Source organism: Balaenoptera physalus (genome assembly GCF_965194825.1).
Source record: "Balaenoptera physalus genome assembly, chromosome: 1".
Classification (NCBI taxonomy): Eukaryota; Metazoa; Chordata; class Mammalia; order Artiodactyla; family Balaenopteridae; genus Balaenoptera; species Balaenoptera physalus.
The window spans coordinates 100,910,191-101,198,548 of NC_138882.1; the positions used below are offsets into that span (position 1 = coordinate 100,910,191).

At 39.3% G+C, this 288,358-nt stretch overlaps 7 protein-coding genes and 2 pseudogenes across 31 annotated transcripts in view; 4 read left to right on the plus strand and 5 right to left on the minus strand.

The window, feature by feature from the left end:
- The first annotated feature begins 577 nt into the window (after positions 1-577).
- AKNAD1 (AKNA domain containing 1) lies at positions 578-39,093 on the plus strand. Its single transcript, XM_082453093.1, has 17 exons — positions 578-3,278; positions 5,326-5,365; positions 5,892-6,040; positions 6,137-6,199; positions 11,938-12,071; positions 20,413-20,577; positions 22,654-22,838; positions 23,337-23,455; positions 25,878-26,000; positions 26,105-26,190; positions 29,490-29,597; positions 29,691-29,788; positions 33,079-33,201; positions 33,297-33,404; positions 35,482-35,563; positions 36,628-36,727; positions 37,472-39,093. Exons 1-17 carry the CDS (start codon positions 2,304-2,306, stop codon positions 37,601-37,603), a joined length of 2,790 nt encoding a protein of 929 aa, XP_082309219.1. The 5' UTR covers positions 578-2,303; the 3' UTR covers positions 37,604-39,093.
- On the plus strand, positions 9,760-10,915 carry LOC309661232 (calmodulin-1). The gene has a single exon (XM_082462743.1). It carries the CDS (start codon positions 9,826-9,828, stop codon positions 10,273-10,275), a length of 450 nt encoding a protein of 149 aa, XP_082318869.1. The 5' UTR covers positions 9,760-9,825; the 3' UTR covers positions 10,276-10,915.
- A 2,291-nt stretch (positions 39,094-41,384) lies between the features above and the next one.
- On the minus strand, positions 41,385-94,512 carry STXBP3 (syntaxin binding protein 3). Of its 3 annotated transcripts, XM_082462653.1 has the most exons (20): positions 94,344-94,512; positions 84,144-84,193; positions 83,438-83,519; positions 80,314-80,390; positions 77,628-77,706; positions 76,287-76,387; positions 71,437-71,591; positions 68,037-68,127; positions 65,093-65,217; positions 62,353-62,448; positions 62,160-62,217; positions 57,929-57,955; positions 56,856-56,921; positions 55,670-55,750; positions 54,641-54,779; positions 54,244-54,350; positions 53,604-53,696; positions 50,973-51,058; positions 43,047-43,195; positions 41,407-42,121 (listed from the first exon to the last, which is right to left on the minus strand). In XM_082462653.1, the coding sequence occupies exons 1-20, from the start codon at positions 94,390-94,392 to the stop codon at positions 42,027-42,029; spliced, it is 1,806 nt and encodes a 601-aa protein (XP_082318779.1). In that variant the 5' UTR covers positions 94,393-94,512; the 3' UTR covers positions 41,407-42,026. The 3 variants fall into 3 exon arrangements, with proteins under 3 accessions (XP_082318780.1, XP_082318779.1, XP_082318781.1); XM_082462654.1 differs by lacking the exon at positions 57,929-57,955 and having other exon boundaries at positions 41,385-42,121; XM_082462655.1 differs by lacking the exons at positions 41,407-42,121; positions 50,973-51,058 and having other exon boundaries at positions 43,049-43,195.
- On the plus strand, positions 43,207-44,828 carry LOC309661235 (large ribosomal subunit protein eL37 pseudogene; annotated as a pseudogene). The gene has a single exon. The product of its transcript is annotated as a large ribosomal subunit protein eL37 pseudogene (transcript).
- An 823-nt stretch (positions 94,513-95,335) lies between the features above and the next one.
- On the minus strand, positions 95,336-125,506 carry FNDC7 (fibronectin type III domain containing 7). 8 transcript variants are annotated; one of them, XR_014263892.1, is made up of 15 exons: positions 123,818-125,506; positions 122,314-122,579; positions 121,784-121,802; positions 117,393-117,647; positions 115,997-116,257; positions 113,593-113,850; positions 112,710-112,964; positions 110,810-111,067; positions 109,981-110,235; positions 108,429-108,683; positions 108,311-108,337; positions 106,576-106,836; positions 103,167-105,703; positions 99,464-99,531; positions 95,336-99,369 (listed from the first exon to the last, which is right to left on the minus strand). XR_014263892.1 is itself a non-coding variant. In XM_082462591.1 (15 exons), exons 1-14 carry the CDS (start codon positions 123,864-123,866, stop codon positions 99,500-99,502), a joined length of 2,481 nt encoding a protein of 826 aa, XP_082318717.1. In that variant the 5' UTR covers positions 123,867-125,506; the 3' UTR covers positions 95,336-99,369; positions 99,464-99,499. The 8 variants fall into 8 exon arrangements, 4 of the variants coding, with proteins under 4 accessions (XP_082318717.1, XP_082318718.1, XP_082318719.1 ...); XM_082462591.1 differs by having other exon boundaries at positions 103,167-103,196; XR_014263894.1 differs by lacking the exon at positions 95,336-99,369 and having other exon boundaries at positions 103,167-103,196; positions 105,514-105,703.
- A 6,660-nt stretch (positions 125,507-132,166) lies between these two features.
- On the minus strand, positions 132,167-140,430 carry PRPF38B (pre-mRNA processing factor 38B). Of its 6 annotated transcripts, XM_082462682.1 has the most exons (8): positions 139,375-140,430; positions 138,911-139,061; positions 138,599-138,654; positions 136,462-136,530; positions 136,032-136,183; positions 135,891-135,951; positions 133,625-133,848; positions 132,167-133,377 (listed from the first exon to the last, which is right to left on the minus strand). In XM_082462682.1, exons 1-8 carry the CDS (start codon positions 139,648-139,650, stop codon positions 132,525-132,527), a joined length of 1,842 nt encoding a protein of 613 aa, XP_082318808.1. In that variant the 5' UTR covers positions 139,651-140,430; the 3' UTR covers positions 132,167-132,524. The 6 variants fall into 6 exon arrangements, with proteins under 6 accessions (XP_082318808.1, XP_082318803.1, XP_082318804.1 ...); XM_082462677.1 differs by lacking the exons at positions 138,599-138,654; positions 138,911-139,061 and having other exon boundaries at positions 139,375-140,233; XM_082462678.1 differs by lacking the exons at positions 138,911-139,061; positions 139,375-140,430 and having other exon boundaries at positions 136,452-136,530; positions 138,599-138,638.
- A 26,028-nt stretch (positions 140,431-166,458) lies between these two features.
- HENMT1 (HEN methyltransferase 1) lies at positions 166,459-181,473 on the plus strand. 3 transcript variants are annotated; one of them, XM_082452579.1, is made up of 8 exons: positions 166,459-170,574; positions 171,153-171,243; positions 172,743-172,871; positions 175,640-175,752; positions 177,469-177,603; positions 179,615-179,794; positions 180,355-180,529; positions 181,055-181,473. In XM_082452579.1, the coding sequence occupies exons 2-8, from the start codon at positions 171,223-171,225 to the stop codon at positions 181,463-181,465; spliced, it is 1,164 nt and encodes a 387-aa protein (XP_082308705.1). In that variant the 5' UTR covers positions 166,459-170,574; positions 171,153-171,222; the 3' UTR covers positions 181,466-181,473. The 3 variants fall into 3 exon arrangements, with proteins under 3 accessions (XP_082308705.1, XP_082308706.1, XP_082308707.1); XM_082452580.1 differs by having other exon boundaries at positions 166,459-170,198; XM_082452581.1 differs by lacking the exon at positions 177,469-177,603.
- Positions 181,474-182,483: 1,010 nt separating this feature from the next.
- EEIG2 (EEIG family member 2) overlaps positions 182,484-288,358 on the minus strand; it is a 113,485-nt gene continuing 7,610 nt past the window's right edge. The window contains exons 2-12 of one of the 7 annotated variants that reach the window (XM_082452656.1): positions 252,431-252,551; positions 240,292-240,321; positions 234,906-235,022; positions 231,696-231,742; positions 205,276-205,379; positions 201,860-201,955; positions 201,228-201,417; positions 200,994-201,121; positions 200,118-200,187; positions 196,675-196,766; positions 189,990-194,115 (exon numbers count right to left, since the gene is read on the minus strand). In XM_082452656.1, the coding sequence (XP_082308782.1) occupies positions 196,688-196,766; positions 200,118-200,187; positions 200,994-201,121; positions 201,228-201,417; positions 201,860-201,955; positions 205,276-205,379; positions 231,696-231,742; positions 234,906-235,022; positions 240,292-240,321; positions 252,431-252,551 (982 nt within the window). In that variant the 3' untranslated portion in view covers positions 189,990-194,115; positions 196,675-196,687. The other 6 variants (XM_082452655.1, XM_082452658.1, XM_082452659.1 and 3 more) reach the window with 6 other exon arrangements.
- On the minus strand, positions 242,988-252,424 carry LOC309656212 (pleiotropic regulator 1 pseudogene; annotated as a pseudogene). Its single transcript has one exon. The product of its transcript is annotated as a pleiotropic regulator 1 pseudogene (transcript).

Genomic DNA, 288,358 nt, shown 5'->3' on the forward strand with positions numbered 1-288,358 from the left:
GTTTCCATGTCTTGGCTATTGCAAACAATGATGCAATAAACATGGGAGTGCAGGTATCTTATTGATATCCTGTTTTCATTTCATTTGGGTATATATCCAGAAGTGGAATTGCTGGATCATATGGTAAATCTATTTTTTATTTTCTGAAGAACTTTCATATTGTTTTCCATAGTGGCTGCACCAACAGTATACAAGGGTTCCCTTTTCTCCACATCCTCACCAACATTTGTTATCTCTTTTCTTCTTGATGATGGCCATTCTAACAGGTGTGAGGTGATAGCTCATTATAGTTTCAATCTGCATTTCCCTGATGATTAGCAATGTTGAGTATCTTTTCATGTACCTGTTGGCCATTTGGATGACTTAAACAATGTTTTATCTAAAATCATTTGGTGATAGTTTTCACCATCAAACAATAAATTCATTTCCAGGTAGATTTTTAAAGTCATTTTAAGGCTCCTATAGAGATCATGTCTCATATATGCCATGTATTCCTTTATCCTGTAAATATCCCACAGATAAAGAGTACCTAGCCTTCTATACCTGGGCGTTCTTCAGCACTCCAACACTGAGACTGGTTTTTTCATTTTTAAGCTACCATAATTGTTTGCTCACTCTGTGCCGAGCACTATGCCAAGAGCTTTAGATAGCTTATCTCATGTTCATCTAGCAATCCTGTGAGCTAGGTATTATTATTCCTATTTTTCAGAAGAGGAAACTAAGACTGCGAAAAGTTAAGGAACTTGCCTGATGGCACAGAGCTAAAGAGTGGAAAAGCCGGAATTCAAATTCAGGTCTCCCAATGCCTGCTTCCCCTCTGTGCTTTTGACTTTCCTGGGAAGCATTTCCCTTGTTCTTCAAGTTCAGTTGAGTAGCCGGCAATTTTGTTCATGACCTTCACTTTACAGTAAATATTAGACTGGTAAAGTAATCCTGCAGTGATGATGATGACGATAATTCTTCTTTTTCTTCTCTCTTTCTCCCTCTCACTTTAAACAAAATATTTTTATTTGAGTTCTCTAACATTGGCATATATCTATAAATTCAAATTTTTGTACAATGTTTTATAGATATCTTTACCACATTTAGTGTTTACTCTTTTTTTGCTTGGAGAATTAATCTTATTTTCTTTGTCAAACATATTGCTTTAGCTTTTTAGGTTATATAATAAAGCAGAAGTCCACAGACTCATAAAAATTTAGATGGGGAAGAGGCCCTCAGAGATCTGTTCATCCAACCCCATCATTATATGGGCAAGGGAGGCCAGCCAGTGGTTGTGGGTCCCTTGGTTGAGTCAGAGCCTCAGTTACTCCCTTAAAACTGGAGGTAATTATACTACTTCTAAAAAGTTGTCCCAAAAGTTTACAAATCAAGAAGTGATATCTAAATGGATGCTTTAAATTTTATTTAAAAGAATAAAAGACTCATACCAAATGGCAGCTGGTTTTGCTCTGAACATTTTCAGGAGTATCCCTGAGACACGCTGCTACCACCAGACTGTGGCAGCTTGACAGGACTGCTCAGAGCAAGGCAGCCTCTTGAACTGGGTTCTGCCTGGGTTCTAATCAGAAGAGGGAGGCTTGATGGCAGATTGGCCTCTGGGTGTCCAAAAGACTTTTTGGTTCCTTGCTCATATTTCTGTCAGTCCTTCTCTGCCTTTCTCCAATATACAAGGGAAAATCAGGAGAAGGGGACCAGAATGTCTGGGAGGACAGATGAAAAAGCACCAGAACAGAGTAGGCTGGTGGTTTGTTTTAGTTGAGTCTGCTTTCAGTGCCACACATAGCGGCCCATCAGTGATGTGTAGACAAGTGACAGCCGTGGTACTTCAAAAAAATCAATCCTTTACTTGCATTCCAAGCTCCTATTTGGGGAGAACAAATTTCAAATAGTACTTCCTAAGAGAAGTTGGTAAATATTTGGTCATTAACTAGAGACCAATGTCTCCCTCAAATTTTAATGAATAAAAAATTTAGCCCCCCTCCTTTCTAATTCCTTGCTTATATACTACTGATTATGTTAAGGTAGGCTTTAGGATGAATTACTCTTGACTGAGCTTTCTGCCTTCATGTTTATAACTGCATTTCTCTAAACAAAAAGCATCCATTTTGTTCCGGCATAGACACTAGGATAAGCATGGTTTCATACGTTAAATAAATTATATTTAATAATGAGGCTCTTTTTGTTTTGCACGGACTAAGACACACAATGAAGACAATCAATGAAAACCAGAAGGTCTGTTGCTACAATTAAGAACATCAAGACCAGGCAGCAACCGATAAAGGAGGTCAAGCTGCACATACATGGATGAAGCCGATTTCTTGGAAGATGCAACTTCTAGGAAACAAGAGGATTTGCCTTATGATGGGGACTTCTCCCAAATTCAGATGTACAACAATTACAATTTTACCTCAAAATATGACATCCTTGATGTCTCAAATCAAATGAATTTAACAGAAGATGACCTTCAAGAAAAGGCCACACATAGAGAGACTTGCAGAAAGGCAGATATGGCCATGACTTTGGATAAAACAACTGAAAATGCTATCAGCAAAAAATATGATAAAGAGAATCAATGCACCATAAATCTTCATATTCCATCTAACCAAAGAGACCCTTTAAAGTCAAACATTTCTTATATTTTACTCCATCATCTTTGCAAAGAGGAATTCTCAAAAGGTCAAGGCATTAATTGTGAAACTCTCCCAGAGATCTCTAATGCTGACAGTTTTGACGGAGCTATTATTAAAAATATTATTTTGCAGCATGTTAAGAAGTCTTGGCCGACAGAACAAACCTCAGAACTCACTGACCAACTCAACTCCAAAAGCGATGGTGAAAACAGCAATAAGCCCAGTTGTTTTCCAACCACGACAGAAGAAAACACCTCTGATTTAGAGGATCCAGTCGCTGCTGGAGAAAGCAGCCATCAGGAAAATTCAAATTTTCTAACTAGAATCAAGAGTCCAGGTGATAAAGAAAAAAGTTGCCAAGGGCAGACACCCCAGAAACAGCAGGCTGAACAAGCAAGTTCAGGCAACAGGTTCAAATACGGCCAAGGTCAAGTTCATTACTGGTTCTCTGATTCCTCTAAGGTTGCTCTTAAAAATAACATAATTGACAAACCACTTACAACCGATAAACAAGCCAGCTTTTCTCCTAAATTGAGAGATAAGTCAGCTATTGTGCAAGATATTTCAGAAAGCATGTCTAGATCAAACGATGTTGGAAAACAAGAGCAGAAATGGAAAACTCCTGAACCTTCACAACAGATAGAGGTAAGTGAAAGCCATCTCCAGCAAACATATAAGCAGGGTCGCTGCTCATCTATATCAGTGTGGGTCTTTGGAGGGTGCACAGAACTGAGTTGTAGGTCTGAGGTTCTGGGTTCCAGTTCTGGCCCAATACCTTGACCTCTCAGAAGCTCAGTGGGTCTTCTCCTGAGAAGAATCAGGGGCCGAACTAACAGCAACACATAATAGAATAAAATCCAAGTTCTTCAACCTGGAATTTGCGTTTCCCCGTTTTTTATGTCATCCTACCCTTCTAAACTAAACTCCCCCTCCTACCCCAGGAGTCATCCTTAGGTACCTGGCTGGCCCTGCCCTCTCTGAGATCCTGCCTCACGTGGAACCTCCCACCTCTGCTTACCAAAGACCTGCTCATTTTCATGGCCTCCTTCAATTCCCCACTGGCCACAGGACTTTTCAGAAGCCCCCAGTCACAGTCTTTCCCATCCTTGTTTGTTTAGTACTCTGTCAGAGCATTTATCTCAGCCCGCTTTGGATCCTAACGATTTGGAAACGTCTGTTCCTTCCACTAGATCTGAAGACTCTGGAGGCAGCCACCTCGTCTTCATCTTTCCTTTGCCCAAGTTCCCCCAGAGGCCTAGCCTTCTGTTTGCACATATTATGTCCTTGGTTATGAATGCTCAATTGGACTGAATTAAGATCTTTAATAACACGCTTCAAGATTGTTATATTGGTAACTATTTAGTACAAAATGTTGCTAATGTTTAATTTATACTATTTCCCCTTTCCCCATCTTCCCATCCTTCCACCCACCTTCCCAACATGCTGAGGCTCAGGATCTCATTGATTGTTTGAGGTTCAATAGTTAGGTAAGTTCACAATAATGATCAAAGTAAACACTGTAGTTCTCTGGCACTTTGCCAGGACTGTATGATCTTTCCTTTAAGCATTCTATGAAGGGCCCCCCGACTGAACATTCTCTGCCTATTTCCATTTCCACCTCTTTATGCTTCAGCTGCCTTCTCTTTCAGCTGAACGTTCTGGGGAGTTTGAGCAGAACCCCCCCCCACCCCTGACACACACACACATACACACGTACCTGGAACCAGCAGCCCACCTGGCCTCGACTGGGATGCTTCTCTCAGTCATGGAGAAATCTGCACCCCTGTGACACTGGGAAGTCTCCACGTTCCTCATTCTGCATGCAGGGGAACGCCCCTCGGTGGGCACAGTTCTCAGTGCCCTGTGGTTAGTAGGGGCAGAATGAATATCAAGTTCATCTGTCTCTGGCAATGGGAGTCTGAAGTCAGGTGTCTGATTTTCTCTCGTCCTGTCAGTTCAGGTTGGAGAACTGGACTCTATAGGTTCCACAGCCATCATATAATTGAGATATTCATGATAACCACAGCCTAGTTTGACCACTACAGTAGCTCCCTGGCACTAGCATGTTTGTGAGCTGTGTGTGTTGGGAACAATGGGAAGACCCTCAAGGTGAATCACTCCGGAATTTGAACTCCTATCCAGTTAGCCTGTGGTGAGTAGAAAAGGGCTGTGTGAACAATCACTATCTTGACACATTTTGGAACTTAACGCTTACTGTTATTATTCTCTGGAGTGTGGCTACCATGTGTCTGGGTGTTAGTGAGAACACCAGCAATAGAGCCGGTGACGAGACCAACAACGGTCCTTTGTGGAACCTATGGTCTTGCTGTAGGAGACATATGTGAGTATTCCTCGTAATAGTATCAAACACGATAGTAGTAACAGCTAACATGAACGCTTACCATGTGCCAGATACTATGGTAACATTTAATTCTCATCACAACACTATGAGGTAGGTTCTATTACTATCCCCATTTTACTGTTGAGGAATTTGAGGTTTACAGTGATGAAGTAATTGCTCTGGGTCACCTGGCAGATAAGTGTCAGAGTGGAATTCAACCTTGGCATCAGGGCCCCAGCTCTTGCCACAACTGGGTGGCCTCCACGATGACCAGAACACATCGAGTCATCCTGAGTAATGGCGTCATGATCACTATCAACAGTCATGTTTTCTTCTCCTTTAAATGCGCAGATGGAGCCCACAGTACATATCCACCAAGAACATCTTGCAGGTACTAGCATTTTTAAAAATTTTTATTTATTTATTTATTTAATTTTTGGCTGCATTGGGCCTTCGTTGCTGTGCGTGGGCTTTCTCTAGTTGTGGTGAGTGGGGGCTACTCTTCGCTATGATGCTTGGGCTTCTCATTGTGATAGCTTTTCTTGTTGTGGAGCATGGGCTCTAGGCGCGCAGGCTTCAGTAGTTGCAGCGTGTGGGCTCAGTAGTTGCAGCTTGCAAGCTCTAGAGTGCAGGCTCAGTAGTTGTGGCACACGGGCTTAGTTGCTCCGAGGCATGTGGGATCCTCCAGGACCAGTGATCCAACCCATGTCCCCTGCACTGGCAGGCAGTTTCTTAACCACTGCGCCACCAGGGTAGTCCCGGTACCGGCATTTTTAAACCTCTTTGATTTAGATATACATTTTGAAAAAAAATTTTTTTAAAAATAGTGATTGCCACAGACTTCTGTTTTCTGTACTTAATAAAACTGCAGTGCAGCTGAGATGAATGGTAACCAAAACTTATTCTTTATTACATAGGAATAGAATCTGACACAAGTCCCTCTAAGATGCCATTGACCTCTCAGAAAGACCCTTCCTCAAGTTCTTCTTACACATTTCACATAATATCCCAAGGGAAACAGATGTGTCAGAAGTTAAAAGAACAGACTGATCAACTGAAGACTAAAGTAATACTTTTAAAGCTTATTTTGAAAAATAGAAATAACCAAATTCAAACGTAAGACACTATGCCCTTAATGAAATATTGCATTTTTTCACTGCAGGTACAAGAATTTTCCAAAAGCATAGCACAGGATTCTCCCTATCATTTGCAAGACAGGAGGCTGGTAATAAATTTTATCAAGTTTTAAAAATCTTTTTAGGGAATTTGACATGGGAAAATACAAATGACTTTATAGTATCATGTTTTCTCTACATTGGTGGGAATAGAAATGCTCTGGTAAGAAATGCTTTGCTGAAGATTACACTATCTTTGTGTTACAGGGACTAAAAGAGCTTAGAGCTTTCTATTTCTATATGTATTTAGCCCTTTCTCCTTCTCAGGGGATCTATTACTTATGGCTGTTTTTCCTCAGCAGTCATCCCATAATAAATATGAGACCATGGTAAGTTCAAGAGAATAATATGTCAGCTGTTGTAAAGGGCAAGCACATCCAGATTTGATGGGTCCTGAGGGATACAGGCTATAAAAATTGCCAGTATCTGGCAACTCAATATATAAAACTTTGAAAACTTAAAATTAATCTTGAAGACATGCTTTTCAGATCAAAATCTTTGACTTTCACATCCTTGCTTTTTGTTGCATTTAATCAAATCACTAATTTATGTTGTAACCATAGCCTTGTTCATCAGTGTCAGGGTCGTGGGAAGTGGGGGTGAAGCATGGCAGTGGGGCAAAAAGCTGAGACTACTAGAACCAGGGATGTGTGAAGTTGAAGATGTAGTTTAGGCCATTGGGTCAGCCGCAGGACAGGTGGCCAGAAGTCCTGACATAAAAGACACGAGCAAAGCTCAGGGCAGTCTGTGCTTCAGAAACCAAACAGTATAGACAAAAACTAGGAGGAGGCAAATGTTGAGACACAGTTCATTACTCTTTCACCATATTAAGTAAATAACTCATACATTCATTCGACAACATTTGTGGGGTACTTTCTATGACTCAGACTCTGTATCAGGCATTAGGAATTTGGAGATGAAGAAACATTTCTTTTTCAAGTGACTTATGGTCTCCTAGGAACAACAGACCAGTAAATCAACAAGTAACATGCAGCTTGGGAAAGGTTACATATGATGCTAATGGCAGCACTGAAGAGGCTCACCCTTGCCAGTGAGAGGGTACTTTAGAAAGCTTCCTGGAAGGGACTTCTGAGCTGGGCATTGTAGGAAGAATATGGCAGAGTAAGGGCAAAGGTGTATTCCAGGAAAAGGAATCAGCAGGTGCAGTGGCACAGGGACAAGAAAGTGCTGAGAGTGTGAGGAACTGTGTGGCAGTGTGATTGACCAGATGGAGCTCAGGGGGAAGGGAGGAGACTGGAGAGGTAGATAAGGACTACATCATGAAAAGCCTTTACACCACGCTAAGGAGCTTAGATTAATTTCATCCTGAGGTGGAGTGATGGGGCAACACTGGAGGATTTAAAGCTGAGAAACAGCAAGCACCATGGGGGCAAGACTGTAGGGACAGAGATCGGCTAGAAAGCCATGATCCAGGTAACAAGTTATATGAAGCCCTAAACCAAGGCTGGCAGTGAGGATGGAGAGGGCAGAAATCCAAGAGTTTAAGGAAGTGGCGGCAGATTGAACCAGGTAAATAAGAGAGGAGGCTTGGATGCACTCCAGATTTCTAGCTTGGGTAACCAAGGTCAGGAATAAAAGTGGAGGATCCAGTTCAGGATGGGCGTGCCAGGTCGGCAGGAGGCAAGATGTCAAGTTCAGTTTGGGACATTTTGAGGTACCCATAATGCATCCAATTGGAGAGGTCCAGTAGGCAATTAGAGCAATGGATCTGAACCTCAGAGGAGTTGTTTGGGTCAGAAATGTAAATTTGGGTTATAGTTTTATGTTGAAGCTGTGGGGTATAGGCGATTGCTCAGGCAAACACGCAGAGTAAGCAGTGAAGAAATCCAAGGATAGGATCATGGGAAGCAGAACCAGGGGCAGGTAAAAGAAGAGGGGTCCACAAAGGAGATCCATGAGGAGAGACTCAAATGGTCGAGGCAGACCTGGAAGGGCTGAGCTATAGAAGCCAAGAGAAAAGAGGCTTTTGAGAAAGAGGGAGTGGGCCACACCATCAAATCTTCAAGTAAGGAAGGTAAGCAAGAAGTGCATTGGATTTGGCAACTGAGAGGTCATGAGGGAGCTTGGCAGCCCTGATTTCAATGAAGTGGTGGATCTACGGAAGCCAGATTGCAGGAGTTAAGGAGTGAATGATAAAGGAGATCTCCTAAAACCCAGGCTTTCAGAAACTGGGAGAACATAAAGTTTTAAAAGGCCAAGCAAAGCAGAGGAAACTGGTTCAAGGCATTAGCCTTCTTGAGGCCTCGATTCAGGAAGTTTCTTCCTATGTTAGAGGGTATGTGGGGATTCGTGTCGGGACTGAGAGAAGAGGTGAGAGGTGACTCTTTCCAGTGTCAGCCTTGGTCTGAGAGTTCCGGGCCCATCTGGTTCAGTGAAGGAAGGCCAGACAGGACTGAAACTAACTTTCTCAGGGCGAGCAGCACACGGAGAAAGCATCTGGATTTTGGAGCAAACATCCTGGTTCTATGTGTTGATTGTACAAGCTTAGACATGTAGCCTGTCTTCCTATCTTAGTTAAGAGAGTTAAATGAGGTACATTTATGGCAAGAAAACTATGCCCTATCTTCTTCTGAACACAATTAAAATTCCAAGATCCCAAATTATAATTCATAATTGGCTTTCTTCACTTTTCTCTTTCCTTTGAATACCTAATTCCTTCTCATGGCTTTAACCACCTTTTTCATGCTACCAGTTCCTAAATTACTAGTCCTCACTTCTCATCTGGAGCTCCAAACGTTTGTGTTGATCTTCCTTTGGATCTCCCACTCTCACCAAAAATGCTACCTTGTCCAACATTGACATCTTCATTCAAACTTGTTAGCCTTTCCAAATTCCTCAGTTTCGTCAGGGGGTTCACATTCTTCCCACCTCCCACAGTAGAAACCTGAGTGTTGTCTATGATATTTATAGTATCAGTCAGGGTCCTGGCAAGAACAAGATGGCTTACTCCAGTGGCATTATTGAGGAGAGCTTAGTAAGGCATTATTTTACAAAAGCAGGGGCAAGGTTGAGGGAAACCAATAAGGGACAGAAGGCATCTCATGGAAGGAACAGTGGGGCAGAGGGACAGAGGAAGAGCAGATAATGCAGCATAAGGAGAGTAGCAGTAGCTGTAGGGGTCGCTGACAAGTTCTGCTGCTTTTGATAGAGACACAGCCAATCCATGATGATACACACAGGAGGAAATCAGGGAAATAAAGACCCTACCTCATCCTTGTTCAGTTCCTCTCTCCTGCTGTTGTCTTCCATTGGCTGAAATCAGCCAAAGCCAGAGGCATGGGAGCCTATTGATACAGTCCATTGAAGGCCAGCCTCCTGGCTGGGGCACAGAGAAAGATGGAGGGTGGGTCTGAGGTGGGGGGAAATGGAAAATATCTACCACACTTGCCATTTTTTATACCCCTATAGCCAGTATGCTTCTAAACTTGTTTGTTTATTTTAATAATAGTAAGAACTAATAACAATGAAGATGACAGCTACCATCTATTGAGGGTGTACTATGCTCCTGGCACTAAGCATTATCTCATTTAATTTTTACAATATGAGGTGAGGGCTATTATTATCTCAAATCAGAAAACTGAAACTTAAGTCCGAGTGGAGCGAGCGAGCTGAGTGGTTGTGTAGTTGAGTCCCGGAGACCGGTAGCACTTGCAGCATGGCTGACCAGCTGACTGAAGAGCAGATTGCAGAATTCAAAGAAGCTTTTTCACTATTTGACAAGGATGGTGATGGAACTATAACAACAAAGGAGTTGGGAACTGTAATGAGGTCTCTTGGGCAGAATCCCACAGAAGCAGAGTTACAGGACATGATTAATGAGGTGGATGCTGATGGTAACGGCACAATTGACTTCCCGGAATTTCTGACAATGATGGCAAGAAAAATGAAAGACACAGACAGTGAAGAAGAAATTAGAGAAGCATTCCGTGTGTTTGATAAGGATGGTAATGGCTATATTAGTGCAGCAGAGCTCCGCCATGTGATGACAAACCTTGGAGAGAAGTTAACAGATGAAGAGGTTGATGAAATGATCAGGGAAGCAGATATTGATGGTGATGGTCAAGTAAACTATGAAGAGTTTGTACAAATGATGACAGCAAAGTGAAGACATTGTACAGAATGTGTTAAATTTCTTGTACAAAATTGTTTATTTGCCTTTTCTTTGTTTGTAACTTATCTGTAAAAGGTTTCCCCCTATTGTCAAAAAAAATATGCATGTATAGTAATTAGGACTTCATTCCTCCATGTTTTCTTCCCTTATCTTACTGTCATTGTCCTGAAACCTTATTTTAGAAAAATTGATCAAATAACATGTTGCATGTGGCTTACTCTGGATATATCTAATAAGCCCTTCTGCACATCTAAACTTAGATGGAGTTGGTCAAATGAGGGAACATCTGGGTTATGCCTTTTTTTTTAAGTAGTTTTCTTTAGGAACTGTCAGCATGTTGTTGTTGAAGTGTGGAGTTGTAACTCTGCGTGGACTATGGACAGTCAACAATATGTACTTAAAAGTTGCACTATTGCAAAACGGGTGTTTTATCCAGGTACTCGTACACTATTTTTTTGTACTGCTGGTCCTGTACCAGAAACATTTTCTTTTATTGTTACTTGCTTTTTAAACTTTGTTTTAGCCACTTAAAGAAAATCTGCTTATGGCACAATTTGCCTCAAATCCATTCCAAGTTGTATATTTGTTTTCCAATAAAAAAAATTACAATTTAAAAAAAAAAAAAAAAAGAAAACTGAAACTTAGAATTCAAGGTGACTAAAATCATACAATTAGTAGGTGACAGTCTGAACTTGAACCCTGGTGTGTTCGATTCTGTAATCCCATGATGCAGTATTCTTGCCCTTGGCAATATCTCTCCAATTCATCCTTTCCTCTCCATTTTCACAGATACTGCCTGATCCAAGCCCTCTTGAGTCCTTTAAGCCTGACTTAAGTCTCACTTCTTCCATTGAACCATAGCAAAGTATTCCATCCCACAGTCTCTTTTCCCAACTGGAATAAAATCCCTGAGACCAGGGACTGTGCCTGATGCAGCTTTTGTGTCTCTCACACTTTTGGCCCAGGACCAAACATGGGCAGTGCTCAGGGAATGTTTAGTGACTGGGGCTGCTGGGCTGCAGGCTCTGTGCATTGAGATAAGACCTTGACCTGTACAGTTTAAACATTCATCTGCATGAGGCTACATCTGGAAGACCCATTTGAAGCTTTTGACTAAACTTCCTGATGTTCCTTCCCCATTTCATCCTCCAAGTGCCATAGATTCAATCCCAGGTCCTCTAACTTCAGTTCTTTTCTAAGATCTATGTGACTTCTGACATACTTTCTAGAGCCCCAATTTCCTCCTCTATAAAACTGGGATAATAAATCTACTTTGCCACATTTACAACATTGATGCATGCATTAAATAAGATAATGAATGGAAAAGTGCTCTATGAGCTAAAAATTATTCTGCAAATATGTAGGATTATGAATGTCCCATTAACAAAAATTTAAACACCTCCGAGTGGGTTCTAGGAGAGAAATCAGAAGTGACCATATTTTTCAGCTATGTGCTATGAGGTGTCGTAAATGCTGAGATGGCTCTTGGGTTGTCTATATTTTAGATGTCAGACTCTGAAACAAAACAATTGCCAGGAGAAGGATGATGGCTTTGTTTTGACACTACTGTGGGGTACATCCTCATTGTGTTTTGGGGAAAAACAACTACACACACAGGCTTACCTGTGGTTGATTCCAGTGACTTCACTGCTACAGGTCCTCGAGGAACTGCAGGGACATCTCGAACTGCTGGAACAGGAGTTTCTGGCCAATAAGGAGAAGCATCTGACTTTGAAACAGCAAGTCCACAAGCATGAATCCCCAGCTGTCGATGAATTTGATCCAGAAAGGTGAGGCTTAAACTGTGTAAGGTGGAAGGGTCAGAGGTAATCTCCTTCTGGTGGGATTCTGATGTGGCTGATGGCTTAGTGCTTGGAGAGCCATTGGTCTTGGGTCAGCAAAAACTGTGCCACCATTGAATAAGTGTCACCCCATGCAACAAGCAGTATGGGATTACTGCTATGTGTAAGGTCTTGTGCAGGGCACTGACCCAGATAGAGTGCCCCAAATGAATAATGGTCTCCTGGAGGAGAGACATTGTGCCACCACCCTGCATTTTGTTGGATGTCATTATAATTGGTTCTGAGACTCAGAAGAGTACAAGAAACCCTAGAAAGGCTCATGTGTTAACCCCAGAGGACCCTCTCCTCTCCAAGCTCCTCCTGTCCTGTCCTCTCCTTCATCCCACTCCTGCCTATATTTCCCCTGCCTGGTTCTTCTTTTCTGTCCCTCTTTTTCCTCATGCACAGACAATTCCAGAGAGACAGCAGGCAGGAATGAATCATTGTTACGTTGGTTAGCGTGGGGGAGAGGGACCCACAAATCCTGATAAAGGCGAAATGTTAAAGCTTGAAGTCAAATGATTCCTGAATTAATTCACATTAGAAACTTGGGTGCACAATCATATTGAATGAAGATTCCAGCTGGCCATTCTGATGGCACCATGCTCTTCTCTTTCCAATCTTAATAATTTTAAGATGTAGTCCAGGACTCAAGGCTAGGATTGTTTTCATATAATTTCCTGGGATGAATTTAAAGAACCCATTTAGTAGGCTTAATATTTTTAAGTTCAGCTCTTTCTATTCATAGCATTTTAACATGAATTCATTCTTGATGCCAAAATATTTTAATGGTTTATATTTTGGCACTAGTGTCCTGAGGTATTATTTCTTCAAAATGAATGAAATCTCTGTCTATTGTTATTTCAATACTGAGTAATTAGACAGCAAGGATGAGGTTTTAATATTGATTTTTTTCCCCCAAAGGCTTTTTTTTTTCTTGGAAAAAAGGATCTCCACATGCTTTCACTATTTGTTTAAAAACTAATAGAGTAAGGATATTTATTTTCCAAGAAATCCCACTTGTTTTGGCAGTCGTCTTAAAGACAGGCCTCTGTGCGCATTAAGACCAAAGTTATGCAATGCCTTATTTATAGCTTAGTTACACCCACACTGCGCCTGGCCCCAGTATAAATCAAAAGAGTTCCAACTGCAATTATATCCCATATACAGGAGAAGCTTTCAACACTGGGGCAAGGGAAGGACTCAGCCTCTCCCAAAACTCACCTCAGAACTGCCTCAGAGCAAGCAGAGTGTGCTCAGCTCCTCTTGTTCTCAAATGGGCAAAATGTGGCAAAGAGCAGAACCCAATCCAACCCTTGAGGTCTTGGTGTGTCGAGAACTTTCTAAATGATGGGTCCAAAGGCCATTGTTGATGGCTTTCTGTAAAGGAAAGAATTCTGCAAATTAATTGGCTAATTGCTTAAGTCAGCTATTGTGCTCTTATTAAAACCTTCTTATTATTGCCTTTGAAAGGTAATATTCAAAAACATTGTTTGGATTTCATGTATCTTGTTTGTCAGAATGTAGTCTGATGGTCATTTGATTCTTTCACACACTAGCACCAGAAGCCAAGGAGTCAAGAAATGGGGTTCTGCCTCCATCAATCCCTCCTCCCTGATACTATCGGCATACACTCTTGTCTTCTACTTTACAGAAAAGATCACAAATTCCCTCAAAAAATGTCTTTTCTCCACCTCCAGATCTGCATGTTTTCACCTCCTCTTTCTTCCTTCACTCACCTTCCAACCTCTCCAGCCTTGGTCCTTGAGCTTATCTCTTCCTGCTACCTTGAGGCCTTGCTCCATCATTTCACTTCCTTTAAATTTTCAATCTCTCCTTGTCATCTGATGAATTCCCTTCTGCCTGCCAGACTAGAACATATTTTCCTATATTTTATTTATCAGTCTGGTTTTCCATGTTTAGATCTTTGTCCCACCACTCGTTGAGTAGGGCAGCCTTTCCCCACTGGTGAAAAGCCACTTTTATCATATAAAAAACCCCCATGTGTACATGGGATTGGGTCTATCCTCCCCATTGTTCTGTTTCTATTTCTACATTAACCACATAGTTCTAAATTACTATAGGTTAGTGTATATTTTTAAATGTTTCTTCTTTTTAAACTTTCTTTAGCTATTCTTGCACACTCTTCTTACTAATAAACTTTATAATCAGCTCACCAAATTTCTTTGTTTTTCATTGATAGAGTCACTTTTATTGAGAAATATAGTTTTAGGAACCAAATTTCTTTAATAAAATTCCATTGGAATTTTGTTTAGGATTTTGTTAAATTTACAGATCAGTTCAGGAAAAATTAAAATCTTTGCAATGAGTATTCCCATCCCATTCCCATGAAAACATCCCCAGCATGTTTTCTTCATGTAGATTTTACATGTTTTGTCAAATTTGTTCTTAGCTATTTTATACTTTTTCTGTTTTTTTTTTAAGAGTCAAGATTATACACATACCTTTTAAAAAATATTTATTTGGGCTTCCCTGGTGGCGCAGTGGTTGAGAGTCCGCCTGCCAGTGCAGAGGATACGGGTTCGAGCCCTGGTCTGGGAAGATCCCGCGTGCCGCGGAGCAACTGGGCGCATGAGCCACAATTGCTGAGCCTGCGCGTCTGGAGCCTGTGCTCCGCAACAAGAGAGGCCACGATAGTGAGAGGCCCGCGCACCGTGATGAAGAGTGGTCCCCGCTTGCCACAACTGGAGAAAGCCCTCGCACAGAAATGAAGACCCAACACAGCCATAAATAAATAAATAAATAAAACTTTAAAAAAAATAAAATAAAAAATATTTATTTATTTGGCTGCATCGGGCCTTAGTTGCAGCACATGCGATCTTCCTTGTGGCATGCGGGATTTTTCACTGTGGTGCATGGGCTCTTTGTTGCAGCACACAGGCTTCTCTCTAGTTGTGGCATGGGCTCCAGAGCGTGGCAGGCTCAGTAGTTGTGGCATGTGGGCTCTCTAGTTGTGGTGCACGGGCTCCAGAGCGTGGCAGGCTCAGTAGTTGTGGAGCACGGGCTCAGTAGTTGTGGAGCGCAGGCTTAGTTGTCCCACAGCATGTGGGATCTTAGTTCCCAGACCAGGGATCGAACCTGCTTCCCCTGCATTGGAAGGCAGATTCTTGACCACTGGACCACCAGGGAAATCCCTCTGTGTGTTGTTAATAGATGTTTTCTCTAATCAATATACAGGAAATAAAGAAAATTGTATGTTTAAATTATACAGGGCTACCTGACACAATCTTCTTCTTACTATTTCGTTGATTTTCAGTTGATTGTCTTAGTTTTTAGGTATGACAATCAGAAAATAATAGTTCCCCTCAACTTCCCTTTTCCCCTTAAATATTTATACATTATATCTTTTCTTCCCACCAACTTTTCTATATCACATTTCTTTTTATTGCTTTATTTCATTTGCTAGGTTTTCCAAAAAAACATTGAATAATACTAGTGAAAACAATCATTCTTGTCATGTTCCTAATGGTATTGGGAATTCTTCCAAGTATAATGGCTGCTGTAGGTTCAAGTAGATAAGCTTTATCGAGAAAGTTTCCATCTTCCATTCCTAGCTTACTAGAATTAGATATTTTTAAATTTAGGAAAAAGTTTAATCAAATGGGGTTTAGAAATCTATTTAATCTCTTTTACGAATCTAGTGAAATATATTAATAAATATCCTAATGTTTATCTATAGAATCAGTTGGGAAAATTTCCCCTTTATTTTTATGTTCCAGAAGAGTTACTTAAGGTCTTTGGTAAACTCACCCATAATCCCAATTGGATTTGGTGCTTTTGGGGGGCAAAACCATAAAACCCCTAGAACATAACATAGGAGAATATCTAGATGACCTTTGTTATGGTGATGGTTTTTGAGATAAAAAATTAAAAGCACCATCCATGAAAGAAATAACTGATAAGCTAGACTTCATTAAAATTAAAAACTTCTGCTCTGCAAAAGACAATGTAAAGAGAATGAGAAGATGAGACACTTCTCATAAAGGACTGTTATCCAAAATATGCAAAGAACTCTTACAACTCAACAGTAAGAAAACAACCCAATTAAAAAATGTACTAAAGATCTTAACAGACACCTCACCAAAAGAAAATATACAGATGGCAAATAAGCATATGAAAAGATGCTCCACATCATATATCATCAGGGAAATGGTAAATTGAAACAACAATGAGATACCACTACACACTATTAGAATGCCCAAAATCTGGAATGCTAAAAACACCAAATGTTGGTGAGGATGCAGAGCAATAGGAACTCTATTGCTGGTGGGAATGCAAAATGCTACAGCCAGTTTGGAAGACAGTTTGGCAGCTTCTTTCAAAACTAAATATACTCTTACCATATGATCTAGCAATCATGCTCCTTGGTATTTACACAAAGGAGATGAAAACCTATGTCCAAAAACATGCACATGGATATTTCAAGCAGCTATATTCAGAACCATCAAAACTTGGAAGCAACCAATATGTCATTCAGTAGATGAACTGCACTAATAAACTGTGGTCTATCCAGACAATGGAATATTATTTGTGCTAAAAAGAAATGAGCTATCAAGTCATGAAAAGACATGGATGAAACTTAAATGCATATTACTAAGAAAGAAGCCAATCTGAAAAGGCTACATGTTGTATGATTCCAATTATGTGACATTCTGTAAAAGGCAAAACTGGCAAAAACAAAAAGATCAGTGGTTGCTAGGGGTTAGGGTGGGGGGAGGTAGAGTACAAAGGATTTTTAGGTAGAGTATAAGGATTTTTAGGACAGTGAATAGGTAGAGTACAAAGGATTTTTAGGACAGTGAAAATACTCTGTATGATATCATAAAGGTGGACACATGTCATTATACATTTGTTCAAACCTATAGAATGTACAATACTAAGAGTAAATCTCAATGTAAACTATAGACTTTGGGTGATTATGATGTGTCAATATAGGTTCATTAATTATAACAAATGTACCACTCTGGTGGGGATGTTGATAATGGGGGAGGTTATGTATGTGTGGAGGCAGGGGGTATATGGGAAATCTCTGTATCTTCCTCTCAATTTTGCTGAGAAGCTAAAACTTCTCTAAAAAAGGTATTAAAAAATTATACCACTCACATTCTCTGATCACTGGAAATTAATAATAAAAAGATAGCAAAAATCGAATCAGAAAATTTTAACACTCATCTAAATAATTCTTGTGTTAAATAGGAAATAAAGGGGGCTTCCCTGGTGGTGCAGTGGTTGAGAGTCCGCCTGCCAATGCAGGGGACACGGGTTCGAGTCTTCGTCTGGGAAGATCCCACGTGCCCCGGGGCAACTGGGCCCGTGAGCCACAACTACTGAGCCTGTGCGTCTGGAGCCTGTGCTCCGCAACAAGAGAGGCTGCGACAGTGAGAGGCCCGCGCACCGCGATGAAGAGTGGCCCCCGCTTGCCGCAACTAGAGAAAGCCCTCGCACAGAAATGAAGACCCAACACAGCCAAAAATAAATAAATAAATTAATTACTTAAAAAAAAAAAGGAAATAAAAATGGATGTTAGGAATAATCTACAAGTCAATAATAAATGAGAAAATACCATGGAAACCAATGTAATGTAGCTAAAGCAGTACTCTGAAGAAAATTTATAGTTTTAAAATGCATTTATTAGGGGGGAAAGTTCAAAACCAAAAAACTAAGTATTCAAACCAGGAAGGCAGAAAAAGAACAGCAAAATAAACCCCTCAAAAGGAAGAGATTCATAAAAGGAAGGAGAAATAAATGAAATTTAAAATAATTTGATCAATAAAACATTTTCTTTGAAAATATCTATAAAATAAACCACTGGAAAGTCTGACTGAAAAGCATAAATAACATAAAGAATGAGAAAGGAAAAATATCAGAATAAAAATTTTAGATCAAATAGGATTGGACAACTTCATATCAACACAGTTTAAAATCTAGATGAATCAGACAAATCTCTAGGAAAATATAAATTATTAAACTCTACTCAAAAAGAGGTAGGAAATCTGAAAAGACTAATAACCAGAGAAAAATAGAAAAGATTGTAAACAGTCAAACCCCCAAAAGATACCAAATCCAAGTGGGACTATGGGTGAGTTCAACAAAGACTTTAAATAACTCTTCTGGAACATAAAAAGAAAAGGGAAAATTTCCCAACTCATTCTATACATAAACATGATCCTTCTATTCCCGGTCTATGATCCATTCTGAGTTGATTTTTGTGAAGAGTGTTAGGTCTGTGTCTAGATTCATTTTTTTTTTTTTTGCACATGGATGTCCAGTTGTTCCAGCACCATTTGTTGAAAAGATTATCTTTGTTGCATTGTATCACCTTTACTCCTTTGTCAAATATCAGTTGACTAATTTTATGTAGGTCTATTTGTAGGCTGGCTATTCTGCTCCATTGATCTATTTGTCTAGTCTTTCATCAGTACCACACTGCCTTGATTACTGTAGCTTTCTAGTAAGTCTTGAAGTTGAGTCCTCTAACTTTGTTCTTATCTTTCAATATCATGTTGGCTATTCTGGGTCTTTGGTCTCTCCATATAAACTTTATTTTTTAAAATATTTATTTTATTTATTTTTTTGGCTGCATCAGGTCTTAGTTGCAGCATGTGGGATCTTTCATTGTGGCACAGGCTTCTCTCTAGTTGTGGCGTGTGGGTTTTCTCTCTCTAGTTGTGGCGTGTGGGCTCAGTAGTTGTGGCGGGCTTAGTTGCCCCACATCATGTGTGATCTTAGTTCCCTGACCAGGGATCGAACCCAAGTCCCCTGCATTGGAAGGCGGATTCTTTACCACTGGATCACCAGGGAAGTCCCCATATAAACTTTAGAGCCAGTTTGTCAATAGCCACAAAAGAAGTTGCTGGGATTTTTACTAGGATTGCACTGGATCTATAGATCAAGTTAGGAAAAACAGATATTTTGATAATATTGCGTCTTCCTATCCATGAACATGGACTATCTCTCCATTTATTTAGTCCTTTGATTTCACTCATCAGAGTTTTGTAATTTTCTTTATATAGATCTTGTGCATATTTTTTTAGATTTATACCTAAGTATTTAATTTTTTTGGATCTTAATGTAAATGGTACTATGTTTTTAACTTCAAATTCCACTTGTTCATTAAAAGAATATAGGAAAGTGATTGACTTTCATACATTAACCTTGTACCCTGCAACCTCACTATAATTGCTTATTAGTTCCAGAAGCTTTTTTGTTGATTCTAATTTTCTACACAGATGATCATGTCATCTGTGGACAAAGACAATTATATTTCTTCCTTTCCAATGTGTATACCTTCTCTTTCCTTTTCTTGTCTTATTGCTTTAGCTAGGACTTCAAGTACAATGTTGAATAGGAGTGGTGAGAAGGAATATTTTTGCCTTGTTCTTGATCTTAGTGGGAAAGAAGTGGTATAATTTTTAATGTTTTGGAATTTGTTGAGATTTTTCTTTGTTGAGTAATATGAGATAAATTTTTATAAACTTAATGAATTTGAGGAAAATTAATTCTTTGGGGGCAAAACATATATTTATATTTATATATGCATGTACATATATACACATATACCTATATGTACATATACCTATGGATCAAGCTTGTTAATTAAGTTATTCAGGTTTTTCATATCATTCTTTTTCAGTTGATATAAATCACTATTTTCCTAGAATCATAGCTCCTAGAACTGTAAGGGACCTCAAAATAATCAGATCCAGATAAGCAAAGTATTGTTATCTCATGTTATAGTTGAGACATTGGAGGCACAGATTCAGTGATTTGCCAAAGGATACACAGCTAATGAATAACAAAATGAGAATTAGAAACATAGAACATGATAAATATAATTAACACTACTGTATGTTATATATGAAAGTTGTTGAGAGTAAATCCTAAGAGTTCTCATCACAAGGAAAAAATTTTTTTCTTATTTCTTTAATATTGTATCTATATGAGATGATGGATGTTCACTAAATTGTTGTGATAATCATTTCGTGTTGTATGTAAGTCATGTCATTATGTTGTACACCTTAAACTTGTCCAGTGCTGTATGTCAATTATATCTCAATAAAACTGGAAGAAAAAAATGAGTATTAGAGCCCAGGCCTTTGGAGTGAAACTATAAACAGGATGCCTGTCGGGGCAGGTGTCCATTATCCTTCCTGTCTGAAGGTAGACCGCGTTAAAAATGTAGATCAATGCTATATTCAAGAACTGTTGTTACTAATTAGAATGTTGACTGCATACTCAATAAGATGCCTGTGTGTTTATATCTACCTAGAAAAGTAGAAGGTGAAATCTTCACGTTGGAGATGCTACTTGAAGATTTTAAAGAGAAAATTAATAAAGGCAAACATACTTCAGCTGTCTCTCTTCCCGTGAGTTCTCAAATCAACCCGGATGACTTGTCATCCACATCCTCCCCATCCTCAAATGAGGTAATATAGCAGCCCACAGCCTAATTTCATGCCAGGAAAAATGGTTTTTATGTATTTATAGAATCCTAATTAATGGAATCACTGAATTCTATCTTAACATTTCATGAAAATTTAACTTTCCAAAGGCCTATGAATCATATTATTTAAAGTGGAACCAGCTTTTAAGAATTAGAAGCTATTTCAAGTGTTGGTTTTTGAAATCTCTTATTGGTTTAGGATGTAACAATGCAGCTTAAACTGATGAACTGCTGAAGAGCTATTTCTTCTGGACGAATAGTAACATTTTTTGTAGCTCTTGCGTGCCTAGAAGAAATAATTTTTCTTCTTAATAGTTTTGTACTATCTCTGCTACATAAAGAATAACACACTCAGTGAACGAACCATTTCTCATGAGTCCACTTCTACATTTTCTTTCTCTCAAGTTAAATTCTTTTGGATTGTCTACATATGCAAAACCAGGAATTCAAATCAATTACCAGTGTCTTTCTATAGTACTTTTTGTAACCTCAACTATCAGAACATTTCAGAATACATGAAAATTCTGACAAATGGAATCATCTGGATAATTGCCTTAAGTTGACTGTATTTGAAGACACAGCCCGTGGCTGTTATTCAAAACTTGAATAGGTTTTTGTCAGTGTTTAGGGCAGGATATTGAAGATTATATAAATGTTAGCCCTTCCAAACAAGTATGTTTGCCTCCTCAAAACACTTACCTGCCTGGCAAAATCCCATTCATTCAAGGCCCATCTTCAGAGTCAGCCCGTTTATATAACCTTGATGCATAGCCGCCCACTCCAGGCAGAATTCTTCACCCCAGCCTCTGTGTCCCCATAGAATCGTGTCTCATTTGTCCTTGTGCCTTTGTACCCATCTTTGTAGCCCAAACAACTGACTGAATGCCTGGTATGGAGCGAATACTCAGTATAGTAAACTCTGAGCCACTGTGGTTTTAACAAATGATCCCCAAGGTTCGCAGCTGGTTCTCTCTCTAGTCCTGAACCGAAATTAGCTTCAACATGGTGTGAGGGAGCCTAGTGAGGCAGCCCAGGCTCCTGCTCAGCACTCCCCTCAGGTCTGGGTTTGCTCTTCTTAACTGGTCCCAAGTTTATAGCAACTGTTGTGAGATGATGAGGACTCTATATAACTTTGTGATAAATAGCCCTGAAAAGAGAGTCTACCTCTAGTATTATCCATTCATTCAATAAATATTTCTTGCTAAATGCTAGGCACTTTTCTAGGTATTGGGGATACAATATAAACAAGGTAGACAAACCACCTGCCCTCAAGATGCTTACATTTCCATGAGGGACACATACAACGAACAGATAAAAGTAACGTGGAATTACAGAATGTTAAAAGTGCTATGTAGGTGCAAGTAATAATGCATTCCTTAGGATTGTGAAGCCAGACTGCCTGGGTTCAAATATCAATATAAGCTCTGTCACTAATCAGCTTTGTGACCTTAAGAAACCTATATAAACTCTCTGTGCCTCATTTTCCTCCTGTATAAAGTGAGGATAATAATACCTGCCTAAGCTTCCAACTCCTCTTTAGCAAAAAGTCTATGCAAACTGTGAAAGTCTGAACCAACAGAACTATTATGTCTACTATAATTTTGTCATTATCATTTTAGACCCAGGGGTTTTTAATTCCATTATTTCTAATTCCTTTATAATGAAATATCTCAAAGTTGGTCCCCAGACCAGCAGCATTGGCTTCACCTGGCAGCTTCTTAGAAATTTCAATGATATTATTAGGACGTTTAAATGAGTTAATATACATACTTAAAACAGGGCCTGGCTCACAGTAAGCACATTACCTGGGTGTTAGGTACCGTGACAATTAGGTGATGGGATATGACCAAAAGTAACTCACAGTGGGAGGGTAGGGTCAGAGGTGAGATCTGAATTGAGCACTGGGGGATAAGAAGGAGGTAGCTAGGTGAGGAGTCCGGGGAAAGGGACTCCAGGCAGGATGTGATGATGCCTTAGGGGTGGTGTGGAAACGCAGCAGAACCAATTTTGAGTCACCTCCTGTGGGACTGCAGCCCTAATGGCAAGTCCCTCTATGCGGCTCCCCAGCTACCCAAGGAGCACCCTGGCCGTCCTGCGTGGCGCCGGGGCCATGTGGGTGAGAGGGGACAGGGCGCCCCGCCCCCCGGCACAGACACAGGAGGCCCCCTCTTCCGAGGAACTTGACAGGCTGGTCCCACAGCCCAGCAAAGAGGGCAGCGACGGGCCCCTCCCGAGGGTCCGAGAAGGGAGAAGTGGGCTTGGACCACCGCTTCCACTTCCCGGAGCCTGGCTTCCTTGGGGGCCCTCTCTCCATAGAGATGCCCAGGGGAGGGAGGGTGGGAACAGGGCAAGTGGTCACTTGGTCCCACTGTCCCAGGAGTGCTGAAATTAAATTCCCAGTGACTTCACCAGATTAAACAAAAGCCAAATAATCCCCCAAAGTGGGGCGCCCAGGAAGCTCAAGGACTGACTCTGAAATTCAAACTGCTTTTTTTTTTTTTTTTTTTTTTTAAAACTAGACTAACCAGATCAAATGACCATGAGGTTGTCTTCGGCTTCTGGAGTAATGTCCTGCAGCCCCGTCCTGGCTCCGTTCAGTTCATTGCCTTGGCTCTTTAACCAACCAGTATGGCTGAACGTGACTCTGAAATTGGCATAATTAAGATCAGTTGGCTCTTATACTAACCAGAGCCCTGGGCGTTAGTGCTGGTGAGAGCTGCCCGTATTGCTAACCCTCTCCACTCTTTCAGAACTCAGGAGAAACCTGCCTGAGGTACCTGTTCTCGATCAGGGCTTCTGCAACTGCAGCCTGCCATGGACTCACCTGCAGATCTTACTGAAATGCTGGCTTCGATTCGGTAGGTCTGGGGTGAGCCTGCAATTCTGCATTTCTAACAAGCTCCCAGGTGATGTCAATGCTGCTGGTCTGGGGACCACACTTTGAGATGATTTCATTATAAAGGAATCAGAAATACTGGGATTAAAAGCCCTGGGTCTAAAATAATAATGACAAAATTATAATAAGCAATAAGCAGTAATAATTCTGTTGGTTCGGAGCTTTGCTGTTTGCATAGACTTTTTGCAGAAGAAAAGTTGGAAGCTTAGAAAGGTGAAGAGATTTGCCCAGCACAAATGACAGGAGACACTGGATCCCAGGTCTCCCAGTTCAGGTGGAGGGCACCCCCCCTACATTCTGCTAATGTAAATCTGCCTTAACTGTGAAGTGCGGAGATATTCCCTGAAGGCCCAGAAGTAATAAAAGAAAACACAGGGGAAAAATGAAGCAAAAAAACCTCATTATTTTTAAAATTATAAAAGCGATACAGGCTTATTGCAAAAAAATCAGAAAATAGAGAAAAGTATACAGAGGAACATTTCATTGACAGAAAAACCATTGCTAGTATTTTAGTGTATATCTGGTCTTTTTTTTTCCCTGATACACATACGCATTTTTACAAAAATGGGATCATACGTGTATTGGGGTTTTTTAAAAGAATTTTTGATGTGGACCATTTTTAATGAATTTGTTACAATATTGCTTCTGTTTTACATTTTGGTTTTTTGGCCGAGAGGCATGTGGGATCTTAGCTCCCTGACCAGGGATTGAACCCGCACCCCCTGCATTAGAAGGCGAAGTCTTAACCACCAGACCGCCAGGGAAGTCCCCATACATGTATTGTTTTAGGATATGCTTTTTACATTCAACATTATATTGTGGGCCTCTCAACAGTTATTGAATAAACCTACAGCTTCATTTTTAAGGACTGCATTGTATTTCATTGTATGGGTGTACCCTGATTCATTAAACCAATCCCTTACTGATGGACATTTAGTTTTTTCCAGTTCTTTGATATTAGAAACACTGCTTCAGTAAAATAATTTTATATGCAAACCTTTGGCCATAGTTGATTAGTTCCTTTGCATAAAAACCTAGGATTGCAGTTAATGGTTCAAAAGATACACAGTGAAAATTTGGATAAACTGGCCTTTAGCAAAGTGGTGCCCACAACAGTGCCTGGGAATGAAGGTGCCTTCCAACCTGAGCCAAACCAGCGTATCTGTTTTCTTTTTCTCTCCAACCTTTGCTAAAGTGATAAATGAAAACTGATATCTCCCTGGGTTAATTTGTATTTCTTTGACTATTTGCGAAATTTCATATGTTTCTTGGCCATTTTCACCACCTCTTTGACAATATCAACATTTCAACTAATGTTTGCAAAACTGAAACCACAGTAAATCTTTTTAAGAAAGGCAGACAACTTGGAAAATAGTAAGAGCAAACACTGTTCAGAATTAAGATTTTTATCATACAAAGTTGCTCGGACAAGGGCACGAAGGAGGAGTAGCTCTGTGGTTAAGGACACAAGCGTATGGGGAAAGGCTCAAATGCCAGCTCTGCCACTCACTCTGTGTGACCTTGACGAGCTGCTTAAATTCTCTGAGCTGCAGATTATTCATCACTAAAATGGGGACGACATGCCAGGATGGTGGTAAGGGATAAAGGAGGTATATGAGAGGTACCTGGCACAAGGAGCAATCAACAAATGGTTGTTTTTATTAATAAGAAAACACTGAAACCCTCCAAAAAATTAATGGATAAAAGATTAGAACTAAAAGTCACAAGTAGGAAATACAACCAATAAATAAACATATGGGGAAATGTTTATCTCCTTTAATAACAGAGGAAATGTTAATAACACAAGGAGCCACCCCTACTTTTTAAATTAACAAGAACATTTTCAAGGGTGATGCAGAGGAAGGTGTAGACAAATGAGCCGCCAGCGTTGGTGGCGGCTATGTAATTCGTACAACTTTGGTGGAAAGCAATTAGGCCACACGTATCATCACACAAGCACTTTCGCAACCTTTGACCCAGACATTTCCTAAGGAAGTAATTCAAAATATAGAAAAAGCTGTCTGTACAATAATGCTTATTTCTCACTATTGTTTATAATGGTGAGAAAAGTACGTTTATTTTCTGTTTACATAAAGGGTAAAACCATAGTAAGGGTGGTGTCAGCCTTTTCAGTTCCACAGTGTGATTTTTTTTGTGTGGTAAACAGGGACATATAAACAATAATTTAGGCCTCTAGTTAGTCCCTAAGCCTTGTTTTAATTCATAGTTGAATACATTGCTTTGGAAAGGCTTTTAGACTCTGCTAACCAGTGGTCAGATTGAAGGATTTAAAAATCATCTTAAATTGGTTCATCCTCTTGGTGGAGCTTGGTGTAATTTGAAACTAAAGGAAAGAGAAAACAGGGTGGGGAGAGTATTCTCTCATCTCTACTAGATTTTTAAATGTCTGGAGAAGGAAGGAAGTCAAGCAGGGTGGAAGCTTTCTTTCTCTAAGCCCCAGGCCGTTACAGCACAGGCCCCACTGAGCCAGAAATCAGAGTGGAGGAGTCCTGAGATGGTGAGTTTGGCGGGGTCCACGCGGCTTGCAGGGCTGTGCCTGAGCAGCCGAGGGATGAGTCACTTCCTCGGTCACATCACATCTGTGTGTGCTTTGTGGTGCAGGAGGAGCCTAACAACGCTTCGGGGAGGCAGGACGGTGCGGAGACGACCGGTGCGCGCTGTGCCTTCTGCCACCGGGTCCTTGAATGGTGAGGGCTTCCGGCTGCTAAATTCCCAGGGTGGGTGGGAGCCGGTCCTGGGATAGTAACTCCAGTGAGGATGGGCATCAACTAACTGCACAGGCGCCAGCAGCCACGGGCCGAGTTACAGAATCACAGACCTCAGGGCTGGACACGCAGCCCGGTCTCCCTCCCAACGGACAAATCCCTCTAGCAGCGGCTCTCAACTGTGGAGAGCATCAACCTTACAGGGGGACTTGAAAATAATGCACATGCCTCAGCCCCACCTACTGTATCAGCCTCCCCGGGGTGAAGTCCTGGTGGGAATCTTTTTTAAATATTTATTTATTTATTCGTTTGTTTGTTTATGACTGCGTTGGGTCTCCGTTGCTGCGCGCACGCTTTCTCTAGTTGCGGCGAGCGGGGGCTGCTCTTTGTTGTGGTGCGCGGGCTTCTCATTGTGGTGGCTTTTCTTGTTGCCGAGCACGGGCTCTAGGCGTGTGGGCTTCAGTAGTTGTGGCGCACGGGCTTAGTTGCTCTGCAGCGTGTGGGATCTTCCCGGACCAGGGCTCGAACCCGTGTCTCCTGCATTGACAGGCGTATTCTTAACCACTGTGCCACCAGGGAAGCCCGGGAATCTTTCTTTTAAATCTCCCCAGATGATTCTGATAGGCCTCTTGGTTAAGAATCATGACCACAGCGTATGGAGGGTGGTTTGGCCTTTAGGCTCCCTTTGAACCTTGCCCACGTGGGAGATTATTATACACCATTGTGTACCAGCTCGCAGCCTCACTACTCTCTCCTCACAATGAATGAAAACTTACCCTATTGGGTCCCACCTCTGCCCCCCAATCCCATTGGAAATAAGCCTAATCCCATGCCCCAGGGTTTACTTCTCCACATCCCTCAGCAAGAAATCTTCCAGAGGTGACAAGCTGTAAATCGGGTAAAAAGCTGTAGATGTGAAATCCTAAGGAGAAATCCTTAATGGTTTTGAAACACTCTTTGGTCAGCTGTTAGCCCACGTGGATTCAGAATCATTTATTTGAAGCTTCTATCAGTCAGCAAGAGGTGCCTCCTCCAAGCTCGAGAGGCACTGTGGACTGGAGCCAAAGCTTGGCTCATTGACCTTAGGAAGGTGGAGAGGCAAGGAGGGAGGGGCTGTTTGGCCACCACTATTACATGAACATAATGGATTCTAATAGAGGCAGATGACAAGGTCTGAAAGACCGAAGTTTCCTGTTGGAAAGCATGCCAGCACGGGAATGAGCACTTGTCATAAGGATCCTATTGAGTTTCCGCCCTCTAAAAAAAGAAACAGCATGGTTTTGTGGTTAAATATCCGTGTGTCATCTGGTGTGGACCATTATTTTAAACCAAAGTGTCCGTCATCAGCTTTGACTCTCCTTTCAATACAAAGGTCACAAATGATGCCAAATCCCTGAGTCATCCCAGATCCACTATTTTTTTTTTATTGAATTAAAACCTAGGTTTTGACATTTTTTTTTAGGTTTTAGTAAGTATAATAAAAATAGTTTGACATTAAAAAAACATTTTGATTAAGCTTTCAAGGTACTAAATATTTCTCTTCCAAATTCGTAGTCTAGACCTCACAGAGCCACTAAAGTACCAAGACAGGGACTGGTGTTCTAGACTACATTTTCTCTTTTATAATGAACAAGATGGAAGTCAAAACACAACCAAGTGTAAAATCAGATCTAACAGTAAATCAGCTGCTGGGGTGTGATGTGGCAATATGCATGATTTATAAATTGAAATCTTGGTAAACTATATCATTCCTGAGGAATTAATTGAACAGAGGGCTATATATACTCTTTACTCTTTTAGAAGATTAGCTCTCTCTCAGATGGGATGTGTTCTTTATTTAGCCTACTGATGTACATACTGTTTGAAGGATATTTATATATATGCAGATAAATAACATATATAGTACGTGTAAAACACTTATCCCTTTATGTCTGATGCAGAATTTTGGATTTAAGAGTATACTTCAGCTTTTTGGTCTTGTTGAAAAACTGTCTTCTCAAGTAGAACTGCCCTTAGCTGTTTTTGGCAAGAAGATTTTAGTGCACAAAGAAGTTTAAAAGAGGCAGAAAAAGAAAGTCATGTGTTGGACTAAACTCACTTGAGTGCCATCCAAGTTTTCCACTTTGGAGAGCAGATGTTCAAATGCCCCAGAGGAGGAGGGTGGAGACAGAAAATGAGGTGTGAGAAAATATGTGACTCATGAGGAGAGCATATTTTTTCAAGAAGAGGGAAAGGGCCTGGCTTCACAGCCCCCAACCTCACAAACTCCAAGCACGGTGCCTCTCTCCACCAGCAGCAGGCCCAGGCACAGTGGGACATGCACACATTTGCAAGCAAGGCCTGAGGCTCAAACTCCATCCCCGGGAATCAGTCTCATTCCTGACTCACTGGCTACATCCAGGACATCTTGGGTACGGTGCCCTCCACGCTAAGAATGAGCAGCGTTCCCTAGGGGCTATTATAGTATTCCAGGGGCTGAGCTAGAGCTTTCTTAAGAATTGTTATCAACTGAAATTCCTTTGGAGGAGTTAGAATTTCTGTGAAGGAGGGAGACAGAAGCTACAGACAGGTCGGAGGAAGTGTCCCGGGTAAGTGACAATCATAGGGCATCTTTCTGATGCCCCCTGTTGGCCTTGCACAGCTAAAATTAACCCCACACGCTCTCATAGCCTTTAGCCCCATAGACACTGGACAAAATCCACCTTGCTGGACTTTTTTTTTTTTTTTTTTTTTTAATTTTTATTTATTATTTATTTATTATGTTTATTTTTGGCTGTGTTGGGTCTTCGTTTCTGTGTGAGGGCTTTCTCCAGTTGCAGTGAGCGGGGGGCCACTCTTCATCGCGGTGCGCGGGCCTCTCACTATTGCGGCCTCTCTTGTTGCGGAGCAGAGGCTCCAGACGCTCAGGCTCAGTAGTTGTGGCTCACGGGCCCAGTTGCTCCGCGGCATGTGGGATCTTCCCAGACCAGGGCTCGAACCCGTGTCCCCTGCATTGGCAGGCAGATTCTCAACCACTGCGCCACCAGGGAAGCCCCACCTTGCTGGACTTTTTGGATCGCTCAACTTGTGCTTATGGATCCAAAGCCACGTGATCTGGTACTGACGTGCAGTACAGCTTCTTCCCCTGAGAAGAACTGGTTTTGAGACAATGAATTGAACTCCAAATTTTATAATACCATACTTCAAGTTTCTATATTGTTTATGTGTATCATGACTAGATAGTATCCTCAGGGAAACAAAACAGATTTACTTTTAATGTTTGGTATGCATGTTCTTTTCAGGCCAAATTGTGCTGGGTGCACTTTCTCACAGGGTAGCTCTCAGACAGGCAGGCAGAGGGATAGCTGCGTTGAGGATGACATGCACCCTCCTTCATTCCAGGCTCTGACGTAAGAAATCTCACATTTCAGTTTTACCAGTCCTCTCACTATCGCCATTTGCAGTATACTAAAAGTTTATGGGATTTTATGCACCTTTTTTAGGAAGCAAAAAATGGAGAAAAAAGGCCACAGAGGAATCAACCATGGAAGGTTTCCTGTTGCCATTCAAGACAAGGCACGGCACCCAGACTCACTTCTCGGTAAGTTGAGGGGTCTGGGGCCAGTTGTCATGATCCCTCTCCTTGGGGTCCACTCAATGCCAGCAGACCATCTGCCACGTCAAATAGCTTTACTTAGACTAGGGTGCTGCCCGTTGGTTATTATTATTATTGTTGTTGTTGCAAAATGTAAAGAATTAATAATGAATTGATTCAAATGAGATGTGGTCAAGCAGGGTGAAAGTGCCCACACCTGCCTCTGCCTGGAGTCACAGGGCTCCGTGACTCAGTCATGAGGCGGCCTCAGTTCTGCATGGCAGGCCCCCAGCATGACCCGTAATCTGCACCTGGGGAGCTCACTCGCCACGGGAGAGTTGCTGCTGACTCGTCCATACACATTTCATAGGAGCGAAGAAAGTTAGAGTGGGGAGCAGACCCAGAGAGCACCAGTGCATGGGATCCAATGATTTTTAGTCATAGGGGCCCTTCTCCAAAGATAATTTAAGCAGAAAAACATCCCCTGGCAGGACTGCCCTGGGTGAGGAAGAGTTGGAGTTGAGGCCTGCTGGCTTAGGCAGCTCCTGAGAAGAAAATCAGCGCCCGAGCCTAATCTACCCAGTTTATACAGCAGGAACCTGGGGTCCAGAGAGCTAACCAGGCTTGCTTTTTTCCTTCAACTCAGTATTCTTCCTGTTATGTCACATTTAGTTCTATTTCTTCTCTGTAGATGACACATTTTCTAATAATAAGAGTAGGTTTAATTGATCGAACACTTACTGTATACCAGACACCAGAACAGAGTAGAGATTTTCAAAGTGTGGTCAGAGGGCCCCTGGGGGGCCGTGAGGTCCTCTCTTTTCTGTGCAAGAGCAATATTGCAACAGACTGAATGGAGATACAGCTATAAAGTCCAGCTGCCTTCTGTTAAGCTAGATGTTTAAGAAATTTGCCAAAACGTAAAACACTGCCATTTTTCTCACTGATTTTTTTTCAAAAATAGCTATTTTTCATAAAAAATGTTATTTTGTGAACATGAAGTGATTACTGTTTTTAAATGACAAAGTATTTTTTAAATGCTTCAGTTTAAAATTCTAAAAAAAAAAAAACCAGCTTTGAGACTGCCCATTCAGTCTTAGGAAAATCTGAATGATTCTACACAGCAAAAATGACTTGAGGGGCTTCCCTGGTGGCGCAGTGGTTGAGAATCTGCCTGCCAATGCAGGGGACACGGGTTTGAGCCCTGGTCTGGGAAGATCCCACATGCCGCGGAGCAACTAGGCCCGTGAGCCACAATTACTGAGCCTGCGCGTCTGGAGCCTGTGCTCCGCAATAAGAGAGGCCGCGATAGTGAGAGGCCCGTGCCCCGCGATGAAGAGTGGCCCCCACTTGCCGCAACTAGAGAAAGCCCTCGCACAGAAACGAAGACCCAACACAGCCATAAATAAATAAATTAATTAAATAAATAAACCCAAAGTTAAAAAAAAAATGACTTGAAATTTATAAATACCTCTCTACCAATCCACATTCAGTTGACTGAATGTTGTATGACAGCTCTTCTCTAGTGCAAGGGGAGGGTGGATTTTTACTACAGGTATAAAAAATTTCATATATTATGATATATGATAAAAACTATAATAAGCAAAAGCTCTTTAGGGGTCTCAATTTTAAGAGTGTAAGTAAGAGTGTTCTGAAATTAAAGAACTGAGAACGGTTGACATATAGTATACATCACTTGACTATCATAATACCCCTGTAAGGTAGGAATTATTATCTTTATTTTATAGATAAGTAAATGGAGGCTTGGAGAAATTAAGTGACTTGCCAGGGTCAAAGAGCCTGGTGTGTTATCTATTGCTGTGTAATGATGTATCCCAAACCTTAATGGCTCAAAACAACAAACATTTGCTATCTCATAGTTTCTGCAGGTCAGGAATTTGGGAGCCATTTAGCTGGGTGGTTCAGGTTCAAGGTCTCTCATGAAGCTGCAGTCAAGATGTTGGCCAATACTGCCATCATCTGAAGGCTTGACTAGGGCTAGAGAATCTGTTTCCAAGATTGTTCACACACATGGCCACTGGCAGGAGGTCTCAGTTCCTCACCATTGTGGGCCAAAAGGCTGCTTGAGTGTTATTAGGACAGGACAGCCAGCTTCCCCCAGGCAAGTGATCCAAGAGAAAGACTGAGATGGAAGTTTCAGTGTCTCTTACGACCTAATTTTGGAAGTTATACACCATCGTTACCACTTTATTCTATTTGTTAGAAGCAAGTCACTAAATTGTGAGTTGTCACAATCAAGGAGAGAGGAATTAGGCTCTATCCTTTGAAAATCATGTTAAAGAATTTGTGGACATACTGTCAACCAACATAGCCAATAAGTGGCAGAGCCAGGCTGCAAATCAGGCCTGTCTGAACCCATGTCCTTTCTCCTGTACAACACAACCTTCCCAGGGTGTAGCTCCTTCTTCCTCTATTTGTAATTTCCTTGACTTCTGGATTAGAAGGCATTCAATGACTATTGACTGAGATTTGGGAAAGAAAACATCCTTCCCAGAGCTCATTCCATTTGTGATTTACACTTTGGAAGATAATGTTACAAATGAGTGCAATCATGAGTGCAGCAAGGCAGGTAGCATTGGCAGAAGCTTTGTCCCCAAGCCTCATCTCTCCTGGAGCTAAGACGTTGCTTGGACACCCAAGTGTGATGTGCTCACGTGCTGGGCCCATGCTCCCACACTCTGGCCTAACCTGGAGAACTCCACTGCCCACAGCCTGCCGAATAAGACCCAGATCTGCACCGGACGCACATGCTCTCTACTGCTAGCCTCTCTGTGGTACTGATGAGGGCAAAGCTATGATTCAAGTTCCCATATGGACTTACGAACGTGATGTGAGGAAAACCATCTTTCCAATTGCCTGGATGACAAAACACAAGCTCTTGGCCACCGCAGGGTCTAAGAAGAGAATGTGGATGTATCAGGGCTAATCTGGAAAAATAACTACAAATGCAAGATCGTCTGATAATTCAATGGACGAAATTCTCACAGATCCATCCATTCAGAGGACCTTTACTAAACACCTACATGTGCTAGGCAAATCTTAAGACTTTCCTATCAGAACTGTTACCTATCAAAACATCTCTCAGTTGTCATAAGGGGAGTCCAAATGTCACCCCTAGGCTGGCAACCCCCCTTGGTAAATTTCCCCTTGGGGAAATTGAACACTCTGGGGCCTAATGCATACCTTGCACGATCAGGGCCCTACTCTCCAGAGCATATTTTAGGACTATAATAAAAAAAACTCACACTTCCTTTGTGTAACTTGGGCTTTTTCAGGTTCTGATACAGGACTCAGCTGCTATTCTGCTTCTGGGACTGGACTGCAGAGTAATAAATGTGAGAACTGCAGCACTAAGATTCATAACTCCCAGAGAGTCTGTGGTAAAGCATCATCTAAAGGTGAGAGTGACTGGGCCGCCTCAGAAAACAAGGCATAAATGGGGACAGCTGTTGCTCCCAGGCAATGACTTGTATTTTTAATCTTTTCTTTTTAGAATTTCATTACATATTCAACACCCCGGGACAGAATTTCTTTAATCACAGCAAAAGAAGTGCCTTTGCCCAGCTCCGCTATTTAAGTGAAAATAAAAATTCTTCACCTTGCAAGTACCTCTCCTGCAAGATCCCATCTTTGTACACAACCTAATCTCCCTGCATGGGAGACCCATATCATACTGGCCACTGCTTCCATATGGGGAGCCCCTGCCCTGTCTAGTCTGCTGCCAGGTCTCCAGCACTCATCTGACACTTCCACATCCAGCCTGACACCTGGATGGCAAGAGGCTGGGCTGGAACTGGGAGATAACGCAATCCTAGCAATAAAGGACTTTGAAAGTTACTAAGTGCTATACCAGTGTAAGTTGGTAACAAGTCATAAATATTTGCTGAACAAGTAACTGACTGAATAACTGTCACTATTATTGTTATTATTCAGAAGTGGCAAAAGCTTTAGATCTATCCCCACTAAAATTCAGCACATAAATAGACTATTTTACACTCCTTAAACATCATATTGCTAATTTCAATGCAAAATTTTGCTGTCTTTGGAAATAACTAAAATCCCACAAACATTTATTTATGAAGATGAATAAAACATGGCTCCTTCCTCCCAAGGAGTTTACAACCTATTGAGAGAAAGGAACTCCTACCCAAATAAGGAAAGTTCATGGAAAAATGTGATAAGAGCTAGGAGCACAGAGTGTGCTAAGGGAACACAAAGGAGGGAAGGGAACACCCTTGTCTTGCTTCTGAACGACAGCTGTATCTGGTTCTCTGACATCCTTTCCTCATGGGTGAGTTCATACCTTCAGAGCGCTTTCTCTCCATCACTGGGGACAGGGCACCAGAGAGAATGTTTCTGATCTTTTACAACTGCCAATGTCCAAGACTAAAGAATGGTGTTTATCTGGCTGCCCTCAGCTATGTCTCCCCTACTTACCCCCAGCTGCCAGATCCTCCAGTTGGATGTGTTCTGTTGAGACGACAGTCCCTAAGACTCTGCAGAGGCAACAGGCAGATTTCTTTCATATCGCCTTGGTTTTGGGGTCTACAGCCCACGAGACCTCTTATTCCAACATACGAATGAAGAAAGCAACTGAGTCACTTGAAATGTGATCTTGAACTCCATTAGTAAACATACAGTGGCCAAGAGGGTAGAAGTCCCAGGGAAGCATCTTTTGCTCAGTGTTAGACAAGAACCTCCAGAACGGACAGAAAATGGAGTGGGCTATTGCAGGAGGTCGTGAGTCCCACCTGTAGACTGAGAGACAATGTACTTTGTCAGGATGTTGTAATCTGTAGACTATGAGAACTGGACCAGATGACCCTATGACCCTTTCCAACTCTGAATTTCTATGTTTCAAATAAAATCCACAACTATATTTGGAGGTGACCAAGGGGTTAAGACTGAGCTCATTAGTGCCTCTGTTCGTCATGACTTAAGTCTGGGTGGGTACAGCATGACTAAATCTGGACTTTCTGACTTCTGCCCTGCCTTCCGTGTCTCTCCCTGTTCCTTTGTCAAATGGGACCCTCCTGAGGGGGAGTGAAGCCAAGCTACTAGAGACCAGTGGATATGACAGGAGAATGAAGGAGAAAGAGGGGAAGATAGAGAAGAGAGGAGGAGAGGCAAGAGAAGGGGGAGAAGAGAGCCTCAGCGACAGAGAAGGCAGATTTGTTGGCTACTGACTTTCTTCTCTTCCTTCCCCTGGCGTTCTTCTTGTCTTCCATGGTGACATTTATCTTCTTCTCTGTTTAGTCTCTATTTTCTGGAATTGTCTTAGTAACATAATTTAGTTTCTGACTCCTAGAATCCTTGCTCCTGTAGTGGAGAGGACTTCAGAAATCCATTCAGTTCAAACTCTTGGAAAATATTATCTCTCCATTTGCCAGATGAAGAAGTTGAGCCCGTAGACATGCCCAGGTCACACAGCTAGCACCAAGGGGACCTAGAGTCCTGGTCTCTTGTCTGCTAATAAAACTCCTTTTAAATGTTGAATATCTTGTCTTGAATTCAGAATACTCGATGGCTATTTTCCATGTTCCCTAGTTTCATTTACTTAGTAAAATTTTATGAAAGATTTCATTCATACAGAAAAGTTCAGGAAATGATACCCATATATCCACCATTTGGGGATCATTTTTGATGCTCTGAATCTGATCACAGCTAACATTTTTCAGCTCATTCAAAACCAAAATGGATCTGTTTCCAGAGTGCAAATTCAAAATCCTCTTATGATGAATGTGAACTCATACCAGGAAAGTATGATTAACAAAATGGCTACCCAATGTTTGGATGCATGCAATGTGCTTAGTGCATTAGATCACCTGCCCAAGATCACCTAGATCATAAGTAGTAGAGCCAGGATTCAAACCTAAGTCTGGCTAATATTTCAATCATTCAGTTATTCATTCAACAAATATTTGAGTGTAAATAGCAGGACACTGCGCAGGTGCTGAGGACACAGTGACAAAGTCAACTTCTGTTCCTGCCCTTACTTTTTTGGTAGAGGGTAAGGGGGCATACAGAGTGCTATGACCTAATTTGGGGGTTTAGGGAAGCTGAGTTCCAAAGGATAAGTATGAATGAACTAGCAAGGGGATGGAGGAGTAAGAGTGAAGAACATGCCAGTCTAAGAGAGCCTTCTGGTGTGGAAAAGCCCTTGGCAAGTTCAGGAACAATGTAGCTGGAGCCTAAAAGAGGGAGAGGCAGTGGGGGAAAGATGGGGCGGTGAGATGAGCAGGGCCAGGCTGTGCAGGGGCTTGTTGGCTGCAGGAAGGATTTCAGACTCTTAGGTATAATGGGAAGCCAATGAGATTTTTTAACCAGAGTGTTTTTTAAAGTTTTCCAGTGTTTTAAAAATCACTCTAACTACTAAGGGAGAGGGAATGGATTAGAGGAGTCAAGGATTGGAGCACAGAGGCCAAGTAAGAGGCTAGTACAGTAATCCAGGTGGAATGATGGCAGCTTGGCCAAGGGTGGTAGAAAAGGAAAGAGAGAAGTCTAGTATTCAAGCGCTACTTAGGAGGCAGAATCGACAGTGTAGCTGAGTGACCGGAGCTCAGGCTGTGTGCAGTTACACTCACTCAGTCTGAACCCCACTACCCACTACCATAGTGCAGTGCAGTGTGTATGAATGTAACCACTGGGGAGTTCTTGGGTTTGTGTCTTGGTTGTGTGTCCTTGGGCAGAGGGTGCACAAACTCCTCGCCTCCTACACACACACACACACACACACACACACACACACACAGAGCCACTACTGAACCACAGAGTTGAGGATGGCACTTTATACAAGTATCAATGTGCTTTTGCCTTTTTTACAGTTCAGACCTTGCTACACCCTCACCCCATTCCCACTCCTGCAGGATTTCTGAAAGCACATCCTCAAGCAACTTTACCGGTATCGAAGAAACGGAATCTGAGGTGAGGACTTAGAAAAAAAACACTCTAGAATCTTTGCAGCTTGTAAGTTTGGTCTTGATGACCACAAAACTGATGGCTTTTAAATTATTACAGTATGAGAGCATCAGAAAATGCTCTGCTAAAACAACTTGTGCTCAGCACTAACATAAAGACAGCCTGAGCAGCCACATGGTTTGTATTATTCCTAAATTGGTTCCAAGGGAAATTTCCTGGAGAAAATGTTTTGTGGGTGGTGCCTCAGCTACAGGATTCCCCGGCGCAGACCTGAAGGCATGCCGCTCACAAGTTTGTTCCAGGGACACTGGGGTTAGAGCCATCAGTAGATTCCTACTTTCAATCAGGTTACTTTCAAATACTGCCACAGCATGTGCTGCATCCCTGGGTGCCCTCTCAGTGGTTATGGCCCCTAAATCTCCTTCAATGCCCCTCCCGCCAAGAGCTTTTCTTCTTTGTCACGGATCTCTTTTTCCACAGCAGGGAAACAGCCCAGCAGGTTGCTGACTTCACCCTCTGATTCATGCTCATCAGTCACGTGTTGGTCTTTTTTCTGTCCCTTTCACTACAAAATATATTCCATCTCAGACTGGTTTCCTAGGAAACCAAGCCTCAAAAACAGAAATAGACTGGGTGGAAAACAGAATACTCCAAAAATTCCACTTTGCAATGTTCAATAATGAGGGAACCCAATTAACAGAAGCAGTAGTAAATTTATGTAACTAAAATGTGTGGACTTTTCCTCTGTAGATTTTAAACTCGTCTTTGGATCATGCCCTAAGGACAGCAACCATTTTGAAACAAACTACTGATCAAATGATTAGAACTATTGCAGAAGATCTTGCCAAAGTACAGAGATGGAGGAATAGACTGAAATACTAGTTTGACTCAAGGCAACCAAGGATTAAAAAAAAATGCAGAGAAAACTTGGTCTTCACCCCAAAAGTATTTTACTTATTACACAACTTATGAAGATGACTTTATAGAGAAAACACCAAAGCTGCAAGAAATGGGGGACACAATGTGCTAAAATGAAACAAAAAAATGGACCTCTGATTCTTAAAAATCAAAATCAACACATATTTGCTTAAAAATAAATCTATGTTATTCCTAACTCATAATAAAAGAAATCAAAATAATGAAATATACTTTTACCTATTAGTGTGACAAAAACTAAAGTTTGAAAGGAAGTAAAAATGTGCTTCAGAGATAGGAAATCGTTTCAGTTAGGAGCAACAACGAAAAAAGTCTTTTTCAGGGTCTTGATACCAGAATCTGTAACTGCTCATTCTACCGAGGGTGGAGTGGGGTAGGGAATCAGCTTATACTAGGAATTTATGTGTGATGACCTCTTATGTCTTCAAATCCAGTAAGAAATTTAGGAAACAAAGGGTCTCTCCAACTCTAAGTCTAAAATGTATGTGAAATTCGAGGCCTAAAATGTAGGCCTCAGAGGATCTCCTATCAGTGTGATAGGGCAGAGTGATCACTGAGGTGTGCAGTGATTGAATGGATGGACCAATGTTTGCTGTCATCACACTCTTAGTTCCATTTGTCACAGGGCATTGGATTACTATGAATCTCTGTTCCACACATGTACCAACCCTGGACAGATAGTTACCAAGGCATACAAAGATCTCAGATAAAATGCAGACACCAAAAAATTAACCCTCTCACTGGCAATGTACTGTTCTCATGCTCAGTCTCAAAGAGAGCTGTCTGTTAGACTGGTGGTTGCCAAGGGGCAGGGGGTTGGGGAAGGGATGGAGTGGGAGGTTGCGGTTAGCAGACGTAAGCTTTTACACATAGAATGGATAAACAACAAGGTTCTACTGTATAGCACAGAGAACTATATTCACTATCCTATGATAAACCATAATGGAAAAGAATACATTAAAAAAAAACATATATATGTATAACTGAATCACTTTGCTGTACAGCAGTAATTAACACAACATTGTAAATCAACTATACTTCAATTAAAAAAAAACAAAGAGAGCTGTTTATTACTGTCACCTTTCCTCTCCACATAGCCATGTCATCCAGGTTAAATTATATAACCTCTCTGTGCCTTTTGTTTTTCTCAGCTTTAAAATGGAGATGATAATAGTGCCTATCCTCACAGGATTAAATGAGAAGACTGAATGAGGTAATATGAACACTTAAAAACAGTGCCTCACATATAAAGCACAAAGTAAGCATTTGCACATTATTATTTTGTTATCATTACTTAGTAAAATAGCAAGTTCTAAAATTAATATAGCAAAAACAGAAACTTTCCTATATATAAAAAAATCCAGGTCTTCCCTGGTGGCACAGTGGTTAGGAATCTGCCTGCCAATGCAGGGAACACGGGTTCGAGCCCTGGTCCAGGAAGATCCTACATGCCACGGAGCAACTAAGCCCGCGAGCCAGAACTACTGAGCCTGCACGCCTAGAGCCCATGCTCCGCAACAAGAGAAGCCACCGCAATGACAAGCCGCAACGAAGAGTAGCCCCCGCTCGCCGCAACTAAAAAGAAAGTCCGCGCGCAGCAACGAAGACCCAACGCAGCCAAAAAATAAATTAATTAAAAAAAATCTGTTTGAAAAGCATAATAGAAGATCCAATTCACATGGAACCATGAAAAATATTATGGTGATATGCAGTATCTCTATAAAGAAAATAATGATTCTTAAGGTCATATTTTCCCTAAATTAACCTATAAATTTACTGTAAACCTAATGAAAATATCAAAATAACTTTTGGTATTAACAAAATGAGACTAAAGTTCATTTTTAAAAAATGTAATACCCAGGGAATTTCTGAAAAATAATGGTAATTTTGGTATGGGTGGAATAGAGATTATGTCCACATATTAACACACCATGAATCAAAATAGGGAATAAACTGGGAGTCTGGGACTGACATATACACACAACTATATATAAAATAGATAACTAATAAGGACCTACTGTATAGCACAGGGAACTCTACTCAATAGCCTGTAATGACTTATATGGGAAGAGAATGGTATATGTATAAATGATTCACTGCTGCACACCTGAAACTAATACAGCTTTGTACATCAACTATATTCCAATAAAAATTTAAAAAAATAAAATAGAGAAAAAGAGATACAAACTCTAAGTCAATAAAACAGAATCCAGAAATAGACCAAAATACAAACTTAGTTTATGAGAAAGGTAGTATTTCAGTTCAGTTGGGGAAAGGGATTACCCAATAAAATTTGGTATAGTATCTATTTAGAAAGAAATAAGGATGGATCTCTGTTAAATACTGTATCAGTCAGGGTTCACGGAAGGAACAGAAACTCCTCTAGATATTTCAAGAAGTGTTTTAACATAGAGGATTAAGTCCTTAAAAATCATGGAAAAAGCTGTAGGGGCAGAAACTAGGGGCCATATTTTTAGACTCAAGGTCATATCACCATCTGATCCAGAGAACAGGAAGCTAGTGCCACCAGTTGCCACCAGCACTGCCTCATACCCATGAAGCAGGTGACAGACACTAAAATGTGGAGTCTGGTTGCTACAGACAACTCCTGTCGGCAGGAACTTGCTTGTCCATTGGCACAGCTGCAGCAGATGGCCTCTGCCTCCTTTCTAACTTCAAAACTTGACCAAATGCAAGTCGTTGGCAGAATCTAACCTGTTCAGAACCCCTTACCTTTGAGTCTGCAAAACTTCCTTTTTAGCTTTCATCCCCTGTGGTATGGAATGGGGAGGCATGGGACATAATGCCAAGTGCTAAGAGACAATATCTAGCATACATTCTCATACTAAAACCAATTCCAGATGGATAAAAGAGTTACCTGTAAAAAATAAACCTATCAAAATGCTCTAGAAGATCGATGGGTGAATTTACAATCTCGGGTGCAGATATTTCTAAGTACAACATAAATTTGCAAGCCACACAGGAAAAGTGATGGATTGATCTACATAAAAATGTTATTTTTTTAGTATTTATTTATTTAATTAATTTATTTATTTGGCTCCATTGGGTCTTAGTTGTGGCACACGGGATCTTTAGTTGCTGCGTGCGGGGTCTTTTTAGTTGTGGTGTGGGGGATCTTTTAGTTGCCGCATGCCAACACTTAGTTGCAGCATGGCAGCATGTAGGATCTAGTTCCCTGACCAGGGATCGAACCCAGGCCCCCTGCATTGAGAGCGTGGAGTCTTAGCCCCTGGACCACCAGGGAAGTCCCTACATAAAAATTTTAAATGGTGATATCTATCAGTATTTTAAATGCACAAATACTTTAGACAGCTATGTCCTCGCTAGAAATTTATATTATAGAAATATTTGTGTAAGTTTGCACAGGTATGTACCCAAACAATGCAGCATTATTTGTAAGAGCAGAACTCTGAAGATGAGTGATATATAAATTACAGTCCACTGTATGATAGAACACTATGAGGCCAGGTAAAAGGAGAGATTTGAAATGAAGATGTTCCCTTTGCGTAACACATGTGCACACATATCCTTACATTATCCAACCGTATACAAAGATTACATTATTATTTTCTTAGGTCAAAGGGAGTTATCTTGGTGGGAAGATTATGATGCATTCTTTTTCTTCTTTGTAACTCTCTGACTTAGAACTTTAAAATTTCCCGATTTCCCCTTCCTCCCTGCCAAAAAACAGAGATAATTTTTGTAAGTATATATTTATTTTCTCTTAGAATGTTCATGATTATTTTTGTTTGCTAATTTAAACATACATTATTCAGAATTATACAAAACTCTGTTCTTCAGAAGTATCTAGCAACAGTATATGCTGTGAAATCATTCTATTCCTATTAATGACTAAATTACTTTACATATAAACGAAGTTATGAATTTCAGTTGAAAGAAAAACTGCACTTACAGGAAATCATTCTATCATACATACAAGTTCACAGTTTTTACTTTTACAACCTTTTCATTTAAAATCATTCTTTCCCAAAACACTGTACTTCAGCATTAGACAGATAAGTATCTAATAAGTAATTAGTATGTACATAGGTGGCTGTGAAAAATTACCCACAACTGTAATATATTCTGTTCCAAAGCTGAAAATATTTCCTTTTAGAAAGCATTTTAACATTTCTTCTCATCATCTACAAAGCTGCAACAATATTTAAATTAAAAATGGCAAATCCAATGATATGCAATCATAAACAGTCCCTTAAGAAATATACTTGAAAAGTCATTATTCCTTAAAATATTTACATTTTTAAAATTACATGTCAGCCACAATGTCTTGATCTACTTTAGTTGATCAAATTAATAAGAATCTCCAAATCCCTCCCCCCCTAAAATGCTATTCATCTTTAATAAAGGAGACTTTATCCTTGGGTTTATTCAGCATCTTTATATCATCCAACAGCTTTTTGGGTGTTACAATATGCGTGGAACCTGGTAGAGGAAAAGAGAAATTTTCAGAGGCCAGCAGTTAAATCAATTTTCCTTGGCTAATTATATTGTCCTGTCCTTCAAATATGCAAAGTGCAGTAGCTTGGGGCAACTTAACAAAATTTCTATAGGATGCCTTCCTGAAATCTGCCTAAACTACAGTATTTCAATCCTTCCTCTTCATTGAGCACACTCAGTAACCCTTCAAAAACACTGCCCACTCCTAGTGCTTTGTCCACTTTGTGCTACAAAGTGGCACAAAGTTTATTGATAAACTGAAGACCAAAACTGGAGGTTAGTCTGTCCTCCTGACAAAACAGCAACAGGCACTGTGAGTTCAGTCACAGAGCACTGTTAAGCAGTGCCGCAGATCAAGGCTTGGTGTATAAACGCGGCACCTCCACGAGTCAGGAAAGTTTCGGTATCAGTGGCTTTGACTGAAATTCTTAAAACTGAATTCCATACAGGCCTGGCCAATGTCAGGTCCACAGCCAGAAAAAATTTCAAAATATTTCTGTAGTAGAAATGTATGTTTCAAAAATTATTTAATCATGAGGGCAAGAAAAGGATAGGATGTAATATTTTAAAGGATATATTCTTTATGTAATATTTAGAATATTATAAAGAATATATAATATGTAATATATAATACATTATATAATATATACTATAAAGAATATTATAAAGAATATAATATTTCTGAAGCTCATTCTCTCAAAATCAGAATTTTAATAAAAAAAAAAATCAAAGAAGTCAACCAGGAAAAAACTCTGGTACATCAGATAAAACACACTATGATTTAAAAAATATTTTTTTGCACTCAACAATTTAGTTCTAAATGTAAATTACAAGATAAAGTTTTACATATATATTTTTGCATTTAGAGTTTGTTTTAAAAAAACAGAAAAGAGGAAAACACAAGTCTTACCAATAATAACTTCACAGGATTTATGTGCCTGAGATACTTCATAAGCACAACGCATTTCAGAATATGTAATTCCTCCGATTACAAAAATAATCAGCTTAGACCCATTTTTTCGATCCTCTAAATAATTAGCTCTGGGTTTCTGCCGAGCACTAAAAAATAAACACAAACATGTTAAAAATATTTCCAAAGCCATACTGCTTGTAGTCTTTTAAAAGAGCCCAACTCAAGCAAACTCAAATTTGGCACCAACTGCATTGATTTTAAGGAAATGACTTAGCTATGGTATGACTGGAGCACCAAGGGCCAGGCAGGAGAGCCCGACTTTAAGTTCAATTTTGATCTACAGAGTTTGAACAAATGACTCATAATCTAGCTCAGCACTTTTACCTATAAAATACAGCTAAGGCCCTATCTTATTTATTTCAGATAAAGACATAGTATACCTGAAAAGTCTATGACTTCCTGAAGTTAAAAAAAGGGGGGGGGTGGCATTGAAACAATAGGGTTTTAAAGACATAGAGGGGGTTGGGGAGGCACAGGTGCTGCTTTGGAGCTGACGTGGTACCGGAATGCCCCTTGCTGGAACTCTACTAGTAAAGTATGATTATAGGAGATATCGAACACATATCTGCACTCCTGTGTTCACTGCAGTATTATTCACAATAGTCAAGATACAAAAACAACCTAAATGTCCATCAATGAACAAATGGATAAAGAAAATGGTATATATGTACAGTGGAATATTATTCAGGCTTAAAAAAGAAGCAAATTCTTCCATTTGCAACAACATGAATGAACCTGAAGGATATTATGCTAAGTGAAATAGGCCAGACTCAGAAAGACTGCATGATCTCACTTATATGCGGAATCTAAAATAGTCAAACTGCTCTTTGATCTCGGCGGCAGAAGCGAGATGACGAAGGGAAGGTCATCATTTGGAAAGCGTCGGAATAAGACGCACATGTTGTGCTGCTGCCGTGACTCTACGGCCTACCACCTTCAGAAGTCGACCTGTGGCAAATGTGACTACCCTGCCAAGTGGAAGAGAAAGTATAACTGGAGTGCTAAAGCTAAAAGACGAAGTACCACCCGGACTGGTCAAATGAGGCACCTAAAAATTGTATACCGCAGATTCAGGCATGGGTTCCGTGAAGGAAAAACACCTAAGTCCAAGAGGGCAGCTGTTGCAGCAACCAGTTCATCTTAAGGACTTCAATGACTAGTTGCGCAATAAATGTTCTGGTTTTAAATAAAAAAATAAAATAAAATAAAATAAAAAAGCCAAATTGATAAAAGTGGAGGATACAATGTTGGTTGCCAGGGAATGGGTGGAGAGGAAAAAGAGGCAATGTTGTTCAAAGGGCACAAAGTTTCAACTATGCAAGATGAGTAAGTTCTAGAGATCTAGTGTACAGCATGGTGACTATAGTTAACAAAACTGTACTGTATATTTGAAATATGCTAAGAGGACAGATCTTAACTTAAGTCTTTATGCCACAAAAGAAAGAAAAGAAAAAAAAAGGAAAAAAAGAAAATGGTAATTATGGATATATTAACTAGTTTGTGGTGATTTCCCAATGTATATGTATCAAAACATCAAGTTGTATACCTTAAAAATATATATTATGAAGTCAATTGTAACTCAATAATGCTGTTAAAAAAAAAGAGAGCCACCTGAGTTTCAACTCTGATTCTGCTTCTTTTTAATTCTCTATGATTTTTAGCAAGTTACTTAACCTCTCTCTAAACCTAAAGGGTTGTTTTCAAGATTAAATGAAATAATGTACAGAATACACTAAGTATGGAATCTGGTACTAGGAAAGCACTAAACAAATAGAACTACAATTTCTACTACCTCCCCCCTTAGATTGCTCTAGATCTGTGCACTGGCCAAGATAGCAGCCACTAGCCACATGAGGCTATTTAAATTTAAATTAAGCAAAAATTCAGCTTCTCAGTCATGATATGTGGCTAGTGGTTATCATATAGGACAGTGCAGATATAGGACATTTCCATCACTGCAAGAAAGTTGTATTGGGTAGCACTGCCCTAGGTCATAGAAATCACTATTTTTGTTCCCATACCCCACTGGTAAAAATTCTGAGCTTTTATTTGAAAAGTAAATAAATATTTTAAAATAAACACATACATATATTAAAAATATATATTAGTTTATAAATTATATATGTGTATTAGTATATACTAATAAAGCTTAATTTGTCCTTTTTCTAGTGTAAAAATAATACCCAACAAATCATCTTATTACCCACTTTGGAAACCATATACTAGATGACCTCTAAGACCCTGCAATGTAGGATATCACGGTAAACTTTTTTTAAAAATAAATTCATTTATTTATTTTTGGCTGCACTGGGTCTTTGTTGCTGCGCGCGGGCTTTCTCCAGTTGCGGCGAGCGGGGGCTACTCTTCATTGCGGTGCATGGGCTTCTCATTGTGGTGGCTTCTCTTGTTGTGAAGCACAGGCTGTAGGCGCACGGGCTTCAGTAGTTGTGGCTCGCGGTCTCTAGAGCGCAGGCTCAGTAGTTGTGGTGCACGGGCTTAGCTGCTCCATGGGATGTGGGATCTTCCCAGACCAGGGCTTGAACCTGTGTCCCCTGCATTGGCAGGCGGATTCTTTTTTTAAAATAAATTTATTTATTTATTTATTTATTGGCTGCATTGGATCTTTGTTGCTGTGTGCGAGCTTTCTCTAGTTGCAGCGAGCGGGGGCTACTCTTTGTTGCGGTGCGCAGGCTTCTCATTGTGGTGGCTTCTCTTTGTTGTGGAGCACAGGCTCTAGGCATGCGGGCTGCAGTAGTTGTGGCACATGGGCTCAGTAGCTCCACGGCATGTGGGATCTTCCAGGACCAGGGCTCAAACCCGTGTCCCCTGAATTGGCAGGCAGATTCTTAACCACTGTGCCACCAAGGAAGTCCCGGCAGGCGGATTCTTAACCAGTGTGCCACCAGGGAAGTCCATGGTAAACTTTTAATAATGTTCTCAGTCTAGCCTTTTGGATGGTAATTTCCATCTGCCATCTTAAGGAATGACGAGGTAGTAAACAACAGAAATAGTAAAGAGACTTAGTAGCTGGTTTTGAAAGATGAAACAGGAACAAGATACACTCTTGGTTCCCATACAAAATAAATCAAGGATATACTAAAAGTACAACCTTGGTTTAAAAACTTTCCAAAGAGAGTGAAATAAAGTAAGAAAGCAAAAGAAAAGGAAGTAATATTCCTCAAAATGATTATGTGATTGTAACGATTTTTAAATTTCTGAATAGCAATTTTAGGACAATAGGATTACATTTAATTTGTTTCACATAAATGTGTAAGACACTGTGCTAGTGTTTTACACTCTGAAAGACACATAAATAATGATTAAATCCCTGTATCCTGAAAATCTCACTCTAGAAAGCACCTAGAAGCATTGGTTAAAATAAAAGCAAACATCTTTTTAAAAGCATAGCTGAAAATAAACAAGTAAGAGCAATCTTCAAGGGCCAGCAGCAGTAAAAAGGAGACTAAAAACTAGAGTGGTAAACTGAGTTGAGGCTTGCTCTACCTTATAGTGTTAGTCTAATCTTAGCAAACAAGGGGTCTGGGTGTTTCCCTGTTTAATGAACACAGAAGACAAAGTCTTGGATATTGTGCAAGGTAGAGATGGGGAGGTGACACCCCTGCATAAGGTCAGGACACCCTCAAAAGCAAGGGGAGATGACAAAGAAGCTTCTCGCCTGATAATTCAACACAGGCCTGTCTCGTGAGAGCTCTAATTTACACTACTTTCATAGGCTGGGGAACGCCAACTGAGAAATTAACACACAAAAGAAAAAAGTCTCTAACCTTGGCAGAAGCAAATGCAAAACCTCTCTGAAGGTACCCACTCTCAACCCTGGCTACTGAAATAAGCTCAGAATCCAAAATTATGAAGCACACGAGGAAATAAGCAAGCATAAGTGTCTGCAGAAATGAAAAGCAGTAAAATTAGACCCCAAAGAATGTCAGATGTTGAATTTTGTAAAAAATAGTCTAAAATTAAGTATGTTGAAAATGATAAATGATAATAAAGTAGAACAGAAAGCATGACAAAATAAGAACAAAGAAGTCCAAGCATATTTGAAAAAGAAACAAGGAGAACTTCTAAAATAAAGGAAAAGTAAAGTCAATGAACATAGAAGCTCAAAAAATATATACATATATATAGTTTACTCAGCAGATTAGGCACAAATTTAAGAAAGAACTAAAGAATTGAAAACTAGATGCAAAGAAAAATTTCCAAAATGAAACATAAAAAGTAAAAGAATATTAAAACTTGAGAGATTACAAGGCATGAAGATAAAATGAGATGTTTGAATAAAACCAAGACTGCAGAAGTGGCAATATTTGAAGAATTTATGAAAGATATGAAACCTCAGATTATAGGAAACACACTGAATCCCAAGGAAAGAAAGAAAAATAAACCCTCAGGTAGACACAGCATAGGGAATGTACAGAATACCAAAGACAAAAAGCACCAGAGAGAAAAGGCAAATTACCTATAAAAGTACGACAAAACTGTCAGAAAACACCCCATCCCCATACACACACCTTTCCAAGAGCTAAAATGGAAACCAAGAAACAGGAGAATAACATTTCAAAGTGTTGAGTGAAAATTACCATGAGCCTAGAAATTAAAAGCTATCATGTAAGAACAATGACAAAATGAAGACATTTTCAGACAGACAAAACCACAGAGACCCTACCACCAATAGACCCACACTGAAGAAACTACTAAAGGATATATTTCAGAAAAGAAAACAAATGAGCCCAAAAAATGGGATGCAAGGGACTCCCCTGGTGGTGCAGTGGTTAAGAATCCGCTTGCCAATGCAGGGGACACGGGTTCGATCCCTGGTCCGGGAAGATCCCACATGCCACGGAGCAACTAAGCCTGTGTGCCACAACTACTGAGCCTGCATTCTAGAGCCCACGAGCCACAACTACTGAGCCCACGTGCCACAACTAGTGAAGCCCATGCACCTAGAGCCCATGCTCCACAAAAAGAGAAGCCCCTGCAATGAGAAGCCTGTGCACCACAACAAAGAGTAGACCCCGCTCGCTGCAACTCCTGCGCGCAGCAACAAAGACCCAACGTAGCCAAAAATAAAATAAAATAAATTAATAATAAAAAAAAAGGGATGAAAGCAGAAGTGGTATGCAATATAACTGGTTAGTATGCACACACAACTAAAAAAATAATAATGCTCATCATTAATTTGGGAAATAAAAAAGATATAAGGTGAAAACAATAAAGAATTAAGAGACCATTTAAAGGGTGTGTAGTTTGAATTAAGTTGTTCTAAAGTTCTGTATTGTTCATGAGAAGGGCAAAGATACTAATCTCAGACTTTGTTGAGTCAAAGAAGTGTACTAAAATTCTAAGGATAATAGATACAAAAGTACAAAAAGGCTATATAACTTCCAAGCCAGGAGAAAAGGGAAAAATAAAACTAAAGAAAAAGTCCTCAGACCAAGAGAATCACCCTAGAGAAACACTCAAACACACGTAAATGTACAAGAATGCTCATTGCATGTTGTTTGTAATGGTGCCAGTTTTGACACAGCCTAAATTTCCATTGTGGGGAAAATACATGAATAAACTGTGATACTCACATAAGAATACACCAACCAGCAGTGAAAATTTATGCATGTTATCAATTTGGGATAAATTTCACAAACAATGTTGAGGGAAATTTAAAAAGGAAGTTGCAGGAGGACACATACAAGATGACACCATGTATATTAAGATTAAAAACACAGTCAAAGGCAACTTGTGGTCATGGTGGAATAAGATGGTCAGAAGATTGCCCTCCAAGAAAACAAGTATAAACCTGGATGAAATTGTGGGGGGGAAAACCAGTTCAGGTCACTTGGAAATCAACTATGGGCAAACAGCAAATTGAGAAGAATTTACTCTTAAAAAATATGCTAGCATATTGGTAAGAATGGTGATAGTAACTACATGACCTTCTAGCCTGAGGCTGCACCCAACCTGCACTGTTCTTCCAACTCAGTCAGCAAAAACTATAGCTTTACTGACCTGAGGCTGGCTGAGAGAACCACCAACTTTACTGCCTGAGGTGGAAGACTTGACTCAAGGTAGGGAGCAAAGGGAGTACAAAATCCTGCAGCTTTGCTAGTTAAAAACAGCAGACCTGGTTTAGAACAGGAAGACCTGCAGCTCTGGTAGCACAACATCTTGGTCCCAGTATGGGATAGGTGGCACATCAGCCAGAAATTTAATGGGGAAATCCTGAACGTACGAAAGCCAAAGAAGACAAAGACAAACTCTCCCCACTTCCTTAGCTGACTGCCAAATTATGCCTGTGCCAGGACAAGCCAGAGAAAGCCCAGGGGAAGAATAGGAAAAAAAAGAAAGGGGGGTGGTGGTGGGGGGAAGACTCAAGAACTGACTCTGACTTGTAATGTAGTTCTTAACCCACACTCGGATTGATCAGCAGATGATGGAAGGCATGAGGTGTCTAAACACAACCTCTGCCCAGATAACTGGCTGACCTCTAAACTATTCAGACATAGGGCAACCACTAGGAACCAAGCAAAAAAATTCAATTTAAAATTAAAAACCCCTGCAATGACATCAGTGGCTAAACTGCAGGGGGCAGTGATCCCACAGCTTAAGTCCATACAAGTTACTAAAACAAAAAACAATTTAGAGTTGCTACAGTACAGTATCTAAAAGATCCAACTTTCAACCAAAAATTAGTAGATATGTAAGAAAACAGTAAAGTGTGACCCACACATTGGAGAAAAGCCATCAATAGAAACTGACCCTGAGTGAATCCAGATGTTGCATTAGCAGACTTCGAAGAATCTATTATAAATATGATCAAATAATTTAAAAAAAATGCTAATACTATGTTAATCAATGGGGAATTTCAAAAGAGAAATGGAAACTAAAAAAGAAGCAAATGGAAATTCAAAATGTGAAAAGCACAATAACTGAAATGAAAAATTCACTAGATGGGCTCAATAGCAGATTTGAGATGTCAGAAGAAAGAATCAAAGAATTGATGATGGATCAATAGATATTAGCATATCTGAAGAACAGAAAGAAAAAAGGTGGAAGAAAGGTAAACAGAGCCTCAGTGACCCATGAGACAAAGCCAAACTTTCCAACACATGAGTAATGGAGTTTCAAAAGAAGAGGGAGAGAGAAACAGGCAGAAAAAAAATTTGAAGAAACAGCAACTGAAAACTTCCCAAAATTTGATGAAAAATATTAACTTGTAGATCCAAGAAAACTCAGCTACCCCAGGCAGAATAAACACAAAAAGAACTCTGCCTAGACACATCATAGTTAAACTGCTAAAAGCCAAAGACCAAGAGAAAAATCCTGCAAAACACAACTCTATAATTTAGAATACAGATATATGTAGAAAATGTATAAAGATACACAGGTGAATGGTAAACACCAAATTCAGGATAGTGAAGAAAGGGAGAATAATAAAAATCAGAGTGATATATAGGAAGCTTGAACTGTATTTATAATGATTCATTTGTTAAGCTGGGCACTGAGTATAGGGTATGCATTATAATATTGTCTACAGCTTTCTGAATGTCTCAAATATTTTATCACAAAAAAAATCATCACAAAGGATTATGTCCTCTGCTAATGTGAAGAAAAAAAAAGATGAGTGGAGAAATTCTTCTCTAGTTTCATGAAAGTTGTTTTTATAATAAGGCACATTTTCATATTGCTTATCTGGACTCATCTAAAACAGGTTACAGTTAAAGAAAAACTGCTTTTTAAGTGACTATATGCTTCAAGAAGAGTTACCAATACAGGAATACCTATAGTTACTAGTTATTAGTCTGTAATTTCATAGTGAAAATTTCACTGGCTTTCATTTATAGGTTTTACCTTACAGCTCCTGAGCCATTCCATACTGCTGGACACTGGGAACAATATGGCCACTCTTTTGAATCTAATCTATTATCGATGGCATCCTAGGAAAGAAAAGAATTAAAACCATCAAGAAAATATTGTAAATTCCAGGATTTTGTTTGTGTTACATAAAACTCAAACCTTGTGTTTACAATTAAGGAACATAAGGATATATATTTAATAAAATAAGGTTAGCCCTTTTTTGAAACTCACAAATCTTAATTGCTACAAAAACTAATGAAATCATTTACTTATTAAACTAATATTTATTGCAAGCCTGTTATTTCTTCATCTGGAGGGTTCCCACTTTGGTGTGAGAATTCCAGGCACCTTATAAGGATCTTTATCTCTAGAGTGCTAGCGGTTCCTTTTTTTTAAAAAATAATTTATTTTATTATTTATTTATTTAGATTGCGTTGGGTCTTTTGTTGCTGCGCACGGGCTTTCTCTAGTTGCAGTGAGTAAGGGCTACTCTTCGTTGCAGTGCACAGGCTTCTCATTGCGATGGCTTCTCTTGTTGCGGAGCACGGGCTCTAGGCACACGGGCTTCAGTAGTTGTGGCACACGGGCTTAGTTACTCCGCAGCATATGGGATCTTCCCGGACCAGGGCTCGAACCCGTGTCCCCTGCATTGGCAGGCGGATTCTTAACCACTGCGCCACCAGGGAAGCCCAGTGCTAAGGGTTTCTAAATACCATCTTAATCCTGACAGACCTCTTAGGCTACTGGAGTCCAGGCCTTGCCCTTCATAGCGGTGGCTCTAAAACAGAATGTGCATCCTGGCCTAGGTGTATTCAAGACAAGCCAATGGGATGAGAGGCTTTCCTTTTCATTTCATTTTTAAAATTTTCCTTCTTTTTAGGGTTAATGTTTTATTATATATTTATGTGTAATTGTATATACTGTACACAGAGTGTTCTATCAATACAGAATTTATATAGTTTATAAATAAATAATCATATACTCTAGGCTCCTGATCACATCTATTATGATTAAGTGTGCATGATCAAGAAAGTTTAGAGACCACTGCATTAGAGCATGGTTGTACAAATGGTATCAATAAGTAGGAATGGACACAAGGAATGGGTACAAGGTACCCAGTAGTCCTAGAATATTTCAATAAGACTGCAAGATGTGAAGAAACCAAGTTTCAGGAGAAACCCTGAAGGCCGTAGACTGCCACTGAGGTAAAAGTGGGTTTTCTGAATTTAATATGCAAATCCTTGTTAAAGGGTTTGAGAAGGTCAATTCTTATTTTTAAAATACTAGCAAAGAAAAACTACTTAGTTCTATATCCTTGTTATGGATCAGAAAAAAAAAAAACCTTATGCTGCAGAAAAAAAAGTCTAAACTCTTTAAACTTTTCATCTATATTAAGCATGTGTGAATGACACAGAATTAGTCAACCAAAACAGAAAAATCATAGGAATAAATTGTACACAATTAGTTTCCACAGGAAAATAGAAATTAAAGTTTAATAAGTTAAAGGCAAATTGGAATAAATAGAACTATCTGATTATGACTGAAGAATCAATGTCATGACTTTATTGAGCTCATAATGTGATTTTTATTAGTTCATTTTCTAATTTCCTATAATTGAATATTATTTTCTAAAAGTAAACAGTACTAAAGGCATCAGCCATTTGCTGACTATAAAAGCAAACTATAGTGAGGTTTACATTTTTTTTTTAACATCTTTATTGGAGTATAATTGCTTTACAATGGTGTGTTATTTTCTGTTTTATAATAAAGTGAATCAGCTATACATATACATATATCCCCATATCTCCTCCCTCTTGCGTCTCCCTCCCACCCTCCTTATCCCACCCCTCTAGGTGGTCACAAAGCACCGAGCTGATCTCCCTGTGCTATGAAGCTGCTTCCCACTAGCTATCTATTTTATATCTGGTAGTATATATAAGTCCATGCCACTCTCTCACTTCGTCCCAGCTTACCCTTCCCCCTCCCCGTGTCCTCAAGTCCATTCTCTACATCTGTGTCTTTATTCCTGTCCTGCCCCAGGTTCTTCAGAACCATTTTTTTTTTTTTTTTAAGATTCCATATATATGTGTTAGCATACGGTATTTTTCTCTTTCTGACTTATTCACTCTGTATGACAGTCACTAGGTCCATCCACCTCACTACAAATAACTCAATTTTGTTTCTTTTTATGGCTGAGTAATAGTCCATTGGAGGTTTACATTTTAATCACAAATACATTTCCAAGAATACTGGAGTCTAACACTTTCTAACAGTGGTCATAAACAAATGTTATTTTGTCGAACTTTCATTCAACTAAATTATTTATATTTCTGCTACATAGTTATTTCAAACAGAGTTTTTTTCATAAAGCATGTGTGTACTTTTTAAAAAAAAATTTATTTTGAGTCAGTCAGTGGTATGAATTTGCAGTCTTTAAGGAGAGAATCTTCAAGAGTTTCCTCTCCTCCCTTGACACCAGATACAGCCTTCTTTTGTGAACTCTCCCAGTACTGCAGATAATTCCTGACCCATAGATATGCTCAGACTCACAGATAAATATACAAAGAGTAAAAAAGATTCTACAGAAGGGCACTCAAGGTATAAATAAAATTTAATGAACTTTACCTCCAAAATATCTTTGATAAAAGGTGTCCATCGAGAGAGCTGAAACGTTTCTTCTGCAGACCGATCCTTTCTTAATGGTTTGCCTTGTTGAGACTAAATAGAGGAAAAAATTAAAAATCAGTAATTTTATTTAGTGATATTCTCTTAAGTTTTCTAACAAGATGTTTAATTTACAACAAACACTATGTTGCATTTGACTTAAAACTAAGAGTGGAAAAGCCTACTCAAAAAATCTGAATAGGTGTGGTCATGTAACTTCACAGTATTTCGTGCATTAATGATAAAATTTATGATAGTATCAGAAAATATGTTTACTCCAAAGTGCTTATATAAAACTCAATGGGAAAGAGTGAGATTCTATACAGAGTTCTTCAAATTCTGCTATAAATGAATCATAAAAAGAAAAGCATAAATAGCAAGTTACAACAGAAGCTGTAAGATATAAATTCACTAGAAAAATGTACTTGTCCAAATTACTCATATATGGAAAAAAAATGAAATTTTTAATATTTTACTTACCAAATCAACAGAGTAAAATTAAGAAGACTGTCCACATGGATTCCCTCATAAGAAAACATATTTAATGCAAATGACCACACATGCATATGTATAAGTATATACAGAATGTAAAATTTCTTACAGGAGGGACAATGGGAACACCAAGGTAACTCCAGTTACGAATCATGTCACTCTCATTTTCTATCTTTACATTCTGGATCAACCTGTCCAAGTTTTCTTCCGTAGTTCCTTAGATAAGTAAAATATGAGTGCACAGTCAAATAATTGCTACCATAATCATTTCCAGGTTTTAGGTACCCAAGAAAAAAGCTTTTTTAAAAAAAGCAAACATTTAAATTATATACCCTTCAGTATGCTCCCAATTTCACATTTTTCCTTTTATTTATCTTAACCAACTTTAGCCACTACTTTTGAATTTTCTAAGATTCTCTTATGATCAAATAGTAAACCACTTATTGTAAAATGATTTTAGAGCTGGGTATTTTAATATATTCAAGAAAATAAACAGTCTGTATTACCATTAATACTGAATATATAAAGTAGGATTGCTCTTATTTTATCATAATTATCATGATTTTTGTTGAGTAGAACTGGAAGGAGTACTCGCATAGCATCTTTGACTTTCTGTCCTTCTGCGTCAGTTCCAAGTGCCAGGTCCTTAACGAAAATGAAATACAGTCAGTAGTCTATGATCCAAATTCATTTTTCAGTTTAAAAAAATCTATTACTAAAACTTGCCAAATTTTAACGGAACACTGATGCCTTTTCACAGGAAAATGTGAGTATCACTTGTAAACTAATACTGTACAAAATGTAAAAAGTCAAAAAATAATTCAGAGAAGAAAATCATTAATCTAAACCTTTGCTAATATGGTAGACATGAGCTGCATGTGGCTACTGAGCACTTGAAATGTGTCTAGTCTGAATTAAGATGTGCTCTAAGTTAAAACACCAGATTTTGAGGACTTGTTTGTGAAAAAAAGAATGTAAAATATTTCAATAATTGTTTTATATTGATTACATGTTGAAATAATATTTTGGAGGTACTGGGTTAAATCAAATATATTAAAGTTAACCACACTCATTTCTTTTTACCTTTTTAATGTGACTACTAGAATATTTAAAATTATACATGACTTGCATTCTATTTCTATTAGACAGCACTGATCTAAATAGTTTTGGCATTATAGAGGAGGCTTTAATTAAACGTGCCTACACAGTACTCTGCAGGATGCTGCCTTAAATGCTGCACCCACTGAAAAAGGCCTGCCAACAGTGCTACCCTGAATTAATGCTCCAAACACTTAAATCATCCCATTCAACCAAAAATGCACAATCACGGATTAGGAGGGACTGCTTACTATGACACTGTGTAGCTACTTGTTAGCGTTGGTAAGGAATGATGTATTAAACCAAGTGGGTGAGTCTCCTTTTAAAAGAGGTTCTGTGATTTAGTGCACTGTATTGAACAAAAAGTTAGATTTTACCTGACAAAGTTAATTCTGGAAATCTATCCTGAACATAGGTATTTCTGACTCTGCACATACCTGTTCAGTTTTGCAGAGCTTTTCTATATTAGGCTTGAACTTATTCATGCAATCTTCTGCTAAGTTAAGATGAACAACTTGCTGAAAAACAGAAGAAATCAATCATTTAAAGCATTTTCATTTCTTTCTGTGTAACTGATAATATTAAACTTTTGAGATGGGCCTGAAGGAAAGTATGGGCTTAGGTGGGAAGGAGGTACCATGTAAATCAAGGGAAACATCTCGAGAAAGGAAAAAAGTGAAAATTACCATGATCTACAGGGGATAATCAACAGACCACAAAAAAACAGAATGGAAGGGTTGAATTTGTGTTGGGCTTATGAGTAGTGAAAAATAAGGTGAGAAAAAAAAAGTGAAATCCTTAAAGTCAAGCAGAAAAAGTGTGAATTTATGTTACTGATTCTTGATTAGGGAGCAATATGATAAAAAATATGTAAATATTATTCTGATAATTACTTGTAAGAAGGACTGGAACAGCAAAAAACCAAAACTTTACCTGCCCACACAGCTTTAATTGCTCTTAAATCTACTGATATATAACTATTAATTCAGACATCCCTGGTGGCGCAGTGGTTAAGAATCCACCTGCCAATGCAGGGGGACACGGGTTTGAGCCCTGGTCCAGGAGGATCCCACATGCCGTGGAGCAACTAAGCCCGTGCGCCACAACTACTGAAGCCAGCATGCCTAGAGCCCACGTTCCACAACAAGAGAAGCCACCACAGTGAGAAGTCCGCACACCACAATGAAGAGTAGCCCCTGCTCACCACAACTAGAGAAAGCCAGTGTGCAGCAATGAAGACCCAATGCAACCAAAAATAAATAAATAAATAAATAAAAATTAAAAAATAACTATTAATTCAACGAACCAAGTATAACAACAACCACTTGTCAATCCAATGTTGAATTTTCTTATTAAGTTGATAAATATTAAACTTTTTCTGTTTGGCTATTCAAGACAAAGATATAAAAAAATTTAAGCTGGATCTGAATAAATCAAGAGTATATATAGAGAGAACTCTATTGGGGAGCTTAGATACTTGGCGTATTTCTCAGACCTAAAGTAAGGTTTTAGTGGACAACTAACACCAAGTATTCCATGACACCCACTGCTAAACCTGACTACAGAACTGGATGGACTAATAAACTAAAAATGATAACACATCTTATATATGATACTGCTTACCTTAGTAATCTGTTTACGGAAATGGGGCATCTTTTTCATCAGTTGGGCAAGAGCACTAAGTGATGTCTAGGAAAAATAAAACATTTTTTAAAACAAACTTATGATTCAGTTATTTTTATATAACAACTTCAAAATCCTGTAGTCTTAAATATTTATTAATTTACTAAATATTTGGCAATTTTAAAAAGAAAACAAATTCAAGAGGTTTCCAGTTGCAGCCATGATAAAGTAACTGATATAAAAAATTATTCTCCCTCCATAAACAAAAACAAAATTGGACAAAATAAAAAAGACAACAGCTTTCAGGCAAAGGATTTTTCAAAAATAGCTCAAAGCTAGGTTACTTGAGCAAAGGAAAGCATAGGCGGTGATCCCTGCACTCATCTTGGCTCTTCCCTGAAACATTTTCCAAAACACAGTGAAAGGAAGTAGAGTTTAAGTAGAAAGCAAGTCTCTCTGGGCAGAGGAAAAAGAGATCAGAGTTTGGGGCTACTGAGGTAGGGTTTGGGATCCAGGGTTAATAGAGAAAAGAGCCAGTCAAAACATAACTCAAAGACATGTCAAAGGGTTGCCTTAGCATCCCTGGCCAAATACTAAGCTGCACATGTACAGGGCATAACTCTTAAAGGCCTAGCAGAGAACAACTGCAGAGATTTCAGAGGGGTCTTAATGCAAGACAATAGTGGCATTCTCTGATCCAGACAAAGTAGACAGTTCTAAGTGAACATCCCAGACATTTAGTCCTGGAAGGACTGTATCTTCAGACTAAATGCAAAAGTGAAATACACTCAACATAACAAAAGCCTGACATGAAGTCTCAACAGAATCAAGGTTATTCACTAGCAAATTAACTGCCTGACAGAACAGAACTCAATACTCTTTGTAGAGAGATCATCATCAAGAGCCTTTGCAACATAGCATCCACAATGTCTAACATACAGTAATATATTACTGGACATGTAAAACAGGAAAAAGTGATCGATACTCAAGTGATGAAACAGTCAATAAAAGTAGACCCAAGATAATCCAGACGCTGGAGTTAGCAGACAAGGACTTTAAAATATCATACTTACGTTAAAGAAAACAGGCGAAAAGATGAACTAAATGGATGAAAAGATGGAGTATTTCAATAGAGAATTATAGACTTTATTAAAAAAAAATTCAATGGATATCCTAGAATTAAATGCAACTTTGAAATTAAAAACACAACGAATGACTCATACGTCGTTGGTGAGACTGTAAAATGGTACAGCAAATTAGGAGAACAGTTTGCAAGTTTCCTAGAAAATTAAATATACATTTACTATATGACCCAGCAATCCTACTCTTATTTATCCAACTGAATGAAAACATCTGTTCACACAAAACCTGAATGTTCACAGTGGCTTTATTTGTAATTGTCAACAACTTGGAAAAAACCTAAATGTTCTGCAACTTGTGAACAGATAAAACGTAGTATATCCATACAGTGGAATACTACTCATCAATAAAAAGTGTTGAAGCTCCTGTTACATGTCACATGGATGAATGTCAAGTGCATTATATTAAATGAAAAAGCCATATTGTATTATTCTATTTAGCTGTCATTCTGGAAAAGGCAAAACTATAGGAACAGAAAATAGATAAGTGGTTCTGAGGGGATCAGAGTTGAGTGGAGAGGTTGCCTACAAAGTGGCACAAGGCAATTGGGGGGGAGGTGTTGATGGAATTGTTCTATATCTTGGTTGTGGTTATATGAGAGTATACATTTGTCAAAACTCATGGAATTTTATACTATAAAGGGGGAACTTTACTTTCTAATGCAGTTTAAAAAACAATATGTTGAATGGGTTTAACTGCAGACTGGATACAACAGACAAAAGCAGGGGACTCAAAGTCAGGTTAATACAAAATATTTAATTAAAGCACAGAGGAGGAAAAAAGTGGGAAAATAAGGAATGGAATAGAAGAGATGTAGAATATGGTCCAAAAATCTAAAACACAAGTGAATGGAATTCTAGAAGGAGAGGAAAGACAGACTAGGACAAAATCAAGAAGTAAGGAAATAAGGGCCAAGAATTTTACAAATATGAAGAAAGTTACAAACCCAGTGATTCAAGAAGCTCAATAAACCCAAGGAGGATAAATACCAACAATAACACATCATAGTAAGGCATATTATGGTCACATTGCTAAAACTAAAAGATAAAGACAAAAATCTTTAAAAAGACACTTTATCTTCAGGAAATTAACAGTAACATGATAGCTGACTTCTTTAACAGAAATGATGGTAGCCAAAAGGTGACATATTGAAATCTTTAAATTGCTGAAAGGAAAAGAAGAACTGCCAACCTTGAATTCTAAATACAGCAAGTGTCTCTGTAAAACCTGTAAAACACAGATATCCTTAGATAAAAACAAAACTTGAGAGAAATCATCCAGCCCAGATGGAAACACTGAAGAGCAATAAGGAATAAATAACAACAATTTCAAATTTACGTGGATAATATAAAAGTCTATTGAGAATTTAAAACAAAAATAACATCCTGACTTTATAACACATGTTAAAGTAAAATATATGACAACAATAGCACAAAAGAGGAAGGGAGGTAAATGGAGTTAAACTATTATAAGGTTCTTGAATTCTTTAGGACATGGCAAAAGTATACTTTAAGGTACACTGTGATAATATAAGGATACATTTTGTAATACCCAACATGATGACTACAAGAAGGATACCAAAAGGTAAAACAAAAGTTTATTTTGGAGACAAAATGGAATAGTTTAAAGAAAAAAAAAAGGACGATATATAAAGAAGGCAGAAAAGGAAAAGGATAAAATAAATAGAAAACAAATAAGATGGTAACAAATTCAACTATATCAATAATTACATGAAATACAGATGGACTTAAACATTCTAATTACAAGATAAGGATTGTCAGATTGAATAAACAAACAAACCTCAACTATCAATACAAACTCTTTTTAAGAAGCACACTTTAAACATAAAGGCACAAATTGGTGAAAATAAAGGATGAGAAAAGATATACCATGTAAACACTAGTTAAAATAAAGCAGGTATGGCTATATTAAAATCAGACAAAATAGAGTTTAAGTCAAGAAATATTGCAAATGAAAAACAAAATGACATTTTGTATTGATAAAAGATAAATTCAACAGAAAGATAACTATCTTAAATTTATAAAGACTATAATTAACATGGCTTCATCAGTTGATATAGCTTTGAAAGTTGACAAGATTCTAAAAAAAATAGACTAATTCACAGCCATAAGCGATACCATTCTCAGTAACTGATATAAAAAGCAGATAAAAAATGAGTAAAGAAATAGAATATTTGAATAACATGATGCACCAACTTGATTTAATTGACACACATAGAATTTGTATTCTTTTCAAGTACACATTGGGTACTTAACCACAATAGGTCGTATGATAGGTCACAAGTCAAGTCTGAACAAATTTCAAAGGACTGAAATCATACACGGCACATTCTCTGACCACTATATAATTAAATTACAATTCAATAACAGAAAGACAAGTAGAAAATTCCCAAACTCTTTGAAATTAAAAAACATATTCCTATATAACACATGAGTCAAAGAAGACATCACAATGAGAGTTAGAAAATATTTTGAGCTGGATCGAAATAAAAATAGGTTATTCCAAAACTTGGGGAATGCAGCTATAACAATGTTAAGAAGGAAATAAATAAATATATATAGTAAGAGAAAAAAGGTTGAAAATCAATGCTGTAAACATCCAACTCAAGAAGTTAGAAAAAGAAAAACAAGCCAAAGAAAGCTGAAGGTAGGAAATAAAAATGAGTAGAAATCAATTCAACATAAAACTAACATACAGTAGAGAAATCAGCAAAGCCAAAAGTTGGTTCTTTGAAATACTAATTATATATATAGGGCATATTAATAGCATATAGGCTAAAACACAAATTAACAATATTAGGATTAAATAAATAGAACACAGCTACAGGTTCTACAGACACTGAAAAGATAATAAGAGGATATCTGAAAATGAAGATGTAATAGACAAATCCCTTAAAAATGAACATCCCAAAACTGATATAAAAAAAATTAAAAATCTGAATAGTTCTGTAACTATTAAAGAATTTGTACGTAAAGACTTCCCCATAAAAATGGAAAACTCCATGCCCAGACTGCTTCAGTTGTGAAGTCTTCCAAGCAATGATGAGACAAGTAATAACAACCTTACACAAACACTTCCAGAGAATATGAGAGGGAAAACATTACAACTCATTTAAAGACCAATATAATTTTGCTGCCAAAACCTGACAAGATTATCTCACTCACACACACACACACACACACACACACACACACAAGAATTATTACAGGGAAATACTATTGTTCATAAACCTAGAAGTAAACATTCTAAGCAAAATATTAGCAAATAGAATCCAGTGATATAGGAAAAGGATAAAGTATCATGACTAAGTGGAGCTAATTCCAAGAATGCATGGTTGGTTTAATGTTAGAGAATCAATGAATGTAACTTATCACATTAACAGAATAAAAGAGGGAAAAAAATTTCAATAGGTGCTGATAAAGCATTTGATGAAATCCAACACCTACTGCTGATTTAAAAAACAAAACCAAAAAAAAACCTGTTGGCAAATATGGAATAGAAGGGAACTTCTTAATCTGACAAAGGATGTAACTAAAATAACCTAAAACTACCATAATACTCAATGATGAAATATCAAACACGTTTCCCCTTAGGTTGGGAATGAGACAAGGATATCCTGTCACCAGTTCTATTCTACATTATACAGCTAGGAGGTATTAACTACTAAGAAAACTAGTTTAAAAGGTATATGGATTCAAAAGGATCAGGCTAAATTTTCTATATTCACAGATACTATTGTGCAACTTTCTGAAATGATAGAAATGTCCTATATCTTGATTTAGGTGGTAGTTCCACAGGTATGTGTGTGTATGAATACATATATATGTATGTAAAAAGTTATTCACTATACACTTAAGATTTGTGCACTTTACTTAGGTAAATTATACTTCAATATAAAAAACCTAACAAGAATGCATTAATGCAATTGGCTAAATGGCCTTTTAAAAATAAATTTTAATGGAGCAAGACAGAGAAAATGTTGCTAACTGTTGAGGCTAGGTAATGGGTACATGAAAGTTTATTTTCTCTACTTTTGTGTATGTTAGAAATTTCCCAAAATGGAAAGTTAAATAGATAAAAAATTTTACACAAAATTTAAAATTCACCTTCATCATTATCTTGAAAGTTAAATAACACTCTTACCTTTCCTTCTGTTGCTTTCTTTGTTGATGAAATTTCTTTCATAAGCTTGGGAATTTCCCTGTCAAATTGTGAGAGAATTCTTTAAATTTCTAAGGTGTAATTCTTTACAAAAGTATTTTAAGATTACAAAATGTACTATCATGTATTTAGTATTTTAAAAATGTAGAATAAAAATTAAAATGAGTTCACATACTCTAATACAACTGCAATATGCCGATGTCGAATTCTGACCCAGAGGTCATCATCTTCTTCAAGGATTGCCTCCTTTTCTTTCCCATCTGTTTTATACCTACAAGTAGAGAGAAGTATGAACTTCTGGATTATTTTCCCACCCAAAAAGTGAAAGAAACATTTTTGTAAACAATAATTTTAAGATACAGCTCAAGAAACTGAAGAGTACATCCACTATTTTGGGGGATAATGAATACATACTCAAAACTAAGGCATATTGTTATCCATACAATAAAGATCAAAGGGCTATGTCTACCAAGACCTTTTTACTTTCAACATTAGGTTTAGCTGTCATTATTATAGAGTTTTATCTCAGCAAAGTGGTATCTTAGAAACAAAAATTCAACGTTCCACAATCAACTTTAAGAGTGAATACACTAACAATTTGTATTCTAGTTCCTCAAAACACTACTTTGACGTTCTAATAACCATCAACTCAACTATCAAACATCCATTAAGAAAAGAAATGTCACCCCCTAGTGTAGCCTATTAAGTACTGCAGGTGTTTCAGAGTTGGTACAAAATTCACAAACATATATCATCTGTTTCTATATTCTTCCCTAACCCTATAACCACATCTCCTTTAAAGAATGGGAAAGGAAATGAGAGAAAAACTAGTGTAGCCATTAAAAACCTTGATTGCTTTAATGAGTTCTACTGAACTGAGAGGCAATTCAAGAGGTTCATGAAATTACTCAAAATGGGCTTCCTGACTGCTTCCCCAAATGTAATTCCTTGCTTCTCTCTTTATGCAAATAGCCAGCCTCCTTCCATTTGTGGCGCTGGAAAATTCAATCATCCTTGGGACTGTCAACGTCCTGAGCCAAGATCAGAATGGACAGCATTGAGCTTTCCTAGCACTGGATAGCAGACAATAAATGGAGATTTCTGCTGTATAAATATAATCATTTCTACAATCCCCCAAATTTCAGGCCCCGTCTATAAAACCATCTACCTATTTGGTCTTAATTACAGATGTCCAAAGGCAGAACGACTGTGCAACCATCTACCTATTTGGTCTTAATTACAGATGTCCAAAGGCAGAACGACTGTGCTTAATTACAAGACTGCACTAAGGACAGAGGCCTTTTTGTCATTTAAAATGCCACTTTGTACTTCTTTAACCTTTGATTTATAAACAAAGATTAAGGTAGCAGGCCTGACAATACTAAAAGATGATGACAATCCTAAGAGTACATTTGAAGAGGTGACCAAGATGAAGAACACAGTCTGGATACTTAGAAGTTTCTGCTCTGCATTATTTCCATTAAAAATTGGGATGGAGCACAATCCACAGGGAGTTCACGCTTCCATCTAGTCTTATCCCTGGACTTTTTGATTCATCCAAAAAATCTCTGACTTCTTTGTTTTTGTTTTTAAATAAGTCTCTCCATTACTCTTAAAAAATTAAACCTTGCTTTGCTTGCCAGCAAACCTAGGGAGATAAATTAAAAAAAAAAGTGCTAGGTCAGAAATGTTGGAAACTTATGTCAATAGTCTGGAACCAAATTCTTAAGTGCCATCAGTTTAAGTCGTTTCTAAATCTCTTGAGCAACGTAGGTTTAGAGACCTAAAGGATAAGAGAGGTAAACAACATGCTTTCTGAAAATTCTGAATAAACTGCTTAAAACTACTTTTATATTAGAATAACTACTTTTATATTAGAAAAACTAATTTTATATTAGAATAACTACTTTTATATTAGAAAAACTACTTTTATATTAGAAAAATGTTGATCTACGTCATCTAACATTAATACAAATAACAAAGAAAAACTCAGAAGCCAGGATTTGACCAGAATGCAAATAAAAATACAATAGAAAATACAAAATTAGTTTTACAATATTTGGTTTAAGAAAAAATATTAAGTATTATAATTGGCACAAATTTTTGGATCTTTTTAATCTATTAAAATTACTAAATTAAACATAAAATTTCAGAAAACTAATTTTCTTTTTCATTACTATGCTCAAAGCAGTAAATCTTAGCTGAAAAATGCCAATTTGGATTTAGAAATTATGATATCAAATAACATGTTATGTATATATATGTGTGTGTATATATATATATATATATATATATACACACACTCATAAATGATACACAAAGGTACAATAAAATGGTTCCTTAACAGAAAAGTGATTTCATTTTTTATTTAGCTACTTGATATTACTTTTAAAGTTAATATGCTTATATCAGAGTTAAGTCAATAATAGGTGCCAAATTGGTAAACCTGTATCTATTCTCAGTAACCATCCTAATTAGGTTCCTAGTCTTCTAATCTTTTTAAATACACTATGTTGACAAGACGCACATATAGATAACTTTTGGATGTGTGATTCAGAATAATCACAGCCTAACCAATTTGAATATGGTTTCCACTTCAATAAATATAGTAGTGAGCCTGGTATTTACTGAAAAGTACAAATTCCAGCTGTTTAAAATCTATTTTTGTTGTAGACACAGTTAAGGAAGCAAATACACTGAAAAAGCTTCAAAGCAGTTAAATTACCCATTAACTAACAAGGTCAAGATATTTTTAATAGATTATGATTATAGGGGTAAGAGAAGGATAAAGTCTCTGAAGAAAAAAGGTTACAGGGGCTTTAGATTTCTGGTGCCTGCACGAATCATTAAATGCTAATATCCTATCCTGTTTGTATATGTCCTATATCTATATATTCCCTTCAAGTTATACTTGCTTGTATGTATCATTCTCAATCGGCAGTAGATCATATGCCATTGCCTGAAAGGTCAGTTCATGCAGGACAGTGGACACAGGATCAAAGCCACGATCAATTATTATGAGCTGGGAATGAGTTTTACCCTGGAATAACAAAATAAAATTATCTTAAGAAACTTCAATTTCTTTGTGTGAACACATTTTTAGTATCTTAGAAAACAAAAGCAGACTTTTCCTAAGTTCTGCCCCATTCCTAAGAATGTGAAGTTATATTAAAACAGAAAAATCTGAGTGGTATAACAGGGAAGAAAATAAGACTACAAAACCAAAAGCTTTCATAATTAGAGTAAGAGGCTATACTCAATAATACAATATTGTGAAAATTCCTTTAGAAAAAGTAACATTTGGCCTGCACTAAATCTATTTCCTTAGGAATTCAGCTCCATAAACACTAAAACTGATATAAATTATGAATAGTAGTTATTACTTGAGCTCTTTATGCTACACACTGCGCTAAGCAAGAAATATCCATATTATTTAATTCTTATAGCAACCCTGTGAGACAGGGATTATTAACTCCATTTGACAATGGGGGCATTAAGGCTTAAAATTAAGTAACTTGCCCAAATCACATAGCTAGCTAGTGTGTAGTAGAAGGGAGATTCGAACCCAGGTCAGCTTCACTCCATGGCCTGTACTCTTAACCATTACGCATTTTAAAAGATTACATTGATGCCAGCTAAGATGGTAAATTACAATGAAAGCTTTGCTATCATTAAATCACAAACAGCACTAATCATTAAACAGTGAATAATAGTGCTGGGAAAAATCATTGTTAATATCAGTATCTTCCATACTTCATTTTAAAAAGTAATAAATTCTTTGGATTATTATTTGGAGCAGTAAGAGACAACCACAACTAAGACAAACATTTCTTATTCATTTACTTACAGCAGACAAAGGTAAACTACATAGAATAGATCTTTAAAATTTTTTTTAGTTAATAACCATTCACTCATTTAAATAAACCTTGAGATAGTATGGTATAGTGATTAAGAGCACAGCCTCTGGAATCAGGTAGATCTGGGTTTGAATCCAGCCTTGACCACTTTCTTTCATTTTTTTTTTTTTTTTTTTAAATTTTGTGGCCACGCCACACAGCTTATGGGATTTTAGTTCCCTGACCAGGGATCAAACCTGGGCCCTCGGCAGTGAGAGAGTGGAGTCCTAACCACTGAACCGCCAGGGAATTCCCAGCCTTGACCACTTTCTTGTTGTACAACTTTGGACAAATTGCTTAACTTGTTAATATCTCAGTATTCTCATTAAAAAACAAACAAAAAATATATATATTTAATCAGAACCTCTGCCCTATAAGATTACTGTAAAGATTAAATGTAATAATACCATGAACACTTAGCACAGTGCCTGGCACTTAGTAAGCCCTCAATACATGTAAGTTATGAGTCTTCAGAAATATGAATAGGAAAAAGACTGTGCAATATAAGTGCTATATCAGGGCTTGGGGTTATGAAAGTATGTGAGAGGAAGAATCGCTTGACCTGAAGAGTGAGGAAAGACTTCAAAAAGCAGGTGACACTCTCTCAGGTCCTTGAATGAAGAAAAGGTATCAAGCATTTGAAAGATGTATAATTTCTGAGGCAGAAAGAATGGAAAGGACAAGTTTGATTTTTGTGGATTTTCCTTTTTCTCATTGAAATCATGAAGGACTAAAGGGATATTAACTAATATAATGATCGTTTATCTCTTTCCTCATTCAACAAACATTTATTGACTACCCACTATGCTATGTATACCGAGCCATTATCTTCATAACTACAACCAGGACAACAGATTTCACTAGTCCTCCAAACCAAAAACTAGTAACTTTTAAAGTTCTAAACCAACATTACATCTAATCTTACACCCTCCATTCTAGCCAAGTTGTCTGATTGTGAATTTTGCCTTTTTCTCTATGCCTCTGCCCAAAGAATCCTGTTATCCAAGAAAAAAACTCCCTCTTCTGTTATACTCATTCTTCAAGCTCAAGGGCCTCTTCCTCTAGGATGCCTTCCAAGACTCCAGTTACAATAAGATTAAGCCCCAGCCTATGTTCCCACTACATTTCATGTATTCTTCTCTCATTCCTCTTACTACATGCATTGTAATTGGTGGTTTCCTTGCCCATCTTCTCTTCTAAACTATCAACAGTTCCTTCTTTTCATTCTTCAGCTACTGTAATATGGCTTCCTAGCCCTCTGGCACCACCTCTGTCAGTCTACTCAAGCTCTTCACTCTCCAACCCAAGTTCAAATGCTAGAATTCCCCAGGTTCTAATCTTAGTCTTAGATTACTTTATATTACCTTGATAAGATAGTAATAGCTATCATTCATTAAACTCCTATTATATGCCAAACACAAGCTAATCTGCCTAATCTTCATACCAACCAAGCACGGTACATATCATCTGATCCATTTTATAGATGAAAATACAACTCAGAGTAAATAATATGTCCAAGAACACAAAGCTGGTGATAACAGGAAAAATTATGTTTATTAACTGTTTACTCAGTTGCAAGCACTATTCTAAAAACTTTTTATGTATTAACTCATTTAATCCTCTATTTTATAAAATAGGTATTCTCTTATTATCTCCATTTTATAGATAAGAAAACGTAGGCACAGAGAAGTTACATCATTTGCTAATTGACATATCTATGAATTAAATGGCATAGCCAGGATTTACACAAAGTGCTTACTTCAAAACCCTTATCTTCCCTTCTAAGCCACACTGTCTATTAAGACATCTACTACCACTTATATCAGTGATTCCCAAATCAAAATTGGGGATCTGTGTTAATGATTCTCAAATCAATACTGGAAAATGAATGAACAGTTTCCTTGGTTTATAAAGAAATAAGACAGACTTTATGCATAACCACTATTTGTCTTTTATATGTTACCTTTATTAGGCTCTTTTCATCAATCTTGTAGTAGTTTTCAAGTTTTTTTTCAACAAGCTGAGCAAGCTTACTGGCATTATCTAGAGGTTTACTAGAAACGGAAAAAATGTTCAAACAATTATCTTTCTTTCAAGACACACTTTACAATATCATCAAGTTGAATTCTAAAATTAAACCATAAATTTATTCATTTAAAAGATTTTATAAACATGGAGAAGTTCAGATAATACATCAAATATAATGCTATATCAATTTGTCTGGATTTTATCAATGTAAACCTTATCATTCATTTGTGCTTCAGATTTTTTTTCATATGAAGGAAATATTATAAATAAAACCGCAGTCCCTTTATTCCCCTCCCAATTCCTGGTCTTTTCCGCCACCCCTAGCTACCCCCACTCCAAGGCAACTACTATCATGAATTTGATGTGTATTCTTCCTGTCATTATTATTATACATATGTTTACTGTTTTATATGTGTTTTAACAGTATGTTTTTACTGTTATATATATGTGTGAGATCTATCTATGTTGACACACATATCAAATTTAATCATTTTAGTTCTATATAGTATTCCATCATATGATTTATACTGGATTCTATGCATTCATTCCCCTAAAGATGGACATTTAAGTCATTCTCAATTTTATACTATTGCAAACAACATTGAAACAAATATCTTTGTACATACATCTCCATGTACATGTTTCTCTAGATATATTATTTCTAAAAGTATAATTGCTAGATTATATGGTATGTACATTTTCAACTTTTCCAGATATTACCATATTACTCTCCAAATTACTTGACCAATTATCTCTCCCACTAGCAGTATGAGATCTCCCTACATGCTCTCTAACATGCAGTCAACTTTCCAATATAGTCTTTTGCAGAAAATCTTATATACCACTGTCTTCTAAAATGATAAAATCATACTCTAAATTGTAACTTCATGACCAGTGACATTAGTATAACTTCCGAGTCTACAAGAAATTGTTGGAAAAGGCTCTTCAATTAGCACACCAACCTCAAAAATGGAGGCTCTCCTTGTAAAGGGTTTCAAAGTGTTAAAGGACCTTTAGGTTTTATACCTCAAAAGTAAATAAAGCAGCAACTATAAAGAATAATTTATTACACATTTTGCTTTAAAATATTTTCAAAAGGAAATAATTTCATGTTAGAATTACACTTGAAAAGTCCATGAGGCATAAAAGAATACTTTGTGAAAGAACAGGTAGGATTCTAAAAGCCTGATTATTTAACTATTACAGTAACTCCAAACAGGTCCAAAGGTGAGCTATTAAATTATAAATTGGCCTCAGTTATCCCTCAGTATCCACAGGGGATTGGTTCCAGGACCTCACTCAGATTTCAAAATCTATGGATGCTTAAGCCCCTTTTATAAAATGGTGAAGTATTTGCATATAAACTATGCATATCCCCCATATACTTTAAATCACCTCTAGATTACTTATAACACTAATACAGTGCAAATACTATGTAAATAGTCATAAATACAATGTAAATGTTATGTAAATAGTTGTCTGCATGTAGCAAATTCAAGTTTTGCTTTCTGGAACTTCCTGGAATTTTGTTTTTTTAATATTTTCAATCCACGATTGGTTGAATCTGAGGATGCCGAACCTGTGGATATATATGGCTGACTATATTACATACTCATTTCCCTGAACAGAGCCAAACACCAAGAGCAGAAGCTTGAACAGAGACTGAACTCTAGCAGGAGATAAACAACGTAAGTTCAGAATGTAATTAGCATATCACCTATAAGAAAAAGAATGTTTCCAACACCTGAGGTAAGAGTGAAGAGCCTGTTTGGTCACATCTGATTTAAGGAGATTTACTGTATTCTTTCTAAGTAATTAACAGAAGATTTTTTAAATGGTCAAGAATAATGAAACTTAAATATAAAGTACTAGATGAATTTGAAATTAAACAATTCATCCAACTACCTTGACAAATGTCAATGTTTAAGTTAAAGAAACTTTTAAAACAGAAACAAGTGACATAACTTATTAGTTGTAGTACAGTATATTTACGTCTACTAGTTTATTAGTGTCATACACTATATTGAGTTCTTTACAGATATTAACTCATTTAATTCTAAAAACAACCTTATATGGTGAGTACTATGATTGTTCCCATTTCATAGATAAAGAAACTGAGAGCAGAAGGATCACACAGCCAGTAAGCAGCAGAGATTAAAATCCAAGCTGTCTGGCTATACAGAACAACATGAATGTCTAAGAACATAATACTGAACAAAGCCAGAAATAAAAAACATCATAACCCCATTTATACCAAGTTCAAAATCAGGCAAAACTAAAATATGTGTTAGAAGTCAAGATAGTAGTTACCTCTGGGGAGGAGACAGGGGGTGACGACTAGAGGGGATTATGAGGGGGGCCTCTGAGATACTGTTAGTATTCTATTTCTTGACCTTGGTGAAGTTAGATGGGTATGTTCACTTTGGAATGATTTATCAAGCCATATAAATATAATTTATGCACTTTACAGTAAACTTTATTTTTAATAAGAAGCAAATAAATAAAGGTACATAGTACTAAAGTCAAACTTTAACTTTTAAAAAACTCCAAAAATCGGGCTTCCCTGGTGGCGCAGTGGGTAAGAATCCACCTGCCAATGCAGGGGACACAGGTCTGAGCCCTGGTCCAGGAAGATCCCACATGCCGCAGAGCAACTAAGCCCGTGCGCCACAAATACTGAGCCTGCGCTCTAGAGCTCGCGAGCCACAACTACTGAGCCCACGTGCCACAACTACTGAAGCCTGCACGCCTACAGCCAGTGCTCTGCAACAAGAGAAGCCACCACAATGAGAAGCCTGCGCGCCACAACGAGGAGTAGCCCCCGCTCGCCCGCAACTAGAGAAAGCCCATGCGCAGCAATGAAGACCCAATGCAGCTAAAAATAAAATAAATAATAATAATTAAAAAAAAAAAACAGAAAACCTCCAAAAATCTATTTAAAATGGCTACTGGAATTAGATACCATAGATATTTAGATACTATAACCAGTATCCAGATACTATGACTATTTAAATTTGGTGGAAATTCAATAAAACATTAAATGTAAGATGGTATTCCCCATAGGACAACAAAGACATTCTTCTAAGCATTCCTTAAACTCATGAAAAATATACATGTAAACCATACCAAATTTAAGCTCTGAAATTCAGTAATAGAGGCTATTAGTTACTCTGAAATTTAAGCCTTAAACTTTAAATCTCCTATATGTACAGCATAATTTTATAAAGAAAATAAATTCTGCAAACCAACACACAAAAGCACAGAGACATTACTTACCTCTATACCAAAGAGCAAATAGACAGCATAACATATAAAGGCACCACTGAGTGTCTTACCTTTTATATCTTACTCCAGGATTTTCATCCAGGGTAGCACATACTGTGACTATCTGCTCAGCCATCGCTTCCATGATGATATCTTTTCCATTTGCATTACTAGGGTCTGGACTGTAACAGTAATAGAATGCATCTGGTACATCAAGAGTATATACCTAAGTTAGGCCAAAAAAAGTCACACTGTCAATTTAGAAACTTGACTAAAAATATATATCTAGAAAAACACAGCTATTCCTTGGGATTCTAAAAAAAAATACTTGCACCAACCATGCTGTTTCCTGAAACAACTGTGTCTTTACCTTAATCAAATCTCATTTTCTCTGTCATCTTGATTTCATCCTTTATTTCTTTTCTCACTCTCCTTTCCTGCTTAGTCTACCTCTCTCCTTCAATTCTTGTTTCATATATAGATTGTACTCTTTGATTTTCTCTACCTGTGCAGCAGATGAAGAAATCTGAGGTAGTCAAACAAAAATAAAAATCTAAAACCTGGCACAAAGAAATAAAACAAAGCCAAAATTGGTCTATATATTTGACATACATTAAAATCTTAACCCATTAGAGAATAACCTAGAAATTTTCCAAAGTTGATATATATCTTCAACTCTTTAGCTTATACTCTTAATGTCCTTAAAATAGAGACATACTTCCCCAAAAGACACAGCATTGTGCCAGACATAGTACTGGTCTTACGATATATACAGTGAAACCTCACAAACATTTTTCAACTAACAAAAGCATTTACTTACATGCAAAGAATTGGATTAGAGATTTACTATTATTGTGTTATTTGAAGAATACAAAAGAAAGAGCTCTCTAATTGGAGTTGAGATTTTCCCATTAAATTAATTTTAATTTTGTTTTTTAAACAATGATAGTAATCCCCCTTAGCCTAGGATAATGTACTGAGTGTAAAAGTAGACATGTAATAAACATTATAGGTTTACTAATGAATTACGAATAAACTTCCCTGCACTTCCTTTCACACAAAGTAATTCGTTTCTCTGAACATAACCCATCACTAACAGCAGCAGCCTGAACGTAGACTGAGATTTAGCTGAAGCTAATCCACTTATGTCTGTGTTGCTGTATTAACAAAGTCTTAGTTGCTGTATTAACTGTCAACAAGCACCCTACAGCTGGACTGTGGCTTTCTCATAGCATTCTATCCCATTGCAGTAGATAATATCTGTTCAAAAATATTTATTGCCCTCCCTACTGGGCCTCTCCCTATGGGAGTATACTTCCCACTCATTGATATCAGGCTTGCTATGGTCATTGGAATGTGAGTAGAAGTGACATGTGCCACTTCCCTACAGAAGTTTTAAAAGCCATTGTATGGCTCCACCATTTCTCTTTTCCCTCTGCTATGTCCCAGACAGGGGCTACTCCTTCAGCCTAAGCCCCAGAATGAAGAGGATGTAGAGCAAAGCCCCAGTCAAACCACAATGGACACTAACATGAAGGAGAAATAAACTTTGTTGTTGTAATGCACTGTGATTTGGGGAGTTGTTACCACAGCTTAAATTAATCTTAGCTATTATCTAATACTCTAATGAACCAAATACAATTTTGGAGCTGGTTTTCATTCTACACTCACATCTTCCCTTTCCTTCCTTCTCCTCCCCCCACTTTCCATCACCACCATGACATGTTCCTTTAGACTATTACTAAATGCTTTCTTCATCTCCATGACCCACAATCAGCTCCTTAAATATAGGAACTCTCGCCCCACAACCTCCACCTACTTTTCTTGCTAAATTATAGCCAGCTTAGCGCTGTTTCTACCTAGATACAATCTAGCACCCTCTCCACTAACTATACCAGACTTTTTGTACTCCCTGAGGTCCACTGTAAACAAACTCCCTTATATTCTTTAATGCTTTCCATCTAATTGCCCTAAGGTATATGTGACAGCATTAATTGCCTTAAACCCTTTGAAAGGGAAAGAGAGCTTTCTTTAATCCCTTTGACTCATGGATTCAGGAGGAGTCAACCACTTTCCTCTCTATGCAACTTTGAAATATGATGAATGTCCAACTTCTCTTCTTCGGAAGACTATCATATCTGACTTTACCAATTTCTCCTCAACGATCACCCGACTTCTACTTTTCCGTAAAGACTTTAGGACTTTTCTGTACCAGCCCATTTTCTGCCATCACTCTTGATGGAACCTGGTGCCTCCTACAACCTGGTCCCAACCTACCTACAGACACAGCCGTATCTATCATACCATCACCCATTATAATCCTTATTCCTGCTGCTCCCCTGCACTTTCCTGCTTCTGTATCTTTGCACTCACGCTATTCTCACTTCTTAGAATATTTCTTCCCTCTTCATTACTACCTTATGAAATTCTATCTATTTTTCAAGTGTTTTCTCATTTTCCTAGTAAGAATTAATCTCCTCTTGTGGCAGACTATGAGCTGCCTCCTAAAAAACCATTGTTCCCTTACTTTTCAGTAATCATACCAATTATTTGGGGTAGGCAGCCATATGCTTGGCTAAAACACTACATTTCCATTTTCCATGCACTTGGGTATTGCCATGTGACTAAATTTTAGCTAATAAGATATAAATGAAAATGTACTTTCTTCTTTCTCTCCTTCATCCTCCTTCCTCAAATGAGAATGTAATAACTCTATAGACATCTTGGATCACGAGGGCCATCCCTAAGAGACCAGGCCCCTGACAATTTTGTAGAGCCAGCATACTGGCCTTACATAGCCCACTTCCTGACTTTTTGTATATTAGCAAGAAATAAATTTCCAACTTGGTTACACACTGAAAGTTTAAGTTGTCCTGTTATATGGAGTTGAACCTAATCTTAACTGATATTGTTTTGAAGATGTGTAATACTTTGTATCCCTTTCACAGCTCTCAGATGAGGGTGGGGCACATATCTTGATCATCTTTTCATAGCATACTCTTTGCATCTAGAAGACAATGTCCACTGCACATGATCTTGATAAATGCTCACATAGGCCTTTGCTTACAGCTCAAAGCAGTTAGCAGTATTTCATTTATATCTTCACTTGCAAACAAACAAAAGGTCACAATACAAAACTGAGAAAATTACAATTTTCACTGTAATTTCCCCATAACAGTTAAATTTATTAAGTAAACTCCCTTAAGATATTTATCAAGGAAGTAAATTAAAAGAAAAAACTTCTTAGGGGAAAAACATAGCCAACAGATAGGACCTTAAATAATCACAACATTTTGCAAAGACTGGTAAGTAGAAGAGTCTCATGAGATTTGTCTATACACACAAAGACAAGTTATTTCCATCAGCCATCAGATTAGTCAGATATATACACAAACCTCTCCTTCAAATACAGCAATTACTGAAATTTACTGAATTCTGAGGCTAAAACCATATTTATCTTCTGTGCAGCAAGCTGCTCTGGACACATTTGTAATATTTATCACACCACTATTTAATCCCACATCATTTTAGGAAGCCCATTGTCACCCTACACTGAACTTACATATCATATTAAAAAGAATAAATCTAAAGGTAACCTTTGGAAAACAGTTTAATGTTAAGCAGATATCTTAAAATTTTACAAACTTGATTATGGTCTTTCTTTGTCAAAAACAGCAACAGCTTAGGGACTTCCCTGGTGGTCCAGTCGTAAAGAATCTGCCTTCCGATGCAGGGGACGCAGGTTTGATCCCTGGTCGGGGAACTAAGATCCCACATGCCACGGGGCAACTAAGCCCACGCGCCACAACTAGAGAAGAGAAAACCCGCATGCCACAACTAGAGAGAGAAAAACCCACACGCCACAACTAGAGAGAAGCCCGGGCACTGCAAAGAAAGATCATGTGTGCCTCAACGAAGATTTCACGTGCCGCAACTAAGACCCGACGCAGCCAAATAAATAAATAATATTAAAAAAAAAAACCACACAAAAACCCCTCCCAAAAAACCCAGCAACACCTTAAAAGAAAAAATCATTATCCAGGACTATTCTATTTCTTAAAATATTGACCTTAGAGTTCCAAACAACAGTAAACTATTTCAATTCTATGAAATGTTGTAATCCAAACACAGAGAACAGAGCTAAACAATGCACTAGCTGTGTGATTACGGCAAGCTACTTAACCTCTTTGATTTCCTCATCTTTAAAATGTAGATAGAATTATCATCTATTCATAGGGCTATTGTGAAGATTACATGCATACATTTATGTAAAGCATTTAGGAAAGTGTCTGACACAGAGAAAGTACTATGTGCTTGCAATTATTAATTGAAGGCTCATTAACTATTCCAAAGGCAAAACAAATCTACAAAAATCCTTCATTTTATAAATTAAAATAAATAATAGTTTATATAACATCACGTAAAAAGTTTATTAAAGAACTTTGTTTTAATATCACAAATGGTTACAGAAGCTAAAAGTATTTATCTCTTTGGAGTCATTTAACAAACATTATGCTAAAAATCTTTTGGTTTCATAATCTGATAGGGCTGTAAACCTTGACACACACAGGACTTAGTGGGAGATGTGAAATTTGAGTCCACTTTCATTATTAATGTTATATTCCAAATTAGTACTCATGTTCCTCCCTTCATCAGAGGAAATGTTTATTCGTGGATTGTTCAAACTTCGCCAAATACATAACATATAAAACATCTTTAGGATAAACCTTATTAACAAATAAGCTCATAAAACTGAATTTTAAAATCCATTATAAACTAAACTTAAAAATAAAAGGCGTTTGGGTCTTCTGAGCACAAGCTGCCCATTCTCCTTGCTTGACCCTTATAACAAACCTTTCTCTGCTCAAAAAAAAAATTTTTTTAATAAAAAATAAATTAAAAAAATAAAAATAGAAAGTACCTGCGATTCAAGTGGAATGAAGGAAATATTTATTTCTTTACATCTTCTTATTGTCTTGGAGCAAGAAGCCTTAATTTTGTTAAAGAGACTATCTGGGCAAACTGAGAGGGGAAAAAAAAAAAAATCAAAGCATATAACTGCATCTAAATTTTCATTCTTTTGAGTAAATCATTCCAACATCCAAGAATATTTATTTTTTATATATAATTACTGACTTTCACAAAGTAATTTACTATGAGGACAGAGATAATATGTAAATACTGTTTTTCACTTTATAGAACAGATGCATTCTAGTAATGAGGGCTGTAATACAAATTCCACTTTCCCCATTTGTATCCACTGCAACCTAAGATATATTTCCTTAGAGAGCTGCTAACACAGCAAACTAAAATTGTTAGGAAGGAAAATCAAGTCCAAACTAAGGACTTAATAAACTTTCACAGGACTTACAGAACTTCTTAGGAATTTATACTACTTTTCTAAATCTGCCACTAAGTGCAGCCACACCACACAAATTTTTAATTTTTCCTTGAATTACAGGATATCCTCTAGTGTCAGGAAATTTTCAGCCTCTAAACTAGTAAGTTCTGGACCTTAGAACCTGTCTTTTCCCCCCTTTTACTTAACTGCTTATATAGTTTCACTAAAACTAGGTTGGAGTATCAACCACTGGCTTCTGCTGTCTTTTAACATGTTGTTCTTTACCCTCAAAATTCCTTAAATTAAAAGAGGCTTCATACTCATTAAATTTTATCAATTCTATAAACATGAATTTCTATATAATAAGGTTACTTAAATGACAAATACTTTTGATATGGCCTTTTACAAAATGCAAGCTACTACTAGGTATGAGATAAATAAAAATTTACAGGAAAAATAATATAGAAAGCTGCTTTTTATTTGAATGTACAGCATAGAAAAAGAAATGTGATAGGTTTTTTTCCCTTAATATTAGCAAACAGATGGCAGTTTCTTCAGTGCATCTCCCAAAGGGTCTTATTTTTTTATTATATAATCAAATCCCCAGTTGAAACTTTTATTTAAAGAAGAATTCTTCCTGTTATTGGCACAGAATTTGAGGGCTAGCCCTCTCCATCAACCCCCTCACCCCTGTATACCAGCAAAAATGACTATCTTTTGAAACTAGTTTGGAATGATTTAATTTTCTATCACCTTACCATGAATTAGCATAGAAATAATCTTATATTTTTAGATTCTTTCTAACCTAATTAGAACAAACAATAAATAGGAAGTCACTAGTACTAAAATAGCATTACAAGAAATACTTCATAATTATAGGATTTGAAATAATGAAGCAATAACTTTTACAAAGCTACTTACAGTCAGTGAAGTAGATATACGCTGCTTTGTATTTGTTCTCCGATTTACTTCCGAAATCACGTAAAAAACAGTCTACAGACTTAAAAAAGGTTAGATGTTAATATACATTTTATCAAATACTAATTTAAATATGCTAGCTTTTGAAATAACTAAGATTATTTTGATGATAAAGTAAAACCTTAACTGTCAAAAGATTAATTTATAAACTGATCTTTTAAGATGCTATGTTGTCTAGCCAGTTATAGCTAGAAGCATAGTAAGTAGTAAGGTAAAATGTATGAACAGAGTGCTGTTTTGGTGACGAGGAGCTCTAGGAATGATCAAGTGACTGAGAAGCCGAAGCAACATAAAAGACAAGACCACTGGAAGATAACAGATCAAGGAATTGAGAAGTCAATGAACGTACTGAAAGTATTACCTACAGGGAAAATGAAACCATCCAGACTATGACTGGAGAACTGCTGAAGAGACTGACAGTGAGCTAGGAGCTAAAATTGTCAAAGGGGATTAGAATGAAAAAGCCAAAGGCTGGCAGACTGCAAAGAGGAGGGAGAGCAGGTAATATAGTCTAACAGTATTTGCCTCTATGCTGGTAGTTTTAAAGATACAGTAGCCTGAAAGCAAAAATGAAGAACAAACAATTTAATTCTCTCTCATCCATCTGTTCCTTTTTCTCCTCCTGCAACTCCTAGAACTAGTATATTTCTGTTAGAGCTCATGAATCTATCCTGCAAGTCTCTTATCCTTCCCCTCATGATTTCAATGATTGTTTTTTTGCTTTGAGATACTCTATTTTTATCTTTTAGACTATTAATTCAAATTTCCATAGTGATTATCCTCTTCAATTAACTATTTAACTGAGAAAATACACTTCTGAGCTTCAGAAAGTTTATGTGCTATACCAGACTCTCCTTAAGTGTACTATTTTTCTGTTTGGGTTATCATCCTTCCCTCCAAGCCCCTATATGTTGCTAGATGTGCCCTTTTTTTCATTCTTACTAAACCGTCTCTCTCTGGCCACCTGACCTAGATGTGTGGTTGCTTCTCTTTGTCAGCTCACTTGAAGCTTAGGTTTAGTTGTTGGAGTATCCTAAATAGAGGCAGTACCATAAGAAGAAGAAGGCAAAGAGGAAGGCAAAGAAGTTTCTCCTCCTGAGGGCTGTAGGTATAAAAGCAAAAAAACCACCCAACTGACCTTTACCCTAGGGTTCACAGATCTCTTATACACAAACTCTTCCTGAAATCTGTCATTTTATGACCCTTGCTTGGGAACTCTCTGATGCTGGTCTCCACGTGCTCACACAGCCCCTGAGGAAGGAAATCTCACACCAAGTTTCTCTACAAGTACCCAAGGAGCCCAAGGCCTCACATGCACCCAGAGGCCTATAGAACCCAAGAGGTAATTGATTCAGGACAGGAGGAGAAACTGGAGTTGGTTGTGGTAGATAAAGGAGTCACATTCAGGTACCATTTTCTCTGAATCCTTTGATTCTTTACTGAATACATAATTTTGTATCCCGCTTTTGTCACTAACATTAAAAATGAACATTTATATAGATCATTAAAATTTTCTAGAAACCTCATTTTCAATGGCCACATGGTCTTTCATACCAGTATTTGTTAATGCTAAGAATTTATCTGGATATCTTTATTGCTTTTGAAATTTAGTTTGACCATTTATTTGATTTTTTTTTACAATAAATTCCAAGATTCAGAACGTTTCAAGGTTCTTGATATGGCAAATTATTTTCCAAAAAGGCTGTATTAATCTATACTCCCACTAGCAGTACATAGTAGTTTCTACTCCATTAACCATTGATAATGGGTATTGACAGCTAGAATAGGATACATAGATAAATAAATAAATGTCTACATATACACACTTTTTTTTAATCCCTCTGCCAATTTAGTAGGTGAAAATGGTGCTTCTTTCATTTTTTCCGATCATGAATTTTATCTTATAAAATTATATTACGGATAAGATATAAAACGTCATTAAAATCCACCAGCAGCCAATATGTAGAGACCATATAGTAAATGTCTGGGTTTTTCCCTACTGTCTGCTCTGCTAGAGTTAGAAGAAATGAAATTGGAATTGCCAAATTAACATTCTTATTCTAAGAATAAGCCAAAGGATGTGTTGGAAAATGCATTCTCAGATACTATACAGAATAAAGGAATTTGATACTTTATATGGCTCTAAAGTTTTGGCTTTAAGTATGAATTAAATCATGGTTAGATTATAAAGAAATTCCTTTCCCATAAAAAATATATATATACATACATATATGCATATATACATACATATGTGTGTACACCCATACATATATGTATACTATAGGGAAGTCACTAAGATAAATGAAAGATTAATCCAAGATCATTTCTTTTACATACATTTCCATCCTCCTAAAAATTATGGTTGAATAGAAACTGCATGGGTACAAATTATTGAAAGAAACTCTATCATTTTATATAATTAAATTCTGCTTTAATAGATGGGGAGAAAGGAATTCTTTCACTTAAATATCCTCATTTAGAAGAATACAAATGAAACAATCTTCTAACACAGGGAGACTCTCCTAAGCATCTAATAAAGGACATTTTATTACTTTGAATTTTCTGAGAGAAAATCATGTCAATGGTGAAAATTTTGAAGAACATACTTTTTAAAGATCAAAACACTCACCTTTGATGTTGGAGAGATAAAATAAAGAGCTTTCATTTGTCTGACAGGTTCTCGATTCTTATAAATATTCTCCACAACTAACCAAAAAAAAAGTCATTTTATATAACCAAATATTTATACACTTGAAACAATTTTTAAATGAAATTCACCTTACTTTTTTATTTATAATAATACAGAAACACAATTGTATATCCTGGGCTTAACATTTTCTTTGTCTTCATTTGAAAAATTAAAAAGTCCTGAAAATGTGTCTTCCCTAAACTCTGGGCTAAGTGCTCATCATGAGAAAAAAAGATAAAGCAGCTATTTGGTAGTTAGGTCTACCAGCATAAGCAATCAACATGCCCTGAAGAAACCAAGAAAATGCATTTAAAATTAAAATATGTACTTCTTTAAAAAAAATATTCTACCATAATAATAGAAAATATAATATCAGAAATCAGGCTAAGCATGAATTATCTGTTAAACCTCATAATAACCCTTTATGTATTTTACAAATGAGGTAACTGAGGCTTAAAAAAGTTAAGAAACTTATCCAAGTTACACAGTAAGAAAGAAGAGACAGGATTCCAACCCACATCTGTCCAACTCCAGAGTCTAAGTTTTTAACTGCTATAACATTCTTTAAATAAATTGCCAATTAACTCTTTTTCTTTTAAAACCACACATTAATATAAATCATTTTTTCAACAATGAAATATTGCCATAATTTAATCAATTATATTTTTATTATTGAAATTAAGAACTTTATAAATAACTAATATAAAACAAAGTGAATTTAAAACTAGTAGGCCCTAAATTGTCAAATTAACTATGAAGGCTATATTAAAAAAATACTAACTTAAAGTATCATTCTACAAATCAAGAGAACCATCTTTCAAGATTCACGCTGGCAAAGGGCCTAGAAAGAATTTAAAACATTAATCTGACATGCAAGGAAGGCTACTGTTGGACTTCTCTTTTAAATACGATGATTCATTTTCTCATCCCTAAATTTATACTAGTATAGTATAGGTTTATCATAGCTTCTGTTAGAGAGGATATCAAATAAGATTTCCGAGGAAACAGTTAATTTTATTTTTATCTCCACTCCCAACAATTGTAATTTCACCTTTAAAAGATTATGGTTAAATCTGTGTTAATTTACTTTTATTGCTTAGTGCCCAAAATAAAGTGTCTTACAGTCATCTTATGCTGTACATACTATGTATTATGTTTGGTGAGTAACATACGTGTTAAAATGTTGTAATATGATTTAGAACACAGACTTTGAAAAGATTCTGAAATGTCTGGTTATCAATAGCAGAAAGTGCCACTTCTTCAATTCACTGAAAAGTGGGTATCTATTAAATGATAAAAAAGGAAAGGTTTTTATGATTATTCCTATAATAGTGACAAAGGAATAATCTAATTCCCAGTCTATTTTTTTTAAAAGGTTTTTACTTGACTTTAGTGGAGACACTGAGGTAGCATCACAAGTGTATTTTTTTCTCATGTTTTTTAAAAGTTCCAAGACACACTGAACATTTTCACAAATGACCTGAACACAGACAGAAAGTCTGATCACTGAACGGCCAATGCAGGTGAGCTGATGTGGAACTCAAAAGAAATGTGACATGTTCAAGTTAGTAGATATGATTATGATTAAATCAGAGCAAACCTAGGTGACTGGAGGATATTGAGAACAATCCACAGCAATATGCTCCATGATATACAGTCCTATATAACACTTCCCAAAAAAAGCTTCTGTGGTCAAATAAGTTTAGAAAACTGAATACTATACCTATTCGCAGGGGATCCACATTATCTGCTAGCATATAAAAAACTCCAAAATGTCCTAAAGAAACCTGGTTAGCTTTGTTTAATGCTGTTTCCCAAACTAACGTGGCCACAGAGTCCTTTCCTTGAAGAATATCAATCAACACTGAACACACAGTAAGAAACAATGGTCTATAAAAATTCAATAAAACCTCCTTACAGTGCAAAATGGTTCTGTAGCTTCATAGTGCTGTACACATATTATCAAATGGTTCTCTAACTGCACATCAGAGAGACCTCTGGGAACGTAAAAAAACTTAAGTGGCTTAATCAATATTACACTTATCTAGTCAGTAGAAAAATCAAGGCTTTAATCTTCTAATTTCTAGTTCAGAGCTTAATTTTCTACTGAAGGTCATAAAGACCACAAACTGTATATGTAATCAACAATAAAAGATTATTTTATTAATAAATATCAAAAAGTAAACATTGCTAAATTTTTTAGGTAATCCTCTCATTCTACACAATGCTCACGCTTTCTTGAATACTGGGTGTACTTTTGAACCTCACAAGTTAGGAGTGACAGAGGATACAGATACTATACTAGAATCCAAAATATAAAAGAATTATATTTGACTTTGAGTCCCAGTTTTTACTTTACAAATCGGGGTATTAATATCTGTCTTTAAAGGGCTGTTATGAAGGCAAATTTAAATAGATGAGTTATATAGATGATGATATGATTATGAATGTTATAAGATATTGGTATTCTCCCCAAAATGTAAGAGAAATTAAAATCTCATTAACACAATCCTGCCCAGTGGAAGATAGCAACTGTGGTAGTGTGATTTTTTTTCCATAATCCCACACTAATGCTGATTTAAATTTATAATTAATAGCCTCATTTCTAGGTAATAAAGAGAAACTTAAAAAGTCAGTATTATACACTTGTAAATATGTACAGAAGTTGATTTTATGACATAAATCTTACTATTCATTTAAAAACAATATATGAAAACCACAAACATTAATCAAAATACTAAGGTAAACCTAGTGCATCAGCATACAAAACTGTAACAAATACATAAGAGTAAAAAATTTGAAGAACAAACTCAATAAGGCAACTTAGTCTTGGTTAGGGGTGCTTAATTGTATGTCTCAGCTGAGGGAAAAAACTCTGACTTACAGAGGTTATTCTGAAGATTCACAAAGAAAAGAATGTCCAGTGTAATTATTATGGCTAGAATTACTAAAAAAATAAAACATAACCCCCTGAGAAACACAATTACTAAAATTTATTAATACTTCAAACTCTCCCAATCATAATAAAAAAAAGTTTTTCATGATGAGTATTTGTAACACTTACCAGTTATACCCTCTGCTAGAAGATCTGTCATTTTGCAACACGATGCCAAAAGCTTAGTGGTAAATTCATCTAGAAGCATTATCTTAAAATGAATATAAATTAAGAAATACTATCAGCATTTGACTGCCAAGAATTCACAAAAGACAGAATTTAATGCATTAAACCTACTCAAACTTATAAACTTTTTATAACATAAAATTAAAATATTAGGACAGTGGGCAAAATTATCTCAATTCATTTAACTTGCATGACCTAGAAATTTATTTCCTCAATATACGGACATATGATATTATACATAAGTAAGCAAATAGAAATATTCTCATTTTGAAGGAGAGAACTTGTTCATTTTAAATGTATGTTATGTTTAACACCAAATTTTCTTAAAATTATAAAATGCCACTTGTAGAAAAATAATTGTTCTAGGCACCGTTTTAAGCATTTTACATGGATTAATTCATTTAATATTTACAACTACCCTATGAGGTACTTCCATCCCCACTTTATCGATAAGGAAACAGAGGCACAGAGATGTCAAGTAATTTGCTCAAGAAGCCACAGTTAATAGGAGGTAAAGCTAGGATGTGAACGCAAGCAGTATGGTTCTAGACCCTATACTTTTATAGAAGTATAATAAGTAAAATATATAGAAGTCCTCAATAAAGGCTTCTAGCTTCATGCAAATTCTATGTGAGTATGCAAATTCTACCTTCCATTCGCCTTCTTTCTTGCAGTCATCAAACACTGTTGCTTTTATCTCTGCAAAGAAAAAGAGAACTATTTAGGAATCTTAATCAACAGTCAGAATAACTACTCAAAATGCCCAAGATGGCTGGGGAAATATCAACTGGAATTGCTCAGCTACATAAAAAGCATATTCACTTGTTAAACTCGAAGTAAAAATCCAGTTTGCTTTAATACATAATCTATATGGTACATTTAAACTGTAATATATTTTTAATCTTTGAGAATAAAAATATTATTAAAAAGGCTAGGGACTTCCCTGGTGGCGCAGTGGTTAAGAATCCGCCTGCCAATGGCAGGGGACATGGGTTCAAGCCCTGGTCTGGGAAGGTCCCACATGCCACGGAGCAACTAAGCCCATGCGCCACAACTACTGAGCCTGCGCTCTAGAGCCCATAAGCCACAACTACTGAAGCCAGTGCACCTAAAGCTCATGCTCCTTCACAAGAGAAGCCACGGCAATGAGAAGCCCTCGAACTGCAATGAAGAGTAGCCCCAACTTGACGCAACTAGAGAAAAGCCTGCACGCAGCAGCAAAGACCCAACGCAGCCAAAAATAAATAAATTTTTTAAAAAAAGGTTAACATATTTAAAACATATTTAATTATATATTAATAAACATATTTATTATATAATTTAAACATATTTAATTATATAAACATATCTGGAAAATATTTCTGAAAGTAGTATCTGACTTGGTTTTTCCTATTTACTTAAATCCTAAGTAAACAAGATGAAAACAAGAAACTGGGACTTCCCTGGTGGTCCAGTGGTTGAGACTCTGCACTTCCACTGTAGGGGGCAAGGTTCGATCCCTGGCTGGGGAACTAAGATCCCACATGACACCGTGGCCTGGCCAAAACAAAAACAAAAAACCCACAGGAATAGCCCTAACTGGCCCATTGCTAAATTACATCTGACAATCAAAACTAGATAAGTAAGTTTCTTCCTGATTTACTACAATTTTCAAAAATGTGTCACAGCATTAGGATACAAATATTCAGAATTTATTTATAATCAGTAAATATTTATTAATGTGTTCCTTGCAATGATTTTCAAAATTAATCTAAACATATATTTTAAATTACTAAATAAAATACACATAGGCAATTCACACAAATACCTGTTATTCTACTTTGTAAGATAAAAATTTCCCACATTTAGTGTTTTATTAATTCTCAGTTAACTTTGAAAACTGTAGTAATGTAACACATAAAATACAATTAAATGTAAATTACAGTAACTCTTGTTTTTCATAAATTCTTTTTTTAAATTTATTTATTTTGTTTACTTTTATTTTTGGCTGTGTTGGGTCTTTGTTGCTGCACGTGGGCTTTCTCTAGTTGCAGTGAGCTGGGGCTACTCTTCGTTGCAGTGCGTGGGTTTCTCATTGTGTTGGCTTCTTGTTGTGAAGCACGGGCTCTAGGCACGCGGGCTTCAGTAGTTGTGGCACGCGGGCTCAGTAGTTGGGGCTCGTGGGCTGTAGAGCACAGGCTCAGTAGTTGTGGCGTATGGGCCTAGTTGCTCTGTGGCCTGTGGGATCTTCCCAGACCAGGGCTCGAACCTGTGTCCCCTGCATTGGTGGGCAGATTCTTAACCACTGCACCACCAGGGAAGCCCCATTAATTCTTGATAATGAGATACTTATATAATTCATTTAAACTTTTCTATTTCTTAATTTATATTTAAGTTAATGCTTTTGGAAATTTACCAACAAGTTTTTGGCACCATGTTAAAAAATGACATGTCCAAGCAGAGGGTATATTTAATAAGGGTTACTGATACTCATCATAAGAATTGTGATCTGAAAGGTTTTATTGTGATTGAGAAGGTGTGAAAGTGTTAAGATATATTGAGGCTTATATATGTTTGTTGGGAAGATTATGATGTTATATAAGATTTATGGCAAAAGCCTGAAGTATTTAACCATAATTTAAGCCTAAAGCAGTGGATTCTGGTATTCTACAGGCAAAGAGGAAGGATTTTCTCAAGTAGCACTGAGGCACTGAAACATTATGGTACTTCCCTTTCTAAGCTTGCTTTATTCCTGTATACCTAAAACAAGCTGAAAATCAAAGACATCTTGCTAATTTTTGCCGAATTTATGTCTTTTTCTTAAGAAATGAATGCTCATGGAATTTATGATGGAACAGACTGAACAGCTCCCTAGCTGAACTCATTCCAGTCTATACCACCTTAGAAACTGCACTGTCATATATGGCAGAAACTAGTCACATGTGGCTACTGAGCACTTGAAATGTGGTTAGCCCGAAATGGGATGTCCTGCAAGTATAAAATACACACCAGATTTCAAAGACTTAGTACAAAAGGAAATTTAAAATATCATTTTGTATGTTGATTACATGTTTCAATGATAACATTTTGGATAGATCAGGTTAAACAAAGTATATTTTAAAAATTAATTTCATGTTTCTTTTTACCTTTTTTTTTTTGATTTGGCTATCAGAAAACTTTAAGTAACATATGTGGCTTGCCGTTATTTCTAACTAGAATCTGAGGATACCTTAGAATCTGAGGATACCAAGCCAGTCAGTGTTAGCATCTCAAAAATAAATGATAAAGAGATAACTAGTTTTGTGGACAGAGATTAGGGGCATACATGAAAAGTGATGTGGTTACAGGTAAAATGTGTTTGGAGGAGTCAAAGGAAATCACATCAACTAATATTACAGAACTAAAAAGGTATTTCCTCTAATTATTAATGAGAATTATTTAACCTTATAATCCATTTCTCTTGCACCCTAAATATGGATACATCCCAAGATTCAATTCTCTTACTTTTGCTCTGCTTGCTCTATACTCTTCCTCAGAGACCATACTCATCATCAAAGTTTCCTCTAACAGATCTTCCCTTTAATTTTTCCCCCAACTTTATTGAGATATAGTTAACATATAACATTTTGTAACTTTAAGGTATACAATGTGTTGATCTGATACACATATACTGCAATATAATTACCTCTGTAGTGTTAGTTTACACCTCCATCACCTCACATAATTACCATTTCTTTTTTGGGGTGAGAACATTTAAGATCTACTCTCTTAGCAACTTGCAATTATATAGTACAGTACTGTTATCTATAATCACGATGTTGTGCATTAGATCCCCAGAACTTACTCATCTTCTAACTGGAAGTTTGTACTCTTCGACCAACTTCTCCCTATTTCCCCCTAACCCACAGGAATCCTTCAATTTTCCACAAATCCTCATCTCTCCTTGGACTTCTTTCCATTACACAATACAGGTTTAAGCACCTATGTGCCTCAAATTGAGATTAAGTGCCCTAAAAACTGCTCTAGACTTCTCCATTTCTATGAGTTTTATTGTCATCTTCTTAGTCATAGTCTTCGGCTATTTCCTCTTTCCTCCATTTCTAATCATTAGGCTGTACTGACTGTTCATTCCGGTGACTGCCGCTGTCACCAGCATTGCCTTGATTCTCATCATCTCTCATTGAACTACTGCAATAATCTCCTGTCTGGATTTCCTGCTTTCTAACTCCAACCCCTTTACCTTTTCCAATTCATTTTTCACACTGTTGTCAGAGTCATCTTCCTGAGGCACAGCCCTGTTATATCAATACCCACCTCAAAATTCCCTCAAATGCTCACTGTTACCTACAGAATAAAATCTAGACTCTTACTATTCAACATCCTCCATCAACTGGCCTCCACCTAATCGCTAAATTAATCTTCCACCAGTCCAGATGGTACCCAATTAATGACCTATTAATACCAATTACTCTATCTTTGCTCCTTCTGTTTCTCCTATATATAAAAGGAAATGTATTTAAAACTGTAACACGAAAGAGGATGTGAAAACACTGAAAGGAAAAATAAAAGGAGAACTAACAAAGTAGTGTATAGCATCAGCAATGCCAAGGTATACTTGCACAACTATCTTTAATCACAGAGAAACTAATAAACCTGATAAAAATGCAAGAAAAACTGATTTGCCTGGAAAACAGGAAATGAACAGGTAAGAATCTTTATAAAGGTAATCCCAGGGGCCTGGGACAGAGGTAAAAGTAATACTCATTACTAGTTGAATAAAAACAGATTGACCTGCGCTTCCCTGGTTAGCGCAGTGGTTAAGAATCCACTTGCCAATGCAGGGGACACATGTTTGAGCCCTGGTCCGGGAAGATCCCACATGCCACGGAGCAACTAAGCCCGTGCACCGCAACTAAGCCCGTGCGCCACAACTACTGAGCCTGTGCTCTAGACCCCACGCGAGCCACAACTACTGAAGCCCGCACGCCTAGAGCCTGTGCTCCGCAACAAGAGAAGACACCGCAATAAGAAGCCTGAGCACCGCAACGAAGAGTAGCCTCCACTCGCCACAACTAGAGAAAGCCTGCACACAGCAACGAACACCCAACTCAGCCAAAAATAAAAATAAATAAAATAAATAAATTAAAAACAAAAAACAAAGAACAGATTGACCTGTTCATGGGAAAGACCACTTAGGGCTTTCAAGGTTTATTGTTTAAAAATTTTATGAAACGGACTTCCCTGGTGGTCCAGTGGTTAAAACTCTGCCTTCCAATGCAGGGGGTGTGGGTTCGATCCCTGGTTGGGGAGCTAAGATCCCACGTGCCCCGTGCCAAAAAACCAAAAAACATAAAACAGAAGCAATATTGTAACAAATTCAATAAAGACTTTTAAAAAAATGGTCCACATCAAAAAAATCTTAAAAAAAAAATTTATGAAACAATATGAACAATATGAAAACTGAAGACTAGTATAAGACCACCTAAATATATACAAAGGCAAATATTAAAGCAATTATTTCTAGGTAGAAATTTAGTAAATTCTATATTTATTCTTCAAGCAAATACTTTACAATTAAAAGTCTGAAGGGGGACTTCCCTGGTGGTCCAGTGGTTAAGAATCCACACTCCCAATGCAGGGGGCCCGGGTTCCATCTCTGGTCAGGGAACTAGATCCCACATGCCGCAACTAAAAAAGATCCCGCATGTGGCACCAAAGACCCCGAGTACCGCAACCAAGACCCGGAGCAGCCAAATAAATAAATATTTTTTTAAAAACCAACAAACAGCCTGAAGTGTTCCTCTCTTAAACATAAGGGTGTAAAGGTAAAAAGCCACCAGTATAAAATTGCTTGATGGCAATGTAAGTCAGAACAGTAGTTACTCTGGGGAAAAGGGTGGAATTTGGCCTTAGAAGAGTTATGGGGTGCTTGGAAACATTCCATACCTCAATCTAGGTGGTAGTTACATGAATAAAAATTTATCCACCTGGGACTTCCCTGGTGGCGCAGTGGTTAAGAATCTGCCTGCCAATGCAGGGGACACGGGTTCGAGCCCTGGTCCAGGAAGATCCCACATGCCGTGGAGCAACTAAGCCCGTGTGCCACAACTACTGAGCCTGTGCTCTAGAGCCCGTGAGCCACAACTACTGAAGCCTGCGCGCCTAGAGCCTGTGCTCCACAAGAGAAGCCACCACAATGAGAAGCCCGCACACCACAACAAAGAGTAGCCCCTACTCGCCACAACTAGAGAACGCCCACGCACAGCAACGAAGACCCAATGCAGCCAAAAATAAATAAGGACTAATAGCTAACTAATAAGGACCTACTGTATAGCACAGGGAACTCTACTCAATACTCTGTAATGACCTATATGGGAAAAGAATCTAAAAAAAAAAAAGTGTATATACATATATGTATAACTGATTCACTTTGCTGTACGCCTGAAACTAACACAGTATTGTAAATCAACTATACCCCAATAAAAAAAAATTAAAAAAAAAATTTATCCATCTGCACATTTAGCATTAGTGCACTTTACGCTAGCATTATACTTAATGAAAACTTCAGGAACAAGAAAATGACTTCCTTTCAGCACTGTTCTAGTAAGTCCCCAAAATGCTGATGACTGCTGTTTGAGAAGGAGGAAAAAAAACCTTTCAGCTTTAGTAGCTCACCACTGCTACAGCATGTCTGAACAATTTAGCTCCAACCTACCTTTTAGTCTTCATCCCCCTATTTCTTGCAACAAATACTCTGTACTCAAACAAAAGGAATTATTCCCTCTTCCATAAACAATCACATACTTTCACATCTTTGGGTCTTGGCTCAGATTTCCCTGTCTGGCAAAATCCTACTACCTTTCACTGTTACCTCCTATTTGGAGTCTTCCCTGATCCACTCGCAGAGAGGAAATAATTCCTTTTTCTTCTCTTCTCCCATGAAACTTCTTCATGCTGCTAATATAGCACTTAGTACCTATGTACCTGTCTCCTCCCACTGAATTGTAAACTCCAGGAGGTCAAGGAGTATGCACCTAGAATAGTGGGCAGCACAGGGTAGTCAATAACTACTGATTTAAAAGAATACATGACTCTGCAAATATCCAAAAAGTAAAAGAAGAGAATTTTGCTCAACAAGATAAAGAAGTGACCAGAATGAAAAAAGACATAAAACAAAGATAATTGATTAAAACAAAAAACAAAAATATATTTTATACATGCCTATATTTGCATAAATAAGTTCTCAAGGAATTTATAAGAAACCTGAGTGGTTGTCTCTGGAAAAGGAGTCTGGGGTCTCGGTAGGGATGAAGATTAATTTTATTTTACAGTCTTTTCTGTTATCAAAATTTTTTGCCACATCAAGGTATTTAAAAATGATTAAAATTGTTAATTACAAAGATTTCGAAGGAGGAGGAAAAAGTTATGTTAATGTTAACTGTTTAAAAAAAGGAAGTCACAAAATGACAAATAATAAAAAATATATCTGAAGCTATATAAGGTCTAGAAGAAAAATGTGAAAAAAACCCAAAAAGCTTATGATTTAATGTGTAAAGAACTGGCTCAGATAAATACATTCTGATTACTTTTATTTGTAATTTTACTAGGTTCATTTTCTCTAACATTTCCTCTAAAATATACAAGGTGAATTACAGACATTAGACTATTGCTTATAGACAAGAAAGAAAATAGGCTATACTGAATAAGGAAAAAAACGTCATAGGTGGCTTCAACTTGCTTTATGGTCGATTTAATTATTATCATTTTGCTGTGTGTTTTTCAAATAAAGTTCATCAAATTTTTATTTAAAATCTTTTATCAGTGATATTTTTATTACCATTCTCCCCCTGTAGCAAAAAGTGGCAAATGAGCAATACCAAGCACTAGAAACTTTTACTGATTTTAAGTACGGGAATTAGTTTTGTAAATAAATGTAGCCCTTTGCATTCAAATATTAAATTTTTAAAAGGGGTTTTAATGTGGTCCCTAAAGGCTGATTCCTTCTCATGTTTTAAAAGGGGTTTTAATGTGGTCCCTAAAGGCTGATTCCTTCTCATATTTTGTGGTCCCTAAAGGCTGATTCCTTCTCATGTTTTAGGTCTCAGCTCAAATGTCACCTACACAGAGAAACGTTTCCTGATCCACCTACCTGGACCAGTCCCTTTCTATATATAGATATCACAGACTGAAATAATCAAATTTATTCTTTGTTTACATACTTATTTTCTATTATTCCCCACTTGAATGCAAGATTCAAGAAGGCTGGGAACTTGTCTGCCTTCTATTGCTGTATTCCCATAGGAATTCAATAATATTTATTGAATAATGGGGGAAAATTACAAAACTGATCTACTGTTTTCTTTTCCCCACTGCTTACTTTTCACAAGCATTATTATCCATTGCATTCTGCCAGGGCCTGTTTGGAATTTAAAGCTCTAGAAGAGGGCTTCCCTGGTGGTGCAGTGGTTAAGAATCCGCCTGCCAATGCAGGGGACACAGGTTTGAGCCCTGGTCCGGAAAGATCCCACATGCCGCGGAGCAACTAGACCCGTGTATCACAACTACTGAGCCCATGCACCACAACTACTGAAGCCCATGCGCCTAGAGCCCGCGTTCCGCAGCAAGAGGAGCCACTGCAACGAGAAGCCCTCGCACGGCAACCAAGAGTAGCCCCCGCTCACTACAACTAGAGAAAGCCCACACATAGCAACGAAGACCCAACGCAGCCAAAAATAAAATAAATTAAAAAAAAACAAACCACAAATCTACTTTCTACTAATCTCTATAGATTTGCCTATTCTGGACATTTAATATGAATGGAGTCATACAATATGTGGTTCTTTACAACTGGCTTCTTTTCATTTGGCATAATGTTTCCAAGGATCATCAATACTGTAGCATGTTTCAGTACTTCCTTCTTTTTTATTGCCCAATAATATCCCATTGTATGGACATAACCACATGTTATTTATCCATTCACCAGTCCATGGACATTTGGGTTGTTTTTGACTTTTTGTCTGTTAAGAATTATGCAACTATGATAATAGATGTATCAGCTTTAACATCTGTTAAAGAGATAATAATTCTTATTGTTTTGATATTTGTAAAGAATAGTGCCTGGCACAGAGTTATGTTCAAAAAACATTAATTCCCTTCTCCCTACTCTACAGGTAAATTGAAGGTTAAGTTATTTATCTTTCTAACCTGACCTAACTATACTACCTTCACCCTAGCAAAACCTTTTCCCAGTCAAATATATGATTCTCCTACCTCTGAGGAGATTCCTCCATCATTTCTTTCAGACTTTGTCATCTTTTGCTAACAGAACTCAGAGGCTCCCACTTCTCTTTCTCTCTCTAATTAAACTAAGTATTGAATGAATATCATCTTATCTTTTAGTTATGTTCCTATTGCCACAAAAATTCGAAGAACTATTTTTTTTTAATCTGTATAACACTTCCTTCCATTCAGTGTCCCCTCTTCTTTATCTTACACTCTATGTGGGTATCCTGGTGCTACCTCAAGTTAACAGCACAAGACGGAAATTTTGTTGCCTGTAAACGCTCCCTCTTGCCTAGTTTCCATGCTATCAATACCGAGGTTACTATCATTAACCTTTTTTTTCTGATAAATGCTGATGTTAAGGACCATCTTGGAAATTATACAACACAATTCATTACCCATTTTCATATAAATGTATTTAAATGCCACTGTGATTTTAAAACATTACCAAACCTTAAAAGGGACCCATGTAAATTCTGAAAAACAAAATGCTAACCTTATAATTATCCAATTAAAAAAATACTTTCATAACTTTTTTTCCCCTTCTATTTATACCCTTGTTTTTAGTATGTTAAGCAGTATGCCAGTTACCGATTTGGAGTTTTAATTTTACACCGGAACTCTGTGACTCCCATAATTTTGTTAACTCAGTCACTATTTCTGTTCCTTGCTCAACAAGCTGGAGCCAGAAATACTAATTAGATGTTACCTCTTTTCCACTACTAGACCATAATTACTTTGAGCCCAGCAATGCCAAACAATGATGGTTCTTCCTGTTTGGCGGTTTCATTCCTTCTCTAAGCTGGCAGACCTAGATTTGGAGTGATATTTATGAAAGTCGTAGATGATACAGCAGAATGGCAGAATATCAATAACCAATAAGTATTATAGTACAGTCCTAGCAGAAAGGAGTGGCTCCGAGAGTGAAAGGAAGAGGTGAAGGTGCAGATTTGCCCCGAGATTTAATCATTCCGATGGTCCCTTCTCAAGAACTCTTTAGAAAGTGGGTTCTTCTAGAAGGGAAGAAGGGTCTGTTTAACAGTGAGGTTTTCTTTTTGTTTTTTTAAAGGACAAGCATTGTAAAGTACGGTTAGTAAAACTCTCGCTGATACTAAGACGAATAAGCAGAATAAGCAGTCTTGGAAAACTCAAGTGTGGGGAGAAGGGGAGGGGCGGGATAGAGAAACACAGCGCTCAGACTGTCTCGCGTGGAGAGACATCGCCGACTGGTGGGGCCCCGGCGGCAGCGCGAGCGAGGATCCGCGCAGGGGCCGCCGGCGGAAAAGCTGGGCCCGGGGCCGCTCACGCAGGGCGGGGTTTCGGGGCCAGAGCCCGGCCGAGCCCAGCCCAGAGGATGCCGGACGCCTGCGAGAAGGCCGCGTCCTCCCACACCCCGCCCATCGTTGGTGCTGCCAGAACGAGGGCTGGGAAGGAAAGCAAGAAGAAGTGCTAACATGGACGTGGGAGCCAAAGCAACGAGTGCCCGTGGCGGCTCCCCAAGAGACTGCTGGTCTGGGGCAGGAAAGCAGGGCCCGGCGCCGCGGCCTCCTGGCCTTCCCTCTCTCAGCCCCTGCCCCACCGCACTCACTCTGCCACACGATGCTCTTCAGCCCCCGGTCCGTCACCGGCGGCGCCATCTTCCCAAACACCGCTGAGGACCAGCCGCTGCCTCCCACTCGCAACCCACCTCAGCTGTTAGAGGGGGTTCGGGCGGGCCCCGCCCGTCGCTGAGGAGAAGGCCCCGCCCACACCCACGGGCCGCGCCCCCGGTGACGTCACGGGCGTCCGTAAGGGGATTCCCGCCCACCCCTGGACTGAGGCTGCGCAGTGCGGGTGGAATCTCCTTGGGCAGTTGCGCGCCCTCTAGCGGGAGGCTGTCAACCGAATTTCGACGTCCTGGGACGTCAGAAAGCGAAAGCGTACCGATGGATTTTGAGCTAATACCATTTTAAGAAATCCCGAATTCACGCATACGATTCATGAAAAAGGAAGGGATCCTTCTCTTTACAAAAGAGTTCTTCACTTTGCGAAGCGGCTTGTAGTAGACTCTTCACTCAGTCAGCTACCGAATAGAAAATTTAGCCTCCCAAAAGTTTATTTTATTCATTTTTCAAGGACATAATCATTGTATAGAACTATGAGGTGCCGCCCACTGTGCCCAAAACTCTGCAGGCCTTTCAGGAAAGTCAAAGAAAGGAGACCCACTAATGAAGAATTTAAAATCTAATTAGCTCAATTCCTGGCATGCCGAAGGAAGTCAAAAACTGGTTGAAGTAGCGAATGCCTTAATGGTGACAATATACATAAATGAACCAATAAAATAATAATTATTCAACAAACATAAATTCATGTGGGAGGGGCTATCAATGCTTTAGGATTTAAAAGAAGGGAATTATTGCTGATTCACAAAGGAGGTGATTGGAGCTCAGACTTAGAAAGTTTAGGCAGAGATCTATTTCCTGACATGCTTCTTTTGAGACTTAAAATCAAAGCAATCATAGGGGAATTCCCGGGCGGTCCAGTGGTTAGGACTCCCTGCTTTCACTGCCGAGGGAGTGGGTTCAATCCCTGGTCCGGGAACTAAGATGCCGCAAGCTGCGTGATAAAAACAAAAACAAGTAGTCAATCATGAATTAAAAGAGTTTAGTTGCTGAGAACCGCTCCCCCCAACTGTAACATAACCATCGTATACTGGTGGAAAGTAGACTTTCCCACACCCATTTGCAAAGAATCAATGGTTCAAGTCGGTCACATAGGGAACTGCAAATGGTTAGTCACTACTAGTAATAACAATGGCTAACATTTACTGAGGGCTTACTATATGCCAGGCACCACGCTAAGTGGATTCTCTCATTGATCCTCAAAGCAACCCTTACAGACAAGGAACCTAAGGCTTAGTGAAGTTAAGTAACTTGCCAAGGATGCACAGCTAGTGGTGCAGCGGGAACGAGAAATCAGGCTTGAGCTACACAGAAAGCAGTAGGGCAGTCTGTGGGATAACTGGCAATTTTTGCTTTTTAGCTTTTTAGGAGAGAGAAGGAGAATGAAGAATAAAAACAGCCATAAAATGGGTTCAAGCAAAACCTATGGCATGAATGGTTTTTCCATGCAAGTCTTGTATGGGCCAAGCTGGAGCTCTGGCCTCTTTCAAACATATTTTGAATGGACTTAGGTGGTCAGAATTTTAAACAAATGCACATATTACATTCCTTTCCCTTTTCAATTTTAAATCAGATTCTGCTTAGTGTACCCGGGTTGAGGCCCCAGGGATAGGAAAAAGACAAAGCACAGACTCACCCTTCTAAAATGGAGCTCTTTGCCCTAGAGGGTCAAACCAAGACAGAAGAGTGATGTGGGTGGAAGTGCCTCCATCCTCTACCCTTGAGGAGAATGACCAGGTGCCATGGGATAACATAGAAAGGCCCTTCTGGGTTGGAAGTTTGACTTGGGTCACATGGGGTATAGCTATGACTCATGCCCCTGAAGGCCAGATTCCAAGGTGGCAGTGTGAAATAGTGGAGCAAATGTGGGTGTTAGCAGCATATAGACATGGGTCCACAAACCCTGGCTTTGCCTCTAATTAGTAGTGTGACTTGAAACACTCCAGTGTCATTGCATTTATTTGTTGAATATGAGTATAATATCTCAAACTTCACAGCAACCCAACAAGATGATAATCTTTATTGCCATTTTACATATGTGAAAACAGATTCAGAGAAGTTAAATCACGTAAGACCTTAAGATGGCTCCAAAACCATTTCCCTTTCCGTCGTACCACATTGCCTAACCTCACTTGCTCCCCTAGTTTCACATAACCTCCCTGAGCTGTCTCTCTAGTCTCCTTTAGTTGGTTTGCCTAAACAGATTGAACAAGGAATTTGAATTCCCTAAACACGACACAGCAGAATGGAAGGTAAAATCCACCAACGCTGGTCAGAGATGAAAAATCTGCTTTGCATAATTTGTAGAGCTGATAAACAGCTACAATGATTGAGGGCTGAATGTAAAAGCTCTTGAGTTAGGGCAGATCACTCTCTCACCATCCTATTCCCAGGTCTTCTTCTCTAATAATTTATCACTTAATCATGATAACCCAGAGAAATATTTTCCATAAAAATATCATGGATTAGCAGGTCTGATCAATGGCCCCCTGATAATTTGTGTTTCAACTGGTTAGCTGTGAGAACATGGATGAATTCCTTGACCTTTCTGGGTCTCATTTTTGTTATATGTATAAAGGAATAATATTATTATCTAGCTCACAGGGTTGTTATGAGAATGAAATGAGTATGTGAAAAGCACTTAGAAGCATGTAGTATGTGCTACATCCATGTTTTGATTTTATGTTCACCCAGTGGGGACCACATTGTCTTCTGTGGAATTCTGACCAAAGCAGCCGAGACTTAGATGCCTAGCTAAGTAGGTAGGCCATTTCATTTTCTGTGTTCTGGTATTTATAGGGTATGAGTGTACTGGTCCCAACCCCCTAGTGTCCTAGAACCAGGGATCCTGGCCTTCCATTTGGCCTTCGCCCTCGGCTCTTTGGCTGTTCCAGTCAGCCATGGACACAACTCTTTTCAGAGGGCACACCCTGCCAGCAACCGGGCTCAGCACGCAGTCTCACATGGGGCTCTGAACCACAGCCCAGAACGCTGCCTCAGTTCATGGTTGCCCTCACAGGGCATGGACCCACTCTGAACCCTCCAGATCTTCTCACCAATCTTTCCTCACATGCCACAGCCCTCTATCTTCTGTTAAGTTAATTAAACAAGGAGGCCATTAGACTGAGGTCGTTCTCATACCTTAGCTGCCTTCGTAAGCAAACAAAAACCTAAATCTGTAAGGGTCTCGAGGTTAAGAAATCAAAATCTAAGGACGACCAATCACAAACAGCCAACTAGGGTTTCCCAAATAAGGCAACCACTGTAGCTATATAGCTATTGGCCATAGCTTTAGAGCCAATCAAATAATATCCTTGCTTTGCTTCTGCCTCTTCTCAATAAAAGCCCCACCACCACCAACCCCTGCCCCCAGCACCTGTCAGTGGAGCGCTCCTAACCATTTCTGTTTTGGTGCTGCTGAATTTGAATCAATTTCTCCTCACATAAACTCTTAAAATTTTTAATATGCCTCAGTTTATCTTTTAACACGTCTCAGCTTCCCATCACTGAAATGTTGCTTCAAGGAAGAACTCACCAAGGCAAGCCTTTTAAGGTTCCCAAACCTGGCTGCATGTCAGAATCACTTGGTGAGTTTGTTAAAAATATAGATTCCCAGGCCTGGTCCCAAACCTGCTGGGTTAGAAACTCCAGGGGTGGTACCCGGAAATCTATATTAAGTAATGGGTTCCCCAATTGATGTCGATACACCTAGCCCGACTCCTGTTCAGACACTGGTATTTAGGAACAAAAGTGAACTAAAACTCGGCCTTCCTCTGTGTGTGCTCTGTGACACAGCAAATTCCATTTTTCGGGATCTGTGTCTTTGTCTCTGTCCTTTTCAAGTGCAGTTGCTCTGGGGAGTATCTCTCATCAGTCTTACACAGAAAGGGAAAGCAGACATAGAAAAGGAAGTTTGCTGCTCCCTCCTAGTGTACCTCAAGCCTAATTCCACGCTCCAGTTCCCTCTGGGCAGAGTTTTATGGCTGTTCCTAACAACAGACGTTCTTAGTTCCACAGCTATGCTTCTGGGGAGTAAACACTTTAGTTACGTGTGTGTTACACAAGTCCTACTCGCACTATCTTTTAATAAGGTTACTGGCACTTGAAGGACAAAATTTTTTTAGGTACAACAGATTTATATTATATATCATTGCCTTTTCTCTCCAAAGATTCAAAAAAAAAAGCAGAGTGTAAGCGGGGGATACAGCCAGCAAGACTGATGGTCCTTCCCTATGTCACTCTGCCACCGTTTGAGGCTCCGGTCCTGGTTGTCCCTCCATCTGAAATCTTTGCTCATTCAAAGACATGACCACAGTCCTTCCAGCAACAGGCCAACAGCTCTGCTTTCCCAGACACACACACAGAGGTCTCATCACACGATGCTTTGGCTTGGTGAAGGCTGCAAGTGGCTCAGCTTCCTCCTAACTTGAGCTGAGGGTGTTTGTTACTACAGGTGGCCCTGGCAGCTGCTGCTATCCAACCTCGGCCAAAGTCCTGGTGGAGGTTCGTCTTGGGTGAGCGCTGTCTATGTGCGGTGGCTTGATTTCGACTTCTCTGGGAGTGGACGTGTCCAACTCTTGAATGGCTAGATCACCGCACGGCAAGTGCTGGGGTCGATGAAATGCTTATGAAGTGGGTGTGCTGAGGTCTGTAGTATGTCTGGATGTGAAATCTCGAAGAATTTCTGCTAAGCAGAACTTTCACATTTCCAGGACTTTCCCAGTGTGCTGGCTCACTCTGGCAGCCTTCCAGAGGACTTTCTGGATTCATTTCTCTACTGAGTCCTCTCCGCAGCCGATCTTGAACTCCTGTGCAGGTGAGGACACACCTTCCTGCAGGAAGTGGAGCTAGAGTGGTTCTTCTAAAGGCCAAAAGGGCTTGTCCTATCCTAGAGGCATTTTGTACTCTAATAGATCTTTTCCATCTCTAATCACACTAACAATTGAGGAAACTCTGAAAAAGATATGGGAAGAATTTTTTTAAAGTAAAGCAAAAAAAAAAAACAACTTTGCCTTTGAATCATACCATTTCAATTTAAATTACTCACTAGTCAAGTCTTTGCTTTTATCCATGATTCACTATGTCACTCCGCATTTCTCTTCCCTCTGTAAATCACTGAAAAGGCAAAGAAGGGAAGAAGTGAAATGCATTAAATTTGCAGACATTTTCTTAAATTAAAAAGCCCGTAAATGTCTCTGAGGTTCAGATTACCATTTTGATTTGAAATGCTATTTTTGCAGCACTTCACAGAAAATAAACAGAAAATTAAGAGAATCTGAACTGTTCAAAGGGCAAGAAGAAACTGACCAGCAGGTTCTAACTAAGCAGGGTGTTCTCTCTCCTGCTTGATGAAATGAATCCTCCCCAAGAGTCTCTTTGAGCTCAGATTACTGACCCAGGACAAAGAACTTTCCTCTCCACCCCCAGTCCTTTTATTAATTGAGCTTACTTTGGGCCTGTCATTGTGTCCTACAATTTATATCTCCTTTAATCTTCATAACATCTTATGAGGAGTTTTTTCCAATTTTCAGATGAGGAAACCTATACTTAGAATTGAAGCAAGTTGCCTCAGGGTAAGGGATAGTGGCCAAATTTGAACCCAGATCTGTCTCTTAAAAAAAATCCATTCATGCTGTTGAAAAGCTTTAGGATAATCCAAGAGTCAAGCAAGACCAAAAGTCCTAGACAAAAAGATTCCCAAGGCTTCCCTTAGCATATCTGGAGGCCCCATGTCAGCCAGGGACCTAATCTGACTAGTCCTGTGTACAGAGAGGAGAAATGCTGAAATTGGAAGCAATTTAGAATCTCTCCCTTAATACAGTGAATTCTGTATGATGTAGAGGCCCCCAAATACTCATTTTTTGAGAGTCTTGCAGGATTTCTACAAGGATCTCCTTAAAGAGGGGGTCAGATCTCTTCAGGTTGAAGACTGAAACTTGCTAAGGAAGGGAGAAGCAACGATCAGGGCCAGCCCAGAGGGACAGAGGAAGGGGAGAGTAGTGACCTAGAGCAGTGTTTCTCAAACTTGGAGAGTCAGAATCACCTGGGAACCTGACAGAAACACGAAGGCCCAGGTCTTACCCACGTCAGCAGGCCTAGTTCTCTACATCCTTTATTAGCTCTCCAAGAGATTCTGATGCACACCAGAGTTTGAACACTACTGTCTAAGCAGTGATCCTCGAACTTGAACATGCATGTGAATCATCTGGGGATTTAGTAAATCTGGGTGGGGCCTAAGATTGTACGTTTTGAACAAGCGTTCTGGTGATGCTGATGAACAGCAAGGTTTAAGAGTAATGGTTTTCAAGCATTTTTTTAAAAAAAGTATTGCGACTCTTTCTCTAACAAAATCTTAGGGAAGGGACTTCCCTGGCGGTCCAGTGGTTAGGACTCCGTGCTCCCAATGCAGGGGGCACTGGTTCAATCCCTGGTTGGGGAACTAAGATCCTGCATGCAGCATGGCGTGGCCAAAAACAACAACAAAACAAAATCTTAGGGAAGACCAGAATACAATACACCACTCCTCACCTCTTAGGGGCCCCCAAGACACTTCTACTACCCCTCTGTGGCTCAGGGGAAACACTGATTTAAAATGGCCATAATACTGGAAATAGTTTCCAAGAATGCAGATCCAGGCCCATGTACATTTCACTGAAGACCAGGGCTTATGGTCATTAGTACTTTGGGAGTTTTTTAAAGTAATTTTTTATAATTTAGAACTTTCCTCACAGTGTTTTGTTTTTTTTTAACATCTTTATTGGAGTATAATTGCTTTACAGTGTTGTGTTAGTTTCTGCTGTATAACAAAGTGAAATCAAAAAGAGCAAAACAAAAACCGTATGCTAACACAGTTTGTTTTTAATAAGCCAGGTCTGTTTCCCTGTAGTCACTGGAAACAGAAACTCTTTAAAAATTAATAGGGATTATTCTTATTTCAGACCTGCAGATGGGGCAAGAATTAGAAAGCATGTGTCCTGCTGTGCTCAGAGAAGTAGTAGACTGGGAGAGGAAATACAGAACAGGCAGCGCAGAGAAGCATGTGTCCTGCCAGTGGAAGGAAGTGTCGGAGGGGAGCTGGCCCAGGCTGGGAGGCTGTCTGGTGGGCTTTACTGGTAGGAAGGCTTCATTTCCACTCACACTCTCTGAAGTCAGCCATGTCTGATTGTGTGTATGTATATGTGTGTTTACGTGTCCCGTCTGTACTTTGGGGTTGATAATATTCCCTGGGGGTTTTCCCATGACCCCAAATCAAGCAGGCCTTCCTCGTGAAGCAGTACATGTTACTTATTGGGTCAGCACACACAGCTCTGTGTGGTCATCTCCGCGGCCCCAGCCACGAGTAGCCTCTGTGGGGCACCCTGAATAGCCTAGACAGGATCAGCCGTGAGCACACCTGAGTGGCAGTGAGGGTTATCTTTACTCCAGCTGCCCTTTCAGCACCCCTTTTCCTCTGCTGGCCATGTCCACCCATGCAAACTGGAAGCAGACATCCTAGCTCTCTGCAGGCTGTTAACAGATTCCAACAGCTGACTACTAAAAGTGAGGTCAGGTGCTTCCCTGGTGGCGCAGTGGTTAAGAATCCGCCTGCCAATGCAGGGGACACAGGTTCGAGCCCTGGTCTGGGAAGATCCCACATGCCGCGGAGCAACTAAGCCCGTGCGCCACAACTACTGAGTCCACGTGCCACAGCTACTGAAGCCCGGGCGCCTAGAGCCTGTGTTCCGCAACAAGAGAAGCCACCGCAATGAGAAGCCCGCGCACCGCAACAAAGAGTAGCCCCCGCTCACCACAACTAGAGAAAGCCCGTGTGCAGCAACGAAGACCCAACGCAGCCAAAAATTAATTAATTAATTAATTAATTAAAGAAAAAAAAAAAGTGAGGTCAGACCAGCAGTATCGGCGTCACCAGCATCACCCGGACCTTGTTCGTAGTGCAAAGTCTCAGATCTTTCCTACACCTACCAAATCAGAATCTGGTTTTAACAAGGCCCCAGGTGATTCGGATGCACAATAAGGTTTGAGAAGGTCTGCTCTAAAGGAGCAGTTCTCAGCCTTGGCTACACTTTAGAATCACCCAAAGAGCTCTTAGAAACCCTGATGTCCAGACTTTACCCCAAACCAATTAAATCAGATTTTCTGGGGATAGAGCCCAGGCATCAATTACTCTTAAGCTCTCAAAGTGACTCAGTGTATAGCAGGGTTGGAAACCACTCTCTGAAGTGACGGATGAAGCGGCTGCCTCTCTGAAACATATTTACATTTTCCTGTGGGACCCCGGAAGACTGAAAAAATTTCAGAATCCAAAGGAGTTCATCTCCACTGGTGGAATCTGAGGGGAGACAATCTAATAGGGGAGAAAATGTTATGGGAGAGGAGAGCAAGGACCCCTCACATCACAGAAAGAAAGCGTTTGCCTTTCTAATTGAAGTCAGCTTTTTTTTTTAATATCAAGGGCTGCATGAGCCTTTGTTGTTGGTGTTGTTGTTTTTAAATTTATTTTGGCTGCACCAGGTCTTAGTTGCGGCACACAGGATCTTTGTTGCGGCATGCGGACTTAGTTGCAGCATGCACGTGGGATCTAGTTCCCCCACTAGGGATCAAACCTGGGCCCCCTGCATTGGGAGTGCAGAGTCTTACCCACTGAGCCACCAGGGAAGTCCCTGAAGAGCCAGCTTTGATCCTGACTTAAGTCACCTTAAAGAGCAACAAAAAAATTCCTTTCTACTGTATCCATGAGAAAAATGACTTACCCATTCCAAGTGTACTTCCAGAGCAGGTTACTGTAATAAATAAAAACACAAGTATTTAAAATACATTTATTGATGTATTTGAGATGGTGAAGATATAATTTAAGAAAGAATAATAGGAAAGTGAACCAAAGAATGAATAAGAATCAGCTTAGGGGATAAGAGAAGGAGATACCTGCTAACAGTATGAACTTGGGCAAGTTACTTGACTTTTCTGTGCCTCAGTTTATTTGGTAAGTGGTAAGAATAAGAATGCCAGCCTCGGACTTCCCTGGTGGGGCAGTGGTTAAGAATCTGCCTGCCAGTGCAGGGGACATGGGTTCGAGCCCTGGTCAGGGAAAATCCCACATGCTGCGGAGCAACTAAGCTCGTGCACCACAACTACTGAGCCTGTGCTCTAGAGCCCACGAGCCACAACTACTGAAGCCTGCGCACCTAGAGCCCATGCTCCACAACAAGACAAGCCACCGTAATGAGAAGCCTGCGCACCGCAACAAAGAGTAGCCCCCGCTTGCCGCAACTAGAGAAAGCCCACACACAGCAATGAAGACCCAATGCAGCCAAAAAAAAAAAAAAAAAAAAAAGTCAACCTCATAGGGTTGTTATAAGGGTCAACTGAGTTAATACATGTAAAGCCCTTAGAATAGTGTCTGGCACACAGCACTCAATAAATATTAGTCATTATTATCATTTACAGTATCATCCTAATTATAGGATTAAGGCATCATTGATATTGGAGAAAAAACAAACACACACACACACACACACACACCATAAAACAAAACCAAAAAACTTCCCCCAGATGCATGGTTTTTACTAGGGAGACAGAGTAAAGGTAGATTCCTTAACTTGAGTCTAGACACCCAACCCTTACTGAAGTGAAATGGCTACAGGCTTGAGATAACACCCCACCAAAGGTATTAGATTTCCAACTAACAAACCATCAGAGGAATGACTCTCTAAGTTTTGAATTGTGAGTATGAAAAAGAACAAAGACTTCCATCACTCACTTATTGGCTGTATAATCATAGACAAACACATACACTCTTTTATTCATTCTTTTTTAAATTTAAAATGTATTGGGCAACAGTTACATGCAAAGTACTGAGAGTCCAAGAGATTACCATTTAGCAGAAATAACACACATTCAACTCACAGTAATATGGTGTGGTGAAGATAAGAGTGAGGTGGAGTCATAAAGGAGGGAGACGAACTCAGACTATGAGAATTGGAGAAGACTTCAGAGAGGAGGGGGAGTTTGGGCTGGGGGAGTTCCCTTGGTTGAGGTGGGGTGGAAATCCAGGCAAAGAGAGGAGTGCTGCATTACCTCAGAAACATGATGTGCCATGGTATGTGTGTGTGGCAAGGGCAGATGTGTGTGAATTGTTCCATGTGACTAGACTAGAGAATGGAGTCTTCTCAGGAGAGATGTTGCGGAATGAACCTAGAATTGTACTGTCCAATACAGTAGCCACTCACCACATGTAGCTATGAGCATTCCAAATGTGGCTACTCTGAACTGAGATATGCTGTATTAAATAAATGCACACAAGATTTTGAAGACTTAGTATAGAAAAAATATATAAAATTTTTATATTGATTCCATGTTGAAAAGTAGAATATTTTGGATATATTGGATTAAAATTAACTAAAGTATACTATTAAATTAATTGCACCTATTTCTTTTTACCTTTTTAACATGGCTACTAGAAAATTTAAAATTTTCAAACTTGCATTAAATTTCTATTGGATAGTGCAGGTGTAGAAAGACAGATGGGGGACAGATTGTAAGGGACCTTAAATGCCATGCTCAGAGGATTGAATTTTATTCTATGGGGCAATAGAACATTTCTGAGGATTTTGAAGCATGAAAGAAAGACAGTTGGGTCAGTGTCCTAGAATGACAACTCTGGCAAGAGGGCAGGAGGACAGGACTGGTGTAGTAGTATAGGGGAGAGGTAGTAAGACCCTGAAATACTGAAGTAGCTATAAGAATGAAGAGAAGAAGTTGGATTTAGAAGATGGTTTAGAAACCATCATGGAGTGAACAGGACAGGGCTGGGAGACTACTAAAACATGGAGAGTGAAGGCGAGGGAAGCTGACTCCTGGGTTTTCAGCTTGAGCACTTGAAACAAGGATGACAGAAGATCAAAAACTGCAGAAGATCAGAAATTCCTTTTGGCCTTGAGGAGTTGAAATGCCTGGGTCATATCTCTAAGTAGAGATAACACATTTGCATATGGATTTAGAGGTTAGAAGAAGAGAAGGGTTGTAGGTAGAGATTTGGGAGCCTCTGAGTCTCAGTTTGCTCATTTATATATTGGAGATAATAAAATCTGTTGAACCTACCTCATAGAGTTATTTTGAGCATTCAGTGAAATATTGAATGTGAAAATGCTTGATAAATTTCAAAACATTATGCAAATATAGTGAAGTATTGTTGTTGACCTGTAGGCTCTTCTTCCTAAGAGCTCATCCTCAGCCCAACAACCTATTCCTGGCCCTTCCCATAGGGCCATACTTTGGGCCAGCTTGTCCTCTGGACAAGATAATGAAAAAGCAAGGAATCAGAGCATGACAACCAAGGACAGCAAGAACACCCCCTGAAGAGGACTGGGCCTGGTTCCATCACCAGGAGCCATCTTGAACCTTCTTGTCACCAACACATAATTGGAAATTTTAGATCCTGGTTATTAGTAAAGTTTCTGAGCCAATATTTATTCCTCTTCTTGTGTTCACCTGCAAAGTTCTAGGGCTTCATCATCTCTTCATTTTATTTTATTTTAGAAATATATGAAAAATACATGACTATGCCCTGGGCAAGGTAGCAGAACGTGTTGGAATACAGAGCAGGAGAATTGCTAATGTTTTTCTGCCAGCTCTGGTGAGATGGCAGTGGCTGACATTCGTGTGTTTTGTGATCACAGACTGTCTGCCCACTCATTTTTCCAAACCTAGCTTATGATTTATAAATTTGTTTGTTTCTGGTCCTCTAACTCTCCCTCAGTCATAAGTCTGAATTTGTGCAAATAAAGGTTCAAGTCTCTTATTTCAAACATTCAGGTTGTTTGTCATTATCTCTAACACTATGTTACAAACCTATCCCCAAATCTCAAGCAGAAAATCATTTTAAATCTGCTTTACTGTTTAAGCAGCAAGCATCTGGTCCTTTTTCTGAAGGAGAAAAGAGAGAGAGGGATGAGAGGAGTGTCTCCAAATCAAGTAATAATAAAGCATCACAATTCCAAAGAAGCTTGGGGTCCCCAGTAGCCAGACTCTGCCTGCAGGATGTACAAAATGTCATGCCCTCTTTGACCTTCCTACATAGCAAATAAGTGTGATTGTTCTGAGTCTTAATTCACAGATTGAGTTGAGGACTAGTTTTAAATAAAGGGTCATAATTTGCCCTACCTGAATATATTTTTTTTGGACAGAAAGTAAGCTTCAGTCCTGTCTCAGCAACTGGGGAGACCATCACGGTATATACATCCCCGCAGGGTATCTCGGTAATATCACAGAAACTGAGGCCAGCGCTTGGGGCACACGTGAAAATGCCTTTGGAACCATAGAGGTCAGTGCTGTAATTGGCGGAGCCCCTGGAGGCCTGCCAGTAGATCCGGATGCCATTAGGGCCCAGCCTATATAATTTCACCTCCAAAGGGCAGCAGGAACCTGAAGGATAAAACAAACAGAAACAAACACATCACTATTCCACCATCACCACAAACCTGGCCTTTGTTACTATGGGGAAACAACATAAGTAGCCTACTCAATAATAAATGATTAGAGCAAGATTTGAGGGAGTATTCAAGTTCCTTCTGTGGTGGGTCACATGATTAGAAATCCATGTGTGAGGGTGAGGTGGGGCATGAGTTTTTAATAGAGAACAATGGTGAGGCCAAAAGTCCACGCTTGGCAGATATGTATTGTATATGACTCAAACTTTATGAGTCAAATGCACAGAATTCTTGTCAAGATCCCTCATAATGCCCTATTTTCATATGATTTTAGTGGGATTCAATTTAAATATAATTAAGTGCATTCAGCATTAACTGAAAAGACCTATTTTGCTGAGCTGAGTAGCATGATGCCTGTCGCTGGTCCACTCTTCACCAATGCTAGCTGACTGGGTACTTTTCCTTTCTCCTTTCCTGAATACCTTGAGCAGGCCACATATTAGGTGTCAAATGGTGGATTCCTCAGTAACTAAAATAAAAATGTTATTGTATAATAATAAAAAAAAATTCAGTTACAGATAGACTTCTTTGATTTATTCTTTAAAAAAAAAAAAGGTTTTTTAGGTGTGAAGGTAAGCAATGGGCCGTATTTCCAGAACTGGATATCAAGGTGAGAAATTAGGCAGCAAACCTAATGAAAGCTAATGGGCCAAAAGGAATGATAATCCAGCTTATGTATGTGTAGCACATTTTAAACGCTTTCATATCATGATCATTCCTATTTCTCTTACCAATGAGGAAACGGAATCAGAGAATAAGGTAACACAGTGCAGCTTAAGAAGCCAGGTCTTTAAACTCTTAGTTGAAGACTCACTCTACTACCTTTGGGATGCCAAAATTATATTTCAACTCTCCCACCCCATGCCTCGGGGAAGATACAGCTAACTGGTCATCGTACTGTCTCGCATTAAGCCTGAGAAGCATCCTCAGAAGATTTTTTCAAAACAGTTCTCCAAGCAGCCACTTCAGTGGACTAGAATTACACCAGAGAAATCTTATTTGCTAACCCTGTACCACTCCCTATTTCTCCCGCTATTTCCTAGTGGCTTGGTCTTTGTGAAGAACAAGATGCAATACTGTGCTCTGTTAACCTGTTGAAATAAGAAACCATAGAAGAAGCTGGAGTGGTTTAGAAGAGTGAGGTAGTAGCATAATAATAATAAGAAAGAAAAATTCAAGCCAAATAGGATGTGTGATCTAAATGCTTTCTGAAAACTCTGCCAGACTGAGTTACTCTGTGCTGCAGGTAGCTGGGTCATATAAAAACCTATCCTTCCTTCAGAAAAAGTATACCTGAACCTTGCTACCAGGGGAGTTAATTCACCAACTACTAACAGAAGCCTCTGAACCTTTGAGGTCCTAAGTCAAGAGGAAAACTGTAAACATTTTAGAAAGTAATCTGAACTTACCATGCAAGCTCGGTGGAGATGCAGCATCTTTTAAAATGAGATGGAAAGGCTATGTCTGGATCTGTAATAGTCAAAGTCCTTGTTGATACTCTAGAGCTAGAGGTTAGAATTCACTTACTCGAGGAATAACTTTGGTAGCCACAGTCCGCAGTCAGCCCAGTGGCACTAATTGCTTTTAATGCCACTGTGTAATTGATGCCGCATGTGATGCATCCCAGGAGGCAGTGGTTTTGACGGGTGTGACACTTAGACTGTCCAGTGTGTGACTCCAGAACTGTCACATAGGTTTGGGCGCCGGTCCCAACAGTCCAGCTCACGTTGATCACCGATTGTGTGACCTGAGTTTCTGTCAGACTGGCTGGACAGCATGGCACTTACATGAGGAAAGAGAAAACATTGGGGATTTACTTCCAATGAGGGTTATTTGTGAAAACTAACCAAGTATGGTATTTTGCCTGTGTTTCATTCAATATCCTAAATTTCTCAAACCTTCAACTGTTAATCAAAATGTCCTTAATAACTGTAAATGGAATATAACCTTTAAAAATTGTGAATCACTATATTGTAACTTCTATGACATTGTACATCAACTATACTTCAATAAAAAGATAAATTAAAAAAAACTTTAAAAATTTTCTTTTGTTAAGTAAAATCTCATTCTCTCTGATACGTTATTTAACATCACTGTATATAGCAGGTGCTTTCCCCAAGAATGCAGTGCAATAACTGGCTATGGGTAATGTGAGATTCTCCCCAATTTTTTTCAGAATAATTGAGAAACCCTTTGTTGTTCTCCAACTTTAACAATTCCAATTGCAAATTTTAAAGCAATGGTTGCATTCACCTTTTCTCCCAATATATCTTACATTTGCAATGAAATGTATTTTGCCTTTCTCATGCATTTCATAGTACACAGCTGATATAAAAGCTCAAAATATTCTTAGCCACCTAAGAGTACCACAACCAATTCTCAACTTTTCAAAGATCCATTATACAGGATATAGAATATCTGGAATCTTCCTGCGTATTTGGCATTGTCTCTATTCTGCTGCTCTTTACGTTTCAACTTATCTAATCTAAAGTGCCATTCTATCGTTGTGTATAAGAGAAAATAATGTCCAAAGGCTTTAAGTAATTTGCTAAATTTCATTCACACACAATGCTATGAAGCAATAACAGCTTTCGTTTATCAAGCTCTTACTGTGCATCAGGCACGCTAAGTGCTCTGCAGCATAAATGACGTAATATTCACAGCCACCCGATAAAGCCATTATCCCCTTCTAGCAATTAGGAAACTGAAACTCAGAAAGCATTTTTTAGAGAAAGATTCGAAAGGGCTGAACCAAAGAAATAAATAATAAACTAGTTCATTTGGCCACTTGTTAGTTTTGGTAGGTTGTGTCATGGGGGAATACGAATTCAAATAAATGTTTTTGCAGAGTCAATGTATTCCTCCTTTGATGTTCGTATTTGAATATATTAGAGCCTTCAGATGATACTTTCACAGAACCTGTGTGAAAGTTTTCTAAGACGGGGGCTCTTTGAAAGGCCTCTCTGAGTTTAAGGTATTTCTATCACACCTACGGTAAATCAAGTAAGAAAGTTCATGTCCTAAAACAATTCCTAAGGACCCCACTGAAGTTGAGGTTCAGGCTGTGGTTGCTACATACCCGTTTCTAAGGGCACACTGTAGCTGGGCAGGCTCCGTCCTGCTGGTGTTTCAGCCACAGCGGTGACAGAGAACACTGAGCCGCAGGGCAAGCCCCACAAGGTGCAGGACTCTCCCGTGCTGCTGCACCGGTGCAGCCCTTTCTCTCCCTGGGCAGTCACCGTGTAAGTGGCCTCATCGTTAGTGGATCGCCAGTACACGTTAATCATGGAAAAGGCATCCTTCGAAACATTTTTGATTTCAGGACTGCAAGGAGCTGAGAGATTTTAGATTATGAATGGAAACAGTCAGAATCAAAAATATCACATGTGCCATTTGGTCTAAAACTGACCTTTCCCCCCCCCCAAAATGAGATCATTACTTTCGACCATACCATGCATGTAGGGCAAATTCATAGAATCTTTATGTGGAAACCTTGTTGACATTGACGTATGGTATTGGGTTCCCATAGCGTCGGACTAATTGGAAAATGTTAAGGAGCCATTTGAACTCCAAAAGCGAAAGTAATTAGGACAAACATTTGTGGTCTTAACCTTCATGGTGTGAATACAGGCAGGTGCCCCAAAGGTAGGAGGAAGTGAATGGCTGAGGTAATCACTAGCAAAACCTTCCACTCTCCCCGTGGTCTCCTATTTCCTTTTTGTTCTCTTTCCCTTTTCCACCTCCTCTTCTGCCTCTCCTTAGTAAGACAGGGGCTCTCAGGGTCACCACAACAGGGTGGCTACTGGCAGTTAGCCTTTTCACCATTTTTTGCCGAATGCCCTTCCTGAGGGACATAGCTGGGGGGAGCCATTCTGACATCAGTGAATGAAATCTTTGCTGTATCATACCTGTGGTTATAAATCGGGAAGTACATGACGTATTGCTGCCCCGGACTTCACTGAAGGAATACACCGTGATGTTGTACTTGGTGTCACACTCTAGAGCAGAAAGGGTGCAAGCCGGAACAGTGTCATTGCACTCAACCACGCTGAACCCATCTACAGCCTTGGTTTCATAAAGTTCGGCACCACGGACGGGAGACCAGACGATCTCTACTCTGTCACTGGACACCAACACAGGGTTAATGTCACCAGGACAACAGGGAGCTGAGAGCAGGAGCAGAGAGAGAGTGGAGGTCAGTGCAGGAGCCATGCTGTCAGAGTGGCCTTGAGTCCTGGCGTCTCCGTGCCCAGAGCCTCTGCACTACCCTCCTAAGTCACTGCAACAATCTCCTACAGGTCTGTCCAGCTCCAATCCTGGCCTAACACCCACTACGTAGAGGGTGAATTCTCTATGCATGACATGCAAGGTTATTACAAGCTCTACCCAGTCGATATGTCCAGCTGCCCCTCCCCCATCCCCTGCCTCACCAGACCCCTCAATTCCCACACGTGCTTTTATTTCCCTATGCCTCAAAGATTGTGTTCACGCTACTGGAATGCGGTTCCCTTCTTCTGCCTGACAAAATCATGTTTAGTTTAACTTTAGATCCTATCAGTCTTTCCAGACACTAAACTAGATAAAACTAGGGGGCGGAGGAGGGGAAGAAGCATTGTATTAGTAGATTTTAGAAGAGGCCCTACACTACCTCACAGACAAATTCTGACAAGTGTCTAACTCACATGGGGTTTCTCTGGAATGCTCTTGCCCCACCTACATTCCATCCATCCTTAAAGATCCAGTTCAAGGCCACTCCCTCCGGAAGACCCTCCTGTGCTCTTGAGACCTTATTGATAGCCTCTGACTCTAAATTCCAAAGGCACCAATTATTTGATTCCTTCATCTTGGTAAAAATGTAGGGGCCTAGGCTCGATCCCTGGTCAGGGAACTAGATCCCACAAGAATGCCACAACTAAGAGTTCACATGCCACAACTAAGGAGCCCGCCTGCTGCAACTAAGACCAGGCGCAACCAAATAAATACATAAATATTAAAAATGTATTGTTATTTATATAATTATATTATAGTATTCTTGTTTGTAAATATAGTTAATTTTGTCACTCACTCCATTCATTCTTTAAAAATCGAGCATCTCCCATATGCCAGTCATACTATGATAAGCATTCAGGATGAAGAGATAAATAAAATACAATCCCTGACCTTTGAAGACCCAAGCCTAGTGGAGACTAATAGTAACAATAATAATGATGCTAATAAAAATATTTGCTTTGTGCTTTTCTCACATACAAAGACCTTTTCATATTCATGTTCTCATTATTATTTGTCCCATTTTGCAGTAGCAGATACTAAGGAACTTAGCAAGGTAGACATCATTATTCCCATTTTGCAAATGAGTTGGTGGTCAAGTTAGGACTTAAACCCAGGTGTCCTACTCCAAAGCCCTCCACACCATGTAGAATCTTTGCCATTGCATCCCTATTTTCTGGGCTTGGGGAAAGAGTGAACTCTGAGACCTAAGGATCACCTCCCCTTCAGCTTCCAGCACAGGCCTGAACACTGAGTAGATCTTGGTGGAGGGTTCAACTTTTCAGAGCAGGCTTGAATAACAACACTCTTTCCCTTCTTTTCACTCCTAAACCTTGCATTCTTGTTAAGCTTGAGTCCACGAAGTCCAAATTCCCTAGTCTGGAAAGAATGTGAAAGAAGAGATTCACTTTCCATTCTTGGCCCTAGAATGGCTCCCAGGTGGTCTAGGTAAGTCAATAAGTGCAATGGATGATCCATTCTGCTGCTGAGTTTAGTGAACTCAGAACTCAACTCCCTTTACAAGCATCAAGTGCAACTCACCTGTGGTATAATTAAACACATCACCCAAAGGACTCTGTCCTGCCTTGTTATAGGCAAAAACACTAATAAAGTAAGTGAAGCCACACTCAGATAAGAAATTGCACTGGGTGAAGGAGGTGTTGCAGTGTACTTCCAAGCCATCGTCACTCTTCACAAAGGCCACATAGTAATCACCCAGATGCACATTGGACCAAGCCACAGACAGGTGGCCAGGGGGATCTTCTTGGATTGTCACCCTTCCAGGTGCACAAGCAACTAGGAAATGATAAATAATTAACAGTTGTGAGAGTACTGCAAGAGATTTTCTTTGCATCTTTGCATAGTAGCTCTTCACTAAATGTTAGTTCTCATCCCCAAAACACACAGATATTTCTAAATTGAAGCGTAGAACTCCACATATGTATCTCTTTGTCTCTTTGATGAGAATGAAAGTGGGAAGATATCTAAACACATATTCCAAACTACAGACATTCCATCTTTATCTTAAAAAGATAGCTCCCACCAGGCCTAGGTCTGTGAAACACGATGTAAATAAGAGACCACTATCTGTACTGCACAGCTAGCGTTGTGTATCACTCAAACTGGATCCTAGAATATTTACAACTTTACAAATGCAAAAGAAAATAAACTAATTAGTGAAAGATCTGGAATAGGAACCAGGTTTCCTAAATTTCAGTGTTTTTTCCAATGCACGAGATCTGGTTTCACTATCAACATTATTCAAACTCATCAGAATGTCCAACTTAACACTTTCATTTAGATCAGGCCTTCATTTTTGCTTGTTCTAGAGTGTTCTGGAACACTGTCATGTGATTATTTGTTTCCCTAATGGTAGTCACTTTGGCTTGCCAACCCCCCAGTGATCTCACTCTTGTTTACATACCAGTTTTCAGGGTCACTGCTGAAATTGATCTGCTAGATCCGGCATCATTAGTTGCTAAAACTGAAATCAGGTACTCGGTTCCACACTGGAGAGGGGAGATGGTGCAGGAACTGAAAGTCGTACTACAGCTCAGCCTGGAAGAGTCACTCAAAGCCATCACGGTATAGTTGAAAGCTCCTTCTGTCGGTGCCCATGAAACAGATGCCTTCAGAGAACCACTATCAAAAGAGACTTGAATGTTGGCAGGAGCACGAGGACCTACATTTTTGAGAAACAATTAAGATTTTTGCAGTAACCTCAAGAACCCAAGTAAGATTTGGCCTAACAATATTGCAGAGCTTGGAGGATGGGGTACTCCAATCACATGATACTTGCAAGTGTACAAAGCGTAAAATTGGGATTTAGGGTACCTGAGAACTGGTAACACATCTCCCATTAACTATGCAAACTCATAACTAGCTATATGACTTTGGCCATGTTATTTAATCTTTTTGTTATTTATTTATTTTTCTCATCTGTAAAATAGATCCTAGCACATATAGGTGCTAAATAAACATTTTGAATGAATGAATGAGTGAATGCACAATTTGATAAGTGATAGAAATAATTAAATGAAGTTATAAATGTGAAGGGCTAAGAGGGCCATGTGGGTATATTATCAAGTGGTAGGTCAAATATTCTATTATAGATTGATGAAGTTAAACAGATTAGTTTCAACAACATTCCTTCTTTACTTTTGACACATGCTAAGACATGTAAGAGCTTTTAGGTCACAGCTGTTTACAGAAGAGCAGACTTTCTATTCTAAATCAAAGGGAAAGAAGGAAAGTATCAAGTGTGATGGTCACACAGGAAGGCAGTTTTTTAGCATCTCCAAAACGATTTCCTCTGCATTCTTAGAAATATGCCTTCCTTTCCTCAGGCTTATCCTCCTAAAAAAGCTTGAGGCCCTCAATAAATGTTTGTGGAGAGAAAGAATGAGTGAATGTCTTGGAAGAGGCCCAGAGAGACTGGTTTGTCACAGACATCCTGACTCACCAGGCCCATCATGAATCACCTTAGGGCCACCTTGCTCTGATTTCTACCTGGAAAAGTAATATAAAAGGCAAACCCTTCACTTCTCCCTACAGTTCTGCTTCGGCCTATAGACAATGAGGCTTCCACTCCCCTCCAAAGTAGGAACTGTTGGAGAGAACATTTCTGGTTTCTTTCCACTTTCTCCTTGGTCCTCCCCAAGAGATGAAACAGCTAATCTGGTTGGTGAGTCCGGCATCTACTAGACCATATTGTCAGAGGATGACTCACTCTGCCTCAAGAGAAGGAAAAATCTCTCTTCTTCCCTCTCTCTCCATCTCGTTCTTTTGGCTCAGAGCAGCAGCTCAGTTTGGGCATCTAGTTATCACGCAGTAGGACGCCCTGGTCAGGTATCCCTGCAGTGGGGATTGTGAGAACACAGACGATGCATCAGCTTCTCAGTCTACAGCTGGAGGAGAGGTGGTGGGAAGCCCCTCGTTGACCTCAGGCCCAAACTGAGGACTTTGGGAAATATATCTGAAATATGGATTCCCACCACGGCACAAAGTGCCATAACAGGAAGTTTGTTTTGTTTGTTGCTGTGCCTCTAGAGCAATGCCAGCTGAAAGTTGGGACACACTCATTAAATGTCTGCTGAATAAATTCTTGTTTGGCTCAGTTCTTTTTGTCTCTACTCTTGGTCTGAACCTATGAAGGGACAAGAGGTGACTGGTAAACCTAATAAGAATTATCTCCTGCTGTGTGATATTGAACATATAAGCTGAAAATAAGTTGGCTCTGGGGGGGTGGTGCCATGCTCTGTGCACTCTGAGCAGCATTTCTTTTTTTTTTTTTTTTTTTAAGCAAGCATCTGCCGTTTTTGTTTTTAAATTAATTAGTTTATTAATTTATTTATTTTTGGCTGTGTTGCGTCTTCGTTTCTGTGCGAAGGCTTTCTCTAGTTGTGGCGAGTGGGGGCCACTTTTCATCGCGGTGCGCGGGCCTCTCACTGTTGCGGCCTCTCTTGTTGCGGAGCACAGGCTCCAGACACGCAGGCTCAGTAGTTGTGGCTCACGGACCTAGTTGCTCCGCGGCATGTGGGATCCTCCCAGACCAGGGCTCGAACCCGCGTCCCCTGCATTGGCAAGCAGATTCCCAACCACTGCACCTCCAGGGAAGCCCTGAGCAGCATTTCTTTACACGTGCCATAAGCATTTAAACCACCGAGGAGGAATTATCAGGACACTATAAATAAGCTCATAATCAATTTAAATAGCTGCTGCCAGCTGCTCTGTACTTATCACTTAACGCTGCTCTCAGTGACTGCAATGCACAGCCCTTCTCATTAATCAAAAAGGAGAAGGTTGAGACTGAGCTGCAAAGTCCTTACCTGTTCTCTGATTGCAGGTGGAGTCATCCCCAGGTGTTCCGCTGGCATTCCACGCATAGGCCTTTATGGTGTAGAGAGTCCCAGCGTCTAAACTGGTGAATGTCAAGGAGGTGTTGGTGGTATTCTCTTTCCATATTCTCCCCAAACCGTTAGCTCGCATAATGGACACAGAAAATCCAGTTGCCATATATACGCTTTTCCACTGCACGAGAATAGAGTCTGGACTTGGAGAGCTTACTTGTAGAATTGGTGCAGCCAGCACTACAAAGACAAAAACCTGTGCATTTGTGTTATGAAAGTGCAAGAGAGGCTAATTCGAATTTAGGAATAGTAATTTGAGGTTGATTATCAATATTATGAAAAAATTATTTGCTTTGCAATAGGATTCATGGCAGAGTTCCATTAAACAATTGTTATTTAAATGTGTATTAATTACAGATAACTCAGCAGAGGAAGGGGGAACAGAGAAATTCTAATATTAGGCATACCTTCAACTGGAAGTTGGTAAGAAATTAGATAAAACATCCCTGTAATCATAATATAAATCAATGGGGGGAATGATAGTTTATACTATTTTAACATGCACGCAACCTTTCAGAAATATGCCGAGGTACAACTTTATCAAATCAATTTAAGTCATGCTGATGACAAACTCTAAATGGTTTTATTTCAAACAAGTCAAAGTGCAGCAAAATCTCTTCTATGTGTTCTTTATTCCACATGGTTTTATTGATAATTGAGGTTAAAAACAGAAATCCCTGGGCTTCCCTGATGGCGCAGTGGTTGAGAATCCGCCTGCCAATTCAGGGGACACGGGTTTGATCCCTGGTCCGGGAAGATCCCACATGCTGCGGAGCAACTAAGCCCATGCTCCACAACTACTGAGACTGCGCTCTAGAGCCCGCGAGCCACAACTACTGAGACCGTGTGCCACAACTACTGAAGCTCGCACACGCTAGTGCCCATGCTCTGCAAAGAGAAGCCACCTCAATGAGAAGCCTGCGCACCACAACGAAGAGTAGACCCTGCTCTCCACAACTAGAGAAAGCCCGCGTGCAGCAACAAAGACTCAATGCAGCCAAAAATAAATAAATACATTTATAAAACAAACAAACAAAAAAAATGAAACAGAAATCCCTTTTTCAGAGATTTGAAAGCACGGATGCTTTTAAAGATGCCCAGAAATGGGTTTTATTTTTCAAAGCATCTGGAATTTACATACCACCTCCTCCACAGACATGTGAATTCCAAAAAAAAAGTCACTTGGTGGCTTTCACTTCTGAGCCTTGAATCATAGACATTCACATGATACAAAATTACATCATGCATTTGCATCCTCAGTGTAATTGATCCAGGTCACAAGCAATTGCTCAACAGAGGATGAACGTCCAGCTACCTGTCTTTGCCTGTTTTGGAGGCGATGCCTGGCTTCTCCCAGCAGGACTGATGGATCTGATGGTGATTTGGTACAAGGTTGCAGCCTTCAGGCCCGTCACAGTGCCTGGGGAATTGGCCACCACGGTTTCAATGACAGTGTTCCCATCTCTGGCTGTGAGGAGGTAACCGGTGGCCCCTGGCACTGTAGCCCATTCCACAGTGATACTGTTGCTGATTTTTGAATACGCCTGATCAATAGTGGGTATTTTGGGAGCTGAAAGAGATTTTGAAGGTGTACATTAGCTAGGGTACCTGTAAGGATTACTTCTTTCATCATTTTACTTTCAAACTAAGTCATTCTCATGTCATCCTTCAGACATAAACCTTGCCCTTATTTTCCAGATCAAGAAACAAACAAACAAACAAACAGAGGAAAAGAAAGGCAAAGCTACTCTCCAGAAGAGAGCAAGAAAGCTCAAACCTCCCATTCAGGAATGGGACTTCAAAGAGGTTTTTCCCAGTTGCCTCTCGATTAATTTGCACTTTTTGTACTTTTAAAAGAGTTAACTAAGAGTAGGGAGTGATTTGGGAGAAGAACTCTGAGGGGAGGGAGAGAGTAACTGAGGGCTTCCATTCTGGAGGCTACTCCAGTCTGGCGTCCTGTGAATCCCCCGGCATGCTTTGTCATGGGTCTCCCCTTCCTGCCCCACCTCTATGCGACTCCGTCTCCAGCAAGGGTCCACCTCCATCCCCCACCTCTGTCGAGGCTGTGATTTCCACTCATGCACTTTGCACATTTTCCAAGTGGCATTTAATCTAATGGAGGAAGGGGGAGAATTGAGTTCTTTGTTTCATAATTGAGCGTACTGTCTTTAATATTATCAGAGTGTAACAATTTTCAGATTCTTCTATATAAAATAAAAATAAACTTTATTCTCTCCTTCTCTATCAAAACATCTGCCCCAGCCTAAGAATGAGATGCCAGGGTCCCTCCTCACCTGCGCCTGGCCATGGTTTGCCAGGAGGCCGTGAATGCTTATGTCATGAGTTTACACAAGGCATTCCTATACTTTGGGCATGGGGTAGAAGATACAACATGGTAATCAGATTTACTACTCTGCAAAACTCCACGGACTCAAAAATGCCCTGGGTGTAGGAGGTCCAAGTAGAAGAAAAGGTCAAACAAAAATATCTGGGTTTTAGGTTTGAAGCTGGCAATTTGTCTTTTATATTTAAAGTACTGCATTTGCTGGGTAAAATCACTATATGCCAAATTCAAAACTAAAGTGCAAAACAAAACTCTAGGGCAAAGAGGAGAAGTAAATACTGTCCAAATGTGTGATTTGTCAGTATCAACTCCCTCCCTCCAACAGACCCCAACCTGCAAAACCCCATGTGCGTGATACAGACAACTTCTCTTTCTGTACCCATAGCCCAGAAAGTTGGCTTTGGCAGCATCTCAGAAATAACCATGCTGCAAGAATGAACAAAGAGTCCACTGTGCACTGGCCAGACGTTCCTTCAGTATCACCCAGGACTGTCTCCTTTGCCATCAAAAGAAAACTATGATGGTTATAAATGCTGGGGAAAAGTTGCAGGGGCTCATCTTAGCCATTTGCCAGCAGAAGCTGACTCTGCGGGAAGCGCCTATGTCCCCTCCCTGTTGTAGGATAGAAAGCCCCCGCAGGGGTCTCACATTTATCCCTCCTACACACTCATCTCTTTTCTGCTCGCCCAGTTATTTTTTCTCTGTTAAAGCCTTCTTTCCTCTAACTTTGCGGTGTCTCTCAATCCCTGCTGCTTCCTTTGTCCCCATTGTTCATCTTATCTCCTGTTAGCCAGTCCTGCTCATTGGAATGGACTAATTTCCTGGACAAATGACAACCAAACTAGACATTGTCGTGACAGTGCCTTCATGGAGTGGCTTGAAAGGCATCTAAAAGGCTGGCATGGCACCGGCTATCTCCCCACAGGCCTGTCAAGGGGCCTGAGGACTCCACAAAATTTGTCGTATTGAATTGAGCTGGGAGGGGCACATTTGCCAAGCATAGTAGTACATGAAGCCAGTATCAGCAGGATGAAACGCGGGGTTTCATGATGGGAAAATAGCAAAGGATTTGGATTTCAGAATGCTGGGCTTGAGCCCTGGCTCTGCCATTTACTTCTGTCTATGAACACGTACAAGTGATTTAACCTCTTCTAGTCTCAGTTTTCTTCCTTGAGTATATGGAATATTAATAATTCTTACATCTTTGAGTTTACTTTGAAATGTAAAATACTTACATCTTAAGATGGTAAAGATTAAGTAAAATAGTGAATGTAAGGGCACATTGAAAGGTAGGAAGGGTTAGTGTGTGTGTGTGTGTGTGAACCAGGACGAACAATTTTGGGGTTTGGAAAAGCCAGGCTGCATGGCACTGCCATGGAGGGGGTGCTGCCAGGGAAGGTGGGATTATGGAGACTCTGGGGTAAGCACAGGCTGGAGAGACAGATTGCCTGTTTACACATGGTTCTAGAGCAGGATCTGACCAGTAACGGCAATGAAAGAAGATCAACACCTCTGTACTATGTTTCCCTTAAAGAGATGAGAAGATTGAGCAGGACATGTAAGTCTCCATAAATCAGCAGCGGTTCTTCACTCTTTCTTTGTTCTGTATTTGGCCCGCTAACTGCACTGATGAAAGAGAAAAATTTATTCCCTAGATTTGCAATCAACCACTCTGATTAGTCAAAAATGAAACCCTTTGAGTCACAGCATCTGTGCATTCTACCAACTCAGAGATCTAAATTAGCCCATGTGGCCCCAGTGGCCAGACACAGATAAACAGCCAATGCCAGAGCCCAAAAAGAATCAGAATACACACACCCCAAATGAAACCTCCTATACAGTATCAATAAAACACATCACATCTATTGAAAAGACAGAATGAATCAATTAACAGCATCACCAGTATATCCAGTCTGCCCCATTCTTTCTCTCAAATAGTGTGGATAACGTGGGACTAAAAAGAGGCCCGTTCTGAGGGCTCAGTGTGTCCTGTGGTCCTGGGACCCTCTAAGAGACAGCAGAACTAGATTTTGTCCAATCGAAGGGCCACTGATTTTTTAAAAATCACTTTGTTTATGGCCAAATAGTCCTTCTCACAGCTTCCTGGTCAATCCTGAAGGTATCTCAAGAAAAAGTGAGTAAGAATAAAGCGTGAAATAATAATTTTTAAAAACCTATTGTATAAGCATGGATTTTATGGCTCAGCCAAAAATCTATATCAAACATTTTAATTGCCTTATTTACATTTCCTTTTCTGTGGTATATACAAAATAAGAAATAAAATTTGTTCTTATTTGTGCTGAATTACTAAGAGAGTTTATTGGTGATATAATTGATATTATATGGTTCCTTCAGATCATCTAAATTCCATCGAACATAAGTTTCCATTCTAGGGACTTAAATTTCTAGAATGCATGAACCAGGAGAGGCCTGTAGAGAAATTATCCTTGCTTTCAGTCATTTATTCAAGAAAAATGGTGATAAAATCTCTTAAAAGAAAGCCTTTTTCCAGCTCTGGGTTTTCATTGTCTATATTTTAAGGATGCAATATTAGAAGTATAAAACCTTTTTTATTAGAGAATCTAATCTTTTTATTAGAGAATCTTTTATTAGAGAATTTTGATCAAAATTGTTTCTAGTTTTCTCCTCTAATTCCTCAGAAGACAAATAAGAAAAGTTATATAAATTAGGCTCTTCACTAAAATTTTGTTTCTTTGACTGGAATGATGATCATTGTAATACTTTACTAATGGTTAACCGTGTTTGAGAAAAATCTATGACTGCATGACTCTATACATCTCAGTACTCAAGAAGAATATCTTATGAGGATGTATCTTTAAATTTTGATCCATGTATTTGTCTTACCAGTTACACTCACAGTGTGAGTGCTCAGAAAATGTTGAATATTTTTCCTGGTATAGCCTTTATATTTCAGGGTAGCCCAGGAATTAACAATGGAAATTAAAATCAACTATGGGGGGCTTCCCTAGTGGCACAGTGGTTGAGAATCTGCCTGCCAATGCAGGGGACACGGGTTCGAGCCCTGGTCTGGGAAGATCCCACATGCCGCGGAGCAACTCGGCCCGTGAGCCACAACTACTGAGCCTGCGCGTCTGGAGCCTGTGCTCCGCAACGGGAGAGGCCGCGACAGTGAGAGGCCCGCGCACCGCGATGAAGAGTAGCCCCCGCTTGCCGCAACTAGAGAAAGCCCTCGCACAGAAACGAAGACCCAACACAGCCATAAATAAATAAAATTAAAAAGAAAGAAAGAAAAAAAGAACCGTGTGCTCTGACATATCTCAAAAAAATGGAAAAAAAAATCAAATATGGGGAGGGTAAACTTGCATTTCAGAGAATGTTACCTGTTTTTGTTGAAGCAACCTGAAAAGGAAAGTTTAGAATATTAGAACCATAAAGAAAAACACCATTTGGGGAAATGTAAAACCTAAATCAGAGCAGTAATATACTTAGCACAACATGTTTATACAAAATGTGAGCAATATTCCAATCCACACACAGTATTTATTTGCACAAATTATTTCCCAACACTCAAATCTACCACAAAGCAATCCTAAATAAAATTGAGAGGATGGAGACAGATCACATTACTGTTTCATTTCTCTCCCTGAATCTGCCTATTGAACTAAGTCAGTAGCTGCTGATGGATTTTTCAGAAATCTTTGTTCTTAAAACATAATGATATTCTTGTTTTCTTTCACTAGTAAATTGCATTAAATTTCAAACACACTAACATATACAATCTTGGTATGCCTCCAAAGTATTTTGATTTCCATCTCCCCACCACTGAGGCCCTCAAAAAAAGAGAAAGATATTGAATGTATCTTTTTTCCCCCCCTAAATAGTTGCAGGTAGGTCGGAATGGTGAACTCACCATTTTAAGGCAGATAAGACTGAATCCAATCACAGACAAACATTTCACCTGTCCACCAGCCATCCTGTTGGACTGAGCACTCACATGGCACACAACAAAGTGGGCAGGGTCCTCTTTGGTCCCCAGGTGGGCAGCACTGTTTGTCGCTGGGATGTGGGGCTGTGATTCTGGGAACAGACCCCGGGGAAGTAGCTCCTCCCCTTCTGTGTGGAGCTGACCTGTAACTAGGGGCACCTGGAGACTGGCAGGTACAGGTATTGCAAAGACTGAAAAAAAAGAAGAGAGTGGAAGAAAGCTATGCCAACCAGGTCAAAATGCTACTGTAACATGGGTTTCAAGGTGATGTGTAGAATGCTCCCCTTTTCTATTAAAAATTCTTTTCTAAATAAAAATTTTACGAAGCTGTATAGAAATTATTGACATAGTGAAATGATCCTTTTAAACTTGGGGATCCTGACCAGTTTTATTTTTTCTTTTTCACCTTTATTTGTTGTTCTTATTGTTGTTTCAGTACAAAGTGATCGGTTCTGCTGTCGGCTGGTGTGGAGGGATTGGGGAGATGTTGTTTAAGGGTACAAATTTAAAACTAGTAGATAAAAAGTTCTGGGAATCTAATGTACAACATAGTGATTATAGTTAACAATATCGTACCATAAACTTCAAAGTTGCTAAGAGACTAAATCTTAACTGTTCTCAACACAAAAAAGAAATGATAATTATGTGATGCGATAGAGATGTTAGCTAATGCTACTGTAGTAATCATATTACAATATATAAATGTATCAAACTAACACTTGTACACCTCAAACTTATGCCTCAAACTTGACAGTGTTATGTGTCAATTACATTCAAGAAAGGAAGGAAGGAAGGAAGGGAGGGAGGGAGGGAGGGAGGGAGGGGGAAAGGAAGAAAGAAAGGGAAAGGGCAGCAGCATGTCCCTGTGCTGAGAAAGACAGTGGGAGGTCCTTAATGAGCACATTAAATCCATCCATCCCCAGTACCTCCCCGCCATTTACAAAAGGGATTCCAAAAGTGGGGAGGAAGCATATGTTCATTATCTGAATTATTGTAATGGTTTCATGTGTGTATACATATGTCAAAACATTGAGTTTATATTATAAATATGTGCAGTTTATGGTATGTCAGTTTTACACCACTAAAGTTGTTTACAAAAATCAGTCTAACTCAGCGTTCTAAGATCCTTCCACTAAACCACTCTGTCTTCTATGAGTTGACTACTATGAATTCAAGGCATTTTCATTTGTGCATTTAACAAGTATATATGGAGTACCTACTGTATACCAGGCATTGTTCTGGACACTGGGGATATAAACATAAGCAAACCAGAGCTCTGTGCTCATGGAACACACACTCTAGCAGAGGAAGGCCAAAAGAAGCAGCTAACGTTACAACTATCTAATGTCAGGTGTTGCTAAATGTTATGAAGAAAAATAAAGCAGAGTAACAGGAGAGAATATTGAGGGATAGAGTTTAGTTTGTATACCATGGTCAGAGAGGATTTCTCCAGCAATGAGGTGCTTGAGCATGGGCATCAGGGAAGTGAGGATGAATCCTTTGGAAACCTAGGAAAAGAGCATGCCAGGCAGAGGGAAGAGGAAGGGCAAAGGCCCTGAAGAGCAAGAGGGCTTGGCCAGAGCAACATGAGCACTCACGCTCCCACCTGCCGGAGTGTTGGTGGCTGACTGTCTAGCTGAGTCTTTCTCAGGCTTGCCCTTAGCTAAGAGCTGCCTTGCTCAAAGTCACACCCTCTTCCCTGGGGTGCCCACATCTAAAGACTGGGAGACGAGCAAATATAGTTTCGCCTTGCCTGATTTCAGGAGGCGAGAGCTGAACGGTGCACTATGGCATCTACCAGGGTTGGGGGAGGGTGAGACTAGAGAGGCGCCTAGGGAGCAAAATTTAAGGAGGCCCCACTCTCAGGTTCACACAAACCCAGAGTTCCAGAGGTTTATGGTCATGAATTTAAAGAGATGCCAGTCAGCATGATTGTGTATTTTTTCTGGTCATGTGCAGGCACAGAGTAGGCTGAGAGTTGTATTTAAGTAGGACTAGGGTATTACTAGACAAGTATGATGGAGAGAGACTGCAGCAAGGGAATTGAGAATGTTTACAAGGAAGTGATTTATAATATTGGAATGTGGAAACTAAGCTGGGTGGGCAAGGAAGTGAGGCTTGCTGCCATGTCTCACTACCACGGAGGCAGTGGGGACTGCAATGCAGAGTGAAAAGTCAGCAGGAGCAATAGGCTGGAGAACCCAGTGGAGTTAAAGTATTGTCGGAAAGGATATGAGAGGGAAGTAAGCAGAAAATGGAGGAGTTGGTGAGTAGAGGATGGGATGTTTGAAATGGAAACTCTGGAGAAGTTTCAGTTATTGATGATGGGCCAGTTCTAGGATGTAACCATGGGAGATGGTAGCTGAGGTCAGGTGGAAGAAAAACATCATTGGAAGTCAGGTGATCAAGAAACTGAGAGGCCTGAGAATTGGCAAGATTTTTCAATGGGTATTGGAATTACTAAGAATTCTAACAGTAGTGAGGAAAGAGGTATTGAGACGTTTGTTAAACTCTAAGGATTAAAATACTAGGGGAGTATCTTTTGAGGTCTGTGAATGACATGAACAACTGAGGGATAATGGATGGTATAATCTGATGACATGAACTTTAGAGGAGCTGGGAGGTTCAGGGAAGAGGGAGAAACAATGATCTGGAAGTATAATGATTTTATGTTAGTAACTGATTTCTGGCTAATGTCAACTTCTTAGTTGTTGTCAAACAGGTTATGTGTTATTGCTGAGCAGTTCCGTGGGGAAACAATGTATATAAAGCACTTGTTTTGTAACATAAATTTACTTTAAAATTTTGAATTACCAAGTTTACCAACTGTCTGAAATTCTCCTTTCAGGAATGGGATTCCGCAAAGCAGTAAATGCTTGAGTTTTGGTGCTGAGGGGTACGGAGCTAAGACGATGAAGAGGTGAAGCGCTTATAAGAGTGAGTCTGTTTAGGGAATTCCCTAGTGGTCCAGTGGTTAGGACTCCGTGCTTTCACTGCCGGGACCAAGTTCAATCCCTGGTTGGGGAACTAAGATCCTGCAAACTGCACAGCGTGGCCAACAAATAAATAAATAAAAAAATAAAATCAAGTTTAAAATTAAAAAAGTAATAATAAGAGTGAGTCTGGGGCTTCCCTGGTGGCGCAGTGGTTGAGAATCTGCCTGCCAATGCAGGGGACACGGGTTCGAGCCATGGTCTGGGAAGATCCCACATGCCATGGAGCGGCTGAGCCCGTGAGCCACAATTACTGAGCCTGCGTGTCTGGAGCCTGTGCTCCGCAACAAGAGAGGCCGCGATGGTGAGAGGCCTGCGCACCGCGATGAAGAGTGGTCCCCACTTGCCGCAACTGGAGAAAGCCCTCGCACAGAAACGAAGACTCAACACAGTCATAAATAAATAAATAAATAAATAAAAGACCGTGCATTTCAAAAAAAAAAAAAAAAAAAAAGAGTGAGTCTGTTTAAACATTCTTAGTGTACTAATGGGGTAATACTAGGAAAATCAAGATTAGTCAATCATCCAAAGTCCAAGAGAAGGGCTGAAAAATAAAAGATAAAGACAAGGACTTCCCTGGTGGCACAGTGGTGGGGTGTCCGCCTGCCAATGCAGGGGTCACGGGTTTGATCCCTGGTCCGGGAAGATCCCACATGCCGCGGAGCAACTAAGTCCGTGCGCCACAACTACTGAGCCTGCGCTCTGGAGCCTGTGAGCCACAGCTACTGAAGCCCGCAAGCCTAGAGCCCGTGCTCCGCAACAAGAGAAGCCACCGCGATGAGAAGCCTGCGCACCGCAATGAAGAGCAGCCGCCACTCACCGCAACTAGAGAAAGCCCGCGCGCAGCAACGAAGACCCAACACAGCCAAAAATAAATAAATTTTTAAAAAAGTTAAAAAAAAAGATAAAGACAAGGGGTTGGAATGAAAGAGAGAGAAAATGTTAGGATGTTGTATAACAAGTCATCAGCTTTCTAACCCACAATACCTGTGTCCATGTTTCTTGACATCCAACCTCCTTTACTAAGCTAACATTAAATATTTTAGTTTTTGTTACTTAGTATACAATTCCAGATTTCAAATCTGTAACGCTAGGATTTGTTTCGCTGAGAGTGGCAGAAAACCTATAAAGAAAGTGGCTTAAACGGAAGTTTCTTTCTGATATAAAATATTGGAGCAGAGCATCCAGGAGTGTATGGCAATTCTAGTCCATGGAGTCAGAGACCCAGGCTCCTTTCAATTCTTTAGTTGGCCATCTCTAGAATGAGGCCTTCTTTTTATTGATCCAAGATAAAGCTCCAGGTATCATATCAAATTTCTAAGCAGCAGAATTCAGTAAGGGGAGAGGGAAAAGAAAAGATGAACTATATGCCAGTAAGCTCTTAAGAAAGGTTCCTTCTGCCACTTACATCCTGTTGGTCAGAAGTTGGTCTCATGGCTATGTCAACTGAGCTGAAAGGAAAAAAAAAAAGGCACACACAGTCAAAAAATTCTATTGCTATGGAAGAAGGGAAGAATGCAGACTTAACAGTGGGCAGTCTCTGCCACATGAATGAACAAATAAGGTATAAGCATAAGGCATAAGCTTAGGGCAGAATTTGCAACATTTAACAGAAGGAGAAAGAGAGAGGAGTAAGGAGGAAAATGGGATAGATGTGACTGCAGCTAATCTTATAGTTTGGGGAAGAGAAGGCAGCAAGTATAGGGACTTTTCACTTGATAGTCTCTACGTGAAGTGAGTATGAGTATGGAGGTGGAGTAGGGGACTTAGGAAACTAGTGAAGATTTGAAATACCCATTGCAGGGGAAATAAAAAGAATTGTTTAGTGATATAGAAGGAACACAGAGTAGACTTGATTGTCCAGGAAAAGACTGGACACTGAGATTTATGGTTGTCCTCATTCATACTCCATTCTTCCACTATACCTGTACCTCCCCCTTTTGCTTTTGGGGAGACCATTTCTACCAAGGAAAAGGAATTGTACCTAGGACTTCTTTTTTGACTTCCTTGCCAAGTCCAATCAAGTAGATGACATTTTCTTACTGGTGCCGAGAGCAGATAAGAATTAAATGTCAAGGAAATTGACAGGAAGACCTTCACTGATCAGGGATCCCTGGTAGTTACAATAAAACAAACTAGAGTTAGGCTCATGGTTCCAAGGAAGAGAAACTCAGGCTATCTTATGGGAAACAGAGAAATTGCAAGAATACCCACTGACCATACTGGAAAACAAAAAACATTAGAAAGCCAGCAAGAAGCGAGGCAGCTTCAGGGTAGTTATTTATCGTGGTATCTCTTTCACATGAGCCTCTTCATATCACAACTATACAAGTCTTGTCCATTCTTCTAAGGACTGGACAATTCTTAGCTCTCAGTCAAAATTCTAGAAGGGGCCAGTCTGATTCACTTACATAATTCTCAACAAACTTACTGGGTTGAGTCCTTTATACCGGACTACATCAGGGGTTATCAACCAAACTAATGAAGTGGCTCCCTTATGATTGGTATCTTAATCCACTGTATCAGTCAGGGGTGATACAGAAAACACACAGTAATTTGAACAAGGAAAAGTTTATATAAAGCATTACTAACCAGCAACAGGGGATTAATTACTAAGGGTAAAGAAAGCTCTTAAGAATACAGAAATAGCGGCTATAGGAGCAGCCACTACCTCTAGGACTGAGGCAGAGGACCCAACGAAGGAGCAAATTTTGAAGTTTCCATTGCAAGGCTGAGATTCAGATTTTGTTGGAGAGGGTGTGGCTGCGACCCACTGAAGCCCAGGGCTGGAGAGGAGGGTGTGTCAACAAAACTAGTTAGGAAGCCACCTCACTGGGTGTGCCGAGACTTATTGAGAAGTTGCCAGCTGGTGCACCAGCAAGACATGCTGGGAAGCTGGCAGGGGGACCAGTGGACCTGCTGGGAAACACCCTCTTTTGAGGTGCCACTGGGTGTCCTACATGCCACTGGCCCCTACACACTGCAAAAGTAAGAAAAAAACACACCGAAAAGAAAACACACAAGAACCAGGAAGAGAAGCTCCTTTCTTCTGCAGCATCCCTTCAGCACCTTCTGACAAGCTTAACAAAACTTGCCAGCAAGCAAAAAATATTTAAAGGGCTCAGCTCCTGTATCACAAAGCAGAGCAATGAAGGGTGGACTTAGGAGCCAAGAAATAGACAACCGGCACATCCACAAATCAGTGGTGGTCCCTACACAAGGCTCAGTATAATCCAATTTCCCAGAACAGGGGTCAGAGACGGAGCACTTCATTCCGGAAGAAATGTTCACTGGATCAATACTTGGATTGGCTTAGATGAGTCCAGCATCTAAGAAATTTCCTCTTTTGGTTCTATTGAATATCAATGACACCGGTGATTACAGAATTTCTAAATAGGAGGGAAGGAGAGAGGGCAAGAGTACTTCTCTTGCCAGCAAGCACTGTCATTTTTTGTTTTCACTTAGTTTATTCAAAATGTTAGGAATTTATTTGTGGGTGGTGGCTAAATCCACTGACTCAATAGAGAAATAATTCAGCTTCAGAATGGCTAGAAAAAGTACTGACAAAGGAAAACAAGCTTTATAGACTAGCGGACTTTAGGTGCTTGCGTATCAGGGAAGCTTACATGAGGATTTTCCTGATTCTTTTTTTTTTTGGCCACACCACGCGGCTTGTGGGATTTTAGTTCCCCGACCAGGGATTGACCCCAGACCTTCGGCAGTGAGAGCAAGGAGTCCTAACCACTGGATTGCCAGGGAATTCCCTACTTTTCCTGATTCTTGTAATAAAACATCATGGCTTGTATGTTACATGAAATGCAAAAAAGATCAGCTGTTTATCTTGAACAAGTGTAACTCATTTTTCCAGTAGGCTGAAAAGACACCACCCCCCAAACCTGAATACATTTTACCTGTGCAATACATTATGGATCATGATTATGTAACAGAAATTCAACTATCAATGCTCTGAGAAACAGAATAATGGATTTCAAGTCAGCTACAATGGTATAGATTTCCAGTTGATTGTATTCATGCTGTCATGTTTCCTACAGTTGACAAATGTTGATGGCCAATGATCCTAAAGTGAAAAATGCCACTTCAGAACTATTTGCAAGGTTCAAGGAGATCTCACAGGATATGATGAAGGAATTTCAGAGACTATCAAGAAGTGTTCCTTCCCTATAAATTCAGCTCTACCTTTGATGCTGTCATTGGGTTAGCCATTCAAGGCTGAATCCAACATTAACAAGATGATAGAATCAGATCAGGACCAGAGCCAACTTAAAGTCCACCAGCTGAACAATATAATCAGTGAGAACTGACCAACTAGTCAGTTTATATCGAGGCTGCACACTGGAAATCAGCTGAAAAACTTATAAACTGCGTGTCTGGGCCTCATTTCCAACTGTTCAAATCAAAAACTACTTCTATTCATAAAGAATAACTTTCAGGGGGGAGGGAATTAAGTGAATGACATTAGCTTTTTTCCCCTCCCACTTTGTCTTTTAAGTAAAAAACACCCCAGCAGCCATTGCCTTTGGGACACCCTCAGGTCCCAAATTTACTGTTTATTCCTAACTACAAAATACCTAATCACAGATTGAAAAATCTGTAGCTTTCATTAGATTCCTAAATAGTGGCCTATAACAGGTTAAGAACCACTACCTTAGAAGAACTAAATCCAACTGATAGATTATAAATTGGGGAGTATTAAAATGCAAATTTTGTATTTAAATCTCAAGACTGATAATATACTAGCTCATGTATAGGATTTAATTGCAAATTGAACATTAGAAAACAGATGAAACATACTGATACATGGAAAGGTGAAATCATTTTAATAAGTTGAGAAAACTGGATGGAGGCTGCTAGTTATATTAAACTATCAAAAGCTTTTTAAGTTTTGTCAGATTGCAATAAACAATCCTGAGACATCTTTCAGAGCCACTTGTTTTTGCAGTCTTTTAGAAAGCTACTCTCCAAATTAAGTCATGCATATAACCGGCATTAACTAGTATTATTTACATGTTCTATATACCAAAATGCTCCTCAAAAGCAAACTTTAAAAAAAAATCATAGGAAATCAAATGCTGTGTGATATTTTTGCTTCTATTTAAAATAGTTTCCACTTTTTACCAAAACACACCACTGAATTAATTATATTTCAGGTAGAACTATATTCAAAGGAGTAGCACCATCCATTCAGGTATGCTAAAATTTTCAAAGATAAATCTATTGGCTTTCATCACTCAGGAACAGTTTCTAATTTCTACATGTGTAGTGTTAATTCACTTGATGCTCAGTTTAAAAGATGACTGAATACTCTTAAAAGAAAAAACATAGCATTTTCATAGAAGAATTCCTTCATTTAATGAGATTTTTCTGGAGTTAGGTAGGTACAAATGTTAAGCCCACATATGAAGGACTTTTCCAAATGTACTCCTTTGTTCCATTTAACACTTTTTGCAAGGTGGCTTCTGGGTACCCATCAGTTGGCCAATATGAACAGTGAGATAAAAAAAAATGTTAATATGGTATACACTGCGAGGAGACTCACTTTTAGTCCTAGCAATGACTGAACAAATCACTTTGGACCTCTATTTCTCTGTGCAAAAGAGAAATGGATGAGTTATCTTTTAAAAGTTCCTTCAAGTCCAAATTTTAAATGATTCTAATATGTAATCCAAGTGCAAAGTCCCTCAATAAGGACCTCTGATGTGAAACTAAGTAATCATCCAAAGAACAACCTAGTGACACACATAACACCCAAGGACAAAGGGAACTGCCATTAAGAACTGTAGTAAGGATTACTGGCTATCACATACATCCAATTCTATCTACACATTTAAAATTCACTTGTCATCTGGGCACTAAGATACCCCTCTACACAAAGTGTGACTCTACTAACATTCTATTTCCACAGTAAAAATACCTTATAAATGTTAACAAATGGGGGAAAGCCAACACCCAGGATAAAGGATTTAATCCAGTATTTATTCCACACTCATGATCCTTCTCTGTAATCAGAATATGTCATAAGAACAATCAAATAATTTGCTGATTATCTTAAATAATGCAGCATAGCATTACTTTTAATACTTCTCTGTTCTAGATTAAGTTTAAAAACTCAAACAGCAAACTTCATTATCAATAAAAAAAGTTTTGAATTTAAAAAAAGGACACTATATCAAGCTGTTTCATAATTTAAGTATTTTCCATTTATAAAAATGCTTTGGAAGCTTGAGGCTTACATCTATTTCTCTACTCATCTGCCCCACCTGCTCCCAATTTCACGTTAGTATAGGGTTGCTGCAAGAATGCTAGGCTTTAGACATTAATTTCTCCTTTTATATAGTACTTTAAACTCTGAAAAATTCAAGAAAAAGATTACATGTCATGTATTTTTTCAAATAAAAAAGGAAAACTAAGTGAATACATTTTAGGCATACTAATAGTGTCCCTCTGAGGTAGAATGCTAAAAGGACTTTTGATCAAATCACAGCCTAATTGAAACCTCTGCATCAGAAACTAACTTCTAAATTCTCTCTAAAGTTAACTGTGGAGAATATTAGGTTTAACATATTAACAAGAACCTTCCAAGATAATATACAGTGGACAAGAATGTTAATCCTACAACTGCTGCCTTCATGTAAACTGAAAGCACGAAATTCTCCTGTAATAGACATCCAAGATCCATTTTCATAGTTTTTAGCATTCTATTACGAAAAGCACAGTCATGCTAACTTCAGTACACAAACCATAATCCCACACCTACAAAACAAAAATAGAATTAGTGGCATTTTATTGCCTTATACAAATTTAACCAACATGGCAACCATGCCAACGGAATTAAAACATTTTCAGGACATATGTACAGACTGTACATCTCAAAAACAATTAAACAATAAAATGCAAGAACAATCTGTGCATCATGTATCAAACTCAACAGTTGGGTGAAAACATCAATGCAATAAATGGGATTACAAAGGCACTTCCCTACACAAAAGAGGAAATGAAAATGCAGCCTACAGGGAGCTTGAAGAGTGTGTAACTACTGCACAATCTCAACTTGGGAGGAAAAAAAAAAGCAGATTTAACCCAACATTTATAGGATTCAATGTGATCCACTTTTACAAAAAATTTTCACACAGTCTCATCTTTGTTTTTATGTTGTTTTTCTTGGCTCTCTGATTCTATACTTTGGCTCCTTCGGGGATCATGTTTGTCAGACTGGTCCTTACTATCACTGTGATCTCGTTTGTGGGAACGTTCTTTGCTTCTGCTACGCTTCCTAGACTTTTCTTTGCTGGGGCTATGTTCCCGTTTTCTTGATTTTTCAACACTGTCAGTTCTTCCTTGACTGCCACTTCTACTCCGTTTATTTGATTTTTCTTTACTTTCATTTTTATGTTTACTTGATTTCTCTTTGCTCCTGCTTCTACTTCGTTTCCCTGCATTTCTACTTCTACTCCTACTTCTATGTTTTCTTTCTCTGCTTCTACTTCTACTATGTTTTTTCTCTTTCTTGGAATCTTTTTTGTCATCTCTATGCCGCCTATCATCTTTGTCTTCTTTATATTTCTTTTCTTCTACCTCACCCCTACTTCTCCGTTCCTTGGACCGTTCTCTTGATCTCTCCTTTTCTCGGTCATTACCTCTTTCCTTATCATAGTCACGATCTCGTCTCCTACCTCTCTCATTTTCTTTCTCTCTTTCCCGATCCCTGTCCCTTCTATCCCCTTTCCTATCACGACTTCGACTACGGCTTCTATGTCCTTCCCTACTCCTGCTATGCCTGCGTTCTAGCCCCCGATCAATACTTCGGGATCTTCGCCTTTCTTTTTCCCTTTCTTTGGCTTCACGCTCTAGTCGCTGGCGTTCTTTCTCTCTTTCTAATTCTCGGTCAAAACTAGAAGACCCATGGCCCTCCCGATGATGGCTTCTACTTCTGGATCTTCTTGGGGACCTCCGTGGACTCAGTGATCTCCTTGGAGACCTAATATTTAGGAAAGTGGGGGAGGGGGAGAAAAAAACTTGAATGAATGAAACATACCATAAAAATTTAACTTCCATCATTGTTACATGCTAAGAATAATTAAAGCAAAATATTTGCCTGTTCTCATTTACAGATGCATAATTTTGTTGAAAATGCCCTGAAGGGCAGAAACTGGGGAAAAGGTGACAAATAGAATCTTTGTGTAAGGCATATTTTAAAAATAAGTGTAACTCAAGAGTTACATCACCTTGAACGCCTGCGTTCAACATGTCTGTCTATTTCCTCAGCACTTTCCTTTCCATCTTTCTTGATTTTTCTTGGTCGGGTTTTAATCTGTTGATCGATATTCTTCTGAACTGGAACCGGAATTCTTGGAAACAAGGTAGAAAACCACTCCAGTTTTGTGAGAAAAGACCGTAGCATTTCTCCAATGGTCATTACACAGCCTCCACCAGCCTTCACATCTAGGTCCTACAGAAACACAAAAGATACCCTGGCCGTCAAAAAAAATTATCTCAATAAACACAAGAATACTATAAAAATATAACCATCTTTGGAATCTCAAATACAAAAAAATTCTAACAGAAAAATTTCAATTTGTGTACCTTTCTAATCTGGTAATGAATGATACAGAGAAATATCTGGGCTTAGTGTGTGCATGCAGGTGAGAACAAACCCTGCAGCCTCATGGACAGAAAGAGAAGTGACTTCACTCAGTTAACAAGAATATGAAACACCCCCCTACATTACTCAACTATTTGGAACAATCAACAATTTACATTCCACATACCTACTAAGTATATACTTTATTTCTGTGGACACGTTTGCACACATCATTCCTAGCAGTGTAACCTAGCTACATATGAACTACTTCAAACAATTCCTGTCTAAAGATTATCTTTTAAAAGCTCTAATATAAAATGAAGCCCTAATAAAACTGGAAGCAATAGCAAACCAACTGCCATGAAGCAGTGAGGTTTCTAATTTAGAGTTATGTAGAAAATAAATAAATGAACAAATAATTGGAAACGCATAATCCATGATGACCATTGTCTCTGAAAAGGGTCATTACCGCATGAAGGCCTTCTTGCTATGCCCTCTCACAGCTCAGGACATGTTAGTCAGCTATTGTCAGTCCCAAACCTATAGTGCAAGCACACAAGGAAAGTGAGATTTGTTATCTAAACAGGAAAACAAGAGCTAAAGGTAAAACTGCTTGCACTCACACACATTTAAGTGTTCAGATATACAGTATTTCCAAATATAATCGCTGCAGATATCTAAGGAAGAAAACAATAAGTTAGCTTAAACAGAGAGCCTCAGGTTTGTAAACACAATAAAAAACAGATTAAACAGAAGCATTCAGAAACAAGCCTAATACCAATTATGAAGCGGGACATGCTTTTTAAATATAGGAGGGAAAAGTGCCTCAGCCTGAAAAATCTCATCTAAAAAGAAAAAAACTTTATAGATTGTGATTTATCACCTAACACACTTTTGGCCTCTTCTGAGATATTAAACAGCTCGTAAATAGGCCAAAAAAATGCAGAGAAAAATTCTCCATGTCTACATGAGTGAGATTTTTTTTAGCTATGCATGTAATAATAAAAACACACCAGAAAGATTTCCATTAGAACTATCCTTTAATTCAACCAATTCTTTGGATAAACGTTTTAAACAGGTCGACTAAAACACCACTCAGTTTACTTTATGAACCTTAAAACATAAAGTAGTGGTGGGGATTGATATATGGACAACAGTGCTCATTGTTAAGATCCTTTTGAGATCTTGGACTTTAATACATGTATGATTTAAATCTGACACAGTAATGTTTTCTAAGGTAACTTTCTGAACATATGTAACAAGCTCAACCTTATTAAGCCTGAATGGCAAGCTAGTTTCATAATTAAAAAAAATTCTAAACTATTAAAGAAGGTTTCCTTCTAACTTTATAAAAATGTATAGTATAAAAGAGTTAGAAAGCTGGAATTGAAATATTTTGATCACCTCAAACAAGTCATCTAAACCCTCAGCCTACTTAAGTTCCACCCAGCTCCTCAATTCTGCATCCCTATGCAAGTGGGAGTATTAATGTTTGGAAGAAGTTCCAGGATAAAGAACTGAAAAGTTCCAGGAAAAAAACCAATAATTAATATTTCTATGTGCATGTCTTACCATCTCAATCTTGAGCATGGCCAATTTTAAAAACTCACTATCAACTGTACAAGTCAAGATCGGTACAATACACAGAACACAATTAGGAAGAGAAAATTTTTAATAGTTACCAAAATACATCTAAACAATTTTGAAATGTGAAAATCAAACTTAAGAAATTTAACCTAAGACATATAAAATCCACCCCAATCTTAGTAACAGGACATTAATTCCAAAAGTATGTGAGTGAAATTAAATTTAAGCACAGAAAATTCTGGAAGATGTTAAACCACCAATATATAAAAGATTATTAAAAAATGAGAGTAATCAGAAGAAAACTATTACCCTTGTTGACATACCTCTTCATCATCAAGGAAGGATTCAAACCAATCCCATAGATCTGTAGGGGGCTGTGTGTACCTAGAATTATGAAAGAGTGATTAAGCTTAGGTCAATTAAAATGAGATATTTATTGAAAATGTAGAGAAATGCAGGCTCACCTTATATACATAAATCCAAGGGCTCTAATATATGGAGAGTCTGTGTGTGTTATAAGACCCATCACTTGCTTGCGAGTTAACTTCAGAGTAAATAATTTGTATAACAGGCAAAAAGCTGTAGAAACAATTCCTCCTGTCCCAACGCCTCGAACCTTTAAGGAAAGGAATTAAGAAAGAGTTGTAAAATAATTAACAAAAATACTTAAAACCAACTGATTAATCCTGTTAGGTATTAATAACAAGATATAATCCAGAACTGAAAACAGAGCATAAGAAAATGTTTTTCTAACCCCACGGAACATTTGAATTTAGATTTTTAAAAAACAAACTAATTGTAATTTGGTATGAAACTGAACGACTTTCAGTTTTCTGAACATAAACTTAATTATCAGACACAGAAAAACTGAAAAATGCACGTACTTCTACTTACCCCTCCGCACATCCCTGTTTGGCCAGCTGTTTTCCTGCTTCCTTTCTCCCATGGTTCAACATGTGTGACCTGAAAATAGAAAAGAGAAACACAACAAACATTCATACTTCGAATTTTTTTAAACAGTATGATTCGAGTAAACCCCAATCCATAATAGAGCAGCTCTTCTAAAAGTCTGTAAGTTGGGTATTTTGACATGATGTATGTATTTTGTTTACACACATTAAGTATGTAAACCATCTTTGAAAACTGCTTATTTAAATAGCATCAATAAAGCTACTAGGGTTTAACAAAACCTCAACAGGCTTACAGCAGAAATCCCATTAAAGTAGCTTTGTAGAGAGCACATACATGTGGAGACAGGAAACGTCTAGTCTCATACACTTGTAAAAAAAAAAAATGATAATCAATTTTGTATTTTATTATGAATTGCTTAAAAAATAATTCTCATTTTAAAATGGATTTAATGCTCCAACTTAAAGCAAAAAGTATTAACAAAGTTTAAGTATTTATTCCAAAAAAACCTTTCAAATAAGCTTAATATTTCAATTTTATGGTGATTTAAAATTCCACATTATAAAATAAGGAAGAAACTTGAAGAAAGCATGCTAAAACAGTAACAGAAATTACTTCTGATGCAAAATCATGGAACCTTATTCACACATTTTTTTAAAACCACAATCAGGCATTATGTTCATTCCTGATTGAAGATGAAGTTACAAAGGCCATACCTACACGTATGTCATTCTTGTTACTGTATACTTTATTTTCAGCCTAATTATAGGAACTAATTCAATTTTTTCCCAGAATATAAACTGTATCAAAAACTGAGTAACTGTGACTTGTTATGTTGAGTATACTCAAAAATACAGGTCTTTGCTAAGGTGGGGCACCCTATAAAAACCACATACTTCACCTAAAAACAGCAAAGAAAGAATATTAGCTCTACAACAGATATGACAAAGGTATTTTAGAAAGATAAGATCCATATTTGTTTCTCAACTTGAAACAACAAAAATGAAATCCTGTTTGTTCATTATGTATTTCTAAAACTTTATTTCCACCCACCCATGATTACACGCCATAGTCTTTTTCAGTGGCTTCAGACAGAAAAGCATGCACTTAAATGTAAGCACTACACTATTTTGTTCAGTGTACTACTGCACTGCTTTACTGTTTAATCTTCTTCCCCCAGCTTGCTGTAAAAAAGATGTTTCAGTTCCTTAAAGGCTAACCAAAGGGGTGGATGCCATACAAAATCAAGTTACAAAATTGGAAGCCTACGTATTTCAATGATTATTTGACATGGACAACAAAACCCCAGTCTTTAGTTTTATAACTAAATTTAAGTAATTTGTAGTAGAATCTTAAGTGTTTCAAAACACAGTATGTGAAATTTGAAAACAAGCTTTTCCTCTATTGCATTAACACCTGCCTACGTTATTAAACAGAACCTGCCACAAAAAGAGCAGGAACTCTATTTTCAACTGATTGAAGTTTACTACATAAATAAAGCTAAGGGTTAAATATTCGCCATATTGTATCCATTCTGAAAAAGGCCTTACCTTTTAAAAAAACTAGTTCACAGTATTACAATTACTTACAATACTCTTGTAAGAGAACACCAAAATTTCAGTTTACTTTATATACCCAAAGTTGAACTGTATTCTCAAAATAAGATCTTCTATCAAAAGTAACTAATATCTCAAAATCCCTCAGTAGGCCTTAATTGGGGAAAAGGTGGACAAAACAAAACCTAAAAGCAAATAAAGAAAATTTCCTTAACACCTCTACAGATATAGTCAGGTCACGGAAAATACTTTATGTGGTCTGTCAAGTGTTTTTAAGAGTCAATACAGGCAAAACGGATTGTATTACATCAGATGTCCTAGTTTAAGTATTTAAAGATTGTTAAGACTTATTAATATCCTTTAAAATATAAATTTACCTTAGGAGGCCTGGAATATATTTTTAAAACTACATAATTTGCAGGTAAGTGGAGAAAACCTACCAAATTCGTGAGGAAAAGACCAAAACCAATGGCCAAAAAAAAAAAAAAAAAAAAAAAATCTAATTAGCCGTTCATTTAACCAGGGAAATGCATTTATGGCGATTGAGCATGATTAATAATGCATACCTCTACCTGCGACCCTGGGCTGCTCCGAGCCTCGCTGCAAGACTGAGTCAATCCTGCTAACGAAACAAGAACTGAGACAAGAGTGCAGTGAGGAGGCGCCAGGTGAGCTCCCCAGCACAGCCAAGCCAGCACCGACCCTGCCGCAGAAGCCCAGGGCCCAGATAATTCTAAATAAGCCCAATGCACAGGTGACTGAGACCACTTACTCCTGACTTCCTGCTGCGAAAATTTCCAGACCTTCGGTACATCTTTTTCCACTTGTACCTCTCCACCCTCAACCCTCCCACCCCACCCGACAAACACACTGACCACTTCCCTGTCTGGATCGGATAGTGAATACCAACAACACGAGGCCAACACTGAAGTCAATACACGCCCTGGCCCGGGGTGAGCGGGAGAAGCACCAACAAGTTGGCGCCGCCGAGTAGATCCACGTCAAAATAAATAAATTTAAAGCTGTAAACTGGAGAGACTTCAGTTACTCGTTTCTCCTCTCCCCTACTCCTCCCGTCCAACTCCCCCCCAGGGGCGGGCTGGAGATTGGGGGAGGAGAGATCAATGGCGGCGGGCTCTCCCGGCCCTAAAAATCTGAAAAGGAAATGAGAGGGCGGCCCCAGTTTGACCCCTCCCTGGCGGACTACTGGCCACAGCTTCCCCCTCCGCCCAACCCTCCCCCACCTACAAATGATCAGACCTCGGGGGCCGCCTCCGCCCGTTTCCTCCGTACCCCCTCCTCGGAACTTAGTCCCCACCTCCCAGGTCCAGACGCTTCGTACCTTAAAGTAGATCTCGTCCACCACCTCGTGGTAGGTCTTGAGCTCGTAGAGCTGCACTTTGAAGTAAGGCGACGACAGGATATTGGTCAAGATCATGGGGTTGAGATTCATAGTCTTTTCGTTGCCCCACAGCGGCAGCACATTGCCCTGCTTGCCCGAGACTGCCGGCTTGGTGGCGCCACCGCCGCCGCACTGCTGCTGCTGCTGGGCCGCGGCTGCGGCCGCCTGGTGCTGCGGCTGCGAGTTGCCTGTCAGCGCGGGGCTGTTGTTAGCCATGTTGCGGCGGAAGGAAGGAGGGAGGGAGAAGGGAGGGGGAGGGGGCCAAGCTCAATCTCGCTCTTCGGGACAACGGTCCGGGACCCTACTCCATGGAACGCCGTCGGAAGATGGGGCCTCCTCGCTGTGCCCCAGCCGGGTGAGGGAAGGCAACAAGGACACCGACGAATGGACCCCGGATCGAGAGCAGAGGCCGAATCGCGGGCCGCGAGGACTCCAAGCAGAAAGCGAGCCGGCGGCCTGGGAGCGCGATCTCTTCCGCCAACTGCCCCTGGGAACAAGATGGCGGCCCCGGCGGATGTGACGCCACACGCCCCAGAGTTCCAAGCTTAGCCGGCGGCCAATCAGTGACGCCCAGGGGGGCTGGCGATTCCTCTTCCTAGTTCCGCACGTTTCGTGCAAGCTGTGGTCACGGCGCTGGCCTCAGCTGCTTAACTCTTAGGACGTTTGTGCTCGGAATTTGGGGGCCGGGGTGGGGTTTTTAGGTCCAATTTGTATGTTTTAATGTTTGGACTGCGGCCCCGGTTTCTCCTGTCGGAAGCCGAGCAGGGAAGGCGTTCGCATGGCTGTGTGCTGGCAAATTCGTGACTCTTGACTCCTGTGGAGTAACCGAGTCTCCTGAGTTCACAGTTTTCGTATTCTCTGGAAGGGCTGATAGGACCTCACACCTTCATGTGATTCCAATGCAAAGTCTTTCTGTCCTCCGCTAGGCTGTAGTGTCCGACTGGAGATCTTATTATTTGAGCCTAAATTTATTCAACAGTAAGGGGATAACGTCTTGCTTGGCTGTTAAAAAAGCATTTTAGCATTAAAAGAGCCACTGTACCTGTAGCGCCATTTGTTACATGACTTATTTTTTTTTTTATTTTTATTTATTTATTTATGGCTGTGTTGGGTCTTCGTTTCTGTGCGAGGGCTTTCTCCAGTTGCGGCAAGCGGGGGCCACTCTTCATCGCGGTGCGCGGGCCTCTCACTATCGTGGCCTCACTTGTTGCAGAGCACAGGCTCCAGACGCGCAGGCTCAGTAATTGTGGCTCACGGGCCTAGTTGCTCCGCGGCATGTGGGATCTTCCCAGACCAGGGCTCGACCCCGTGTCCCCTGCATTGGCAGGCAGATTCTCAACCACTGCGCCACCAGGGAAGCCCATGTTACATGACTTCTTTCCTCCCTACTCGAGTACTTCCATTCTGCGGATGCATTCTGAGTGAATGGGGATAGAGGAGGTGGAAGAAGGTGGTGGGTACGAGAATGAGTCAGAATCGGTCTCATCTCTCAAAAGCTACTGTTAACCTAGAGAAGATTCATGGTGTTTGGGAGCTAAGAGGAGGCTACAAAAGGCACTGAAGTTTCTGCAGGTATTCATGGACTGGGCAGTTTTATTGACAGCAGCCTGAGTATATATAGAAGAAGGGAAGATCAGGCTTGTTAGAGGGTAAATAGTCTGGTTGACAGGAGCCAGGAAATATGCTTATGGGGGAGTAATGACTAGAGAGGAATTGGGCCACCTAAGTGCCTGGAATGCCACGATGAAACATTAGGAATTTAATGACATTTAAACCCAAGGCTTACATCTATGACCCCAAAGTCACTTTAAGATGCTAATATTCATAACATTCTCTGGCTCCAATTCATTCTTCACAGAGTGTTGCCAGTCATCGTTCCAAAAGTGCAGAACTCCCTACTCAAAACCTTGGATGGCTCACTCAGTGTTATCCTAATTGCCAAAATCTAATGACGTTTTTCATTCTCCATCCTATTTGATTGCTCATCGTGGCACTTTCAATCATTTATTCTTGCCTAGGAACTGTTGAAGTAGGAAGTTTGAAGGTGGAGATCTTAATTTGTGGCTTATACACAGAGGAGGGGAAAGGGATAAGACAGAAACCTTAGGGAAAATCCGCACCTGATGAACTTGAACCAGCAGGAGAGAAGAGACAAGCAGAGAGGTAGGAGGTAAACCGGGAGACAGTGGTATGACAATGCAAGGAAAAATAAATGAGAAATAAATGAATGATTGGAGTGATTAATATTTATAGCTGGGCAGTACAGAAGTGATCATCCTGTTTAGTTCCTTTTACATTGGAGAACTAAAGCCTTCAGAAGTGGTTTTTAACTTCCTAGTAATTTCTTGTTGTTCTATACATTAGTTTATACCAACTTACTTCCCAAGGAAAATAGATGATCCAGCCTTTAATGAGTTACTAAGTTAAAAATACAATGAAGGGTCTTCCCTGGTGGCGCAGTGGTTAGGAATCCGCCTGCCAATGCAGGGGACACGGGTTTGAGCCCTGGTCCGGGAAGATCCCACATGCCGCGGAGCAACTAAGCCCGTGCGCCGCAACTACTGAGCCTGTGCTCTAGAGCCTGCGTGCCACAACTACTGAGCCTGCGTGCCACAACTACTGAGCCCGTGAGCCACAACTACTGAAGCCCACATGCCTAGAGCCCATACTCCACAACGAGAAGCCACTGCAGTGAGAAGTCTGTGCACCGCAACAAAGAGTAGCCCCCGCTCACCACAACTAGAGAAAGAGCATGCGCAGCAACGAAGACCCAACACAGCCAAAAATAAAAATAAATTAATTAATTAAAAGAATTTTTTTTGAGCTAAGTTCTTCTTCCTTTATGTGTATTTTTTGCCTTGGTAATAACTTTATTGAGTTTACCCAGTGACACTAATTGCCAAATCCTACTAATTGCCTAAATCTTTAAAAATTCATTTACCCCTACACTCTGAGTGAAAAGCTTAGTAGAGAGGTTGAAGTTTGATATCTAAGTTTCAGTGGCATCAAACTATGTATCAAACCAGGTAGTAGGATAAAGTGTTTGACATATTCAATGAATCCCTAAAACAGTCTGAATATATAACTATTATCCCCATTAAAAAAAGTTATATTTAACTTAAGAATACTACATTGTACATAGATAAAGCTGGGAAGTTTTGGTTTGCTTTGTTTTGACACATGTACCCTCATTGTCTTAGTCTTTTTGGGCCATAGCAAAATACCACAGACTGGGTAGCTTATTAACAACAAAAATTTATTTTTCACAGTTCTGGAGTTCTGGAGAGTCCAAGGCCAAGGGACAACTCTCTTCCTGGTTCATGGCTGACCCCTTCAAGTTGTGTAATCACAAGATTATTGGGATGAGGAAGCTCTCTGAGGCTTCTTTTATGAGAGCACCAATCCCGTTGGTGAGGGCTCCACCCTCATGACTTAAGTACCTCCCAAAGGCCCCACCTCCTAATACCATCATCTTTTGGGGTTAGGGTTTCAAATTCTAACTTCAGGGGTTAGAATTTTGAGGGAGGCTCTTAGGTCTATCTCAGTACACATTAAACTATCACCACAATCAAGGTAACAACCATACATCACCCCCGAAAGTTCTCTTGTGCTCTTTTGTAATCCAATCTCTCCTTCCATCTCCATCCTCAGCAACCACTTTCTGTCAATATAGATTAGTTTGCATTTTCTTGAATTATAATAAATAAATGCAGTCATACACTAGGTTCCCTTTTTACCTGGCTTCTTTGACTCAGAATAATTTTGATATTCATACTTGTTGCTTGTATCAACAAGTTGTATGTGTGTTTGTTTTATTTTATTTTTTATTTTTTAAAAATATTTTTGAATTTTATTTTATTTATTTTTTTATACAGCAGGTTCTTATTAGTTATCCATTTTATACATATTAGTGTATATATGTCAATTCCAATCTCCCAATTCATCACAATTGGGAAATTTTTTTACTGAGTAGTATTCCATTGTATGGAATTACCACTATTTGTTTATCCAGTCATCTGCTGGTAGGCATTTGGTTTTCCAATTTTGCGCTATTCCAAATAAAGCTTCTATGAACATTTGTGTACTAGTCTTTGTGCAGATGTTTTTGTTTCTCTTGGCTAAATACCTAGACATAGGCTAAATACCTAGATGTATGATAGGTATATGTTTAACTTTTTAAGAAACAGCCAAACTGTTTTCCAAGGTGATTGCACCATTTTACATTCACACCAGCAATGTATGAGAGTTCCAGTTGTTCCATATCCTCATCAACACTTGGTATGATGAATTGTTTTTTAAATTTTAGTCATTCTTAAGGGTGTGCAGTGGTATCTCACTGTGGTTTTAATTTACATTTCCCTTATGGCTAATGATGTTGAACAACATTTCAGGTGCTTACTGGCATTAGTATATCTTCTGTTGTGAAGTAACTTCAAATCTTTTGCCCATTTCCTTATGCGTTTGTTTGTCTTATTGAGTTGGAAGATTTTTTTACATGATCTGGATATAAGTCCTTTGATACATGTGTTGCAGGATTTTCACACAATCTGTGCCTTGCCTTTTAATTTTATTAATGGTATCTTTCAAATAGCAGTTTTTTATTTTAATGAATTGCAAGTTATCAAATTTTTGTTTTGCTTATGATTTGTGCTTTTTTCGTTCTAAGTGCTGCCAGCCTTAACGTTACAATGATATTCTCTTATATTTTCTAAAAGTTTTATAGTTTGGGATTTGACACATTTTGAGTTAATTTTTGCCTATGATGTGAGATAGAGTTGATTTTCATTTTTTTTTCCACATGGATATTCAGTTGATCCAGCACCATTTGTTGAAAAGACTTATTTCCCTATTGAACTGCTTTAGCACCTTTGTCAAAAATCAGTTGACCCACCATGTATGGATCTACTTCTGGATTCTACTCTGTTCCATTGATCTTTATCTTTTCACCAATTCCAAACTACCTTGATTACTGCAGCTCTATAGTAGGTTTTTTAAAAAATTTATTTTATTTTTGGCTACGTTGGGTCTTTGTTGCTGCGTGCGGGCTTTCTCTAGTTGTGGCGAGCAGTGGCTACTCTTCGTTGTGGTGTGCGGGCTTCTCATTGCAGTGGCCTCTCCTGTCGTGGAGCACAGGCTCTAGGCGTGCAGGCTTTAGTAGTTGTGGCTCGCAGGCTCAGTAGTTGTGGCACACGGGCTCTAGAGCACAGGCTCAGTAGTTGTGGCGCAGGGGCTTAGTTGCTCTGTGGCATGTGGGATCTTCCCAGACCAGGGTTCGAACCCATGTCTCCTGCATTGGCAGGCAGATTCTTAACCATTGCACCACCAGAGAAGCCCCCTGTAGTAGGTTTTGAAATCAAGTAGGTTAGGTCTTCCAACTTCATTCTTTCTTTTAAAAATATCTTTGGTTAATCTAGGTCCTTTGTGTTTCCATCAACTTCTTTCTTTCTTTCTCTCTCTTTTATTTATTTATTTATTTATTTATTTATTTATTTATTTAGGCTGCACCAGGTCTTAGTTGTGGCATGCAGGCTTCTTAGTTGTGGCATGCATGTGGGATCTAGTTCCCCCACCAGGGATCGAACCCGGGCCCCCTGCATTGGGAGCACAGAGTCTTACCCACTGGACCACCAGAGAAGTCCCTCCATCAATTTCTTTAAAAAAAAAAAAAAGCCTGGCATGTAGAAGGTGCTTGATAAACATGTATCATCTATGACTAAATGAGTAAAGAATTAAAATAATTGCCATGTGTAACTGAAATAACATAAATTAGATGTTCTAGTGTTTTGAACATTTTATTGTTCAAAACAAACCACAATTCTAAAGTAACAAAAGAAGCCATTGACTAAAGTACCCCGAACTAAAAATCTGAAACAATTCTTAGGTTGTAATAACAAGAGTCAAAGATGTTAGACAAATCTACCCCTGTTTCCTTGGTTATGATTTCAAAGTACTGAATCAGATGAGGTATGAGTTGAGATTTAAGAACTTTAGGTGTTAGCTGAAACTATTTTAATCATTTCACAATATATGTAAATGAAACCATCATGCTGTATGCCTTAAACTTACACAGTGATATATATCAATTATTTTTCAACAAAACTGAGGGGAAAAAAGAATTATTAGGAGTTATCTAGGCAAAAAATTATATTTTAGTTAGAGCTAGCCTATGCAAAGGCTTTTGAGGCATGAAAGAAAAAAGTGTGTTTGGGGAATTGTTTGTCACCATTATAGTACTTAAATTTTTTTCCCGGGTGATATGAAAAATCAGTACAGCCATACAAATGCATACTGGCCAAATGCTAGTCCTGAATACACTGTAATTATCTATTTATTTGTCATCTTCAGTGACCAGAGAGGGTCTAAGTCTTTCAGCTAATTATTCTCAGCAGTAGGCAGTGATTGACACCTTGAGGGTAGTAAGTAAATATTTAAAAGAAAACTGACTGCTCACAACACATTTGACACCAAATGTTTGAGGTGTCCCCTGCCCCAACCAACCAATTGCCCAGCTCTTTGGACATTAACTGCGTCTCCTATAATTTAATTAAATCCTGACACTAACTACTCGGAGTTAGCACACACTGCACAGGTGAAGGGCTCAGTCCCACAAAACTGCCCAACTTCAGGCACCAGTCACAAGCAGTGGTGAAGTGGAGCAGGACGCTGCGGGGCCCTCCTGGCTGCAAGTCCTCTCTGTGCCCCCTGTTTCTTGTTTGTAGGAAATAGGCTTCATTCAGCCTCCTTGACCTTCCCTGCGTTCCTATCGCAGCTCACAGAACTCAGAGAAACACTTTACTTACTATTACAAAGGATATTATCCTTTATTATAAAAGAATAGCCAGATGAAGAGGTACATAGGGTGAGGTCTAAAAGGACCGCAGTGCAGGAGCTTCTATCCCCGTGGAGTTTGGGGTGCACCAGCATACGGGCACATGGATGTCTTCATCAACCTGGAAGTCCTCTGAGCTCCATTACTTAGGGGTTTTGTGAGGTTCTATTACATTGGGATGCTTGATTAAATCATAGGCCAATGAGGTCAGGGGTGGGGCTGAAAGTTTCAACCTTCTAATTACCTGATTTGGTTTAAATGACAACCAGTTTGAATCTGAAGCTATCTAGGGGCCCACCTAGAGTCACCTCACTAGCATATAAATGACACTCATTACACACACATACAAAAGACGTTCATCATTCCAGAGATCTGAAGGATCTTAGAAGCTCTTGTTTTTGGAACTGAGGACTAAGACCAAATATTATACAAAAGTTCTCCTATCACCCCTATCACTCAGGCAATTTACAAGGGTTTAAGAAGCTCTAGTGCCAAGAACTGGGGATGAAGACCAAATATATATATTTCTCAATATATACAATATTCTTTTTTTTTTTTTAATTTTATTTATTAATTTATTTATTTATGGCTGTGTTGGGTCTTCGTTTCTGTGCGAGGGCTTTCTCCAGTTGCGGCAAGTGGGGGCCACTCTTCATCGCGGTGCTTGGGCCTCTCACTATCGCGGCCTCTCTTGTTGCGGAGCACACGCTCCAGACGCGCAGGCTCAGCAATTGTGGCTCACGGGCCGAGTTGCTCCGCGGCATGTGGGATCTTCCCAGACCAGGGCTCGAACCCGTATCCACCGCATTGGCAGGCAGACTCTCAACCGCTGCACCACCAGGGAAGCCCTATACAATATTCTTGAATGAAGAAACAAATGAATGCATTATTGGTTCTACTTGGTTGGAGAGTAAGACTGATCCAAAGTCTTCAATGAATGTGAGGACAATCCAGGAAGTCAATTTATGCCATGTCAGAGAAAGGTAGACATGTCTCTCAAAGATGCAGAAGTTTTATTCAAGGGTGGAGGAGTAACCACAATGTAAGATAACATATTCATAAGAATGAACCTGAATTATTTAAATTATGGTTATTAAGGCATGGGATTATTTTAGAAAAGGCATGTAAATTTCAGAAAAATTTACATAAAATTATTAAAGTTATTTAAGTTTTAAATTATTAACTCCTAGTTATCTGAAAACACCTTATCTTCATCATTTCACATAATTGGGATGTTGCTGTTAAAAAAGGAGCATAGTCAGTATAACAGTTGCTAAGAGCACAGACTCTGGAGCCAGAATACCTAGATTTAAATTCTGGCTCTATCATTTTAATTTGGACAAGTCACCTCATTTTTCTCTGCCTTCAGTTTTCTCTACCTTTTCTCATCTGTTTAGATGAGGATGTTATTATTGCCTACATCATAGATTTTTTTTTTTGAGTGTAAGCAGCTTTGGGTAGGAAAAAGCTCTTTGCAGGAAAGAGCTCACTCCAGGAGGCACCCTTTTGTCTTGTCACTAGCCGTAAACCAGGCACCCCCATGCTATACTCATCTCTGGCCCTAGCACACCTTTCAAATCTTTTGATCGCACAGTACTTTGCCTAACCTGTTGGTTCTTTCTGTAGATCAAAGAAGTAGAAATGAAGAATAAGTAATTAACAGATGACCAGATCTCTTCCCTACCTTCCCCTTCAGTAATCTCGAGAGCAAACTGTGTGAGCAAGATAACACCTAAAGAAAGATCATGAGGCGTTGACAAGCCTGCACACAGTGGGGGATGGCAACGACTCTGACCCCCTATCTCAATGATTAACTGAGGTTACTTCCCTGTTTTCCCTTTAAAAGCTTTCATGGCCGAGCAGAATCTTTGGAGGTGTTTTTTGGGGGGACGTTGAGTCCACCATCTCCCCAGATTGCTGGCATTCTGATTAAAGGCAACTTTCCTTTTTATCAACACTTGTGAGTATTGATTTTGTAAGAGTCGAGCATTGGGACCCGATTCAGTAACATGAGGATCAAATTTCCTGATATCTATGTAAGTGCTCAGAACTGTAGCACATTCTGTGGCATTAGTGTTTGCCATTACTATTTTCTAAATAGCATATATATATTTTTTAATATTCTAAATTCACCTTGAAAATGTTATTGCAGTCTTACTTTCTTCCTAAGTCTCTAAGTTAACTTTTTACTTCTCATTAGGAATCTAAATTCTGATACAATGTTTTGTCAGAGACATTTCTGAGTGATTGCCAACCATACAGCATGGCCATGGTTACAGATGGGAATGATCAACTCAGCAGATGGGTCATAAGCTTGTTTTTTTATTTGTAATAACTTTTTTTTTAGAATTTCCAGTTGCCTTTCTTCTTGCAACATCTTTTTTTTTTATATATTTATTAATTTATTTGGCTGTGTCAGGTCTTAGTTGTGGCATGCGGGTTTTTTTTTCATGCGGGATCTTTTCGTTGCGGTGCGTGGGCTCTTCATTGTGGCGCACGGGCTTCTCTAGTTGTGGCGTGCAGGTTTCTCTCTAGTTGTGGCATGCAAGCTTCTCTCTAGTTGTGGCCCACGGGCTCAGTAGTTGCGGCCCAAGGGCTCAGTAGTTGCAGAGTGCGGGCTGAGTTGCCCCGCAGCACGTGGGATCTTAGTTCTCCGACCAGGGATCAAACCTGTTTCCCTACGCTTCCCTACACTGGAAGGCGGATTCTTAACCACTGGACCACTGGGGAAGTCCCTCATAAACTTGTTGATAGCAGATTTGTTTTAAGCTGTTAACAAGAAATAGGAATACTTAGGTTTTATCTCAAACCTTTGAAACTCATACAAGGGGTAATAACTGTCAGGATCAGTCCTTTCTCTATTTGGTCTTTGCACACACATTGCCCCTTCTAAGTGAAATACTCTCACTCACAGTGCTATTGATGGGGCAACCACATATGGCCATGATTTATACCCAGCACCCTGGCTCTCTGGCCACAGCCACTGGACCAGAGGTGGTACTGATCCACATGCAGCCCAGTGACCCATGACATGGCTCGCTGTGAGTGAGATGAGCAGGGGCTTCCAGATCCTCCTAGGAATTTGAATGGGGAACATGGAATCAAGCGGTTAGTGGTAGGCACTAAAGCAAAAGGAATGGAATGAGATAGGGAAAAAGCCATGTGGATTCACCCAAGTTCATACTTAGGTTCTGAGAGAGCAGTAACAAAGAATGAGCAAGGACCTATGAGGCAAAGATTAAGTACTGCAGTGGGTGTACCATGGAAATGCAGCATAATCAATCTTACCCTTTAAAAATCCCTTTAGTCAATAAATATGCAATATATCAATACATGGTTTTATGAGGTATACCTGCATACAGGACATTCATATTGTTTTAAGGGATTTGCTTTCCAGATCCTCAACTTCTATATCTGTACTTTCCTAAAACCAATCTGCTTGAGATCAATGGTGTAATACTGGTTCTCTCTTCCCTTCTCTCCCTGTTCCATAATAGGACTCTTCTCCCAGTTTGCAAAAGAAAGGTACAGTGGGGGAATTCCCTGCTAGTCCAGTGGTTAGGACTCAGTGCCTTCAGTGCTGGGGCCTTGGTTCAATCCCTGGTCGGGGAACTAAGATCCCACAAGCCACGTGGCGTGGCCAAAAAAAAAGGGTACAGTTGTCCCTCAATATCTATGGGGGATTAGTTCCAGGACCCCCTGCAGATACTGAAATCCATGGATGCTCAGGTCCCTTTTACAAAATTGCATAGTATTTGCATATGCTCTGCACATCTTCCCTTATACTTTATTTTTTTTCTTCCCTTATACTTTAAATCATCTCTAGATTACTTACTTAATACAATGTAAATATTATGTAGAGTTGTAAATACAATGTAAATGCTCTGTAAGTAGTTGCTGGTGTTGCAAATTCAAGTTTTGCTTTTTGGAACGTTCTGGATTTTTTTTTTTAAATAATTAATTTCATTTATTTATTTCATTTTGGCTGCGTTGGGTCTTTGTTGCTGTGTGTGGGCTTTCTCTAGTTGTGGCGAGTGGGGGCTACGCTTCATTGCGGTGCACGGGCTTCTCACTGCGGTGGCTTCTCTTCTTGCAGAGCAGAGGCTCTAGGTGTGTGGACTTCAGTAGTTGTGGCTTGTGGGCTCAGTAGTTGTGGCGCACAGGCCTTGTTGCTCCGTAGCATGTGGGATCTTCCCGGACCATGGCTCGAACCTGTGTCGCCCACATTGGCAGGCGGATTTGACCACTGCGCCACTAAGGAAGTCCTTTCTGGAATTTTTTAAAGAATATTTTTGATCCATGGTTGGTTGAATCCACGGATACAGAACCCCTGGACATGGAAGGCCGACTGTATATATATATCTCACCCATCCAAATCTTACAACAGTGCATTGACCTGGGGTGTAAAAACCTCAGGGTGCCTAACAAAGTGCCATTTCTAAATAATGATGTTGGCATTGGGGTTCAGAAAGTGAATGATTCTAATGACTAGATAAAAATTCCTTTTGTAAGTTAAGTGGTTTCCAACATACTGCTTTCAACAAAGTAGGAGGAGGACCTAATCAAATTATCTACTTAGAGATCATTAAAAATCATTTTTGATGAAAAATCACCAAGTCAATTTGGCATATAACTTGGAAGAAGTTCAAAGAATCAAGTTACAATGCTATAACAAAACTCCTTTCAGATACATCTACTCATTTACATGAATGAGGTTTTTCAGCACTTATGTATATAAAAATGCAAAAATAGTGGGAATTCCCTGGAGGTCCAGTGGTTAGGACTCGGTGTTTTCACTATGGTGGCCCGGGTCGGGGAACTAAGATGCTGTGTGGAGAGTCCAAAAAAAAAAAGGGATAGTATTGATACGATACTGTATCTCATCTTTTTTTTTTATTATTATTTGGCTGCACTTCGGGAGACCTTAGTTCCCTGACCAGGGATTGAACCTGCACCCCCTGCAGTGGAAGTGTGGAGTCAACCACTGGACTGCCAGGGAAGTCCCCTGTGTCTCCTCTTAGAAATCAGTAATATTCATGAACAACTATATGTACTAATTGTTTAAAAAGATATATCTCATTAAAAGATGTATTTCCAATAAAATGTTACTTCTGTGTTTAATAATCATTTATCAGTATTTATAATATATGCTATTTTGATCAGTTGTGCATTAATAGTAACTGTTAAAACAGTCATATAGAAGAAAAAAGTTAATACTTAGAGGCTTATAATCCTAGGAAATTAAACCTTTTTTCCCTTAACATATATTGTTCTGTTTAGAGAGAAGTACAATAATGTGATCACTAGGAGATGTGTGAACATAAAAATATGTCATTCAGAAAAAATTTTGTAAGTGGAATGAGGGACTTCCCTGGCAGTCCAGTGGTTAAGACTCCGCACTTCCACTGCAGGAGGTGTGGGTTCGATCCTTGGTCAGGGAAATAAGATCCCGAATGCCTTGAGGTGGGGCCTGAAGAAAAAAAAAAAAAAGACTTGGAGCCTTTCATATAAGTGGAATGAAAATACTGGATAAAGGAGGAAAGAATAATATAAAACTTCTCACTTCAAATGGAGGTTTTTCATGTCTTTTTAAAATGACTCGTTGTATCAGCTATAGTATTAAACTTCATTGAATATATTTTTAAAAATGGTGTAAATATTATTTTCAAATGTAAATATTTATAATACATAGCAAATTACATCTGTTACAACCACTTAAGCATTTGATGAAAAATTTGACATCAATTTAAAAATGTGTGAGATCAAGAGAACAAGAAGACAACATGAAATTTCTAAAAATCTTATATGTTCTGGTATAATGTTATAAGTCATAATTCTAGTTATTACTTTAAAATGTATATCTCAGAAATAACTAAATTTCCTTGTCAATTGCATTATTATGAACTTTCATCAAATCTTTAACCGTGGTCATTTTTAAATCTTTTGTCATTTACAGATAGTTTTGGGTGTACTCTGATGCTTTTGCAAATATGTTCCTATAAAAGGTTTCACCTTCAAGGAATTCATGGAAAAGACTCTGACAAGTACAGGTTTCTGGTAACTGATTGTACTGCTGAACTGAATGAATAAGCATTTTCAGAACTCTAATTAAAAACTGATGAACTCATAAAAGTGCTAACAAAAGATCAAGATTAAAAAAAAATTAATTACATGGGACTGAGTGAACTGATGAGGATGATTATAATTTTTGTGACTTTTTGTTTGAATTTTAAAAAAAAATCCCACAAGGACTCAGAGGCAAAGAATATACAAATCAATTTTCACTGCAAAGTAAAGGACCTGTTACAGTGGAGGATTACTGGACTGGATGTCTATATTATGACATAGTATGAGTGTGTTTCGTGTTTGGTAATTGCAATCATTGTTGCTTTTGTTGTGGTCATCCATTTACAATGCTTGGTGTCAGTCTACTTATCTCTTGTAAAAATAAAATACAGTGTGTGTGTGTGAAAAAAATATATATATATTTTTGAGGTATCTGAACGAAAAATGGCAGAAGTTTTTAAACTCCTGGTAGTCAGTAAAATGTGATTGTTGCGTGATTTTCTAGATAGTTAAAATAAATAACAAAATAAGAGAAACAAAAGAGAAACAAACAAGGAAGATTTATACTGGCATAATATTGTTAAAAAAAAGTTTAAATCAGACCAGCCATGTTTATCCATCTAATGTGACGACTGTCAGTTTCTGGCTGACTGAAAGTCTGTAACCTGCTGTTGAACCTCTCCACTTGTTCTGTCTGTGGGAATACTCTTCTGTAGGACAAGCCAAGGCAAGTCTAGGGGATTCCTGTACGAGAGTTTAGGACTGACTGTAATTTAGGAAAGTCCGAACTCCCAGCCAGGCAGTGCAGTGCATGCCCGTTAGGAAGGAGAAGCATGGCATATGATGGATGTTCTCTGTTTCCGCTCCCTAGTAACTCGTTAGCCTGCTTCTCCGTACTTTCATGCCCCAGAAGGCAGCCCTTGTAGTGAACTTAAACAACTGGAGCACCGTTGTCCTCTGGAAAAGTCTATTAAGTCAGAAACTCAAGTATCCTATTAAATTTGATAGTTCTTGTAAGGTGACCATATCCCCAACAAGGCTCAAAGATATTCTGCAGCAATACCTTTAACTTGGGACTTAAGCCATGGAGAGTGTGAGGTCCAATTACTTAAAGTACTAATTACCTTCATAAACTAGTTGGGGTTCGGGGCGGGAAACCTAAGGGTAGATATAATTTAGTTTCTTTCCATTGGCGCATGTAAGGCCCAACCTGGGAAAATATAAGCTAGGCATCAAGTCTCAGTGGGTCTTAATATTTCTTTCCTGATCCATAACTGCTAATTCACTTAAGTAAAAACAATATTTGGTCTCACAGGTGCCAACCCAAGTAAGCTATCGCTTTGCTTGGAGTGGCTGAAAAAGTACAATTACATTACTGTCATGAGCATTTCTCCTTCTTGAAAGAATGCAATTAACATTGGAAAATGACTTGCTGCTGGATAATCTCCGTCTCTTAGGTGTAGGAAAAAAATGTCAATAATAAGACATACGTTTCTGAAAGCACAGAACTGTATCACATAGAGACCTGGTCTAGATATAAAAAAATCAGTATTAATCATAACTTTGGCCTGTTTTAACTGAAACATCCTGATACCTCCTACTGCAGTAATTTGTGAATGCATTGTGTCTGCTCGTCCACTCGGTCCAAAGAAACATCCACTCTTTTAGGAAACAAATTCCCTCAAACGACAGCTGCTCCTATTAGTACTCTTACGGTAGAAGGTGTTATATTGCCTTTAGCACATGTTCCTAAAAGTCTGCATTTTATAAGTTGTATCACTTCATATGATAATTGGATCTGAAGTAAGATTGAGCAATAACACTAGTATTAGTTCCTGGGTTAATAAAGCCATTTTGGAATTGGCATTCACGGAGAGGGAGCCAACATTTTAAAATAAGAATGTTTAAACAAGTTTGCTTGCTCTATTTTTAGACTAATACATTTATGTCTGTATTAAAACTGCATCTCTCATTTAAAAAAAAAAAAAAAAAGAACAAGAAGACAAGCCACAAACTGGGAGAAAAAAAATACCAGACACATCTGATAAAGGACTGTTATCCAAAATACACAAAGAATGAAAATCTCAGCAAGAAAATGAACAACCTGATTAAAAAATGAGCAAAAGACCTGAATAGACACCTCACCAAAGAAGATATACACATGGCAAATAAACATGAAAAGATGTTTAACATCATGTCTTTAGAGAATTACAAATTAAAACAATGAAATACCACTACACACCTATTACAGTGGGCTAAATCTAGAACACTGACAACACCAAATGCTGATGAGGATGAGAAGCAGGAACTCTCCTTTGTTGCTGATGGGAATGCAAAATGCTACAGCCACTTTAGAAGACAGTTTGGCAATTTCTTACAAAACTAAACATTCTTAAGGATTCTGATCACCCATTACAGTGCGTGTGGGGTGGGTATTTCTCCACACCATCAAGCAATGCTCCAGACACCAACTTCATGTCCTACAATTCAAGTTAATTGTGACACTATCTACCTGGAGATAATATCAGATCCCACAGGTTAAGGGCTCCATCCTACAAGACTGCCACCACTCCCCTCAGTAAGACACTGGTCAAAAGTCTGAGCTGTCCCCTGTGCTTCTGACCAACCAGCTATATAGATGGTAGGCTCCAATGACCCCCTCCTCTGGTTCTATTAATTTGCTATAGTGGCTCATAGAACTGAGAGAAATATTTTACTTACTAGATTACCAGTTCATTACGGAAGAATAGAACTCGGGAACAGCCAGATGGAAGAGATGCATAGGGCAAGGTATGGATAAAGGGCATGGAGCTTCCATGCCCTCTCATAGCTCGTGAAGTCTCCTTGTGTTTGGGTTTTTATGGAAGCTTCATTATACAGGTATTTTGATTAAATCCTTGGCCATTGGAGATCAGTACACCTTTCAGCCCCTCCTTCCTCTCCCTGAGGTGGGAGGGAGGAACTGAAAGTTCAAACCCTCTAATTACACAGTTGGCCCCCATGGCAACCAGCACCTATCCTTAGGTGCTTTACAAAAACTACCTAATTAACATAAAACCAGCTTCTGTGGAAAGGGGCTTGTTAGGAAAAATAAGACATCCAATTCTCCCTTATGGCTCTACAGGGTTTTCAGGAACTGAGGACAAGAGACCAAATATTATTGAAACTACACAACTCAGATGGGATTTGAACCAGCCAAAATTCAGATTGGAACTCGAACCCACTGTTTTTGTTTTTTTGGTGTTTTTGGTCACGCTGTGTGGCTTGTGGGATCTTAGTTCTCCTACCAGGGAGAGTCCTAACTGATCTCTAATGGCCTTGGCTGGCAGCATCTTGAAGCAGGATTTCCGTTCCATGGCCAGAGTCAGGCTGTGGCAGTGAGAGCGCTGAATTCTAGCCATTAGACCACCAGGGCCAGTGTCCAGTGTCAAGGCCCTGGCCCGTTGGCTTTGTAGAAATGAATTCCCACAAAGAGACAGAAAGTAGTGAAACAAATAAAGCGTTTATTAGGAGGAAAAAGGGTACGTGTGAATAGACTCACAAGGGTGGGCTCAGAGATAGAGTTGCGCCCTCGTGGTAGTTTGAATCACTTATATGGGGCATTTCTTCCAGGTTTCCTCTGGCCAATCATCTTGCTTTGCCTGGCTCTGTGTCTGTATTTGGTATATCTCAGGGTTCTCCCACATGTGCGGACACATCCCTTAGCCAAGATGGATTCTAGCGAAGAGGTCTATGGGTAGGTTGACAACACCTACTATGGGGTGGTGCCCCCTCACTTTTTGACCTTCAAGGAGCCTTTCTGTGCATGTGTAGTTGGGAAGGTCTCCTTGACCTTGAGAATGAGAAATATGTGGTCTCTTTATCTCTTACCTGGGCAGGGCTCAGCTTCTCTCTCCTGCTATTGTCTTCACACTGGAGTCTGTCCACAGGGGACAAACTCCAGCTGCTCAGTCTGGGGCCCATCTATCTCCTGCCTCATAACCACTGACCACCAGGGAATTCCCTCGAACCACTGTCTTTTAATTAAAATCACTCACGGGGTGTCAGGACTTACTGAAGTTCAGGCTCTTTATGTCTCAGTGCAGAAGGAATTCAGTGAGAGGCAAAGTGATAGGTAAGAAGTGAATTTATTAATGTAGCATGCTTGTGATGGATACAAGTGAGCAGGCAAGAGGCTCTGCCCCAGAGCTAAGTGGGAAAGCAGGTTTATTTAGGGAGATACACACTCCAATAGTCAGAGTTTGGGCCATCTCGGAAGGCGAGAGGTCCTGGGAGATACACATTCCAAGGACAAGGTTGTTAGGGGAACCACTGACCAAAACCACCCGCCCTGGCCAGGCACGACAGTAACCACTTGCATGAGTTATCCTACAACAGGAGGTCCTGGTAAGGAATGCGGAACTAACAAGCTACCACCAATTGGAAGAATTTGGGAAAGGTCAAAAGGAGAGAGGCGACGCCAGTCCATGTTTCCTACCAACCTCCCAGAATCCTTCTCGCTGGAATCCATCTTGGCCAAGCAATGTGCATGCCACCAGGAAGGACCCTGAGTCAGAATGACTGGCCAGAGATAACCCGGAAACTAACCCCATTACCATAAAACCTGAGACTGTGAGCCACGTGGCAGAACAGTTCTCCTGGATTCCCTTACCCTCCTGCTCTCCGCCTGGGCGCCCCTTCCCAGTAAAGTCTCTTGCTTTTTCATCATGTGTGTCTCCTTGGATAATTAATTTCTTTTTTTTTCTTTGAATTTTTGAATTTTATTTTATTTATTTTTTTATACAGCAGGTTCTTATTAGTTATCTATTTTATACATATTAGTGTATATATGTCAATCCCAATCTCCCAATTCATCACACCATCACCCCTGCCGCTTTCCCCCCTTGGTGTCCATACGTTTGTTCTCTAATCTGTGTCTCTATTTCTGCCCTGCAAACTGGTTCATCTGCACCATTTTTTCTAGGTTCCACATACGCGCGTTAATATACGATATTTGTTTTTCTCTTCCTGACTTACTTCACTCTGTATGACAGTCTTTAGATCCATCCACGTCTCTACAAATGACCCAATTTCTTTCCTTTTTATGGCTGAGTAATATTCCATTGTATATATGTACCACATCTTCTTTATCCATTTGTCTGTCGATGGGCACTTAGGTTGCTTCCATGACCTGGTTATTGTAAATAGTGCTGCAATGAACATTGGGGTGCATGTGTCTTTTTGAATTATGGTTTTCTCTGGGTATATGCCCACTAGTGGGATTGCTGGGTCACATGGTAATTCTATTTTTAGTTTATTAATGAACCTCCATACTGTTCTCCATAGTGGCTGTATCAATTTACAGCACCAACAGTGCAAGAGGGTTCCCTTTTCCCCACACCCTCTCCAGCATTTGTTGTTTGTAGATTTTCTGATGATGCCCACTCTACTGGTGTGAGGTGATACCTCATTGTAGTTTTGATTTGCATTGTTCTAATAATTACTGATGTTGAGCAGCTTTTCATGGGCTTCTTGGCCATCTGTATGTCTTCTTTGGAGAAATGTCTATTTAGGTCTTCTGCCCATTTTTGGATTGGGTTGTTTGTTTTTTTTAATATTGAGCTGTGTGAGCTGTTTATATATTTTGGAGATTAATCCTTTGTCCGTTGATTCGTTTGCAAATATTTTCTCGCAATCTGAGGGTTGTCTTTTCGTCTTGTTTATAGTTTCCTTTGCTGTGCAAAAGCTTTGAAGTTTCATTAGGTCCCATTTGTTTATTTTTGTTTTTTATTTCCATTACTCTAGGAGGTGGGTCAAAAAAGACCTTGCTGTGATTTATGTCAAAGAGTGTTCTTCCTATGTATTCCTCTAAGAGTTTAATAGTGTCCGATCTTACATTTAGGTCTCTAATCCATTTTGAGTTTATTTTTGTGTATGGTGTTAGGGAGTGTTCTAGTTTCATTCTTTTACATGTAGCTGTCCAGTTTTCCCAGCACCACTTATTGAAGAGACTGTCTTTTCTCTATGGTATATCTTTGCCTCCTTTGTCATAGATTAGTTGACCATAGGTGCATGGGTTTATCTCTGGGCTTTCTATCCAGTTCCATTGATCTATATTTCTGTTTTTGTGCCAGTACCTTATTGTCTTGATTACTGTAGCTTTGTAGTATAGTCTGAAGTCAGGGAGTCTGACTCCTCCAGCTCTGTGTTTTTCCCTCAAGACTGCTTTGGCTATTCAGGGTCTTCTGTGTCTCCACACAAATTTTAAGATTTTTTGTTCTAGTTCTGTAAAAAATGCCACTGGTAATTTGATAGGGATTGCACTGAATCTGTAGATTTCTTTGTGCAGTATAGTCATTTTCACAATATTGATTCTTCCAATGCAAGAACATGGTATATCTCTCCATCTGTTTGTATCATCTTTGATTTCTTTCATCAGTGTCTTATAGTTTTCTGAGTACAGGTCTTTTACCTCCTTAGGTAGTTTATTCCTAGGTATTTTATTCTTTTTGTTGCAGTGGTGAATGGGATTGTTTCCTTAATTTCCCTTTCTGGTCTTTCGTTGTTAGTGTATAGGAATGCAAGAGATTTCTGTGCATTAATTTTGTATCCCGCAACTTTACCAGATTCATTGATTAGCTCTGTAGTTTTCTGGTGGCATCTTTAGGATTCTCTATGTATAGTATCATGTCATCTGCAAACAGGGACAGTTTTACTTCTTCTTTTCCAATTTGTATTCCTTTTATTTCTTTTTCTTCTCTGATTGCTGTGGCTAGGACTTCCAAAACTATGTTGAATAATAGTGGCGAGAATGGACATCCTTGTCTTGTTCCTGATCTTAGAGGAAATGCTTTCAGTTTTTCACCATTGAGAATGATGTTTGCTGTGGGTTTGTTGCATATGGCCTTTATTACGTTGAGGTAGGTTCTCTCTATGCCCACTTTCTGGAGAGTTTTTATCATAAATGGGTGTTGAATTTTGTCAAAAGCTTTTTCTGCATCTATTGAGATGATCATATGGTTTTTATTCTTCAATTTGTTAATATGGTGTATCACATTGATTGATTTGCGTATATTGAAGAATCCTTGCATCCCTGGGATAAATCCCACTTGATCATGGTGTATGATCCTTTTAATGTGTTGTTGGATTCTGTTTGCTAGTATTTTGTTGAGGATTTTTGCATCTATATTCATCAGTGGTATTGGTCTGTAATTTTCTTTTTTTGTAGTATCTTTGTCTGGTTTTGGTATCAGGGTGATGGTGGCCTCATAGAATGAGTTCAGGAGTGTTCCTTCCTCTGCAATTTTTTGGAAGAGTTTGAGAAGGATGGGTGTTAGCTCTTCTCTAAATGTTTGATAGAATTCACCTGTGAAGCCATCTGGTCCTGGAATTTTGTTTGTTGGAAGATTTTTAATCACAGTTTCAACTTCATTACTTGTGATTGGTCTGTTCATATTTTCTATTTATTCCTGGTTCAGTCTTGGAAGGTTATACCTTTCTAAGAATTTGTCCATTTCTTCCAGGTTGTCCATTTTATTGGCATAGAGTTGCTTGTAGTAGTCTCTTAGGATGCTTTGTATTTCTGCGGTGTCTGTTGTAACTTTTCCTTTTTCATTTCCTGTTTTATTGATTTGAGTTCTCTCCCTCTTTTTCTTGATGAGTCTGGCTAAAGGTTTATCAATTTTGTTTACCTTCTCAAAGAACCAGCTTTTAGTTTTGTTGATCTTTGCTATTGTTTTCTTTGTTTCTATTTCATTTATTTCTGCTCTGATCTTTATGATTTCTTTCCTTCTGCTAACTTTGGGTTTTGTTTGTTCTTCTTTCTCTAGCTCCTTTAGGTGTAAGGTTAGATTGTTTATTTGAGATTTTTCTTGTTTCTTGAGGTAGGCTTGTATTGCTATAAACTTCCCTCTTAGAACTACTTTTGCTGCATCCCATAGGTTTTGGATCATTGTGTTTTCGTTGTAATTTGTCTGTAGGTATTTTTTGATTTCCTCTTTGATTTCTTCAGTGATCTCTTGGTTATTTAGTAACGTATTGTTTACTCTCTATGTATTTGTGTTTTTTATGCTTTTTTCCCAGTAATTGATTTCTAATCTCATACTGGTGTGGTCAGAAAAGATGCTTGATATGATTTCAATTTTCTTAAATTTACTGAGGCTTGATTTGTGACCCAAGATGTGAGCTATCCTGGAGAATATTCCATGGGCACTTGAGAAGAAAGTGTAATCTGCTGTTTTTGGAAGGAATGTCCTATAAATTTCAATTAAATCTATCTGGTCTATTGTGTCATTTAAAGCTTGTGTTCCTTATTAATTTTCTGTCTGGATGATCTGTCCATTGGTGTAAATGAGGTGTTAAAATCCCCCACTATTATTGTGTTACTGTTGATTTCCTCTTTTATAGCTGTTAGCAGTTGCCTTATGTATTGAGGTTCTCCTATGTTGGGTGCATATATATTTATAATTGTTATATCTTCTTCTTAGATTGATCCCTTGATCATTACATAGTGTCCTTCCTTGTCTCTTGTAACATTCTTTATTTTAAAGTCTATTTTATCTGATATGAATATTACTATTCCAGATTTCTTTTGATTTCCATTTGCATGGAATATCTTTTTCCATCCCCTCACTTTCAGTCTGTATGTGTCCCTAGGTCTGAAGTGGGTCTCTTGTAGACAGCATATATATGGGTCTTGTTTTTGTATCCATTCAGCGAGCCTGTGTCTTTGGTTGGAGCATTTAATCCATTCACGTTTAAGGTAATTATTGATATGTATGTTCTTAATACCATTTTCTTAATTGTTACGGGTTTGTTTTTGTAGGTCCTTTTCTTCTCTTGTGTTTCTCACTTAGAGAAGTTCCTTTAACATTTGCTGTAGAGCTGGTTTGGTGGTGCTGAATTCTCTTAGCTTTTGCTTGTCTGCAAAGGTTTTAATTTCTCTGTCGAATCTGAAGAGATCCTTACTAGGTAGAGTAATCTTGGTTGTATGTTCTTCCCTTTCATCACTTTAAATATGTCCTGCCACTCCTTCTGGCTTGTAGAGTTTCTGCTGAGAAATCAACTGTTAACCTTTTCGGAGTTCCCTTGTATGTTATTTGTCGTTTTTCCCTTGTTGCATTCAATAATTTGTCTTTAATTTTTGTCAATTTGATTACTATGTGTCTCGGCATGTTTCTCCTTGGGTGTATCCTGCCTGGGACTCTCTGCACTTCCTGGACTTGGGTGGCTATTTCCTTTCCCATGTTAGGGAAGTTTTCGATATAATCTCTTCAAATATTTTCTTGGGTCCCCTCTCTCTCTCTACTCCTTCTGGGACCCCTATAATGCGAATGTTGTTGTGTTTAATGTTGTCCCAGAGGTCTCTTAGGCTGTCTTCATTTCTTTTCATTCTTTTTTCTTTATTCTGTTCCATGGCAGTGAATTCCACCATTCTGTCTTCCAGGTCACTTATCCGTTCTTCTGCCTCAGTTATTCTGCTGTTGATTCCTTCTAGTGTATTTTTCATTTCAGTCATTGTATTGTTCATCTCTGTTTGTTTGTTCTTTAATTCCTCTAAGTCTTTGTTAATCATTTCTTGCATCTTCTCGATCTTTGCCGCCATTTTCTTTTGAGGTCCTGGATGATCTTCACTATAATTATTCTGAATTCTTTTTCTGGAAGGTTACCTATCTCCACTTCATTTAGTTGTTTTTCTGGGGTTTTATCTTGTTCCTTCATCTGCTACAAAGTCCTCTGCCTTTTCATTTTGTCTGTCTTTCTGTGAATGTGGTTTTCCTTCCCCAGGCTGCAGAATTGTAGTTCTTCTTGCTTCTGCTGTCTGCCCTCTGGTGGATGAGGCTATCTGGATAATTCATTTCTGATTGTTAGACAAGAGCCCACTCTAGGGCCCTGGAAGGTGTCCCCCTTCCTGCAACAGAATGAGGTCCATCTCAAAAGGCTTGAGACTTGCCTGAAATATGGGGGTGGTTTGTTTTTATGGGCCGGGTAATTTCATAGGCTAACAAGTGGGAGGATTATTCCAACTCTTTTGGAGAAGGGGGGCAGTTCCAGGAATTGGGCCACTGCCCACTTTTTGGCCTTTTATGGTCAACCTCGGAACCGTCATGGGGCTTGTGGGTGTGTCATGTAGCTAATCAATTACACTGAACAGTATAATGAGGCTCAAGGTCTACTGGAAGTCAAATCTTCTGCCATTTTGGGCCTAATTGGTTCTAAATGGTTTTTGTCATATCCTCAAAGGATAAGTCATTCTTTTAAAGGTTGTGCCCTGCCCCCTTCCCTCCTGTCTCATTATGACAAAAGATGCTCCCATTGCTCAGGAAATTCTAAGTGTTTTGTGAACAGTGAGCCAAGAACCCTGGACACAGACCATATATGTAAGCATGTAGAGTGGGGGGGGGGGTCCCTGGAGAAAGAGAACCAGGCATGGCTTTCTTAACATAAAAGAAGCCATTTTTGGCCTAAGCCATTTTTGGATCTAAGTCTGGCCACAATGCTTGCCCTTGAACAGTTCTCAGTAATTAATGACCTTAAGGGAAGTGAGGGAATGCAGGAACAAAGGGAAAACAGTCAAGAAATAATAGTTCAAGGTAAAACAGAGTCCTAGTTCCTCCTCAAGGATATACATTACAATCTGACACAGTCTTTGAGTTCTGCAGGAACTAAGGCCCCCACCCAGGTGGAGGACAGAATGATGATGTTGACCTTCCTGACTTTAATCAACTAAAGTTTGGACTCTGCTGACCTTTGCCCCAATTCTATGTTGAATTCTCCTCTGCTCAAGCCCCTTCATGAATATGCATGCGCCCTTAGCTTAAAACTTCCCCAACTTTGCTGTTTGGGGAGACACGGCTTTGGGAAAGGTCCCCAGTGTTCTCCAAGTAATAATAAGTCTCTCCTTCTCCCGATCTTTGGCTTCATTGTGTCTTTTGGCTCGACAACCACCAAGAGGCAAACGCAGTTTTTGGGTAACAGCCTGGGAAATGATATCATTCCTTAGGTTCTGATCAGTCTGGGGTCTCAGCCTGCAGTTACCGTCCTCCACCTGCATGGGGACCTTAGTTCCTGCAGAACACAAATTTAAGTAACAAGCCTCTTAATATGGGAGGTCTGGGGAGTGGTAAAAAGATTGGTGGGTTTTGGATTATTTCTGGAACTACACCTCTGGTCCTATAAAGACTAGATTTGTAAAACAAGGAGAGTTGCTTTTAATTCCTCAAAGAATTGGGTGGCCACCTCAATGATATCAAAAGACTGACATACCTTTCACCTATGTTGGAATGTTTTACTTTCCCTCATTTAGCTTAATATATTCCTGTTGACCTGGGATGGGCACCCCACTGTAAGATACGTCATCAATCCTGTCACCACCAAATGTTCTCATAGACCTATGAGGGGTGCAGGTGGTGCTTAGGGATTCCCACACAAATAGAATTCTGGCTGTCTGAATGATACCCAGAACAGTTCTGGGATTGGTGAGTAAATAAGAATTCTCTGCACTCATGACCTATATGTCTTTTTCCTTTTAAAGAAACACTGGCATTTTATCTCCTCATGTCCTGGAAACTGTCAACAGACTCCCAGGGCAAGAGTGCATTCCAAAGAGACACAAAGGAAAGAAGTTGTTTTAGGCGGTATGTTAGGGGTCCCCAAGGTCCCCCTCAGGTTGGGTATCTCACTAGGAGCACTCACAGGACTCAGCATATGGTGGTATTCATGGCTCGTCCTTATTCTAAAAATGTTCGCCCTCAGTGCAGCAAAGCCAACCTACTAACACCAGGTTGTGCTGAAGGAAAGTACGGAGTTTTATTGCACGGCCCCATGCAAGGGAGTAGGAATGTTCATCCTCACAGCATGGCATCTGGATTCCAAGAGACAGGAAGTAGAAGTTGCCAGTTTCTTAACACCTGGGCCTGAAACTGACACTTCAGTATTCCATTCATTGGCGAAATCACAAAACCCAGCCAGATTCAAAAAGACAATAGACCTCACTTCTCAATAGGCTTGTCAAAGAATTTTGTACACCTTAATCTGTCACAATCTTCCTCCTGGCCACAAACTGTTTACATTCCTTTTACATGCGAAATACAATCACCTTCTTTCAAAACCTTCAAATATTTCAGCCTGTTTTGAGCATCAGGCTCAAACTGGCATCCAGGATAACTTTTGGTCATTTATTTCATGTCAGACATCTATACCTGCTGGAATAGAAGAGCCATAAAAGGGACTTCCCTGGTGGCGCAGTGGTTAAGAATCCGCCTGCCGATGCAGGGAACATGGGTTTGATCCCTGGTCCAGGAAGATCCCACATGCCGCGGAGCAGCTAAGCCTGTGCGCCATGACTACTGAGCCTGCACTCTATGGCCCACGTGCCGCAACCACTGAAGCCCCCGCACCTAGAGCCTGTACCGTGCTCTGCAACAAGAGGAGCCACTGCAATGAGAAGCCTGTGTATCGCAAGGAAAAGTAGCCCCTGCTCACCGAACATAGAGAAAGCCCACGCGCAGCAACGAAGACCCAAGGAGGCCAATAAATAAATAAATAAATAAAAAATTTAAAAAAGAAGAGCCATAGAGAGGACCTTTAACTGTCTTTTTCATTCAAACCAGTACTTGGTGCACAATAGGTACACAATATATACTTATTGAATAGGTAATCTTATTTATTTTTCATTGTTCAACTGAAAAAATTGACAGAGAGGGTAAGTAAATTTCCAAAGTTTAGAAAGTAATAGTCAAATTAGGATTTAAGGTCTATTTGACTTAAAACTCATTCTAAAAAGGTATAACGTGGCCTGTGTCTCAGTGGTACTTAGAATCTAGTGGAGGAAAGTAAGATTAGGTATGATGAGAAAATGAGATGACAAAGGGTAAGCTACAATATTGGCTGTGGGAAGGAACAGATGCAACTGACAGCTTGAAGAGGTCAAGGTTTGGTGATTGTCCAAATGTGGGAAGGGTGGAAATGGCTAGAGCCAAGTATGATGTTCAGGCTCTGAGAGAGTAGGAGACCAAGAGAATGATGAAATAGGCAAATGTGGAGAGGGAGCTGAAGCTGGACATGAGAATTCAATTGTATAAATGAGCTAACCAGTAGGCAAAGCAACACCTCTAAATCCAGGAATCCTATACAGACCATTTATTAACTTAAAATTTTTTTTTCTTAAAATATTTTAAAATTGAGGTAAAATACACATGAAACTTATCATTTTTAAGTGTATAGTTCAGTGGCATTAAGTACATTAACATTGTTGTGGGGCTTCCCTGGTGGTGCAGTGGTTAAGAATCCGCCTGCCAATGCAGGAGACACGGGTTTGAGCCCTGGTCCGGGAAGATCCCACATGCCGCGGAGCAACTAAGCCCTTGCGCCACAACTACTGAGCGTGCGCTCTAGAGCCCGTGAGCCACAACTACTGAGCCCACATGCCACAACTACTGAAGCCCACGCGCCTAGAGCCCGTGCTCCACAACAAGAGAAGCCACCGCCATGAGAAGCCTGCGCACTACAACAAAGAGTAGCCCCCACTCGCCGCAGCTAGAGAAAGCCCACATGCAGCAACGAAGATCCAACACAGCCAAAAATAAATAAATAAATTAAAAAACCGAAAAGAAAAACACCCCACATTGTTGTGCAACCATCCCCATCATCCGTCTATAGAACTTTTCCTCATCCCAAACCGAAACTCTGTTCCCATTAAATGGCAACTCCCAATTCCCTCCTCCAGCCCCTGGCAACTACCATTCTTTTAGGTAGCTAGTCAGACGTGAGCACGTCCCCACCCCGTCCTGGACGGGGTCATCTTTCCCTCCCCGACCTGGACACTGGTGATCAGAACATGCCCAGAGATCCTCCCTTCTATGGTCAAGGACTGCTAGGTTTCCAGCCTTATTAGGACCAAGCTAGATAAAATCTGCCAGCATAGGTTGGCACAGGAGCACCAAGACCTAAAACATGACTCAAAGTAACCCGGGTTCATTATGCCTTATTTGTAATAAATTAGCATTGCGATTTTTGCCCCCCAACGCCCCCCGCCATGAGTTTCACTTGGGTGCTTAAGGGTAAGCACCTGTACACAAGGAGAAAAGTTGTATAACCTAAAGCTGTCGATCAACTTGTCAGTCAAATGACACAGGACACAGGGAGCGACTTTCCACCACTCTTAGAAACAAACTCTACCCCCATTGTGGGCTGCTTCTGGTTTCCAGACAGTCTTCTCTCATCCTTTCCTGGGAGTGTACTTTCACTTTGCTTAATAAAACTCTTGCTACTTAAAACTGCTTTATGTCTCTTGTCTGAATTCTTTCCCTTGAGAGGACAAGAACCGAGGAAATCGCTGTTCCACTGGTGACAATTCTACTTTCTGTCTCTATGAATTTGACTATTCTAGGTATCCTGTAAAAATAGAATCATACCAAACGGGAGGAAAAATAATTTCTCCTTTACGCTTCTGAGTTCTTGGCTGAGATTCCCTGTAATAAAAGATGGATTAACAAGAGAAAAACAGATAGAAGTTTATTAACCTGTATACCTCCTGTACACTGGGCTATACCCAGAAAGAATGAGTTACTCTCTGAGAAAGCCCAAGCTACCATCTTACCTACTGTCTTCTGTAAAGACAAAGGAAAGATGGAATGGGGGTGGGGAGAGGCCAGTTATGGGAAGTTACCAGGAAAAAGCATGGTAAAAAGGGTAACATTTGTTTTGCAGATTTAAATCAGTGTCTTCTCCCCTGCGACCGTGGCATGCGGGATCTTAGTCCCCCAACCAGGGATCGAACCAGCTCCCCTTGCAGTGGAAGCATGGAGTCTTAACCACTGGACCTCCAGGGAAGTCATTCAAATCAATGTCTTCTTTCTCCAATGATAAGATTTCATGTGATTTAGTCATCTTTCTCTGCCAGGTACAGAGAGGGAGACACCCTTACAAATGGAGCTTTACTTTATAAACGTAAATTTCCATTTCAAAAGGGTAACTTCTACTATATGTTCAGAGATTCTCCTATGTCTGCTGTTTCTTTAAACAATCAGCTCAAAACAGTCCTTATGCCAAAGAGGCATATTTTGGGGGGCCATATTCTTCTACCCTTCATTCCTGACTTTGAAACTTCCCCAAGAGTTTATTCCTGCCTTTGAAACTTCCCCAGAAGCTGAGTTGGTAGACTGTTCTATACTCACTGAACTAGTCTCTTAATCCTGAGAATAGGTCAGTTGAATTAAAGAGTTGTATCTCATTTCAAGGCAGTGATGCAGGTGGACTCCCGAAGTCAGGTCTATATGGTGCAAGCAGTCATGTATTTAATAAGAGGCATTACAATGGAAACAAAAGAAAAACAAGGTTAATGGTTAGAACAGACTATAAACAAAGGTTTTGAGTCCAGGGAGTAGTTAATCGAGAAGATTTCTAGATGTTAGACTTGAAGCATCTTCAGTCAGAGTGAGGAGAGGCAGTGGCAATCTGATAGATTTTCCTGTTATCTCTGGTTGATGTCATTAAGGTGTTCCAGTGAACTTGCTGTGTGGCTCACAGAGCAAAAAGCACAAAGTTTGTCTGGACATGAGCTGTTGAGGCGATTTCTCTGAAGTTTGTATCAAGTCATCCAGCTTCAGCTTTCAGAGCTTTGAGAAAAGGGCAGTTTTTGTTCTTAGTGATTCCAAGTCAGAAGAGTGGGAGAAATGTGGAAACGTTAGCTTGATGACTCAGATATTGGAGAAAACTAGAAGAATTCAGGATCCAGTCCAATTTGTAGGTAGATGACAAAACCTCAAAGGCAATGAACAGGACTAGAATCCAGTATCCATAAAAGTGCTCTACTGAAAATTATTTTTCAGGGAAGGCTTTTATAGGGAAGACACCAAAGCAAAGCAGGGAAATTACTTGATCGGCTATAGCTTGTTGACAAAGAAATGCAGAAGGCTGCAAATACGAAAAGAGTTTATTTGGGGTCTTAGAAATTGCAATGCAGGAGACACAGATTTGGGAGTTCCCTGGTGGCCTAGTGGTTCGGATTCCCGGCTTACACTGCCACAGCCTGGGTTCAATCCCTCGATGGGGAACTGAGATCCCCTACAGTGTGGCCAAAAAAAAAAAAAAAAAGAAAGAAAAAAAAAAAGAGAAACACAGATTCGGGTAAAACCCAGTGTTTTGGGGAAGAGAGAGTCACACACAACCATGAAGTTGTTAAAGTCGTCTGGCAAGAATTATGATTGACTGGACACAAGAAAGGAAATATTTGTCCTTAAGGGATACTCTTTCAGGAGTTATTTTAGGGTAAGGGTCCAATAAATATCTTGAGTTTCTGGAACATTGGGCAGATGTTCTGGTTGCCTGTGTTAAGACAATAAATGGTCTAAGTTCAGATTCCACCCAGGCTGAGATGTGCATTAGTCATACTTCTTCAGTGGCCTCCAGGCTCCATTTTAGAGAGCTCTCTTAGCAAGACCCACACCATTTTTTTCTTTTTTTAAATTTTTATTTATTAATTTATTTTTGGCTGTGTTAGGTCTTCGTTTCTGTGCGAGGGCTTTCTCTAGTTGCGGCGAGCGGGGGCCACTCTTCATCGTGGTGCGCGGGCCTCTCGCTGTCGTGGCCTTTTTGCAGAACACAGGCTCCAGACGCGCAGGCTCAGTAGTTGTGGCTCACGGGCCCAGTTGCTCCGTGGCATGTGGGATCTTCCCAGACCAGGGCTCGAACCCATGTCCCCTGCATTGGCAGGCAGATTCTCAACCACTGCGCCACCAGGGAAGCCCTACCCACACCCTTTTGTTTTTTCTTTCACAAGTTTAAGCTGGTGCCTTATTTGGGAAAGTCTGCTTGCTTATGATTGGTTGACCTTAGGTTTCCATTTCTTAACACTGAGGCATTTGCACACTTTGGCTTTGGTTTGCTTATACAGGCTTTTCAGGGCACAAGAACCACTTCATCTAATGGCCTCCTTATTTAACTAATTTAAAAATACAAAGAAGTGGAATTAGCTTACTAACGTTTGAAGGTCCTGTTTATATATTCTGTAATAAGGAATATGCTCCTTCATGGAAGGCTCTTGGTTAAAACTTTTGTTTCCTAGGGCCAACAGGAACCTCTCAAACACTGAAGCTTCCCTTAAGTTACAAACTTTTTCCTATGAGACTAGATACCTCAACATACCAAAAATAAAAACTTTGCAATATATCTTTGTGATACCCCAAAGGGGTCAGCATTGTGCTTTGCATGTAGTAGGGATTAAGTGTTTGAAAATATATTATTTCTGAATATATTATTTATGGTATGTTAATGGCTTATTAATTCATTAGTAAAACCAGATTGATTCTTTTAAAATAGGACTAAATACCCCCCCCCCAAAAAAGGCAGCTTCGCTTCTCCTCTCCTCATTAAACGCTTCCCTCACATACAACAAAGAAAGAACTTATTTATGAAGTGTTAATCTGAATTTCTGCAAGGGACCGGGGACCTGATACAGTAACTTTTCTAAGAGATCAGTTACTTGCGTGCCCAGCATGCGGTAGTGCGGCCTGAAAGGTCTGAAGGTTTTTCTGAGTTCAGATGTTACTGGCCCAACTTCAGGCAGACCAGGGTCCGCTTTAAGGCCCTTGTGGATTGTTCTGGGGATGGGAGCGTTGGCTGATTCGGACACGAGCCGCTCTGCGGCTCGCGCTCAGCCTGGCCGCTCCTCTTGCCACCTTCCATTGGCCGGCACTGTTTTCAGCTCTTTGCCGCGCACGGGGAGAGCCACGAATCCAACAGCCGCCGGAGCCGGGGGCCCTGCTCGCGACCGCGGACACGCCGAGCGAGGCGCCGCCTCGATCCAACAGTCGCGGCTCCTGGGCTGCTGGGGCGGGTCGCAGCCGCTCGCGAGGAGGGACGTGGCAGGGACCGTGGTCCCCGCGCCAAGGTGAGGATGAAGACGTAGAAATGGCTTTGGGGCATGCGCCACAGCGGTCGTTAAGAGACACAAAACCGACGTCTTGGAGCCGGGAGCCTAGAGGAATAGGGCTGGTCCCCGGGCTGGGCTCTGGACGCCTCGGGCGGAGGAGTACGGTACCCCTGCGCCACGCCGACGGCGCAGGTGCGGAGAGCGCCGGCGTGGCGGCGGGAGGGTAACGTCACGTGGCGAGGCGGCGCGTGCGCAGGTGTCAAGGGCGGGGCCCGGAGATAGGTGCGGCCGCCGCTCTGAGGGAACCACTCTTCTCTGCAGAGCTCTTCTCTGCAGTATCTGCTGGTCGCCGCCGCGCTTTACTTGTGCATTTGGAGGTACTTCTTACTCGAAGGTAATAGTTGCATCGACCCATGCTCTATAAATGCCTTAACGCTGTCTCGCTTGAGGAGGGTTTCGGAGTTAGATTTAGAGAATAACTCAAAAGTTAGATTGACATGGCTACTTTTTAGACTGAGTTCTAGTTGATAGAGGCAGATGTGTAATAGAGAACTAAAACTTAAATTCAAGGCCCGTAGTGAATTGGATATATGCTGGAGCATCTTTAGTTTATCACTTGCTTAGGACACTTTTCTCTTTAAATTTCATTTCGACCATGTGTGAAAGAGTAGTTGAAAGCAATTTGAGTGAGGTCGAGGGCTCTAATGAGTCACAACTGATAGAATTGCTCAGTTTGTATTAAACTAATAGTAAAAGGAAAGAATGGGTGTTATTGCATGTGTTTGGCGTGGCGGAAAGTTACTTAGGCTTCCTGAGCCTCTTTGATATTGTCTGAAACAGAACTTCCTGGATAAATTCTGTGGATTAAATGTAAAGAGAAAGAAGAAAGCTCGCTCTCTTCCTTCTCAGTGATCTAGGCAGCTATTCAGTCCAGGCTTCTCTTCTACAAAAACTGATATATTGTATTTACAGCCTAGTCGTTGCTGATTCCTAGGGATTGAAGGAGACATCTGCATTTTTGTCTCAACGAAACTTGAAAACAATGGCAGAAAACAACATAGAGGTAAGGCTTCCCTTCGTGACCTGCTGTATGACTCGGAAGAGTCATCCCCGCGATGTACTGTGAGGTACAGCCCTCCCTTCGTATCCCTGGGGTATTGGTTCTAGGACGCCCCGTGCACACCAAAACTCGCGGATGCTCAAGTCCTTTTTACAATATAAAATGGTTATATTACACATGGTTATTGAATACTTGAGATGTGGCTTGAACAGCTGAGGAACGGAACTTCACTTGACTTTAAAATTAGTTTTAAAAAATTTCATTATTAGAAAACATTTAATATGTTTGGAGTAACTTGGGTATGCGAATCTTTTTAAATGTACCTTTTTTTTTGAAATTCAAATACAGATCAAGCATTTCTGATTTTATCTTGAAATATTTCAGATATATTGGTTAATATAATTATACCTTCTTAAAAACATTAAAAATAGGCTATGAGAAGGTTGCATATTTGCATATTTCTATTGGACAGCAATGCTCTAGTGCCTTTTGGACTGTATTCCTTTATAAGACTAGTATTTAGGAACACCAGTAACAGCAGTTATGGGTTAATCATGACATTATTTTCTACTGGGGTCATGTCAAGGAAATTTTGACATTTGTAAAAGGCTCCGAATAAGACTATTAAAAAGGAAAACTGCTTAGGACTATTGCAATAAGAGCATTGCAGTAGGGGAGAGGGGTGGGGCCCAAATCCATGCAAGAGACGGTGAGGGGGGGATTTATAGCATATGAGCAGAGTGAGGGAATCAGTGGATGGAAAAGAGAGGAGAACCCCATCAAGGGTATGGGGTTCTTGCTAAACCTACTTGATAGGCTTCTGAAGGTGGGCCAGCTTGATCATACATTGAGGGCGGGGGATGAGGTGTTTGATCAGATACAGATTGAGCACATATCAAGTGTGGGTGACTTAGCAGGATTCCTGCTAAAACTGGGCCAGGCCAGCCAAAGATAGGACAGGGTCCAGGTAGGTGTAGTCAACAGAGGGCCCATGATTCACTTTGCTGTACAGCAGACACTAACACAACACTGTAAAGCAACGATACTCCAATAAAAATTAATTAAAAAAAAAAAAAGGGCTCAGTCTGACTTCAGTTTGGTTAAGGAGAGTCTTTGTCAGTTATACACAGCTTTTAGCCTCCTGCCGACCTGGACCCCAGGCTTTGGCAGTTCACTCCACTAAAAGTCCCGTGTGGCTAGGAGACGTCCAATTGTTTTATTAAGTGCATTCATAAGTAATTTTCTCTTCAGCCGCCTCTAGGCTATAGGGAGAATTAAAGCCAGATAATCACTTAAAAGACATGAGAGGAGGCTTAAATGAAATGAAGTGTGGAGGAAGCACAGTGCCACCTGATCTTAGGACTTGAGATGGTTCAAGGGCCTATGTGTTCTATGAAGTGGTTGGGGGACATAAAACGTTCTTATTTAATTCCTGAAGTCATGAATGATCAGAACACTTCCCCCACCCCACCCCCCCTTTTATTTTGTTTGTAAACTTTCAGTGCAATAGTGTGGTTGGTGGTAATGTTGAAGAAGTCCCCAACAAGAAGATAATTAAGTTTAATCCTCCATTATACAAACAGCGTTACCAATTCGTTAAAAATTTAGTGGAGCAACATCAACCCAAGAAGGTAGGTATTCTCTTTCCAAACATTTGTTAATAATGCCTTATGTAATGCTTTGTCAAATAAAAAAATCTTAGTAAGGACTTAGCAAGTAAGCAGAGACTATGCAAAAAGACTTTTGCAAGGAGGGAAAGGGTTGCATAGGGAGAGCATCTGTCTTAATGGGCAAAAAGGATTTTTCTTTTATAGAGAGGAGGATGAGCGGAAGTGGGATACAAGGGTGGTATGATTGGACAGTGGAATGTGTGAACCCTGAAACCAGCCTATTTTCTGGGAGGGATCCTTAGCTAAATACAGTCCAATGTTCAGGGGCCTGGAGGGAGGAGAATTTTGGGACAAGTAGTCAAGGTAATCATTCAAGGCAAAGAATGGGAACACTAGGCAGCATCTGTGAGTGTGGGGGGAATATGGTACCTTCTGAAAGCCCTTTCTGGAAATACAAAGCATAGGTGGATACCTTTAACCTGTTTACCAGGCGCACAGAGCTCCGGTAAAATTCAACATTGCCAGTTTCAGATGTGAAGAAAATCTTGACATTTTACCATTGGATGTGATCTTTATGTGTTCCACATTTCTAGAGCATTTAGTCCAAACATCAAGCAGACTAGTCTTGTGGACATAGGTACTGTGGTTCTTTTTAATTAGATAATAATGGTGGGGGAAAGGCAAGGAGCCCTTGGCATTTATTCGCTTTCCCTTTGTAGCAAAGGTTCATGATCAGTGCTGGCACTGGATTCTGTCTGGGTAACACCTCCCTTCTGTGTCAGTATTCGGATTTCATAGGACCAAGGGAGCTGGCTAGGCCCAGTGAATATCTGAAGTCTATAGGGTCAGTTACAGGCTAAAGGATGATAGACTTCTTTTTTTTTTTTAATTTTTTAATTTTTTATTTTTTGTAATGTCTGAAACATTTATATTAACATATTTCCATACAAATACAAATATAAGATTTTTAGAAACTTCATGTAATGTCTGAAACATTTATATTAACATATTTCCATACATATTTCCATACAAATACAAATATAAGATTTTTAGAAATTTCATGTAATGTCTGAAACATTTATATTAACATATTTCCATACAAATAACCCAATGAAAGTTTAGTATTAGTTGTTTTGTTTGTTTGTTTTTTTATACTGCAGGTTCTTATTAGGCATCAATTTTACACACATCAGTGTATACATGTCAATCCCAATCGCCCAATTCAGCACACCACCATCCCCACCCCACCGCAGTTTTCCCCCCTTGGTGTCCATATGTCCATTCTCTACATCTGTGTCTCAACTTCTGCCCTGCAAACCGGCTCATCTGTACCATTTTTCTAGGTTCCACATACATGCGTTAATATACGATATTTGTTTTTCTCTTTCTGACTTACTTCACTCTGTATGACAGTCTCTAGATCCATCCACTTCTCAACAAATGACTCAATTTCGTTCCTTTTTATGGCTGAGTAATATTCCATTGTATATATGTACCACAACTTCTTTATCCATTCGTCTGTTGATGGGCATTTAGGTTGCTTCCATGACCTGGCTATTGTAAATAGTGCTGCAATGAACATTTGGGTGCATGTGTCTTTTTGAATTATGGTTTTCTCTGGGTATATGCCCAGTAGTGGGATTGCTGGGTCATATGGTAATTCTATTTTTAGTTTTTTAAGGAACCTCCATATTGTTCTCCATAGTGGCTGTATCAATTTACATTCCCACCAACAGTGCAAGAGGGTTCCCTTTTCTCCACACCCTCTCCAGCATTTGTTGTTTGTAGATTTTCTGATGATGCCCATTCTAACAGGAGTGAGGTGATACCTCATTGTAGTTTTGATTTGCATTTCTCTAATAATTAGTGATGTTGAGCATCTTTTAAAGGATGATAGACTTCTTAAGGAAAATGGTGGTTTCTCTCATGAGTTTTGTAAAGTTAAACTCTACAAACTTCTTTTCGCTATGTAGTTTGTAGGTAGTGATGGGGCTCATGTATCCTTAGTATAGTTTCAGCTCAATTCCTGCTTGGAAGAAAATTGGGTATACTGTTTAAAAATTAGTACAGTTCATTGCTTCCAGTGATTTGCTTTCTGAAACTAGATTTTCATTTTTCAATTCTGTGTTCCCCTTCTTCCACCATCCCATAAATGTGCCTGCCTCAAAAGAGGAAAATTACTGAATAACCATGGGTGCAACTTAGATTGCACATCTTTTTGGGTGTGGGTACTTTTAAGTGTCTGTCATGAGTTATGTTCATTTGCCCTTTTCACCTAAAGTGGGGTTCAGAAATATATAGGTAACTCACCTGTGGTTAATGAAGACTGTTGTGTGATGAAGAAAACAGATTTAATAAAAATCTTTAAGAATGTGTGAATATTTATTAAGGGGATTAGATTAACAAGATCAAGCTATATCCTGGTATGTTCGGTCAGCATCCTTTTCTAAGTCTTGTTGAAGGTTCTCAGAGGCACAGATTCCTCTTAGCACACTTGCCTGTCAAGTGTGCGCTCCCTGTGCCAGGCCCCTAGGGTATACCTTGATACCTGAGTTAGTTTATTGTCCAAACACTCTAGTTAGGTCATGGGAGGTTAACAGGCCTTATTTTTTTCCCCTGGGGTTTACAATGTTTCCGGTTAATTTCCTTTTTGTTTATTTTTTCTACCAAAAAGATACTGTATAATTCTTTTGATACCCACTCATTCTGGAAAAAAAAAACAAACATGCTTGATCATATGTGACTTCTGGCTATAATGTCTTTGAAATAACATTCTTTCTCATCTACAGGTTGCAGACTTGGGGTGTGGTGATGTTTGCCTCCTAGTGATATTAAAATACCAAAAGTGCATTGAAGAGCTTGTTGGAGTGGATATCAATGAAGGGAGACTTAAATGGAATGGGTAATACTGAGTTTCTAAAATAATTATGCATTAGTCTAAAACTAGTGGCACTTTTTAAAAAAATTAATTCTTATTGGAGTATAGTTGCTTTACGATGTTGTAAAACTAGTGGCACTATTAATTATCGTTAGATGAAGTGGTTTTTTTTTTTATGGCCACGCGGCTTGTGGGATTTTAGTTCTGCAACCAGGGATTGAACCTGGGCCCTCGGCAGTGAAAGCACAGAGCCCTAACCACTGGATCGCCAGGGAATTCCCAGATAAAGTGGGTTTTTTTTGAATTTAATTAATTTTTTTATACAGCAGGTTCTTATTGTCTATTTTATACATATTAGTGTATACATGTCAATCCCAATCTCCCAATTCATCACACCACCACCACCCCCTGCCAGTTTCCCCACCCTTGGTGTTCATAACGTTTCTTCTCTACACCCAGATGAAGTGTTTTTTATACAAGTTCTTTATAACTTGTTTAAAGGGAGGCACTATGAGAGCCCCAGGCTCACCAAATAATGCCTTTACCATGACAGTGATTTGCCTGTATGTTGTGAATAATACCTAGAAGTTTTGCTTCTACCTATGTAGAAAGTATAGCTTCAATTCAGTAATTATAGCAATCAAAGCATTGCAAATTCAATTTCAAATGGCAAAGTCTAATGCTGAACACCAAGATAACTTATAGCAGAGGATTTAAATTGCCACAGCACCGGGGTAGAAGCCCGAGGCCTCCTGCAGTTTGAATGAGTCTCACTCATATATGACTTCCACAGATTGTTTTAAGAATGTTTTTCTTCTAAAGAACAAAAAATTGAAAATCACTGATCCAAAGTGAGGTGAGAGAACCAAAAGTATTAATAATGAGAGGAATATCAAATATTAAAAATCTTGTTCTCATTGGCCATTTAATGCCCTATGAGATAATTCAAAAAGAGTCATGTACCACAATGTTCATTGCAGCACTATTTACAATAGCCAGGACATGGAAGCAACCTAAATGTCCATCGACAGATGAATGGATAAAAAAGATGTGGCACATATATGCAATGGAATATTACTCAAGCCACAAAAAGAAACGAAATTGAGTTATCTGTAGTGAAGTGGATGGACCTAGAGTCTGTCATACAGAGTGAAGTAAGTCAGAAGAGAAAAACAAATACTGTATGCTAACACATATATGTGGAATCTAAAAAAAAAAAATGGTACTGATGAACCTAGTGGCAGGGCAGGAATAAAGACACAGACATAGAGAATGGACCTGAGGACACGGGGGGCTGGGGAGGAAGGGGAAGCTGGGGCGAAGTGAGAGTGCATTGACATATACACACTACCATATGTAAAATAGATAGCTAGTGGGAAGCAGCCGCATAGCACAGGGAGATCAGCTCAGGAGGGGTGGGATAGGGAGGGAGGGAGGGAGGGGATATGGGGACATATGTATGCATATGGCTGATTCACTTTGTTGTACAACAGAAACTAACACAACATTGTGAAGCAATTATACTCCAATAAAGATGTATTAAAAAAAAATGCCCTATGAGAGAGGAAGTTACCCTATGACCTTGTGCTTAATACAGCAAGTCATGGAAACAGGCCATGTCAGACTTACCAATGTAGGCAGAAGATAATTTATCAGAGGATCAGAGTTTCTGTAGCTGGTAAGATATTCCAAATAGATTATATGTGTTCAAATGTTCCTTCTGCAATAATGCTTCTGCAGGTCTAGGCTGTCCCCATGCATGGGGGATCATCTGGATCCTCGAGAGCTGGACTTAGTTATTACCTTGTATCACGGCTCTGTTTTGGAGAAAGACTGTCGTTTGCTTGGATTTGATTTGGTAGCATGTATTGAATTGTAAGTATTAAACTGATTCTTACTGTATACATTCATTTGAAAAATCGGAATAAATTAGTCTCAGTAAACTTAGTGTCCTAAATATTTGTCATAATCTGAGTTATTTGTAAATAAAATTGCTTGTCAGCTGGGATTGGCTTTTTACTGGCCTTTTTCAACTTTTTGTTTGGAAATGATTTCAAGTTTATAAGTAAGATGCAAAATGTATAAAGTACCAGGAACACCCATATCCTTTATCCTGAGTCACAGATTAACATTTTCTTCTTTTTTTTTTTTTTTTTTTACATTTTCTTTATTTTATCTTGTGTCTATGTGCTCTCCTGCTGTCTCCCTCTCCCTCCACACATTTTTTTTTTTCTGAACCATTTAAGGGTAGGTTTTACCCTTTGCCCCTAATAAATTCAGTATTAAATAACCAGTTCCTGTTTTTTTCTTTTCTTTTCTGGCCATGCCTCGAGGCTTGTGGGATCTTGGTCCCCTGACCCTGGATCAAACCCGGTGAAAGCTCTGAGTCCTAACCACTGGCCCACCAGGGAATTCCCCAGTTCCCTTTATTTTTTTTACTTTTAAAATTTATTTATTTATTTATTTATTTTTGGCTGCGTTGGGTCTTTGTTGCTGCGCGCGGGCTTTCTCTAGTTGCAGCGAGTGGGGGCTTCTTTGCGGTGCGCAGGCTTCTCATTGTGGGGGCTTCTCTTGTTGCGGAGCACGGGCTCTAGGTGCGCGGGCTTCAGTAGTTGTGGCTTGGGGGCTCTAGAGCGCAGGCTCCGTAGTTGTGGCGCACGGGCTTAGTTGCTCCGCGGCATTGTGGGATCTCCCCAGACCAGGGCTCGAACCCGTGTCCCCTGCATTGGCAGGTGGATTCTTAACCCCTGCACCACCAGAGAAGCCCTTCCCTTTATTTTTAATAAGAATATTTTTCATTTTTGGCTTTTAATGATTAGACTCAGGCTATGCATTCCTGGAACACAGTAGAGCACTGAAGATGTTATTTGGATCCTCGGGTCATTCCATCTGGAGGCACCAATATCCGTTTGTCCTTGGGGAGGTTAATTTTGATCTTCCCAGTCAAGGCGTGGTTGCTTAGCTGTACAATTACTACTCCCCCTCATCCCCCTCACCCCTGACAACTGATAAGCAGTCTGGAGACTGCAGACCTTACACATGTCTTGTTACTCATCCGTATTTCCCCCCAAAATTTCCCTATATTATATGGTGGCAAATGGTTTTTGCAATTTCAGCACTTCTCTGTATTTACTAGTCAAGAGCCCTCCCACCTCACTTATTTATCATCAGTATGAACTCATGAATTTCTGTTTTTTTTTAATGGTTTGTAACTTACTGTATTTTGCTGCTCAGATATTCCCAAGATTGGTCAGTGGGGGTCCCTTCAAGCTGACTCCTGTGTCCTTGTGATATGTCTGTCCTTTTTTGAGCACTTTATTTCTGGCGTAGCAAGATGTACCAGGCTGGTTGTCTACTTTTCCTTCCCAGTCTGCCATTTCTGGTTCCTTTTAATGTGAAATGGTATTCAGAAACCAAGATGTCTCTTAATGACCTTTTAATAGTAGTTAAGGGTCTTATTCTGGGGTCAGTTTACCTGGTACTGTGTTCAGATTTCCAGTTTTTAGTAATGTGTTCTCTAGAGCAGAGTGTTTCTCTTTTGTATTTCCTGTTGCCTGGCACGTAGTAGGTGCCTAATGTTTGAAATTACTTATGGAGAACATTAGAGCATTGGTTAAAGAGCCAAGGAGCAATGATAAGTGTCATCCGTGTGCAGCCCGGGTCTGAATTTCCTTTTTAAGTCTGAATATTCCATTGTATGTGTCACAGTTTGCTTATCCGTTCATCTGTTTACAGCCACCTTTTGGCTATTGTGAATAATGCTGAACCGTATTTCTCTTATCTGGTCTGAGAGGTCCACGCTTAGAAGTTGCTTTGCAAAATCAATTAGGAAACTACTTGCAAGTGAAGCTAGGTTTCCTTATATCTTTCTCACTTACCACTTTAGAATAGAACATTTTGATTCAGAAGATCTGGCGAAGTTTCCTGAAGTCGTATTTGGGTACATGTCTCCAGCCATGATTGTCATCAGCACACCGAACTCTGATTTCAATTCCCTGTTTCCATCTACAGTCTTCAGAGATTCAGATCACAAATTTGAGTGGAGTAGAATGCAGTTTCAGACCTGGTGAGCTCTTAAGTGTTTTTGTTTTTTTGTGACTGTGCTGGAGTTTTAAACCCTATGAAGTAAATCTTATTATCTACAATTATTTCTTACTTTATTCCAATAAAATTGATTCCCAAAGTGCAACTTCGCATATAATCATTAAGAAACCACCACATTTGGGCGTTATTTTCTGTCAGGTCCCACAGGCAGGCACGTGTGGAAAGGGTGTGTGGGCAGCAGGTACCTTTCACGTGAAGGTGTCAGGAATTATCTCCCAGGAGCATGACAGATGGTCATGTTCTGGCATAATTGCAAACCCAGGTAGGAGTTGGGATTATAGCCCTTCTGGTTTCCTTGTCCATCCCTGCATACTGCTCCATATTCTTGTGGTTACTAGGAAACTGACGCTGTCATTGCCTTAACGCTCTTAACAGAAATAAGCAAACCCCGTGATATGGCATTAGGTGGTGTTGTAGGAATTGCAGCTTGTTTTGTCTTGTAAGTTTCATGTTCTATTCTACTGGACATGGTTGTTTAACAATAGTTTAGAAAAATGATTTTTCTCTTTGTTTTGACTTTAGGGCTTTAGACGTGGCCAATCGCTACAGTTACTCTGTGGAGTTTACTGGTGTGGGAGAACCACCAGCAGGAGCTGAGGATGTTGGATATTGTACCCAGATAGGGGTCTTCCGGAAAAAAGCAAAGTCAACTGAATCTGCTGTTTTGGAGCACCATGGCGAACATGTTTATGAAGTTGTGAGTATTCTCTGTGGCTCTGAGAGCAAGTTCATTTATTGGGATGGTGAAATGAGTCCCTACTATTGAGAAGTGTAAGTGACCTTTTTGGAGGAGAATCCCATGCCCCACAGTGTCTCAAAGCATGTTACAGAGAATGATCTGCTGTTGTCTTAGAAATACTTCCAGGCTGTTTGCTCCAGCAAACCACCCTTCCGCTTTTGTAATCTGTTAGGATTAGCAGTTTCTCTGTAGCTTGGTTAGGGAAATGACATGAAATTGCGCCTCCAAGCTTGTCAGACCCTTTTGGTTTTGGGAGGTATGTATGATGAAGAATATGGTGAAGAGTGTCTATGTCAATAGTTTTGGACTCCCATTATAACTGTAGCATTCACAACGGGTAGGGTTTGTCATGTACATATGCTTATCTGTATGTACAGTTAATTCTAATGTGGTAACTAGTTACTAGGTTATGTGGTAACTAGGTTACTAGTGGTTTTGAAAATTTTCTTCTATTTCCAGTCTTTTGCATTTTTTTCTCTTCAGATTTATACGACCTCATACCCGAGTTTACAGCAAATGAATTACTGTAGACGTGTAGTGACTTATCTAGTGTACCGAGAGGTGCACAGAATGAAACGGAGATGTCAAGTGAGTCGGAGACAGCATGAGTTGGAACCTGAGTCTGCAGACCCTGGCAACCCAACAAGAAAATTCATCTCAGACCTTCCAGTTCCAGTACTCACAGAGGCAGACAAAGCCATGGAGATGACTCCCCAACCCTTCTGTATTGGAGATAAGTTTTATGTACCCCTGGAGAGAATCATTGCTTGTCCCAGGCTGCGGCACATATGTGGTAATGTAGAGAAGCTGAGAGAGTTCCTTGCTGATGTAGTAGAACTGAACTGCGATGGTTCTGCAGTGAAGGTTGACTTGCATGATTGTGGTGACTACTGAGCCTTCTTTATTTCCTGACATTCAGGGTCTTAGCAATAATGGGGCTCATTTAGAATTAAACTTTGTGCAGCCATAATTCAGGTAACTTTTAAATTAAAAATCACCTAACTTTTGTTTTCTTGTGTGTTGAATGTGACATTAAAGAGTTTTTAAAGAAAACTGAATTATCTAGTAGTGTTTAAAATCTTTTCCCAGGGGGTAGAGTAGCTTTAAAACCTCTACCTACTCTGGGCTAAATTCTAACCTGTAATACTTAGCCTAAAACACATACAAAACAGGAATGCAGGTATTTGAAAGGAACAAAACTTCATAATTAAAACATTGCCTGTGGTTTTTGAGTTTTGCTCTCTGGGAGCTTACTGGCTGGAATTGGGGTGGTAGTAGCAGTAGGAGAGAGGGAAATACAGCTTCTTGTAATGGGGAAAAAAAGTGGTCCAAATGAGACATTTCTTATTTATTTATTTATTTATTTATTTATTTATTTATTTTTGTTTTTGGCTGCGTTGGGTCTTCGTTGCTGCCCGCGGACTTTCTCTAGTGGCAGCAAACAGTGGCTACTCTTCATTGCGGTGTGCAGGCTTCTCGTTGCGGTGGCTTCTCTTGTTGCAGAGCACGGGCTCTAGGCACACAGGCTCAGTAGTTGTGGCTCGTGGGCTCTAGAGTGCAGGCTCAGTAGTTGTGGTGCACGGGCTTATTTGCTCCGCGGCATGTGGGATCTTCCCAGACCAGGGCTTGAACCCGTGTCCCCTGCACTGGCAGGCAGATTCTTAACCACTGCGCCACCAGGGAAGTGTCGAGACATTTCTTTCTAAGGCGTGGGAGTGCAGAGGTTAGCCAACCAGGTATGGCAGCTGTACTATCAATCACAGGGACCCTATGGACCCATATGCCCATCTTGCCTTTCCACTGTACTTCCTGTGCACCTTGGGGACAGAGATGGATGTTTGAGCTTTAGCTACCACTTGTGTATTCCAAACCAGCAGAAAAGGGAAAGGATGAAGGGCATGTGCCAGCTGCCTGGTAAGGTCTGTTGCACTGCTCCTGCTTCTTGGCCAGATGGAAACCTCATGGCCATACCTTACAGCAAGGGATGCTGGGCAGTGCAGTCTTTTTTTCCTGGGATGCCACGTGCCCATTTGGTGGGCTTCTGTCAAGGAACAAGGGGGAGAGAGAACATGGTGACGACCTGCCACAACTGGAATGTCCTGAAACAGGCTGTGGCTGGGCAGGGTGGGTACCTGGGAAGGGCTTCCTTGGGGCTGTAATTCTCAAGCTGAGTTTTGAAGGGTTAATAATTAAGTCAATGGAAAGTGGATTTGGCCAGGGGGGTGAGTAGAAAAAAGGGGTTCTGGAAGAGAATGGTATTACTCAGACTGCTCCGTCAGATCCCCTCTGTGTACTTGCACTGATTTTACTCCTGAATGCATGCAATCTAGAGTTTTGCATCCCCACCCTGCCCAAAGGGCCCTCTGTCCTCACCTTTCTAGGCCTGTGCAACTTTCTAGGGTTTTCTTCCCATTGCTCTTCTGTTAGGGCCAAGATCTTCTAGCCAAGTCTCCAAAAATTAACTTTGTTCAGGCTTAAGCACCTCCCAGAAATGTTTAAATGCTCATAATTGCCATGGGTGACGGGGCCACGCTCCCCATGGCTCCCCCACGTCTCTGCAACTCCTGCACCTACATTCTTCTTAATCTGTCTTTACCTCCCTGTCTTGATACAGGTCTTTATTTGCATGTTGAATGGTTCTAAGCTGGGGGTCAGCAAATGCTCCTGTGGGGACAGAGTAACTTTCAATGTTGCAACTACATGAGTCGAATGGAAAAGTGAACACAATAATTCTACATACAAGAGTCTTTCTGAGACCAAATGATCAAATATCTGATTTAAAGGAAACAACGCTGGCAACCCTACCCATATCTGTATACGGAACAGGTTGTATAGTACCTAGCCAGATTTCAAGCGTCTCAGATACTCGTGGGGTGTCGGGACCTGCTGAAATGCGGTATAGTCCCCTCCAGCCGCTGCCTCTGTTACACTTGCCTCCCGCTCCCTTTACTGCCACTCCTAGCTCATTGGAAACCAGCTCCCCAGGGTGCAGTGCTGGATGGCCTGTGGCTTTTCATCACTACTGGGTTTCTGAGAATAATTTGCCAGGAGGTTCCTGAGAAGGGACATAATCTTATCTGAAATTTCACAATCATGCCTTGCTGGGAGTGGGTCCCTCCCTTCCCAGTTTGGTGGGCTGCATATTAGTAGGCCCTTTGTATCTGGGGAAATGTTTTTTATTTTGGCTGCATTGGGTCTTCGTTGCTGTGCGTGGGCTTTCTCTAGTTGCGGTGAGCGGGGGTACTCTTCATTGTGGTGCACGGGCTTCTCATTGTGGTGGCTTCTCTTGTTGTGGAGCACGGGCTCTAGGTGCGCGGGCTCAGTAGTTGTGGTGTGCGGGCTCAGTAGTTGTGGCATGCGGGCTCAGTAGTTGTGGCATGTGGGCTCAGTAGTTGTGGCTCATGGGCTCTAGAGCGCAGGCTCAGTAGTTGTGGCGCACGGGCTTAGTTGCTCCGCGGCATGTGGGATCTTCCTGGACAAGGGCTCGAACCCATGTCCCCTGCATTAGCAGGCGGATTCTTAACCACTGCGCCACCAGGGAAGTCCCGGGAGAAATGTTTTACATAATTTAAAAAATTTTTCAGGCTTCCCTGGTGGTGCAGTGGTTGAGAGTCTGCCTCCCAATGCAGGGGACACGGGTTCGAGCCCTGGTCTGGGAAGATCCCACATGGCACGTAGCAACTAGGCCCATGAGCCACAATTACTGAGCCTGCGCATCAGGAGCCTGTGCTCCGCAACAAGAGAGGCTGCGATAGTGAGAGGCTCGCACACTGCGATGAAGAGTGGCCCCCGCTTGCCGCAACTGGAGAAAGCCCTCGCACAGAAACGAAGACCCAACACAGCAAAATAAATAAATAAATAAATAAATTTTAAAAAATTAAAAAAAAAGATTAAAAAGAAAAAAAGATAAAAAAACAAACAAAAAAGTCCACCACGGTCAGCCGTACATCTCCTTTTTAATAAAACGGTAATAGTAATGCAAGTTCATGCTAAAAACCCAGACTGCTCATAAGGATGTAAAGGAGAAATTAAATCTCCCTCAACTGTTTGCCCCCAACTCTTCCATTTCACTCCCTAGAAAACTATTAAAGGTTTCTTGTTCCCAGTTAAGTACAAGTAAATTCCAATTTTGCAAGAACTAGTGGCCTTTTGGGGGGCAGGTTGTTCCAGTTTTTTGGAAAACCACCTGAATGGGCCAAGTTTTGTAACTATAAAGGCCTTACGAATAGCAAACTTTGCTCCAAGGAGTTAAAGTGCACTGTATGACGACGAAAAAATGTGGTTCTGTAAGGGGGCAGAGTTCTATCTGCAGATTTTTGTGGGAAAATTACCACCACTGGCACCACCATGGCCCACCCACCAGAGCAGGTTGAAATTTGTGTTGCCAGGTATTAGGTGGAACTTCCCTCCTCCTTGTTCTGAGTAAGATTTGCCTGTAATTCCTATTTCCATGGTCTGGGCAATTCCAAAACCCCTTTAAGAATTTCTGAGAAGCTCACAGCACTCCTCTGGTGCAATTGCCACACAATTGAGATGTGAAACCCCTTCGGTGTCTCCACAAGACTCACAGAGCACTTCTACACAGCGCCAGTCTCCACATCCTTCCCTTAGCTTCTCACCTCCCAACCCCCTCTTGCCTTTCTAACCCTCCTGTCTACAGCATACCCAGCAGTTCAGCTCTCTTTAAAGTATTGCTCTCAAGCCCCTGGGGCTCATTTCTGTCAGGAAATTTTTCCAAATGAAAGTAATGCCCTCAGCTAGAGTTTGGGTGCCAACAAAATCACCTCATTACAGCTGGTACCGTGGAGACTAAGCTGAGCAGTTGTAGACTGGAGGTCAGGGACTGAGCACTGCCAGCGGTGCCATGGTGGAATCTTGATTATACGTTCATGGAGGATGCAGGTGTTAACTATGGTCACCATGGTTTATCATTGAATATGGTGCACATCTTTGGGGATATCCTGAAATAGGGAACATTTAAGAGTATTGGTGAGATCTAGCAAGCCAGCTTGTAGGAGCTGGAAGTCAAGTTTGTTCAGTAAATGTTAATTTCACCTCTTTTGTGACTAGTTTTTGAAGCCAGGGGCAGGCTAGTTATAAATCTGTCTTTTGAAAGTTAACTGTCAAGGGCCTATGCCTATTTATCTGTTGGTTTCTAAGTTCCTGTCAAACTGTATGTACTCTGTGCCAGCATTGCTGCAGTTACTGCTACCTACTCCATTTCATCCTGTATGCTGTGACCCTACCTGGAAATTAAACTCTGGTCATTCTGTTCTTACCTGGAAACACTGCATTGCTCCCTACTTTCACACTTCATCCTTGACTCAGATACTTTGCTTTCATTGAATAGGCTGTGTTTTCCCATTGCTATGTCTTTGTCCAGCCTTGCCCCTCTGTCTGGAATCCCTTTATCATGCTGAACACCCAGTCTTTTCTAGGAGGAGTCATCGTGTCACTGAACTTACAGCATCTTTCATTAATCCCATGCTAAAAACAATGTTGCCTTATTTAAGCAAAGTATGCAATGCTTTAAAATCTTTTTAAGTATTTCAAATTTTTAAAATTTAGTACTGAAAAAATATAAAATATGTTTTTCCTTTGGTCTTAATTCCAAAGAATATAGGGGAAAGAAGAGCCAGACACAGGATCATGTGGGAGAGGTAGATTTGAACGGAATCATTGAAGTTCAGTACCAGAAGGTGGCACACTTTTCCCACTTAAATGCATTCATTTGCTTTGAGGACTCCCTGATATAAATAAGATGCAAAAAAAAAAAAGAAAAATCCTAGTTATGCCCATTTTCTTTAGAGGTTTGAAGCTCTTTGCCATGCATACTCAGGAAACTCACCGCTGAAATGGTTTAAAGATCTAGCGGTGAAGTCAATTTCTTAAGAGAAATGACTAAGGAGATATCTCAACCTAGCTGAGCTGTAATTGCATAGGAATGGGGTCTAAACTAATTCATACAGGATGGTCTCAGACGTTTCCTTATTAGATTTGAGATCACTGACTCAGGAAATGTCTAAATTTAAGCCTTTTCTGTATGTTTCCTAAATTTGTGTTACATTTTGTGTAATGTGTGACGGATTAGCTCCATCAAAGATTTCATATCATGCAAATGGAAAGAAAGGTTTCATTTCCTTAAATGTGCAGCAACCAGGTATGTGCTATGTATGTTCAGGAAGGAAAAGGTAAAATAAGGTAAAGGAAGGGAGGGGACATAGGGAGGAAGGGAGAAAAAAACACCAGGTGTTGAAGAAAGATGGGGTAAGTCATAAGAAGGCTGGGCCTGGGAACCCCATGCCTGAGACATGGGCAAGAAGGTCTGAGGGGATAGGACACAAACAGATGGACTGGAATAATTAATATTGTTAAAATTACCACACTACCCAAGGCAATCTTCAGACCCAATACAATTCCTATCAAAATACCAAGGACAGGGACTTCCCTGTGGTCCAGTGGTTAAGACTCTGTGCTTACACTACAGGGGGCATGGGTTTGATCCCTGGTCAGGGAACTAAGATCCTGCATGCCATATGGCACTGCCAAAACAATACAAAACAAACAACCCCCCCCCAAAAAAAACCAAACAAACAACCAAGGACATTAGTCACAGAACTAGAACAAAAATTTAAAAATTTGTATGGAAACACAAAAGACCAAGAATTGCCAAAACAATCCTGAGGAAAAACAGCAAAGCTGGAGGCATAACCTTTCCAGACTTCAGACTATACTACAAAGCTACAGTAATCAAAATAGTGTGGTATTGGCATGAAAACAGACAAACAGATTAAGGGAACAGAATACAGAGCCCAGAAATAAACCCACACACCTACGCTCAATTAACCTATGACAAAGGAGGTAAGAATATATGATGGAGAAAAGACAGTCTCTTCAACAAGTGGTGGTGTGCAAGCTGGACAGCTTACCTATCAATCAATGAAATTAGAACTCCCTCACACCATGTACAAAGGTAAACTCAAAATGGTTTAAAGATCTAAATATAAGACACAATGCCATAAAACTCCTAGAAGAGAACATAGGTAAAGTATTCTCTGACATAAATCATAGCAATGTTTTCTTAGGTCAGTCTACCAAGGCAACAGAAATAAAAGCAAAAATAAACAAATGGGACCTAATCAAATGTAAAAGCTTATGCACAGCAGAGGAAACCATCAATGAAAAGACAACCTACGAATGGGAGAAAATATTTGCAAATGATATGACTGATAAGGGGTTAATATCCAACATATATAAAGAGCTCATAAAACTCAACATCAAAAACACCCCAAACAACCTGATTAAAAAATGGACAGAAGACCTGAATAGATGCTTTTCCAAAGAAGATATACAGATGGCCAAGAGGCACATGAAAAGGTGCTCAATGTTGCTAATCATCAGAGAAATGCAAATCAAAACCACAATGAGATACCACCTCACACTTGTCAGAATGGCTATCATCAAGAACCCAAATAACAAATGCTGGAGAGAATGTATAAAAGGGAACCCTCGTACACTATTGGTGGGAATGTAAATTAGTGCAGCCACAGTAGGAAACAGTATGGCAGTTTCTCAAAAAACTAAAAATAGAACTACCACATGACCCAGCAATTCCACTCTTGGGTATATATATGAAAAAATGAAAACACTAATTTGAAAAGATAAATGCACCCCAATGTTCAAAGCAGCATTATTTACAGTTGCCAAGATATGGAAGCAGCCTAAGTGCCCATCAACAGATGAATGGATAAAGAAGACATGGTATATATATATATATATACACAATGGAATACTACTCAACTATAAAAAATGAAATCTTGCCATTTGCAACAACATGGATGGACTTGGAGGGTATCATGCTAAGTGAAGTAAGTCAGACAGAGAAAGACAAATACTGTATGATATGACTTATATGTGGAATCTAAAAAATAAACTAGTGAATATAACAAAGAAACAAACTTACAGAGGACAGACTAGTGGTTACCAGAGGGGAGAGGAAAGGGGGGAGGGGCAAGACAGGGGTAGGGGATTAAAACGTACAAACTATTAAGTATAAAATAAACTACAAGGATATATTGTACAACATAGGGAATATAGCAAATATTTTATAATAACTATAAATGGAGTATAAGCTTTAAAAATTGTGAATCACTATGTTGTACACCTGTAACTTACGTAATATTGTATATTAACTATATTGAAAAGTCAAGTCTGAGGGGACAGATCAGAAGCTCCTGCTAGGTTCTGCTGTGATCGGCACAAAGTTGTCCCAGATGATCCCGTACGATCCTGTGTACTGGGGAGGAGGTTTGAGGGTTTCCCCTAGAGTGGCCATAACCCCACCCTGCTTCTGCCAGCAAGTGGGGTACTTTCTCCTTAACTTATGTAACATTTCTTTTAATATTTTTTTTTTTAATTTTTATTTATTTATTTATTTATGGCTGCATTGGGTCTTTGTTTCTGTGCGAGGGCTTTCTCTTGTTGCGGCAAGTGGGGGCCACTCTTCATCGCGGTGCGCGGGCCTCTCACTATCGCGGCCTCTCTTGTTGTGGAGCACAGGCTCCAGACGCGCAGGCTCAGTAGTTGTGGCTCACGGGCCTAGTTGCTCCGTGGCATGTGGGATCTTCCCAGACCAGGGCTCGAACCCGTGTCCCCTGCATTGGCAGGCAGATTCTCAACCACTGCGCCACCAGGGAAGCCCTATGTAACATTTCTTAATCTGCACTGTCCAGGGAAATCATGACAATCTACATAGGAAGATCGGGTTCAAACTCATATTGAACCATACTTCTTTATTAACTTGAAGTTGCTGCTGTAATTTGAATATCAGCAGAGAGAATGTGTTGGCATTGTTTTTCCTCTCAGTGAGGACATTCTAGTCAAAAGGAAAAGCAGTCTGTACAAGGGTGTGGTGACAATGAATATCATTTAAGTCATGATTTTAACCTCTAATAGTGCCACATTTATTGACCATCTTCTATATGTCTAACACTAGAATTAAGGTATGTATGTAGATGCTACACAAAGACAAATTTTGGCTTGATCAAACACTGAGTGCCTACGGCATATTCCTTACATTAGCTTTTGTGTTCTTCATCACAACCCAAAAGAGTTGGTGGTATTATCACCATCTTAGATTAGAAAACAGGTTCAGAGGTGAGTTTGAATTCAGACTCAGGTCTGTCTTACCCCAAAGTCCATGCCCACAGGATGGCAGGGGCTGCCTCAGGTCTCAGAGAAAAGTCTTTCACTGGAGGCGTTCAAGCCTGTAAACTGGCTATACTACCTGGTCACAAATAAAGGGAAGCCCTCAGGGAGAAGTTACATGCTGGTCTTTTCCCTTCGGTTTTCTTTCCTTGGCAAGCAACTGACAGATTTCTGACAGAATCTTAACTGAAATTTTAAAGTATAAACAACATTCTAAAGTTTAAGATATGATTTTTATTGAACATGTATAAGATTCACCTTTACATTACTCAAATATTTTACAATAAAAAATTTTGGCAGAGAAAAGGAAAACATTTCCTGGATTACTAGTTGGGCGGTTAAAATAAAGAAATATATAAATATGAAGGTCATTCTCCATGTATTAGAGATTAGAATACTAATGGAATCACTTCAATAAAAAATTTTTCATAAACATTTACATGATTACCCACAACTGTATCAATTTCCAGAGGACCAAATAAATGTCTAAGAGGAAGGTGATCCCCCAAGTAAGATGTATTTCCAAAAAAACAAACTGAATATACCCTAAATGTCTTCCTGTATGTGGGATTTGGTCAATGAATATCAGCAAGAGAATTCATTGTTATATACATAAGATGAACATGAACATTTGTAAATGTGGAGTTTGTTGTCCACGTAAATTAAAAATTTTGCCAGTTTTGTCATATGGAGAGTAGCTAGAGACCACCCACATGACCATTTAGAATATACTGTGTATATATTGTCTTCTGAAAAGTCACATATATAAGGGAGTAAGGCCTTTATATCTAAAGCAGTCTTAAAACAGGTTAATATAGGCATGTTTCATCCTTTGTATTTTTAGACTTCATCTTCTTTAACATCTCAGCTATTAAGACTATATACAGTACCTAAGCCAACACATGGGTAACGGCACAACACAATTTCAACTACAGTACTAGGTTACATTAACATGACATACCATCCAAGAGAACTGACCAAGCATAATTTCTGAACTGCCCCAGTTAAAGATCTGTTAAAATAAAATGCAACCCTGTCATATGAGCCCAGTCTCTTTTAGAGCATTATCATATATAATGGAAGCCTAACACTTCGGAGAACTTCAACGAAGTATTTAATAATACCATCAGCTTGAACTTGTAAGGTAGTCTAGTTAGCATGGAAATCTTAAATTCTAAAAATACTTCTGGATGTTTTAATATATTAAAACTCATTGATACCTGAATGTGTGGGTGACTGGAGGCTTGTAGGAGATTTTTTTCCCTTCTAGCAACAAATGGGCTGAGTGGTAGACCTCTGTGGCTCATGGTTTCCATTTAAAAAACCAAAAAGCACATATACAGAAGAATCTAGTTAGGACATCATTACTCTGATAGTATTTTGCCGAAATGGGTTGGTGGACTTTAGGATTCTTGGTCAAGACTTTCTCAGATTATAAGTACCAGTCCAAATTAGTTGTCTGTATACAGAAGCCTTCACCACCACCATCGCAAAGAGGAGTCAACCATCAGAGTGTAAACTAATGGCCCAGGGCCTTCTCTGCCCTTTGCTACCCTTCACATCCTCTCTAGTCTTGGTCACCAGCACAAGTCACAGGAAGTGGGCTCCTGACTGGTCTCTGTGTTTCCCCCAAACAAGGTATTTATGACACTTCATTATCTGATCAGAAATACTTAGCTTTCAAAATACCATGAATCTTTTTTCTCTAGGGTAAGATTAGAAAAAGAAAATGTTATACATCTGCAAATTCTCCAGGACGAGGTGATTTAAAATTCGACTTTAATATTAAAAAGTTAAAATATTTAATATTTAAAAGTTGAAAATGTATTAAGATTTAATTTTTCAGATTTATTTTTGAAACTCAAAATGGAACCAAAAGTAGACTTGGTATTTAATAAGCAGATTTTTTTCAATAGCTATATGGTTAAGATATTACTAGTACATACTCTAAGAAAACTAGAAAGTAAGACACTTAGGTCCTTTAACAAATATTTTCAAGGACTGTAATGAAATCTGACTGCAAAGTATGCTGACAGAACACAAATTGGAATAAAATAAATCCAGACTTTCACTGAAGAAAGTGGACACTGTCATCTTTTTTCTTCCTAATGTTTCTACTTATCAAAACGTATGTTATACTTACTAGTACCTTAAGCAAGATGTATCTGGTGGCTGCTCAAATTATAAAGGCACAATTTTCAAAATCTCTCCACATTTTGTTCTTAAAAAATAATGCTATATCATCTTATATACCAAGAGCCAGACTTGTATAAAGGTACTGGGCCAAGGGCAGCCAAGGATGAGTAAGATGGGGGCAGTGCCCTAATCACAGCGTCTTTTACATATCTGAAGAATGTCCTCACTGAACCTAACTTACAATCTAGTTTTTATTATCACTTTCAAAACTGCAAAATCATCTGCAGAAGTGCCAATAAAAAATATAGCCTAGAAATAATACTTTGAAAATAGAAAAATATGTTTTTAAGACATCATAATAAATATCTCTCTAAACAATATCTTCACATCTCTATTAAAAACTTTCTTTGATTGTTTTTTTCTTCCCATGATATATAACGAATGGATCAATTCACCTGTTTATTCGCAGACGGCAAGTCTTTACCATTAAGGTAATATTTTCCTTGGTTAGACTAAAATGTTCAGGTCAATTTTTTTCTTCAAAACAAATCTTAAAAAATAAGAAAGCATGACTAATGAGTCAGAAAATCCTCTTTCAACATTCAAGATATTCTAAAATGGGGTGTTATCTCTTTAAAAAAATATCAGAATCTATTTATAAAAGTAGTATTGAATTAATGTGGAATACCCAATCCTTGAAATATTAAGAAAAAAAAACCTAACATGAACTATTCAAAAATTTTCAAACCTCTAAATCTGGATATTAAAAATAAATTAAAAAAATAATATATTTTTCCCTCTTACTTTGCCAACATGGAAATATTAGACCAAAGTAATTCTAACACACCACATTTCTTGGATACGGTTTTGAAAGTAAGGACTGGGAATTACTGGTTCTACAGAATCAACATTTTTCTTCAGTGACTGACTGATTCCAAGAAAATTAAGATCTTTTCATACAGACACTGTCATGTAAGACCAGAAAAACTCTTAAGGTTTATCTGCTGTGCTATTTAACTGGCTCCAGATCAGATATTCTTATTTTAAAAGCTCTATTTGATGTATGTTATATTCTATTCTTGCCTCAAAATAACTAATTTCTGATACAGTAAAGAAGAAAACAGAAAACCATGGGTCCATGTCAGTGATGTCAAGCGGCTGTCCCCTGTCCTTTATCCACTACCTCCTTGGAATAATTTTCAGTTTCATGTAAGCCTGAACTTACAGAGAAAAGGCAGCTCTGTTTCTGACCATATCACAATTTTCCTCCTGTTGTTCTAAATTTTGACTCCTGAAACCATCAGATATTATTCTGTTAGTTAACAGAGCTCTTACATTAGGGTGTCTTATGGTAGCCTAACATATGGAGTCTTAAACTTCGGTCTCTCATATAGTGCTAGTGGGAGTTCTGTAGCTCATCTAATATTAACAAGTAATGATACATACTGCATAATAATAGCATTATACCCATTCACGTATCTCAGACTTAAATAACTCACACTTGTTATTCAATTTATGACTAATACATTTAGAATTAAGCACTTTACATGTTTAAAATGTAGTATAACACTTTCCCAAATCACGAACACCCACATTTTATATCAAATATTGCATCAAAAAGAGTGAATGAACTTAGTACAATACCGTGATAGTATAATATGGAAGATTTCCTTCACAGGAATTATATCTATTCTTGAGAAAATTTATAGAGTTTAAATCATTTTCACTTATTGTCTCTCAAACATAAAATTAAAAAATTAGAGCCCAAATCAGTCAAGCACTTCTATCACAGGTTTTATACTTCAACACTAAAATTATAATCAGATGTATAGTGCTGTTTTTCCCACTGGATGTTTTGAAAAAAAAAGCAGGCTTTTCATTATTATGTGCAGTGACCACAGAAGCTGTGTACCTATAAGCACACGTGGCACACTGCCCTGATACTACCATTCCGATGTTCCCTGTTGGTGGGTGAGAAAGGAGAGTGGTGGGCACCTTCAGAGAAGAAATCAGTGTTGGCTTTCCTCTTGATAGATGAACATGCTTCATTTTTTTTTAATAGGTTCACTTTCTCATAAGTGCTTGAATAAAGTGCCTTGACAGCTCAACTGCCCACATCTTAAACCCCCAGGGAAGCTTCAGTTCACCAGCTTGATTTCTAGCGTTTGATCACAACTTGTTCATAAGCTCCAGACCCCACCCTAAAAGTAGGGAAAAAACAAAACAAAACTTCAAACTTGTGAGCTGTAGTGTTTGAGATTGTTCCAGTTAACTTTGTCCCCAAAGAGATAGTGCATTAGGCATTTTCTACTTGATTTGATATCCACAAGGTTTATATTAGATATCACAGAGAGAAAGTACTTGAAGTATTGAATGTTTATAATTGATACACTGGGATTAGTCTAGTCCCTGATCACCTCATACTTATTCCCACAGTAATCTAGTAATGTTTCCAAATTCTTACCTATCAACACACTGTGGCAAACATGTTTATATATAAATCCTAAAATCGGTCTTATCCAGGAGCATATATTGACTGTAGCAGTTCAGGTCTTGCGCTGACTTAATGGATGATGGTTTTTAGTTGCATTAGTAGTGTGGCGTCTTAATGTACTTAACTAGGAAGCGCAAAAATTATTTTAGTCAAATGCAAGTGTCTTTGTAAGTGGTCAGTATTGTAAATTATATCTATGCTAATGCAGATTAAAAGGGAAAATGATCTTGAAGAGGGCTTTATTTCTTCACGAGCTTGGTTTGTCGGACTGCTGGCTGTCCTCCCACATCTACTCTCCCCTTTCCCATGGTTTTAGCTAGGGACAGCCTGCTTGGTTAGAGACCACATTTCCTGATCTCCTTTGTCTACAGGTGTGGCCTTGTGACTAAGTTTCACCCCCAGGGAACGTGAATGGAGATATGCCAACTTCTGCCTCACCTGCTTTAAAGGGACATTGCTTGCCTAGGACTGGTAGCAATTTTGATAACACAGGTGAGGAGGATGGTAGAGGACAAAGACATCATTTTGCCTGCATCAATGAATCATTTCTGGGGCAAAGCGGTCCCTCCAGGCTGGCCATTTTATTTTTGGGTCTCTTTATGATAGCAGCTTAGCCTTTGCCCTAATATGCCAGGTACTAACTGACCTCTATTAATGAAATATGGAGAATACTAAAAGACTTAAAATTTGCAAGCTTTGTGAATAAAGTACTTAGAAATACTTAAATTAAGTAAAGACCTCATCAACAGGTTTTTTTTTTTTTCTATTGTCGATTCACCTGGTACCTTGGCCTTACGTTATAATGGAATGAACACATGTTCCGTCTATTGTTTCTTGGTCTGGGAGGATAAGGTTTTTGTTTTTGTTTTTTTTGGTGCTGAAGGAAAGTGCAGTGTTTATTGCAGGGCACCATGTAAGGAGTCCAGGGCAGGTAGCGCTCAAAACATCCAAACTGGGAATTCCCTGGCAGTCCGGTGGTTAGGACTCTGTGCTTTCACTGCCAAGGGTGCGGGTTCAATTTCAATCCCTGGTTGTGGAACTAAGATCCTGCAAGCCTTGCAGCACGGCAAAAAAAACCAACCAAACAAACAAACAAAAAAAACACCAAACCAAACCAAACCAAAAAAACCCCCGAACTCCCCTGATAAAGGTTTTCTGTAAGCCTGTAAACACAGTGTCTTTTTGAGGGAGCTGGATTTATTTTTGGATGAGGATCATTCTACCCTTTCACTGACCCCTCCTGAGTGATTAGGAGGAAAGCGAAAGTGGTATTGCATGGTGGGAGGGTATTACTGCTTAAAGTTATCACCAGGCACCTATCTCCTCATTTGTCAAGATGTCAGGGACTACTACCTGACATTTCACTCTGAGTATGCCAGAGATCAGTAAGACCAGATACAGCTAGGTGGTCTCTGTCAGTGGAGGACTCAGGTCAGAGCTCAGGGATGCAGGAGCTACAATTTTTAAGTCTGGGGTACCAGAAGGAGTGGAGAAAAATAATGGCTGCAGAATTTCCAATTTTGATGAAAATTGGAAACCCACAGACTCAAGAAGCTCAATGAACCCTAAGCAGAATAAACACAAAGAAAAACACGCCAAGGCACATCATAACCAAACTGCTAAAAACCAGAGGTAAAGAGAAAAGCTTAAAAGCAGGCAGAGATGAAAGATAAATCACAGAGGAATAAAAGTAGAAATGAAAGCAGACTCCTTGTCAGAAATGAGATGTCCCAAAGGCAAGCAAGGAGGTGCATGCAGGGTTCTGTAAGCAGCCCTGAGCTGGCCAGGCTGTATCCACTAGACTTAAACTGGATTACTGCAAACAGTCCTCCCCAAGTCTCTATCACTTGTTGCCCTGTTCTCTTCAATCTCACAGGTTCCCTTTTGGAACTGTGGTTCTTGTGCCTCTTCTGTGCCCTAGGTAAATGATTCTGGTTTCATCCTGTGCTACTAGTTTATCTTACATAATGGATCTAACACTAACACATTAGCTTCTCTGATGAATACCCACTATTTATGGAGAGCCTATGTGTACAAGTACTTGCTGGACAGTTCAAATTAACTGCCATAAGAACTCTGAAAGACAGACCTTTAATTAGTATATATAAAGTACTTGAGTGTTTACTGCATACCAGATTTTGTCCTAAGCAGTACCATGTCTTCCCTCGTTTAATTTTAACAGTATTAACTCTTATGAGGTGGGTTCTATTATCATCACTATTTTACAGGTGAGGACACTGAGGCAGACAGAAGTGAAGTAACTTACCAAAGACACACAGCTAATAAATGGTGGAGCTTGGGACTGAACTCAGGCAGCCCACTCCAGAGCGTGTGTTGTTCTCCCAGGGATGCAGCTGTCTTTTTGGTAGCAAGTGAGAGATGCAATATGTCAAGATCATGGCTAAGCTGGGTAATTATGGCTAAGCCAGGAACAGAACCCATATCTGACTCCATGGCCTCTCCTCCTTTCACCATAACACACTGTTTCTGACATTCTTCAGCATGTAATATGAATCTACTTCAACCCCTAATTGTCCCTTTAGGCTTTCAGGTATTGGGTGATTTTTTTAAACATTCATTTGGAAGGAGGACGGGAGCCAGAATTCTTAACTACATAAATGCCTTTATATCCTAGGTCCTAGATTCTCTCTCAACTAGAAATTATCTTTCTTTTCTCTGAGTAACAACACAAATAGCTAGCATATATTGAGAACTTTTTATGTGCCAGGTACTGTGCTAAATAACTTTACATAAATGATCTAACCTAACCCTCACAAAAATCCTATGAGTTACGTAACTTATTTATCATTCCCATTTTGCAGGTGAGGAAAATGAGGCTTACAGAGAGTTTACTAACACTGTAAAGTCAATAGTGGAAGAGCTATGACTGGACCCTGAGCAGTCTAATGAGATAGCCCATGCGTTTCTTATTTTGGTTCCTTTTGGTTGGAACTGTAGCTTTTGCTGTTTCTCCACCTAAAATAATAGTAGCTAGGGCTTACTGAGTATATCATGTCATTTATACTTTAAAACAACTCCATGAAGTAGGCATATGATCACATTTTTCAATAGAGTAAGTTCAACTGAAGTTAAATGATTTACTCCCAAAGTGGTCTGGTTAAGATGTGAACCTGTCTCTTTAACTCAAAAACACATTTTCTCTACCATACATATCATTGTCCTTATAAATGTCATTCTTCTACCTGTTCCCTGCTACTAGTCTTTCCCTGCTCCTATCTACCCTCAAAATTATGGCCAGTTACTTTTCTAAAATGCCAGTCTGATAGGTCAGTTCCCTGCTGAAGAATGACCAATGGCTCCCCAGTGTACACAAGAAGGGTAAACATTTTGTTATGGTGACGGAGGCCCTTTACAACCTGTCTTCAAGATACTTCCCAGCCTCATGTCCCACAACTCCATTTCACATGCCCCACCTCCTTAGAAAAACCTGTTTATGGGCATTCTCTAAGTAGGTGATATTATTCATAAGCCAGTAAGATAAAATGATTAAGTGCAATGAATGGGCTTTAGACTCAAGAGACATGGGTATAACCTTGGTTTTAACACTTACTAGCTTTAAGGCCTTCCTTGGGTAAACTTCCTTAACCTCTTTTTATCTTTGTTTCCTCTTTTAAAAAACTAATAATAGGGGCTTCCCTGGTGGCGCAGTGGTTGAGAATCTGCCTGTCAATGCAGGGGACACGGGTTCGAGCCCTGGTCCGGGAAGATCCCACATGCCGCGGAGCAACTAGGCCCGTGAGCCACAATTACTGAGCCTGCGCGTCTGGAGCCTGTGCTCCCAACAAGAAAGGCCGCGATAGTGAGAGGCCTGCGCACCACGATGAAGAGGGGCCCCCGCTTGCCGCAACTAGAGAAAGCCCTCGCACAGAAACGAAGACCCAACACAGCCAAAAATAAATAAATAAATTAAAAAAAAAAATAAGTAAAAAAAGAAACTGCCAAAGTGTTTAAAAAAAAAACAAAAACAAAAAACTAATAATAGTATTTTTTTGAGTATTGAAAGAGATGAGAATTGAGTGAAACATACACATGGTGCTCAGCACATAACTAATAAAAGTTCAATAAGTATTGCCTATAATTATTGTATATTCACTATTATATAATTATATATTATAATTATTATGCCTGTTAAGTTCCTTCTATTTGTTCCTACTACCAGGAATATCTGTCTTCCACATACCCCCTTCGTAACCGCTCACTTATCTTTTATTCTCCCAAAGACCCTCTTCAAGTGTCAACTTTTCCAGGAAGTTTTCTCTGTCTGAGTGAGGTGCCATCTCAGAGTTTCCTCTACTTCAATATATTATAGAATTTATCATACTACTATAAAATTTAGTTTATTTGTCTATCTCACCTGCTAGAAAGGGTCAGATAACAAATATCTTAGGAGGGCCACACAGTCTCTGTTATATTGCTCATGGCTCCCACTGTAGCACAAAGCAGCCAATTCAGACAATATGTTTAGACAATGCATAAACGGGTGGGTTGTATTCCAATAAAACTTTGTTTACAAAAATAGGCAGTGAGCCAACAGGGCCCACGGGCTGTAGTTTTCCAAACTCACATGCTAGACTATAATCTAGCTGAGGGTAAGAGCTGGGTCTTTCTTCTTTGCACCCTTACCCACAAGTTGGCCCAATAAATTGTTACTGAATTTAACAAGTGGATAAGTAAATGAAAGTTACAAAAGGTCTAAATTGTGTTGCTCCTCTATAAACCTCTTTTCAAATTAACTCCTCCTCCACAGCACCTTTTTATTCCCACCTATCACGTCTGAAGGTAGTTAGTTGCTGACGTAGGTGTTTGCTCCTTTGTATCCTTCGGGCCCTGCAATGTGCTGGACGCATAGGAGGTACGCAATAAAATGAGTATTGGTAGAAGAAATGAATTAAACGTTCTTTCTGGTTTTGAGCATTAGAGAATAAAATAACTGTCTTGGACCAAGGGGGCTCCCTCCCCCTGCAACTCTGACTTAGACTGTCGCTGTGCTGGAATTCTACATAAATACTCCACAGAAATACTGGGTACTGGGTGCAGAGGGATCAGGCTGTGGGGAAGCAGTGGACCGATCAGAATTTCTCAGGTGTCCTCAGCATCTGTGCTCACTATCATCTGCTGCAGTGCTGGGAACCAGAATGCTAAGTTTGGCAGCTGCCTTTTCCTCATCTGAATCTAAGTAACTACCAACATGAAGATTAGTTTTCCGAACTTATTTTTCTTAATATGTATGTTAGGCTCTAGTGGGGCGCAGAAAAGAGAGTACAAAAAAGATTAATATCAGTGTCTGCTACTGAGTGGTTGTGTAACTGCTCATAACAGACAAGATCACTGATTGAAAATATAATTTTGCTTTGCTCTAAGATATCAGACTAAGAACTCTTTTCTAAATGTCCTTTTTATATACTGCAGCTTGCCCGGTGCTCTACCAGTTCTCTACTAATACATTCTAAAAATACATCTAAGGAAGTCAACAAATAAACTTATAAAATACAATTTCAAACATATTCAGGATAAGGAAAACTAAGAGCTACACTAAGAGCTGTAATTCTTCTCATGGAACTACTAATATTGTGCTTTCTAGCCTCAATCTAATACAAACTTTGTAACCTTCATCTTCCACTCATGAGCATTTAAAAGAAAAAGTCAGTCTATTCTTTATTTTAGTAAGATACTCTTTGGACTACATACCTGTTTGGAAGATGATGACTGCCAAAGGTTGTACTTCCCCCAGGACCCACAAATAACCTCAGTCCTTCTTCTGCAATACACATTTACAATATTTGTTATAGGTACAATTATTAGATTATTGTCAAATAATATTCATATTATAATAAATTCACATTTTACATTTCAGTTTTGTTAAAGAAATAAAAACTTAAAAAAAGAACTACATATATGTTTTAAAGCAGGCAGTTTAAAAGATATCCTAATAGTTACTTCTTGTTAACTTTCTTAAAGCTGTTTTTCTTAAAGCCGAGTAAAGACGACAGCTGTTCCTACAAATTTCCTCAAGTAGGGTTTAATTATCTCTTTACAACCAGTTACATAACGAAACTAAGTCCATTGTTAACTGCTCTCTATTCACACCAGCATGAATAATTATAACTTTCAAACTGGTGGCATGTAAATTTTCAGTTTCAGTGAAAATGCTAAGGAGGGAATGAGGCATTCTGTTACTCACTATCACTTTAAGATCACCACCTAACCTTCCAAATTGCAACAGTGACTTGAGGTACTTATGCCCAGTTATGACAAAGCAGATGTAGATATCTGTCATAAGGTATATAATCATGGCAGACATTGATGCATAGTTAAAAAATACAATAAAAGTTTTCTTTAAAATTGATATTTTTAAACTAAAGTTAATTCTTTTCCAAATTTAATATCCATTAACAAATGAACTAAAAAGTTATCTTCAGATTTTTATGGGTGTGAAATTTATTTTACAAATACCCAACACTCAGTATCATAATGTACTGACTCTTTACTGCTGACCACATTGATTATACAAACCCGGGTCACGGGTCACGTACATCCATATATACTTAATGGTTATCTACACACCTTCTGCACTGGAATCTAGGCTGAAGTCTTGACTTTGTAATATTTTCTCCACAATATCATCTGCATCCACTCTGGTGTCATCAACTCGCTTCAGCTGAGATTCTACAGAATCTTGTTTCACTGGGCATCTTTGAAAATAATTTTTAAAAATTTCCTCCTTTTTTATTATGTTATGAAAAAAAAAGTGTTTTTTTTTTTTTCTTTTTTCCATTTAAACTGAGACCAAAATGATACCTGTTGAGTGTTTCCGAAGCTGCATCTTCTTTATCAGCTGTATCAAGATTTGGTCCAGCTATCTTTTGCTCAATTTCATCACATGGCTCTAGAATACTTTCAATTCCTGTTGATGTACTTCCCACTGAGGTATTTCTCCTGTGGCAGAGCTCAGAGAAACTAGATGACCGGGAGTGGCAAGAGCTATATCCTGTGAGAGAAAATCACTCTGGATGTAACACTAGTATCAAACACACACTGCAGGGCTTCCCTGGTGGTGCAGTGGTTGAGAATCCGCCTGCCAATGCAGGGGACACGGGTTCGAGCCCTGGTCTGGAAAGATCCCACATGCCGCGGAGCAACTAGGCCCGTGAGCCACAAATACTGAGCCTGCGTGTCTGGAGCTTGTGCTCCGCAACAAGAGAGGCCGCGATAGTGAGAGGCCCACGCACCGCGATGAAGAGTGGCCCCCGCTCGCCGCAACTAGAGAAAGCCCTCGCACAGAAACGAAGACCCAACACAGCCAAAAATAAATAAATAAATTTATTAAAAAAAAAAACAAAAAAACCCACACACTGCAACCAAACATTCTCCTCCCGCACCATAGCAATTCCAAGTCCCTTCAGAGCAATTCAACTTCACTCAGCCTCTACCTGATACTTTTGACTGCTGGCTTGCATAGCTTGATGTTCTAGAATGTCCACAGGCACCAAGTTCATCTGGAACAGAGGCACTCTTTGCTGAGAGATCTGCAATACGTCGTAACATAATGTTACTATTACTGTCAACAAGTCAATGGTCGATTTGTATTCTAATCTATGTATTTTAGAAACTAAGTTCATTATCAAGTTACAGAGTGAAAGAAATCCCTTTAAATCAGTACAATGTAAACAACTGTGCTGCAAGAAATACTGTGCAAAGAACTTAAATACCTCAGTTTACTGAAGTGCTATAGTACTTTTCATAAGATTTAATAGCATTCTATCTTAAATAAAACTATTTCAGTTTTTATATTTAGTATTTCTCTTATAAAAAGGAGTCAGATGGATTCTTATAAATTCTCACAAAATTGCCAGGTTTTTGGTTGGTTTTTGAGGAAATCTTGCTCCCCAAATCCATCACGACAGTAGACTAAAGAGCACTTTGGTACTTTTGTGTTAGTGATGCTGGTGCTAGGCTATAATTTGGACAGATGTCTGTGGTTGACATCAACACAGCGTGTGATGTAGCACTGAGAATAAGGTTCTTCAGAAGTTGATTATAGTATTCAGTTTCAAAGTAAATGTACAAAAAAAGCAGTGTCAAAGCTATTTCTATTATTTTCCTAATAATGTGCATATTCCAGATGCCAATTATGTACTTCCAGAACTAGGCTTCTTCCACAGAATGCAGAACTGTGACCATTTTCATTAGGGTGAAATATTTGGAAACTAGAACTGTTTTTCACTTAGAGGCAAAAGGAAACCAACTGAGTAACACAGCAATTATAGCAGCAGTTCTATAAATGATATTGAACACAGATGGGCCAACAAATGCTGCCAAATAAGTAAGCTACTGGAGCGACCTGGCCCTTCTGCAAAGGGTTTCTCATTTCTGGACAGACTGTAAGGTACAAATCCAAACCAGCATCCCTAGCCCTGCTTGACAGGGGTCCTAAGCCCAAATGTTTGGCCACAGCAAATTCTGAACTAAAAGAGTTGGTTCATATCAAGCGTTATATACTTTACTCCTAGCATTGGCTCAGATCTTAATTCATCCATTTATTTACTGGTTTTCAAAATGTATTCATTCAATAAATATTTATTAAGCTCTTACCAGGTCAGGGCCCAATACTGTACAAGATATAGGGGTACAAAATAAATAAGATAAAATATATGCTTCACAGTTTAGAGTAGAAGCAGTTATAATACAACGTGGCAAGTACCAAAATACAAGCACCAAAAAGAAGCTATCAAGAGCTCCAAAGGACAAATGCATCGAACACTACTTGGTAATGAAGGAACGACTTCATAGAGGAGGTTAACTCCAGGTCTTTAACAAAGCATAGGAATTTCTCGGCTAGCCTAGGCAGGGAAAAGCATAGGGAAAAGCATGCCTTGTCTGTAGGAAAGCAAACAGTTTGGTAAAGTTGGCATATAGGGTAGTGGTGTAGATGACGGAAGGAAAGAGAGAGACGAGCAGATGCCTGATAATGAAGGACCTTCTCCTATGGGTTTAAGGAAGGAAATAATTCAATGGCTTTAAGAAAGGGTGTGACTTGACCAGATTGACATTTTGGGAAGATCACTTTGGCAGCAGGATGAACAGGGGGTGAAGGAGGGAAGATTTTCATAATAATTCAGCTGCGAGATGTTGAGCAGGCACAAGTGACAGTACTTAATTACTAACTAGAAGTGTGTGCCAGGATAACTGCAACAGAAAATACAGGGGCAAGAGTTAGGAAGACGGCGTGCTGGGTATGTGGAATCTGAGACACCTGAGGACACCCATTCACTATTCATGGAATTTCTACTGTGTCCCTGGCCATCATACTGTTGATACAAAGAAAAATTAAGACCTGATCACGAAGAACTTAGAAGCTTGCTGAGAAAAAAAAGATAAACAGATGGGTTTCAGTCTAATGTGACATAAAGTGGACCTTTCCAAAAAGCATTTGGAAATATGTGCCTGTGGTCAGGACGGAGGCCTGGAGGCAACACGAATTTGTAAATCAAACATATTAACTCATATTTACATGATCACATTTACATTTGTGTGATAGTTAAATCCCAGGTACAGATGCCATCACCCAGGGAGAGTGAGTGGAGGGAACCAAATCCTGGAGAGTATCGATATTTTAACAGGAAGGTGGAAGAAGATAAAGAAGCCTCTGAGAAGCTAGAGCAAAGAGGTGGGAGCCAAGGGAAGAGAAAGCTTCCAGAAAGAATAAATGGCCAATTTATTCAGATGAGAGCAGAAAAAAATGCCCACAGGATTTGACAGTCATGTTCTTGGAGACATCATCAAGAGAGGGCAGAATGCAGAAGCCAGACCACACGTGTGTTTAGGAATAAATGGGCAGTACATTCTTCCTAGAAGTTTGGTTATAACAAGTCTGAGAGAAAGAGGGTGGGGGATGGTGGGGGAAGGAGAGTGCGAGCCTATGGGAGAGCAGTAGATAGAGAAGGATGTAGGGCTAATGAGTGTTTGGTTTCCAACATGAGAAAGAATTCATAATATTTAAATACTGAAGACAAGGAGCTAAATGGAAGAGTTAAAAGTACACAAAGGATTCACTGATCCCAAATCAGGAAATTTGAGAATCCTTATTACGCATAAGAAATCTTACCTTTGCAATCTGAAAAGTGGTGAAAATGTGAATCACATCACTACACCTTTCTTTTCATTCTTTCAAATAATAAACCCGGTCACACGGCGTGGGAGAAAAAAGGAAGCTCATAAATGCTTTTTTCCCCAGCCAACTTGACATTCCCCCACCTGCTTTTAGCTCGGGGAGCAGCCTATGACCAGGTGTTTGCCTGGAGAGGTGGCCCCCAAGGTGTGGCCTGGAGCCCAGCAGCATCACCTGGGAACTTAGTCATGCAGTTTTCAGGCCCCAACCTAGATTTACTTAATCAAAAACTCTGGCTGCAGTGTCAGCAATCTATGGTTTAACAAGCCACCAGGTGATTCTGATGTGCACTAATGTTTGGGAACCAATGACAGAGGGTACGTGATTCATGGAAGAGAAGCACCACCTGAGAGGTGACTGGCAGAAGTTGCTGGGCATGTGGAACGGGAACAATCCTGTTGTGTCCTGTCGTTCTGTGGGGAGTAGAGGCATACAGTGGTGGGGGTGGGAGTGTCACTGCAACATTTAGCTTTTAATCGGTCAGAGGATAACACGCCCTTTAGACAAAATGAAGCATTGGCTTAAACAAAAATTGCATAATTGAAACTGCTGATAATTATTGGCCCATTTCAAGTCATATATACCCACAGAATTTTAAATCTGGGAGGGACGTTGGGAAACTTTTAGGGTAGTACTGTTTCTCACAAACTGAAAAACCAGTAAGTGACACATCCATACCTGCTATCCCAAGATGAATTTTGAGAGTCTCTCCACCTTTTCTATCTTCTTCCAGAGATTCAGATTCACCAGCAATTGGTATAGACATTGATGTAGAAGGAGGCCTGTAAATAAACATTTCTAAGGGTCAGAACTTGATTTCTGGTGAATCTGAAAGTTCGAAATATTGTTAAGAGATTGGTTGTGTAGTTACTACACAGCCTTAGTAAGGTGCCTGGTGATGTTGCCTCCTTGAGGATGAAAGTGACAAAAATCAACAAATAATGTATGAACATCCTCAAAACCTGAATAAAATTCACTGGGGAAAAACGGGTTTTTACACAACAAAAAAAGTGAGACCAGAAAGGGCACTGCTTCGGGAAAAGAGAGGAGGTATGTTCTCAGCAGTGTCGGTGGAGGGCGCTTCGTCAGCTCTACTCTCAGGCCAGGCAGGGATGTTTCTGTGAGATGGAGGTGGTGGCACAAGCCCCTTGGCAGCTGAGGCTGGAGGGGATACCTCATGCCTCCGGCTCCGGTGCCTAAGATCTCTTGTTGGCTCCGTTAACTTAAATTATCCATGATTTTATCTTTTTCCTTCTTCCCTGTAAACAGTCCGGCTGCCCCAGGGAGAGTCTATAAAGAGCCGCAGTTGTTTAGATTTGATATTTTGGGCTGGATTCTCTGGGAGTAGATGATGGATAGATTTTCACTGGCTCATTCAAGGCTCCCATCTCCATGTAGAAGGTGTGAAGCAGGGAGGGGCAAGATTGAGTTCTAAGAACTTTTTTTTTTTTTAAGAGAACATCCTTAATCTTTTGAGTTGGTTACTGAGAGGAAAATCACATCTTCCTAGAGACTATCCCTTGGTCACCTGAAATAAAATAGGAAGGCGGTTGAAGGGGGATCATGAAGTTGATCCATTATGTGGTAATTCTTAAAATCTTACTGTATTAGTTCAATTCAGGCTATTCAGGTCCTTGGGAATATAGACATTTAAGACTGCCATTAAACCTATTTAATTGATAGATTATTCCTATCCCAGGGTCTCCTAAATTTCAAAACTGCATATCCTATTGGGATATGCAGGCTATTTATCCTGCAAGTTTTTGTCCAACTAAACTCATACTCTTTCCCCAAGTCTGTTTTCTTCCTATATTCCCCTTCTCTGTGAATGCCATTATAATCCAAAAGTCACCAAAACTAGAATCCTAGATATTGCCTCTGTCTCCACACAAAAACTATTAGAACAAATAAATGAATTCAAAGGTAGCAGGATACAAGATTAATATACAGAAATCAGTTGCATTTCTTTACACTAACAATGAAATATAGGAAAGAGAAAGTGAAAAAAACAATCCCGTTTAAAACTGGGTAAAAAGAAAAACAAAAAAAAACAACCCTAGGAATAAATTTAACCAAAGAGGTGAACAACTTATATGCTGAAAACTATAAACATTGATAAAGGAAACTGAAGATGATTCAAAGAAATGGAAGGACATCCCATGCCCTTGGATTGGAAGAATATTGTTAAGATGGCCATACTACCCAAAGCGATCTATAGATTTAAAGCAATCCTTATCAAAATACCCATGACATTTTCTTTCTTTTTTTTTTAATGGATTTTTAAAAAATTAATTAATTTTTTTGAATTTTATTTTATTTATTTTATACAGTAGGTTCTTATTAGCTATCTATTTTATACATATTAGTGTATATATGTCAATCCCAATTTCCCAATTCATCCCACCACCACCCACCCTGCTTTCCCCGCTTGGTGTCCATATGTTTGTTCTCTACATCTGTGTCTCTATTTCTGCCTTGCAAACCAGTTCATCTGTGACATTTTTCTAGATTCCACATATATGCGTTAATATATATTTGTTTTTCTCTTTCTGACTTACTTCACTCTGTATGACAGTCTCTAGGTCCATCCATGTCTCTACAAATGACCCAATTTCGTTCCTTTTTATGGCTGAGTAATATTCCACTGTACATATGTACCACATCTTCTTTATCCATTCGTCTGTTGATGGGCATTTAGTATGCTTCCATGACCTGGCTATTGCAAATAGTGCTGCAATGAACATTGGGGTGCATGTGTCTTTTTGAATAATGATTTTCTCTGGGTATATGCCCAGTAGTGGGATTGCTGGGTTGTATGGCAGTTCTATTTTTAGTTTTTTAAGGAACCTCCATACTGTTCCCCATAGTGGCTGTATCAATTTACATTCTCACCAACAGTGCAAGAGGGTTCCCTTTTCTGCGTTGGGTCTTCGTTGCTGTGCACAGGCTTTCTTTAGTTGTGGTGGGCAGGGGCTACTCTTCGTTGCGGTGTGCAGGCTTCTCATTGCGGTGGCTTCTCTTGTTGCAGAGCATGGGCTCTAGGTGTGCGGGCTTCAGTAGTTGTGGCACATGGGCTCAGTAGTTGTGGCTCGCAGGCTCTAGAGCACAGGCTCAGTGGTTGTGCTGCATGGGCTTAGTTGCTCCGCAGCATGTGGGATATTCCTGGACCAGGGTTAGAACCCATGTCCTCTGCACTGGCAAGCAGATTCTTAACCATTGCACCACCAGGGAAGTCCCACCCATGACATTTTCCACAGAACGAGAACAAATGCTCCTAAAATTTATATGGAACCACAAAGACCCAGAATTGCCAAAGTGATCCTGTGAAAAAAGAACAAAGGTGGAGGCATAACCCTTCCAGACCTCAGACTATACTACAAAGCTACAGTAATCAAAACAGTGTGGTACTGGCACAAAAACAGATATACAGATTTAATGGAACAGAATGGAGAGCCCAGAAATAAACCCACACACTTATAGTCAATTAACCTGACAAAGGAGACAACATCCATATGATGGAAAAAAGGCAGTCTCTTCAACAAGTGGTGTTGGGAAAGCTGGACAGCTACATGTAATCAATGAAATTAGAATACTGCCTCACACCATATACAAAAATAAACTCAAAATGGTTTAAAGACCTAAATATAAGACATGATGCCATAAAACTCCTAGAAGAGAACATAGGCAAAACATTCTCCGACATAATAAGCACCCCAAAGTTCACAGCAGCACTATTCACAATAGCCAAGACATGGGAACAACCCAAGTGCCCATCAACAGACGACTGGCTTAAGAAGATGTGGTGTACATATATATATATATATACACACATATATATATATATATATATATATATATATATATATATATATATATGTGTGTATATATAATATGTGTGTGTGTGTGTGTGTATATATATATATATATATAAAATAGAATATTACTCAGCCATAAAAAAATGAAATATTGCCATATGCAGCAACATGGATGAACCTGGAGAATATTACACTTAGTGAAGTAAGTCAGACAAAGACAAACATTATATCATTTAAATGTGGAGTCAAAAAAATAATACAATGAATCTATATATAAAACAGAAAGAGACTCACAGACATAGACAACAAACTTATGGTTACCAAAGGGGAAAGGGAGGGATAAATTAGGAGTATGGGATTAACAGACACAAACTACTATACATTAAATAGATAAGCATCAAGAATTTACTGTATAGCACAGGGAATTATATACAATATCTAATAATAACCTATAATGGAAAATAATATGAAAAAATATACATAACTGAAGCACTCTGCTGTATACCTGAAACTAACACAATATTGTAAATCAATTATACTTCGATTAAAAAAAAAGAAAAAAAAGGAGTTCCCTAGTGGCCTAGTGGTTAGGATTTCACGCTTTCACTTCCATGGCCCTGCAAGCCGCATGGCGTGGACCACAAAAAAAAAAAAAAAAAAAGTCACCAAAACAAGAATTCTAGATATTGCCTCTGTCTCCTTCCTATTCACTTTTCTTCATATCCAATCAATTTCCACACCCCACAGATTCTCTCTTAACATTTTTCCTATTCATGATCTCTTCTCTGCCTCCACCAATTAATTGAGTTTGGCCTCTGTACCCGGATGAGTGCAAGAGTCTCCTAGCTAGTCTGCCTACCTCTATTCCATGCTACTCTTACTGTGGTCTTTCTGAAATGTGCACATGAACATGTTACTGTCTGATTTAAAACACTTCAATAGTAGGGGACCTTCAAGATGGCAGAGGAGTAAGACATGGAGATCACCTTCCTCCCCACAAATACATCAGCAATACATCTACATGTGGAACAACTCCTACAGAACACCTACTGAACGCTGGCAGAAGACCTCAGACTTCCCCAAAGGCAAGAAATTCCCCACATACCTGGGTAGGGCAAAAGAAAAAAGAAAAAACAGAGACAAAAGAATAGGGATGGGACCTGCACCTCTGGGAGGGAGCTGTGAAGGAGGAAAAGTTTCCACACACTAGGAAGCCCCTTCACTGACGGGGACGGGAAGTGGGTGTGGGGGAAGCTTCGGAGCCATGGAGGAGAGCGCAGCAACAGTGGTGCAGAGGGCAAAGCAGAGAGATTCCCCCACAGAGGATCGGTGCTGACCAGCACTCACCAGCCTGAGAGGCTTGCCTGCTCAGCCGCTGGGGCGGGTGGGGGCTGGGAGCTGAGGCTCAGGCTTCAGAGGTCAGATCCCAGGGAGAGGACTGAGGTTGGCTGTGTGAACACAGCCTGAAGGGGGCTAGTGCACCACAGCTAGCCAGGAGGGAGTCCGGGAAAAAGTCTGGACCTGCAGAAGAGGCAAGAGACCATTGTTTCAGGGGGCACGAGGAGAGGGGATTCCTTCCCTGTCTGCCCACAGAAGGCAGAGCACCGCCTAAACGAGCTCCAGAGATGGGCGTGAGCCACGGCTATCAGCTCGGACACCAGAGACAAGCATGAAATGCTAATGCTGCTGCTGCAGCCACCAAGAAGCCTGTGTGCAAGCTCAGGTCACTATCCACACTCCCTCAGGAGCCTGTGCAACACGCCACTGCCAGGAACCTGTGATCCAGGGACAAGTTCCCTGGGAGAACACAAGGTGCACCTCAGGCTGTTGAAACATCACGCCGGCCTCTGCCTCCACAAGCTCACCCCGCACCGCATTCCAATTATAACTACCGTATGCCTCCCTCCCCCCAGCACGAGTGAGCCAGAGCTCCCTAATCAGCCGCTCCTTTAACCCCATCCTGTCTGGGCTGGAACAGATGCCCAAGGGCAGCCTACACATAGAGGTGGGGCCAAAACCAAAGCTGAACCTCAGGAGCTGTGCGAACAAAGAAGAGAAAGGGAAATCTCCCCCAGCAGCCTCAGGAGCAGCGGATTAAATCCCCACAATAAACTTGATGCACCCTGCATCAAATCTGAATATACAACGAATCATCCCAAAATTGAGGCAGTGGACTTTGGGAGCAACTGTAGACTTGGGGTCTGCTGTCTGCGACTGATTTTTATGTTTATCTTAGTATAGTCTTTAGTGCTTGTTATCATTGGTGGATTTGTTTATTGGTTTGGTTGCTCTTTCTTTTTTTCATTATTATTATTTTTAAAATGTTTTTACTTTAATAATTTTCTTTTCTTTCTTTTTTTCTCCCTTTCTTCTGAGGCGTGTGGCTGACAGGGTCTTGGTGCTCCACCTTGGTGTCAGGCCTGAGCCTCTGACGTGGGAGAGCCAAGTTCAGGACATTGGATCACCAGAGACCTCCCGGCCCCATGTAACATCAATCGGTGAGAGCTCTCCCAGAGATCTCTGTCTCAGCGCTAAGACCCAGCTCCACCCAACGGCCAGCACGTTCCAGTGCTGGATGTCCCATGCAAATCAACTAGCAAGACAGGAACACAACCCCACCCATTAGCAGAGAGGCGGCCTAAAATCATACTAAGTTCACAGACATCCCAAAACACACCACCAGATGTGGCCTGCCTACCAGAAAGACAAGATACAGCCCCACCTACCAGAACACAGGCACCAGTCCCCTCCACCAAGAAGCTTACACAACTCACTAAATCAACCTCACCCACTGTGGGCAGACACCAAAAACAAAAGGAACTACGAACCTGCAGCCTGCGAAAAGGAGACCCCAAACACAGTAAGGTAAACAAAATGAGAAGACAGAGGAATATGCAGCAGATGAAGGAGCAAGGTAAAAACCCAACAGACCAAACAAATGAAGAGGAAATAGGCAGTGTACCTGAAAAAGAATTCAGAGTAATGATAGTAAAGATGATCCAAAATCTTGGGAATACAATGGAGAAAACACCAGAAACATTTAACAAGGACCTAGAAGAACTAAAGAGCAAACAAACAGTGATGAACAATGCAATAAATGAAATTAAAAATTCACTAGAAGGAATCAATAGCAGAATAACTGAGGCAGAAGAACAGACAAGTGACCTGGAAGATAAAATAGTGGAAATAACTACCGCACAGCAGAATAAAGAAAAAAGAATGAAAAGAACTGAGGACACTCTCAGAGGCCACTGGGACAACATTAAATGCACCAACATTTGAATTATAGGCGTCCCAGAAGAACAAGAGAAAAAGAAAGGGTCTGAGAAACTATTTGAAGAGATTATAGTTGAAAATTTCCCTAACATAGGAAAGGAAACCGTCAATCAAGTCCAGGAAGTGCAGAGAGTCCTATACACGATAACTGCAAGGAGAAACATGCCAAGACATATAATAATCAAACTATAAAAAATTAAATACAAAGAAAATATATTAAAAGCAGCAAGGGAAAAGCAACAAATCACATACAAGGGAATCCCCATAAGGTTAACAGCTGATCTTTCAGCAGAAACTCTGCAAGCCAGCAGGGAGTGGCAGGACACATTTAAAGTGATGAAAGGGCACTATGGAGAACAGTATGGAGGTTCCTTAAAAAACTAACAATAAAACTACCATACGACCCAGCAATCCCACTACTGGGCATATACCCTGAGAAAATCATAATTCAAGAAGAGTCATGTACCACAATGTTCATTGCAGCTCTATTTACAATACTCAGGACATGGAAGCAACCTAAGTGTCCATCGACAGAGGAATGGATAAAGAAGATATGGCACATATATACAATGGAATATTACTCAGCCATAAAAAGAAACGAAATTGAGTTATTTGTAGTGAGGTGGATGGACCTAGAGACTGTCATAGAGAGTGAAGTAAGTCAGAAAGAGAAAAACAAATACGGAATGCTAACACATATATATGGAATCTAAAAAAAAAAAAAAAGGGTTCTGAAGAACCTAGGGGCAGGACAGGAATAAAGACGTAGACTTAGAGAATGGACCTGAGGACACGGGGAAGGGGAAGGGGAAGCTGGGACGAAGTGAGAGAGTGGCATGGACATATATACACTACCAAATGTAAAACAGATAGCTACTAGGAAGCAGCCACATAGTACAGGGAGATCAGCTCGGTGCTTTGTGTCCACCTAGAGGGGTGGAATAGGGAGGGTGGGAGGGAGATGTAAGAGGGAGGGTATATAGGGATATATGTATATGTATAGCTGATTCACTTTGCTATATAGCAGACACTAACACACCATTGTAAAGCAATTATACTCCAATAAAGATGTTAAAAAAATAAAAGAAAGTGATAAAACCAAGATTACTCTACCCAGCAAGGATCTCATTCAGATTCAATGGAGAAATTAAAACCTTTACAGACAAGCAAAAGCTAAGAGAATTCAGCACCACCAAACCAGCTTTACAACAAATGCTAAAGGAACTTCTCTAGGCAGGAAACACAAGAGAAGGAAAATACCTACAATAACAAACCCAAAACAATTAAGAAATGGATATAGGAACATACATATTGATAACTAACTTAAATGTAAATGGATTAAATCCTCCAACCAAAGACACAGGCTTGCTGAATGGATACAAAAACAAGACCCATATATATGCTGTCTAAAAGAGACCCACTTCAGACTTAGGGACATATACAGACTGAAAGTGAGGGGATGGAAAAAGATATTCTATGCAAATGGAAATCAAAAGAAAGCTGGAGGAGCAATTCTCATATCAAACAAAATAGACTTTAAAATAAAGACTATTACAAGAGACAAAGTAGGACACTGCGTAATGATCAAGGGATCAATCCAAGAAGAAGATATAACAATTGTAAATATTTATGCACCCAACATAGGAGCACCTCAATACAGAAGGCAAATGCTAACAGCCATAAAAGGAGAAATCGATAGCAACATAATAATATTGGAAACTTTAACACTCCACTATCATCAATGGACAGAACATCAAAATGAAAATAAATAAGGAAACACAGCTTTAAATGACACATTAAACAAGATGGACTTCATTGATATTTATAGGACATTCCATCCAAAAACAACAGAATACACTTTCTTCTCAAGTGCTCATGAACAGCCTCCAGGATAGATCAAATCCTGGGTCACAAATCAACCCTCGGTAAATTTAAGAAAACTGAAATCATATCAAATATCTTTTCCAACCACAACACTATGAGACTAGAGACTAGATATCAATTACAAGAAAAAAAAGTGTAAAATATTACAAACACATGGAGGCTAAATAATGTGCTACTAAATAACCAAGAGATTACAGAAGAAATCAAAGAGGAAACCAAAAAATACCTAGAAACAAATGACAATGAAAACACAACAACCCAAAACCTATGGGATGCAGCAAAAGCAGTCCTAAGAGGGAAATTAAGAGCAAAACAATCTTACTTTAAGAAACAACAAAAATCTCAAATAAACAACCTAACCTTACACCTAAAGCAATTAGAGAAAGAAGAACAAGAAAACTCCAATGTTAGCAGAAGGAAAGAAATCATAAAGATCAGATGAGAAATAAATGAAAAAGAAATGAAGGAAACAATAGCAAAGATAAATAAAACTAAAAGCTTGTTCTTTGAGAAGATAAACAAAAATAATAAACCATTAGCCAGACTCATCAAGAAAAAATGGGAGAAGACTCAAATCAATAGAACTAGAAATGAAAAAGAAGAAGTAACAACTCACACTGCAGAAATACAAAGGATCATGAGAGATTACTACAAGCAACTCTATGCCAATAAAATGTACAACCTGGAAGAAATGGACAAATTCTTAGAAAAGCACAACCTTCCGAGACTGAACCAGGAAGAAATAGAAAATATTAACAGACCAATCACAAGCACTGAAATTGAGACTGTGATTAAAAATCTTCCAAGAAACAAAAGCCCAGGACCAGATGGCTTCACAGGCTATGAAACACTTAGAGAAGAGCTAACACCTATCCTTCTCAAACTCTTCCAAAATACAGCAGAGGGAGGAACAGTCCCAAACTCGTTCTATGAGACCACGAACACCCTGATACCAAAACCAGACAAAGATGTCACAAAAAAAGAAAACTACAGGTCAATATCACTGATGAACACAGATGCAAAAATCCTCAACAAAATACTAGCAAACAGAATCCAACAGCACATTAAAAGGATCATACCCCATGATCAAGTGGGGTTTATCCCAGGAATGCAAGGATTCTTCAATATATGAAGAGCAATCAATACACCATATTAACAAACGGAAGGATAAAAAACATATGATAATCTCAATTGATTCAGGAAAAACTTTTGACAAAATTCAACACCCATTTATGATAAAAACTCTCCAGAAAGTAGGCATAGAGGGAACCTACCTCAACAAAATAAAGGCCATATATGACAAACCCACAGCCAACATTGTTCTCAATGGTGAAAAACTGAAACCATTTCATCTAAGATCAGAAACAAGACAAGGCTGCCCACTCTCACCACTATTATTCAACATAGTTTTGGAAGTTTTGGCCATAGTAATCAGAAAAGAAAAAGAAATAAAAGGAATCCAAACCGGAAAATAAGAAGTAAAACTGTCCCTGTTTGCAGATGACATAATACTATACATAGAGAATGCTGAAGATGATACCAGAAAACTACTAGAGTTAATCAATGAATTTGGTAAAGTAGCAGGATACAAAATTAATGCAAAGAAATCTCTTGCATTTCTGTACACGAATGATGAAAAATCTGAAAGAGAAATTAAGGAAACACTCCCATTTACCATTGCAACAAAAAGAATAAAATACCTAGCAATAAACCTAAGGAGACAAAAGACCTGCATGTAGAAAACTATCAGATACTGATGAAAGAAATTAAAGATGATACAAACAGATGGAGAGATATACCATGTTCTTGGACTGGAAGAATAAACATTGTGAAAAACACTATACTACCCAAAGCAATCTACAGATTCAATGCAATCCCTGTCAAACTACCAATGGCATTTTTCACGAACTAGAACAAAAAATTGCACAATTTGTATGGAAATACTAAGGACCCCAAATAGCCAAAGCAATCCTGAGAAAGAAAAACGGAGCTGGAGGAATCAGGTTCCCTGATTTCAGACTATACTACAAAGCTAGAGTAATCAAGACAGTATGGTACTGGCACAAAAACAGAAATATAGATCAGTGGAACAGAATAGAAAGCCCAGAGATAAACCCACGCACATATGGTCACCTTATCTTTGATAAAGGAGGCAAGAATATACAATGGAGAAAAGACAACCTCTTCAATAAGTGGTGATGGGAAAACTGGACAGCTAAATGTAAAAGAATGAAATTAGAACACTCCCTAACACCATACACAAAAATAAACTCAAAATGGATGAAAGACCTAAATGTAAGGCCAGACACTAGAAAACTCTTAGAGGAAAACATCGGCAGAACACTCTATGACATAAATCACAGAAAGATCCTTTTTGACCCACCTCCTAGAGTAATGGAAATAAAAACAAAAATAAACAACTGGGACCTAATACAACTTAAAAGCTTTTGCCCAGCAAAGGAAAACATAAACAAGACGAAAAAACAACCCTCAGAATGGGAGAAAATATTTGTAAATGAAGCAACTGATAAAGGATTAATCTCCATAATATACAAGCAGCTTATGCAGCTCAATATCAAAAAAACAAATAACCCAATCCAAAAATGGGCAGAAGACCTAAATAGACATTTCTCCAAAGAAGATATACAGATTGCAAACAAATGCATGAAAGGATGGTCAACATCACTAATCGTTAGAGAAATGCTAATGAAAACCACAATGAGGTATCACCTCACACCAATCAGAATGGCCATCATCAAAAAATCTACAAACAGTAAATGCTGTAGAGGGTGTGGAGGAAAGGGAACCCTCTTGCACTGTTGGTGGGAATGTAAATTGATACAGCACTATGGAGAAGAGTAGGGAGGTTCCTTAAAAAACTAAAAATAGAACTACCATATGACGCAGCAATCCCACTAGTGGGCATATACCCTGAGAAAACCATAATTCAAAAAGAGACATGTACCACAATGTTCACTGCAGCACTATTTACAATAGCCAGGACATGGGAGCAACCTAAGTGTCCATCGACAGATGAATGGATAAAGATGTGGCACATATACACAATGGAATATTACTCAGCCATAAAAAGGAACGAAACTGAACTATTTGTAGTGAGGTGGATGGACCTAGAGTCTGTCATACAGAGTGAAGTTAAGTCAGAAAGAGAAAAACAAATACTGAATGCTAGCACATATATATGGAATCTAAAAAAAAGAAAAAAGGTTCTGAAGAACCTAGGGGCAGGACAGGTATAAAGATGCAGACTTAGAGAGTGGACCTGAGGACACAGGGAGGGGGAAGGGTAAGCTGGGACGAAGTGAGAGTGTAGCACTGACATATATACACTACCAAATGTAAAATAGATAGCTAGTGGGAAGCAGCCGCATGGCACAGGGAGATCAGCTCGGTGCTTTGTGACTACGTAGAGGGGTGGGATAAGGAGGGTGGCAGGGAAACACAAGAGGTAGGGGATGTGGGGATATATGTATACATATAGCTGATTTACTTTGTTATACAGCAGAAACTAACACAACATTGTAAAGCAATTATACTCCAATAAAGATGTTAAAAAACAAAGAAACAAACAAATAGAAAAATGCTTCAGCAGCTTCCTATGGGATAAAGCTCAAACTCCTCAGAATGGCAATACAAGGCCCTTTGCAGTCTAGCCTAGGTCTACCTCTTCAATTACCAAAATGCATATTTTTAAACAATGTCAAAGAGCTTGGTGAAAAAACCTCCTGCATTCAATATTCTATAAGAAATACTAACATGTAAAGGAAATACAAAGAATGGAGTCTGTAGTCACAGTCACTAATCACTGATGGTGACGCATTCCTGCCTGTCTAAATTCTTATTTTTACTTTTTTGGCCATGCCGCATGGCTTGTGGGATCTTAGTTCCGCGACCAGGGATTGAACCCGGGGCCACAGCAGTGAAAGCGCCCAGTTCTAACCACTGGACGACCAGGGAACCTCCCTAAATTCTTATCTTTTTCATGCCACTACCTTTTGTTTTTCCTTTCCCAGCTGGCCTGATTACAGTGTCTCCAACCGTCTACCTCTTAGACCTGTTTTCCAACCCTTCAGAACTCCCCCCGTGTGGCCTCTTCCCTTTCTCCCTCTCCAGCAGTCTCCCCCTGGCTCCGCTCTTCCCTGTCCAGCCTGACTTCACAGCCATAACACTTTGAGCAATACCTTCAGTTTGGCGCTACTCATTCTGCAATCTCAAAAAATCTGAAGAACCCCAACCCTTGATAATTTCAGCCATCTGCACAAACTGATCTAACACTGGGGCAACTAAGCATTATGGAGAAAATTCATTAACCACAGGGACTGATATTAAGGCAAATTTAGACTCTAAAATCTTAGCAAATTTAGAATTTGAAATCTCCTAACAGCTATTAGGAAATATCTCCTAACAGCTATTAGAAGAAATCTCCTAATCTCCTAACAGCTATTAGGAGAAATCTCCTAATCTCCTAATAGCTATTAGGAGAAATCTCTTAATCTCCTAACAGCTATTAGGAGAAATCTCCTAATCTCCTAACAGCTATTAGGAGAAATCTCCTAATCTCCTAACAGCTATTAGGAGAAATCTTCTAACAGCTACTAGGAGAATTTCAAATTGTTGAATAAATAATCACTGAGTGCCTATCACGTGCCACTTTTTTATTCTATTATCCCTTTTGTTCTGAAAATGTTTTTATATCTCTTATCAGAAATTGTTTAATGTAGTTCAATTTCAGAATGAAAGAGATGGGATTATTTTAATTTCATGTAATGTTAAGACTACATGAAAAATGACCTCCTAAAATGACACTACTACCTACTTGGTATTTCATAAATATTCTCTCCATGCCCTGTAACAATGCTATAAACTTGTGCAAGCTGTTTTCTCTTCCTGGAATGTCTCTACCCACCTCCCCTGCTTAGTGATTTCCTATTCATCCTTTAAAACTTAGCTTAGTGTCACCCCCTCAGTGAAGACTTTCTTGGCTTTCAAGGAAGAGTAGTTAAGGACTCTCCTCTATGCCTCAATAACATCATACGTTGTGCCTCTGTCTCCCATATAAATAGTGAATCCTTCAGAGCAGGGGGTTGGTCTTATTGAGTTTGGTAAATGTTAGCACATGGTACGTGATCTATGCACATGTACTGAATGAGAGAATACTGGGGAGTTGGACAAATTAGTTCTGTAACCTCTGAGCCTCAATGTTCTCACACCAGAGTTGTTTCAAGAATTAAATTGGGACACAGTAATATTCATTAAATCATTTTGACAAGTGGTAATTTCCTCCTTTCTAGAATATGAATGCTCCAGAGCCCTAGCTATTCAAGAGAGTATATCATCCCTAGATCTGCTTTACCACCAAATCATTAAATGCCAGTACATATAATTTCTCCTTCAAAATATCCTTTTCGGGCTTCCCTGGTGGCGCAGTGGTTGAGAGTCTGCCTGCCAATGCAGGGGACACGGGTTCGAGCCCTGGTCTGGGAAGATCCCACATGCCGCGGAGCGACTGGGCCCGTGAGCCACAATTACTGAGCCTGCGTGTCTGGAGCCTGTGCTCTGCAACAAGAGAGGCCGCGACAGTGAGAGGCCCGCGCACCGCGATGAAGAATGGCCCCCACTTGCCGCAACTGGAGAAAGCCCTCACACAGAAACGAAGACCCAACACAGCCATAACTAAATAAATAAATAAATAAAATATTTAAAAAAAAATATATATATATCCTTTTCATAAGCATTAGTGGTTGGCTTTCTCTTCAGAGTCAGCTTCATTCTTTTATGAGAGCTGGTGGATATTTGACAAATTGTAGAGAACTATAAAGCAGAGTTTAGGGCAAGTGGTTAGAGGCTGACTTACCAGCTGTCTTCTTCATAAGTACTGGCTTTAGCATAAAATTTGTGTTTCTGAAAAATTGTTTGATCTAAGTCACAGATCTTCTGTTCATAAAATATCAAAACTAGAATTTAACTCAGAGTGCTAAGAATCTGCTACACTCTTGTCTGTTTCTCTAGTAGGTTTTTGAAAACTTATATCATGAAAAATTAAAAGACAGACAAAAGCAGAGAGAATAGTACAATGACCCTCTCCAGCAGTTATTTACATCTTTGTCTTACAGACAAATACTCAGTCAAGTCCCTCAATTGCTCTGTGCCTTAGGGTCCTCATCAGTAAAAAGTGAACTTGCATTATACCCATACCTTAAAAACTGGCTTCATGAAGCTCCCTTAGGGACTTCAGGGGTAGTAGGGTACTACACCTTTTTTCTCCCTCAATAGACAAATATTATATACAGGATTCATAATGTATTTGTGCAAAGGGATTCTGTGGCTAAATATTCTGGGAAAAAAAGTCACCAGACTAGACAACTTCCAGCACTCTTTTCAGCTTTTAAGTACTGTGATTTTTTTTTTGGGCCACACCACTCGGCTTGCAGGATCTTAGCTCTCCGACCAGTGATCAAACCCGGGCCCTTGGCAGTGAAAGCATGGAGTTCTAACCACTGGACAGCCAGGGAATTCTCAAGTACTGTGATTTTACATGTTTGATATACACTGAAATACAACCTGGTAAAAATAATTTACTTTTCACATCAGCAGTTCAAACATTTTTCTATTCAATCCATACTCAGTAAGTACATGGATGTGTTAGAGCTGTCTCTTTTCTACTGACAGTTGCACAATTTCAGATACTCAAAGAAAAGAGGAAACAAATATTGGGAGTTTGATTCTCCTGAGAAATACTTTCATGTATCTGGGGATTAGGTAAAGTTTGTTTATTCTAATGAGTTAGAAAAGTCTTTCTCTAGCCACCCCGCTGTGTGTGAATGGGTTGTGCTGGGGATTCTTAGCTCTGATGCGGGGGATTTGCTGATTCCTTTGAGCCCCCTGAGGAGAGGTGACATGGAGAGCAGATAATCAGCATGCAGCGCTGAGATGAGTTGCATATGGGATAGATTATAAAACGGCACAGGAGAGACCTTCAAGATGGCGGAGGAGTAAGACGTGGAGATTACCTTCCTCCCACAAATACATCAGAAATACATCTACATGTGGAACAACTCCTATAGAACACCTACTGAACGCTGGCAGAAGACCTCAGACTTCCCAAAAGGCAAGAAACTCCCCATGTACCTGGGTAGGGCAAAAAGGAAAAAGAAAAAACAGAGACAAAAGAATAGGGGACAGGACCTGCACCAGTGCGAGGGAGCTGTGAAGGAGGAAAGGTTTCCACACACTAGGAAGCCCCTTCGCGGGCGGAGACTGCGGGTGGCAGAGGGGGGAAGCTTCGGAGCCACGGAGGAGAGCGCAGCCACAGGGGTGCGGAGGGCAAAGCGGAGAGATTCCTGCGCAGAGGATCGGTGCCGACCAGCACTCACCAGCCTGAGAGGCTTGTCTGCTCACCCACCGGGGTGGCCGGGGGCTGGGAGCTGAGGCTCGGGCTTCGGAGGTCAGATCCCAGGGAGAGGACTGGGGTTGGCTGCGTGAACACAGCCTGAAGGGGGCTAGTGCGCCACAGCTAGCCGGGAGGGAGTCCAGGAAAAAGTCTGGACCTGCAGAAGAGGCAAGAGACCATTGTTTCGGCGTGCGTGAGGAGGGGATTCAGAGCACTGCCTAAATGAGCTCTACAGATGGGCGCGAGCCACGGCTATCAGCGTGGACACCAGAGACGGGCATGAGACGCTAAGGCTGCTGCTGCAGCCACCAAGAGGCCTGTGTGCAAGCACAGGTCACTATCCACACCTCCCTCCCGGGAGCCTGTGCAGCCCGCCACTGCCAGGGTCCCGTGATCCAGGGACAACTTTCCCAGGAGAACACATGGTGCACCTCAGGCTGGTGCAACATCATACTGGCCTCTGCAGCGCAGGCTTACCCCGCATTCCGTACCCCTCCCTCCCCTCCAGCCTGAGGGAACCAGAGCCCCCTAATCAGCTGCTACTTTAACCCCGTCCTGTCTGAGCGAAGAATAGACGCCCTCAGGCGACCTACACGCAGAGGCGGGGCCAAATCCAAAGCTGAACCCCAGGAGCTGTACGAATAAAGAAGAGAAAGGGAAATCTCTCCCAGCAGCCTCAGGAGCAGAGGATTAAATCTCCACAATCAACTTGATGTACCCTGCATCTGTGGAATACCTGAATAGACAATGAATCATCCCAAAATTGAGGCAGTGGACTTTGGGAGCAACGATATATATATATTTTTTCCTTTTTCTCTTTTTCGGAGTGTGTATGTGTATGCTTCTTTGTGTGATTTTGTCTGTATAGCTTTGCTTTTACCATTTGTCCTAGGGTTCTGTCTGTCCGTTTTTTTTTTTTTTTTTTTTTGGTCACCATATTGTGTATTTTTATTTTTTTCTTTTTGTAGTACCATGCAACCGGCCTTAACACTAGTCACATGCTAAGAGTACTACTTTTGAGAAAATTCGGAATTACAGGTTTAATAGTAAATGTGACTGTTTTCTCTGTAGTATAGGTTTGGTTGTAAGTCCTCCTTTCTTCTAGATTCCATTTTGGCTCTCTATAGTTTATCTTGTCTCTTCAGTTTTTCAGATGTCAGGGGAAATTATTTTCTTTTTTTTTTTTTTTCACACACACACACTGTATTTTATTTTTACAAGAGATAAATAGACTGACACCAAGCATTGTAAATGGATGACCACAACAAAAGCAGCAATGATTGCAATTACCAAACACGAAACACACTCATACTATGTCATAATATTGACATTCAGTTCAGTAATCCTCCACCGTAAAAGCTCCTTTACTTTGCAGTGACTTTTTTTTTTTAAGTATAGTTTTTAGCGCTTGTTATCATTGGTGGATTTGTTTTTTGGTTTGGTTGCTCTCTTCTTTCTTTCATTTTATTCTTTCTTTTTATTACTTTTTAATTATTTTTAAATAAATTTTTATCTTAATAACTTTATTTTCTTTTTTTCTTTCTTTCTTTTTTTCTACCTTGTCTTCTGAGCCACGTGGCTGAGAGGGTCTTGGTGCTCCAGCTGGGTGTCTGCCCTGTGCCTCTGAGGTGGGAGCGCCGAGTTCAGGACATTGGTCCACCAGAGACCTCTCAGCTCCACGTAATATCAAATGGCGAAAGCTCTCCCAGAGATCTCCATCTCAACGCTAAGACCCAGCTCCACTCAACGGCCAGCAAGCTACAGTGCTGGACACCCTATGCCAAACAACCAGCAAGACAGGAACACAACCCCACCCATCAGCAGAGAGGCTGCCTAAAAGCATAATAAGGTAACAGACACCCCAAAAACACACCACCAGACACGGTCCTGCCCACCAGAAAGACAAGATCCAGCCTTATCCACCAGAAAACAGGCACTAGTCCCCTCCCCCAGGAAACCTACACAACCCACTGAACCAACCTTAGCCACTGGGGGCAGACACCAAAAACAATGGGAACTACGAACCTGCAGCCTGCGAAAAGGAGACCCCAAACACAGTAAGTTAAGCAAAATGAGAGATAGAGAAACACACAGCAGGTGAAGGAGCAAGGTAAAAACCCATCAGACCAAACAAATGAAGAGGAAATAGGCAGTTTACCTGAAAAAGAATTCAGAGTAATGATAGTAAAGATAATACAAAATCTTGGAAACAGAATGGAGAAAATAGAAGAAACGTTTACCAAGGACCTGGAAGAACTAAACAGCAAACAAACAATGATGAACAACAAAATAAATGAAATTAAAAATTCTCTAGAAGGAATCAATAGTAGAATAACTGAGGCAGATGAACGGATAAGTGACCTGGAAGATAAAATAGTGGAAATAACTACCACAGAGCAGAATAAAGAAAAGAGAATGAAAAGAATTGAGGACAGTCTCAGAGACCTCTGGGACAACATTAAACACACCAACATTTGAATTAAAGGGGTCTCAGAAGAAGAAGAGAAAAAGAAAGGGACTGAGAAAATATTTGAAGAGATTATAGTTGAAAACTTCCCTAATATGGGAAAGGAAATAGTCAATCAAGTCCAGGAAGCGCAGAGAGTCCCATACAGGATAAATCCAAGGAGAATCACGCAAGACACATATTAATCAAACTATCAACAATTAAATACAAAGAAAAAATATTAAAAGCAGCAAGGGAAAAGCAACAAATAACATACAAGGGAATGCCCATAAGGTTAACACCTGATCTTTCAGCAGAAACTCTGCAAGCCAGAAGGGAATGGCAGGACATATTTAAAGTGATGAAAGGGAAAAACCTACAACTATGATTACTCTACACAGCAAGGATCTCATTCAGATTCGACGGAGAAATTAAAACCTCTACAGACAAGCAAAAGCTAAGAGAATTCAGCACCACCAAACCAGCTTTACAACAAATGCTAAAGGAACTTCTCTAGGCAGGAAACACAAGAGGAGGAAAAGACCCACAATAACAAACCCAAAACAATTAAGAAAATGGATATAGGAACATACATATTGATAACTACCTTAAACGTAAATGGATTAAATGCTCCAACCAAAAGACATAGACTGGCTGAATGGATACAAAAACAAGACCCATATATATGCCGTCTAAAAGAGACCCACTTCAGACCTGGGGACACATACAGACTGAAAGTGAGGGGATGGAAAAAGATATTCCATGCAAATGGAAATCAAAACAAAGCTGGAGTAGCAATTCTCATATCAGACAATATAGACTTTGAAATAAAGACAAGAGACAAAGAAGGACACTTAATAATGATCAAGGGATCAATACAAGAAGAAGATATTACAATTGTTAATATTTAAGTACCCAACATGGGAGCACCTCAATACATAAGGCAAATGCTAACAGCCATAAAAGGGGAAATTGACAGTAACACAATAATAGTAGGGGACTTTAACACCCCACTTTCTCCAATGGACAGATCATCCAAAAGGAAAATAAATAAGGAAACACAAGCTTTAAATGACACATTAAACAAGATGGACTCCACTGATATTTATAGGACACTCCATCCAAAAACAACAGAATACACTTTCTTCTCAAGTGCTCATGGAACATTCTCCAGGACAGATCATATCGTGGGTCAAAAATCAAGCCTTGGTAAATTTAAGAAAATTGAAATGGTATCAAGTATCTTTCCCGACCACAACGCTATGAGACTAGATATCAATTACAGTAAAAAATCTGTAAAAAATACAAACACATGGAGGCTAAACAATACACTACTAAATAACCAAGAGATCACTGAAGAAATCAAAGAGGAAATAAAAAAATACCTACAAACAAATGACAATGAAAACAAGATGACCCAAAACCTATGGGATGCAGCAAAAGAAGTTCTAAGAGGGAAGTTTATAGCAATACAATCCTACCTCAAGAAACAAGAAACACCTCAAATAAACAACCTAACCTTACATCTAAAGCAATCAGAGAAAGAAGAACAAGAAAACCCCAAAGTTAGCAGAAGGAAAGAAATCATAAAGATCGGATTAGAAATAAATGAAAAAGAAATGAAGGAAACAATAGCAAAGATCAGTAAAACTAAAAGGTGGTTCTCTGAGAAGGTAAACAAAATTGATAAACCATTAGCCAGACTCATCAAGAAAAACAGGGAGAAGACTCAAATCAATAGAACTAGAAATGAAAAAGGAGAAGTAACAACTGACACTGCAGAAATACAAAGGATCATGAGAGATTACTACAAGCAACTCTATGCCAATAAAATGAACAACCTGGAAGAAATGGACAAACTCTTAGAAAAGTACAACCTTCTGAGACTGAACCAGGAAGAAATAGAAAATATAAACAGACCAATCACAAGCACTGATATTGAAACTGTGATTAAAAATCTTCAAAGAAACAAAAGCCCAGGACCAGACGGCTTCACAGGCGATTTCTATCAAACATTTAGGGAAGAGCTAATGCTTATCCTTCTCAAATTCTTCCAAAATACAGCAGAGGGAGGAACCCTCTCAAACTCATTCTACAAGGTCACCATCACCCTGATAGCAAAACCAGACAAAGATGTCACAAAAAAAGAAAACTCCAGGCCAATATCACTGATGAACATAGATGCAAAAATCCTCAACAAAATACTAGAAAACAGAATCCAACAGCACATTAAAAGGATCATACACCATGCACAAGTGGTGTTTATCCCAGGAATGCAAGGATTGTTCAATATACGCAGATCAATCAATGTGATAAACCATATTAATAAATTGAAGGAGAAAACCATATGATCATCTCAATAGATGCAGAAAAAGCTTTTGACAACATTCAACATCCATTTATGATGAAAAACCACCAGAAAGTAGGCAAAGAGGGAACCTACCTCAACATAATAAAGGCCATATATGACAAACCCACAGCCAACGTCGTTCTCAATGGTGAAAAACTGAAACCATTTCCTCTAAGATCAGGAACAAGACAAGGTTGCCGACTCTCACCACTATTATTTAACATAGTTTTGGAAGTTTTAGCCACAGGAATCAGAGAAGAAAAAGAAATAAAAGGAATCCAAATCGGAAAAGAAGTAGTAAAACTGTCACTGTTTGCAGATGACATGATACTATACATAGAGAATCCTAAAGATGCTACCAGAAAACTACTAGAGCTAATCAATGAATTTGGTAAAGTAGCAGGATACAAAATTAATGCACAGAAATCCCTTGTATTCCTATACACTAATGATGAAAAATCTGAAAGAGAAATTAAGGAAACACTCCCATTTACCACTGCAACAAAAAGAATAAAATACCTAGGAATAAACCTACCTAAGGAGACAAAAGACCTCTATGCAGAAAACTATAAGACACTGATGAAAGAAATTAAAGATGATTCAAACAGATGGAGAGATATACCATGTTCCTGGATTGGAAGAATCAACATTGTGAAAATGACTCTACTACCCAAAGCAATCTACAGATTCAATGCAATCCCTATCAAACTACCAATGGCATTTTTCGTGAACTAGAACAAAAAATTTCACAATTTGTATGGAAACACAAAAGCCCCCGAATAGCCAAGGCAATCTTGAGAAAGAAAAATGGAACTGGAGGAATCAGGCTCCCACACTTCAGACTATACCACAAAGCTACAGTCATCAAGACAGTATGGTACTGGCACAAAAACAGAAATTCAGATCAGTGGAACAGCATAGAAAGCCCAGAAATAAACCCATGCACATATGGCCACCTTATATTTGATAAAGGAGGCAAGAATATACAATGGAGAAAAGACTGCCTCTCCAATAAGTGGTGCTGGGAAAACTGGACAGCTACATGTAAAGAATGAAATTAGAACACTCCCTAACACCATACACAAAAATAAACTCAAAATGGATTAAAGACCTAAATGTAAGGCCAGACACTATCAAACTCTTAGAGGAAAACATAGGCAGAACACTCTATGACATACATCACAGCAAGATACTTTTTGACCTACCTCCTAGAGAAATGGAAATAAAAACAAAAATAAACAAATGGGACCTAATGAAACTTAAATGCTTTTGCACAGCAAAGGAAACCATAAACAAGATGAAAAGACAACCCTCAGAATGGGAGAAAATATTTGCAAATGAAGCAAATGACAAAGGATTTATCTTCAAAATATACAAGCAGCTCATGCAGCTCAATATCAAAAAAACAAACAACCCAATCCAAAACTGGGCAGAAGACCTAAACAGACATTTCTCCAAGGAATATATACAGATTACCAACAAACACATGAAAGGATGCTCAACATCACTAATTGTTAGAGAAATGCAAATCAAAATTACAATGAGGTATCACCTCACACCAGTCAGAATGGCCATCATCAAAAAATCTACAAACAATAAATGCTGGAGAGGGTGTGGAGAAAAGGGAACCCTCCTGCACTGTTGGTGGGAATGTAAATTGATACAGTCACTATGGAGAACAGTATGGAGGTTCCTTAAAAAACTAAAAATAGAACTGCCATACGACCCAGCAATCCCACTACTGGGCATGTACCCTGAGAAAACCATAATTCAAAAAGAGTCAGGTACCACAATGTTCATTGCAGCTCTATTTACAATAGTCAGGATTTGGAAGCAACCTGTGTCCATCTACAGATGAATGGATAAAGAAGATGTAGCACATATATAGAATGGAATATTACTCAGCCATAAAAAGAAACAAAATTGAGTTATTTGTAGTGAGGTGGATGGACCTAGAGTCTGTCATACAGAGTGAAGTAAGTCAGAAAGAGAAAAACAAATACCGTATGCTAACACATATATGTGGAATCTAAAAAAAGAAAATGGTTCTGAAGAACCTAAGGGCAGGACAGGAATAAAGACGCAGACGTAGAGAATGGACTTGAGGGCACGGGGAGGGGGAAGGGTAAGCTGGGATGAAGTGAGAGAGTGGCATGGACATATATATACTACCAAATGTTAAATAGATAGGTAGTCGGAAGCACCCACATAGCACAGGGAGATCAGCTTGGTGCTTTGTGACTGCCTAGAGGGGTGGGATAGGGAAGGTGAGAGGGAGACGCAAGAGGGAGGAGATAAGGGGATATATGTATATGTATAGCTGATTCAGTTTGTTATAAAGCAGAAACTAACACACCATTGTAAAGCAATTATACTCCAATAAAGATGTTTAAACAAACCCCCCAAAAACGGCACAGTCCAAAAGGAAAGGAAGGGATGGGTAATGTTATATGAAGATGTGCTGATATATATGCATGTCTAGGAAAGGAGAAGGCTAACATGTGATATCCTGTTTGTTAAAAGTAATAAAAATAGCAAAGTTTACAAAAAAAAAAAGTCTTTCTCTATAACTATAATCTCTAGATTATCAGAATTACATTTGTGGAGATAGTACAGGACATAAGATAATCTACTTTTTGAGCTCTTCAGTATTTGAGTTTCACAGATAGAGAGATAAAATGGCAGAGAAAGGGCCAGAAAGGGAACATTCATAAAAAGCTCCTAAGAAGGAATGATGAATACATTTTCTTCTACTAAATTTTAATGCTCATTTTCTCATTTCACCCTAAACTGATTCCACTAGGAAAATATATTGTTACCTAAGAAACCAAAAATTGTTTACTCTCAAAAGAGCAGGAAATAAAGAAAGAAGCCAGGAAATTATGGTTTGAGAGAAAGCAGCACAGGAAGGCTAAGTTTTACAAAAATGCATAATTTTAATCAAGAATTGATTTGTGTTAAATATATATATTTTCATCTTTATAAAGTAGTACGTAAATAGAGAACTACATGGATGTTGCTACATGGAAGTTGATGCATAGGGAATTAATTGTTTTCTTTTCTAGATGTATTTTTTTCTCAGATATTTAAATGATATCTGATTAACTATTTTTTTGGTATAAATTTATTTATTTATTTATTTTTGGCTGCGTTGGGTCTTTGTTGCTGTGCGTGGGCTTTCTCTAGTTGTGGTGAGCGGGGGCTACTCTTCTTTGCGGTGCGCGGGCTTCTCATTGCTGTGGCTTTTCTTGTTGCGGAGCACAGGCTCTAGGCTCCTGGGCTTCAGTAGTTGTGGCACACGGGCTCTAGAGCACAGGCTCAGTAGTTGTGGCGCACGGGCTTAGTTGCTCTGCGGCATGTGGGATCTTCCCGGACCAGGGATCTAACCCGTGTCCCCTGCACTGGCAGGCGGATTTTTAACCACTGTGCCAACAGGGAAGTCCCTAACTTTCATTTTTAACTATTAAGTGTCTTCAAGATTGCTGACAGGCATCCTACTGCCTTTTCCCATTCAGCTCACTCTCTTGCTCTCTGAGAAGACTTTTACACACTTTTTCTTCTTTGCTCAAACCCCCACCTCCATCTTTCCCATCCTCGCTCTTCAATGATTACTTCGTTTCCTGTATCACTAAGAAAAGGAGCAATTTGAAAATAACTTCTATGTTTCCACTTCTCATATATATGCATCTGTATCCACACTCTCTGCCTTCATCCCTCTTGACAATCCAAGGACACTGTTCTAGCAATTGGCCCTTTTGTCTTCTGCACCACATTTCTCCTTGTCTCCTGTACCATTCATGTCAGGATACAAGTATGCTGTGCTATCTCCCATCTTAAAAAAAAAAAAAAAGATAAAAAGCTGCCCTTAACCCCACATCCTCTTTTTATTTAGGACCCCGTTTTTCTGTTCCTTTTTTGTAGCAAAATTCCTCATAAGAATTGTTTATACTCACTGTCTCCAATTTTTCTCCTCCAAAACTTTCTTTAACCCACTCCAATGTGGCCGTAGTCTAAAAGCATCCACCAGTGCTTGTCAGAGTCACCAATGGTCTCTATACTGCAAAATCCACAGATCAATTCTCAGCCCACGTCTTCCGTGACCTAATTCCGTAGTGTGTGACACAGCTGATTACTCTGTCCTTTTTGAAACACACTCTTTACCTGGTTTCAGGACAGTAGTCTCCTTTGGTTCCTTCCTCCTATCTCACTGGTTGCTCCTTTGCTGGTTCTTCCCTATCTCACCAACCTCTAACACGCAGGAGTGTCCCACACCTCAGTCTGTGGTCCTTTTCTTTATTTATATTCATTCCCTGTAGGTCATTTAATGAAAGCTCACGGCTTTAACCAGTACCTATGTGCTGATGATGTCATGATTTCCAAATTTATATCTCCAGTCTGGGCCTCCCCACTGAACCCTATAGTGATATATCCAGCTGCCTACTCAAAATGCCTGGCTGGATGTTAAATAGGCATCTCAAACTTAACATGTCTGATACCCAAGCTCCCAACCTGTTCCTCTTGTAGGCTCTCTCATTTCAATAAATTTACACCATTCTTTACTCAGGCCCAAAACCTTGGATTACAAAACAGCCTCCTAACTCATCTACCTATTTCTGCCCTTGGCCCCTTCACTGCTCCCACAAATTGTCTATTCTCTACCTAGCAGCCAGAAGTTTGATAATTTTACATTTTACTCCTCTGTTTTAAACCCTCCAGTAGCATGTTTTTTTGTTTTTTGTTTTTGGCTGCGCCGTGTGGCACGCAGGATCTTAGTTCCCTGACCTGGGATCGAAGCCGGGCTCCAGCAGTGGAAGCATGGAGTCCTAACCACTGGACTGTCAGGGAATTCCCAACACTCCAGTAGCTTTTTATCTCACTCAGATTATAAGTGGCCTATGAGACTATTACTATAATGGCCTACAAGATCCTTTATCATCTGGTCTCATCTCTTATCACCCTCCTCCTCACCCACTCTGCTCTAGACACACTGGTCTCCTGGCAGTTACTTGAACATGCCAAACACCCACCTCTCTCAAGGCCTTTATCCTTGTTACCGCTGTCTCAAATGCTCTTTCCCCAAATAACTGCATGGCTTGCTTCCTACCTCCCTCAGTTCTCTGCTCAAATATCACCTTTACCAGGAAGGACTTCCTTGACTATATAAAATAGCAACACTTCTCGCACCATGCCTCTCCTACCCTGCTTTATTTTTCTCCAAAGCATTCATAACTATCTTTATAGTATATATTTACTTGTTAGCTTGTTGTTTGTTTTCCTCTTACAGTACAAACTCCAAGATGTCAGGGACTTGATCTATTTTTTTCACTGCTGTTTCTCTAGTGCAGTGTTCGCCTACCTTTTTGGCACCAGGGACCTGTTTCCTGGAAGACAATTTTTCCATGGACGGGGGTGGGAGGGTGGGGGGGTTCAGGCGGTAATGTGAGTGATGGGGAGCGATGGGGAGCGGCAGATGAAGTTTTGCTGGCTTGTCCGTCACTCATCTCCTGCTGTGCGGCCCAGTTCCTAACAGGCTGCTGACCGGTACCGGTCCGCGGCCCGGGGGTTGTGGACCCCTGCTACTGTCTATAGATTAGGGCCTAGCACATGGCACTTAATAGGTATTTATTGAAGAAATGACAAATCCACAGAGATCAAATTAAAAAGTTAAATTTGTATAATTTCACTCAAAACCTGAAGATGACAAAAGACCCATGGCTTAAATAATTTAGAGCATGGAGAGTTTGTTTGGTAATAAGTAATAGTAACTTCTGTGAGGGTCAGGTCAGTCACCTAAAAGAGGAACTATTCCTTCACTGGTATTAGCCTACAAACACTACATAATATGAATGTGAAAATTTAAACAAATAAATCACTATGAAACTTTCAGACAAATAACTTATTTACTGAGCATCAACTTACGTTTTAAAACATGGGTCACCAGACATCAGTTGCATACTGATTAAAACCTAAACATAAGAAAAAGAAATATTGTAATTATAAAAATCTTGAGAGGAGAAGCCACGTTCTGCTAATCTATGCACCTTCCACATCACCTAGTCCAGTATTTCCTATTTATAAATAAAATGATTACCGAATTGGGTTATATCCAATATTGAATTGCTGCTTTATACAGACATAGGTTAAAAATCATTTTTAACATTAACAACTTTGTCACTGCAAAAATAAGAGTGGAAAAGATGGAAACAAAAAGCAAGGGCTTCACCAGTAACAATCTTCTGGGTGTGTGCTGTTCTGGTCTATTTTATCTGTCTTTCCTCCCAGACTCCTGTGGTGTTTAAGTGTCTGGAATGTTTTCCTCCAACATGTTTGCCATAATGATGCTTTCAGGGGTGCCTGCTGGTGGCCTGTAAGAGTAGAATGTTTCTGGCCTTTGCTCTAGCTTTGGACCAGAATGAATGAATGAATTTATTTTTTTAATCATTCATGATTTTATTCATTCATGAAGCAATTATAATATTTTGTAAAGATCAGGCTTAGAAATATCTGATCTTCCTGACACCCCGAGCTATTCAAGACCTTTCACCCACAGTAAGAGGCATTTTCCTCTGGAGGATCTCTATATGTGTTTATCCTGAAGACTAAATGCTTAATTCAAGTCTCCACATACCTATTAGCAGCACCTGAAATATGAAATGCACAGGGTTATCTATGCAGTTCCCCATTCTAAGAAGCTAAAGAATAAAAGGACTCAATATTTGGAGAAATGTGAACTCTCATACACTCTGCTGATGGGAATGTAAAATGTTTCAGCCACTTGAAAACCAGTCAGGTAGCTCTGCAAAAGGTTAAAAGCAGAGTTACTATGTGACCCAAGAATTCTGCTCCAAGAGTACTTACTCTTGGATACATGCCCAAGCGAAAAGAAAATATATGCCCACAATGAAACTTGTATATGAATGTCCATAGCAGCATTGTTCATAATAGCTAAAAAGTGAAAACAACAAGCCAAATGACCATTAACTGAGGAATAAATAAAATGTGGTATAGCCATACAATGGAATATTATTTAGCCACAAAAAGGAGTGTAGTACTGACACATGCTACACCATGGATGAACCTTGAAAACATTATGCTAAGTTTAGAGAAGCCAGACACAAATCATTACATATTCTATAATCCCATTTATATGAAATGTTCGGAATAGGTAAATCCATAGACAGAGAGTAGATTAGTGGTTGTTTAGGCTGGGGGGAAGGGAGGAGAGTTGGGGGAAAGTGGGAAGTGACTGCTATTGGGCTCATACGAGGTTTCTTTTTTGGGGTGATGGAGATGTTCTAAAATTGATTACGGCAATAGTCGGACACACCTATGAATATACTAAAAACCATTCCATTGTGTACTTTAACTGAGTGAAATGTATGGTAAGTGAATCATAGCTCAATAAAGCTATAAAAATTTAGAAGTACTCAATGTCCTTCTCTACCTACCAAATGGATCAGCTTCTCTCTCAAGGTACTTACTATGTGACTTTAACTAATGTTCTTGCCACCTTCTAGAAAGAAGGAGTTAGCATCTGTAGAACATCCACCCTGCCCCAGAGTATACTAGGCTCTGTGAGGATACTACTGCAAACACATTCTGGGAAACCTACCAGGCCAAGACCTTTTAGAGAAGGTCTCTGGAAACAGCCTCCCCCGCCTCCCAGATTCTGCTGACGTCATCGCAAGCCAATGCCACTTAGCAGCTGAAGTTCTAGGGAGGGCAGGGAAGCCGTGAGTAAGCACAGGAAGTTGGTCTACAGACAGAATGATAATGCAGAGAGCCAAGAACAGTCCCTGAGAGGCCTAGAAAGCTCCTTTAGTTCCTGGGAGTTCAGGTCTGGTTGTAACTTCCCATCCTAGGGCTCTATGAAACGTCCTTGTGTTTGAACTAAAGTTCTCTTTTACATGAGCTAACCTGAGGGATTTCTATTCCATACAACTAGTGTTGGCAAAATCACATACAGTAACTCATTTAGGCCTCAAGAACAGGTCCCTGGGGCAAGTACTGAAATTCCCCTTTTACAGAGGAGGAAACAGTGGGGCAGAGGTGAAGTGCATACACAGGGCTCCAGAGATCTAAGAACAAACACAGAGCCCTGATGCCATAATCCACGCTCCTGCCACGTGGCTGGGATTATGCTCCTTAAGCTCCCTAAACCTATGGCTACTCAAAAAATTCTGGTTGAATGAATGAATGAATACCTAGAGTACTATTACTCAGAAATGGTATTTTTTTTGTTGGACCAGAATTTAAAGCTTTGCTAATGCTTTCTGAAATGCTGCTCTTCTCTAGGTGCTGATTGTCTTTTAAGAATCAGCCATAGGATCTTATTGTGTTCTGGGAATAATAATGATAATGGTAATAGTAACAAAAACCTTAACAGTAGTCATGAATTAAGACTCTATTAAGTGCCAGGCATAAGCTAAGTGAGTTTGAAAACTGTTAGATATAGGGTAATTCTTTTGTCCACTAACTTCTGACCATTCAGTTTTTATTCAGGATTATTTTCCTTTCTTATCGTTAGATAACTTACCATAATGGGGTAAACCTAACTAAAACACAGCAAAAGGTTTATCCAGTGATTTTTAAGAGATGCAAGGTACCTTACAAACATTTTCTCTATTGGTTTCATTTAATACTCCAGCTCTCTGAAGTGTGTATTCCCTCTGGGGTCACCAGAATTCATGGCTCCTGAAGGTACTTGGAAACAGTAGGGCAGATGCCCAAAGTGAGTTTCACCTGTCATTTCACTTGTTGCGAGAGAACCCAGTGACTTCTATGTGCCCACCACAGCTGCTTTGGAAATCACGTCTTGGGAGCTATAAGCATTGTGAGGTACTCATTTAAGATGCTCCTTCCGCTCATTGAGCCCTTAGGCTGTAGTGGTTGTGTGCATTCTTCCCTGAATGTTTACAGCACCATGTGATCATGAAGGTGAACATTTGTTACTTTTCAGTGCTTCTGTGATTTGGACAGTTTTTTCTTCTACATGGTGAGTATTTCAGTGGTATGTTCAGCTTATGATCTCAATACTGATTCCCATCTTGCCCTTGACAGTATATACCTACGATTATTTAAAGGCAGAGAATTGCATTTGTTGACATGTAAATCTAGAAACGTGCTTACTTTAAGAATGGAATTATCCTGTCTTGTATTTTTGGTATCATAGCCTTCCAGTAAACAGCGACGAGTGGTATTTCCTGATCCAGCAAACTCTGCCAGGTTTAGATCTGCAAAGCCCAGCTATGAAAAGAAAGATAATTATATTAATAGAATATCTACTAGGCTTCTATCATATTATCTTTAAAATAAACATTCAACCCATGCTCTAGCCAAGTGGTCTCAAGCTTCAGTTATTTGCAGTTTTTGCCAACTTAACAACACCTGTTCTATCCTTTGCTTAATATTGGGTTGGCCAAAAAGTTTCTTCGATTAATGAATACGTTGTTCAATCAAGTTCTTGGTGAAAATGAAAAATGTGTCTTATTTTACTTAAAACCGAACGAACTTTTTGGCCACCCCAATGTGTCTTAAAAAATTGGCTCCCTTTTTGTAAAAATGTATTACCTATTCTACTCTTGTCTTAAGCAATATGATCTCTGAAATCACATGTTTGATTGCTAAATGTATTTTTCTGCACACATTAAAATATATAACTTAACGTAAAAATAATGCATATTAAACAACTGGAATCACTGCAAGTAGCAGTGGTGCTCACACCGCTCTATGGGAAATACTAGCAGACCAGTCATGGTCATTTGCACACACATAGAGAAAACCATTCAGACTCTCCTCTCCCTGTTCTGGTCTGGTTCTATTCCCAGTTAACCACTGGTGACTGCAGATAGTTGCAGGTTATTAAGTTCTCACTGCCCACCCAAGAGCGAAATGATTTAAGTGTATCACATACTCTCTTTGGTACAAGCTCCTCCTCCTTTACCACCTTCATTTGCCTTGCTGGTAAAGGTGGTAAAGGTAAGCTCTATATCCACAACATTTGCCTTGCTGGTCCCCCGTGAGCTGAATCTCTCTTTATGAAGCCTTCTTCCTTCCTTCCCCACACCAACCTTCTCTGCTGTTACCCAGAAGCTCAGCTCAAATGCATTCCTCCCTCTTATTACTACTCGGGTTTGGTCCCCATTTTCTGCAGCTACCAAAGATGACCCTATGGTCTTTCCTCTGATGTTGCTCAACCCTACTTCTCATTTCCAAGTGGTACAAAAAATCACTCCCTTATATCATTATTTTTTGAACAGTCTATTCTATATGACTAGGTGTATATAGTCTTTTATTAACAAAAAAATGTTTTGAGCTTGCAATTGATTAAGTACATCTCCCTGAATATATAATAAAAAGTATTATACACGTCAAAACCTGCTGTGATTTTAAGTTGAGTGCTGTGATTTTAAGTTGCCTGCTTCAATGCTTTAAGACATGCAGTGAAGAACATATGAATGGCATTTAAGATGAAGATTTTTATTGTAGGATGGAGCATTATTTTAGTGGTTTTTAATTGGTATAGGAAGAATGAAGAATAAGAACTTAAGAGACCTGTTGAAGGACCACAAGCTCCAAAAGCAGTAAGTCAGGAACATATCAAGCCACAGGTAATATCTACCTAATCTTCACATGACTACTCTGGTCTTACTGCCTCTTTTAGGGGTCCAAGAGATCAGCAAAAAGCCTGGATATGTCCAGGGCAAAGCCACATCCAAATGAACATGGGGAGACTCCTGGGGCTGTGTGATCACACATCATCCACATGCCTTATTTCATACATTATCCTTTCTCTTTGAACCTCCAATACCTTTTCCATCCACACTCTTTGCTGATGCCTTGTTTCCTATTTCACTCAGAAATAAAAGCAATCAAAAGAGCATTCAACTTCCACAAGCTCTTATCACCAGCCACATGCACTCGCCTACCTGAATCTGTGCCCACATATTTACCTTCCCACTTACTGTAAGTGAGCTGGCTGTGCTCCCATCCAAGGCCAACCACTCTCCTCTCGCCTATTCAAGTTCATCGCTTCAGGGATTCTTCCCTCTCTATGGATCATTCCCAGAACACAAACATGCTGGATTTTCTCCCATCTTAATGAACTAAAGAAAACAAAACCTCATGCCACACCTCTCTCCAGTCTACTGTAATATTCTTCTACTCCCCTTTGGAGCAAGACTCCTTGAAAGACTTGTCTATATTGACTGTCTCTGATTCCTCTGTCCATGGCCACCTCGTCAACTTCATTTCCCCCTCTCCTCCTCATCCGCTCTTCCAGCCACAAGGTCCTTTTCCTTGAAAAATGCCAAGATCACCTCAAGGCCTTTAGCACTTACTGTTCTTTTGCCTGACACATTCTCTCTTAGATCTTCTCACAGCTTTCTTCCTCACTGCATTAGGGTCTATGTTCAAATGTCATCTCTCTAGAGGGGCCTCCCCTGACCATTCTAGAACATGCCTGGCTCCCCCCTCCCCTGCCCTGTAGCTGTCACTGTCTACCCCTTATCTGCTTTATTTTTCTTAGTAGTTATCATCACATCATGTATATACACATTCCATATTTATTTTATTGTCTGTCCCCCTCCCTCAATCTCCCATTAGAATGTAAGCTCCCCAAAGTCACGGATTTTTGTCTGTTTTGTTTACTGCTGTATCTCTAATACTTAAAATAGTGGCAGAAATATTTTCTCCCTGAATGAGACAGACTTTCTAGGACCAGGCCCAGGCTGGGACACAGGTGCTCCTGTACTTGGCAGATAGTGGATCAGAACTCCTGTCTCTGGCAGACAAGCTCAACTCCTTGCAACCTCACCAGTCAGGTACCTCCCTCCTCTCCTGGGATGAGGGGTGGAAAGAGACAACAGGAGTGTTAATAAAATGTTGGAAGAAAAAAATATATATAATGAGGAAAAAGATGAATTCTTAAGGGTTCAGGTACATGTCAGTATAGTTAAAAAATACTTTTAGTTAGGGCTGGTATACAAAGTATTTTGAAATTTTTAAATAAACATTTTTCTCTGCAACAAATTGAAAAAAAAAATAGTGGCAGGAACAATGCTTGGCACATGGTAGACAGTTAACACGTATTTTTTGAATAAAAAACAGCCCTTTGGCTTACCATCCACTGTTGGAATGCTGGTATTACAGTCACTAAGCATAAAGCAAGTTTTTTAAAAAAAGAATCTGGTCAGTCCCCATTAAGAAAGCATGCTAAGGTCAACATTTACTGAGCACCTTTTATGTGCCAGGCCCTGCTTTAAATACTGGAAAACAGTGATGAACAGGACAGATAAGAACCGTCTTGCAAGAGCTTACATTGTAATGAGGTACAAGAGAGTCCATATTTCCTTATGATTTTCTCTTTGGTTTCACTGAGATAACTGTCTCAATAAAATGGCATATATATATATATATAAATTGTAGGTATAACTGTGGTAGAGCTTCCTTCAATTGGCAAATAATTTTGAGCATCTTCATTACAGATAATGTTAGGTATTAGGAATGTATATTAATCCTATTCTCAAGGAACTCATAAGGGAAGATAGAAAAGGAAATAAATTCCTATAAAAAAGTATAAGTGCTGTGATAAAGGAAGGCACAATTACAAGAAAGAGAGGAAAAGAAAATTTCTCAGTGGGGAGGGATGACTAAGTTGAGTTTTTAATGATACATGAGTCGACAGAAGCACATGCATGGCAGGGAAAACATCAAGTCACAAGGCAACAAGGCTAAAACAGCACGGCACACTCCAGGAATGTTCTCTGGGCAGTATGTCTGAAGCATAAGGATGAGTGAGTGAGTGGGTGAGTGTGCAGACAGATGATTTGCAAACCAAGATGGGTCCAATATGCTAGGTTAAAGACTTTTCATTTCATTTTCCTTTACAGGCAATAGAGAGCTGCTGAAGGACTAAAAGTGGGGGAAGGATATGATCATCTTTGAATTTCAGAACAATCCCTCTGGCAATAATATAGAGGATGAACTGGTGGGAGACGACAGAGGCAGAGAAAAGATAGGAGGCCAATGCAGGTTTGAAATAAGAAATAATGAAGGCATAACCTAGGGCAGTGGTCTTGCGACTGGAGAGAAGAGATGGTTTCAAAAGCTTTTTAGAAGGGAGAAATCAAGATCTGTCAGTCATAGCAGACCGTTTTTTGCCTACCCACCATTCAATGCCCTGATATTCCTTGCTAGCAAGTCCTGATTTTATTCAAGTGTCCACTCTTAGCTCATCCATGTACACAAGGAAAGTAACCCAACCTCTAGCTGACTGTTAAATTGTGATTAGTCTACGCTAACCATGGCAATCCATTCCTACTGCCCATATGCCCACTCCTAAACTCCTAGTTTAGGAGTGGGCATATGATCCAGTTGTGTCCAATCAAAGGTACAGGGAAATCCTCTGGGGAACATGTAGGAAAAGTTTTCTCACTTGAAAAAGTCATAAATGGGGAAGCAGCTGGGCTTTGTCATATGTGAATGTGTTGACTAAAACTTGAGCAGCTAGCCACATCCTGACCATGAAGGGAGCTAGCCAGGGACAAAGCCATCACAGAGAGAATGTAAGAAAAAAAAGAGAAAAGTAACATGGATTCTTGATGATGTTCTTTAGTCAGTGGATTAACCAATCCTGGAGCAGCTCCATCTCACATCTATAGCTCTGTCTCATATCTACCTGTTTTGTGAGATTAAAAAAATCTCTAGGTGAGGAGGGTTTTCTGTTACTTGTACCAAAGAGCATCCTAACTGATATTGCAGCCAACTAGTTTTAGAGGGGTAGGTAGATTTGACAGTTGAAACTAGTGCCCTGGTTCTTGGCTTAGATGCTTAGATGACTAGACTGATGGAGCTACCATCACAGAGAAATACAAGAGGAGTATGTGGGGAGTTCCTTGGTGGCCTAGTGGTTAGGATTCCGGGCTTTCACTACCATGGCCCGGGTTCAATCCCTGGTCAGGGAACTGAGATCCTGCAAGTGACACAGCGTGGCCAAAATAAAAAAAAAAGTGGTTTAGAGATTAAAGAGGTTTAGAAATAAAAGAGTTGGGTTTCTGGTAGTATTATTAATTACTAATTCCTTCTATCCAGCAAAAAAGTGAGCACATTCACTAGTAATTCCATACAGCTAGTAAAAGTATAAAGGACAGTAGTGATCATGTATACAGAGTGCTAAGAGAGCACAGAGGGGGAGTCCTATTCCACTGGGGGTTGGGTGGGACTGAGAATACTTCCCAAGGGAAACTGAATTAACAGTTGCTATTGTTTAATGCAAACCAGAGACTGCCTCCTAGTAAGGAAACTGAAACTTAAGAATAACATCCCATAATCAACATTTAGAAAGAATATGCCTATAATTTATTGTTGGATCCAACTATTCAATCTCTGAGTTGCTTTATTTAAAAACAGCCAAGCTTAAATAGCAATTAGAAAAGCAAACAATTTAATTTTTAAGCTTATAAATAGCAATGCATGATATTACAAATTCCAAAGGTGTTAAAGAACACCAACTTACCTTTGCATAAGCTTTTCCACCTTTTAATTCCTGCCAAAGATAAAGAACACTATAAGGATATCATATGACTAAAGATTTAAAATTAAATATATGTCAAATAATTTTGAGGTAGATATATACAGGCTAGCAAATATAGAGTAAAATTCTGATGATCTTAACTCCAACTGTTTGGATGTCCCCTGCCCCCCTAAAAATAACCAGAAATTTTATTTAGAATTTAACTTAAATCTGAAGGAGACAAATGGTGAGAAGACAAGCTAATATTTAATCTATTTGCTGAAGAAGAAACTGCCAAAAATGTCCTGGACACATTGCAAGAACATGAATCACCAAAGAAAGGTTAAATTAATTACTGAGTTAAGCATATTAATAATATATTGTACAAAGATTTCAACAAGAGTTGAAACCTCCGCCCCAGAGATAACCACTGTTATCCATTTTTAGGAATTGTCCAAAAGATGTGTATATACATTTCTGCTTTACTCAAATGACAGCACACTACATATACTGTTCTATACCTTACTTTTTTCCACTTAATATATATGGCATTGTTCTATGGTAATACAGTAGAAACTCCCTTATCTAATTCTTATCTAAGTGAAGGAGACTGGCAAAAGTGAAAAGTAAAAAAAAAAAAAAAAAAAAAAATATATATATATATATATATATATATATCTTAACATTTTACTTTAAAATATATAACTACATTAATTTGCCAAATCCCTCAATTTAGGCCATCACACAGATGCAAGAATTAAGCGTAAAACACTTAGAACACTGCTTAGTATACAATATACGTACTCTGTATTATGTGTTTGCCATTAAAATTAGGGCCAAATTCTCCTCTCCTCAGTCACTTTTTTTTTCTAGTGGGTTTTTTTTCTTTATTTAAGTTTACAAAATACATGCTTATAGAAAATTAAAACATTATAGAAATATAAACCCAATCATGAAAGTTCTCCCATAATCCCATTCTCACAAAGCCACTGATAACAATGTGGTGTTACTTCTCCATTATTTTTTAGAGCATAAACAAGTTACTCTACCGAAAAAAAATGCTTGCACAGCTTCCTTTTTTATATAAGAGTAAAATTTGGACATATTATTCCAGATATTTCTCACTCTTAATGGAGAGAAACTACATGAAGATACCATAATCTATTATACCAGTCTCTTATTGTTAGGACATCTGGGCTAGTTTTTTTTTTAAAATAAATTTTATTTATTTATTTATTTTTTGGCTGCATTGGGTCTTCGTTGCTGTGTGCGGGCTTTCTCTAGTTGGGGTCAGCAGGGGCTACTCTTTGTTGTGGTGCGTGGGCTTCTCATTGTCGTGGCTTCTCTTGCTGCGGAGCACGGGCTCTAGGTGCGTAGGCTTCTGTAGTTGTGGCACGTGGGCTCAGTAGTTGTGGCTTGCGGGCTCTAGAGCTCAGGCTCAGTAGTTGTGGTACATGGGCTTAGTTGCTCTGTGGCATGTGGGATCTTCCCGGGCCAGGGCTCGAACCTGTGTCCCTTGCATTGGCAGGCGGATTCTTAACCACTGTGCCACCAGGGAAGCCCAGGTCTAGTTTTAATTAAAGACAAAGGTGAAATAAATTTGCTGTGTACAGTTGTCAGATTATTCCCATTAGGCAGTTTCCTAGTAATTTCATTTCTTTTTTCTTTTATTAAATTTTTATTTAATTAATTAATTAATTTATTTATTTATTTTTGGCTGTGTTGGGTCTTTGTTTCTGTGCGAGGGCTTTCTCTAGTTGCGGCGAGCAGGGGCCACTCTTCATCGCGGTGCGCGGGCTTCTCACTGTCGTGGCCTCTCTTGTTGTGGAGCACAAGCTCCAGATGCGCAGGCTCAGTATTTGTGGCTCATGGGCCTAGTTGCTCCACGGCATGTGGGATCTTTCCAGATCAGGGCTCGAACCTGTGTCCTTTGCATTGGCAGGCATATTCTCAACCACTGCGCCACCAGGGAAGCCCAGTAATTTCATTTCTAATGAAGAGTTAGCCAAAGATTCCAAGCATCTTCAGTATATTCTGGAAAACTACCAAAGGTTGTAACAACTACACTCCCACCTACAGCATGCAAGATGGGATATGTATATTTGGAAATGCTTATTCAAAATTATGGTATAATTTCTTAATTTGAAACAAATTTTAAACTGATTGTTCCTGTAATTTTGTTTTCTAACTATAGAAAGTGAAGTGTGACAAATTTTCTTGCCTGATAGGGAATCAGGATCCTAAGGACAGGGTTTGTAAAACTCAGTATATGCCAGAAAGAGGCACAGGCATCAGAAACTTAAGTAACACTTTTCTATGAAGTCTTCACAAAAGACTGCAGCCCTTGCTATAGCTTCAAATACGTCCGTTGGTATCTCCAGTTATTTCTCCAGGGTTTGATACTTATATTGGTAACCTACTGCTTGTGGAATACAATTGAAACTCAAAACATAAACTTTCCCTGCCACCACCAGCTGTTCTCATTCAACTGCAGCAGACAACTCTCTACTCCTGGGACACACACCTCTCACATGTCTGGTTTGTCACTTCACACCTCATTTTAGAGTGCCCTTTTTCTTCTCTGACCTCTCTCAAGACTCAGCTCAAACACCACTGACTCTTATGAAGTTTCCATAATCCTCCTCAGGAAAAATAAATGGGCTTTTCCTCTGTGCTATCCTGGCTTTTTAAAAAAATAAATTTATTTATTTTTGGCTGTATTGGGTCTTCGGTTCTGTGCGAGGGCTTTCTCTAGTTGCGGCAAGCGGGGGCCACTCTTCATCGCGGTGCTTGGGCCTCTCACTATCGCAGCCTCTCTTGTTGCGGAGCACAAGCTCCAGACGCGCAGGCTCAGTAGTTGTGGCTCACGGGCCCAGTTGCTCCGCGGCATGTGGGATCTTCCCACACCAGGGCTTGAACCTGTGTCCCCTGCATTAGCAGGCGGATTCTCAACCACTGCACCACTAGGGAAGCCCTATCCTGGCTTTTTGCTGGTACCTCTATGACAGCATTTCTGTAATAAGGTACTAAAGTGGAAGTCTTAAAGCAGCGGTCCCCAACCTTTTTGGCACCAGGGACCAGTCTCACGGAAGACAATTCTTCCATGGACTGGGGCTGGGGTTGGGGGGGGATGGTTTCGGGATGATTCAAGTGCATTACATTTATTGTGCACTTTATTTCTATTATTATTACATTGTAATATATAATGAAATAATTATACAACTCACCATAATGCAGAATCAGTGGGAGTGCTGAGCTTGTTTTCACTTGCCACTCACTGATAGGGTTTTGATGAGTCTGCAAGCAAGTGATTTATCATGGTCTCTGTGCAGTCAAACCTCTCTGCTAATGATAATCTGTATTTGCAGCCGCTCCCCAGCACTAGCATCACCACCTCAGCTCCACCTCCGATCATCAGGCATTAGATTCTCATAAGGAACGCGCAACCTAGGTCCCCCGCATGCGCAGTTCACGGTAGAGTTTGTGCTCCTATGAGAATCCAATGCTGTCACTGATCTGACAGGAGGCGGAGCTCAGGCAGTAATGCGAGTGATGGGGAGTGGCTGTAAATACAGATGAAGCTTCGCTCACTCACCCGCCGCTCACCTCCTGCTGTGCGGCCCAGTTCCTAACAGGCCACGGACCAGTACCGGGGTTGGGGACCCCTGTCTTAAAAGACAGACACACCTCACCTGTCTACTTCCTGAACAGTATCTAGTGCAGAACTTTACAGAACATGCACTCAAAAACTGTGGAATAGGGCTTCCCTGGTGGTGCAGTGGTTGAGAATCTGCCTGCCAATGCAGGGCACACGGGTTCGAGCCCCGGTCTGGGAAGATCCCACGTGCCGCAGAGTGACTAGGCCCGTGAGCCACAATTGCTGAGCCTGCGCATCTGGAGCCTGTGCTCCGCAACAAGAGAGGCCACCATAGTGAGAGGCCCGCACACGGCGATGAAGAGTGGCCCCCGCTTGCCGCAACTAGAGAAAGCCCTCGCACAGAAACGAAGATCCAACACAGCCATAATTAATTAATTAATTAATTAATTAAAATAGCTTTAAGAAAACCCCAAAAAACTGTGGAATAAACATACAGAAGACTTCAAATCCTCTAATCCCAAATTATCACAGATATCAGTTTTTAAAGGATTAAAAAGAAAGACTGCTCCCCTCAAAACATGTCCTACTACAATAAGCAGTTTTGTAAGTTAAAAAAAAAAAGGTGTTTTAATAAAAGTGATAAATCATTCTATCTTTAGGAGAGTTATGTTCAACAAACCCACATATGCTTGATATCTGCATCTTACCTCCCAGGATCTCAAACTGTTTATTTTAGAAATAAAAACATGGGGAGAGGACAGCTCATTGTAAAATATGAAAAAGCAATGATTCAGGCATGTGAGTTTTTGCTTTATATTCCTAGCCAGAGCACAAATGACTGGATATTCTCATCAACACCAAGCTTAAAGAGAAACAAAAAACAAAACTGGAACCACCATGAAGACAACGCCACATTAAAATCTCTTTCTCTTGATAATTTCTGGCTTCTAGCTGACTGGATGAGTTTCTTCTGTTGCTGTATCATCCTCTCCGTACACTTTAATGGTTTTATCAGCTTCAGCTGTTAGTAACCGACTTTCAGACTGATCAAAAGCACAAGCAAATATTCCTGACTCACTGTCCAAAGACCCAGGCTGCACTGCTGCATAAACTCTCTGGAAATTGTAGCCAGTTCTCCAGTCCCAAAGATGCATAGTGCCATTGTCAGCTCCAGATACAAACACTCCATCAGAATTTACTGTCAGGGTATTAATAATAGCATTGTGACCATAAAGATTTTGAATGAAACTTCCATCGGGGAATTTCCACTGTTTTATGTTATCTGGAGAACCAGATGCAAATGTGTAATGTCTTGGATGTAAAACCACAGCCCTGACTGATTTTTTGTGATTTGTTAATGTGACCCTTGTTTTTCCAGCCACCAAATCCCATAATCGTATTGTAGTGTCATGGCTTCCAGTAATAATTTGTGGTTCTGCAGCTTGACACCTCACTGCAGCCACCGCGTTAGTATGTCCAGATAATGTGTGTACGCTGGCTTTAGTTCTCACATCCCAAATCCGTGCAGTTGAGTCTCGGCTACAGGTCACCAGCACGTTGATTGTTGGGTGCATATCCAAACCATACACTGTACTCAGATGTCCATGAGAGTGCCTTATAACCTTATGATACTCAAGATCCCAGCAGTTGACTTGTTTGTCTTCTCCACAGGAGAACAGGTACGCACTCCTTGTGCTCCCTATCACACCACGCACCGTACTGGTGTGCCAAGTTAATGACAGTTTTAACTTGCCACTAGCCAAGTCCCAGATCTTTATAGTTCTGTCAGCAGATCCAGTAACAAACCACTGATTTCCAGGTCCAACAGCAATACATCAAACCCAGCCAAGATGCCCACTGATCACTCTGTAGAGTTTCCACGGTGGGTACCACTGAGGTTTTGGCATCGTAGGGGCTTTTTTAGCCATCAGTGTGGAGTTCTTGGCATTGCCACCGTCCATAACAACCGCCCCTGCAGGCTGTGACTGGTCAGAAGCCCCAGGGTGTCGGTATTCACCTCCAGCAGGTGCACTACGGTTTGCATCGACCCTGGCTTGAGAAGTAGGTAATGCCACAGCTAAGGACTGTGCAGCTGATTCACTCAGCATTCTTTGGATCTTAGGGTCTGCTGTCAAAGCAACCCCAGATCCTGGTGGATATGGATGTGTACCTGTCGCCAAACATTGAACTTCTTGTCCTTGATTGGCAGGATACTGTTTGTGTCCATATGAATCTGATGCATTCTGAGTGTCTTTCTCTTTAAGATTTTCTTTTGAGGTAGGCATATGCAACACAGGACCATACTCATTATTCAGCTTGATTGCCATTTCTCGTTTGTGACTGTTCATCCAAAGGCACAGGTTTTCCATTATCAGCCACAAATATGACATGGGTTCTCTTCAATGACCTGAACACAAGCATGTGCACAGAATGTTTCTGTACCTCCTTGACCATGACGCCATGGTCTATGTAGTCGCTCCGGCAGGGAAGAAACACTAATCAACAGGATGGAAACCGCCGCCACAGCTCTCCTCACTCACTTTTAAAAATGTGTTTGCTGAATGGAGCTGTCTCTTATCTTTCTTTCATAAAGCAGATACACAACACATTATCTACCATTTCCATCTTTAAAGAGGAGAATTGAAATAAGCTGAAGAGTAATCTATGGTAAATTCTATTGTTCATGAATATTTGCTATCCCTCCCCTTCCCTGCCCGTTTAGTGAGGCTGTGGTCATGCCACCAGATCTACTCCATTATGAATTACCAAATTTTCCTTCTTTATTAGGTCACTGTCATATCATTAATAGCGCCTTTCATCAAACAAAGCAAAACAAAACTTTCTCCAGGTGATCCGTGTCTCTACTGGCTAATTCTTTTCTTTGCTCCCCTTTACAGCCAAACTCTTCAAAAGATTTACCCAAATATGCTGTATCCCACTCTCTATTCAATCTACTCGAATTGGGCTTTTGCCCTCATTTTTCCCTCTGCAGTGGCTCTAAGGATTGCCAATGATCTCCATTTTTATTAAAGCCAAAGGCTTTGTCATATCTTACTTAATTTCACAACAGTATTTGACAGGCTTGGCCACTCTGCCTCCTTCCTTATACCATTTTGCTCTTTAAACTTCCAAGGTGCCACCATTGCCTAGTTTTACTCCTACTTCTCTGGCTGCTACTCACTCTCCTTGGCAAGACATATTCCTTTATTCAACCTCTGTGGAAAGAATGCTAGTTGTATCCCAACTATCTATTCTCCCCCTCTCTATAGTAATAGAATCCTCCATTTTTAGTTGGGCATTGGCTACCCAAAATAAAGTAACTGACTACATTTTCCACTTGCTTTTTGTACTATGGCAGTGTAACTAAGATCTGGCCAAAAGTATACAAGAAGTGATATATATGAATTCTTCCTCCTTTCTTGTACCTGCTAAGTACTTTTATACTACCTCTAAGTGTTTGGTCTAGGCCTCTTGTCTTCTCTATCTACACTTTCTCCCTGGTTTATCCCATTCAGATCTATGGCTTTAAATATTGTATGCTGATGACTCTCAAATCTTTATCTCTAGTCTGAACTTCTCCCGAGAGTAGTATTTTAAATGCCTACATGACATGTCCACTTGATGTCTCATAGACACCTCAAATTTAACATGGCCAAAATGGGCCTACTGATCTCTATTTATCTGCCCCCAAAATTGCTCCACTTTGAGTTTTTGCCATTTCAATAAATAGCACAATCATCTACCCATATGCTCAGGCAAAATGTTTAAGAGTTATTCTCAATTCAGTTTCCCTCATTCACTATATCCAATCCATTAGTGGCGGTCTACCTCCAAAATACATCCTGAATCATACCACCTCCACTGTTATAACTGCATGCCAAAACATAAGCATTCCTCACCTGAACTATTCTACTCAGTTAAGTGGTCTCTGTAATTCACCCTTTGTATAGCAGCAAAAGTGATCTTAAAAGATTATGTCTCTCCTTATTAAAATCCTCAAATTGATTCCAAATCTAATTGGAATAAAATCTAAACTCCTATAAGGCTCTACCTGATCCAGTGCCTCCAACCTCATAATCAAGGACTTCCCTTTCCATGTTTTCCATGTTCCAGCTAGGCTGGTCTTCTATCTTTAAACATGTCAGATTTGTTGTTTATCCTGCATGAGGTTCACAGTACTTTTGAATCTGTGGCTCAGTATCTTTCATCAGTTTTAGAAGATCCTCAGCCACAATCTCTCACGTCTCCTTGTAGGGCTCCAATTTTATGTGTGTGTGTGTGTGTGTGTGAAACCTTTACACTGTTTCCCATGTCTTACACTCTGTTCTGTGTATCCCACCCTTTTTCTCTCCATGATTTAGTCTGGATATTTTCTTTTGTCTTATTTTCCAAGGTTTTCTTCAGTTGTGACAAACCTGCTGTTAAATACATCTGTTGAGATTTAGTTTCATCTACTTAGCTTTAAATATCAGTTATTGTATTTTTCAGTTCTAGAATTCAATTTGATTTTTTAAATAGTTTCAAGTTCTCTGACGTCCTGTATTGCTGACTAATTACAATTATTGTAAAAAATCTGTCTTAGATCTTCTCCAAATCTGTATCTTCCATGGGTCTGTTTTTATTATCTATTTTTCCTTTTGATTTTGGTCATGTAGTCATGTCTTCTGGTATGCTTGGTAATTTGTGTGTGTGACAACTTGAAGAAATAATTTTAGGCTCAGAGTAATGTTATTCTCCTTCAGAGAAGATATATTGATACATTTGCTTCTGGCAAGTAGTAAGGTCAGGGACTGAGCTAACCTTCATCCAAGCAGCGACTGAGCTGATTGGAAGTTGAATTTCAGTTTTTGTAAGGGTCGATCTATACCCACTATACTCCTTCTTCTAGGCTGAAACTCTTAGAGAGCCTTAGACTAAAAGCTAAGAGAGTCCCAACTTAAAGCTTAGAGAGTCCCAACTAAAAGCTTGGGGTATTTACCAAGGCTCCTTCTGCTGGTGGGCCCTGGACTCCATTTTTGTACCCTTAGTCCTGTAAAATTACCAGAATCTCAGCTCAGCTTCTTAGCCTCTCCATCACTGCTTTTGGCTCAGCTCCTTAGCTACTGCTTACAAATGAGCAAATGCTTTGAGGGTAAAAGCAATGCCAAATGTCAGGCTCATCTCTTTAAGCTTCCCTGGTCTATGATTCTAAGCCTCTTAAATCCTTACTGAAGCAGCTTCTGATGCCTTCAAGCAGCTATTTTTAATATTTTGTCTAGCTTTTCTGGTTGTTCTCAGAGGGAAGGGTGGCCTGTAACAAGCCAGTCCATTAATTTCAGAAGCATAAATCCCCAGGTTTATTATAATCTTAGTGCCTGCTATGGAGTGAATTGTGCTCCCCGCAAAAATATGTTGACATCTTAACCCACAGTACCTCAGAATATGACCCTATTTGGAAACAGAGGAGTCTTTACATAGGTAATCAAGTTAAAATGAAGTCCTAATCCAATATGACTGGTGTCTTAATAAAAAATGGGAAATCTGAACATAGACATGCACTGGAGTTAGATAGCTACAAGTCAAGGAAAGCCTTGTCTTCAGAGGGAGCATGGCCCTGCTGACATCTTGATTTTGGACTTCTGGCCTCCAGAACTGTAAGACAATAAATTGTGTTAAGCCACCCAGGTTGTGGTGCTTTGTTACAGCAGCCCTAGTGATCTAACAAAGGGCTTTTTCACTTTCAGGTCTGTGACAGTTAATTTTATGTGTCAACTTGACTGGGTCATGGGGTGCCCAGATATTTGGTTAAATATTATATCTTAAGGTATTTTTTGCAATGCAGAAAATATTTATACAGTTGACTTTACTAAATTTTCTTTATGGGTTCTCCCTTTTACATAATAATTAGATAGGATAGGTAGAGTAAGTTCAGTAAATATTTCCATTTACCAAGCATGGTAAGAGAATGCTAGTGGTTCACCAATATCTCTTCTCTCCTTCTTTAGTGTTGGAATCTGACAGCCACTCAGTTAGAGACTACATTCACAGCTTTTCTTCCAGTTTGGCACGATCACATAACTAAGTTCTAACCAGTAGGACATGAGCAAAAGCCATGAGCACCACTTTTGAGTTATGCACTAAAAAGGAATACATTTGTTCTCATGTGGCTTTTTCTTCTGTCTCACTGGTGGAGAGATAACAAGACTAGAGAAACTTCCTTGGATCTAAAAATGGGCACCATAGAGTGAAGATGGCAGAGTTGCTCTACCAGCCCTGGATCCCTTGGCTATTACCCTAGAGAGACATACACTTCTATTTTGTTTAAGTTATTGTATATTTGGGTCTCTGTTTTAGCAGCTTATCATATATGCCTTAACTAATACACCAAACCATTATAGTCTGAAGAACTGGTTTATTTCAGTTGAATAAGCCCTACCTTAAGTAGCAAAAATAAAAGTAAAAAAAAAAGGAATTCTGAGTTATCCTCTACTATAAATTGGTTACATATTTTCCTTTTCTTAAAATTCAAAGACAGATCATCTTTCAAAAATCATGATTTAAACTCCATTTAGAAAAAGTTTCTAAAAAACTAAAGATAGAACTACCATATGACCCAGCAATCCCACTACTGGGCATATACCCTGAGAAAACCATAATTCAAAAGGACACATGTACCCCAGTGTTCATTGCAGCACTATTTACAATAGCCAGGACATGGAAACAACCTAAATGTCCAACAATAGATGAACAGATAAAGAAGATGCGGTACATATATACAATGGAATATTACTCAGCCATAAAAAGGAATGAAACTGGGTCATTTGTAGAGATGTGGATGGACCCAGAGTCTGTCATACAGAGTGAAGTAAGACAGAAAGAGAAAAACAAATATCGTATATTAACACATGTATGTGGAATCTAGAAAAATGGTACAGATGAACCTATTTGTAGGGCAGGAATAGAGACGTAGATGCAGAGAATGGACATGTGGACACAGGGGGAAGGGGAGGGTGGGACAAATTGGGAGATTAGGTTTGACATAAATACACTACCATGTGTAAAATAGACAGCTAGTGGGAACCTGCTGAATAGCACAGGAAGCTCAGCTCGGTGCTCTGTGATGACCTAGATGGGTGGGATGGGATGGGTGGGAGGGAGGTCCAAGAGGGAGGGGATATATGTATACATATAGCTGATGCACCTCATTGTACAGCAGAAACTAACACACATTGCAAAGCAATTTTACTACAATTAAAAAAAAAAGAATAAAAGAAAAAGTTTCAATGTAAGAGTCACAGCAGGAATTAAGGTAGCAAGGGAAGAAGGTAGAATGATTTACTTATATCTTGGTTAATCCTAATAACTCAATGAGGAAGTTATTATACCCTTACTTGGATGAGGAAAACTGATTTTTAAAAGTCAGGAGAACTGCCTAAGGTTTCATAGTTAATAGATGATATATCTGGGATTCAAACCCAGGGCAATATGATGCCATACACACTTTCACAGCACCATCCTTCCCTTAAAGAAGCCTCCATTCAACTATTGCTGCTCCAAATGACGATTTTAGAGGTCTATTTTCATTAAAGGCTTAAAACTTATAAAACGTATGTATGTGCTTGTGATATATTTTAACTGAGTAAATTAAGCAGTATAAGAGAAATTAAAATATAATCATATACATCATAGTGCTATCAGTTCACTCAAAAAACAGAATAAAAAAGCTAAAAATACAACTTTTTATCCGATACAGAAGGATGCAAAACTGGAGTGGAAAAGAATGAGGCAAGGGACTCTTGCTTTTCATTCTAAATAGTTCTCTATTTAATTTCTGAACATGTATATGTTATTACTTTGGTAATTTAAAAAATGTATACAAAATGTAAAACATGAAGTTTACATTTTAAAGCCACTAGTTTAATTCACCAGTAGTGGCTTCCTAATGGATTTCTCTTTTTCACCCAAAAGAGGTAGGATATATATATATATGATATATATTAAGTTGAAACAATCTGAGATTGCAATTTTTTTAGATTATTGGTAATATGCTTCCACTTAATAAGTGGAAAAGGAACTATATAAAAAGGAAAACATGGACTTAGAATCAGAAAGATTTGTGCTTGAGTTCCTACTTTGTCAGTTATTAGCTAAGTGAATTTGGGCAAGTAACAACCTCTCTGAGCCTTGGTTTTCCTGAAAATGGAAAAAATAACACATATCTTCAGGGTTGTTATTAGACACAAAATCTGTAAAGTCCCTAAAACGAGTGCCTAATAAAGAAGAGAAACTTAATGAATGGCAGGATAGAGACATTTATAGCCCCCAAACTAATACAAATAATTATATGTATAGTGATAATGAGATGAAGGTTCTTGAATAATATTTTAATTTATAACTTCAGATTCCTCATCATATTTGTCATAGTAATTTAAATTATGCTGCAAGTGTGAAGTGAAATTACATATAACAGTTCTAACAATAAAGTACAGCTAAATAAAGTGAGTCAGTGACTATGGAACTTATCATGGTTTCTGAAAGGGGAGAAGTACTAGGCTGTTTTTATACCTTCCTCACAGATACTCTGTAGATACAAGGGTCTAGGATGCCTGTGGTGGCACTTGCACTCATTTTGCACATAAATGAGAACTTCTTTCTCCAGTGAACACAGTTTGCTTGCACCACCTCCCTGAGGAAAAAAAAAAAAGAACCAGTTAATTAACTAGTATTGATGACATGCTAAAAAATAAAAAGCACACACATTCTTTCACTCAAGCCTATAATGTAAACATGACATATTAAAAACCAGTATTTGGAAACAGTGAAACCTGAAGAAAACAAATTCCTAACAATGTGATCTGAAAATCTTTAGAAAGTTTTATTATCCACAGGAAACTGAAAAAAAAGTGAATTTACTTATCAATTTAATCAATATAAACTGATGCTTCACTATTCATTCATTCAACACACACTACACATTTGTTTGTATTAGATGTGATGATTATGTGCTAGGTGATTAAAATACGAAGATCAGAATGACAGTGTTTCTAACCTTATAGGGCTTATAGTTCAGTTAGTGTAAGAGACAGAAATATAAACAATACTTATTCTAAAATGAACTACTGTCACAGTTTCACTCCTATTCCAGCCATAAGAGCAACAGCAGCTACCATTTATGGACAGTTTACCACATGCTATGTAATCTCACAACAACCCTAGGAGGTAACCGGCATTATCCTCACTTTACAGGTAAGGAAACTGAAGCACAAGGAGAGAAGATAACTCTAGGTCATTTAGGTAGGAAGTAGCATAACTAGCATTTAAACTAGGCTCATTTAACTCAAAAGTCCACTCGTCTATTTTTTCCAACAACTCTGCTCTTTCAAGTTTCCAGACCTCCGTACATGCTGTTCTCTCTACCATTCCCTTAGAAAGGAAGGATAATTATTCTTCTAACATCAGAAGAAAAGAAAGGCAGTGGGCAAGAATAAAGACAAAACCGGAGAAAGCAAAAACGACAGGCAAGAGAGCCCAGGTTAGTTTCCATTTTCTTAGGAAAGTAATAGTTGAGGTTACTTCTACAGGATGATAGTAGCTGATGGGCGAGTTGTAAGTTTAGATAAAGGCTGAGGACGGTGAATGTGACAGGGAGTCAACTTAGTAGCTGCCTCAGTGAATAAAATGAGTTTGTATTGGGACAAATCAATTTGGTTTTATGGATTTCTCCATCAATGCACAGAAATCCAAGAACAAGAAGTACAAAAACAAATATAATTTAAAAACCAAGTATGTGTTGATGTGTGGTACGTGCATGTACATTTACTTATATACATTTAAACAGACATGCAAACAGAGAGGAGGGTGTGTGGTTTACCATAGGTTTAACTGTCATAACTTTAGCTTTTTTTTTTTCATTAGGAAGCTTTAGGTGATTTAATGAATTATGATATGACGAGAATGTATACGTGTTCTTAGGGGAGTCTCCCTAGAAATCCAGCAGGGGTGCAATTTATCTGTTTGGTCACAACACAGGCAGATTGAGAGTTGTTTGGCAAAGGACAGATCTGAAGGTGTTTGTCAGGCAACCTAAGGCATCCACAGTAAGATGAGCAGTAGCTAACCTGTATACTCAAAAATAGTGAATTAAAAAAATTATTGAATAATAATGAAAATAACAAGAAAGAAAAAATAAAACCAGTATTTTTTTTATTGTTGCTTCCCTCTCAACATCTCTTGGCCTCAAGACTTGGTCAAGGCATCAGCCATGGCCTCTGGAGCTTCCCAAAAAAGGTATGCAGATATAACAATGTCCCAATACTCCTGGACCCTTCAAGAGTATGCTGAGCTTCAAGGCACTTTGTTGTTCCTGTTACTGAGACCACCGATATAATGATCAAGAATCAGAGATAAGATTAAAAAAAAAACCTGTTATTTTACTTTTCTGATAAAATTACATTAAAACTTCTGGTTAAGGATGGCAGTTTGGGTACCTGTATTAGCCTCTGCTCCCTCCCCAAAATCTTCTAAATTAAAAAAAAAAAAAATTTGAAGTCACCATCACCAAGGACAAAGAGAACCAGACAGGAGACAAAAAAAAAGTGGACAGGGACAGACAAGTGATAACTGATGAAGCAAACTGAAGAAAGCTGAACCTTAAGCTGGTAATAATGAAAGACATGAGAAGGAATCTAAAATTGATCCTGAAGTAGAATGAAGGAAGCACAAAAGGCAGAAGGATTGATTGAAAACTGTTTTAGAAACAGAACCTCAGATCCTGTGACTCCTGCAGAAGACTGAGATCATTCTCCTGACAAGGTAAAACAAAGGGATCTCTGAAACACCTGACTTGAGGGCAAGGTATTGAAAATGGCATGATAGCATGACCACATTGGGGGGGAGATGGATGAAAGATGACTCACTGAATGCTGAAGCCTCCAATCTTCTCCCTTAACCTGCCTCCTCAGAATGCTGGAGCCAGGGCATATTCTTCAAGATGTGGAAAGAATATTCCCCGGGGAAGCCAATCAGCCCCAAAGAAAATGAGACGGATGTTGAGGGTTCCCAACAAAACAATCTACAGTGAAAATCTGAATCAATGAGTACCCGCCATATGCACAAAGCTAATCAACTTTTAGTGCTTCGTAGTAAATGAGCAGACACTTAGAGTCTCTTAATATGAAAGACAGAGATAAAAAAATAGCAAAAAGCAACTTGAAGAAAACAAAGTCTATGCTGGAAGACGAAAAGATTCTCAGAGAGAAAGAAAGTACATCTACCATACAGGAATAGGATGCTGTTAAATTTTAAAAAAGGAACATACAGGAAACTAAAAAGTACTCATGGAAATCAAAACTACTGGGCTTGATATTCTGTTTGTCATTCCAGATCCACTCTACCCTTTGCTGTGGCCCAGGAGGCTGGCTTTTACGGACTATATCAACCAGGCTCCCCTGCCCTCTGCCTCTGCATGTGCTAAAGGGACAAACAACACAAAGATGGAGCGCAGGAGGAGAGAGAAGTTGGTGTATTTTTCTCCTGCTCTTTCCCTGTCAGGCCACGTGAAAAATAGGGAAGTGGTTGGGGACTGCAATTTTCCACAATATACCTTGTAGAACTTAGACTCTAAACTATATACGTTTAGGGACTTTCCTGGAGGTCCAGTGGTTAAGACTCCATGTTCCCAATGCAGGGGGCATGGGTTCGATCCCTGGTTGGGGAACTAAGGTCCTGAATGCCGCACAATGTGGCCAAAAAAAAGCCAAACAAAAAAATAAACTATATGTATTTATAACTTGGTTAAAATAAAAACCAAATTTAAAAAGTTGTCTAGTGTTGAATAATCTGGAAATGGGAACAAAAGTATATAACATTGCAAGCCACTTTTTTCTAACTGCTTTAAAAAAAAACCCCAAGAACCTTCTTTATTGGCTAATACATGAAAATTAAATGGTATCTTAAAATGTTTTTCAGCCAATTATTCTAGAAATTATGTCATAAGTATAAAAATATCCATTAATGCTCAGTGCAAAACCCTAAAACTTCGCTTTATATTCTGCTACTTTTCATTAATTTGTGAAACAATTCCTCAGCAATATTAATTACTGAAATACATCTTTAGATTTGTACCTAGCTTAAAATGCCCTTATAATGTAGCAGCCTTTACATACCAAATGGTATAAGCTATGACAAATGGAGGGCAGCTTTGGCCTGAGTAATAAAAATAAGAGAAATCAAGCAAACTTCATATGTGGGTGTTTCTCTTTAAAAAACACATAAGTAGGAAAGGAGTATTTACAGAAACATTGGTCTAGTTTGGCTAGAGAGTGGAGGAAGGCAACATTAAGTCTGGTAGACTTGGGAAGAAACAAGAGATTAAAAAACTTTACCATTACAAATACAGGTAGATAATTGATATCATAGTATAGAATAGAGGTTAAGAATAAGTTTTCATAAAGGATATAAGGTTAAATCTTAAGGGAAAAGAGTAGGCTTCTATAACCCTATGTTCCCATCTACTTACTACCACTCTCTTTCCCTTCAGATCCAAGCTCTTTGAAGATGATGACGACAACAATGACAGCATTTATCGAGTGCTTATTATACAACAGGCATTGTTGTAAATACTTTACATGTATTAGCTCATTGAGACCTCAAAACAACTTTATGAGGAAGGTACTATTAGCTCCATTTTATAGATAAAAGAAAAGGGGAAAGTCAGTGACTTGTTTGGAACTAGAATTTGGAGACCTGTCTACAGTGTAGACATTTTCCTTCCATTTCCTCACCTCTCAGTTACTTTTCCATGCCCTCAGTCAGGCTTCTATCCTCCACCACTCCCCTGAAACTGCTCACCAGTGAACAATTAACTGCCAAATCCAATGAGTTCTTTTTTATTATTGTAGTTGACTCCTCTTATTCTTGAAATACTCTAGTCCCTTTCTACTTCTGTGACTAGTTCTTCTCAGTTTCTTCTGTCACCTAAAAATGCTGATGTCCACCACTTAAAATGTTGATGTCTCTATCTCTAGCTTTCTTTTCTTTTTACTTTTATGGCCTTAACTACTATGTATACACTGAGAATATATAAGTTTAAAGTCTTCTACTTTAGTCACTGGATTAATATATCCACCAATTTACTAGCAATCTCCACCTAGAACTCTTAGTCTCTAGAAAAGGCTTTAGGCCTCTGACCTCTGTCCATAATGGTACTCACCAGTAGGCTGGTTACCCACCAGCTTAACTAGTTAGCTAAACTAGTCAATGTATTACCCAGGTGCATATGTGATAGAGATTGCCAGTTGCTTATCCAATATCCAGTCTCGTCTCTTCTCTAAAAACAGAAACCTGGGACTTCCCTGGCGGTCCAGTGGTTAAGACTTTGCCTTCCGGTGCAGGGGGTATGGGTTCGATCCCTGGTCAGGGAGCTAGGATCCCACATGCCTCATGGCCAAAAAACCCCAAAGCATAAGACAGAAGCAATACTGCAGCAAATTCAGTAAAGACTCAAAAAAAAAAAAAAAAGTCCACATTAAAAAAAAAAAAAATCTAAAAAAAACCAAAACAAAGAGAAACCTGATTTTATTCAGAATGGCAATGTGTCCAGTTAAAAGACTGCATTTTCCCATTCTTCCTTGCAGCTTGGGGTAGCCATGGGATTGAGTACAAGCCAATGATATAAATGGAAGTTACTGGGTATAACTTCTAGAAAGGCACAAGAAAAGAAATATAGTTAAGATATGTCCTTTTACCTTTCCTCTTTTCTTCCTTCCTCTACCTAGAAAACTGTAATGACAACAGTTAGAGTGTCAATAGCCATCTTGGACCATAAGGTTACCTTGAGGAAAAGCAATGTGATGATAGTGCACAGAGACAGAAGAAAAATGGGTCCCAATAATCATGCAGCCCTGTCTCCCTCCAAACTTACACCTTATTATTTAAAATGCTTATTTGAGGTTTTGTTATATGCAGCTTAACCAAATCCTAATTGATATAGCCTAAGACTGATCATTCCCAAATAAAGGAATCTGTAAAATTCAAATGTTATTCTCATCATGGTAGGTGCTCCAGGAATCCCAGAGTCCTGTTCTCCTCATTTAAAATTACTGTATGAAGCAAGACAGAGTAAGAGGTTCCTAGCCCTCATCCTCTTACAGAAAAAACTATTTGACAGACATCCACAAACAAAAGTGGCTTTGTGGGAACCTTGGGTTCCAGGTAGGAGGCTGTGACACTCTGATGGAGCCCCAAAACTAAGGAGGGCTGCTTTGAGAAGGCAGGCCTGCACCTCAGTTGGTACTAGATTTATTAATTTCCTTTGGTGATATCATGTTTACCTGACTCTTTGTGATCCGTGTAGTCTTGCATGGTGTCTGTGTGTTTGAAAGAGAAGACACCTCTTCCAGTCTTTACAGACTGGTTTTGGCAGGTAAAGACCTTCTCCTGCCAGAAGACTTCAATATCTCACTCACTATAATGCGTAGATCATCCAGACAGAAAATCAGTAAGGAAACAGAACTGGACAACACTATGGAACCAATGGACTTAACAGATATATACAGAACTTTCTATCTATCAGCAGAAAAATACACGTTTTTCTCAAGTGCCCACAGAACATTCTTCAGGATCAATCACAAGTTAGGTCAAAAGAAGTCAACAGATTTAACTAGATCTAAATCACTCCAAGTATCTTTTCCAGCCACAATGGAATGAAACTAGATACCAATAACAGTAAGAAGATGGGGAAATTCATAAATATGTGGAAAGTAAACAACATACCCCTGAACGACCATTGGTTCAAAGAGTAAATCAAAAGGGAATTAAAAAAATATCTCAAGACAAAGAAAAACAAAACCACAACATACCAAAACTTATGGATTGTAGCAAAAGCATACTAAGTCTACAGCAATAAACACTTCCATTAAAAAAGAAAGATCTCAAATAAACCTAACTTTATACCTCAAAACCTGAAAAAGAAGAAACTAAGCACAAAGTAAGAAGAGTGAAGGAAATAATAAAGATTACAGAGGACATAAATCAAATAGAAAAACAATAGAAAAAAATCAGCGAAAATAAGAGTTGCCTATATAAAAAGTAAACAAAATCAACAAACCCTTGACTAGATAAATTTGAAAAAAGAGAGAAGACTCAAATAAAACCAGAAATGAAAGTGGAGATATTACAACAGATGCTTCAGAAATAAAAAGTACCATCAGGGGCTATTATGAACAATTACATGCCAACATATTGGATGACCCAGAAGAAATCAATAAATTCCTAGAAATACACAACTTATCAAAACAATCAAGAAAAAGAAAACCTGAACAGACCAATAAAAAATAAGGAGATTGGGTCAGTAATCAAAAACCTCTCTACAAAAAAAAGCCCAGGACCAGCTAGCTTCATGGGTGAATTCTACCAAGTACTCAAAGAAGAATACCAATCCTTCTTAAACTTTTCCAAAAAAACAGAAAAGAGGGAACACTTTGAAACTCATATTATAAGCAGCATCATCCTGATACCAAAGCCAGACAAAAACACCACAAGAAAATAAAACTACAGGCCAATATCCCTGATAAAGATAGATGCAAAAATCCTCAGTAAAATACTAGCAAACCGAATTTAACAAAATATTAAAAGGATAAACATATGCAAAATCAATGTGATATATATACCACAGTAACAGAATGAAAGATAAAAACCACATGACCATCTCAATAGGTGCAGAAAAAGCATCTGACAAAATTCAACATCCATTTATGATAAAGACTCTCAACAAAAGAGGTGTAGCAGGAGCTTACCTGAACACAGTAAGGACCATATATGAAAAGCCCACAGCTAATACCATAATCAATGGGGAAAAACTGAAAGCTTTTCCTCTAAGTTCTAGTACAAGGTCAGAAAATTCAGTCTCATCTCTTCTATTCAACATTGTACTGGAAATCCTAGCCAGAGCAGTTAGATAAGAAAAAGAAATAAAAGGCATCCAAATTAGAAAAAAGAAGTAAAATTATCTTTATCTGCACGTGACATGATCATATATGTAGAAAACCCTAAAGACTCAACAACAACAAAATAGATCAGAACTAATAAATGGATTCAGTGAAGCTGTAGGATACAAAAATTAACATTAAAAAAAATCAGGGTATTTTCTAGACACAAACAATGAACTGCCCAAAAAGGAAATTAAGGAAACAATCTCATTCACAATAACAACAAAAAGAATAAACTATGAGGAATAAACTTAACCAAAGAGGTAAAAAACTTGTAAACTGAAAATTATAAAACATTGATGAAAATTAATGAAGACACAATGGAAAGATATCCTGTGTTAATAGATTGGAATAATTAATATTCTTAAAATGTCTGTACTTCCAAAAGTGATCTACAGATTCAATGCAATCCCTACAAAAATCCCAATGGCATTCTTTACAGAAATAGAAAAAACAATCCTAAAATTCACATGTAACCACAAAAGACCCTGAATAGCCAAAGCTATTTTGAGGAAGAAGAACAAAGCTGGATGCATCACGTTTCCTGATTTCAAAATGTATTACAAAGCCACAGTAATCAAAACGGTATGGTATGGCATACAAACAAATATAGACCAATGGGACAGAATAGAGAGCCCAGAAATAAATCCACCTATGTACACTCAACTGATTTTTGACAAGGGTGCCAAGAACACACAATGGAGAAAGGAGAGTGGTGCTGGCAAAACTGGTTCTCCAATGCAGAAGAATGAAATTGGATCTGTAATTACCTCACACCATAAAAAAAAAATCAACTCAAAATGGATTAAAGACTTAAACATAGGACCTGAAACACTAAAACTATTAGAAGAAAACAGAAAAAAAGCTTCTTGACATTGGTCTGGGCAATGATTTCTTGGATATGATATCAAAAGCACAGGCAACAAAAGCAAAAATAGACAAGTGTGATTGCATCAAACTAAGAAGCTTCTGCACTGCAAAGGAAACAATCAGCAGAGTGAAAAGCAACCTATGGAATGGAAGAAAACACTTGCAAACCATATTATGTGATAAGGGGTTAATATCCAAAATATATAAGGAACTCGAACAACTCAATAGCAAAAAATCCAAATAATCTAACTAAAAAATGGGCAAAGGACTTGAATAGACATTTCTCAAGTGAATATATACCAAAGGCCAACAGATATATGAAAAGATGCTCAACATTGCTAACCATCAGGGAAATGCAAATCACCACAATGAGGTATCACCTCACACCTCTTAGAATGGCTATTATCAAAAAGACAAAAGATAAATGTCAGCAAGACTGTGGAGGAAAGGAAACCTTTGTACACTGCTGGTGGAAATATAAATTGGTAAAGCCAGTATAGAAAATACTGTGAAGGGTCCTTAAAAATTAAAAATAGAATTATCGGGCTTCCCTGGTGGCCCAGTGGTTGAGAATCTGCCTGCCGGTGCAGGGGACACGGGTTCGAGCCTTGGTCTAGGGGAATCCAGCATGCCGCGGAGCGACTGGGCCCGTGAGCCACAGCTACTGAGCCTGCGCGTCTGGAGCCTGTGCTCCCAACGGGAGAGGCCGCGACAGTGAGAAGCCCGCGCACCACGATGAAGAGTGGCCCCCGCTTGCCGCAACTGGAGAGGGCCCTCGCGCAGAAACGAAGACCCAACACAGCCAAAAATAAATATAAATAAATAAATTAATAATAATAATAATAATAAGATCCAAAAAAAAAAAAAAAAGAATTATCAGGGGAAATATCAGGGGATATATGTATATGTATAGCTAATTCATTTTGCTGTACAGTAGAAACTAACACAACATTGTAAAGCAACTATACTCCAATAAAAAAATTAATTAAAAATAATAGAATTATCATATGATCCAGCAATCCCACTTCTGGGTATACATTCAAAGGAAATGAAATCAGTATCTTGAAGAGATAGATGTATTCCTATATTTACTGCAGCATTATTTACAACAGCCAAGATATAGAAACAACCTAAGTGTTTGTCAGTGGATGAATGGATAAAGAAAATGTGAAACATATATACATATATATATGAATATTATTCCACCACAAAAAAGGAAATGCAGTAACATGTATGGACCTGGAGGGCATTATACAAAGTGAAATAAGCTAGACATAGAATGTCAAACACTGCATGATCTCATTTGCATGTGGAATCTAAAATAGTCAAACTCACAGAAGCACAGAGAATGGTGGTTGCCAGGGTTGGGAAGTGGGGGAAATGGAGAAATGTTGGTCAAAGCATATAGAATTCAGTTAGGCAAGATAAGTAAGTTCTGGAGATCTAATGTACAGCATGGTGACTATAGTTCACACTACTGCACTGTATACTTGAAATCTGCTAAGAGAGTAGATCGTATCGGTGAGGTGATGGATATGTTAATTAGCTTGATTATGGCAGTCATTTCACAATGTATATGTATATCAAAACATCAAGTTGTACACCTTAAATATAAACAATTTAAATTTGTCAATTATACCTCAATAAAGCTAAAAAAAATTACTGTTTGAATGAAATGCTTTGGAACCTATCCATATTTTTCATGACTTGTATAGCCTCACCTCATGAAGTCACAGATAAACTCAGGCCCACTTGCTAGGGATTAAGACACTATCTAGATACATGAATATCACCTTCCAAGCAGCAGACTGACGTGTGAGCTAGGACTTTGGAACAGGTTCTTATGTGAGAGTAAGAAAGTCTAATGAGCCAAGAGATCAGGCTGGGATGAACTAGGGGTATGAAAAGTATACTCATCTATTAATTAACTCACAATGTGGCACAGTAAAGAATCCTTACTGGAGGAGAAACCCAAAAATGATGAAGGCAGAGGATACGAACCCAGCATAATATTCTGGACAATACACTGCCAACCACAGTAAACAATAAATATTTGTGGACTGAACACATAAATGTCATTCATGGGTCACAAATGAACAGTCCCAGCTACCAATTCCTGCCTATATTACTTCACAACTATTCCTAAATCAACCTCCTTCATGTGTCTAGCCCCACTACCCTAATTCCGTCCCTCAATAGTTCTTCCCTGAAATACGGCAACAGTTTCCTAAATGGCCCCCATGCAAACCTACCTTCCTCATGTTACCAGAGAGCTTCTTCTAAGATACAAATTTGGTAATGTCGTTCCTCTGTTTAAAATCCCTCACTGCTTCCCCATCTCAGATTAGGTCCAACCTCCTTCACATGGCATCTGCATGATTAGGCCCCTGACTATCTTTAGTCTCATCGCTTGACGCTTTCTGTCTCATACTAATTGTCATTCTCCATTTACTTCACACTATTTCTCATTTGTATGCCTTTGTTCATGATGTTTTCTTTCCCTCGTACACTATCTACTCTCCCTTTCAACTACTACATTCACCAGTTTAATTTTAACTCATTTAGATTAGTTATTACCCCCTCTACGAATCTTTCCCTGACTCAGCCTCCAGGTGAAAGCCTGGTGTCCTGTATGACCTGGCCTGCCTTGGTCCCCTGAATACCTCAGCATCTACCATTCCCTGTCCTAGAGCCCTGCCACCCAGGGGAGGGGCTGACAAGAACTGACTGTGTTGGCCTCCTCCATCATTACATTCAGTCCTCATCCCCCAGGATGTGGTCCTAATTTCCTTTATCCTTGCCTTGTTTCTGGCAGATTCTCCTATGATTATATATTTCAAATGAACAAATATTGTAAATAAAAAAATTTATAAGCCTAAGATATTCCTGACTATGCTCTTTCTTAACAGGAACTCAAGTAGAAATAAATACGTTAATTTAAATAATCTTTTAGATTTTGTACTATCAAAATAATAGCCCTGGAGTTTGAAACAATTTATCCAAATAAAAAAATTTTTGTGTGCTTAAGGCAATTACTCAGAATTTTTTTTGTGGTAATCTTTAATGCATACACACACACACACACACACACAAACAGCTGGCAGAAGGCTGTCCAGACAACACAAACAAACAAAGTGGCCAAGTTAGTTTGTGACAGTTTGTTATACTGATGGGTTACCATGGAAACAAACTCAGACTACTTGGCAACGGAGACAAAAGTCACATTAGTAAATGCTTTCCGTTATATGACTCATTGATTTCCTATGAGTCTTATACGGTTGCTTAACCATTTTCAAGCAACAAAGGAACAGAATATGATTCATGTTGGTACTGTGGAAAGCCAAGTATTTGTAAGATAAAATGATAAAGTTGCTGATTGTGACATATATAAGCAGGGGACTTAACAGAAGATAAATGTTGCTATTGCCATTGTTTATGCTTCAAAGAGTCAAAGAAAATCTAAAAAGTCTTAAAAAAATATATAAAATGAAATGAAAATTATGGATCCATTTTTTATGACTACTTAGTTACTGTACCAGCAAACTGCATTACTTAATATTCTAAGAATAACTTGCACATGTATACTCTAGGCACATACTAAAATTATGCCATATCTTGGTAATGCAAAGCAATTTTTTTTCTGGACTTTTTTCTTTCTATTTAATATTTTTTTAAATTAATTTTTATTGGCATATACTTGCTTTACAATGTTGTGCTAGTTAAAGCACTTTTAACTTGTTAAAAACAGTGATAAAAAACTGCTATGAGGAATGCAAGCTGTTTTGCCAGACAGCATTATTGCATGCATGTTAAGAGCCTGTATCCAGAGCCAGTCTGCCTACATTCAAATCCTGCTTCTGCTACTTGCCGGTTGTCACTCTGGACACAGTCCTTAAACTCTGCATTTCCGTTTCCTCCTCTGTGAAACAGGGATGGTAATAGTACTTATACCTCATGGGAATTTTGGGAAACCAAGTGAATTATTACACTCGGTATTTGAAACAATGCCTGGTTTATAATGGACCTCAATAATAAATGCTAGAAATTATTACTATCAAGGATATAAGTAGTTCTAAGTCCACTTACATTTGCCCTCCACAGAGAAATAATGGTTAAATTTATGAGTAGAGAATTTTCTTCAACATTAATGGAGATTTCTATTTTATGAAAGATATATAGATTCCTGAAAAAATGAACCTTTGGAAACTGAGGCAAAAACAGTATTTTGAGACTCCAACGATAAATTAGATCTATAAAGTTGTGACTTTAAAATACAACACTAAGGATTAATGAATCTCTCATACCCCAGAGGTTATTTTTGGCTTGAGGAACTCAGTGGACAGTACCACCATTCAGTGGAAAAAACTGAACACAAGATTTTTTTTATTCATTAATTCACTCAGTTGTACATTCATTCATTTTGCTGGTAGTGTTAGTGAGAGAAATGATAATCCAGTTTTGGACAACTTGAGGTTGAGGAACCTGAGAGTCCCTGTGATACTGTAACTTATCAGAAATATATATTTGTTCACTCAGATGACCAAAATATACTTCTCATATATATTTGGTCTTCATCCACTATTCCTGGCTCATACTTCTCATATATATTTGGTCTTCATCCACTATTCCTGGCTCCCCAAACCCTTGGAATGTCCTATGTTGATATTGATAAAGGTGTCTTTTGTTATGTGAATGATGTGACTTTCGGATCGCAGGAGGTTGGGGGCTGGTAGCCAGGAGAACCAACCATGTGATTAGAGGACTGGAACTTTCGGTCCCACTCCCTGATTTCTGTGGAGGGGAGAGAGGCTTTAAGGTTGAATCAATGGCCATTGACCAATGATTTAGACAATCCAGACTATATAATGAAGGCTTCATAAAAACCCAGAAGGATAGTGCTTTGGTCCTTTTCCTGAGAGCTTCCACATCAGGGAACCAGAATGTTTCCACGTGCCACCATGCTAGAGTCTGGAACTCTACGGAACACTGACACATAAGATATAGAAGAAGGGGGCAGGCAAAGGAGACTCAAGTGTAACAGAGAGAAACAAAGGAGATCATGTTATCACCAAAAGATTTTAAAGAAGGAATTGCTCAACAAAATCAAATGTGGCAGAGAGACCAAGTAAGATAAAGATTAAAAAGAAGCAACAATGAAGTCACTGATAACACTGACAAATGTAGTTTCGGTGAAAGGGTGGGGGTGAAGGCAGATTACTATGGGAAGTAGAGACAGGGAACACAGACAATTGATTTGAAATAGTTTAGTAATAAAGTGGAAAAAATTAGGGTGGCAGCCAGATGGGGATACGGGGTAGAGTGAGGATTTCATTTGAACATGCTTTAGTGTTACAGGAGAGAACCAGGAAAGAGAAAAAGTCAAGGATCTGAGAGGGTATGAATGATGGTGCCAGAGGGGACCCACTGCTGCGAATGTCAGACGGGATGGGATTCAGACAGTAGCTGGGGGGACTGGCCCTGGACAGAAGGGGCTCCTCTTGCATCATGAGGAGGGGAAGAGAAAGGACCAAGCTCCAAAGCAGGTGAGTGTGTCAACAGATCACTGTTCATTGCCCAGAACTGTTCTAATGAGAAATTTCATATAAAAAACAGTACTGCTTGGTAATATAGTAGGTCCTCAAATAAATGTTTGCTGAATACTTGCTTGTTAATAATCTGCTGTACATATTACAAAAAAATGTTTGAAGGCTCATGTAAGAAAGACTGCTGTTCAGTGACTTGGCAGATGTCCTAATAAGAAATTTCATTTTTAAAAAAGTATGTAAAATTATGCCCATTTTTATAGTATGATAATTGACTAGTTAATAATTGTTTTTATGAGTCAAAATGTTTAAACTCAAATATGAATTTATGTTTACCTAAAGAGACATGTATTCTTTAAGTTCCCTCATATATACTCACAGATCACTCTTTCTATATACTTTTGGATCACATTTCTAAACATTTAATACAATTACAATAATATAAAAAAGGAAGACTAGCACCCAGGTCAGTTTACATATAGTTTAGTTTCTTTCTTTTTTGTTTTTTTTAAAAATTTATTTTATTTACTTATTTATTTGGCTGTGTTGGGTCTTCATTTCTGTGCGAGGGCTCTCTCCAGTTGCAGCGAGCGGGGGCCACTCCTCATCGCGGTGCGCGGGCCTCTCACTGTCACGGCCTCTCCCGTTGGGGAGCACAGGCTCCAGACGCGCAGGCTCAGTAGTTGTGGTTCACGGGCCCAGTTGCTCCGCGGCATGTGGGATCCTCCCAGACCAGGGCTCGAACCCGCGTCCCCTGCACCGGCAGGCAGACTCTCAACCACTGCGCCACCAGGGAAGCCCCTTTCTTTTTTTTAATAGAAGTATAGTTGATTTACTATACTTGTGTTAGTTTCTGGTGTACAGCAAAGTGATTCAATTATATGTATACTTTTTCATATTCTTTTCCATTATGGTTTATTATAGGATATTGAATATAGTTATCTGCGCTATACAATAGGACGTTGTTGTTTATCCATTCTATATACAATAGTTTGCATCTGCTAATCCCAAACTTCTAATCCTCTGCACCCCCGCCCCCCCCCGGCAACCACAAGTCTGTTCTCTAATATACAGTTTTCTATTCATAACTTTTCTGCTTATCAGCCAGTCAAAAGGAAAGCAGGATGGCATAATGGAAAGAGAAAAGGACAGAGAATCAAGATGTTTTCTAGTATAACCTATATAAGTGACTTTGGACAAGTCATTTAACCTGTTGGGACCTCAATTTCTTCATCGAGTAACAAGTGTTGAATTAGGAGCTATGTAGAACCAAAATGAATATTTTTGACAAATATTTTATCATACATGAAAATTAATTTATTTTTCTGTAACTATACACATTCTACATAGCATCACTTCTTTAGTTTCTAGAAAGGACAGTACAGATGAAAACATCACAATAAAAAATGAAATAACAGGAAAAAAATTCCTAATCTAAGAAAAGACCCATACTAAAAATTTAAGAATACATATTATAGTCTAGGAAATTTTAATGAAAAGAAAACTACACAAAGTTTCCCAACTTTCATCAGGTAAAAGTCCTTCAAGATATCGAAAATTAAAATCAGGTTATATACATAGGAATGAAAATATGTCCTCCACAACCCTTAAAAACAAAGGGACAAGGGACTAACTACAGAACTCAGAAGCAGATGTGAACTATGGATTCCGTATCTAGCCAAAAAATGTATTGTGTATGAAGGAAAAAGAAATATTTTGTGAGGTATGCAAGGACTAAACTAAACAAAACAAAGCAAAAAACTATCACAGGTACCCTTTCTGAATAAGACACTTAAAGAATTGTGCAAGAACAATGAAAATGAATTACAAGTTAGATCTTAAGAATCAAAAAAAGGCAAGAAACCAATTCAGTAGGTTACCTGTTCTCTAAAAGATATTTTACTTTTGAACAAGAGGACTTTTTTTTTCCTTTCCTTTCTGAATTGTCTAAAGGCATGTGTGAAAGTAACAGCTGTAAACAGTTTCTTCAATCACTTATTCAATCAGCCAGTTTCCAGATCAAGAAATGAATGGCCCCTTTTTTGTCTGAAGGCTAAAGGCCAAATTCTTCAACTACGCATTTACCCCTCCAAGGTCTGCCCTCAGCCTCTCAAATTTGACCCCCTCTGGTTACCTTCGGTGACTTCACCAAACTGAATTATCCATTACTCCCTACCCAGACTCTATGCACACCTGCCTGCATGCTGTTCTTTTCCTTTAGGATGCTTTCTACCCTTTTCCTATGATCCAACCTCATCCACATGATACAGGAACGGGAACAAATCTTAAGACTCAGAGGACCTGTGCTCAAGTCTAATTTCAACAGTGAATGATGTTGCACAAATTACTTTACATAAGTCTCCTCTTTTATGAAATGCTTTGAATTCAGCTAAATGTAGTAATATAAATTATACGTATAGATACTTATATACCATATAAGTTGGTAAACATGTTGCCTGAATCTATAAAATCTATAAAAACTTACTGCAAAGGGTAATTTAGAGACGCAAAGGGTAATTTAGAGACACAAAGGATGCAGGCACACAGAGAAAAGACACAGCAAGAAGGCCGGGATCTGCAAACCAGAACCAAACTCAACCACACCTTGATCTTGAACATCCAGCCTCCAGAACTGCGAGAAAATAAATTTCCATTGTTTAAGCCACTAAAAAAAAGGGTAATTTGAAATTAAAAAAATATATATATGTACAAACATACATATATCACTGTGTAAATATCTATATATATCTATATAACTGTGTAAACTACAAAGAGTTACGAATCAAGACTTCACTCAAAAGCTTTTTCTATGATGCGTTTCCTGAGCCCATGGGCAAAATTATTCTCTTGTTCCTATAAACTCCTGGGACGTTTTACATGCACATCTGAAGCTGCCTTGCAAATGAAAGATACTGAGAGCAGGAGAAATAGGACTTTACAAACTTTTGCTGTGTGTTAAAAAGTACTCCTTTGCACAACTACGGCACCTACCAGGAACTGGTGGGGGACCACGGACACCTAAGGGGAGGGGAGGAACCCCCAGCGACCAGGTAGGACGTGGGGCGTGGGGGGAGTGAAGGGGGAGGAGAAGTGGAGGCCGGACGGGACTGGAGCCCCTGAGGGGCAGCTGGGTGAGATGAAGGGATCCCACACCCAAAGGAGGAAACTGGGGAACCACTGGGAGGGCAGAGCATCAAAAGGGAGGGTGGCCAGGTTCCCCTGCCCACTTGGACTCCCAGGGACCTGTTGAGATCCCAGGCCTGATCCTCTGCCCACCGAGGCCCCCTCCAGTGGCGTGGGTCCTGAGGGAGTGAGAGGGAGGGAAGGGGGAGCAAAAGTAAAGGCCGGACCTCTGGGACCGGCACCCCTGAGGGGTGGCTGGGGGAGGGAAGGAGTTCCTACACCCACTGGGACCCATCCACAGTTAGGGGTCCAGTGGTGAGGGGGGAGACCCTGGGGGAGATGGTGGGGGAGGGGCGAGAAGGAACAGAACCAGGCCAGTGCTTTCCCTGTGAACTGAGGCACCAAGAAGCCTGTTGGACTCCCAGACCTAATCCTCTGCCCTCGGAGCCTCCCTCCTGCCGCACAGAGCCCAAGCTCCGCCCCTACGCCCCCACCCAGGGCCCTACCTCTACACTCGGAGACCCCCTCTGAGACCCCCTCCAAGGAGCTGGGCCTAAACCCCACCCACACCCCTTCACTCAGCGCCCTACCTCCAAACTCCAAACTCCACACACCAGAGGCCCTCCTTTCCAGATGCTGCCTTTCCCCTTCTGCACAGGTCCTAAGCAGAGGCCCCGCTCCACACTTGAACATCGCCCCATCCAAAACCCCACGTCTGCCTAAGTTCCACCCCCTGCCTAAACTCCGCCCCTATAGCCAAGGCTTTTTTTTTCTTTTCTTTTTTCCTCTTTTAGATTGGGGTTCTGTTTTACCTTGTTGATTCACTGTTGTTGATTCTTCTATATTTTTATTTTTCCTAATAAATCTTTTATTTTTCTAACTTTATTTTATTCTTTATACTTTGTTAGTGATCTCTCCTTTTGGCTTGTTCCACTCCCCCCACCCCTTTTTATTTTTTTCTTTTTTCTGTTGAGGTTTTATTTTACCTTGCTGCAGTTGTTTCAATTATAGTTTTATTTTTCCTAATATAATTTTTATCTTTCTAATTTTATTTTGTTTTTTATTCTTTGATACTGTACTGCTCCCTTTTTCTTTCTTTCTTTCTTTATTTTTTTACCATGCCACAAAGCTTGCGGGATCTCGGTTCCCAGGCCGGACGTCCGGCCTGATCTCCTGTGGTGGGAGCTCCAAGTCCAAACCACTGGACTAACAGAGAACCTCAGACTCCAGGGAATATCAATTGGAGTGAGGCCTCCCGGAGGTCCTCATCTCGGCACCAAGACCCAGCTCTATCCAACTGCCTGCAAACTCCACTGCTGGATGTCTCAGGCCAAAAACCAGTAAGACAGGAATACAGCACCACCCATCAAAAAAAAAAAAAAAAAGAAATGACAAAAAAATTTGATACAAATGAAGGAGCAAGGTAAAAACCTACAAACCCAAATAAAAGAAGATGAAATAGGCAACCTACCTGAGAAACAATTCAGTGTAATGATAGTAAAGATGATCCAAAATTTCGGACACAGAATGGAGAAAATATAAGAAACATTTAAAAAGGATCTAGAAGAAGTAAAGAGGAAACAAACAGTGATGAACAACACAATTACTGAAATTAAAAATACTCTAGAAGGAATCAATAACAGAATAACTGAGGCAGAAGAACGGAGAAGTGAGCTGGAAGATGAAATGGTGGAAATAACTGCCAGGGAGAAGAATAAAGAAAAAAGAATGAAAAGAATTGAGAACAGTCTCAGAGACCTCTGGGCCAACATTAAATGCAGCAACATTTGAATTATAGGGGGTCCCAGAAGAAGAAGGGAAAAAAAGGGTCTGAGAAAATATTTGAAGAGATTATAGTTGAAAACTTCCCTAACATGGGAAAGGAAATAGTCGATGAAGTCCAGGAAGCACAGAGAGTACCATACAGCAAAAACCCAAAGAGAAACATGCTGAGGCACATATTAATCAAACTTGCAAAAATTAAATACAAATAAAAAGTATTGAAAGCAGCAAGGGAAAAGCAAAAATAACATACAAGGGAATCCCCATAAGGTTAACAGCTGATCTTTCAGCAGAAACTCTGCAAGCCAGAAGGGAGTGGCAGGACATATTTAAAGTGATGAAAGGGAAAAACCTACCCAGCAAGGATCTGGGTTACTCTACCCAGCAAGGATCTCATTCAGATTCGATGGAGAAATTAAAATCTCTACAGACAAGCAAAAGCTAAGAGAATTCAGCACCACCAAACCAGCTTTACAACAAATGCTAAAGGAACTTCTCTAGGCAGGAAACACAAGAGAAGGAAAAGACCTACAATAACAAACCCAAAACAATTTGGAAAATGGTAATAGGAACATACATATCAATAATTACCTTAAATGTAAATGGATTAAATGCCCCAACCAAAAGACATAGACTGGCTGAATGAATACAAAAACAAGACCCGTACATATGCTGTCTACAACAGACCCACTTCAGACATAGGGACACATACAGACTGAAAGTGAGGGGATGGAAAAAGATATTCCATGCAAATGGAAATCAAAAGAAAGCTGGAGTAGCAATTCTCATATCAGACAAAATAGACTTTAAAATAAAGACTATTACAAGAGACAAAGAAGGACACTACATAATGATCAAGGGATCAGTCCAAGAAGAAGATATAACAATTGTAAATATTTATGCACCCAATATAGGAGCACCTCAATACATAAGGCAAATGCTAACAGCCACAAAAGGGGAAATCGACAGTAACCCAACAATAGTAAAGGACTTTAACACCCCACTTTCACCAAAGGACAGATCATCCAAAACGAAAATAAATAAGGAAACACAAGCTTTAAATGACACATTAAACAAGATGGACTTAACTGATATTTATAGGATATTCCATCGAAAAACAACAGAATACACTTTCTTCTCAAGTGCTCATGGAACATTCTCCAGGATAGACCATATCTTGGGTCACAAATCAAGCCTTGGTAAATTTAAGAAAATTGAAATCATATCGAGTATCTTTTCCAACCACAACACTAGGAGACTAGATATCAATTACAGGAAAAAAACTGTAAAAAATACAAACACATGGAGGCTAAACAATACACTACTAAATAACCAAGAGACCACTGAAGAAATCAAAGAGGAAATAAAAAAATACCTAGAAACAAATGACAATGAAAACATGACGACCCAAAACCTGTGGGATGCACCAAAAAGCAGTTCTAAGAGAAAGTTTACAGCAAAACAATCCTACTACAAGAAACAAAAAACATCTCAAATAAACAACCTAACCTTACACCTAAAGCAATTAGAGAAAGAAGAATAAAAAAACCCCAAAGTTAGCAGGAGGAAAGAAATCATAAAGATCAGATCAGAAATAAATGAAAAAGAAATGAAGGAAACAATAGGAAAGATCAATAAAACTAAAAGCTGGTTCTTTGAGAAGATAAAATTGATAAACCATTAGCCAGACCCATCAAGAAAAAAAGGGAGAAGACTCAAATCAACAGAATTAGAAATGAAAAAGGACAAGTAACAACTGACACTGCAGAAATACAAAGGATCATGAAAGATTACTACAAGCAACTATCTGCCAATAAAATGGACAACCTGGAAGAAATGGACAAATCCTTAGAAAAGCACAACCTTCCGAGACTGAACCAGGAAGAAACAGAAAATATGAACAGACCAATTACAAGCACTGAAATTGAAACTGCGATTAAAAATCTTCCAACAAACAAAAGCCCAGGACCAGATGGCTTCACAGGCAAATTCTATAAAGCATTTACAGAAGACCTAACACCTATCCTCAAATTCTTCCAAAATATAGCAGAGGGAGGAATACTCCCAAACTCATTCTACGAGGCCACCATCACCCTGACACCAAAACCAGACAAAGATGTCACAAAAAACGAAAACTCCAGGCCAATATCACTGATGAACATAGATGCAAAAATCCTCAACAAAATACTAGCAAACAGAATCCAACAGCACGTTAAAAGGATCATACACCACGAACAAGTGGGGTTTACCTCAAGAATGCAAGGATTCTTCAATATATGCAAATCAATGTGATACACCATATTAACAAATTGAAAGATAAAAACCATATGAACATCTCAATAGATGCAGAAAAAGCTTCTGACAAAATTCAACACTCATTTATGATAAAACCTCTCCAGAAAGTAGGCATAGAGGGAAGCTACCTCAACATAATAAAGGCCATATATGACAAACCCACAGCCAACATCGTTCTCAATGGTGAAAAACTGAAGCCATTTCCTCTAAGATCAGGAGCAAGACAAGGTTGCCCACTCTCACCACTATTAATCAACAAAGTTTTGGAAGTTTTAGCCACAGTAATCAGAGAAGAAAAAGAAATAAACGGAATCCAAATCATAAAAGAAGAAGTAAAACTGTCACTGTTTGCAGATGATATGATACTATACATAGAGAATCCTAAAGATGCTACCAGAAAACTACTAGAGCTAATCAATGAATTTGGTAAAGTAGCAGGATACAAAAGTAATGCACAGAAATCTCTTGCATTCCTATACACGAATGATGAAAAACCGGAAAAAGAAATTAAGGAAACACTCCCATTTACCGTTACAACAAAAAGAAAAAAATACCTAGGAATAAACCTACCTAAGGAGACAAAAGACCTCTATGCAGAAAACTATAAGACACTGATGAAAGAAATTAAAGACGATACAAACAGATGGAGAGATATACCATGTTCTTGGATTGGAAGAATCAACATTGTGAAAATGACTCTACTACCCAAAGCAATCTACAGATTCAATGCAATCCTTATCAAACTACCAATGGCATTTTTCACAGAACTAGAACAAAAAATTACACAATTTGTATGGAAACACAAAAGACCCCGAATAGCCAAAGCAATCTTGAGAATGAAAAATGGAGCTGGGGGAATCAGGCTCCCTGACTTCAGACTATATTACAAAGCTACAGTAATCAAGACAGTTTGGTACTGGCACAAAAACAGAAATATAGATCAATGGAACAGGATAGAAAGCCCAGAGATAAACCCACAGACATATGGTCACCTTATCTTTGATAAAGGAGGCAAGCATATACAGTGGAGAAAAGACAGCCTCTTCAATAAGTGGTGCTGGGAAAATTGGACAGATACATGTAAAAGAATGAAATTAGAACACTTCCTAACACCATACACAAAAATAAACTCAAAATGGATTAAAGACCTAATTGTAAGGCCAGACACTATAAAACTCTTAGAGGAAAACATATGCAGAACACTCTATGATATAAATCACAACAAGATCCTTTTTGACCTACCTCCTAGAGAAATGGAAACAAAAACAAAAATAAACAAATGGGACCTAATGAAACTTAAAAGCTTTTGCACAGCAAAGGAAACCATAAACAAGACGAAAAGACAACCCTCAGAATGGGAGAAAATATTTGCCAATGAAGCAACTGACAAAGAAGCAGCTCATGAAGCTCAATATCAAAAAAACAAACAATCCAATCCAAAAACGGGCAGAAGACCTAAATAGACATTTCTCCAAAGAAGAGGTACAGATTGCAAACAAACACATGAAAGGATGCTCAACATCACTAATCATTAGAGAAATGTAAATCAAAAGTACAATGAGGTATCACGTCATACTGGTCACATACCTCAGAATGGCCATCATCAAAACATCTACAAACAATAAATGCTGGAGAGGGTGTGGAGAAAAGGGAACCCTCTTGCACTGTTGGTGGGAATGTAAATTGATACAGCCACTATGGAGAACAGTATGGAGGTTCCTTAAAGAATTAAAACAGAACTAACATACGACCCAGCAATCCCACTACTGGGCATATACCCTGAGAAAACCATCATTCGAAAAGAGTCATGTACCACAATGTTCATTGAAGCACTATTTACAACAGCCCTGACATGGAAGCAACCTAAGTGTCCATCGACAGATGAATGGATAAAGAAGATGTGGCACATATATACAATGGAATATTACTCAGCCATAAAGAGAAACGAAACTGAACTATTTGTAGTGAGGTGGATGGACCTAGAGTCTGTCATACAGAGTGAAGTAAGTCAGAAAGAGAAAAACAAATACCGTCTGTTAACACATATATATGGAATCTAAAAAAAAAAAAAGAAAAGGTTCTAATGAACCTAGGGGCAGTACGGGAATAAAGATGCAGACGTAGAGAATGGACTTGAGGATACGGGGAGGGGGAAGGGTAAGCTGGGATAAAGTGAGAGAGTGGCATGGACATATATACGCTACCAAATGTAAAATAGATAGCTAGTGGGAAGCAGCCGCATAGCACAGGGAGATCAGCTCGGTGCTTTGTGACCACCTAGAGGGGTGGGATAGGGAGGGTGGGAGGGAGAAGCAAGAGGGAGGGGATATAGGTATATACATATGCATATAGCTGATTCACTTTGTTATACAGCAGAAACTAACACAACACTGTAAAGCAATTATACTCCAATAAAGATGTTAAAAAAAAAAAGTACTCCTTTGGTATTTTCACACGTATAATTATTGAAAGGGAGCTCTATAGCAGGGGTCCCCAAACCCCAGGCTTCGGACTGGTACCTGTCAGTCCATGGCCTGTTAGGAACTGGGCCACACAGCAGGAGGTGAGCGGCTGGCAAACTTCATCTGCTGCTCCCCATCGCTCCCACTGCTCACATTACTGCCTGAACCCCCCCTCCCCCCCACCCCACCCCCGTGGAAAAACTGTCTTCCATGAAACCAGTCACTGGTGCTAAAAAGGTTGGGGACCACTGCTCTATAGTATCAGAGGAGGTTTTCTGGCAGTGTAATATTAAATAGTGAATTCCAAAGGCCATGCATAGGCCATGACGACCTATTTGGAGATATAGATAAGGAGGAGAAAACTGCAGAATGTTTACATTCTTGAGATCCAACGTGAAATGAGCCAGTGACACAGCTGGAATGTGACAAAACAGCACAAAATAATATTAAAAATGTACTATGAAGGCTCTACTCTGGCTGTCTTGGTTATCTGTAAAATAATGATAATGATACAATAATGAGGAAAAACTCACGCAAGTGAAGTAAATTAAAATCAAAGGCACAGCAACACAGTCTAGCTAACTCTACTTGAAGGGAGATCTGGGGAATAGACTGGAAGAGATCTGTGCAGCAACGGAAAAATGAGACTACAAGGAGGTTGTATATAAAAGGACTGTACTGAGAATACGGTGGGATGTTTCTTGAGTAGCACAGAACTGCTGAGGTATCTCCTGCTGACTCTGATCACAATCAGTGTAAACTTCATGTTTATGCATCACATTGCATTACTTGACATGTCTGATACCATTCCTCACATGGAAGGAAACCCCAGTGGGAGCAGAGTAGGTGAGTTAGAGAAATTGCAATAAATATTTTACATAGCTTCTCAATTATTTTGTGTGCTGGTTTTATAAGGGTTAACCTTAGCAGATTCTTGACTTACTATCAGTTGGTACTAATTTACAGTTTCTCAAATTAGGAAATAGCCAGTGCTAAAACTGCAGTTATTACTGAGTTCCTGATTGCTTCAGGAAGACTTACTTTATTAATATAATGAGAGAGTTTACAGTTCTCAACTGCATATAATTACAAATGCATATTACATTACAAATTATATTATAATTATAGTATAATTATAATCACATTATATTATTATATGATTATAATTACAAATGCATACAAATGCATATTATCATTGCATTAAAAATGCAATGATTGTTTATTTTTTCCATTAATAGAAATGCATTAACAGAAATTATTAAGGTAACTTATGGTTGCTTATAAAACATTGTTTACTGATTTAGCCTACAAGCAATTTTGGAAACAATAACCTTCTTCTGCAAGGACAATGGACAATCTTTTCTAACTACCTTCCTGGGGCTGTTATTTCTAAAACTTTTTCTGCCTTGTACATAGAGTAAATAGTAATGTCCACAGGACAGTTCAAGTAAGATACTCATTTGAACTTTCTAGAAGTCAATGGGTGTACGCTAGTTTCTAAGCCACAGTGCTTGGAAATAGCATTTGATTAGGAAAGGCCTAAGAATTTCTTCTGAAACCAGTAAACAGGTTTCAGGACAGAACAAAATCTTTTTCTTTAAGACAAAAGAAAGACTTTCAATCATGGGTTTGTTTTTAATATTTGTATCCCTCTTTTCTCTTACACTATTCCTTTGCCCCAACCTATAATCATGTTCAAATCTCTATCCTAAAAATAAAAACATAAAATAAAATTGTTTGTTCCTGATTTCCCCATTTTAACTAATTCTCCTTTTCTCCTTCTCTTCATTAACAAACTTTGCAAAAGAACAATTACACACAATGCTTCTGCTGCTTTACCACCTGCTCACTCCCTAACCCCTTGGAACCTGGTTTCTACTCCTGTGACTCCAATGAAACTACTCTCTCAAGTTCATCACTGGACAGTCACATGCAAAAGAATGAAACTGGACCACTATCTTAATCCATACACAAAAATTAACTCAAATTGAATTAAACTGAATGTAAGATCTGAATCCATAAAACTTACTGAGGAAAACATAGGTGGTAAGCCCCTTGTCATTGGTCTTGCCCCTGATTTTTTGTATTTAACACCAAAAGCAAAGGCAACAAAAGCAAAAATAAGCAAGTGGGACTACATCAAACTAAAAAGCTTCTGCACATCAAAGGGAACCATCAACAAAATGAAAGAGCAACCTACTGAATGGGAGAAAATATTTACAAATCATATATCTGATAAGAGGTTGATATCTAAAATATATTAAGAATTCATATAACTCAACAGCAAAAAACAAACAATCCAATTTAAAAATGGGCAGAGTATCTCAATGGACATTCTTCCAAAGACATACAGATGGCCAACAGGTACACAAAAAGGTGCTCAACATCACTATTCATCAGGGAAATGCAAATCAAAACCACAATGAGATATCACCTTACACCTGTTAGAATGGCTATCATCAAAAAGACAAGAAATAAGTGTTGGTGAGGATGTTGAAAAAGGAGAACCCTCGGGCACTGTTGGTGAGAAAGTAAATTGGTGGAGCCACTATGGAAAATAGTGAGGATGTTCTTCAAAAAATCAAAAACAGAACTACCATATGATTCAGCAATTCCATTTCTGGGTGTTTATCTGGGGAGGGGGAAGAAAAGGAAACACTAACTCTAGAAGATATCTGCATCCCCCACACCCCATGTTCACTGCAGCATTATTTACAATAGCCAAGATATGGAAGCAACCTATGTGTCCATCGATGGATGAATGGACAAAGAAAATGTGAGATACCTACACACACACACCCACACACAATGGAATATTATTCAGTCATGAATAAGAATATTGCCATTTTCAACAACATGGATGGACCTTAAGGGCATTATGCTAAGTGAAACAAGTCAGAGACATATGGACAAATAGTGCATGATCTCACTGATATGTGGGTGGGTGAAATGGGTAAAGGGGGTCAAAAGGTACAAACTTCCAGTTATAAAATAAATGTCATGAGGTCATGGTGACTCAGTTAATAATACTGTATTGCATATTTGAAAGCTACTAAGAGAGCAGATCTTAAAAGTTCTCATCCCAAGAAAAAAAAATTTTTTTGTAACTATGTATGGTGATGGATGTTAACTAGACTGATTGTGGTGATCATTTCACAGCATATAAAGATATTGAATTATTATGTTGTACATCTAAAGCTAATATAATGTTGTATGTCAATTATGCCTCAATAATTAAAAAAAAAAAAAAGTTCACCAAAGACTTGTCAATTGTCAAATAAAGAGAGCAGGTCTCACATCATTCCATCTTTCCACTCTATGGCGGGGCTGAACACCCTACCCCCCATCAAGTTTTTTTCTTGTTTAGCTTCTGTGATGCCAAATTCTCTCCAGTGTTTTGGTCTCATTTTTCTTAATTATGACTTCTTCTACCAAGGTTCTATCCTCTGACCCTTGCATTTTGTTCTGTATGCTATCCTGGGCTTTAATTATCTTGTCCATGTGGATTATCTTAAGATCTAGGTATGAAAGAAATCCTGACTACCATGCTCAGTTTAAGATATAAACTCAGAGCTGCCTACCACACATCATCACAGACCTTGCTTGCACCTCACATTCAAATATTCACAGGAAAGAGCTCAGTATTGGCAAGAGAAGGAATAAATTGAAAAAATAGGAATATCTAATAAAACAGAGGAATTATTACTTAACTTATAGTACATTCATGAAAGAATATTATGTATGGCATTATCAGAATAACATGCTTAAGTGTTTAATAACATGGAAAATGCGTATATTATAATGTTCAGTAAAAGAAAAAAGCGGGATAAAAATGGATTGGAAGAAACTGGAAAGAAATATTTCAAAATGTTAACAGTAATTGTCTCTGATAGGTAACATTTTCTTCTTTGTAATTTTATGTATTTTCCAAATGTTCTACAGTGATCTTGAATTAATTTTAGAATCAGAAAATAAGAGGGATTCAAGGTCATATTGCCTACAAAATAAAACCTGGTCTTCACGAATGGCATCCAAGGCCTGCCAAAATCTGGCCCCCAGTGCAGTCTTGTCCTTAACTATAGGCCCCGAACATTCTCTGTTCCGCTCCACCACCTAGCCACCAAGTTCTCAACACCGTCCACTTTTATGGTTCTGTATTCCTGTTTATCAGGTCTGTTTTTCTCCTACCCCACAGCAGGACATATTGACCCTGAACATCTTTGATCCCTAAACCATAATACAGAGTGGGGGGCAATGCTCAAAATTTTCTGTTGGATTAGCTAAGAAAGAAAAATTCTACAAGTCTTTTATCCAACTCATAATGAATATTAATGGTAGTAATAATAAACATAAAATTAGCTAAAACAACTCACTGGCTAAAATATCACATGATAAAGACTGCTATTGACTATAAGTTGTCACAAAAATTAAGAATTCTTAACAGAATTTAGATAATGTAAAATCTGATCCTGAAAATTTGGACTTTATAAAAATAATAGCCACTATACAGATTATGTTACACTTGTTTTATAACTCATGTTCATTCTAAAATATACAGAGAAGAGAATAAACACCAAGGAAAATAATTTCATAAAATAAAGACTGAAGTGGAGACTTCCCTGGTGGCACAGTGGTTGAGAATCCGCCTGCCAATGCAGGGGACATGGGTTCAAGCCCTGGTCCGGGAAGATCCCACATGCCGAGGAGCAACTAAGCCCGTGCGCCACAACTACTGAGCCTGCGCTCTAGAGCCCGTGAGCCACAACTACTGAAGTCCGCGAGCCACAACTACTGAGCCCACGTGCCTAGAGCCCGTGCTCCGCAACAAGAGAAGCCACTGCAATGAGAAGCCCGCGCACCACAACGAAGAGCAGCCCCCTCTTGCAGCAACTAGAGAAAGCCCGTGAGCAGCAACGAAGACCCAACACAGCCTAAATAAATAAATAAATAAATTTATTTAAAGAAAAAAAAGAACTGAAGTGAAAAATAATAGAAATAGTTCAAATGCCTGGAACAGTGCCTGGCACATAGTAGGCACTCAACAGATATTTGTTAAATAAAAGAATAAACTGGTATAGAAAATTATCCAAGGAGTTAATTAGATTGGCTAATGGAGTTTTGTCAGAAAATGCTTTTTTAGACAGTCTTATTGAAATATAATTCACATACTATACAATTCACCCATTTAAAATGTACAACTCAATGGTTTTTAATATATTCACGGAGTGAGAAACCACCACCACAGTCAATCTGAGAACATCTCTTCATCACCTCCAAAGAAAATCTCATACCATGAGTAGTCACTCCCCATTTCCCTCCAACCTCCCAATCCTAGGCAACCACTCATCTATTTTCTGTCTCTGTAGACTTTGCCTATTCTGGACATTTCATATAAATGGAATCATAAAATATGTGGTCTTTTGTGACTGGCTTCTTTCCCTTAGCATGAAGTTTTAAAGTTTCATCCATGCTGTACATGTATCAGTACTTTCTTTCTTTGTATTGCCAAAATATTCCACTGTATGGACAGTCCACATTTTATTTACCCATTCCTCAGCTGACAGACAATGGGGTTGTCTCGGATTTTTGGTTATTATAAATAATGCTATGAAAATTCATGTACAGTTTGAACAACATGGTTTTGAACCACACGGGTCCACTAATACACGGATTTTTTTTCAATTGTAAATACTACAGTACTACACAATCCGTGGCTGGTTGAATCCTCGAATGTGGAACCACAGATACAGAATTTCTGATAAGGAGGGCCGACTAAGATAAGTGGACTTGACTGCATGGAGAGTCGGCGTGTAATAGGGAAGAACAAATCTGACTCATTAGATTTATTCCTTTTGCTTTAACCTTTGTGCTCTGTTGCCTGTGCTTAGTCATGCTGGCTCTGAACCTTTTGTAAAAGAATGTTGCCTATCGTCTGAAATACACAGGATAGCCTATTCTCAGGGCTCTGACCTTTAAGAGTCCACTCATACAGAGATAAAAAGTTGTAGAACAGAGAATAATATTTGTTTTGTTGCAGGTTTACAGGAAGATCCTGACCTGACCTACCCAGACAGCTGCAAGAACAAAGGATTCCTTCACCAAGAAGTCTGCAACAACTAACCACGCTCCTCCCTCACTTTGCCTTTAAATGGTCCTGAAATAAACCTTTCTCTGCTCCAAATGCTCCGAAGTCTGACTTTTCAGTTTGTTTGGCCTCACTGTGCGTCAGGCAAGTGCTCCTACCCGCCACCCCTGTGTTGTTCAAGTGTTAATTGAACAAGTTTTTGTGTTGATATGTTTTCATTTCTTTTGGGGTATATTAGTGGAATTGCCAGACCATATGGTAACTGTTTAACATCTGAGGAATTGCCAGTCTGTTTTCTAAACAGTTGCACTAGAAAATGCTTTCTAATGAAGATACAGTATTGATGTACCACTCTTAAAAATAGTTTTTGATAATAAACACAAGTCAAAACATTATCAGGGTCAAAATGTCTGACATTTTCATCCCATTTCCCCCTTACTGGTTAAATCCTACTAATCTTTCAAAGCTCAGCTCACATGCCGCCTCTTCTAAGGAGTCTTCCCTACTTTCTCAGAATTAATAGCTCCATTCCTCCTTTCAACTGCCATAACAATTTTATTTGTACACTTACTATATATAGCCTTTGTCACTCTGTCCTATATTGCATTTAATATATGTTAGTATTTCCCAATAAAGTGCAGGCTCCTGGATGGTAAAAAATATATTTTATAACAATGTTTACAGTAATGATTATTGTGAAGAATATATCATTTGAGATCATGAAAAGAGCTCATGCAAAAGATGTAAGTAAGCATCATACATACTGTTTTCACAGAACAAACTTATCTTCAAGGTACTATACTTAATAAAAGATAAACTAGAGATAATTTTATCAATAAATGCTGACATTTGTTGATGAGCAACAAATAAGATATATCTCAAGACATAATGAGCAAAAATAATGACTTAAATAAGCAGAAACACAAGTAGGGGGAAAAAAGAGGGACTTTCTTAAAACTGTTAAATAAAAATTAATTACCAAATAAGCCAATATGTCTATATTTTGTTAAATCATATTAGTTGGTAGAATGACTGAACGGACTCATCAATGCTCATTTTGCCCTGAATTTGCAGAAAATTCAGGGCAAAATGTCTCTAAATTACGAAGTTAAAAAAAAGGAAAACTTTCAGGACTTCCCTGGTGGCACAGTGGTTAAGAATCCGTCTGCCAATGCAGGGAACACGGGCTCGAGTCCTGGTCTGGGAAGATCCCACATGCTGCGGAGCAACTAAGCCCATGCACCACAACTACTGAGCCTGCGCTCTAGAGCCCGCAAGCCACAACTACTGAGCCCCTGTGCCGCAACTACTGAAGCCTGTGCACCTAGAGCCCATGCTCCACTACAAGAGAAGCCACAGCAATGAGAAGCCCTCGCACTGCAATGAAGAGTAGCCCCCGCTTGCCACAACTAGGGAAAGCCTGCACACAGCAATGAAGACCCAATGCAGCCAAAAATAAAATAAATAAAATAAATTAATTTTTAAAAAAAGAGAGAGAAAACTTTCTTTTTAATACTAATTCACTTTACTTGAATATATTAACATGTAAATAATTGGCTTGGCCTAATAAAAATTGGGGGAAGAGTGTAAGATATTTATTCATTTTTAATAATTGTGGAAAAATATAACAAAATTTACTATCTTAGCCATTTTCAAGTGCACAGTTCAACAGCTTCAAGTACATTCATATTGTTGTGCACCAAATCTCCAAGAACCCCTTTCATATTGTAAAACTGAAACTCTGTACCCACTGAACAACAACTCCCCAATGCTCCCTCCCCTCAGCCCCTGGCAACCATCATTTTACTTTCTATCTCTGTGAATCTGACCACTCTAGGTAGCACATATAAGTGGAATCACACAGTGAATGGTAGGTGAATGGATAAAGTATGGTACATCCAGATAACAGAATATTATTCAGTGTGAAAAAGAAACGAGCTATCAAGCCATGAAGACATGGGAGAAATCTAAATGTATATTACTAAGTGAAAGAAGCCTATCTACTGAAGATGGCTACCTACTGTATGATTCCAACTATATGACATCGTGGAAAAGGCAAAACTATGGAGACAGTAAAAATAACAGTAGTTGCCTGGGGTTAGGGGGAGGGAAGGGTGAATAAGTTGCACCCAGAAGATTTTTATGGCACCGAAACTATTCTGTATGACACTATAATGGTGGGTACACGTCATTATACATTTGTCACAGCCTATAGGATATATAACACCAAGAGTGAACCCTAATGCAAACCACAGACTTTGGGTGATAATGATGTGTCAATGTAGGTTCATCAATTGTAGCAAATGTACCACTCTGGTGTGGGATGTTAATAACAGGGGAGGCTCTGTGTGTGTGTGTACACACACGCAGGCAGGGGTACATGGGAACTCTCTGTGCTTTCATTCAATTTTGCTGCTAACCTAATACTGCTCTAAAAGTAAAGTTTATTAAAAAAAAAACAAAAACGGAGAGAGGGTGTGTAGAAGTGCCCTCAGAGAATTCAGTGAAGGAATCAGAGAAGTGGGAGGGTAAAGTGGAGAAGAAAGTTCTTGGAAGCCAAGATAGGCAAGTTTCAAGAAACAGGTAATGATCACAGAATTCTGAATAGAGCACAAAGGCACAAATGAGAAAATAATGACTAGATGTTAGGATGGCTGATGATATGAGCAAGGACAGTTTCCGCTGAGTGGTGGGGTGGAAGTCAAAGTATGAGTTTGAGGGGAGAGGAGGAATGTTTAAGAGACAGCAAATGCAGATCATTCTTTCATAAAGTTTGGATCAGAACTGTACAGAGAGAGAGAAAGGGAAGTTAGATGGATATGGGATCAAAGATAGGGAAATGGGTTGGCACTGAACAGAAAGAAGGATATTTTGTTCTCCAAAATGAGTGTGAAAAGATTAGTGAGGATGAAGATTAAATTTGTAGGTGGAGGGTGTGAGACAGAAAGAGACACAGCCGATAAAAGGAGGCAAGGACTCCTAGGAAGTGAAAGGCATGACTTAACATGATCTCATTCTTGCTCTCCTAGAAGTAGCAGCTGGAGAACCTGTCTTGTATTACCTGCGCCTTAGATATGACACCATATTATTTTATACCCATATTGGAAATCTTAAGGCCATTCAGTTCTATGTATACTTTTCATCCCTGTAATCCACAGGAAAAGACTATAGTGCAAGTCCTGGTCACCTATTCTCCCTAAATCTCCAGACTGCTCTTTCCTACAGTTCTTTTCTTCCTCACCCTGATTTATTCTTCTGTTGCTGCTCTCTTTCCCAACTCATTCTACCACACCACCTGAAACCCTGGTTCCAGGGTTGAACAAACTCTACAATCTCAACCTCTTCACCTAACAGTCTACTCACTGCCTAAGTGAAACCTGGCTAGCTCGTGAGCACACTACTTGTGTTGAAGCTCTATAGGGGGTAGTGTTCTCCACCCCCATCTCCCACAGGAGGCAGCGATGGCATTTTCCTAACTCCTCAGTGCCACTTACAGGCTGTTAACTCTTTTACTTTCAGCTTGAGGCACATGACATATGGCTATGTCACACTCTTCTTCTCCTAGTTAATGTCACACAGAAGTACCTTTCCCTCTCTCTCTTTCTTCACTCCATCACCTGCAATCATACTGGCTATTTTAACACCGTGCAAATAACCTAACACCCTAGACCCAGAGTTCTTTGCCCTATGCCTATCTTCATACCATTTCAGTAACACCTATACCCTGGACCTTGCCTACTCTCTAGACTTTCACTAGAAAAAGATGCGGGAACATGCATGTTGCCATCACTAAAATTCATGTTCTAAATTTCAGTTAGGCCTTGTCTTTGGTCAGCTGCTTCTCTCATTCCTTACAGAAGCTTTTCTGATTTTTTATCATTATCCTCATATTCCTCACTTCATCATTTTTGGCTCCTACTGAGAAAGCTAAGGTCATCAGATGAGAATTCTCTTAAATTCCAGCCCTACCTAAGCTAACCTACTAACTTTGCATAAGTCACTCCTTTGCTCTTGGTTCCCTAGATGCTTGAGTATCCAAGCAAGCCCAGACTCCGTGAAATGACCACTCTCTCCTGCTCTTTATGTGGCAGCAGTAATACACCACTATACTCACAGTACTTCCAGCACACACCATGCTGCTGTTCCTTGCCGCTGTGTGTACTGTTCCTTCTACTGTTCCATCTCCTTCAGCTAGACTTTTTTCGAAACCTTGCTAAAAAATTATCTTCCATGACACTTCCCCTGACCCACCCCCTCCAAAAAAAAAAAAAACAAAACCAGTTAAACACTTCTTCCTGCCTTTTCTTGTATTTATTTCTACTACTGTAAATTTTACACTGCATGGAAAATTTTTATAGGTAATTAAAAGAACAAATTTGGGTGAAATGAATGATAGAAACAAGAAGTACAGGAATTGAGTAAGAGGTGAAATCATAGTAGGGACGATGAAAAAGGATTTCGTTCATTCAACAAACAATGAATATTTATTAAGGACGTAGTGCGTGAAGTAAGCGTTGGAGGAAAGCAGTAGGTGGATTGTAGGTTGGGACAGATGTGGGCATAAAGCTGATGAGACATTTGCTCTAGATCTTGAAGAATGCTTGGAATTTCAATCAACTAAAAGAAGGGTAAAGAAGAGGTGGAAATAGGAGAGAGTAACAAGGAGACAGAAATGCACACGTATTTGGCTAATATAAACTGACCAGTCTTGGCTAAAATGGGAGGTTTAGAAAGAGCAGTATTAGGAAATAAAATTGAAAGCTTAATCATAGAAAACCTAGAGTTAGCAAGGGCCTTAAGAATCACCTAGGTCACCCATCCTTCTAATGAAGGATAACATTCCTGACAAATGGACAAGGTAGCCTATTCACTAAGTACCATCTTCTTTTAAATGTTACAGATTATCTTTTCTGTTATTATACTGAATAGAAACATGTCATCTTTAACATTTCCCCACTGGTCCTGTTCTCTCCTCTGATGTACCCAGGGTAAGTCTATTCCCTCTTTATGGGACAGTCTTTCAAATATCTTTCATTTAATTGATGTGTGATCTTGAACAAATTGTGTTGCTTTTCTGCAGATCAACTTTCTCTTCTCTAAAAGAGAGGAGTGGCAGAGGCTAACGGTCCTCTGATAACCGTCTTCCCCTTCTCTTTATCGTAATTGAATCTTTTGCTGGGCACATGGACAGCCAGCAAAGACGACATTTCTCATCCTTCCTTAAGGCTGGATGTTTCCTCATGCTCAAGTTCTGGTCAACAGGCTGTGAGCAAAAAGGACCTCCCCTTCCCCTTTCCTCCTTCGCAGTGGCTGGAATTCGGACGCGGGGTGAGCCAATTTAGTCTCTGGGGATGAGAACAATATCTGGTTGGGCATAACAGAGCAACCAGATAGAGAGTCAGGGCCCCTGATAACCTGACGGGTCAGAGCCACCACATCAGCTTGGGCTTTATATGTGAGAGAAATAAATTTCTACCTAGTTTAAGCCACTTGTTATTTTTCAAATATATGTGTTACAGAACTTGATCTCTATCCTAACCCAACAGGAGGTAACACATCTATAAAAAGGATTTTGTAATACATAAAATTAGGAATGTAAAATATATATGTATACATGCTCAATTTTTAGTATTTGAACACCATCATCTTCCCTTGAGACTCACCCCAGTCTCCTGTTATGAACACAATTCGGGATTCCTCAGAATCTTAATACAGTTCCCTGCATCTCTACTTGATAATATCCCTCAAAGGGTGACACCCCAAATTGAACATTAATTCTTTATAAGCTGTGTACATAGAACAGCATATACTTCCCCATATGACTTCCCCATGTATTTAATTTGGGAATCTCTGTGTATTTGTCATTCTTAGCAAAGCTACAACAGATCCTTTCTCCAAATATCTGCATTCTTTCAATAAATATTTATAAACTGCCTAGTATGCAAGGCTTAGACATACAATAGTGACTATTAACTTACTAGTGTAAAATGGCATTAATAACAGTTTTACAAGGTACAACAATCCAGTAATGAAACAATTTTGAGGACTTACAACTGGAAAGTCACACCTTGAAAAAAACAGTACGTGCATGAGTTCTATGTTTCTCATCTTTCATATACAATAACTTTGGGCAAATCTAAAGGGGCCAGGTCTAATGACTTATTTAGTGGTGTCACACATTGGAATCAGTTTTCTGAGACTAGCATTCAGAAAAAGTCATACTATATATATTTATCTACTGTTTTGTTAAAACATAATAATGAGAAAACATGTAACATAAAATTTGAGAGGCAACAGAGTTTTGTGATTAAGAGCATACCCTGGAGCCAGACTGCCTCCCTGCCCTG

Bases quoted from the DNA above. Each gene is read 5' to 3' on its own strand.
- AKNAD1 (XM_082453093.1), top strand. From the start codon at position 2,304: ATGGATGAAGCCGATTTCTTGGAAGATGCAACTTCTAGGAAACAAGAG. The intron at 6,200-11,937 runs GTAATAAATTTT...TCACTGCTACAG, and splicing joins ATTTGCAAGACAGGAGGCTG to GTCCTCGAGGAACTGCAGGG. The intron at 23,456-25,877 runs GTGAGCCTGCAA...CATCTCTACTAG, and splicing joins TTCGATTCGGTAGGTCTGGG to ATTTTTAAATGTCTGGAGAA.
- LOC309661232 (XM_082462743.1), top strand. From the start codon at position 9,826: ATGGCTGACCAGCTGACTGAAGAGCAGATTGCAGAATTCAAAGAAGCT.
- STXBP3 (XM_082462653.1), bottom strand. From the start codon at position 94,392: ATGGCGCCGCCGGTGACGGACCGGGGGCTGAAGAGCATCGTGTGGCAG. The intron at 56,922-57,928 runs GTAAGTATGATA...TATTTTTCCTAG, and splicing joins TTTCGCCTGTTTTCTTTAAC to ACATCACTTAGTGCTCTTGC. The intron at 51,059-53,603 runs GTAAAGTTCATT...TTTCTTTCCTAG, and splicing joins TTATCAAAGATATTTTGGAG to GATGCCATCGATAATAGATT.
- FNDC7 (XM_082462591.1), bottom strand. From the start codon at position 123,866: ATGCCCATGCTCAAGCACCTCATTGCTGGAGAAATCCTCTCTGACCAT. The intron at 111,068-112,709 runs GTGAGTTGCACT...TCCTGCTCTCAG, and splicing joins TGTGTTTAATTATACCACAG to CTCCCTGTTGTCCTGGTGAC. The intron at 106,837-108,310 runs GTAAGTTCAGAT...TTTATCCTTCAG, and splicing joins ATCTCCACCGAGCTTGCATG to GTTCCTGCTGCCCTTTGGAG.
- PRPF38B (XM_082462682.1), bottom strand. From the start codon at position 139,650: ATGGCTAACAACAGCCCCGCGCTGACAGGCAACTCGCAGCCGCAGCAC. The intron at 136,184-136,461 runs GTAAGTAGAAGT...CTTTCCTTAAAG, and splicing joins AAACAGGGATGTGCGGAGGG to GTTCGAGGCGTTGGGACAGG. The intron at 133,378-133,624 runs GTGATGTAACTC...CCTAAATATTAG, and splicing joins GTTGAACGCAGGCGTTCAAG to GTCTCCAAGGAGATCACTGA.
- HENMT1 (XM_082452579.1), top strand. From the start codon at position 171,223: ATGGCAGAAAACAACATAGAG. The intron at 171,244-172,742 runs GTAAGGCTTCCC...GTAAACTTTCAG, and splicing joins TGGCAGAAAACAACATAGAG to TGCAATAGTGTGGTTGGTGG. The intron at 175,753-177,468 runs GTAATACTGAGT...ATGCTTCTGCAG, and splicing joins GGGAGACTTAAATGGAATGG to GTCTAGGCTGTCCCCATGCA.